The sequence below is a fragment of the Sminthopsis crassicaudata genome, chromosome 2, assembly GCF_048593235.1.
Source record: "Sminthopsis crassicaudata isolate SCR6 chromosome 2, ASM4859323v1, whole genome shotgun sequence".
NCBI classification, from domain to species: domain Eukaryota; kingdom Metazoa; phylum Chordata; class Mammalia; order Dasyuromorphia; family Dasyuridae; genus Sminthopsis; species Sminthopsis crassicaudata.
The window spans coordinates 215,909,653-216,167,367 of record NC_133618.1 but is presented as its reverse complement, the minus strand read 5'-3'; the positions used below and the strand labels follow the sequence as shown (position 1 = coordinate 216,167,367).

The window sequence follows — 257,715 nt, the reverse complement described above, 5'->3', positions numbered from 1 at the left end:
TAATAAATGCTTGCTCCCTAAATGCATGGTCTTGTTAGTGACTGGGGAGGGAGGTGTTGCTGGGGTAGGAGTTATGAGTCACAGTATTTCCGGGTAGTAAGGGATTCAGAGATCATCTCTTGTCCTTTCACCTTCACTATTGGTGCAGGAAACCCCACTGCAACTCCTCCAGCAGGTAAAGAGCCAAGCTCTACTTGTATTCCTCTTACGCCCGAGCGGAGGGGTTGATAACTGACAAAACTTTGGAGAACAAAGATGAGAGCAGAGCAGACTTCTCTCTGGTCACCTTGGCTTGCAACACTCTTTTGGTCCTTTTTAGGCTTTAGCTGCAGCTCTGTAAATATAATCTTCTGCTGTTAGAAAGGTCTTCATTGGCCATCTAGGCCCACCCTCTTATTTTACAAGGAGGAATTTGAGACCCAGAGAAGGGAAGTGATTTGTCTATGGTCACACAAGTAGTTAATGGCAGAGTCCAGAATTAAACTGCAGATTTTTCTACACTATACTCCAGTGGTAAATAACATGTTTATAAGAGGCCATTTGTGTTATCTTGTAGTGGTTTTTGACAAGAATTAATCTTCCCAAATGAGTCATAAATGCTTGAAGGTTAGAACCATACCTTATATTTCTTTCTGTTTCTATATCTTCTACTTCTTTCTGTTCCTATCAGTCTTGACCATGTAGTAAACACTCAATAAATGCTTTTTGTTTGGTAGGAATGACTGTTCTGTGCCAAAGGCTCCCAGAAAACTAAAGAACAAAAAGAAAAACACTAACATAGATCCAATTACTTGATGGGGATAGGCATACAAAGAGGTGCTAAAGTGACTAGGAATACTGGAAAAGTGTACAAATTAGTCATGTTTCTTTGTAAAGTAGATCTTGATTATTATTTTAAATGAGTTGTAGAAAGAAATGTGCCTGAACAGAAAAAAAATTAAATGGGTAACATTCTCTTATGAAAGAAATGGCTAGTTTATGTGACCAGGTTACTTAAGATCATAATTGTATGAGATCATAAATTTTGAGGTGGAAGGAACCTAATAGGTTATGAATGATCCAAAGTTTTAGGACAAGGGGGTGGAAGGCCTCGGTTTCAATTCAAATCTAACTCCAAATCCATCCCATAGAACAATGCTTTCTTCATATCCCCAGAACTCAGTTTAATACTCTATAAAACAAGGGCCTGAATCATGAGAGGTCAGATGTCCTTTATAATTGATATACTAGCCTACCCTATTTATCCTTGTGTGGCAGGAATGAGTTGAGTCCCAAAAGGAATTAGGGCATATTTGGAGATGAAAATTTAGGTAAAACAGAGTCCAGTGGTTTGGAACCTTCAGGCCTAAGATTAGAAACTTAAATATATTACTAAAAGTCTTTGGGAGCCATTTTAAGCTTTTGAGAAGGCAACAAGTACAATGACATAATTCTTGTAAATATTGAATTGAAAGTTGTTGCTGCTAAGGGAATTCACGTGAAAAAACATTAAGCACTTATTATATGTAGTTCATTATTATAGGCACTAGAGATACAAAAATGGAAAACAGCATGGTCATTGGCCTGAAGAAACTTATAGCCTAATAGTGGGTGTAAGACATGTAGACAAATAGCAAGAACAATAGCTAGAAAGAATGTGATAAGGAGAACTTAGCAAAGGGCCAGATAAAATGAAATTTGAAGTTATAGAAAATGTTTTCAGCTGAGAGTTCAGGGAAGATTGTATAGAAGGAAATGACATTGCCCTGGGACACGAAGAAGAGAATTTCAGTGCATGCAGATTTAGAATTCCCACATATAGGGAATACTTGAATGCTAAAGAGAACAAACCAAGAACTAGAATCACTTAGTAATAAAATTTGGCTAGAACAGGGTGTATAAATAGGAGCTGAATGAAATAAAAATGAAAAGGAAGTCATAAAAGCAATATTGGAAGTAAGCTCAAAGGTCATTTAGTTTAAGCCCCATTCTGGATCTACCACAGAAAAGAAAACTAAATTCTAAGGTGCTTAAGAGATTTACTGGAAGCTAAACAAGTAGCAAGGCGGTACAAACAGTGAGATTCAAATTCAAACCCTTTGATTCTCAATCCTGTATTTTTTTCTCTTTGCTATATGCTATACGCCACTTGTCTCTTTGGGAGTCCTGTAAAGAGATTCAAATACTAAGCCACAAAATTTTTGTTTTATGATATTGGGGAGCTAATAAAGATTTCTGAACTACTAATCGAGTATGACAAAAATTTGTGTGACAGCAGTCCTTTCTAAAGTACACCTGTCTATAAAAATTTTGCTTTGGTTTACAGATGATTTATCATTTGTACATTGAATTTGGAGCTGGGAGATCCAGGATTGAGTTTCATTTTCACTGCTTGTTTTCTGAAACAAGCAAACCTTAATTATGGCATCTGTAAAATGGGGACAATAATACTACTATTACATAATTCATAAGGTTATTGTGAAAAACAAATGATAGAATGTTAATGAAACTGCTTCAGATTCTCAAAGTATAACATAAATGGGAACTACTAAAATATAAGGATTTATGTGAAATATATATACTATCTTCCTCTGGGATAGTTATTTTTTATAGAAGTTCTGAGCGTTAAAAATGGGTATCTTAACATTGAAGAAATTTGTGGAGACTTAAGAGAGATAGAGCCAAAGCCAGGATCTATATTGTACTCAGATTCACTGGGGAAATTTGTTAGAAAGGACTGAGTAACCAGTAATCAATTTAATTTTTAAACTTGAAATTGCCTAGGGAGGATCACAGGAGGTACTGAGACCCATCCCCATTTAATAGCATAACTATGTTTTCATCTTTCTCTTTTGCTCAGAACAGTAAACAATGACAATTTCAACATCAGTAATTTGTAGGTTAAGAATATAAGGTGTGCTCTGTAATTGATACAATGCAATCTTTCCAGAGGAACAGGTTGTCAACTTTTTAAAAAATTTGTCCCATATAATGAGTTCCTTGAGGGCAGGGACTATATTTTGTATGTTCTGGTATCAGAACTTTTTACATGGTAGGCACTCAATATTACTTAAATACGTTGATGAATAATTATACATTTTAGCAATATTTACCATAATCTGAGTTAGAAGGAGCCTTTGGATACTATTTTAGCCTCACTAAACCAAACTAAAACCAAAAATCTTGTCACTCTAGTTCTGCTTGATAAGCATCTGAGGGTCCTCTGACTCAGACTGTGCTCTCCACAGAGATCACAGAGGCCATTGAGATAGTCCAAGAGATAATCTGTTTTTCACTAGGAAGACTTATGGCTAGTAGTAGTTATTTTCTTCTTGATCTAGCTATAGTATAAACCTTTAAAGACCATAATTTAAGTCATAATCTGAATTTGGGAACCAATTTTTCAAAGATTGCATCAAGTCATATATTAACTTGTATATGGAAAATCTGAAATTGGATCAGTTATTGAATTATATGGGTTTGGGGATATTTTAAAGAACAATCTGATTATCTAGTAAAGTTACTTCTGGTTTATTTTGGAAACTCGAATCCAATACATATTTAAGCCAACAAATTCATTAATGTTTATCATTTAAAACTTAAAACATTTTAACACAGTATATGTGAATTCCTGCAAAAACCATAGTGGAAACAAATAAGTCATTACAATAAAATAAAACTTCAATTACAGGCCATTTGATATCCTCATACTTTTAAAAGATTCATCTTCTATGAACAGACAATTTGCAGATAAATTAAATCCATTTCTAGCCATATGAAAAAATGCTCAACAATAATCTTAGGCTGCATCTAGTGGTACAGAATCCAATACTGGAAAGACAATAATTTTGCTTTCCTCTGTCCCAAATAGAATTTATCAAGATCGATTATTGTAATCTTGTGATAATGAGAACCAGAGAGAGAGAACTGTGGGAACTGAATGTGGATGACAATATAGCATTTTCACTTCTTTTGTTTCTGTTTTTCTTTTCTTTTCTCTTTTTTTTCCTTTTTGATCTGATTTTTTTTTTGTGCAGCAAGATAATTGTATAAATATGTTTGCATATATTGAATTTTAACATATATTTTTATCATGTTTAACATATATTGGATTACTTGTCATCTAGGGCAGGGAGTACGAGGAAGATAGGTAAAAATTGGAATGCAAGATATTGCAAGGGTCTATGTTGAAAAATTATCCATGCATATGTTTTGAAAATAAAAAGCTTTAATTAAAAAATTCATCCTTGCATTATTTTTAGAGACAAAGGAATTTATTTTAAAGAAATAATCACTTTTTTGACTCCATTCTTAAGAAAAACCTCAGGAATAGTTTATTAGGCACCTAGGCCATTTATTAGTGGATTCTGTGGTCATTTGCATTATTCTAACATATCTAATAGGGTTCTCCTTTCATTGTCAGCTTCATTTGGGAGAGGGTAGGGCTGTTCAGCCTCATCCACAGATGTACAAAATGAATGGACCCTACTGCACCCAGGGATTCTGTCCTCTAAGAGTTTATACACTTAGTGTAGTCTACCCTAGAATCCACTTAGTATATTCTACCCTAGAATTCATACTTACTGGTATATGCTCTCAGGGAAACAGAATTCATGACAAGGGATAGAAATAAAGAAAATTCCAAGGTAGGTGTCATTAAAGCAAATTAATTTTCTGAGTGAAATGTTCTGAGCAAACAACATTTAGCTACTCAAAACACAGAAGTTGCTTGCTCATAGTAATACTTCAAATTCATCTCTAGGCCACAGGAAAAATGCAAAATAATTGACAGATAAACAATGAAGACCTATATCTTTTCTGACTTTTAATTGATTCGTCCAGGGGAGGGAGTAGAGGAGCAGGTATTTTATAGAAAAGGAGATACTCTGGCAATTCATACTTTGTCTCCTTTCCCATTATAACAATAATGGCTTCCTAGTTATTTACGGAGAGTATATCTGCTTGTGACCTTATTAGTGTCTCCTCTGCTAAATAATCTGTAGGAATGCTGTTTATGATATTTGTTTCCTATCTGTATTTCATGATTCTTGATCAAAATGGAAATAATAATACTCTATATTTTTTTTAGAGGCCAATATTAAAACAACATAGATGTAGGGTGATGGAATGGGGTGGGACTGAATGTATGATTAATTTAGCCATTTGAAATAATTTCTTTTCAATAAAAGGAGAAATATATACCAGAGTAAGGAGAAAGATCAAACCAGATTTTAAAAGCCATATACATTACACTGAAATTATGACACAGTAAGTTCCAAAATTATTACAAAGATATTGACTGTGGCACCTCTGAAAAGATTAATGTAGAAGATTAATGACATCATGTCATGACATCACTCTCTTTCATGAACCATTCCCTCATCTTTTGAGTTGGTAATGACCTTCTATATGGATCTCGCATAGCAATGTTTGTATTTTTTTAATGCACTTAATAGTGAAATGACATAGTTATATGGATTTTTACCTTACCTCCTTACCAGATTATGAGGAATTGACGGTCAGATTATGTATTATGATCAATTATATTTTCCCCAGTGTCTAACTGGGTCTTGAAAAGGCAGGAAGGGAGAAAATGGAAGGACACGAATATAAAGGATAGCTTATTTTTATAGAGAATCTTTACAACAAATTTGAGAAATAAGAAGTACAAGTATTATTACCTCTATTTTATTGATTTTATAGATGAGGAAACAGAGAATTAGAGAAGTTATGTAAGGACTTTTCCATGAGGACACATCTATTTAATATTGAAACCCAGGTCTTTTAACTCCAGGTTAAAGATAACTAAACATATTTTTAGTATGGGCAAAGGCAGGTTAATTGACTGAGTAACCAGAAATATAGATTAAATAATGAATGACAGAGCTATAAACTGACAAATATAAACCAGGACTGTTACATGAAGATCAAATAAATAGAAAAAGACAGAAAAAATATGCAGGGAAATGAGATTTGTACCACCACGTTATCCCTGTTAAGAGATAAACTCATGATAAAACTCAGCAAAGGTCAACTATAAAATAAATGGGATAAGATAATAAACAACATTGATTCAGACTAAGAGTGCCAAGAAAAAAACAAACAATAAATACTGATGTCATGAGGACTGAAAGTAGATGAAAACAGTAACTGAAATAGACATTTTGGTCTCATTATTGGGTTAAGCTTTTGACTCCCTGCAAAAATGCTGAGAATTAATGTGCCCAGTAAGCATCCATGTAAAACAAGACAGCCAGAAGTCTTCTAAGCAGTTATAGAAGATTAAAGCCAAACCTATAGAGTTTAATCAGTGAATCAAGGACTATCACAAATATTAATGAATGTATTCTGTTTTTTTTATTATTGGAATTTATTCTGAGCTTTGCCTCTTATCACTAGTTTTGGTCCTGGGCTTCCAGATCCCATTTCAATAAGGAATCAACTCATCTTCCCTCTCTCTTTCCTCCACCCCCCCTCCCCCAATCAGACCTCATTTGCTTTCCTCCATATCATTGATCAACTCCATTACTCCTTTCAAGCAAATTTATCCAACTCTTTTGCTCATTCATCTCATTCCCATCACCAAATTTCTTCTAAGGTATATCCTCTTCTTGGCATAGCCTACCTCCTATTTTGCCAAATCTTTTTCCTTTCATCACTGAAATGCTACTTCTTCTATTATACCTTTCCAAATTAACCACACCAGAGGTACTTTCCTTCTCCACCCAATTTCAGCATGCAACTCCCACAGTTCTTTTCATTCATTATTAAACATATTTTGTTCTTTTTGTAGAACATAATTTCATTGTCATATGGCTGTGCTTTTAAAATTGGAGTAATTTAATATTTAAAATTGGAGTATATGCAGTACAGCCATCATGTATTTGCCTGGGCCAGTGACACCTGGCCTAGAACATAATCTGATGAATTTCTCTGTGTGTGTGTGTGTGTGTGTGTGTGTGTGTGTGTGTGTGTGTGTGTGTGTAAGTGTAAGAGGGGAGGATGATGATAGTAATGTTGATAATCGGGATAGGGACTGAACCTATGATTTCATTCTAGGCAACTCCCAAAGAGGGAATTACCTCTCCTAATGTAGTTTGGTACCTTCTCTGTAACTTAAAGTTTTAGACTCTTAGAGAAGAACACTGAGAAGTTAAATGATTTGTTCAGAGTCATACAGTATGTCAAAGGAGAAATTGAAGCCAGGTTTTGCCAGCTCTGAGGCTATCTTTGCTACACTGTACTAACTTCTGCAGCGCTTGAAGTTTCACAAAATGTGTTTTATATATTATATCATTGTGAAAATTTTCAGTTTGAGTATCATACTTGTAAAAAAAAAAAGATGTTTAGCACCAATTTTACAACTGCCAAAACTAACTATTGAACAGTTTTATAGTCTGCTGTTATATGCAACAGTCTATATTTTCACCAGTAACATGGAATAGTCAGTTGCCTGGACAACTGAGCATGGAATAATTTTGCACAATTATTTTATGGCTTGAATATAATTATGCATAATTCTTCTACATTTCTGAATTCAAAGAAACACCTCCAAGATATTCAACTTGCATAGACAGATCTTGGACATAAAACTAGGGCTTGTGAAGTATAGGTGCCTTTATTATTAAAGCAGTAAGCATAAAGACTAAATTATTATCCTGTATGACTTCATTGTCACATAGTGAACCTACATGTTTGAAGGAAGCCACCTACATTCTTCAGAAGATAAGATGCTGTAATAATAAAAATTCCCGGTTCTATAATACTTTAATATTTACAAGGCATTTTCCACACAACCATCCCTATGTAAAATAGGAAAAATAGTGCCACTGCTATTTTACAGATAGGCAAATAGAGGCTCAGAAACATGTCATGATTTGTCTAGAATCACATAGCATATAAATATCAGAAATAGGATTCAGTTTCAGATCTTTCTTCATTCCAAGTTCAGAATTATTTGTACTAAACTCCACTCCTACTGCTGTACAGTGTTTATAGCTCTTTGAATAACAACATATTTATTTTAATTATTGACTTCATTTCATCTCAGAGCCAATAGAAAAGAAATTAATAAAAAGCTAAACATGAACTAAGGAGGAGTGCAGAAGAAGGTTCTTGAAAAAGCTACATATGTATTATGGTGTTCTTTATTCTTGGTTCATAATCATTTTGATGCATATCCATATGGTGAATGATGTAAAATGTAATCAATGGTTAAGGTAAAATTAGCCTCAGTAGTTTGGGCTATCAAAAATAATGTTCAGCTATCAAATCTGGTGGCTCATAGGTATAGTTTTTGCTGTGTAACCTTAAACACAGCAAATAAACCCCAAACATGCTTGTCTGTTTTACTGAAAAGAACTCTTGCCTGTTTCAGACCTCCTAAGTAAGGGCTAAAGCACCTGAATAAGATTGGATTGGAGAGGGAATTTTCATTCCTTTCCTTCCTCAGGAAACTTCTGTCTTAAATCTGACAAGGGATTAGGAAAAGGAATATTTGTTGCTCAGTGGCCTAATTTCCTTTTTCACCATCATTACCTTACTCTAGTTCCTCATTATTTCAGCTAGGGGGTCCTCTAACTGTAGCCTCAGCTGCTGTTTCTCTCATCTCATAGACATTTTGTTCAGATGCTACATATATCTGACTTTACTTGCTTTCTCAAAACCTTTCAGTGATTCTTCCTTGCTTATTGAATAAAATAATAAATTTATGTTCTGTCAAGATTGGAAAGAAAATTTAGAGATTTCAAACTTCTAATTTTATATATGATAAAGAGGATGGAAAAGGGGGACTGATTTGGAAATGATGTGATCATACACTTTGTCAGAAGCAAAACAGACTCAAAAAACCCTGGATACTTAATTCTTATGTAGTCTATTTTTGTTTTTGTTCCCCTCCTCCCACTGTACTCTATTTACCAAGTCCAACTCAGCCCATCATTAAAAGGCTTCTATAATTTGGTTCCAGCTTGCTTGTCCAGTCTGACCTCCCATTACTCTCTGACACAAACCCTATATTCCAGCCATATTGGTTCCCTTAAATTTCCCCAAGTACATTAGAGATTTTGTGCTTCAAGTCCTTTTTTTCATGCTTTCCTCTCTGCTTCGAATGCAATTCCTTCCCACATTCTATTTATGGAACTCTCTCAAGATACAAATAAGACACTACCTGTCTAACAAAGTCTTCCCTGATCAACCCAAATATCATCTTTCCCTCTTAATTCTATAACATTTTGTTGATATTTCCTCATATAATTTTTATAATTATATCTATATAATAACTATATATCTATTTCATAGGATTATTAGAGATCAAGTGAAATGTGTATAATTTCATAATATAAAATCACTATATAAATGTCAGTTATTATCATTACATATATTTCCTTATGGATTATAACTCCTTAAGGACAGATACTATAAGTTATTCACCTATTTTAGTTCCTTACACATGCACAGATTAAGTCCTATTAAATGAATAAATATCATGAGTAGTGTACTTCTCTTTATTTTACTACTTCTCTTTGGGCAGCTTTCTCACAGAGACTTGGAGACCAGACCTTAATTCTGTTCCTTTTTCAGTCCTTGAAGCTAGATTAAGATGGTTATGTAGTGTATTATAAACAAATAGAACCCACATAAATTACATAGAAATCCATAGTTGGTTGAAATGTTTTGTTAAACCACAAAGTAAATTAGAAGTTTGTAAATATGATTACATATTACTTGCAATATTTGGTAATAATTTGTTTTCTTTTTTTCAACTTTTTAATGTTTTTTAATTGTCTTGTAGAGTCATTAATTTCTGTTTGGTCCATTCTAATTTTCAGGAATTCTGTTTATTAGGTAAGGCTTTATACCTATTGTGCTAAACTGTTAATTCTTTTTCCAAGTGTACTTGCATTTTTCTTCCAATTCTTTACCCCAGCAGTCTAATAATTTCATTTTAATATTATTTTTAACTTTTTAAAAAATCTGGCTTCACTTCATTTAAGAATTCTAATTGATTTTATGAGGATTTACTTTTAGATGTTTTGGATTAATTTTCCTCTTCTAGGTTTGAGTCTTGATCATCTCTGGCAGTATAAATAGCTCTTTTCCTTCTAAATTTACTCATTCTTTTACTCTTATTTCCCATATTGGGACTTTGTGTGAGGACCAAGTTTTTCACTTCTGATGGCACTGTTATGGCCTTGTATGGACCTAGCTTGTCTTATCTATGCCTCTATACTACAAGTTGTGTTCTTCAAGCAAAATGGAGTGACTAGTCTTATCTATGCCCCTATGTTATGTGCTGTGTTCTTCAAGCAAAATGGAATGGCTTAGGCCAGGTAGTTATAAAATTTCTGTGGACCCTATTATTATTTCTTTAATTAAATGAAATTGTATAATGGATTTTAGATGTAATTAGCACAAAATGCTAAAGGTAATAAAATTAATGATTTTTTATATAAGATAATTTGGAAATGCATTTAGTTGAATTAATGTCATCTGATTGGTAATAAGTTTTGTTTCATCTTTTATTTAAAAGATGACAGTGTGTGTATTATTATTATATTTCTAAATTCTCTTACATTGTAAAATTTGGGAAATTATATCAGAAATGCTATAAAAAACAACTTTAAAAAATCTGGATGATGTTAAATTATTAATTGGATCTATTAAAAGAATATGATAATTTTTTCAGATATTTTAAAATGGTTAAATATTTAATGAGATATTTTGTTTTAAGACAGATAATAAGTTTACTATGATAAAAAGTGATTTTCTATTTGAAAATGAGCTATCACTTATAAAAATTATGAAAGCATAAAGGGTGGTTTAAAGATATAACTTCGTTAATATGAGTCAACAAGTAGATATTTGTTATGTGTCTGAAACCCCAGAATGAGGTTAGTTTTATTTTTTTCCCCTGAGGCAATTAGGGTTAAGTGATTTGCCCGCAGTCACACAGCTAGGAAGTATTAAATGTCTGAGGGCAAATTTGAACTCAGGGCCTCCTGACTTCAGGGCAGGTACTCTATCCACTGCACTTAGCTTCCCCTAGTTTTATTTTTTATAAATAAAGGATAAAGGAAATATAATTGTTAGGGAAACAAAGAAATTAATAATATTCAAGTCCTAAGCTGTGGTTAATGAAATCTTGTTATTTTAGATAAAAACTCTTGGACTTTAATTTTGTTTGAATTTTGATTACAGGAATGGTTGTCTGAATTGTTCTGAAACCAATAGTTTAACAACAACAACAAAAGGCATATGCTACAGTCTGAGAACTATTACAAGTGAATGTCTGTGTCTGGGAAAAGTTGAGGAGATGATCTTACCATGGCCTAAGCTAATATCCTCTTGTCTCAGTTTCTCCATGAAAATATTTCCTTAGTGAACAGAAAATATCCCTACCTGGTTAATCATGAGCTTGTATTTTGATACTTTGTGACTACATGATTGTTAGATATGACTCATGGTTGGAACTAGAGATAAATGATATGACAGTATTATATCATCAGCCCTTTTCTTTTCAAGGCAAATTTCTATAATCAGGGCAAGTAAACAATAAAAATTTTATAAGTACAATTCTAATCAATTAATAGATTGATACCAGAACATCTCTTGAGTTACCATAATAGGATGTAAGAAAATTTTTTTTTTACAATTTTAATTTGTATTTGTGGCCAAACAATATATAGGTAATATCCTGCTAAAGGGAGATAAAGTAATAAGATAATGATGTAATATAAAAGTTCTAATTAAATAGAATAGTTCATTTTTAGAAGGCAACAGGATTAGATTATTTTTAATAAACATATACATATGTTTATGAATGATTTCCAAAGATATACAGCATGGAAATTCAGGCATTATGTTTTAGTAATATGTTCTCAAAATCAGATTTAGGATTGTACATATAAAATTGTATTTAGAATTGCAAAGAAAACAAAATTATTTTTCCATTTTTAAAGCATCTAATAATTTTAAAAGTTAGAAGATATCCTTTTATAAGTTAGACCCTTATGAATTTTTTTAAAAGATTGGTCTGATGTGTACATATAATGTATTTAATTTATACTTTAATATATTTAACATGTATTGGTCAACCTGCCATCTGGGGGTGGGGGAAGGAGATGAAAAATTGGAACAAAAGGTTTGGCAATTGTCAATGCTGTAAAATTACCCATGCATATATCTGGTAAATAAAAACTATAATTAATAATAAAAAAAAGATTTGTGTTCAGCTGTAGGATTTAGGTAAAGAAAAAGACACCAAGTGAAATTTCAGGTTTGGAAAACCAAATTTAAGAGATGGTACTAGATTGTATTAAGTCTTGTTACTGGTAGATTTTAGCAGAATTATCTAGGAATTTTTACACATGACTTGGAACCAGAAAAACAAAGCCCCCTTCATAGTTGTCTTGAGAATGAAATCTATTCCAGAATGTATAAAAGAAGAATCCAGGGATTAGATGACTTCTATGAACGTGGAAATATCTGGAATTCAATGTGTTGATGAAATGGATCTTGGGAATGTGTTACTAGGAGACAAGGAGACTTGATATTAGTTAATATTAATGATTATAACATTGCTTTGGCTTTTTAATGGTGTTTTTATTTATGCTGTTTTCTAAATTTCCTTGGTGACATTCAAATCTCCCTTTTCAAAATTAGTTCATTGTGGGCCCTCTACGTAGTTACTGTGTGGTATACTGACCTGTTATTGACTTACGTAATTCTGACTATGCATATATGAAAAAACCTTATAAATCTGGCTTATAGGTAAGTTATCCTTGGAGGGAATGGGTTTTCCTGAATCAAGAGGGGAAAATTGAGGGAATTAGGACAGCAAGTGGTTAATTTTGGAAATTGGGTAGCTCAGTTTTCTTTCTATTCAATTATGGATATAGTCTAACTTCTGTCTTGTGAAAAGACTTTATTCAATTGTGGGAATTGAGAGAAAAACTTATTTATTGTTTGAACCTAGACCTGCATGACTGGCGAGTTGGACCACCTTTGCCTGCTATTTAGAGACCCTTAAATAATGGGTTGTGCTGGGTTATAATGACCAGAAACCTGATCATATCCAAAGACTGATGCAAGTTTTCTCTCAGTTGTATATCTCAATGCAAATGGGGGTGTATATAATGTTCAAAAAGGACTAGCATCTCTGGGAGAAGGCTTGCTGAGCCTTTTTCAGTGTTACTTATGCACCTTTCATGTCTATCTGCTGCTTAACTCTTTACCTGTGGCTCCAAGAAACTATAGCATATATAGTGGGAAATTGTCTTGTCAATCAGGCTAAACTAGGTTGAGTATACTGACAGGCTTCAAACTCATTGGTGATTTGGCACGGGGGTGCCACTCTATGTATGTGGAGACTTCTCCTGGGGGAATGAGATCACATTGTTCCAATGGCCATGAAGGCAGCTGAAGTAGATACTATTGAGCATTTAGTGCTTGGTTAGACTTGAAGACACTAGTTCATCCACTTCATTCTAGATCACTACCAGTTGTCTTGGCTTTTGTCTTGCCACTGGACTTTAGTGTCTCTGAAAGAGAGAGTGAAGTTGATGACTTTGTGGAACTCTGCCTCATATAAATCCAATTCATGCACAAATCAAGACATCACTTCATGATGTCATTTGTTCTTTTTGAAAATGAAGGACAAATACCTTAAGCAATGGATATAGGTTATCTGAAAACTGGCCCCATGCTGATCAATCAGTTATTGTTTCTATGTTCCTTTGATTGAATACAGACAATTTAGGGGAAGTGGGATTTCCTGAATTCAGGAAGTTACACTTGTTTACTCTTCCCCTATTAACTTGGAAAATTCGTAATTTTTACTCCAATTAGAAATTAGATTACCTAATGTGTCCTAGTTAATTATTTTTAATAAATAAAAAAATTAAGAAATTTTATTAAAAATAAGAAATAAAAATTTTAGTTAATCAAAAATCTTATTTGATTACTTGTTTTTAGTGTATAAAAATCTGTTTCCCCTTGAATTCATGGTCTAAGCTGAAGAAGACAACCAGTCCCAATTTGTTATGCAATTGGCATACACTGCTTAATAAATTGATATGCTTGGAAGGGCCAACTTTTTTTTTTCCAGTCAATTCGTCTTTAACTCTCTCTAACCCTATGTTGTCTGTTTGAGAGGACCTTAAGATTTGTCCTCTTAGCCTTTTCAGGTTTTTGACCCCAATTTGGGTCTAGGCAACACAGCTTTAGAATTATCCCCAGGTAGACTTTTAGTAGAAAGTTGCTGGCCTAGATTCTGTCAACTAGCTGGAGAGTTTTGCAAATTCAGAATGAAAGTGTTGCCTGTTTATCCCTATTCTTCACTCTGGGGCTGAGTGAGATCTCTTCACAGAGGGACAATGATTAGAGGCAGCTAAATGGTATAGTGGATAGCTTACTAGGCCTGAAGTTAGGAAGAAAAGAGTTTAAATATAACTGCAGACACTAAGTAGCAATTGGGGCAATTTGGGTAAGATACGTATGTTCTCTCTGCTTCTGTTTTATTATCTTTTAAGATTAGGATAATAATATCGCCTACCTTTTAGGATTATTGGGAAGATCAAATGGGTTATTTGTAAATCATTTTGCAAACTACAAAAATGCTAGCAATTATTAGAATTATCTTATTGTGAAAGATGGCCCACTGTGATTTACTACTCAGTTTGGTGGTAGTCTTGATTCTTTGTTGGAATAATTGTGGAAGAAGCTGAGTTATACTTCTTTTTTCCTACTGGACCAGCTGGGATTGTCTCATATTTATTTTTCTTCAGTTATTTAAATTCTCTGCCTTCTATATGGATTTTGAAAAAGTATTTTTTAATTATTTGTAGGCAAATAGAAACTTAAGTACTTATACTTCTAGCTAAGTCAGTCAACAATGCTTACTATGTACCAGGCACTGCCCTTCTCTCTAGGATTACATGTTCTTCTGTAGAGATAAAATGCAAACAGCTATGTACATATAAGATATATACAGTCTATATGGCGGAAGTAATATTTGAAGAAAGGCATTAGTAGTGAGAGTCTCTTGTGGAAGGTGGAATTTTAGCTGGATTTTGAAGAAAGTCAAGGAAGCAAGGAGACAAGAGTGTAGCAAACATTCCAGGCAGAGAGAATAACACAGTGAAAAGGCACAGTCCAGTAAACACAGTGTGAAAAGAACTTCAAGTAGATCAATATTTCTCAATTCAGAGGAATAAGGTATAAGATTTATAGAAAGGGGCTAGGTTGAGAAATTCTTTAAAAGCCGAATAAAGAATTTTATATTTGATTCTCTCTGAAACTGATGATATACTCAACAGTAATATGCAAACTGAGAATAGGAGAGGGATTAGGAGGAAAGAAAATTAATTCTATTTTATACATGTTGAGTTGGAGATGTCCAGAAGGTGGCTGCTGATAGGACAAAGAGGGTCAGTAGAGATAAGAACTAGTAGATAAATAAATCTGAAACCATTTTCATAGAGATAGTAATTGAACTTTTAGGAGTTGATAAGATCCCCAGTGAGATAGTATAAAGGGAGAAGAAGGGCTGGGACAGAAACTTGAGGGATATCCACAGTTAATGGGCATGAACTGGAAGAAGATCCAGATAGAGATCTTCAGATAGGGAAGTAGAGGGATAACCAGCAGAGAATAGTGTCATGAAAATCCAAAAAAAAAAAAAAAAAAAAAAAAGAGTATCAAAGAGAAAAGAGGATCAACAGTATCAAAAGCTGCAGAAAATTTAAAAAGGATAAGGATTGAGAAAAGGCCATTAGATTCAGCAATTGAAAGGTTTTTGGTGACTCTGGAGGCAGCAGTTTCAGTTGAGTGTTGAAATTAGAAACCAGATTGCAGAGGGGTTAAAGACAAGTGAGAAATGATCAAGTGGAGATATCTAGTGCATATAGATAAGGAGTTTAGCCAAGAGTAGCATTGTCAGAGGAGAGAAATATAAGATGATAACTAGAGTTTCTTTTAAGAATAGGGGAGGCATGGGCACATTCATAGGTAACAAAAAAGGAATCAGTAGATAGAGATTAAAGATTAGAGAGATGTTAGGATGATAATGGGAGCAATCTTCTGGGAAATAGGAGGAGGGTAGGATCAAGGATGATGTAGAAGAGTTTGCCTTGGCAAGGAGAAGGGCCACTTCTTAATGCAATACAGAGGTAGAAAAGAAGAGAGGGAGAGATGTCTGAGGAGGAAGAGGGGAAAAGGCAGAGCTCTTAGTGAATGGCCCCTGTTTTTTCATCGAAGTATGAAATAAGGTTCTCCCTTGAGAAAGAATGTTGTGAAAAGCCTAAGAATGAAAAAGTTTGGAATAGTTACTATGGTAAATGGAATAATGACTTAGTTTGGGAAGTGTAAAAGGATTTCTTTGCTGTGATGAGGACCCATTTAAGATTATTTAACAAATTTATGGGAGATCTAATCATCACATTTATTAATTTATTTATTTTTAGCGAGGCAGTTGGAATTAAGTGACTTGTTCAGGGTCCCACAGCTGGTGTCAAGTGTTTGAATTGAATTCATATTTGAACTCAGATCCTCCTCATTCTAGGGCCAGTGTTCTATCCATTTCATCCCTAATCATCACTTTAAAAATTTTTTTCTCCAGCTCTGTTGGAATTGAATGAATTGGAACAAAGGCAGATAGTGGGAGTAATCCATGATTGGGGTTTGGCAAAATATGATTGTGATAGGATAGGATAATGCACAATTATATAATTAATTCAAATATGGGGCAGCTGATCATGAATAATTTTGCAAGTAGTCTGCCATTCAGCAAGCATATGATAAAGTGCTACTCCTATTGCAATTATATGCAAAGGGAAAATAATGGCTCTAGTTTGAAGTGCCACCAAAATGTTGGGAAAACAAATTTCAAAAGGTTGAGGAAGAAAATAAGTAGGATCCCATAGATGAAAATTTAAAAGATGAAACCTACCTAGGAGAAAGGGCAAAATCTTGAGGATTAAATTCTGAAGACACAAAAGAAAAAAATTTCAATGAGAAAAAACAAAAACAATTGTCTGAAGCTCTTGATAAAGATATATAGGAATACAAAACCAACTTAGATTTTTAATTGATATATATATATTGAAGATGAATGTAAGAGGATAGCATAATCCTATAAAAACAATAACAAAAGTGCTAAAGCTCAGAATGACTTAAGGCTAAAGGAGAAGAGCTATCAATAAAGATACATTTCTTAAACCCTATATTATGCCCAAGTTAGCAATGGGAATAGAGACAAAAGTGAAATTGTCACTCAAGGATGATTAAACAAGGGAGACAGCAGGCATTTTTATAGTTATATGTAAAACATTTTCAAAGCAGAAAGGTGCCAATAGCTGGGGAAGTGGGATTGAGGGGGGAATCTAGGGAAGGCCTCAGGCAAAAAATAAAATTTAACTTTAATTTTAAAGGAAAACAGGGATTCTGAGAGATGAAGGTAAGGTACTTTCCAGGCATGGAGGATAGCCATTGTGGAGGCATAAAGAAAATTGGGTTAGAGGAATAATAAGAAGGCAAGTTTGGTTAGATCAGTTGGTAGAAGAAGGAACTAATATATAACATAAGACTGGAAAAATAGGATGGAAGAGCATAAAATGCAGAATATTTTCTTTTTGGTTTTAGAGGTAATTGGGAGACCTTTAGGAAAATCATTTTGGCAATAATATAGAAGACAGATCACCAGTTGTAATACTATTGTTAATAGTCCATGTGAGAGGTTAATAGGTGAGTAGAAAGAAGGGGATATACAAAAAGATGTTGTAGAGAAATAGCAAAATTTGTATATTGAATGAATGAAAGTGAGGAGTCAAGGATGATATAGGTTATAAAACTGACATGATAGATGGTGATTCCTGTAATAATAATAGTGTAATTTGGAAGAGGATTTGATTTGGGGGCAGTAAAGTTCTGTTTTGGACATATTACATTTAAGATTCCTATAGGACATCCAATTTGAAATGACCTTTAGGGATATGATGCCATAGGCTATAGAAAAGTGATCAGGACTGGTTCTGAAAGTCATCTGAATTGTGATGATAAATGAACCCATGGGAACTGAGATCAATGACTATAAGGAAGGAAAAAGGGAAATGTTTCTAGAACAGTCTGGGAATAGAATAGAGGGAACGACATAATTGAAGACCCAGTGAAGAAGACTGGAGTAGTCAGACAGGTTGGGGGAGAAACCAGGAGAGAAAAGTGTCATGAAAATTTAGAAAATGTATCAGGAGTTGAAGATGATCAACAGAAATGACAACTGAGAAAAGACAAATTTAGACTTGGCAGTTTAGATCATTTTAAAAGGCATTTTGGCAATTGAGAGGAACATAGGAAAAAGCAGTTTAGGATGAGTTCAAAGTCAAATGGGAGATAGTATAGAAGAAATGAAGAGAAGAACTAGAGACATTGAATGTAGATTGATTTTCCAGGAATTTGGCAGGAAAAAATGGGAGAGAAATATTATAATTGTTAGTAGAGATAATGTTTTTGTTTTTAGGATGAGGAAGATGTGGGTGTCTTTGTAGGTATCAGGAAAGGGATCAGTATATAGGGAAAGAGTAAAGGCTAGATAGAGGGAATATGGGAGAAAATGGGATCAAGGTGGTTGGTTTTGGTAGGTAGGAGTACCATTTCTTTAGCATTTTTTTTTTTTAAGCTATATAGGAGAAAAGAAGAAGATGAAAGAAAAGTCAGGACTGAGCACAGGAAAGATGAGATCATGATCACTGCCAACAGAAGACAGAGCTGTTCGGTTTTTATAATGTTTTTGTTTTCTTTCCCAAGGAGAATGACTCTCATACTAGAAATGACAAAACAAAAATGATTTACAATGAACTCACACCCAAGATAAAGAGATAATAATAAGAGAGCACCTAACTGAACTTAATGAATTCAAGTTACTTGCCCAGATAAACAAAGTAAAATGTTGTCTAATCATCACAAAAGGAAAGATAATATAATTGGCATATTATAGACTAGGAAGCTTCATCTCAATTTCCTGCAAAATTCCTTTTTAAAAATTATTTAATATTCTTTTCTTTTTAAATTTTGAGTTCCAAATTCTCTCCCTTCCACACCCACAGAGAAGGCAAGCAATTTATCAGTTATACATATGAAATAACCATATATTTTTTAAATCAGTAAGAAAAATAAAGGAAGTTAGAAAATTATGCTTAATTTTGCACTTGGAATTTATTCTTTCTCTGGAGGTAAATAGCATTTTCTTATCATGAATACTTTATTTTTTTTTTTTTTTGTTTTTGTTTTTGAGAAGGAATTCTTTAAAAATTTTTTCTAATTTTCTTTTTTTTTTTTTTTTATTCATTTTTCCAAATTATCCCCTCCCTCCCTCCACTCCCTCCCCCCATGGCAGGTAATCCCATACATTTTACATATGTTACAATATAACCTAGATACAATATATGTGTGTAAATACCATTTTCTTGTTGCACATTAATTATTAGCTTCCGAAGGTATAAGTAACCTGGGTAGATAGACAGTAGGGCTAACAATTTACATTCGCTTCCCAGTGTTCCTTCTCTGGGTATAGTTATTTCTGTCCATCATTGATCAACTGGAAGTGAGTTGGATCTTCTTTATGTTGAAGATATCCACTTCTATCAGAATACATCTTCATACAACATTGAAGTGTACAGAGATCTTCTGGTTCTGTTCATTTCACTCAGCATCAGTTCCTGTAAGTCTCTCCAAGCCTCTCTGTATTCCTCCTGCTGGTCATTTCTTACAGAGCAATAATATTCCATAACCTTCATATACCACAATTTACCCAACCATTCTCCAATTGATGGACATCCATTCAACTTCCAGTTTCTAGCCACTACAAAAAGGGATGCCACAAACATTTTGGCACATGCAGGTCCCTTTCCCCTCCTCAGTATTTCTTTGGGATATAATCCCAATAACAGCAATGCTGGGTCAAAGGGTATGCACAGTTTGACAACTTTTTGGGCATAGTTCCAAATTGCTCTCCAGAATGGCTGGATTCTTTCACAACTTCACCAACAATGTATCAGTGTCCGTTTTCCCACATCCCCTCCAACATTCATCATTATTTGTTCCTGTCATTTTAGCCAATCTGACAGGAGTGTAGTGGTATCTCAGAGTTGTCTTAATTTGCATTTCTCTGATCAGTAGTGATTTGGAACACTCTTTCATATGAGTGGAAATAGTTTCAATTTCATCATCTGAGAATTGTCTGTTCATATCCCTTGACCATTTATCAATTGGAGAATGGTTTGGTTTCCTATAAATCAGGGTCAGTTCTCTATATATTTTGGAAATGAGACCTTTGTCAAATTTTACTTTTAAAAATATTTTCCCAATTTGTTACTTCCCTATATCATGAATACTTTAGAATTATCTTGGATCATTGTATTGATCAGAGTAGACAAGTCTTTCACAGTTCATCATTATTATAATAATTCTGCTATTGTGCATAATGATCACTCAATTCTTACTTTATTTTGCATCCGTTCATATAGGTTTTGCAATGTTTTTTCTGAAACTATCCCCTTATCATTTCTTTTTTTTAAAAATATTTTTTAAAAAAATTTTATAATTATAAAATAAAAAATATATTTTTATTATTTTTTATTTAATATTTTATTTTCCCCCAAATACATGTAAAAGCAATTTTTACATTCATTTTTAGAACTTTGAATTCCAGATTTTCTCCTCTTCCTTCCCCATTCCCCTTACTGAGAATGCCAGCAATTCAATATATGTTGTACATGTGTAGTCATGTAAAACATTTCCATAATAGTTATGTTGTGAAGGAAAACAAACCAAAAAAAAGAACCTTCAAGAAAAATTAAGAAAATAAAAAAAGTATGTTGCTTCAATCAGCATTCAGACATCATCAGTTCTTTCTCTGGGCATTTTTATTAGCATTTTCAATGATAAGTCAGTCCTTCAGAGTTGTCTTGAATCATTGTTTTACTGGGAATAGTTATGTCATACAGTAGTGTTACTTTGTACACAGTACATTTCACTCAGCATCAATTTATATAAATCTTCCCAGTTTTTTTTTTTTTTTTTGCTCATCATTTTTAATAGCACAATAGTATTTCAATATGTTTAGCCATTTCTCGGTTTATGGGCATCCCCTCAATCTCTACTTCTTTGCCCCCAGAAAAGAGCTGGTATAAATATTTTGGTAATATAGGTCCTTTTCCTTTTTGTTCTTATCTTTTTGAGGAAACCGACCTAATATTAGTATTGCTAGGTCAAAGATGTGATTTTATAGCCCTTTGGGCATAGTTTCAAATTGCTCTACAGAATGGTTTGAATCAGTTCACCACTCCACCAATAGTGAATTAATGTTTCATTTTTTCCACATCCCTATTCTCCTATTACCTTCCTCCCCTTTCTTTTATCATCTTCCCTTCTGACTGCTCAAGTTTGATTTTTCAATGAGTTTTTGGTGCTTCTTTTTCCATTTGGCCAATTCTGCTTTTCAAGGAACTCTCCTCCTCATTGTTTTTTTGTTTTGTTTTGTTTTTGTTTTTGTATCTTTTTTACCATATGGCTTAGTCTGTGCCTTAAGGTATTGTTTTCTTTAGTATTGTGTGTGTGTATGTGTGTGTGTGTCTTCTTTACCAAACTATTGTCTTGTTTTTTCATGATTTTTTTTGCATCATTCTCATTTCTCTTCCTATTTACCCCTCTCTTAATTTTCAAAAATCCTTTCTGAGACTTTCCATGACTGGAGACTGATTTGTATTTTTTCTTGGAGGGTTTGGAAGTAGGAGATTTTACTTTATTATTGTCTGCTGAGTGTGTGTTTAGATCTTCCTTGTCACCATAATGACTTTCTGTGGTCAGAATCTTTTTCTATTGTTTGCTCATTTCCTCAGTCTATTATTTGACTTTTAACTCTTTGTGAAAGTAGGGCTCTGCTTCCAGGGTGGAGGGTGCACTTTCCCAAGTTTCAGGGTTTTTGTGCAGCTGTTTTCATAACTAATTCTAGGGATCTGTAAATTTTCAGTTCTTCCCAGATGGTATGTTCTAAGGAGAAATGTGTTTACTGCTCTCCTAGCCTATGAGCTGGTCTGTGAATGACAGCAAGCACTCTTTCCTGCTGTGGAATTTTAAGGAGAGTCCCTGCTCCATTTTGACTGCAAGTTCTGGTGTGCTAGCTCTTTATCATCCTGGGATTGCCATCGGGGACTGGGACTCAGATCCAGCATGGGCAAAATAACAGAGTCCTGCCTCAGTGCTAACAAAGGGACTTCTGTAATCTCCTGACCAGTTGTTCGACCCTGTTACTGCCTGTGAGCTGAGGGCTCTAGAAGCCACTGCTTGCTGCAGTTGATGATTCAGTGGCTCCCAAGCTCTGCTCCTAGTTTGTTGCTGCCAGAGCTGAGCTGGTACAGTCTGCATTAGTCTGTGCTTTACTCTCACCAGGTGTGAGAAGCCTTTCCTACTGACCTTCTAAGTTGTGTTTGCCATCTGTGGGCTGAGAGGTCAGGAAACTGGCACTCATTCAGTCACACAGGTCTGTTAGTAAAGCTCCACTCTTACCCTGATGCAACAGACCTTTCCTGCTGACTTTCTGAGTGGTTCTGTGATGGAAAATTGTTTCATGCCATCTTTTAGTGGGTTTTACTGCTCCAGAATTTGTTTAGAGTCATTGTTTAAAGGTATTTGGAGGGGTTTGGGGGAGAGCTCAGGGGTGAGTCCCTGCCTTTACTCCACCATCTTGGCTCCACCTTCCTCCTCATCTTGGTATATAGGAGGGCTTTTCCATTCATGACCCCTTTTCATCTGAGAAATTTTTACATGAGTGGGTATACAGATATATAAAATGGGTATATAAATCAAACATTTCCTGATAATAAATCATAAAGAAATTTATTCTAAAACAATTTTTTAGTATACATATAATTTTTTACCATTTATCAAAGTTGAAAGCAAACTTACATACTGATAAGATAGATAGATGTGCTTGTTTATTTCTACACAAAGAATTAAATCTTGAGAGAATAGTTGATGTCTTTTATTGTTACCAGACTTTTTGAGATTCCCTTCTTTCAGTTTTGTGACTCCATATGGAGTTGGGGCCCCCAGTCTAAGAAGCTTTGTCTTATAGCACAGTAATAGTCTACAATCATATGCTACATTTTGTTCAGCCTTTCCCCAACTAATGAACATCCTCTCAATTTCCAATTCTTTGTTGCCACAAAAAGAGCTGTTATAAATATTTTTGCCTACATAAGTCCTTATCCTTTTTCTTTAACCTCTTCAGGCTTAAGAGTGATATTTCCTGAAAAATTTTTGTTATGAAGCATCCCAACTACAATTCCATCTTCTACAGAAAACATTTTCTAATCTCTCAATTCTACTGCCATCCCTTTATAAATTATTTCCTATTTATCCTGTATGTAAAAATATATGTGTGCATGTATGTATTTATTAGTTTACTGCCCCCTTACCTAATTAGATTGTATGTTTGTTAAGGACTGGAAATCTTTTGCTTTTTTTGAATCCTCAGAACTTAGCACAGTGTCTAGTAAATCATAGGCACTTAATAAATGTTTATTGATAGATAAATATTTAGAAAAGTAAGTGGCAATCACAAAGAAATGATATCACTTCATCAAGAAAAGATCATGCCAAATTAATTTTATTTGTTTTGTTGACAAGGTTTACTAAACTAGTGCAGACAAATATTATAACCTACTGAGTTTTAAAAACACTTAATAAAATATTATTTATGTGAAAAAGATGGAGAAATATAGACTAGATGATGATATGATGGATCCCAAACTATTTGACTGACAAAACATAAAAACTATTCATTAATGGTTTCATGTCACCTTCTTAGGAAATCTTTAATATGATGCCCAGAATTTGTTCTTTCTGCTATGTATTTAACATTTTAAAATATTTCAATTGGATTAGACTGGACAAAAAAGTAGATGGAAAGCATATTGAATCTGCAGATTATGTAAAACTGGCAGGAACAGATAACAAATCAGATGACTAAGGTAAGATCCAAAGAGATCATTGGAGGCTAGAAATTGGACCAAATCTAATTAGATAAAATTCAACAGAGATAAATATAAATTTTAATATTATGAAATAATATAGTAGTTTGAAAAATACTTGGATTTAGTAAATTCTAAGTTCAACATGAATCAGCAACATAAAGACCTATTTGTAAAAAGATAATTTGCTTTTAGGCTATATTAATGAATAAGGAAATAAAGTCCTTCTGTATTCTTCTCTGATCAAATAACATCTGAAAAGTTGTGTTCAAATCTGGGTGCCACAGAAAGACTGATAAACCGATCAATTTAGATAAAGGTAAATAGAATGGTGTAGAGTCTTGAGATCATATCACATGAGATTGGAGGAATTAGATATATTTATCTTTAGGAAAATCAAGACAAGGGATAGGGGAGAAGTAAACATGACTTGTTTTCATTTATTTGAAGAACTATTAACATGGAAGAGTGATTAGACTTGTTTTACTTGATCCTATGAGCAAGAACCCAAAGTAGTGGGTAAAAGTTATAAAGAGATAAATTTAGACTTGAGTTAAAGAACATTTTAAAATATATATATATATATATATATATATATATATATATATATATATATATTCTAGTTTCTGATTATGTCTTCTTTAATTCACTCTTATATAGAGGGTAACCACCATTATCTGTGACTTCTTATACCATTATAAAGAAAAACTTTTTAACAAGTATAGCTGTCTAAAACTGGAATGAAATATCTTGGGAAATATTAGGTTCTTTAAACAGAAGCTGAAGGACCACTTGTCTAGTATGTTGTAGTATGTATATCTTTTATGTATATATTGAACTAGAAGATCATTGTGATCCCTTGCAGCTCTACAATTCTTTGAATCTATTATGAACTAATTTTTAAAAATATTTTTATTAATTTTATAATTATAATTTTTTGACAGTACATATGCATGAGTAATTTTTTTTTTACAATTATCCCTTGTATTCATTTTTCCAAATTTTCCCCTCCCTCTATTCCCTCCCCTAGATGACAGGCAATCCCATACATATTAAATGTGTTACAGTATAACCTAGATACAATATATGTATGTAAATCCAATTTTCTTGTTGCACGGTAAGAATTGGATTCCGAAGGTATAAGTAACCTGGGTAGAGAGACACTAGTGCAAACAGTTTACATTCAATTCCCAGTGTTCCTTCTCTGGGTGTAGTTGTTTCTGTCCATCATTGATCAACTGGAAGTGAGTTGGATCTTCTTTATGTTGAAGATATCCACTTCCATCAGAATACATCTTCATACAGTATTGTTGTTGAAGTATATAGTGATCTCCTGGTTCTGCTCATTTCATTCAGCATCAGATGAACTAATGTTTTAGAGCTGAAAAATGAACAATTTAAAAACTGCAAACCAGGTTCTAAATTAACCTCAAAGTTTTACAAGTAGTACATAGTGCTGAACACATTGTGGCATTATTATATAGTGGAATACTGGTGGTTGTTATACTTCACTCTTGAAGAGGACTGCACTATATTAGAATCAAATTACACTTTCTGACTGGCTAATCAGATCAATACAGGCTCAGACTGCTCTAACAGAGGTCGGCCTTAGATAGTCCATGTGAATATTTGAGACGGATTCTCTAAATTTGCACATCTTGCATTTCTTTTGAGCTACTTTGATTTCTGTTTTGCTCACAGAGCACAGCATTGATGAAGGCACGCCATGCTGAGCAGTCCTGGTTTAATGTCTCCCATGTCACACAATTCCAGAATTCTTCAGAGAGAAGGGGAATACTACTGTGCTATAAGATATGATGAAAAAGGCAGATTCAGAGTAAACTAGGAAAACTTGTAGGAACTAATGTGAGTGAAGTGAGCAGAACCAGGAGAACAGTCTACACTCTAAAAACATTCTAAAGACAACTTTCTAAAGACTTGAGAACTCTAATGAATGCAATGACCAATCATGGCTCCAGAGGACTAGTAGTGTGGGATGCACATACTCTGACAAAGAGATGACAGACTCCAGTTGCAGACTGAAACATTACTTTTTTTTTTTTTTTTTTTTGATATAGCCAGTGTGGGAATTTGTTTTGCTTAATTAGGCATATAAGAATTTTTTTAAAATGTTTTCATTGTGGGAGGGAGAAATAGATATGGAAGGAAAAGGAAATAAACTCTTATTTGAAAAAATGCAGAAAAATATTAAAACCTATATTTAATGCTTCCAATAAAAAACCATAGATAAAAGACATTTAAAAATTGTACTAGGTACTATAATGCTGAGGCAATTCTAGTAATTTTTTCTTTTGAGCCAATAAATTTGGCCTTATAAGCTAACTTAGAAATGATTTGCGATTTCTGTAGAAACTTGATAAGGTTATTGTTTCTATATGAATTTGAGTAACACCATTACTCTGTGAAATAATAGAATTTGACAAAATTTTAGAAGTCCTATTATGTATCTCACAGTCAGGGATGTTGTTTATGGTTAAGCACCTTAAAGTGCTTATATTCGTGTGTGTGTTCATACTCATGATTTTAGTCCCTAGAAGGCAGCTACCACCCTCAAGTCCTAGGGTAACCTATGTATTTGCAGTACTGAAATTATAATTAATAGGCAGCTTATGCTAAATGTGTAATAACTGGATCCAAAAAAGTACACATATCTTTTTAAGTTTAATTTATAATATGAACATTTTCCTTATCACAGTCTTAAGATGAGACAATCAACAAAACAAAAAATCAAGTCCTGATTTAAATGTTTGCTGATTTTTTTAGGTGTGAATGCTCACACTGAAATTTTAACAATCCTTAGCTATTTTGAACTGTCTCTAGCACACAACTTAAATTTCAAGGGGTATAAATCCTTAATGCCCTTTCTCTCATCATGGAGTTCTTCAACAAGTGATCCTCCTGGACGCGTGTTTCTGCTAGTAAGTTATTTAGAGGGGGGTCCCAGCTTATATCCGTCTTCATATTGAATTCTTTATTGCAATAGCTAGCTCTCAATTGTATAACTCTTTCTTTGCATTCAGAAATCCTTCTTAAAGCTGTTTGAATATTGCCTTTCTGTTTCTGTGTCTGTCTGGAGAATGTGTACTAGTACTCCTACCTTCTTAAGGGCCTGAATTCTGCTGGTTCCTGCCTGACTTGTGCCCAGGATTGACAGATTTTCATGCAGCCAATCCTAAGCATGCTTACTAATTTCACCAGAGACAACTTTCACACTGGGATAAACAAGGTATTAACAAATTTATATTTCATCATTCCTTTAAGGAAAATCAGTTGGTTGGGGATCAATTTCCCTTCTTAAAATGAAAGTACTAATACTTCCATAAGAAAATTTTAGTTCTGTCTTTTAAGAGCTATTGGACCAGAGGCAAATCATTTAATTTTTCTGGGGCTATATCTCAGAATGAGGATATTGAACTAGTTTATCTCTGAGATCCCATTTCAGAATCTTATGTTCCTGTAACTAAGGAAAACAAATTGACTTTAAACAGATGATATCAGATGATTCTATTACAATTCAATTTCAAGCAACATTTATTAAATGCCTGCTTAGTACAAGTCTTATGCTCCAGGGCTGGGAAAATAGAGATAAATTCTGCCCTCAAAAGAAGATACATATATACTGAGATAAATGTAATACATGGGAAAAATGTGATGACAAGGGAAGAGTGAAGCAAACATTCTTGGAAATCTGAAGAGGAAGAGAATCATTTTCAGTGGTATCCAACGCTGCTATTCTATAGCAGAAGACCATGAATCTCTCATTAAGTGTCTCCAAGGTTATTGTGGAAGGTGCTGGCTTGTAGTAATTAACAAATTGGGTGAGAATAAAAATTAAATAAAAATATATCTGAGATGAAGCTTTTAAAATGCAATTATAACTAAACAAATGGGAGCATATTTACTAAAAACCAGTATCAGTGCATGGAGTTTGTGGAAACCCACTCACTAAAACTGAGGACTGAAGGTACCTGGAAATTCTGCTGATGAAATTCTTAAGTGACAGTGCATCAGTTTCCTAATTGTATAGTTTTATTAAAAGGAAAATTAACAAAAAAGATCAAGCCAGGATTTAGGAAGAAGAGAACCTCAATTTAGCCAAGTATTTCTTTAACAGATTAAAACATTTTTTGATGAATATTTGTATGTTTGGTAATGGGTAAACCCATATCTACTAATAATTAACATTGCAATATCATTTTAAGTATATAATTTATTTTAGTGAGAATTTCCTTGTAATGAATGCTCAAAGTAAAAAGTTTTCTTTTTCATTCAGTGCTAGGTACATAGTATTCACTCAATAAATATTTGTTAATTTCAAACAAAGACAAAAGAGAGGCAGTATGGTATATATTTGAAAGAGAACTCTGTGTCAGGAGAGACCTGCATTCAAATTCTATCTTTGATACCTATGACCTATATAACCATGGACAAGTCAGTAAACCTAAGCTCTCTGAAACCTTAGTTTCCTTATTTGTAAAATAAGGATAATAAAATAGTACCTACTTCTCAGAGTAGTTATAAAGATCAAATAAGACGAAGTACATAAGTGCTTAACAAATTTTAAAGTACTGTCTAAATATCAGCTATTTGAATTCCTATTTTGGTAAACTAGACTTGTCATTTCATTAGTGTGGGAATCCCCTGCACCTGTGCAGGATAGCAATTTATCAGTGAATTACAGTGTTATAAAGTTTCCCCAGGTATTAAGACTTAAAGTGTCTTGCTTATGGTTACTTAATTAGTATGTGTCAGAAGTGGAACTTATAAGCCCTCTTGACTCCAAAGCTGACCCTCCATATATTATACCATGCAGCCTCTAATTGTTATTATAATTTAAATGAAATGAAATAAAAGGCATTGAACCTTGCTTTCTTTCTACTTACTATACCATCTCAAGAATAAAAATAAAAAAAAAAAACTGTATCTGATTAGGAAAAAGTTTCCAGGCTTATGATTCTATAAGATCCTACTCAGTTTGTCTGTTCCCAAATCTCAAAGTAGCATCACTCTAGGATAGACTACAAGATTTAGTTCCTAAGCACATTGCCCTCTTGCTCTTCAGGAGAATCCCCAGATGGAATGAATAGCCCATGTAGATCCAAGTGTATTTCCACATCAACTGATGCCCGAGCCAGTTCTGTAAATCGTTTTGCATCCAATATCAGCAGAAAAGGTGATTTCTTGGGGTCAGTAGAAATAACCACTGACAATATAATACCTTTAAAAGAAAAAATGAACAAGTTTGGGAAATGAATATTTTTTCCTATTTTCAAAATAAAAAGAATCTTCATTAATACCGAAAATCTAAGCCTGAGAAAACAATATGGTTTGGGTAGCCAAAGCTTAAATCCAAAGAAAATAACTTGTAGGCAAAATTTAGATTTTTCCTATTTTGATCTTCAACATTCAAAGCAGAAGAATGATCTTTAACTTGACCATTTTGGCTTCTATCTTTTGAATATGAATAGGGATGTAACAATACTATCTAGTCTAACTTTGGAATACAGAATAGCTGCAAAAGTGCCTTTCCTTGTGCCAATGTTGAAACTCCTATTACTATTAGTACTATGCCTCTTCATTGTTGCCCACTAAGAGAAAACCACAAAGCATCTAAGGCATTCCATACAAATGGTTGGAGAAGTAGGTTCAGGGCTAGAGATCTATAATTCAGACCCAATGTCCAAGACAGAGTCCCCTGGAAGAAATTTCCTACGTCTGTTCTGGAAATACATTTAACTGGATAGAAGGATGTTTCTGGTGTGATTCTATTCCTGTAAAATGAGGAGGTGTTAGCATTATATGCTGGACTTGGGGTCAGGAAGAACTGGATTCAAATCCTGCCTCTGACCCTTACCTAGTGTTTCTTAGGAAAGTCAAAGTCCTTAATTTCTGTGTGCCTGTTTCTTCATCTGTCATAGGGTGATAATGTAAGACTCAAATGAGATTAAAATGATGTTAAAGTAATATTCAAATGTTTATTATTATTAGTGCTTAAGTAAACTTGAATCTGAGGAAAAAAATTAGGGGTAGTATGCTATGTGGGTCTACGTGGGTCTATGTGGGTGTACGTGGGTCTATGATCCTCATCTGTCCAACCTGACAGATAAGGAAGATGAGCCATTGGAGCTGTTGTAACTCTCAATTTGCTGAATTCCCTTCTTAGAGAAATAGATTTCCCTTTTTCAATCTTCAGGTCACTTTTTTGTTTTCTTTTAGTGTCATGTAGTGGAACAGAGTATTGAATTTTGATTTAGTGGACTTTAATTCAACTCCTATCTCTGCTACTTCCTAAATATGACTTGGAGCAAATATTTGTGATCCTCAGGATTTTTTTTATTGTTTTTGTAAAATGAGGGGACTGAACTAGTTGACCTCTAGCTGATGGGAAAGACAGTGACTCCACTGTTCAGATACACATATTGGCAGGTTAGAGAAACAGCACAGAGAATAAGAAGCAAAGCCAAACTTCAGTGATGACAACTTGGGTTCCTTTCTTCACTTCATGAGGTTTTTTTTACAATGCTTTCCTTATTGTGTATGATAGCTAGTAGGAGCATTCTTATGTTTTACATGGAAGAAATTGGGGCACAGAGCAATGGAGTTAGTTAGCCAAAATAAAACAGACAATAGGTGTAAAGAAAGTGTGGCTCAACTTTATATTTGTGATCCTAAGAACAATGCTCTTACCACTATTGTGTTACTATATGAACTGTACAAGGTTCTAGTTAGCAAAAAGATTGAGGTAGATATTTTTCTGCCATTTTTTTCCATCTTGCTGAAACTAAATAGTTCCATTAAAAGATAGAAGTGCTATAAAATATTTTCTGTTAGAAATCCAGGTTACAGAACATGATTTGCTGGAATATCTTCTTTTTTTTTTTTTTTTTTTTTCTTAAGTCTATGCAAACACATACATCAATGAAATTGACAACTTTCTTTTATAAAGCTGAAAGGGCCTCTTGTTATAAATAAGGAAATTTAAAGTTAAATTATTTTCTCTGGGATATCCAGAAGTGGCTTGGAACCTACTGGACTTCTAGTCCTCTGAAATTTTGGTATTGCAAAAACATTCTTAAAGACATTTAAAACTATTTGAAATTTCTTTCTTCCTGTCTATAAATGCCCTATATATTTGTTGTGGGGTGGGGGAAATAGTATCACTGTTAAGATTTGGATCTGAAGCAGCTCCTGCTGCCATGAGATTTGTCCTCCAACATTCAATATTACACATCTTCAAAAAGTGTGGAAGGAAGTAATGAAGTAAAGCCACAGGGTTGGATAAGCCCCAGTAGAAAGGTGAAGACAGATCATGTGAAAAATGATTCTATCTTCACATAAAGGGAAATCGAAGACCTCCCTTCTTTCCAACCCTAACATCACCTTATTACCATACACATACTCCTATAAAGGACTTCATCCCTATGAAAGGTCATGACTTTTTCAATCTGATTCTATTTAAGGTTACAGAACAAGTAAATATCACAAAAACCCAGGGGTTTTTTTTTTGTCCAGAAAACTTCCCAATAGAGACTGTTTTCTTAACTGGGGTCTGAGCTTGTTCATTTGTCTGTCTAGCTCTCTTTTTTTTAATATAATAGATTTCCTTCGCAATTCTACATTTTAAAAATTAATTTAGAAACATAATTTCGAGAAATAGTACATAGGTCTCTCTAGATTGTCATAGGGGTTCAGGACACAAAAAAGGTTAAGGAGATGTATGTTATGTTACATCATGCAACTTTTCATTTATTCCCTCCATTTGCCTGCATGCTGTTTGTGCCTCTGGAGAAAAGACTACCTTCTTTTCCCTTCCCTTTACCAACCCCCCAAAATACAAGTTTCTCAAGGCCAGGGTCAGTATCAATTTTTATTCTTTATATTTATTGCCATTGTTAAACACCTTACACAGAGCTAAGTAAAAACTTAGGGATAGGGACAGGACCTGTGATTTAATTGATACAGGAAGTTTCTGGATGAGGATTCTCCTTCTACCAATACAAGTTGGGACCACCGCTGCCATTTACACTCTTACTCGATTGCCCCTAGAGAGTGAGAATTGAAGGGACTTGCCTAGAGTCTCACGACCAATCTGTCAGAGGTGGCACTTGAAGCCAGATCTTCCTGGTTCAGAGACTAGTTCTCTATTTACTGGAAGGCACACTGTCCCTTAGTAAGTCAAAGCTGGATTGAACTGAGTGGATCTGACAGATTAAGAATCTCATTTTCTGACCTGCCAAATTTGTTATCTTAAAAGCTGCTTCCAACGCCTCAATGTGAAAACAGAGCATTCATTAGGCCAAAAACTCTTACCATCATCTTCTTCTTGTGCATTTGGTGCAGGTACAAATACAGGCTCAGCAAGCCAACAGTGCTCCTCTGCCCATTTCAATGTTGACTTTGTCAGAATATCAAATTTCAATATCTGTGTATTTAAAAGACAAATACTGGCTCAATTTTTATGACATTGTGTTATCTACTTCTGGCTGAACACAATGCATGAAATCAAGCAATGAAACCTGGGTATGTGGAGAAGATAGAATAAGAACAACTCTCACCATTAAAAGTAAACATTTATAAATGGTTGGAGTATCTGTATAATGTTGACAGAAGAATCACAGGTCTGGTTTCTATTCCCTATGAGCTTTATAGTAGAAATCTGCCTCAAAAAGACAAAATCTTACTTGCTTCTCTAAACAAAACCTGAGGTTAACTTTTTCAGAATCTAACTTCATGTGCTGTTATGTACATAGAGAAGCTAGGCTAGGAAACCAATTAGATTAGTCCCCACATCTGGCAGAAGGGAGTGTATGCATGGTTCTCCATCATCATTCACAAGCAGACATATGGACACTGTTGGCTTTGATCAGTTTAGTGTTCCTTCTATTAATGATAGTTCAGTGTTTATTTCAGCTGACAGGCTTTGTAATTAAGTTGCTATTCATTTTTTTAAATTATTCTTTCTTCCATAACATCAAAAAAGAGCCATTTTGCCTTATTTTGCCCATTTCACTTTCGTATTAACTCTAGAATTAATATCTATCAGAAGCTATCAGTTGATAGCTTCTCTCTCCCTCTACATAATAATTCCTTTGCATGAATTCAGAAGAGCATCTCTCCTTTATTTATTGTCTTCTTCATTTATTATATCTGTCTTTATTGTGATCTTCTCAACCTTCCTCCAAGTGTTATAGAAAAAGTTGTCTCTATTCTTTAAATCAATAAAGTTGTTCCATGGTACCAAAAAACAATTTTGCAGTTGAAGCAAGAATATAAAATTATGTAATCTAACCTAAAAGTATGGCATTCTTTTGCATATTCCTTATATTTTTCTTCTGCCAACGTTACGTAGCCTAAACAAATGCTTCACCTGCCCTACTCTTAACTTGACAGGTTATCTGCTCTGTTCTATTCGTGAATAATACATTCAACAGCTTTTTCCTTGGAGACTTCATATGCCAGCTCCAAATGGCCTTGCTTCTTCATATCTTCTCTCTTCTACATCTCATTGACTCCTTCCCCTTTACTTTGTAATATCCCTAGTTTTCTTCAACTTTGAAAAACATTACTTTTTTCTAATCTTTAGCTTGTGCAAAAGAGAGACTTAGGGAAAACATAATTGTCCAAAGTATTTGAAGGACTATTTGGAAGAGGGATTAAATTTGTCCTCCTTGGCTCCAGATTGTAGAAGTAGAGACAATGGGTAGAGATTTTAAAAAGACAGATTTAGGCTTGATATTGGTTTAGGGTGGGGGGGGGGAGTGGTTGAATAAAACCCTTCCTAACAATTGGAAACATTCAAAAACAAGAATGAGCTAGCTTACAGGTTAGTAGGATACCTTTCAGAGGAGATCTTTAGTAGGCTAAATGATCATTTGAAGGAAATTATGTAGGGATTTTAAATCAAATGCAGTTTGGATTAGATGAGGTTCAATTAAGAGTCAATTTAGCTTTTTTCACTTTATGCTGACTACTCTAGATTCTGACCTATTTTTTTTTCTTTCATTGCTAAACTGTCTCCTATGAGTGTTTTTTATAAAATGATTTCATTTCTTCAAACGAGAATCCATTATTTTGTCATTTTGAGTCTTCCCTCCACTGATGCCAATACATTCATCACCCAGGTCAACAGAGTAATAATTGAGTCTTTAGTTGCCCTTATCCAATTCAGTACTCAAAAGCTTTCCAGAGCTTGTGCTTAACTGATATAACTTTCAAAAAGTCCAGAGCCAACTCCACATTGTGAGGAAGAATTAGAATTAAGACTTAGAAGATTCCTTTTTGAAAACCTCCCTGTAATCTAGCTTCTTCTCCTAACACTGAACTAAAATCTCTGTCTTTAAATAAAGTTCACTAATAACTTTATAATTGCCAAATCAGAGAATCATAGCATCTAGGACTAGAAGGATCTTTAATCACCACCTAACCTAAACTATATCCAAAAGAAATCATAGCTACAACATAACCAATAGTGCTCTTCCAGCCACTTCTCAAAGATCTTCAATGAGAGAGAATCTGCCACCTTCCAAAGCAGCCCATGTCAATTTATCATATCAAGCCTGAATTTGCCTCTCTATAATTTGTATTCATTGTTCCTGATTCTGTCCTGTGAAGCCAAGAAGAACAAGTTTTATTCCTTTCCCATGACAACCCTTCATATAATCTAAAGAAAGTTATCGTGCTCCTGGTCCTCTCAAATGTTCTCTTCTCCATGCTCAATTTATCCAATTTCTTCTAACAAATCCTCCTGTGACTTAAGATTTGGAGTCTTGGGTCCATTTATTTTGTTTCTTTCCATATTTGTCTCCCTCACAATTCAACTCTTCCCAAATTTTTCCTCAAAGGACTCAAGGTCCTTCATTATCTTGGTTTCCCTCCTCTGGATATTCTTCAGCTTATCAATGTTTTTTTAAAGTTATGGTGCCTATGTTGTATATTCAAAAATATTTATATTTTGTGATGACAAGAAAATAGAAATTGATGAGATACCCATTAATTGAATAATGGCTGAATAAGTTGTAATCTATGATTGTGATGGAATACTGCTGTATTATAAGAAATGATGAGTAGAAATGCTTTCAGAAAAATCTGGAGGGAGTTACAAGAACTGATGCAAAGTGAAGTGAGTAGAACTATGAGAACATTGTACACAGTAACAACAATATTATATAATATGAATTGTGAATGACTTAGTTTTCTCCACAATCCAAAGATCCAATTCTGATGGACCTATGATGAAAAATGTTATCTGCCTCCAGAGAAGGAACTGATGGAATCCGAATGCATTCCAAAGTATACTGGTTTTTTTTTTTCTTTTTTTCTTTTTCTTTTTCAACTGCTTTCTTTTACAATGTAACTAATATGGAAATGTTTTGCATGACTGTACTTGTATGACCATTATCAAATTGTTTGCCTTCAGAAGGAAGGGGGAGGGGAGAGAAAAGGGAGAGAATCTGGTAATCAAAATCGTAAAAGAAAAAAGGAGGTTACAAATTGTTTTTAGATGTAGTTGGAAAAATAAAATGTTAAAATTAAAAAATTAAAGTTATGTTACCTAGAACTGAATATTATACTCTATCTGTGGATATAATACAAAGAGATTATCACTTTATTTCTAGAAACCTACTTTTATGGCTGCCACATTACCCTGCTTACTCCAATTGAGTTTATAGTCTGCTCAAACCTAAAAATATTCTTTATGTATTGCTAACTATTTCTCCTTAATCCTGCACTTGTTTGTAATCAATGGTAATACTTTATATTTATGTTAATTGAAATTCTTCTTAGTTTCAACTCAATTAAGGTCATCATTTGAATTCCAACTCCATTTTCCAATCTGTTTGCTAGCCCTCCCAACTTTGAATTACCTATAAATTTGAGAGCAGGTAAGCTCCTTTACCCAAGTATTGATTTAAAAAAAAAAATCTTAAAAGAGGGCTAAGCACAAATCCCTGAAGGCACTTTCCTGGAAATCTTTTAAGTTAATGGTGAGCCAGTAAATAACTACCCTTTGTGTTAGGTCAGTCAATAAGTTATGAATCCATTCAATTATATTATCATCTTCTTCAGATCTCTTCATCTTTTGTAGGATAGAGTTCTAGACCTGCAGTTTGGAAAACTTGAATTCAAATCCTGCCTCAAATCCTTAAGCAAATCATTTCTTTCAGATTCAGTTCCTTCATCTGTAAAATGGGGATGATACTATCATCTATATCACAGGATTAATGTGGGGACCAAATGAAACTCCATATGAAAAAGACTTAATAAACTTTAAACTGTTATGCCACAGTTTCCGTTGATTATTTTACCTCAATTTCCCTGAATTGTTCTACCTGGTTGCAGTATTTCCCCTCCTAACCCATTAAGACTGATATAACTTAGGGCTAGCTACTCTAAGGTTATAAACTGTAAATGTTTAATCTAGGTAAGGAGAAAGATCTTCTGTCTTAGACATCATCATCTCAGACCTTCCCAACTTATCAGAATGTCTGGTGCTCCCTCTGCCTCCCCCATCCTGTCATTGTTCTTCTTAATCACTAAACCCTAGAAAGAATCTTTGGAATCACACATTCAATACTGGATACTTTGAGCTGAGAGTCTGATCCAGTCAATCAATTAAGCTCTCCAATAAGTTAAATTATTATAACTCTCTAATCTCTATCCTGCTTCAGTTTCTCCGGCATTACAAAACTACTTTATAAATGCCAGCTATCAAGTAAATTATATCTACATCATGTCTCTATTCTATTAATTTAGTAATTTTGTGAAAAAAAGAAATAAGGAATCCCAATAACCTGTTCTCAGTCCTCATACTTCTTGAAATTTCTACCACATTTGACACATTGTCTTTCTTGCATTCTCTCTTACCCTAGTGTATGACATTATGGTATTCTAGTGGGAAGAGGGGACGCTAGGTGGCACAGTAGACAGAGGACTAGTCCTGGAGTCAGGAAAACCTGAGTTCAAATCTGACCTCAGATGCTACCAATGTGACCCTGAGCAAGTCACTTAATCCTGCCTGCCTCAGTTTCCTCCCTATAAAAATGACCTAGAGAAGAATATGATAAACCACCACTATCTTTCCAAGAAAATCCTAAATAAGAGAAAGTCAGATGTGCATTGAAACGACTGAATGATAACAGCAACATAATATCGTATTTCTTCCCTTGCCTTTCTGACCACTCCTGTCTCCTTCACTAGTTTCTCTCTTTTCCTCAATAGGGGCATTTCTGAAGGCTTGGTATTGACCTGCTTGTTTCTCTTTCAACCCTATCTCCCACTGAGTCTTCTACCATTTTCATGATCTTAGTTATTGTCTCTATGCTAATGATTTGGAAATCTTTACCTTTAGGCCTGATCTCTCTCCTAAGTTACTAGATATCTGGATATCCTGTCACCTCAAATTAAGCATATTCAAAACATCACCATGCTTTCTCCTTTGAATTGGCACCCCTTCCCAACTTGCCTATTTTTGTTATTGGCACCAACAGTCTCCATCCATTTGGGTGTTCCCATAAAAGCAAATTGATTCATCATCACAGAAACCAGTATGTGATATTTAAATGTTACCTTTGTTGGAACTGGGTTCCACTGCACTTCTGCTGCATAAATGTATCTGTACTTTTTCCCATTGTAAGCATAATTAATACGGGGCAGCTCAATCCCTAAAAAAAAAAAGTGATTCATCAAATAAAGAATTCAAATTAAATCGCCGAGGAGATATCAAAAGGAAGAGGATAATTTACCTCTTCATTGGCAAATTATTCAGCCTTGTCTCTGTTAATAATAATAGCTCACATATATGTGGGTCTTAATGGGTTCTTAAAAAGTGCTTTATGCACCTTATATCAAGAGAAACAATGGGACATAAGTAGAAAGGCACTGACATTGGAATATGAAGAGCCATTCTGAATCCTGGCTCTGCTCTTTATGTGCACTGGCTCTGATTTCCTCATCTGTAATATCATGGAGTAAGGTTAAAGGGCTCAAATGTGGTGTCCAACTCTGCAAACCAAAACAGCAATACTGTGAAGCAGAGGTTATTATCCCCATAGAAGATGAAAATGAAGATCAGAGAGATGGAATTAATTTTCCAAATGTCAGTGGCAGAACTAAGACTCAAGATTGTATCTTCTGCTTCTAGTTCTAGGCTCTTTCCATAGCACTACACTAGCATCTTGTAAGACTGATTTATAGTTAGCCAGGGCAAATTCCAAGGAAAATGTAATTTATTTAAATTTGCTATCCAAAGATGAAAGAAAATACTTTCTGTTAATTGACTACTATAGACTAATAAGTCTTTAAAGTGTATAAAAAGTTACACAAGACAAATTCAATATAGTTTAATTAGTATGAAATCACATCGTCTTCTTTTAGCTCTTTAGGAAAAAAGGAAATTTAGATCCTTGTGATTTCACTCACACACACATACTTTATGTGCCTGTTGTGTTTAAATATATTTTATAAGTTAAATAAGACCAAACTTACACATTAAAACTAAACTGACAAATCATTTTATGAAATACTTTTAATAAGATGTGGGGAAATACAAATGAAGGCAAGATATCAGAGAAAATCATAAAATCCTTCAGAAGGAACTTTAAAGAGTAAATAAACTTTCCACTTGTGTTTCAAAAGAGTAACTCAAGACTATTGGGTGTAGCAGGAAAGGTTTTAGTAGGAGTGGGATATTGATCTGGGGAGGAGTTGCTTTGCCATAAATTAGTAATTAAGAACTCTTTCATGTATATAACTAGATAGATACCAAACTGAGAAGCTCCTAGGAAGAGTTTCTCAAGCCCCATGGGGTAAGGAGATAATATCTTGGTTCTGATGGAGACTGGGATGACCTTCATGAAGCAAACCAAGAAATGTGACATGTTGTTAGGCTAGTCTCCTGCTAGGCTGCTACCCTTTTATAAGCATTGGTTATGGCTCGGGTTGAAGATAATGTCCTGATTTAGAGTATTATCAAATTCTAAAAGCAGAACTATGGTACATGTGCCCTTAAGAACAGAAATAAAGCTCAGAGAGAAGGAACTTCTAGGAAAACAGGGTCTTATGAGACAGAAAGACCGGGACTTAAGGAGATGAAATGCCAGGGGACAGGGACATAAGGTGAGAAGGATAGGACTTTAAATTACAAAGTAGGCCTGAGACCACCAAAAATGGAATAAAATTAGTTGATTCTTCTAAGGAATATCAAAGCCAGGGCAGACAGAAACTATCTCAGGTACAGCAATACTTTACCAGAAGAAGGTTTGTTTTTATTGGCAAATTCAGATGTTTTGCCAAGCATGAGGCCATTGGTGACAGCATCTTTTTTTTCAGTGACTTCCTGTCTTCCTGGGGAGTGGCCCTGCACCTGCCCACAGATCTGGGTGTTTGGTGCTTCCTAGTCACAGAAACTGATAGTGGCTTCTTTAATCATACAACTAAAGACTTAGGAATTCCAGACCTCAAACACAATTTCACATTATTTCTGGTCTACATTCCAACCAAATTAGGCTAGCAGCCATTCAATGCATGTCATCTCTTGCCTCTGTGTATTTGTGCAGGCAGAGTCCACCATGCCTGAAATGCACTCCCTTCTCCATTAGGAGGGGTAGTGGGGTACAGCACTAGGTTTGGAGTCAGAAAGACCTGAATTCAAATTCTGTCTCAAATACTGGGCAATTAACTCTCTTAACTTCAGTTTTCTTATCTGTAAAATAATGATAATAATGGCACCTATATCATAGTGTTGTTTTTAAAAACCAAATAAGATAATAGTTGTAAAATATTTCATAAGTACTTAAATATTATATAAATATGAGCTTCTATTATTATTATTCCTTCTTTTAGAATCAGAGAAGGGGCTTTCTTCTTTAACATGTTCTGATCATTCAGCTTGAAGTATATTGATCTTCCTGTAATTTCCCCAGATACTTTATCTAATCTCTCTTTTGCCACCAAAATACTCTACTTTTATAGGGTATTTCTTTTGACTAGTAGGATATAAGTAATGAGCAAAGGGACTTTTTATTTTTGTCTTTATGTCTCTTACTGCCTATTACAAGGTTTTCCATGTAACAAGTGTTTCATAAATGTCCAATGTATCCTGTCAATAGTGAACTCAGCCCACCATTCCTAGGAGCTGAACTGAAGCTTCCTTTTGCAAGGAACCAAATGACCCCTGGGAAAATATGGTCTCTGATTACTAGAGAGTTTTTTTATTTTTGTTTTTTAAATTTTGTTGAGGTGTTTAGGGACTGGTTCAAAGAGATATCCTAAGCAATCAACTTAGGCTCCTTTCATACTTTATTCAGACAAATTCTTCATTAGCTACATAGTTTTGGTCATCTACAACATTTCTAATTATAGGCAATTTTCTACAGAATAATTCTGTGGCATTATTAATTGATGTATTCTTAAGGAGCATTAATTAATTTTAATATTTGTCTAAGCAAAGAATAATTATGCGGGGAAAACTATGACTTTCAAACCTATGATATATTCCATAGTCACATATACTAGAAATAATTTTTGACTAGTTTGTTCAGGCTATTGCTAAATTTTATTAGCAAAAATAATTGAGGGTTAATTACTTTATTATGTCTTTTCTCCTTTGTATGGACAGGAACTAATACTGAGTATGGAGAGGAGATGAACCTACCTGTATTTTCTTTTTTCTTTCTGTTAATTTCTATGCCCTATTTACAAGACTATACTTTATTTAGCAGGAATAGAGACTCCATCCTCACTTCACTTTTTTATATAAAGCATGTAGTAGAATTGCTAAATAAAAGAAGGTAAATCTAGAAAGTCTAGTATCACCTTATTGGAACTATTCAATAGCAAAGTAATAATAACTTTCATTTCTTTTTTGTTTAAGAATTTACCAAATTTTGCTCATAACAATTCTTTGAGTTTAATAGGGTAAATTTTATTATCCTTATTTTACAGATAAGGAAATAGGTTGATGAAAATGGCAGCGACATATTTAAGAAAACCTGGCTAATAAAATGTCTAAAACAGGATGTGAGCCCTATCTCCTAGTTGAAAGTTCTAGTTTTCATTCTTTTGGAGTTAAATTTTCCCCTTTTTTCCTTACCTAGGAGAGGTAGTATGGTATAGTGGCAAGGGCATTCAATTTGGAGTCTGAGGATTTGTGTTCAAATTCTGGCCTAAGGCAGGTCACATCTTTTCTCTGGGGACTGTTTCCTCATTTCTACTATGAAAGGTTTGGACTAGTTGAACCCATTTCAAACCATATATTCCTTTTAAGATAGTATAGCCCAGCTGGGTATTAACATTATACTGAAGCAGGTGTGTGTTCAAAGTGAGGATGCTTCATGAACTTTATAAAAATCTGTCTCCCCCCTTCACAAAATACAATAGAGAAAATCCATTTACCTCCATATAGCTCTTCTGATTGGCAGTAGACTTGGTCATCTTTTTCCTTCAGAGCAGTTGCTGTTGTTGATTCCAGTTTGACTAAATTCTCACCTATTTCTGCATCCTAAAAGAGTAATATTTCAAGCCATTTTTTCTATTAGAATGTTTCTTTTAGATGAAATCTACATGTATAAGAATCAATTTTACTTTAAAAAAAACCCACAAGTGATCCATCTAGTAGTTGGTACATCTAGAATGACAGAAATTTATCTAATCTAGATTTTTTATTTTTATATATGAGGACACTGATGTTCCAAGAAGGCAAGAAAACTCTTCTGAGCTGGTTTTTGACAGATTTCTTGACTCTTACTCTTTTACCAGGAATTTTAGGGATTTGTCATTAAATCATTTGAAATTTCATCACATTTGAAAGCAGCATAGCATATTGGAAAGTTCTCATTTAGAAGAGAAACTTCCTAGACTCTTGCTTTGAAACTTTACACAAGATGATCCATCTGTGTGAACTTCAATTCCTCATTTATAAAATAGAGATGATAGGTCCTGCCTCCCTGAAGGAATACTGTAAGGTCAAACAAAGTGTTTTTTGTTTTAAAGCCAATCAGACACCAAGCATTTATGTGTGTGCACTGTGTGTCAGGCACTGGGCTGATCTCTAGGGATACAAAAAAAAAAAAAAAAAAAAAAAAAAAAAAGGCAAAGATAGTACCTGCTTTCAAGGATTTCATACTCTAATGAGGGAGATAAGATGCAAACAACTATGTCCAAAAGTGTTTTATAAATCGTAGAGTTCTATGCTTGCTATTGCTGTTCTTCTATAAGCAAATCACTGGCCTGATTCTTTAATTTTCTTTTGTATTTATGTCTCCCTAGTGACTAAATGCTGAGTTTTTCAGACCACTAATATGTGATTTACAGTAGCACAGGCAGGAAGGGTTGATGGAATAGAACAAGACCACATTTGCAAAAGGGACAAAACAGCATACTGTGTAGGTATCTTCTATGGATCCACGATGGCAGCTTTGTGGCAGCTCCTGCCAGCAAAGGTAGGTGATCCTGCCATCCATCAGGAATCATGTGTTACCAGTCAAGAGTTAATAAGTATTTGGTAGGTGGGGGAAAGGGACTAAAACAATTGAACTAAGATCTGAAATTGACATGGCAGGTGGCTCTGCCATTAGTAATAGATGATCCCTAAGGTACTAGAGCTAACATTCCATGTGGATATGTACAAGTTTGTTTTATCTTTAGATTTGTTGCTTACTAGCTCATACTCTTTCCTTTCTTAGCTAAATTTCTTGAAAAAGTTGTCTACAATTTTTTAGATGGGACATATGTCTAGGAAGAGAGGGAAGAGATTAAATAGACTAAGATAGATAAAATATTAAAGGGAAATAAAGGGGATGTTTTTAAAATTTTATTAAAAGAAAAAACTGTCCATACTCAATGCCTCCAATTTCTTAATCTCTTTTAAACCCTCTGCAATCTATCTTCCATCTTCATTTAGGGCTCCTCTGTATCCTAGTTGCATAGATTCACAACCTTAGTATCATTTTCAACTTCTCACTCTCACTTATCCCACATATTTAATCAGTAGTCAAATCTTGTATCTTTATATCTCTTGCCTATGTCCCCTTCTCTACACTCACACAGCCACCACCCTCGTTCAAGCCCTTAATTACTTCTTGCCTGAACTATTTCAGTAGATTTCTAATTACATGTATTGTCCCTGCTTCAAGTCTCTCCCCATTTCAAACCACTCTCCACCCATATGCCAAAATAGTTTTTCTTAAAACATAGATCTAATCATCTCAACTCCTCCTCCCCCCCACCAATAAACTCAAGTACCCTCTATTATTCTTAGGATCAAATATAAATTTTCTTTTAACTTTAAAACTCTTTACAATATAGTTTGCTTTACCTTTTTAATCTTCTTATGCATTATTGCCTTCTTGTACTCTACAATTTGGCCATACTGCCTTTTTATTCATTATATATACTACCCATTCTCTTATCTTGTTGGATTGTCCCCCATGCTGGAATTATTCTCCTTCCTCATTTCTTCCTTTTACAATCCTGGTCTTCCTTTAAGATTCAGATCCAATGTTACTTTTATTAGGTTCCTATAGGTAGTAGACATGCTGCTAGGAGGTACAAATATAAAAGTGAATAGTTCCTGCCCTCAAGGAGCTTATATTTCACAAGGGAACGTTCAGAACATTCAGCAAGGCAGAAAACCTTTCTCTCAAGAGTCACTTGCATCTCCTTTGCATATATGTTGCATATACTGATATACGTACAAGCTGTCTCCTCCATTAGGATGAAAATTCATTGAAAATAGGGACTGTTTCTTTGTATCCCCAAGACTAACTCATAAAAATATCTTTTTGTTGAGAAGTAATTGAGGTTAAGTGACTTGTTGAGGGTTGCACAGCTAGTTAGGTATCAAGTGTCTGAGGAGGGATTTAAACTCAGGTTCTCCTGACTTTAGGGCCAGTACTCCTATTAGGTAACTAGCTATCCCAATAATAATATCTCAAAAAATAACTGTTGATTGATCTACTGTGTTCATGACCACCATTCTTAGTGTTCTTTTAAACTAATTTCTAAAGCCTAAGTCTGACTATGTTATTCCTCTGCTCAAGAAGCTTCAGTGGCTACACACCTGTCAGACTGGCTAAGATGACAGGAACAAATAATGATGAATGTTGGAGGGGATGTGGGAAACCTGGGACACTGATGCATTGTTGGTGGAGTTGTGAAAGAATCCAGCCATTCTGGAGAGCAGTTTGGAACTATGCCCAAAAAGTTGTCAAACTGTGCATACCCTTTGACCCAGCATTGCTGTTATTGGGTTTATATCCCAAAGAAATACTGAGGAAGGGAAAGGGACCTGTATGTGCCAAAATGTTTGTGGCAGCTCTTTTTGTAGTGGCTAGAAACTGGAAAATTAATGGATGCCCATCAATTGGAGAATGGTTGGATAAATTGTGGTATATGAAGGTTATGGAATATTATTGCTCTGTAAGAAATGACCAGCAGGAGGAATACAGAGAGGCTTGGAGAGACTTACATCAACTGATGCCGAGTGAAATGAATAGAACCAGAAGATCACTGTACACTTCAATGCTGTATGAAGATATATTCTGATGGAAGTGGATATCTTCAACATAAAGAAGATCCAACTCACTTCCAGTTGATCAATGATGGACAGAAATAACTACACTCAAAGATAGAACACTGGGAAGTGAATGTAAATTGTTAGCACTACTGTCTATCTACCCAGGTTACTTATGCCTTCGGAATCTAATACTTAATGTGCAGCAAGAAAATGGTATTTACACACATATATTGTATCTAGGTTATATTGTAACACATGTAAAATGTATGAGATTGCCTGTCATCAAGGGGAGGGAGTAAAGGGAGGGAGGAGATAATTTGGAAAAATGAATATAAGGGATAATGATTTTAAAAATTACTCATGCATATATACTGTCAAAAAATTATAAATAAATAAAATTTAAAAAAAGAAGAAGTTTCAGTGGCTCCCCATTCTTTTTAGGTTACAGTATAAATTCCTCTGTTGGGCATTTAAAACCTTTCAACAATCTGGGCTCCAGCCTGCTTACACATCTCTTCCCTTCATGAACTATGTATGTTCCATCCAAATTGGTCTACATGCTATATGACATCCCATTCTTTTGCCTTTGCAGGCTGTCCCTATGCTTCAAATGTTCTCCCTCTTCATTTCTGACTCCTGGAATCCTTACCTTCTTCCTTCAGGTTTTTCCTGCTTCCCCCTAACTGTTAGTACCACCCTCCAAATCATTATGTGTGCATATATACACACAGACACAGATACACACATTTCTGTATGTGCTTGTATCTGTGAACATGTTGAATTTCCCTTGTGGAATGTAAACTCCTTGCTGGAAGAGACTTTTTCGGGTTTTGTGTTTGTAATCCCTAGCAGGATGTCTGGTACCTAGTAGGGGCTTAATAAATACTTACTGATTGATTGTCTTATATAAGCTATATAATACTTCACACAAGAATCACTATTGATCTTGGACTTTTTAACTGGCAGAGGTTCCTGTGTCATATCCATTTGAAGAATCTGAGAAAATACCAACTGTAAGACCATGATAATTCTATCCCACCTTTTCTTACTCTAACCCCTCCACTCATTATCACCTTGAAAAGCTTTTGTTCTCTCCTAAAATCTCTCAGATTCTGACAGAAACAAGAAATAAGTTCCCCACAGATCTATAAATTGGATAATTGTGTGTGAGCCCTTTATTTATTGCTCAATTCATTTCAATAAAAATTTGTTATTAGGTGTCCTCTGTGTGCTTCAAAGTAAGCTTCATACCTCATACTCACAGACCTCCAGCTGCATTTCCCAAACTTGATTTTCAAGGTGTAGTTCTACATAGTCATATTGGAAACCACAGCTTGAAACCAGTCAGGCAACTTATGGGACAAAATAGGACTTTTCTATGTAAGCAGTAATAAAAACAACTTGGGCTCTTCTGATGGTAATAAGTGGTAAGTGGCTTGGTCAAGCCCTAATAAACATAAAAAGTCTCATGCAGTTTTCTTAGGATAGCAATGGAAGGATTTTTTAATAGAGCTCATATGAAAAAAATGGGTATGATTTCCTTGGTATTTTAAACAAAACTACCAAAAAGTTTGTTTTTCATTAAAAAAAAAAATAAAGAAAACACCATCAAATATATTGAGTTCATTTTCTTGCATTTGAGTTCAAGTGGCCCCCTGCTTGTAATTCTCCCTTGAGGGGGATGGGAGGATCCCCCAGCAGCTGCCAGGCTCTTGGCCTACTTATAACCCCACTTCACAATGAGTTCTTCAGTAGGAGTGTAGACAAGCCAGTTCTGTGGAGTGTCTGTACATGTCTGCCCTGCCCTGCCTCTCCCCTGCTCTGCCCTGGACACCTCCACACATCCCCACGTAAACATGTTCAAGGGTGGCAAGGGTATCTGTCCTTCTACACCTTTATTCTGACCTCAGCTGGTCTGCACATTCAGGTGATCCAGGACAATGAGTAATGCCTATGGTGTGTGTGTGTGTGTGTGTGTGTGTGTGTGTGTACATTGTCCAATTTTTCTGAGAAATGTTCCACTGTGAAAATATTTCCTTGGCAAAAGCACAGTTAATTATTATTTTCACTAGTCCTGAAATGGGCAAGTTCCCTTTCTTTTCTCTGATCTTCACCTCAGTTTCCTGATCTATAAAATGAGAGGACTGGACTTGATGGCTTGTTAAAATCTTTCATTCTTAAATCCTATGATCCTATAAAATATTTTTGAGAGAGAATAGTAGACATGTCTACTACCATTCAACCAATGTCATTAGACAGAACTGAGCCACGTGAATCTTATTTGGCAAAGTAAAGCCAAGTGCATGATTTATGCATTCTATTTTAGGTTGCAAATTGAGCTATTCTTAAATGGGGGAAAAAAAAAAGTTGAGAAGACACGTTTATCAGAAGACAAACATTACAAAATGACCAAGGCAACTCTCTTTTTCAGGAGTTTTCCCTCTGAACTAGAAAGAACATTTTCTGTTGCATTAGTCATCATACACAAAGGATTCATGCTTTGTTATCAAGCCTCTCACTGCTTAGCTAGATTGGTCTTTCGGCAGTAGTCTAACTCTGGCTTCATATTTGAAACCCTTTTAACTTAGTAGGACCTGTCAAGTCTTTCCCTTGATTGGCATAGCCTTCACCTTTATAGCACATTGAGGTATGGAAAGAGGATTTTTGTAGAGCTGGGAATTTACTTACTTTTAAAAATCCTTTTCATTAGTTTTTAGTTTCTGTTTTTTAATCACACATACACACTACCTTGTCCATCTGGAGAGGAATGACAAATCTCTTGAGGGTTGGTGTAGAAGTAAGTTTAGAGTTCTGCTCAAAGAATTGATTCAAGTTTGCCAAGTAGAAGAACTGATAAAGACTGTGGTCCTTGTAGGAAATGACATCAAACACGATATGATTCTCTTCTTCATAGGCATTTACATGATGGAAGACAATCATGGGATCAGCATAAAATTTGGTCTGCAGGGTCCGTCTTGTCTTTCGATCAATAATGTGAATGTAAGTCTAAAAGAAGATAGACATAAAGCATTGGTAGCAAAAGATGCGGTTTTTTCCTGATCCCATGAATCTAGGTGGCAAGTGGTGTTTGTTAAATTTCCGTGAGACACCATCCCCATGCCTCCCTTTGAAGATGATCTTAGTGTTTGCTTTCATGATGGATAGGGTGACTCCTTACCTATAAAAAGACACTGAGCAGAGTTTCCATTTCATTAGAGCACTCTTTCCTTGCCCCTACCTTCAGGTCACTGGAGTCACTCCACACATTTCTTGTCCCTCTCATCTCTACATCCCAATCCCACACTTGCCATTTCCTATCTATCAAGTGATATAGTATCATGGGGAAGGAATTCCAACACTTTGAAAAGTCTGCTTTTGGAATTTCCTTATACATCATTTGGATGTGTTTGCACATTGGTGGTGTGTCACATATATTTGTTTGTTCTTCGTGTTTTTACTTTGTACTAGCCTCCTTGCCTGATTGTCCTGGATTAACCAAAAGCTTGAGATAGGAGAAGTAGTATTTTTATTTTCTCACAGGCTAGTTCTAGATTCTCCTCCCATTGCCTTCTCCTTTTCTATTTCCCCTTTTCTTCCCCATTTTCTTGTTTTTCTCTTCCCTTTTCTGTCTCCATCTTCAAAACCAAGAAATGCACAGGGGAGTATGTGTATGTGTGTGTGGTTGGGGGGGAGGTCAGGCTGGGGAGAGTGTGGTCATATTTGTCAGTAGCTATAATGGGAAATGGTTTCAGTTCCTTTTCTCCTCCATGTCATGACCTCATGATCTGGGCTTACTCATGTAATTTGAGAAATATTTCTCTTCTGTTATATAAATTTGGCCTTTAGGTCCCCTCTGATGTTCTCTGTTTTACTTGGACCCTTAAGCTGAGTAGTTTCTACCCTTTTCTATGAGAAGCTGATTCAACAATCATTTATTAAGTAGTTGTGTGTAATAAATGCTTATTGAAATGAATTGAATTGCAAGGTGCTGCAGTCAGAAGAGAAAGGCATGATTTCTGCCTTTAGGAAACTTACATTCACTTCTTATGAGTGAAGACAGAAATCAGGGAAGAAAAAAGGCCCACATTCCAACTTCCCATTCTCTCCTGAGGCTGGTGGAAGGGGAAGGGCCAGAACCTTCAGGGATTCTACTTGGTAAACATCTGCTGTGGACACATCCATATCTGACTCAGCCTCTTCTCTTCCCAACTTTAGCCACCTGGTCTGTCAGGGCAGAGGCCTGGGTAGAAGGGGCCAGTGGGTAGGCTAGAACGAAGTGGGAAAGCAGAAGCAGCAAGGGACCGAAGGAAGGAAGCAAGCACACTTATTAAGTGCCTGCTCTGTGCAAGTACTTTACAGATGCGATTTCATTTGGTCTTCACAACCACCCTGGGAAGTGGGTGCTCACTATTTTACAGATGAGGAAACTGAGGCAGACAGCAGTTAACCCAGGGTTACTCAGCTAGGAAATGTCTGAATCTGGATTTGAACTCAGGTCTTCCTTATTCCTGCCCCAGTGCTCTATTGACTCTATTGATTTGCTGGCCTAGCTGCCAGGCCTGGTGCTGTCCCACCAGCAGGTGCCCATGAATACAGAATGTGATGTACCTTGTCTTCTTCGTGGAAAGTAATACAAGAAGCCCAGTTTGCTCCTCGAATGTAGGCAGTGGCCATCTTTAAAATATCCAACTTAAAGGGCTGCTCTAGGAAAATGATGTAGTTTTCAGTAATTCCAAAACTGTGGTAGTAGCTTGGATTAAGAAGAGAGCGAGATGGGATGGAACAGATGACTTCCAAGTGTTTTAAGTTATTTTTCTTCTTTTTTTTCTCTAAAGAAAAATTTCCAAAATGTCAGTCTACATGTATAGCACACTACCTAATTAGAACACTAACATAAAGTTACATGGGATATTAGTCTTTCATTAACTCCATCATAAAAGAAATTAGGCTGAGAATCCTAATATTTCTGCCACAAATAGAACCACAGAATTTCAGAAGAAATTTAAGAAGTTTCTTCCCCTTCTGACCCTTGATTCTTTCTATAAAATGAGGGTGTTAGACTATGATTTTCTGAGGTTCCTTCCCAGTCTACAACCCATGATTCCAAGTATGTGCAGTATTTTTTCAGATCTAGTCAGATAAAGTCACTCCTAAGGAAGACCAGAAGACATCCCTGCAAGGAAGCCTCATATTTGACACAGAAAATGCTTGTACTTGGCCCTGGCCCTATAGTAACAAAACTAGCAGATATGTGCAAAGGATCTGACAGAAGAAGGGGGAGGGTAGTTATTAAAATGGTTTCTGTAGTGAGTGATGAAGGGGCCTCTGAGCTCCCTTTTTGCACTCTCAGGGAGCATGCTTCTACATAATCAGGAGTCAGGTTTTCAGGCAGTGATTAAGGTATGTTTAATCATACCCAAGTGTAGGTGAAAAGTAGGGGTAGGGTTGGGGACAATTGAGTCAAAGACTTTTCTTTTGTACCCAGATGTTGATTTCAGAACTTTCCCTACTGTCATGATTCTTACATAGAATCATAAGATTTAGAGCCACCTATTTGAGGAAAATTAGGCCTGATATATCAGAGAATCTCAGAATCACAGGATTAAAGGAGATCTCTGAGATTGCTAAGTCCAAAACAGAAAGAGGAAAAGAAGTCCCTATTATTAAAAAAGGAAAATAACAAAAGACTCTGAGTGTCACATGTCAATAAAATCCTTAGAAAAGAATCCTAGGGCATGTTTTTCACTTTGATCATTGGTGATGGAAGAGAAGATTCTTAATAGGAATCCATACCTGGTATTGTGGGAGGTATCTTAAACACCAAATATTTAGTTTTTCCTTTGTCAACGATGGATGTGCCCAAGTTGAGGACATTCCCTTGAGCATCATAGTGAGGATGAGAAGTTGCCACATTTATGGCTGCATAATTACGGTAATCAACCTGCAAAATACCATACAACATACTGTCAACAAAATGAACTTCATCTGCAACCTGAGTCAAATGACTTCCTGGAGAATACAAATAAGCTCATGTAGCAAAGCCCTGATAAACCAAAAGAGGCTTGGAAATGGACATTTCTCCTGCCACCCAACATCAGTTTTATAAAGATTAAAAAACAGGTCACTTCTTGTTTTCTATTCTCAATGATCTGATTGGTTCAAGAATAGAGGCAAGCAACTCACTGGCTCAGCAACTAACTGCCTGGGGATCTGAGGATTAATGTGTTACTCCTGACTCAACTGGGTTTTGTGATTCTGGATTAGCTCCTTATTCCTGCCAATAGAGTTTCCTGGAGGCATAAATCTTTTAAATTCTTCTCATAGGCTGACAGAGAGGGAAATGAGGTTGCCAAGTCTTTCAGATGTCAGTTGGGTAAAATAGTTGAATCACATACACTGCTGCTGCCCCTGCTGGAAGGCTCTGGATTGATGACCATTGATTGGAGCAGAAGAGATTGAAGTGTAGAATGTCTCCTTGCTAATTATAGCTGCTTGTTAAGGCCACAATACCCTCCCAAAGGGAAGACACCATTCTTTAATTTAGGATCAATGACTTAAGAGTCCATCCTTCTCATTTCACTAATAAGAAAACTGAGGCTTAAAGAGACGAAGTAATTTGTTCCATAGTCTTGAAATTGCTTTTTTTTTTTTTTTTTTTTTTTTTTTTTTAAAGCTAGAAAATTGACATTTTTAGATTTAAATCCAGGACTTCTTGACTGCAAGTCTACAGAAGGGGAACATGACATTACAACTGTAAAAACCACTCCCTTTTACATTGTAGAAACTCAGAGCTTGGAGCTGGTCCTGGAGAAAATGATGAAGCATTTGTCTATGGCCAGAGAAACTATGTGACTACTTTTATACTGGCTAGAGAAAGTTAGTTTGGCTTCCTTGCCACACCCATGCTCTTTATTCATATTTATAGACTTTCAGAGCTGGAAGAAAGCTTGGAGATCATCTTGTCTAACCCCTTCTTTTGATAAAGGAAGAACTGAAGTTCAAAGAATACTTTGATTTGACCAAGATTCTTCTGGGAGTTAGTGGCAGAACCAGTTTAAGATCTGAGATGTCCTGTGTTATGTTTCATGACCAAATGCTTTTTTCATTGTAGCTTATTCCAACAGACTAGACCAATGCCTTCAGGACATATGCATCTGGAAACCAGGCAGCTGGTTCTATGGAATCACATTCTCTGAGGTTATGGTCAGTCTCTTCACATCCAAGGAAGATCAATCAGAATACTTTTTTTTTATTGAATTAGGGCCTTCAGAGCAAAGACAAGCATTGTTACTAATTTGAAATTCACAAATACCTTCTCCAAGGTTTCCAGAGTTTCTGGATTGATTTTCCTAATATAATTTGTCTCTGTAGTAGCATAGAAGTCTTCCCCACATTTCATGATGTTGATTAGGCAGTTATCGGTGAAGTCTGGAATAGTGTGGGATAGGTAGGAAAAAGCTCTGGAAAGAGAAAGAAGAAATAATTTCATTCTATCCTGTTCTACTTTAACCATTTAGCACAGAGAAGAGATTTCAGAGTCTACTGTAGGAAGAGTATTTAACTGGGATATTTTCCTAGCTAGCAGTCAGGTCTGATGGGTGGGTGCTATCAAGGAGTAGAAGTACTTTAGAAATCATGAGATTCTACTCTCTACTGATTGTAGAAAGACAATCTCACATAAGAGATTTAGAGTCCGAAGGAATTTTAGTAGCCATCTAGTCCCATGTTCATCTTTCTGGCAGGGTACAGCTTCTAGGGGAAATATGGCAGTAATCCTGACCTTAGAATGCTATTGTTCTAACAATCTATTTGTCAATGATTCTAAAATCTCCTAGTTTTAGGAATACGGTTGTATAATCCTTTAAAGATTGCTGACTATCAGATAAGAAGTCTGTTGGTCAGTGATAACCAAGTTCCTGAGACAATAGTGAATACATCATCGATCAAATCTACCTATAAGTCATAAGTAACATGAAGCTCTGATCTAACATTTTCTATAAATTTATTTTCTTGCTCCTAGTTCTTTTTTAAATCGGAACTTAGCCTGCTTCAACTGGTGTTACAATTATGGGATCTTTTCCCTTCCCCTTTGCCATGTGATATCTCCTCTAACTCCACTGTGCTTCCCAAACTTACTTCTCCTCCTTATATCTAACTAACTTTTAAGGTGCTAAGTCCCTTTCAGCATTTAGCCTGCCAGCTAAGCGGCTGTCCCAACCTTATGGGATGCTCCCTTTCTACAGGATAATTTTGAGTTCCCTTGAGGAACTTGTCTTTCATATGCTCTCCCAACTCTATTTCAGATTTACCATTCCCAGGGTCTATTGTATCCCTTCATTTTGTTTGAAACCTATTTCCCTAAATAAGTCTACCTTTTGTCAAAGAGAATGGCCATTGTGAATTCTTTCCATGACTGAACCCCGACTTTTGGTGTCTGCCATCATTTGGTGTCTAACCCCACATTATAGACCACATTAATTCTACAGGTCATGAAGCTGCAGCCTGGAGAGTGGAAATGACTAGGATTTAACCCATGCTTTTGGTCTCCAACCCAAGATTCTTTATTTATACTATGAGTCAGAGGAATTGGATTTGAATCCTAGATCTGGAAGGGCACAGCCTTACCATTCCTCCTATATAAAATGAGTATAGATAAGTTCCAAGGCCATAGCTCTGTTATGTGAGAACAATGAGTTCTGTATGTTTTTTGGCTCTAAATCCCTCTGCCAGTGGAGATTATAACATAAATCACCTAATCATGGGGGAGGTAGTTTAGTAAATTTGAAAGAATAATGACTAAAATCAGAAGACTGGATTTTAAATTAATCATTGCCACTTATTATTTATTTGGCTTTGAGTATTTCTTCAACTCTGGGCTGGGTTATACTAGATTAGCCAAATGTTGCTTCCACCTGTAGATCATAAATCTAATGTCCTTCAGCCCAATCCAACAAAAATTTTTTAAACACTTACAAAGTAAAAACTATGTCAGCAACAAAAGCAATAACAAAAAAGTCCCCAAAACTACTGGGGGAGAGGAAGGTAAAGAGACGGAACAAGAGAGGATACAACATACACATAAGCAAGGAAATTCAAAGTAAATTCATGAGAGAAAGAATGCTATTAAATAAGAAAATAGTTTTGGTAAGAGGTACCCCAAACTGTTCTTTGAAGAAAACGAAGGGCTCCATAAAATGAAGTAAATAAGAAATGCAGGCATGGGGCATTGCATGTGTAAAGAGATACTGGTAGGAAATGGAACCAGCTTGCTGCCATTGACTAGAATAAAGAGGGCATATAGGGTAATAATACTGAATAGGACTAGAAAGTTGGTGGGAGCCATATATTATAGAGGGCTCTAAATTTCAGGTTGAACAATTTGTTTATCTTCAGGATATTAAGTATGGCCATTGTTGAGTAGGGAATTAGAATGGTCAGATCTTTGTTTTTAGAAATATAAAATTGACATCTGTATAGTCTAAATTAAAAGATTGTTTCTCTTTAGTCATTTCAGTCCTGTCCAATTCTTTGTGATCTCATTTGAGATTTTCTTGGCACAGCTACTGGAGGGATTTGCTATTTACTTCTTTTACATATGAAGAAACAAAGCAAACAGGATTAAGTCATATAGCCCAGGGTCACACATCTGCTAAGTGTCTAAGGCCAGATTTGAACTCTGGAAAATGAGTCTTTCTGACTCCAGATCTAGCACTCTTTCCACTGTGCCATCTACCTGCCCTAAATTAAAAACAGGAAAAACTAACAGGAGAGAGAATTAGGTATTCATTGCAATCGCCCAGAGGCAAGGTGATGAGAGCCTCTATTAGGGGAGAAAAGGATAAATTCAAGAAATATTGTGGAGGAAGAAGCAACAATAACAATTAGCATATGTGTAACAATTAAAGATTTATAAAGCACTTTACAAATAGTATCTTATTGTACACTCACAACAACCCTGAAAAGGAGGAGCTATTATTATATCTCTGTTTTACAGATTTTCATTTAAATTGCTCCAACTGAAACTGATAGAAGTTAAATGATTCGCTCAAGATCACTCAGCTACTAAGAGTCAGGATTTGAAGTAAGGTTTTCCCTACTCCAGTAAAGTGTCCTATCCATTATATCACCTACTGCCTCCAAACATGTGGCAACTGATTGGATGTGGGGAGTGAAATAGCCAAGGCTGACTCCAACATTTTAAAGCAGGATGATTGAAGGATGATGGCACCATTAACAGAAATAAAGAGAGCTGGAGTGGGGATGAACTGAGGGGAAAACATAGCATGTTCTCTTTTGGACATATTGGGTTTTAATATGGGACATGAAGATGGAGATATGTAATTGTCAGTTGGTGATATGAAACTGGAGCTCAGGAGAGAGATGGGGGCTAGAAATATAGATCTGATAGAGATGAGTTCACCAAAGGAGAACATACAGAAACTGAAGACACAAGAGGCCAGGACAGAACTTAGTGGGAGGAATGAATAGGAAGATCCAGTAAAGGTGATTGAGAAGGAATAGGAAGTCATGTAGAAGGAGACTTCAAAGAGAACAGTGATAGAGAAATCAACAGAGGGAAGTGTCCAGGAGGAGGGAGTAATCAATAGATTGAAAGGTTGCAGAGAGGTTACTCATAATAAGAAGAGAGGAAAAGGATTGTATTTAGACATTGTTGATAACCTTAGAGAGAGCAGTTTCAACTGAATGATGGGGTAGAAAGTGAGTTATAAGAGATTACAAAATAGCATGTGAGTAAATGAGAGCAATAAGTATAGACTACCCTTTCTGGTAATTTGGATATGAAAGAGAGAGAAGATAAAATATTGGCAGGTTTAAATCAATGGATTTTTTTAAGGATGGAAAATATCTGAACCCATAGGGAAGAGAGATGGGGGACAAAAGAGAGGGAATAATTGAAGTTCCTGGAGGACACTGATATAACTAAGATCAAGAGTACAAAAGTAGTTGGTCTTGGTAAGAAAAAAGGTCATCTCTTAAGTAGACTGATGAAAAAGGGTTTTGAAATGTGAAATAGAAGAGAATAAACAGATGAATTATCTTTTTCTAGTAAAGAAAGAAGTGAAATTCTCTGTCTTAGATTATTCTACCCAATAGTTTTGGGTTAAGGACCATGCCTAAGTGAAGGGGGAGGTCAATTCTCTGAGAGCCTCCACAGCTGTGAATCATAACACTTGAAGGAATTGCAAAGCAGCCTTTACTAAAGCAGAAGTTCCTTGTGGATTGGGAATGAAATAAATTGGAGGCAGAAGGAAGAGGAGAGAGGTCAGAGAACGCAATTGCCTCTCAGTCTTCTTAAATCCTCCCCCTTCCCCTCCCTTCTTCCTCCTTCTCCTCCCACATGAAGAGATCCATTCTTCAGGTCTGAGTTAGATCTCCAGCAGCCACTGGCTGCTGGCTCCCGTATCACAATAGTTCTATTGTTATTTATACAGTATGTTTGAGAGCTTTGTGATTGGAAGTATGGGAAAGATGTTGAGACAAGATCCATTGTGGCACTTACCTCTTGGCAGAGTTGTGCCAACTGTTGCCCATCCTAACTGTACTCTTCATTACCTGTATAACTATTTAGAAGTTACTTTACTCTGAATGTCTAATTCTTTAAATTTTTTCCACTCCTGACCCTTTTTTGCCTGAGAATTTATGAGACTGCCTGAGAGATTATGCAATCCCAGGTACACAAGGCATATAAAATAGGTATACAAATCAAACATTTGCTGATAATAAATCATAATTTTGCAATCCCACACATTCATTTACAACAGCTACTACATAGTCATGGCCCACAGTTTAACAAGCTTTGATCCATAATATGAATAGCATGGAAAGATTACTTTATTTGAAGTTAAAGGATCCAGGTTACTTCCTATGTGAGTAAGTATGTCCAAGTCATATCAAGCCTTAGTTTTCTCATATGTAAAGTGAAGGGGATAGAACAAAATAATATTTCTAAACTCTATAAATCTATGGTCCCTGGATGTTCAAGCTCATATAATTGAGACATCTATCAGATTAACCTCAACATCAATATTTGAACCGACTATTTTCTAGTATGCTTATTGGCAGTTCCAAGTTTGATAGGTAATAATTTATCCCATGCTTAAAGGGGTCCATGGCAGCAAATCTAAAAGACTCCTATGATAGAATGGTTTTAACGGATGATGTAGATAGAGGAAGGACAGATTTTCACAGCAGAGGAGCAAAAAAAGAAACATGAAGTTGTTTTAATAGTGAGAACTGAAGGTAGATAATTTAAAACAGGTAGTTACTTGGAAAATATATTTTTGCAAGGATCTGGATAAGCCATAGTTCCAAATTCTGATATCACAATCCTGTTGGCTTCAATATTGGAATTGTATGTGTCACTTCGGAGGTATTTACTTCGGTAATGAACTTCACCTGGAATAGAAGCAACAAAATCTTCTCAGACCCAGATTGTTTTCAGTGCCTCAAAATTTGTTTATTTCCTTTCCTTCATGCCTTAGCCTCATGTACCAAGATATGTTCATCTTTGTGTCCTCAGAGCCTAGAATAAAAATAACAGCTAACATTTATATACCACCTACTAAGTGTCAGGCACTGGATGCCCATAGCACTTTTTTAGAGGCATAAAGAAAAAACTTTTTAAAAAAATTAATAATAGGTTTTTTTTGTTTTGTTTTGTTTTTTGGGGGGAAACCCTTTTTAGAAAGCACTTAAAGACCTTCTTGTAAGCCCTTCTCCTAGTAATATAAATAGCATCATTACTGAATTAGCTAGTAATATGTTACACAAAAATAAGTCAAGATACTTGGAAATATTATCTCATGGAACAACTAGATGGTGCAGTGGATTGAACACTGGTCCTGAAGTCAGGAGGACCTGAGTCCAAATTCAGCCTCAGACATTTAACACTTGCTAATTGTGTGACCCTGGGCAAATTATTTAACCTGATTGCCTCACCAAAAAAACCAAAATTCAAATATTAGCTCATTTAATCCTTACAACCACCTTGAGACTAGAAGATTATAAGAATAGTTGCTATTGTTATTCCCATTTTACAGATGAAGAAACTAATTTGGATTAGATTAGAGATTAAATGATTTGCCCAGATAGTAAGTGCTTGAGGTCATATTTGAAAGCAGATCTTCCAGACTTCAGGCCTAGTTCTCTATCCACTGTGCTAAACTAGCTACGTCTAAGAAGGGTTCCTGCATGTAATAAGTATTTTAATAAATGTTGAGTCAGACTAAATTCAATGCTATGCTTCCAGTTTTATATCCAACTAGTCTCCTACACACACTCCATGCTCCAGCTAACCAAGAATATGTTTTGTCCCCAGAACACACTTCCTGTCTTCATTCCCCTGCAAGATTCAAAGTTTGGCATTCTCACCCCAACCTGTTAGATTCCTACCCAGCCCGACTTAGAACACCTCCACTCTAGTAGGAAGCCTTCTCTGAAGCTGCCAGCCTTGTGACTCTGATAGGCCTGGGTGAGACTCTCCCTTATTGTTTGAAAGGTGGAGTCCCCACAGAATATTTGATAATTAATTGGTTGATCTTTAAGGAAGATCAGGTCAGGGCCAAAAACTTCCAACTCCTCCTGGTGGTTGGTTCTTGGACATTTCTAGAGGGAAAGGGGTTTATGGTGTGCAGCCTCTGACCCTGACCTAGCCTCAAATCCTTTCCCAGTCCCCACCCTCACCCTGCATATGGCTTCTCCTTCATCTCCAACCCCAGGCCTCAGCCTGCCTTGGTCTCAAAGATTTTTTTTTTCATTCTAAGAGAATAAAAACCAAATATTTTAGGAAAGATTCAGTGGAAATACTATTTTAAAGCCATTTAGTGGTGTTTTTCCTAACTCTATTTAGGGAGAAATAACTATGCTAAAACTAGGTTTGAAAGCAGGTTAGAATTTGACCAGCTTGGTGGTATTTTAATATGGAAACTGTTTGCTTCTTATTGATTATTATGTGAGTGTTTTGTGGTTGATTTGATATTGATATTCCCAAGTATAACTCTTATTCAATGAGTATTAGGTACTGTAATAAGCACAGGAAATAGTATCTTTTCTAAAATAAATTATAATTTATAGGGTGGATACAGTGGAGAGAGGCCAACAACAATACAGAGAAGTAAAAACAAAATATTTTTATCTCCTGGACCCGTGATTTCTTTGGTAAGGGAACTCCCAGGAAGCAAACTCTTGCCAATGCAGATCTTTTGACAGATAATAGTAGAGTTACCTGGGGGATCAAGAGGTTACTGTGACTTGCATGTGTCAGAGGCCTAATTTGAATTCAGGCCTTTCTAACTCCATTCAAAAGGCAGTTCTCTTAAACTCAAGCCATCCTACCTCTTAAATACAAATGTTCACATATAAAGTACATGTAAAGTAGTTTCAGAAGATTAGACTCTAGCAACTGGCCAGGATAGGTTTGTATTTGAGTTTAGTCTTGAAAGAATGATTGCTAATGTATTTAATGGAGTAACTAGGGGTATACTGGTAACTCTTAACAACTGGCTCTGAGGGGAGAGGATGAGGGGGAATTAGCACAGAGCACACTTTAAGTTTAATAAGCATTATTAGCATTTTTCCTGTCATTTTCAGAAGTCTAAATAATTAACAAAACAGCAAATCAAATTCTGATTTGTAGCATTTGCTGATTTTTGAGGTGGGAATGCTTACACTAAAAATTTAACAATCAGTTCTCCAGAACAGTAAGTTTTCTTACAACAGTAAGAGCTTTCCCCAGCACACCTTTATGTATAACTCTAAGTAAAACCCTTTACATCTGGGTTGCACCTTCTTAGAGCTTTATTTTGACTTCTGTCCAGTTCAATTCAGCAAACATTTCTTGCATTTTAAAAAGTGCAGTAATATGTACTGAAGGTCTTATGAAGAGTTACAATTACAAAATAAAGCCAGATTTATTCCATCAAGAAGCTCATAGTCCCTCACACCTGAAACACACTTGCTCCCCATTTCTGACTTACAAAATCTTTATCTTTTTCTAAGGTTCAAATCTAGTATTATTTTCTCTTGTGTAAATTTCCTTGATTTCCTCATCTAAAAGTTCTCTCCTACCTCACATTATCCTGGAACATTTTGTCAGTGTCTCTCCTTTTCAGTCACTACCTAGCTTGAATTATGCTTCTTGGAAATACCAGCTCTATATCATTAACACAATGAATTCTTAAGAGGGAGATGAGGGATGGGGAGTGGGGGAGGGGAGGAGGAGAGGAGGATGTGTGTGGTAGGGAGGAATTGTGTTATTATTTTTTGTTGTGTCCCCAATACCAACACAGGGTTTTTCACATAAAAGCCTCTTAAAAAATGTATGTTCAACTGAACTGAAGACAAGGATACAAACAGTTAAGACTAAGATCAAGCTCACTGTTTACCCATTACAAGTTTCACTGGGTCATTGTGAACTGCCACTCGTTCTATACTTCCTGTAGTTCCACCTGAAATCTCTCCTCTTCCAGGAAGCTCATTCAATCATATATACAATGGGTGATAATGTTTGCCAAACCATTCTGACCACAAAATTCCTCTGACACCTTCCCCTATCCCACAAATACATGGATTTACATCCATGGGATATTTAATTAAATATATTTATGATTTTGTAAATCAGCTGTTTGGTTGCTAAAAGCAGAATATTTCTGGGGCTAAAGAAGAAAGCTCCATGGGTCTCATGAGGGGAGGAATACTGAACTTGCTTGATGTCTAATCATATCAGTGACTATACCCACCATTCTATACTTCAGTATAGAACTGTTGTATAGAGAAAAAGGATTAAGTCAACATGTGAAGGTTATAAAGTACTATCCCTTTTGTATATGAGCAATCTGGTTGTAGAAAGGGACAGAAAGAGAATTTTTGTACATGAAAAAAATGGCTAAAATCTATATTTGAATAAACATGCCTTGGTTTTATAATTGATGGGAAATTAGAATTTGCGAGTTTTGTGTCATAATAGAAAGATGAATCCCTGAGAATCAGGAATACTGATCTGAGACATTAAGAGCACTAAAGAACCAAGTAAGAAAAGGTAGATGAGAGGAGTAGCCCAGAAGTTCTTAAATTGGGATAATGTAAGGGGTCTGCAGATAGATTTTGAAGCATCTGAGGACTTGAATGGGAAAGACATATACCTTGTTTTAATTTAATTGATTTCCTTTGTAATCTTGTATATTTTATTTTATACACTGAAAACATTAATCTTAAAAAATAGATCCACAGTATCCCCACACTGGTAGGGGTGCATGAAACAAAGTTGCAGTAGAAATACTCAGCTCATAGGATGGCTATGGCTGCTACATTGGGAGATGCTAATCAGCTGGGGAGAAAAGCCTGAAATTCATTGAACAAGAGCTGAATTTCCACTATTGCCCTTTATTTCCCAGGCACACAGTCTGAATTTCACTCTATTGTCACCTAAGAATGGCACTCTATCCTGAGAGCTACTCTGGGTTTCGATAGGCCAAGTTTGGTCTTATATTCTTTGGTTCCAGGATTCCACCAGCACTTCCCAGACAAGGCTTTGCCATTTGCCTTTCTCCTTTATGTGCTGCATTCCTTCATGAGAGTGCAAACTCTGTGAGAGAAGAATAGGTCTCAGTTTTATTTGTATCCTGATCACTCTGCACAGTGCCTAGCTTTTTATAACTTATCTATCTGTCCATCTGTCATCTGTCTTTAGCATCATTCACCTTTTGAAAGAAGTAATTCCTGCCAGTTTTCTGTTGTCTTCCCCTGGTTTGAGATGGAGCACAAGAGAAGAAGCCACACAAGAAGAAACACAAACTTGGTGTCTTTGCTGTTGGAAGCAGCTAGCAGTGTGCCGTAGCATTCTGTTGAGGGAAGAGTTGTCTAGGCTTGTTTGTACTTGGTCTTGTTACTTAAATAAAGGTCCTGTATTTCAAGAATTAATGGTGTCATCATTGTGAGTGATTTTGTGTGGATAAGAAACAACACTGGGGGCTCAGGTACTACAGGGTCAATAGGAGGAATGGATTCTTCCCACAACAGATCCCCTGGGACCCTGCGAGAGTCTGAGCTGGAGCTATATGGTAATGGCCTTTCTCTATGAGCTCAGAGCTGCTCATCACTGATCCTCTTCAAGAACAAAGTACAACACTATTTCAAAGTCCGATTCTTTTTGTACAGCAAAACAACTGGTAATGTACGCATAAATTGTATTTAATTTATACTCTAACATATTTAACATGTATTGGTCAACCTGCCATTGGGGGGGCGGGAAGGAGGGGAAAAATTAGAACAAAAGATTTGGCCATTGTCAATATTGTAAAATTACCCATACATATATCTGGTAAATAAAAACTATTAAAATAAAAATAAAATAAATTTTTAAAAAAGAACAAAGTACAAGCAACAATAAGAAAGAGAACTGCTAATATGAGGGCAGGTGAGAGAGACAGAGATAGAGACATAGGCAAGAGACAGAGATGAAGAGAGAGAGAGAAAGAGAGTTGATTAACATTCTGTCTTAGGGGATGGAAGGGAAGAGGCTTTCTAATATATAAATTACTCTTTGATTAAAATATGGGTTCTCTGTATTCCCTCTCAACTAATAAATAACAGTTTTTTCTTAGATCATAACCTGAGAAAGTAGATCTGCTGTGATTTATGCAATTTGACTCCATCCCATAAACATTTACAAATATCTATTGTGTGCAAGACATTGTGTTAGGCTCAAAAGATACAAATACAAAATATTAAACAATATATGCCCTCAAGGAGTTTGTATTCTACTGATTGAGGGTCCAGAACTGCATTTCAAGTGCTCATAAATACCTAGTTGCGTGTGAAAAGGAGTTTCCCAAATATCCTTGATGATGAAGATAATTATAATTGAGACTTTTTATTCACTATTATTTTTTTCTCCTAGGTAGCATCACATTTATCATTATTATAATATTCCATGAAGTATAGAATGGTGGGTATAGTCACTAATATGATTAGACATCAAGCAAGTTCAGTATTCCTCCCCTCATGAGACCCATGGAGCTTTTTTCTTTAGCCACAGAAATTCCAGGTTGCACTATTTCCATTTTTGATGCATAGGGAGTAGCAAGAAAGGGGCTTTCTTTGACTCTCCATTGGGAGGCCTATGAATATCACACAGAATCAGAGATAGCATCTTCCATCTGATCATGAAGCTAAAAAGGAAATGATTCTTGGTCTCCAAAGGACAAATGAAGATACTCAAGATTTCCCTTACATGTGTCAGTGTTTGCTCTGACCTTACAGGATCTGAGAAATGGAAGACACTTGAGAGGTTCAACCCATACCTGAATAGGAATTCCCTCTGCAATAACCCTAAGAGATAATCATTGAACCTGTGTTTAAAGAGACCAATATGAAGAGAAATTCACCATCTCTGGGGCAGCCTTTTTCTACTTCAGAATAAACCTAATTGCTCAGAAGTTTGGGTTTTTTTCCTTACAAAAGATCTAACTCTGCTTTTCTGCAATTTATACACATTGTTCCTAGTTCTGCCTTTGAGACCAAATAAAATAAATTTGATATCTTTGCTACATTCCACAGTGCTTCAAAAATACTGGAAGAGAACACTTGTGTCCTTTTAAATATTAAATATTAAATATTCTTTACTGAAGTAAATCTCCATCTTAGGCATTGGAGTTGTAGAACAACAGAATTTTGGTCCTGCCCCCATACTATTTATGTGACTTTAGGGAATTCACTTAAGCTTTCTGGGAATCAATTTCCTTAATGAAGGAGTTGAAATAGATGATCTCTTGAGATTCCTTACAGCTGTGGATCATATATTTTTATAAACGTAGAATGTCATAACTGGAAGGCACTACAGAGATAGTTTAATTAATCCCTCTCATTTAACAAATAGAGAATCTCAGGCCCAGAGGAGAAAAGTGATTTGCTTAAAAATCATATCAGTCATCAAATAGAATTGGAATCCAATGTCTTCAAATCCCGAGCTTTGTCCATAGTGCCATATGAATCCTAAAATGGAAATACTGAGTTGTGTGAGACTCTAATGAGACACCGATTTAACAAAAATTATCTAACATATAATACCACTGGATACCAGAAGACAAAACCCAATTACCACTGCCCAACAATTAGGTGATAAATTCTAATAGAACACATATCCCTCTAACATTTTAACAAGGAAGATGATAATCTTACTGCCATCTACCCCAGTATTTGGTACATAGTAGGTGCCTACTAAATATTTGTTGATTAATTGCTCAAAATCACAGAGATTTGAACACAATTACAAAATACTTTTCATATAAAGTTAGATCTAAATAATTGGAAAAAATATAAATTGCTTATGGATAGGCTGAACAAATATAATAAAAATGACAATTCTATGTTAATCTATTCAGTGCTATACCAATCAAACTGCCAAAAATTACTCTGTAGAGCTAGAAAAAAATAATAATTATAATGAAATTCATCTGGAAAAACAAAAGATCAAGAATTTCAAGGAATTAGTGAAAAAAATGCAAAGGCAGGTGGCCTAGCTATAGCATACTTAAATTATATTATAAAGTAATAATCATCAAAACCATTTAGTACTGGCTAAGAAATAAAGTAATGGATCAGTGGAATAGGTTAGGTACATTACACAATAGTCAATGACTATAGTAATCTAGTGTTTGATAAACCTAAAGATTCTACCTTCTGAGATAAGGACACACTATTTGACAAAAATTTCTGGAAAAATTGGAAAACAGTATGGCAGAATCTTGGTATTGATAAAGATCTAACACTTTATACCAAGATTAGGTAGAAATAAGTTCATGATTTAGACATAAAAGGTGATACTATAAGCAAATTAGGAGAGCAAGGGATAGTCGACTTATCAGAGCTATGAGGAAGGGAGGTGTTTATGGCCAAAGAAGAACTAGAAAACATTATGAAAAGCAAAATGGATAATTTTGATAACATTAAATTTTTAAAAGATTTACATAAAAAAAACCCAATGCAGCCAAGATTAGAAAGAAGGGAAGCAGAAAGCTGGGAGAAAAAATTTTATAGTCAGTGTTTCTGTTGAAGGCATCATTTCTAAAACACATAAAGAACTCTTTCAAATTTATAAGAATACAAGTCATTCCCCAATTGATAAAGGATCAAAAGATATGAACAGACAATTTTCAGATGAAGAAACTAAATCCATTTCTGGTCATATGAAAAAATGCTCTAAATCACTATTGATTAGAGAAATGCAAATTAAGATAACTCTGAAGTACTATCTCATACCTTTCAGGCTAAGATGACAGGAAAAGACAATGATAAATGTTAGAGGAGATGTGGTAAAACTAGGACATTGATGTATTTGGAGTTATGAAATGGATGTAGTGGAGTTATGAAATGATCCAACCATTCTGGAGAGCAATTTGGAACTATGCCCAAAAGGCTATCAAAACATGCATATCCTTTGTTCCAGCAGTGTCTCTACTGAGTCTGTATTCCAAAGAGATCACAAAAAAGGGAAAAGGACGCACATGTGCAAAAATGTTTGTAGCAGTCTTTTTTATAGTGACAAGGAACTGGAAATTAACTGGATGTCCATCTGTTAGGGAATGGCTGGATAAGTTATGATATATAATATAATGGAATATTTTTATTCTATAAAAAATGAGAGCAGGCTGATTTCGGAAAAGCCTGAAAAGATTTACATGAACTGATGCTGAGTGAAGTGAGCAGAACCAAGAGAACATTGTACAAAGTAACAACAAGATTATATGATAATCAACTGTGATGGACTTGGTTCTTCTTACCAATGTGGTGAGTCAAGGTAATTCCAATAGATTTGAGATGGAAAATACCATTTGCATTCAGAGAAAGCACTATGGAGACTGAATATGGATCAAAATAGTATTTTTACCTTTTTGGTTGTTTTTTTTTTTTCTTTCTCACAGTTTTATCCCTTTTGGTCTGGTTTTTCTTGCACAACATGACAAATATGAAAATGTTTAAAGGAATTACACATATTTAACTTGTATCATATTGGAGAGAGGGGAGAAAAGGGAGAGAGAGAAAAAATTTGGAACACAAAAGTCTTTACAAAAATGAATGTTGAAAATTATATTTACATGAAGTTTTTTTTAATTTAAAAAAAAGGTCATAGAAATTAGGTGATGGAAAATAATTTGAATATAGGACCTCTGATTCCAAATCCATCACTCCTTCCATCATACTATGCTACTTCCTAATCCTATGACTATGTGACCCTTTCCTCAGTAGGTAAGTTTTCACTTCCTAATGGAATATGTCTTTTCTGTTCAGAGACTCAGGAAGAGCCTCAGACCACTGACAAAGATAGCTTTCTGAATCTGATTTAGAGCTTAGAACAACACTCACTCTATCTTCTGGATTCATTATAATAATTTCCCTAGACAAAAGTATTGTGCTACCTTTGCCCATATCAGAGGTTGGGAATATAACTTTGAACCCTGGCAACCAACACATCAGAGCTATCAATCAGCTATGTCTCTCACTTTGGTTAATTAGAGGGATCATTTTATTATTTGGATAAGAATAAGATAATGCCAGTTTGGAAATTTACCTCATAAAACAGAAACATTAACTTGTTTTAAGTAAAAAATTAATGAGCCCAGTTAGGGTGGAGACTGTATCATATCTGAACATTGTTTTCTTCCTCACAACTAAGAACAAGGATGCTTAATAAGTATTTGTTAAATTAAATTAAATTTAGAAATTCATGAGAAATATAGACTTGTGAAAGCTGACATTTTGATTCTTAAGTTAAATCAGCAGGGAACTTGGAGAGACAGGAGGCAGCATGTATCAGAAAAGTCAAATCACTACCATACTTTGACCTCCATCTTTCCCAAGGTACTGATGGAGATAACCCAAGTTTCTTAGCCCAAGAGGCCTGGGAATAGCAATTCTTCCAGTTACATATCCTCAACTATCACCCTGGAAAGCAACCCCTATAAAGTTGCAGCCTGGTCACTACAGCTACAGGTATTACAAAGTGCCAAAGGCCCAAAATAGCAAGTTCTTGCCACCAAAGTCCTTGGCACAATCAAATGGTTCAGCATCAGACACTGATGTCATTTCATCCATTGGAAATATATTATCAACTATGTTATCACTGTGCCCTGAAGACTTGGAATCTTTCCTTCTGACTTGCAACTGAAACCTTCTGCATATGTCATCTTCCTTATAAGAAGGTGATCTTCCAGAGTGTAGGAGCTGTCTCACTTTTCTGTTTATATTATCATTGCTTGTCACTGTGACTACACAGTCAGAGCTTAATAAATATTTTATTCATTCATTCATCTTGCTTCAGGAATTTGTCAGGTTTTGAAATCTCAATTAGATTTCTTATAAAAGTCATATTCCTTTACAGGAATGACGCAGATTTTGAATCACTCTGCATTTTAAAGTAAGTGAGCTCTACTATACCTCATGATCAACACAATAATGTACCAAATTTTGCGGATAATTTTTAGTTTTTCATTTAAAAAAGTAATCAACAGTTAGGGGCACAATGGACAGAGATGGAACCTAGTCAGGAAGATGTAATTCAAATCTAGTCTCAAATACTACTGTGTGATCTTGAGCAAGTTATTTAAACTCTGTTTGCCTCAGTTTTCTCAACTTAATAAGTGTTATACCGGCAGCTCCCTACTAGGTAGGAAATCACATAAAATAGTTGGTGCTATATAAATATTTTTTCTCTTCTCCCTTTCTTCCTTTTTCAAAGACTATGGAATAATGTCAAGAATATTAGATTGTGCAACAAAGGGTCTAGTTTCAAAATCTAATTCTGCTGCTTATTATCTTACAAGGTATTCCAAAAATCTTTATGCTCTTTTAAGCTATTAATACTTAAATCATCACTAAGACTTTTAGGGACATACCATTTGTGGCTTTAGGGATATTTTTTAAAGTGCTCTGGGCTTTATTTTTCATCATCCATAAAATAAAGGGTTTGGGCTAGATAACCTTTAAAGTTCCTTGCAGCTTTAAATCTATTGTTCTTTATATCTGAAATTTAAGGAAGTTAATCTTTGTCCTATAGGATTCTGCTTAGTGAATTTGATAGTGAGTTCTACAAAGCACCTATATACGCAATTCCTTCAAAATCCCCAAGTCCCCATGGATGTCTCTAAGCCTTTAGACATATAAATCACCAGTGAAAAACCTGTGAGCTATCTAGAGAGGAGATCATTGACAAAAAAGAAAGGCTCTATGTACACCAAAATAGTTACAGCAGCACTTTTGTAATAGCAACTAACAAGAAACAAAGTGGGTATCTGTCAGATGGAGAATGGTAAACAAACTTACATTGACGGAATATCATTATGCTTTAGGAATTGATAGACACGTATAGAGCAACTTGGAAAGACTCACATCAATAGATGCATAGTGAAGTAAGCAGAGTCAGGGAAACACACAGAAAACTGAAATATCAAAAACAAAACTGTTTCAAAAGTATAAAAAATAAACTTGGCTTCAAAGAAGAGATGAAAGGACATCCCTCCCCTTGCTCCTTGGCAGAGGTTGGGCATCCTGAGTCCATCATTATATAACATTACATAAAACAGCATATTTTTCCCCTGTGTTGATTGGTTTTGTTCAAGTAAAAGAAAATCTGTTACAAGGAATGGCTTTCTGGGAGGGCAGAGAGAAGGATAAAGGGAAATATCTATATAGTGTAAAAGCTAATTGTATGATGGACAGAATCAGCTACACCCAGAGACGAAACACTGGGAAATGAGTGTGAATTGTTTGCATTTTTTGTTTTTCTCCCTAGGTTATTTTTACCTTCTAAATCCAATTCTTCTTGTGCAACAAGAGAACTGTACGGTTCTGCACGCATATATTGTATCTAGGATATACTATAACATAATTAACATGTATACGACTGCCTGCCATCTAGGGGAGGGGGTGAAGGGAGGGAAGGGAAAAGCCGGAACAGAAGTGAGTGCAAGGGACAATGTTTAAAAAATTACCCAGGCATATGTTCTGTCAATAAAAAGTTATAATAATAATAAAAAATTTTAAAACAGGAAAAAAAATCTAATAGTACCAATATAAATATCATAGGGAAAAAAAAGGGAAATCTTAGAAAGGATCATAGGATAAAAAATTCAGAAATAGAGTCATCTGATCTAACCTCTTCACTTTACAGATGAGGAAATTAAAGCCAGAAAAGGATACCCAAGTGCCCAATGCCACACTGGTAGAAAGCAGGAGATCTGGGACTCAAAGCCAAGTTAACTGGCTCTACAGCAAGAATGCTTTTCACTGTACCACAGCTGCTTCCAAGGGACTGTCAACAATTTCATGGCCATGTGAACAAACGTATAAATAAAATCTACTTTGAAGCTTTCGTTGAGTAATATCCTTGTACTTTGATTTTACTGATGAAAGTTATGTTAGGGGTTTAATTTGGTATAAAAATAGGATTAAGTAATTTCACCTTTGTCATTTGTGCTCTATAAAATGATGATCCTGACAAATAAAAGTTGTTAAGAGATGAAAAAGAAAGCAAAACATGTAGACTTTCTGAGAGTTCCTGCCAATAATACATATCATTAGATACTTAGGACCTCTGACCTGGTCTTTTCCCAAAAAGTAAAGTCAATTTGTCCCAAAATATGAACATATAATTCACTTGGGATATAAGCTTGCCAAGTACTTCTTATAAATGACTAAGCTGTGAGTGCAATGAACTTGAGGGCTCAGAGGAAACATGTGTCTCTGGAATTCCTCACAGATAGACTGCAGTCTATCTTGACATTATAGAATGAGATTAAAGAGAAGAGCCCTCCTGAATTCTCTTGCTCATTATTCAGCATAATTAGGTATATGTCTTTTGGAGGGAATAAATAAGTTATGGCATTTACTTTCACAGTCTTTGGTCAGACTCTGGATTAATAAAAATAATCCTTTCACCTAAGCCAGGAAGTGTTTGGTGGGTTTTTTAAAGTTACCTTATGACTTCCACACTAGAAAGAGAGGTTTCTTTCAGAAAACTAAGGACCAAGAACAAGTAATACTTTTCATTTTATTCTGGCTGGTGGAAGTTTCCTATCGTGACCATGTTCCCCTCAGAATTCAAAGTCTAATGAAAAGGAAACTTTTTGAGTTAGTACTCATATTTCTTCTTGTATTTGTAATCCCATTGTCTAAGACAATGTTGTTAAATGTTGTTGGTTTGAATTAGAGGTCATACTTTGGACACTGGCTTTTGCTAAACTCAAATTACCTTGGGTGTGCCTATTTATTGGACAAAGACAACAACAGCTTCCACTTTAGCAAAGGGAGAAATAGGTATTTAGTTGCTTAGAAAGAATTAAGATAGAGGGAGATCAGAAACCAGGATTGGTTTAAGAAACTAGGGATATTTGTCCTAAAAAAAAAAAAAAAAAAGTCTTAAGGAAAATAACTGGGGGATCAGGGTAAGAATGGTTAAAAAAAAAAAAAAAGCTACATAAAGCTTTCTGGAGAGAATAATGTGTTCAAAAGGTGAGTGGATAGAAACCTATCCAGGTTTTTATAGTTATAATTCATTCTTTACACAGAAGACTACACTATAGCCCAATGATCTCTAAGGTCCCTTCTAGGGTGACAAATCCATAAGTTTGTGAGAGCTTTCCAGATCTGTCATTCTGAGCTTCAGCTACCCAAGAAGATGGGTATTTGTGCTATATTGTAGCTCACTCAAAAAACAAGACAAAAATTCATAATTGCAGAGGAAAAACCGACTTTCCCCTTCATTTTTTTTAGGTATTGGAAAAAGTGATCCCAATAATGCACATGATGGACCATGTCACTTCCATGTTAAAAAATCATTGGTGAGTTATTATTATCTCTAGAACCACATACAAACTCATTAGCCTGATGTTTCAGGCTCTCTGAAATTTGGTTCTAAACCTCCTCTCCAACCTTGTTTTACATCTTTTCTTACACTCTGCATTCTAGTCAAACTGCTTAAACTAGCTATTCTCTGAACTCTGACATTCCATCTCCCTCTATTCATTTGGGCAATTCATCTCTCATTCTTGGAACACACTCCCTTCTTTTCTTCCTTTCCTTCAAGATCAAGCTCAAAATGCCTCCCTCTCTGGGAAGCCTTCCTCATAGCGGTAGGTGAAAGGATTCTCTCCCTCTTCAAAATTTTCCAATACTTTTTTCTGACTTTGTCCCCATCACTAGCTCCCTTGTATTCTTTCAATCTTCATACATGTTATATTCCCTCCCTGCCACCACCATTAAGTGGTAAATCCCTTAAAGTCAGGGACTATGCTGTTTTTCATTTTTGTATCCTAAGTATTTAGCACAGTGACTTGCATGTAATAGGTAATCAACACATGTATATTAAATTGAATTATTGACAGAGAAGCCCTTAAATAAATACCTATATCTACCTTCCAAGATAATTTGCTGGTCTTACCGTTTTGAATGGTAAAACTATGTAATAAGGCCAAACCATCGAACCAATGATTATAAGTAGTCTCCCCAATGGTGTGCATGCCAGGGCCATTCCGTAGAAGAGTACCATGAAGCCAAGTTGGCAGCTCACCTAGAGACAGAAAAAATATTTTACTTTCATTTTTGCGATTAGAACTCAGACATTGAAAAAAATATAACATGAGCCCAGCCTCAAATGTATAAAATCTAAAATACTAGAAATGAGTGTTTAACAGGTGGATACTGTTTTTTCACTAAAAACTGTTAGCATATCAAAATTAATCCTGTTCTGCATGCCAATGGTGATTTTCTAAAATAATTTTTATGCCTCTAATGAGAGTTGTCAAATAAAAAAGATAAGATTATCCATTAGCACATTCTATTCTTTTTGTTGAAAGATAATCGATGAGTTAGAGATCAAAGAATTATGGAGTTAGCTAGGAAGAAAATTAAAGGTTACTTAGCTCAGCCCCTTCCACTTTACAAATGAAGAAACCAAGGCTAAAGATGTTAGATGATCAGTCATCAGGTAGCAGAGTCAACAGAATGATGGACTTGAATTGAGGAAAACCTGAATTCAAATCATGTCTCTGGTGTTTACTAAAATTTCCTTGAACATCTTTAAAAACAAAATCTGTCAAGATGACCTATACGATTCTAGATTATCACATACTATCTCTCAGTCTCAATTTCATCATATTATAAAGTTAGAATAATATTAGCCCTACCTCCTACCTAATATAACCTACCCCATAAGGTTGTTGTAAGGACTGAATAAATAATATTTCTAATATAACCTACCCCATAAGGTTGTTGTAAGGACTGAATAAATAATATTTCTAAGACATGCTCAGGCAAAGCTATGGAGTGTCACTGAACTAGATTAAAATGAAATTAATAAATGTTTAATGAAATAAATAATACAACATAATGTTTATCTGTGATTTTCTGAGTTAATATGTGACTCCAATTTGAGTTTGACTCTATTGATGAAAAGTATTTTGCAAATCCTAACATGGTATCATTATTATTATTTCTCAAGGTCACATAAGTAGCCCAGAGAGATCTTATTTTGAAAGATTCTCCAAATCCCAAATACTGGTTACAAACCAGCCCTTCTTTCATTACTGGAAACACTGCCTTTAATAATGATAAGCAAGCCAACTGCTACCATGCCAACGTGGAGAGGGCCAAAACCCTCTCTGTGTTTCATTCATGTTCTGGAGCCAAAGAGAATCCGTGGGCTATTATCATCATTGGGTGTAATTAAGCTTCTGCCTCCTGGCTTTGAGTGACACTGACCTAGTTAGGTACCTGTCTGGTAGTTTAGAATTAGTTACTTTCACCAACAGCCTAAGGGATGTACAATAAAACTTACAGCAACCAGAAAGAGAGAGATCATAAAAAAGGCCTCAATATATGAATCAGTTGAGTGCCTACTATGTCCAGTGCCATGCTAAAGGATGAAGAGAATAAAGCATGAAGTCTAATAAGAGGTATTCACCTTCAAAACGATTAAGAAGATGTGTATGAGTGTATGAATTACATACAAATATGTGAAAGTATATGCATGACTAAATAAAGGTATTTACAAATGTGTGTATGAGGGTTTGTATGCATATATGAATTTGTGAGCATATTCCTAGCCCAGTCTCCCTCAGACTTCCTTATCTTCAGTTTGCCCAAAGGTTTCATTCATTTGAGAAAGACCAAATTTTCCACCATATCTATCATTTCTTACCTCTAATTTTGGCTCTCAAGGGCTCTGGATGTTCCTTCTTGTTCTTGCCAAAGATCATATCCATGGCAGAGGAGAGAATGTATTGCTGCTGTCCTGATGAGTAACAAAAATGACAATATAATTAGAGGAGGAGAAATGAACTAGAAAGATAGTTTTTTCGGTTCTTTACGCTCTCTTTTTTTCCCTTTTTTTCCTTCCCCTATGAGAGCCCTTCCCAGCTCTGTCTTCCTGCCTCCCTTGCTTCTCTCTATCTGGCCCTTCTCCTTCACAAGTTACTGGTGCCCTTATCTCACTTTCTGCACACACACTATTTATAAAAGATCTTGACCAAAGGTCAATTTCCTGTGACTGTGTCCTAGCAGAGCTTTAATGCTCAATGCACTCTGCAGTTTATCATCAAACTAGTTTCCTTCAGGAACTAAATCAGTACTATAGGAGAATATAGTGAAAAAAAAAAACCAAGCTATCAGAGTTTAATCGTTCTGGTGGAAGATTTCAACATGAATATGTACTTGCTTACACACACAAAGTACAAGGGGTGAGACTTTTAGGATGTTGATCCTTAGTGGAATGCAATTCAAGAAGCTCTGGAGGAAACTTGATGTACCACATCTCCCAAGTCATCAATCCCTTGTTATTCCTTCTGACAACAGGGCATCACAGTGGTAGGTGGAATTAAGCAAAGCTGGGTAATTTTTAAAATAGAGCTAGTTCTTAACCTGGGATGCACAGACTTGGGGTCTGTGGGTATATATTTAAGATGAACTTAAATGGGAAAAAAAATCTCAACTTTTAAAAAACTAACTTCTAACTGAAATTTAGCATCTCCTTTAGTTATTTAAAAATATTATTCTGAGAAGGAGTCCATAGGCTTCATCCAACTGCTAAAGGAGTCCATGACACAAAAGAAAAGTTAAGAACCACAGTCACTTAAAAAAAAAAAACTAAAATGTTCTGCTTGTTCATTTTAAAAATTAAAATAGGAAATAACTTCTCCATCTAGGATGGTGAAAAATGGAAACTAATTTCAGTTTTTATGGCCAATTAGCAAAAAAAAAAAAAAAAAAAAAGGCAGGAGACAGAAAGAGAAGAGAGGAAAATCAAGAGAAAGATGACTAAACCTAAGAAAAGCAGGGTGGGAACAAAAGAGGGAAAACCAGGTGGTAGAAAAAGAGAGAGTCACATATAGAAGTATTTAATAAAGAGTATAAGTAGTCCATTTGTAGGAGAAAATGGTTTTTTACTCAAGGACAGAACCATAATGTGCAAGGATTTCACCCTTATAGATGATAATCTGGACTAAAAAAAAACAGGGAATTTTGACCATAATGAGAGTCTGTTTCAATTTTATCTACCCACAAGTGAAACTTGGAGTTTCAAACTCGTGACTTTGTGGCAATTAGTTGGAGTTGATGGAGAACAATTTAACAATTTAACAAATTAACAATTTAATAAAGCATTTGAAGACAGGAAGAGTGAAGTGGTGGGCATGTGAATTATGTTTTTTATAATACATTTATTTGTGCCCATTAGGATCAATAAGACAAATTCATCACTGGTCAAAAAAAATTTTTTTTAAGATATAGGAAATATTGACAAAAGTAACAAAAGAACTAACTAGTGTAGTTATTAAAGATATTTCTGGAGTTAAAATTGTAAAGTTCTTAATTTTTTATGGTTAAAGCTAATTGCATAAATTATTATTAAAAATAAAAGAAGAGCATATAGAGAGGTCAGCTTATCAGGTTTGGTCTTATAGGGTGAAGTCACCATGTGTCCATGGAAGATCTACTTCTTGCCCTTGCATTCAAAAACTTGATTTTGTCAGCTTACTCAAGAATGATTGGACTCTAAGGAACTTACTGGTTGACAAAAAACAAATGAAAATGACAAGGCATTAGTTTACAAAGGCAAAGAAATGTATTGGGAGAGCATTGGATTTGAATTCCTAGGACCTGGGTTGAAATTCTGGCTCTTGATATCCCTTCCTGGGTTTGAGCTTATGAGGTCATTATGACAACCCTTTGGGTCTGAACCTAGATGTCACTGCAATACCAAATATACAGTAGAAAGACTGTTAACTCTGGAGTTCTCTTACTCCAGGGTTCAAATCTTGGGTTCAAACTGTACTTCTAACTTTATCGGTATGACCTTAAGTAAATCATGTAGCCACTTAAACATCAATTTCCTCATCCATGAGTCAATAAACACTTATTAATCTCTTGCTAATAAGTACTAATAAGTACCAGGCATGGTACTAAGAGCTGGGGATATAAAGGAAGGCAAAAGACAATCTGCTCTCTTTGCCTCAATCACTACCTAGCCTATGTCACTGAATAAGTATGGTCTCAGTCAAACTGAGACCTGTTAAAGACCTTAATTTAAAAAAAACCAAGGCTCCCATTGCATCCAGGATCTTCTCCAGTCGTCCTGATCTATATCTGGCTGCTGAACTCAGTTGATTCTGGAGGGGAAAATGAGCAGGTGACCTTGGCCAGTCCTCCCTCACTTAAATCAATTCACTTGCATGTCATGGCATCTCCTCCCTGATGTCATGGTGCTCTTCAAGAACAAAGGACAAACAACACGTCTGATGGGGAAGAAAAGATGAAACCAACCATGTACCAGCAAGATAAATAGGACAAATTGGATATAACCAATAATAGAAAGGATTAATCTTAAAGGGATTTAGGAAAGGCTTATGGAAGGTGAGGTTTTTGATGGGAGTTGAGGGAATCCAGGAGAAGGAGATGAGGAAAAAGAGCATCCAGGTTTGGGGGACAATAATAGTAGATAGTATTTATGTAGCACTTCATTACATCTGTTATCTTCCTTAAAATCTTTTTTTTCCCCCCCTGAGGCTGGGGTTAAGTGACTTGCCCAGGGTCACACAGGTAGTAAGTGTTAAGTGTCTGAGACCACATTTGAACTCGGGTCCTCCTGAATTCAGGACTGGTGCTCCATCCACTGCGCCACCTAGCTGCCCCCCCTTAAAATCTTGACAGGTAATTATTATTATTCCCTTTTTACAAATGAGAGCACTGAAGCTGAGAGTCACATAGCTAGCAAGTATTTTGGGCAAGATTTAAACTCAGATCTCCTGACACCATATCCAACACTCTGTCCATGGTGCCATCCACTTGCATAGTGAGGAGGTTGGACTTGGTGTTTGAGGTCTCTTCCAGCTTTGGATCTATGATTTTATTATGTCCCTATTGTGCTATATTCCAATGATGAGATGCTCATATCCTCTTTCCAAGTTTTCTTCTTCTTAGGATCAAGGTAATTTGGGAAATCATATTAGTCATCAGAAGGTTGCTTGGTGAATCAATAAAAGGTCATGAGATGGTTTCATGTAAGCTGTGGTAGAGCCTGAAGTAGATTACTTGTCCCAACATAGAACCATAACAAGGGTGAGGCAAATGAAATGCTTGCCTTGGGTACTCAAAGAAGAGAAAATTACATAAAATATGCATGTACCTAAAGATGCTCAAGAAAAAATTTATAATATATATGTATATATATATATATATATATATATATATATATATATATATATATATATATATATATATATATATATATATATATATATATACACTATCCAGAGTACTTAGTATTATTAAAACATAGAGGTATAATTTGATTCTCACTTAAAAAGAGAAATTATGTAGTTTTGATTCTAACCTAAGACCATAGTTTCTAACAATCTGATATTTGCCAGATATACCAACTCTCTTGCTTATTCTATGTTGGGAGAATACAAGACAAATTCCTATCATTGAGCTTTCCTTTTTCACTACTGGGGACAGTAAAAAGAGTAACAGATCTGGAGTCAGGGGACCTAGATTCAGATACTGCTTTTGATGCATCCTAGGTGGATATCACTTGAACTCCTTAGATTTTAGTTTCCTCACTTGTAAAAGGAGAGAGTTGAACTAAATAGCCTTGGAGGTTCCTTCCAGCTCCACATCCATGATTCTGTGATTCTCACTGGTCACCAAAGTTTTCTGCAATCAAAGAACTTTTGAAACAAAGCTGGAAGGATAGCTACCACACTGGATGAAAAAGTAGAGATCCCCAAAAATCTCAAAAAATTCGAGAATTAGAACAAATCTAATAAGATATAATGCAATAGAGATTATTGTTAAATATTACACTTGGGCAAAAAATAACTTCACAAGTACAAGAATGAGTAAACAACCTATGATTAGACAGCAGTTTACCTGAAAAAGTTTTTAAGTTTTAGTGAACCTTAATTCAGTAAAAGGCAGCAAACAAAACTAACAAACAAATAAATGAATAAACAAGTCAACAGTGTGAAGTGGCTATATTAAAAAGAGGCAGGAGTTCTAGGAATAGGGAGATGATAGCTAAATTATTTTATGCTTTCATTAGCCTTCAACTGAGTTGAGGTCTGAGAGCCACTTTATGAAGGATATTGATAAATTAGACAAGTGTCCAAAGGAGGGTAAGAAGGATGGTATAGGACCTTGATTCCATGTCATCTGAGGCTTATTTGAAAGTACTGAGCTTGTTTAATCTGAACAAGAGAAGGCTAGAGGATCCATACAACTGTCTTCATAATTTGAAGGGCCATCATTTATTCCTTCTGGTTTTATAGGGCAGGACTAAGAGAAATAGATATAAGTAGCAAAGAGGTCAATTTATTTTGAATTGATATGGGGAAAAACTTAACAATTGTTGTTGTTCCAATTCTTGGCAAAGATATTGGGGTGGTTTGCCATTTTCTATATGTCTCACCCAGTATCATATAGCCACTAAGTGTCCGAGGCCATGTTTTAACTCAGATCTTCCTGACTCTAGACCTACTACTCTATCCACTGCATCACCTAGCTGCCCTAACAATTAGAGCCATCCAGAAGTGGAAGAGACAATGACTTCCCTTTCTTTGGAAGCTTTTTAACAGAATTTGGGCCATCATTTCTCAGATATTAGAGTCATGGTATTCCTTCCATGTATAGATTAGACTAGATAGATCCATTATAATATCCGTTCTTGTGGAAGGTAGCTTTTAAATGGATGTCTTTATTTTAGGAAAGTTCTTTAAGTTTATTTCTGAAAATACGTTAATCTTAATAACTCAGTTACAAACCACACTGTATTCTCCCAATAGAATGTAAGCTCTTTGAGGGCAAGGGCTCTCCACTTTTGGTTTCATATTCTCAGTGCCTAGTACAGTGCTTGGCCCAGAATAGGTATATAGAACAGGCATTCTTAAACTTTTTCCACTTGTACCTCTTTTGCCCAAGAAATTTTTAACTTGACCTGGAGTATATAGATGGTTAAAATAGGTATACAAATGAAACATTTACTTGATAATAAATCATAATTTCACAACTCCCAATGCAGTTATGAGATCCCATATGGAGTTGTGAACCATGATATAAGAAACTCAGATATAGAGAATACCAAATAATCAATGATTTTGTTGCTGGAAAATAAGCGTAAAAAAGGCAAAAAATAGAACAAAAGTTGGTATGTACCAACTTCACCTAGCCCTTTGGTTCTTGTCCCTCAATTAAAGTTTATTGTCAATGAGGAAGAAATGTAGGAGCTGTGGGAAGTCTTGTCACCTCAATGCAAAAACAGATCTTGTGGGGTTCGGTTGGGTAGAGTTCTCTAATGCGTTTTGGTGATTCAGATCAATAACTGGGGCTTAAGAGGAGTTTAAAGGAATTGCATAACTTCAAGGCAAATAGTTAATTTGGCTCAGGACTTTTGATCCAGCACAAGTGGAGAGAGAGAGAGAGGCAAAACAACAATCTTCCCTTGAATCTTCTGGTGGCTTTTGCTTGTTGCCTAGCTGAATGGAATGACTCAGAGACCTCGACTATACACTAAAACAAAGGCCTTTAGCTTACTCTCACCAGAGGCTTCTTCCTAAGCAGGTGGCAGGATGAACAGCTGAAGCCCAAGAGACAAGAAGGCCTATTCACAGAACCAAACTGAAGGGCCCTCATGGAGTTAGTACTGGGGACAAGAAAGATGGAAACCACTTTGGGAATACTCAGTTCACCTATCATGAATCTCTCTTACTGTTGTGTGGAAGGAAAAGGGATTAGACTCTTTTAGAGTTTGTTCCTCTAAAAGTAACATGCCTATGTTTTTTCCCTGGTCCTTAAACTGTCCTCTTAGCTGCTATGTTCACTTTCTAGTGGAAACAGAACAAATAACAAAAAAATAGAAATAAATATCCCTAGGTTCATTTCTCCAATAGGGGTAAGAAAGGAAGAACTTCTAAGGTAGTTCAAGGTATCCAGTACACAGCAGCATTGAGGAAGATGCTGACAGAAGCAGAGTCTCACCAATTTTTAAACACCAAGGCAGTCAATCAACAGAAGCTGCCTCACCCACAAGGCATGGGCTGCTAGACCTATGCAACAGATGAGTTACAAAGGTAAAATGTGGGCTTCAAAACTCTAACCCCAGCAGCATGTGCTTAGTGCCCTATGGGATGATCACCTTGAAAGCTTTGGGAGGTCAGAGGAGTGTTAGGTCATTTTATAGGGACAATTAGTTTTTAAAATACTTCTTCCCCATGAAGCTTGCCCAGGTTAATCACGGAAGAGAAGCTTTGTGGCTTTATATTCTCCATCAGTGTCTCAGAGCAGAGCCATGGACCTTTGTAGTTTTCCTGGAAGAGAGCCAAATAAGGGGACCAAAGAAAGGTGTCCCAGATAGCTGCTGATTGAAGACATTTTGATGACAATCCAATGATAGTTCAAATAACAATGACTGGAGGTAAGAGTTGAATCTCAAAAGAAATTATCAGATATGAACCTTTGTACATTTGATTTTCCTTTGGAATTTAACATGACCCCACCTCATAGTAAATAATGGGAATAGATGTCAATGTTTGTACTGCCTCTAGGATGTTCTGCCTTCCCCAGCTTTATTTATAAACAGAGATAAGGATAGAGACTGTAGCTGTTCTCTGGAATGAAAACCAGTGGGAGGTCAATTGGGAAAGGCCATAGCAGGCACAACTGACCAGCGTGCACTTCTTTTCTCACATGACACTGAGAAGTAGCCCTTGTCATAAATATTGAAAATACAAGTGGTATATAAGGAGAGAACTGCAGGAATGAGAGAATAAGCAGGAAATCTGAGAGTAAAAACTAAATGAACCAAGTTAACTGGATCTCAGGCTCCTCCTCTGTCAATGAAGGCATTGGACTTGATACACTTAACAAAAACATATTAAGCTCCTACTCTATGTAGTATGCTGTGCTATGTAAAATGACATATTCCCTTCTATGATGATCTCTAATGACTTTTCTAACTCTAACATTTTCTGTTGTATGCCTGAATAAAGCAAAGTGAAAGAATTATACATACATGTTTACTCTGATCTTAGCATTCAAGGCCCTCAGATCTGGATCCTGGCCTTCCCTTATACTGATCCCTTCCACCTTCATCCTGCAGATAAAGCGGACCCATCTCCGTCCCTTATTTTTGCCCTGCTATCTCCTATTTCTTTGCTTTTGTTCCTATAGTATTCTATCCTTTGAATGTTCTCCCCATTCTCATTTTCATTTCCCATCTCTGTCTACTTTCATGGCCAAATTCAAATATCACTTGCTTAGAGAATCTTTCTTTCGAGATTTTCCTCTTGTTTTAAATAGTATTTTTCCTAATTATACATATAGTTTTCAACATTCATTTTTGTAAGATTTTGAGTCCCAAATTTTTTCCCCTCCTTCCCTTGCCTTCCTTCTCCCCAAGACAACAAACAATCTAAGATAGGTTATCCATGTACAATCATTTTTAACATATTTCCATGTGAGTAGTGTTGGGAAAGCAAAATCAGAACAAAAGGGAAAAATCACAAAAACCAAAAACCAAAAATAATATGCTTTGATCCGTGTTCAGTCTTTATAATTCTTTCTCTGTTGTGGATGGCATTTTCCATCACAAGTCTATGGAAATTGTCTTGAATCACTGTATTGCTGAGAAGAACTAAGACTATCATAGTTCATCATAACATAATCTTGCTATTTGTGTATATAGTGTTCTGGTTCTGCTCATTTCATTCTGCATCAGTTCATATAAGTCCAATTTTTTCTGAAGTCATCTAGATCACATATTTTGATAGAATAATAGTTTTCCATTGCATACACATATCACAACTCACTTAGTCATTCACTAATTGATTCCCTCAATTTCTAATTCCTTAAAACCATAAAAAGAGCTGCTATATACATTCTTGAGCATATGGGTCCTTTTTCTTTTTTTTATGATGTATTTGGGATACAGAGCTAGTAGTGGCAGTGCTGGATCAAAAGGTATGCAGTTTTATAGTCCCTTGGCCTTAGTTCCAAATTGCTCTCCAGAATGATTGGATTCGTTCATAACTCTAGCAACAATGCATCACTGTCTCAGTTTTTCTGTATCTCCTCCAACATTTATCATTTTCTTTTCCTGTCTTTTTAGGCAATCTGATAGAAATGAGGTGGTATTTCAGAGTTGTTTTAATTTGAATTTCTCTAATCAATAATGATTTGGAGAATTTTTTCATATGATTATAAATTAGAGTCTCTCCTCTTGATTCTCTCCTCCTCAAGTTTCTCACAGTATTTTATCAGAATCTTTCCTTTTGCACTAATCTCATTTTTCTTTTACCAAAGTTATATCAATCTTTCTCATCATTACATTGTATTCCAGCACCTTGCATGGGGCTTTAGCTATTGTAGGTATTTAATAAATGTTTGTTGAGTTAATTCACTTTCATTTAATTTAGTCAATAGCACTTGGAATAAAATAGACAACTAAAGATTAGATGTAGAGGATGAGGTGAGAAGTATTGGACAAGCCAGAAAATCAGAAGAGCTTAGAATACTGGACTTAGAGTCAGGAAGACAGAAGTTTGAATTTTGTGTCAGAGGCCTTCCAGCCTTGACACAGAGCTTGACAGCCTTCTACCAATGTGACTGTACTTACCTTCTTGCAGCCTTAGTTTTTTTGGTTTTTTGGGGGGGAGGGTTTGGGGGGTTGTTTTGTTTTGTTTTCACAATTGAAGGTAATAATAGTATCTATCTTCCAGGGTTGTATGAGGATCAAGCAAAATAATATATGTAAAGTGCCTAGTTCAGTACCTGACACTGGCACAATAATAATTTAATAAATGCTGATTTTTCTTCTTCCTTCCTTCCTTCCTTCCTTCCTTTCTTCTTTCCTTCCTCTTTTCCTTCCTTCTTTTCTTCTCTCTCTTCCTCCCTCCCTTCCTCTTTTCTTTTCTTCTTTCTTTTTTCTCTTCCTTCTATCATAGATATAGATGTATGACATATAATTTGGAAAATTTCAATGAGCTTTTGTATGAGTGGACTCTTGCCTTGTAAATCTCTGCTTCAATGGATTGATTCGCTACATGAGAAAAGTCTAAAAGCATTCTAAACCTCTTCTTCCACTAGAAGTTTGGCTAAAGAGGATTGACTTCAACTTCAGATATTATTATTCCCATTTTATGGGAAGCTGTGACTTAGGTAGAGAAGTAAGTTACTGGTATATTTAAGTATATAACATTAAGCCAAAGGGATATGAAGATATTAAGGCATACTTGCTCTCCTCAAGTAGCTTATAATCTTAAGAGTACTAGGCAGGATTGTATTTAGTAGATACCAAATGAGTAAGAAGGTACTAGACTGGATGAATTCTTAGTTTCCTTCCAACTCTGGGATTCTCTAGTCCTTTCATTCAGTGTTCTAGAATTTCAAAGCAAGGAAAGATCACTGTGGGAATGAATGCCCAAGAAAGGCTTCAGGGAGAACAGCTGATCTAGATCTTAAAGAGTGGAGTGGGTTTGGAATGAGTGAAAAGAGAGTACAATATTCTAAAAGAAAAAAAATGGAGCACAACTCTAGGCAAGAAAGTTCCTATGAATCAATGAAGATGAGAGAGAAGACAGAAGGAAATGGGAAGGCTTTACGCATTATGAGTAAAAGGAAATTTTCCTTTCCTCAAGGAAATGTCTCTTATTATCTCTTGTTTGTATTGCTATTAACTCATCATAAATGAGAGGGGAAATTATTGTGGAGGGGATTCGCCTCCCTCACCAACGTCTGCTAACCAATTGTCACCAAAAAGCACATAGGCTCAGGATCCTGGTAGTGACAGCACTTCCCTAATGCACTGGTCTTGCTTCCTGTCCAGCTCTCACAGACATCATCTGAAGAAACAATTCTTACCATCCTTACCAACTAACCAAGTGTTGTCCACAGGGCAGGTAAAGCAACCTAGCTAAGATTACAAGGCATTCTGAAGGAAAGAATGAGATATCTCCATCTTGGCCACCATTTTCCCTCAGACTTCTGTGTAGAAAGCCCAGGATCCTGAACCTGAGGCCTTTGGGAATAGTAATGCTTCTAACAGAGTTATAAGTCACCCCTGAGATTGAAGAAGTAAATCCTGAAGAAATGTAAATTGCTCCTGCAGCTTCTAAAGCTATAAGCCACTGATGACCTAGGATAGAAAGATTTGCCACAAAGTTTTTGGCAGAGTTAAATGTTTTAACATCAGAAACTGTTATAATTTTATCAGAGGAAGTTGCATTAAAGAAAAGGCATTGTTATCTGCTTTGCTGCTATTTTCTAAGGACTATAAGACCTTCTTATATAGGTCTTGCAACTTGCAACTGAAATTTCTCATATATGTTTTCTCCCCTTTTAGAATGTGAACTCCTTGAAAGCAGGGACTGTTGTATTTTTAATTTTTATCCCAAACAATTAGCATTGTTTATTTATTCCTAGTTGGTCCGTCTGTATCCATTCTTCCCTCTTTTTAATCCATCCACAGCTGCCAAATGGATATTCATACTCCTCTACTAAAGTAGCTTGAATTATCCCCATTTGTTTTACAGATAAAACCCATCATAATCTGACACAAATCTTATCTTTCCAGGCTGATTGCACATCACTCCCTTTCACATGTTCTACCTTTAGCCAAACTGACCTATTTGCTGCTCTCTATAAATGACATTGTATATGTACATCTCCCACCTTCATGCGTTTGTAGTATTTCCCATGCCTGGAAAACTCTTGTTCCTCAGCACTCTCTTTTGGAACCAACAGTTTCCCTCAAGGTACATTTCAGTGTCATCTCCTTCAAGAAACCTTCGTTGATTGGCTAATTGGCTAATATGACAAAAAAAAAATTATAAATGTTGGAGAAGATGTGGGGAAATTGGGGCACTGATACATTGTTGATACATAGAGTTATGAACTGGGGCGGAGCCAAGATGGCGGAGAAGAAACACACGACTCAGTGAACGTCCTCACTCCCTCACAACCAATTAGATAAATTAAGTCTCAAAATTAGCTCAGGACTGATAGATACCACAAGGACTGGAAGCACGACTTACCAGCTGAAGAGAATCTGGAGTTTCAACAGGAAAGGTCAGTTCTCAGGGGAGGAATAAGAAAGACCAGCACAGACGGTGGGGTAGGGGCACACTGCGCCCATTGCGCTGGGAGGGGCTCTGGGATCAGAGAAGCCACTGAGGTAAAGGAATCTGGCACAGGCTGTTAGCTCTTCTCTGCTAATTATTTAGCAGTTCAGAAGAGAAAGCCAAAATATTTTAAAACTCAGATTAGATTTCCCCCCCCCCCCACCCTGGGGGTGACTCGGCAGACTCGGCACCAGGGGGTGTGGCCTCAGCTACCTCCTGAGAATAGTTAAGAGACTGACAAGTGGGTGGATACGGCCCAAGGCAACACACACTGCCTAGCTTAGCTGGAGGGAGTGGAACTCAGCTCCAGGAAGTCCCAGAGAAGCGGAACCTTTGAACTAGGGACCGCGGTTTCTGGCAGACACTTCCAGTTTGAGCGCAGGGGCTTCTCACGTCACCTGCTGCAGACATCCACTCCCCACCCGGACACATAGGCTGGGCTTCCTGCAGTCTTCACTATTCTACGCCCTCGAAGCACAGTAGTGCTAATCACCTCTGAGGCACTTCCAGGGAGGGGGTGGGGAACTCTCTCCCAGAGCTCTATCTTAGCTCCGGCGCAGGGGCCGCTGCATCCATCCGGTCTGGGAGGAAGCTGGTAAAGAAGTAAATAATTTCCTTCCCCAGGGACAGACCCCAAAACATTTTTTAAGTATGAGCAAAAAAGCTAGAAAAACTATAGATTCCTTCTATACAGAGAAAGAGCGGGTACCCAACCCCGAGGAAGTTAACAGCAAAGATTCAGAAGATAACAACCTAAAGGGGAACGATTCCTGCCCCCCATCACATAACTCTCTCCTAGAAGAAGCTCTTAAGAAATTGAGGGAGATCGAAGAAAAATGGGGCAAGGAAAGGGAAGTTATGATAGAGAATAACAACGTCCTGAAATTGGAGTTGGAAAAAATAAAGAATTCACAGGAGATGCAGGGAAACAAAATTAGTGAATTAGAAAAGGTTAAAAAAACACAGGAAAGTAGGATTTCTGAATTGGAAAAGATAAAAAAGTCTCAAGAAAATAGAATTTCTGAATTGGAAAAAGAAAATAATTCTCAAAAAAAAAAAATTAGGGAAATGGAAAAAAATTCAATAGAGCAAAATAATTCATTTAAAAACGAAATTGGGCATTTACAAAAAGAACTAAAAACTGTGAAAGAAGAAAATAACTCCTTAAAAGTCAGGATGGAACAAATAGAAATGAATGATTCACAGAGAACCCAAGAATCAGTCAAACAAAACAAAAAAAATGAGAAGCTGGAGAACAACGTCAAATACTTACTGGGAAAATCTATAGACCTGGAAAATAGATCTAGGAGAGATAATCTGCGGATTATTGGACTTCCAGAAAACTATGACCAAAAAAAGAGCCTAGATTCTATTTTACAGGAAATTATCAAAGAGAACTGTCCAGAGATAATAGAAACAGAAGGGAAAGTAGATGTGGAAAGAATTCATCGAACTCCTTCTGAAATAGACCCTAAAAAAAGAACACCACGGAATATTGTGGCTAAGCTGCAGAATTACCACACAAAGGAGAAAATCCTGCAAGCAGCTAGAAAAAAACAATTTAAATACCAAGGTGCCACAATAAGGGTCACCCAAGATCTGGCTGCCTCCACATTAAAAGATAGAAGGGCCTGGAACCTGATATTCCGTAAGGCAAAAGATCAAGGACTGCAACCAAGAATGAACTACCCAGCTAAGTTTAGCATCTTTTTCCACGGAAGAAGATGGTCATTCAATGAAACAGAGGAATTCTATATGTTTCTAAGAAAAAAAACCAGACTTAAACAAAAAATTTGATCTACATCCACAAGACTGAAGAGAAACAGAAAAAGGTACACAGAACCCTTGAGAACTGTAACTCTGTTGTGGGTATATAAAAAATACTCAAGGATAATTTGATTTTACTGATATAAAAGAAAAAAAGGGGGGTGTAGTAAAGGGAAGGAGGTCGGTTCAGAAAAAGGGGAAGGAGTGATAAAAAGAGGGAAACTACATCCCAGGAAGAGACATAGAAAATACACCATATCTGAGGGAACTTAGTGAGGGGGAGAATCATTGTGTGAATCTTACTCTCATCAGAAGAGGCTCAAAGAGTAAATAATTAACATATTTGTTTTTCAGAGAATTTTCTCTCACCTCATTAAAAGGGGGGAGAGGAAAAGGGAAAAGGAAAAGGGGAATAAGTGAAGGGACTTGGAGGGAGGGGGGAGGGATCCTAAAAAAAAAAAAAAAAAAAAAAAGAGGGAGGGTTGCGCGTCACAAGGGGGGTCTGTAAATTAAATATCGGGGAGGGGGATCAGGGGGGTCAAGGGAAAAAAGCATAATCTGGGGATAATACGATGGCAGGAAATATAGAATTAGTAATTTTAACTGTAAATGTAAATGGGATGAACGATCCCATCAAACGGAGACGGATAGTAGATTGGATCAAAAAGCAGAACCCTACAATATGTTGCCTACAGGAAACACACTTAAAGCAGGGAGATACATACAGAGTAAAGGTAAAAGGTTGGAACAGAGCCTATTATGCTTCAGGTAAAGCCAAAAAAACAGGGGTAGCTATCCTTATCTCAGATCAAGCAAAAGCAGAAGTAGATCTCGTTAAAAAAGATAAGGAAGGAAACTATATCCTGCTGAAAGGTAGCATAAATAATGAAGCCATATCAATACTAAACATATATGCACCAAGTGGTATAGCATCTAACTTTCTAAAGGAAAAGTTAAGAGAACTGCAAGAAGAAATAGACAGTAAAACTATAATAGTGGGAGATCTCAACCTTGCACTCTCAGATTTAGACAAATCAAACCACAAAACAAACAAGAAAGAAATTAAAAAAGTAAATAGAACATTAGAAAAACTAGGTATGATAGACCTTTGGAGAGAACTGAATGGCAATAGAAAGGAATATACTTTCTTCTCAGCAGTTCATGGATCCTATACAAAAATTGACCATATACTAGGACATAAAGATCTCAAAATTAAATGTAGGAAGGCAGAAATAATAAATGCCTTCTTCTCAGATCACAATGCAATAAAAGCTACATTCAGTAAAAAGTTAGGGGTAAATAGACCAAAAAGTAATTGGAAACTGAATAATCTCATCTTAAAGAATGACTGGGTGAAAGAGCAAATTATAGAAACAATTAACAATTTCACCCAAGATAATGATAATGATGAGACATCATATCAAAATCTTTGGGATGCAGCTAAAGCGGTAATAAGGGGAAATTTTATATCTTTAGAGGCTTATTTGAAGAAAATTGAGAAAGAGAAGATTAACGAATTGGGCTTACAACTTAAAAGGCTAGAAAAAGACCAAATTATAAACCCCCAACCAAAAATTAAACTCGAAATACAAAAATTAAAAGGAGAAATCAATAAAATTGAAAGTAAAAAAACTATTGAATTAATAAATAAAACCAAGAGTTGGTTTTATGAAAAAGCCAATAAAATAGATAAACCTTTGGTAAATTTGATCAAAAAAAAGAAAGAGGAAAATCAAATTGATAGTCTTACAAATGAAAAGGGGGATCTTTCCACCAATGAAGAGGAAATTAGAGAAATAATAAGGAGTTACTTTGCCCAACTTTATGCCAATAAATTTGATAACTTAAGTGAAATGGATGACTTCCTCCAAAAATATAGGCTCCCTAGATTAACAGAGGAGGAGTTATGAACTGATCCAACCATTCTGGAAAGCAATTTGGAAGTATGCTCAAATGGCAACCAAAATGTGCATATTCTGATCCAACAATATCATGACTTGGTCTGTATCTAGAAGAGATCATTAAAAAAGAGAAAAATACCTTTTTTGTACAAAAATATTTATAGTAAGTTTTTTGTGGTGGCAAAATATTGGAAAGTAAGAGGCTATCCATCTATTAGGGAATGGCTCAGCAAATTGTGGTATATGAATGTAATGAAATTACTACTGTACAATAAGAAATAATGAACAGGCAGATTCAGGAAAACCTAGAAAGATTTACACAAACTAATACAAAGTGAAATGGTCAGGAAAATGGAAATATACAGTATCAGCAATATTATGTGATGGCCAACTATGAATGACTCAGCTCTTTTAGGAACACAATGATCATTTTAAATTCAAAGGACTCACAAAGAAAAATGCTCTCCACATCCAGGTAAAGAAATGATGGATTTTGAATACAGATCAAAACATTTTTTTCATTTTTTTTTCTTTTTTCCCCTTTTGATCTGTTTCTTCTTTCACAACTGTGACTAATATGGAAATATGTTTTACATGATAGCACATCTGTTACCTACATCAAATTGCCTGCCATTTTCAGAAAAAGGGAGGGGAGGAAGGGAGAAAATTTTGCTTCTCAAAATCTTATTAAAATGAATGCTAAAAATTGTCTTGATGTAATTGGAGAAAATATAAAATACTATTTTTAAAAAAAGAAACCTTTGTTGATTGCCTCAATTGTTCACATCCCCATTCTAAACCATTGTGTATAGTATAGACTTTAAGTAGAGAAAACATTTTAGCAAGCGCTAGTCTTAGTCTTCCAAGAACTCCATCTGACCCTGAGAGTTTAAGGGGTACCCTGACGGTTTGAAGTAAGTCTCTTCTTTAAAATAACTATAAGAATTAGCTGTGTTCTCCCCCCCCTTCTCCTATTACACTATCCTCTGTTCCATTTAACCACTTACTACTAATATTCTTTTACAAAGGGATGTTAACTTCACAGACATACCAGTAACAAATGTACATGTATTTTCTCCCAGCACCTCAGGGACATACTATCCAGTATATTATTAAGTCTTTGGAGAGAGTGAGTTCAGTATTAGCACAGTTCCTCCATAGCATTAGTCCCACTAAGTTGCTACATGATGCTGAATGAGTCTTCATCTTAATCACTGTTGGACTGGGTTCAGAAGAATGCTTTTTGGCATTGACACTAATCTAATATGTATGTAGACTCCTCAAATCTCAGGCTTTAGAATGGCTCCTAGAATCCAAGAAATTCCTTCTCTTAAATTTTTGAAACTCATGGGGTCATGGTCTCCAATCCATTCAATGGAAAAGAATAAATGCAGAGGCAAACATGTCCTCAGAATGAGGAAAGGCCAATATAACATTGTTTTAATACAACCAGCAAGGAATCAAACCAAGAGTGTGTTAGGATTACAAGGTGAGAACTCAGGTTGTCTAAACAATTCTCTAGCTCAGAGTTCACACCTTTAGGAGTTTACACTTTTAGACTTCTGAAAAGGAGCTTTCACCTTTACACCTTTACACTTTTACACCTTACACCTTACACCTTACATTTAAAGGAGTTTACACCTTTAAAAAGAAGTTCTGAGTTTACACAACCTTTAAAGGGAGCAAGTTCATTGGTTGGAGGAGTTCCCACAAGCCCCTGAGTTCTCACATGCCCATTCTCTGGGAGGAGGTTTCTTTTCTGTATAATCTTTTCTCTGTGAGCAGATTTCTTGGAAGCTCTGAATCTCCTTCAGCTCTTGTCCTTCCCCAACCCAGACTGCTTGTCCAGGCCCATTGTTGTCTTCTTTTATCCTCCCAGAGAATGGGCATGTGAGAACTCAGGGGCTTGTGGGAACTCCTTCAACCAATGAACTTGCTCTCTTTAAAGGTTGTAAACTCAGAACTCCTTTTAAAAGTGTAAACTCCTTTAAATGTAAGGTGTAAAGGTGTAAGCTCCTTTTCAGAAGTCTAAAGGTGTAAGCTCCTAAAGGTGTGAACTCTGAGCTAGAGAATTGTTTAGACAACCTGAGTTCTCACCTTGTAATCTTAACAAGAGTGAGCAACTGAAGAGAATAGATGAAGATGTTCCAAAGTGTCTCCAAGATACTTCCATTATACAAGTCTCCTAGAAGCAGGTTCCCCCGCTTCTCCCATATATTCAATAATATCAAAGGCAGTCTATGTATCAGACTCCCATTACAAAGATATATTCAAATATTTCAGCTAAACCAGAATCTGGAGGTGGCAGAATCTGGACAAGCAGTATCCTGCAGAGACTCCAAGACCAATGGGAAGCAGACCCATCTAGTAGAGACAAGGAGAGAGCAGACCCAACTGGAACAGCTCAGTAATATGTGTAGAAAACAGCAGTTTTGGGAGTTTTCCGTCCTTAGTCATAAGTTCCTAATGTTTGTATATGTATCCCTTTAAAAAAAAAAGGGGGGGGAGGATACTCTTTTTCCTGATGCTGTTGTATTTTGCAGAACATAAGCTAAATCTATGCAAGAAATATTTTGTTGTGTATTGGATTATCTGCCATCTAGGGAGGGGGTGGTGGGAAGGAGGGGATAATTTGGAACAAAAGGCTTTGCAAAGGTCAATGTTGAAAAATTACCCATGTATATGTTTTATAAAAGCTTAAATTTTAAAAACAAAATAAATTTAATCATAAAAAGAAATATTTTGTTGCTATATTTCTTAATATATTTAATGAAATAGTTTAAAATTAATTGTGGCTTCTCTCACACTATTAAAGGCAAATGCAAGCCATCAGCAGTCATTTTGACTTGCCACTGGACTCTGGAGGAGAGAGTGAAGCTGATGACCGGTACAACTCTGCATCATTTAAATCTAATTCATTTGCAAGTCAAGACATCACCCTTCTGATGTCATCAGTCCTCTTTGAGAAAGGAGAACAACAAAGGTAAACGCATTTGTGGGGGTTATGAATTTTGCTTTTATAGGATGTAGACTTGCAGAGTACCCTGAATCTGGCATAGCCAGAGAAGACCTGCACTACAAAAATTTGGAGATGTGCTCAGACGCTACATTTAAAAGAACGTGAAAAGCTTTGGAGTGAAATTGGAGTCAGAAGGTTTTTCAGTATTGCTAATTTGTCATACCTGCGAGCAAATTCTTATGAATGACTAGTGTCTGAGTAGAATGTTCCAGCTCAAACTCGACATGTCCCAAATCATACTTATTATATTTTCCTCAAAAAATTCTTCCTCCCTCTGGTTTCATTATTTCTGCCTGTGGTACAATCATTCCATTACTTTTCCATATTCTAAGAGCTGGAGTGATCTTCAACTTTTCCCTCTTCCCCAATTTTAATACCTCATCAGATACACAGGGTAAGTCAGCCTCATTTTGCCTCAGTTTCCTTATCTGTAAAGACAATTATAGTAATAGCACCCAACTCCCAGGGCTATTATAAGAATCAAATGAGATAATAAGGGGCGGCTAAGTGGTGCAGTGGATAGAGCACCAGTCCTGAAGTCAGGAGGACCTGAGTTTAAATCTGGTCTCAGGCACTTAACACTTCCTAGCTGTGTGACCCTGAGCAACCCCAAATGCCTCAGCAAAAAACAACAAGAACAACAACAACATGAGATAATAATTATAAAATTTTTAACATAGTACCTGGCAAATAGTGCTATATAAATGTTAGCCATTGTTACTATTATTTTCTATTAATTCCACATGGATAATATCTCACTAATTGATTCTTTCCTCTCTTGCTCCCTCATGAATTGAGACTTTTATTTTTACTGCCTTGGAGTCTTGCAATAACTTCCTAGCAATTTTTCCTGACTCTGTTCTCTTTCTTTATGCATTCCTCTACTTGAAAATCTTTGGTGTCTCACTCTTCCTTACCAAGTAGATTTCACACTCCTTAATCTGACATTCAGGGTCTTTCACGGTTTGGTACCAATTGACCCTTCCAGACTTATTTCATATTTACTTTTCTCCCACACTCTAAGCCACTCCCAAATTGCCCCTTCATCACATGCATTCTTTCTCATTTCTTTGACCAAACTCTTCCTTAGGCCTCTTTAATCACTGAATTCTTATCCTGCCTCTAAGTGCAGCCCACACCCCAACTCTTTTGTGAAATTCTCCTTTAACCTCCAGTCCTGTCTATCACTAATAGGGGCAGCTAGATTACTCAGTAGATAGAGTGCCAGGAGTCAGGAAGACCTGAGTTTTCGATTCCGGCCTCTAGTGGCAATGTGACCTGGGCAAATCCCTTCTCCTTCTTTGCTTCCCAACTTGCCCAGAATCGCACAGCTAGTAAGCATTAGATGTCTGAGGCCGGAGTTTTACTCAGGTCCTCCTAACTTCAGGCTAATGTTCTTTCCACTGTGCCATCTAGCTGCCCCTCTATTGTATTTTTATTCTATTATCTCTTTCCCAATTACATTTTAATATGGTTCCTGGATAACACTCATCTTCACTACAGTGCAGACAGAGGAATGTTACCTTAAACCAAGGCTTCTTAAGTTTTTTCCACTCATGACCCCTTTTCACCCCAAAAATTTCTATATGACCCTGGATATATAAATATATAAAATAGGCATACAAATCAAACATTTACTGATAATCATAATTTCATGACTTTCACATTTACTTATGTGACCTCATATGGAGTTATGAACCACAGCTTAAAAAGCTGGGCAGCTTAGAGCAATGGCTGCCCAGCTACATTCTGAGGATCCTGAAAATTCTGGAGTTTGATAGCTCTGATCTAGTCCATCTACTTCATTCTGCAGATAAGGAAAATGTGACCCAGAGAAGTCACACAGCTAGTAAATAGCAGAGGCAGAATGTAAATCCGGGTCTGACTCCAGATCCAACACTCTTTCCACTGTACCATGAGTCTTATATGTACTTTTTCAGCTAGTCAATAAGCATTTATTGAGCCAGTTATGTGCCAAACACTGTGGAAAGTGTTAGGGATACAAAGGTAATACAGTCCAGTCTTTCAAAGAACTCACAGACTAACATGCAAATAAATATGTTCAATCAAGCTATAAGCAAGACAAATTGGATATAATGAAGAGAGGGAAGATTGTAGAAAGTGAGATTTTTGTTGTATATTTCAACAACAATACTATATGATGATCAATTCTGATGGACGTGGCCATTTTCAACAATGAGATAAACCAAATCAGTTCCAATAGAGCAGTAATGAACTCTGGAAAATGACTATGAACCACTACATAGAATTCCAAATCCCTCTAATTTTGTCCACCTGCATTTTGGATTTCCTTCACAGGCTAAATGTACACTATTTCAAAGTCCGATTCTTTTAGTACAGCAAAACAACCTTTTGGACATGTATACCTATAGTGTATTTAATTTATATTCTAACATATTTAACATGTATTGGTCAACCTGCCATCTGGGCAGGGGCAGGGGAAGAGGGGAAAAATTAGAACAAAAGGTTTGGCAATTGTCAATGTTGTAAAATTACCCATGCATATATCTGGTAAATAAAAACTATTAAAATAAATTTAAAAAAAAAGAAAGTGAGATTTTTGAAAGAAGTCAGAAGGCAGAGAGAATAGCAAAAGTAAAGAGACTCTCCACATAGTAGATCCTTGTTGGATTAAAATGCTTTGAATAGAAGTGGAATGACCCCTTCTGTGCAGGGAGAAGGAAGGAAGGTGTTGTTGCATTAGGAAGATCAAATTCCTAAACAATCATAAGATTGGGAAATAAACACTAATTTGCCAAGGGGAGACTTCCTTGTCTTCCAATCCAAAATCCGCAATTTTGCATTTCCAACAAAATCCTTAATTAAAAAAGACCTGCCTTAAATGTCCTGTGCTCAGGGATATGAGATTCACAAAATATAGAAAAGTTAGCCTCTGCTTCCTAAGAATTTCCTCATGCCTAAAACAAGTTAATGTTTTCTTATTATGAGATACACTATCAAATTTCTATGACTTTATAGTTATCCAATTAAGCTTCCATCAAAATGATCCTTCTAATTAGGACAGATAAGGGACAATACTGATTTAAACCTCTTATATCTTGGATGCCAGAGTTCAAAGTTAGACTCCCAGCCCCTTATCCTCATTGGAGTGCAGATAAGGAAGGTATGTCACTTTAGAGGAATAGTTGCCTAAGTGTGTTCTGAGGATCCTGAGGGTTCCTGAAATCATTTTAAGGGGGACTATTTGGTCAAAATTAGTTTCATAATATACTAAAATGTTTTAAGATATAATAAATATAAAAAGAGAAAATTATATGAATAAAGTTTGTGAGGGTAAAGAGATCCTGCGACCAAAAATTTTTGAGAACTACTCCCTTAGAATCTGAGATACTGGAAGGGACCTTTAGAGGAAGTCAGCCATCCTTTTTGGAGTTCTGGACAGGTAAGGGACGACTCATCAGGCAACCAAAATAGATTCACTAAAGAAAATGTCACAATTAGTCAGAATCCCAGAGGTGGAAGGAAAAAGACTTAGAATAACCTCCCCTCATTTTACAGAAGAGAAGACATACTTAGAGATGGTTTGTCCCATCTCTATTTATGAATCACTTGAAGGTTTGCAAAGTGCTTTACATATAATATCTCCATTGATCCTCATAATAATCCTGTTTGGATGAGGAAACTGAAGATAAAAGTAAAGTGATTTACCCAGAGACATACAGTTAGCAAGAGTTTGAGACAGAATTTGGACTTGGCTTCCCGACTCCAAATCTGGCACTCTATCCACTGTGTGACCTAGGTGCCTCTCGGTGCCCACACTCACAGGAAGGAGTCAGTTTGAAAGGTTGGTCTTGTCATTTCAAATCCAAGTCTCTTTCCACTATACCATATTGCTTCTAACATTGAGCCAAAATAGAGGAAAGCATAGACAGAGAAAGCATAATTATCACATTTAAAAAAACTGGATTTCAAATTCAAATTATTGAAACTCCACCAATTCTTATTAAGTGACTATTATGGACAAACATCATTCTGGAAGGGGGAGACAAGATACAAGTATAACACATATCCATAGAAGTATGTTACGAATTGCATATGTTTAACCTATATTGGATTTCTTGCTGTTTAGGAAAGGGGGGAGGTAAGGAAAGAGGGAGAAAAAGTTGGTTACTTTGCAAAGTTGAATGTTGAAAACTATCTTTGAAAAATAAAAGTGGACGTAAGAGGATGAGATGTTTGTTGAACCAGGACTTCATTAGCTAGAATCCAGGATTGATGAAAAGGAATACTATATTTTATGACTAAAAAATATAGGAACCACATAATCATATCATGATTCATTGGGCACCAGAGCCCAGCCCAGCAAATAAAACTGAAATACCATGATACAGCAATTAGGAGATAAGAAGTATAAAGATAAAATGGGAGTAAGGAGTGGTGGGTCTCAAGTGTATATTGAGGCTCCCCATGTATTATGAGGGAGCTAACATTACATGACTTGAAGGGAGGATGAATAGTTATCTTTAACCTTATTTCCCCTGATGTGTTTCTGAGGGAGATTGATTCCTGCCAGAAGGGGAAACATTCTGCTCTCCTCATAGAGACAGGATAGGGGAGAGAGAAGAAATATATTTATATATTCCCTTTAATACTAATCACTTAGGGAATATGATTGACTTCAAGCTAATTTTTAATGCCTTGTCATTTTTTTTTTTTTAGTGGAAGAGGGCTCAAGAGAAAGAGAATTCAAAAGTATTTAAAAAGTATGTCAAACTAGTATACATTGGTGGGTCACTGCAGATTAAAAATGGCTTCAAGATTGAACTAATTTTTATTGTTTATTTCAAGTCCTGAACTAAATCAAAACTGTGAGTTGAGAAATAAAACATCTTTAATTGAAATAACAGGATAGCAAACCTGCTACCCTGGGGAATGGCCAGTGGATTTTCCAACCAAAGAGACCCCTGAAAAAATTTTTAGTGTTAGAATGAGGGAGGAAGAGATAGGTGAGGTGGCAAAGTCTGGCCATAACACTTGGCAATCTAAGTAAGGAAAGCCACTTCATTCTGGCTGTTTTGGCCTTTGCAACATGAATCCCAAATGGAAGGGCACAAGGACACTAAAAGATGAGATCCAGCTTGAGCTGGGCTCCCCATAAGGCAAAACTCCTGAGTGGTGTGACCTAGGGTGTAATTCAACTCAACCTAATCTTGTTATCTTAAAAGTAGGAATGTAAGGACATTATTGGAATTTTGACATGTTATGATAACTAAGAGTTTAGACATAGTTCCATTTTACAATTTATATTAACAATTTTCTGTTGTTACATTAATAATCATATTAACAATCTTGTCAAAAACTTTTATAATAAGATAAAGACTGTCTGAAAAGGTCAAGAAAAGGAAATGTGCTATTGAATTTTAGTTCCTCCTTAGGTAGCAAGTTCATGACAGTTTCCAGGTACAAATAGATGTGTGCAGGTAACTTTCTACCTGATGAATACCAGCTAATACCTAAAGCTGCAAACTGAGAACGTTTTCCAAAAAAACTGATTAACAACAAATATGGGAACAATGAGTCACTGAGTCAGCATAGCTTTCTTAAAAAAAAAATATATATATATATATATATACATATATATATATATACATATATATATATGTATATATATATGTATATATATATATATATATATATATATATATATAAGCAATTAGGTGGCACAGTGGATAGAGCACCAGTCCTAAAGTCAGGAGGACCTGAATTCAAATTGGACTTCAGACACTTAACACTTCCTAGGTGTGTGACTGAGCAAGTCACTTAACCCCAATTGCCTCAGCAAAAACAAACAAACAAAATCATAGGCACAGATAGTTTTCAACATTCACCCTAGTAAATTTTTGTGTTCCAAATTTTTTTCTTCCTCCTTTTTCCCCACTGCCTCCCCAAGATGGGAAGTATTCAATATATGTTAAACATGTGTAATTCTTCTATATTATTTCCACAGTTATCATGCTGCACAAGAAAAATAAGATCAAAAAGGAAAAAATGAGAAAGAAAACAAAATGCAAGCAAACAACAACAAAAGTTAAAATACTAAATTGTGATCCACACTTAGTCCCCAAGTCTTCTCTCTGGGTGCAGATGGCTCTCTCCATCACAAAACCATTGGAGCTGGCCTGAATCACTTCGCTATCATTCGTCCATCATAATTGATTTCAGATTATCTTGTTGCTGCCGTGTAGAATGATTCTACTCATCTCACTTTGCATCAATTCATGTAAGCCTCCCCAAGCCTTTCTGAAATCATCCTGCTGGTCGTTTCTACAGAACAATAATATTCCATAACATTCATGTACCATAACTGATTCAGCCATTCTCCAACTGATGGGCATCCACTCAGTTTCCAGTTTCTTGCCACTGTGAAAAGACCTGCTGCAAACATTTTTGCACATGTGGGTCCCTTTCTCTTTTTATGATCAAGTAGAGACACTGCTGCATCAGATAGTGTGCACAGTTTGATAGCCTTTGGAGCATAGTTCCATTCAATAAAACATTTTCAATGCACAAAAGAAAACCAAATAGATCTGAAGGGGACACAAATAGAACAATTTTGTTAAATATTATATATGTATAGATGAATGTATATATATACAACAGAAAGTTGTTGTTGTTGTTTTATAACGCTCAGGATTTAGACATCTCACCTCACTCTCCACTTTCCATATGCAGCTCTACTTGATTTCAACTTTACTGCTCCCATTAAATCATAAACTTGAAGACAATCACCATCCTTCTTATTTGCATCCCAAGAGCTTAGCACACAGTATCTGGCACATAATAGGTGCTGCTTAACAACTATTTATTGAATTGAAAAATCATATGCATCCTAAAAATAAACTGTATGGAACAGAATTTAAGAACTTCCTATACAATCCACTTACTTTATCTGCTTTGTATATTGAAATGAGTGTATTAGGGGCAACTAGGTGGTGTAGTGGATAGAGTATCAGCACTGGAGTCCGGAGGACCTGAGTTCAAATATAGCCTTAGGTAATGGACACTTACTAGCTGTATAACTCTGGCAAGTCACTTAACCCCAATTGACTTGCCAAAGAAAGAAAGAAAGAAAGAAAGAAAGAAAGAAAGAAAGAAAGAAAGAAAGAAAGAAAGAAAGAAAGAAAGAAAGAAAGAAAGAAAGAAAGAAAGAAAGAAAGAAAGAAAGAAAGAAAGAAAGAAAGAAAGAAAGAAAGAAAGAAAGAAAGAAAGAAAGAAAGAAAGAAAGAAAGAAAGGAAGGAAGAAAGGAAGAAAGAAAGATTTATTAAGTTCACAAAAGAAAAGGAAGAAAGTCAAGATGTTAGGGTCAAAAGTGATATTTTCATCACTGCTGCTAATCAAAAGTAGGAGCTTGTGAAGAGAAAGAGAAGTTTAGAAAGTGAACACCTGATTAATGTAACTTAGAACAGAATTTTAATTTTTAGACCATAGTTTAAAATATAGTAATGATATGGTCCTGAAAAGGAATGGAATACACCCAACAAGGAGTGGAAAAATATATTTGCCTGGAACCTTGACAATTAAATTGGGAAAATTTTTTAAAGAACTTTAAACTTTAAAGAGACATAGAAAATTGCTTGCATATAACAACTAAACTGAATCATAAAGAGATGTTAAAAGAATATCTTTGTTTGGTCCTTGCCCTCAAAAATGAGGCAAACACAGAAAATTTAAAGGAGACACCTAAGGCAAAAATGCAAAGATTTCACAATGTTTTTAAAGACAAGTTTTACAATAAGAGAAGATAGTCCTGATAGATACACATTTCTGAAACTGGATGGGTTAGTGTTATCTTAGAGATAAGTTTACAGTCCAGTTTGATGCAATTTTCTTAAAAGGAGATCAAGATGCATGTGTCTTCAATGGGCTTATTTTTGGCCACCATATGAGAGAGTTGTTATCTATGACTGGAAACGGGGAATGGGAGATCTTGAGTACTCAAATTAATTTGGTGGTTACATTTTATACAGAGGAGCTATGAGATTGGAAAAGGAATAACAAGAAAAATACCCAGAAAATAATAGACAAAACACAAGGAAGAAACCAAAATTAAAAACTATTGCCAAAGAATGGGTAACAATTAAGTTGTAGAGATTTTAATGCTGAGAGGGGAGGGAGAAAATAATCATTTATTAACATAGCACCCACTATGTATCAGGCACAGTGCTCTTTACAAATAGTATCTAATTTGATCCTCGCAACAACCTTTGATGTAGATACTATGATTCCTATTTTATAGCTGAGAATATGGAGGCAGAGGGTAAGTGCCCAGGGTTACACAGAGAGGAACTGTCTGGGGTTAGATTTGAAAACAAGTTTTCCTGACTCCAGACCCAGGACTTTATCCATTGCTGCTGCTAAGCTGCTGCTACCCAAAACTACCTTTTATACATACATATATATATATATATATATGTATGTATAAGGAAATGCAGGGACCAGAAAGGGAAATATGGTGGAAAACATTTAGGAAAAAATTAGCAGGAGAAAAGAAATAATACTCTCTTTGGAGTATATATAGACCAGAGTTTAACTTTCCCCACTCACAATCTCCTTTTGCTGCAGAAATTTTTGTGTGATTCTTGGTATATGTTATATAATACTCTAACTGCACTCCATGATCTAACAAATTGGCCTCAGTGTTCCTCACACATGGTCTTCTAGTCTTTGTGCCTTTGCTCTTCTAGAATGTATCCCCTTCTCATCATTACTATGAAGAATCACTTAATTCTTCAAGGATCCCAGTTCAATCACTACTTTTCCTGATTCAAAATGTTAAGTGCCCTCTTTCTTTCTTTATACTGGTTTGTAGTATACATATGTATATATGAACAATAACATAGGTACACCTACATGTATACATACCTACAAATATACCCCTCAATATTTTTTTAAATCTTATTTTATGTAATTATTTTTTAGTTATTTTCAGTTCTGAATTTGCTCTCTGTCTTTCTGTCTCTGTCTCACTCTCTCTGTCTCTCTGTCTCTCTGTCTTTCTCTCTCTCACTCCTCTCCACATGGAAAAGGCAAAAAAATTTCCATTTCACATATGAAATTCACACAAAACATATTTTTACATTGCCATGTTGTGAAAGGAATCAAGGCAAGAAAAAAATTTAAAAGTAAAAGAAAATATGCTTCAATCAAGAATTTAGCAGTTTTCTCTTTGGAGATGGATAGCTTTTGCTATCATGAATCCTTTAGAATTGTCATATACATTGATTCATCAGAGTATCTAAGTCTTTCACGGTTGATCATCATTATAATATTACTGTTACTGGGTACAGTATTCTTCTAGTTCTGCATTAACTCAGTTTTTCTTAAACCATCCCCTCATTATTTCTTATAGCCTAATTATATTCCATTACAATCATATACCATAATTTGTTCAACAATTCCCCAATTGACTAACATCCCCTCAGTCTCTTTCTTTGCCACCACAAAAATAACTATTATAAATATTTTTGTGCATATAGGTCCTTTTTCTTTTTCTTTGATCTCTTTGGGTTATTGCTAGTAGTAGTATTGCTGAGTCAAAGAATATGCACAGTTTTATAGCCCTTTGGGCATAATTTCAAATTATTCTACAGAATGGTTAGACCAGTTCACAGATCCACCAACAGTGCATTAATATGCCTAACTTTTTAAATACCTCTTCTAGAAGTTATCATTTTCATTTTATGTAATGTTAGCCTATCTGATAGGTGTGGACTGGTATCTCACAATTGTTTTAATTTGCATTTTTCTATTAGTGATTTAGAGCATTTTTTCATGACTATTGATAGCTTTGATTTCTTCTTTTGAAAACTCCCTTATTAATAAATCTGACAAGTACATTTTTGTATCTTCCCCTAATTTGCTTATGACATCATTGTACCTATTTTGAGATTATCTTGGAATTTGTTATTATTATTGTATCATTTCAGTCATATCCAATTTTTCATGACCCCATTTGGCGTTTTCATGGCAAAGATACTAGAATGATTTACCATTTCCTTGTCCAGCTCATTTTACAGAAGAGGAATGAAGGCAAACTGGTTAACAATTTGCCCATAGTCACAAAAATGTCTGACGCCAGATTTGGTCGGCTCTTCTTGACTCCCCGTGCTCTATCCACTATGCCATCTAGCTGTCCCTTATCTTAGCATATGATATGAATATTGATCTATGCTTCATTTTTGTCCCTTGGTTTCCAGTTTTCCTAGAAGTTTTTTGTCAAATAGTAAGTTCTTGCCTCAGTATTTTGAATCTTTGGGTTCATCAAACCCTAAGTTGTTGTGATCACTTATTTCTGTATATTGTATATCTAATCTATTCCATTGATGACCACTCTTATTTTTTAATCCAGCAATAGATTGTTTTGGTGATTATTGCTTTGTTTGGCATTTTCCACCACAGTCTATTAGAACTGTCTTGGAACACTGTTTTGCATGGAAGACTTAAGTCTGTCGTAGATAATCATCACAGAATCTTTTTGTTACTGTGTACCTTTTTCTGGTTCAGCTCACTTCACTCAACATCAGTTCATATAAATCTTTCCAGTTTTTTCTGACATTAAGTCTGCTTATCATTTCTTATAGAACAATAGTATTCCATTATGTTCATATGCTACAATTTATTCAGCTATTCCCCAATTAAGGGATATCCTCTCAGTTTCCAAGACCTTGTCACCACAAAAAGAGTTGCTACAAACATTTTTGCACACGTGGGTCCTTTCCCCCTTTTTATGATCTCCTTGGGATGCAGTTGTGGCACTGCTGGATCAAAGGATAATAGATTTATAGCTCTTTGGATATAGTTTCAAATTGCACTCCAGAATGATTGAATCAGTTCACAACTCCACCAAAAAGACATCAGTGTCCCAGTTTTCCCATATCCCCTCCAACTTTTATCATTTTCTTTTTCCTGTCATCTTAGCCAATTCTGATGTTAGGTGGTTCCTCAGAGTTGTTTTAATTTGCATTTCTCTAATCAATAGAAATTTAAAGAATTTTTTTCATATGACTATAGATGGTTTTAATGTCTTCCTCTGAAAATTGTTTATTCATATACTTTGACTATTTATCAATTGGGGAATGACTTAAATTCTTCTAAATTTGACTTAGTTCTCTATATATTTTAGAAATGAGGCCTTTATTAGAAACACTGGCTATAAAAATTGTTTCCCAGCTTTTTGTTTCCCTTCTAATCTTGGCTATTGATTTTGTTTGTGCAAAACCTTTTTAATATAATGTCATCAAAATTATTCATTTTGTATTTCATGATGTTTTCTACTTCTTGTCTGGTCATATGGTTCTCTTTTCTCCAAGGAATTGAAAGGTAAAATATCCATTGCTCTGCTAATTTGCTTATAGTGTCCCCTATATGTCTGCATCATGAACCCATTTAAACTTGTTTTGGTATAGAATATGAGATCTTGGTCTTTGCTGCAAGTATTTCAAATGGAATTTCTCTTTCTATATCTTTCTGCTGTATTTTGTTATTTATAGAAGTACTAATGATTTGCTGAGTTTATTTTATATTCTGAAACTTGGCTAAAGTTGTTCGTTGTTTTAACTAGTTTTCAGTTGACTCTCTAGGGTTCTGTAAGTATACCATCATATCTTCCACAAAAAGTGGAAGAGGAAGAGGAGCTTTCTCATTACATGTGTTCATTTCTTCAATTTTTTTCTTTTCTTATTGCTATGTTAGCATTTCTAGGTGAATAGTAAGGGTGATTATGGACATCCTTCTCGCCTCTGGATTAAATTAGATATTTACAAAGCACCTGGCACATAAGTTAACTATTATTACTAGATTTAGGCTGAATGTAAGGAAATCTTTCTCCCTAAAAAGAACTATCTGAAAGTGGAATGGGTCATTTTCAAAGACTAGCGTTTCCCCCTTACTAAGGGCCTTCAAGCAAAGGCTAAACATTTAATTGAGTTTCTATCCTCTAGAGGTGAATCTTGTTCTGGTTTGTTTTGCACAAGCTGATCTTTAAGATTTTGTGATTTATAATGCTTGTGTTTGCAAATCTGAGATATTACTTAGTAGAGAAATTATTTATAAAAGTGTCATATTACCCTATTAGAGCATGAAATCCATTAAGGCAGGGATTTTTATCCTAGGTTTAGATTACTTTGTATGTGTTTGTTTACCTCTTGTCTCACATAAGTTTCATGAGGGCAAAGATTGCCTTTTGCCTTTTTTTCATATCCCCCAATACTTAGCACAATGCATAGTACATAGTAGATGTTAACCCAAATTTGAAAACAATCAATCAATAAAATGGAGAACTTTAATCAGGATAAAAGAATTTCAGCTCCAGTACCATGCAGCAGGTATTAGAGTAGCTAAGGAGACAGAGAAAGGTTGGGAACCCGGTTTATAAAGCATACCAAGACAAAGAGAATGACCAGGTTGGCAGTGGGAGAGGTTAGGTATTTCACGTTTTCACCAGATAATTTATTTTATATACGATACAAAAGTCTGGAAAGAAAGCTTAAGAATCTAGGGAGAGGAGAATTTGGGAGATTTATAAATTAGTCAGAGGCCAGAATGACAATGTCTGGTCAGCCCCAGGAAATTCATTGGCTTGGGATCCAAATAGTCAGATCTCAGTCAATTAGGCTTGCCATTGGCACTTAATAACTATGTAATGATTAATTGATCATGCAATTGACAGTAATTAACACAGTGATAGAAGGAAGGAATATGTTTTTAAAGGTTGAATTTTCACTTGACTTGCCAGACAAGTCTTTGTCTCTTAATAAGGTCAGCCTTGTATTGAATCTGCTTTAGAAAGATCTATGAAGAATGCTCATTTTATAAGTGTACTGAATATATTGCTGAATAATAAAAGGAGTCAAAACTTTGGATTCATGAAAGCAGGTCTCCACATCAAAGTATTCTCTTGCAAAGATGGAGGCCAAGTGGTAGGAACATGACTGAGAGAAAGGAAAAGAAACTTTGTCTTTTTTTAAAATTCGGAGATTGTAAAAACTTTAAAAGCTACATTTGGTAAGTAAAAGCTTTACAGACTGGTAGACAAAGTCTGCAATCAGAGAATAGGAAACACTGACTGAAGCCAGCAGACCTATTGTTTTTAAGTCCTTGTCCTTTTTCATTCAAGACTGTAGGCAATCCCTTCCCTGTTTGAGTCTCAGTTTCCTCATCTAAAAAATAGGAATAATAATAATTACCTTCAGGAAAACTAGGTGGCGCAGTGGATAGAGCACCAGCCCTGAAAACCGGAGGACCAGAGTTCAAATTTGTCTCAGACACTTAACATATCCTAGCTATGTGACCCTGGGCAAGTCACTTAATCCCAATTGCCTCAGAAAAAAAACAAAACCAAAACCAAACAAATAATAACTGCCTTCTCTATTTCCTAAGACTGCTGGGAAGATAGAATCAGAAAATACATTACATGAATGTAAACTATTACTATTAACCCTTTGACATTAGGATTTAAATGGAATGATTTGTTGCTCTCTCTTAATCTATCACTGTTTCTCTAAGCCCCCAAGTAAGGGATTTATTTCCTGGAATGTTTTTCCTGCAGTTTAATCAGAGTCTGAAGAATGTTGGAATGGAATTTAGTCTTTCAAATTCTAACACCAGAAAACAAAGTTAAGCTTTAACTCCTGAGTGATAACACTATCAATTTGCTAATTGAAATCTGTAGACATTTGGCCCCAGAGATAAGAAGCCCTGGCCTCTGTCCTTCCTGGCTTTTCCCCTTTGAATTAATTTTCTGTATCAGAAACCTGGGAACTCTTTCTAGCTAATACTGAAATGTGACAATGTAATGTCAATGCTCAGGATTAAATTCATGAATTCTAGTGGGATGGGTTAGGGATGGGGAAGAGTTCCTTTTAAGCCTCCAGACCTCTTGACAGCCCAAACCTTTCCTATCTGGTTCTTTGTTCTTTCTTCCTCTGCTGTCTTATTTGTTCATCAAAAGCAACACAGAGGTCATTTTTTTAAAAGGGTTTTATTACTGATTACTGCAAAAAGGCACATGCTAGATCCCCTATAACCAAAAGGGAAAGTCATAGTTTTAATCAGAAGTGATTAGTGATTAGTGAAGTCAGACTGGCCCTGCAGCAGAGATAGTGGGCAGAGAACTAGCCTTAATTTGTGAGGTCCTTCTCAAACTAGAAGCCTCCTAATCCTTTACTATGGAAAGCATGGTCTTGAATTCATTCCTAGCTGTGCCTTCAGTCCTAGGTTAGACTTTCCAAAACTCTGGTGAAATAATAGATGTGAATGAATCCACTCAAGACCAGGAAGAACTCATTTAAAATCGCTGAGGGCCTTCTAGCAGGATTGTCTGCTTTTTAAATTTTCCTAACTAAGCTTCCTTTTAGTTTATAAACTTAACATATATTAATAACCATGAACTTTTCTATATATAAAGAAAAAAGAGGTAATTGCATATGAAATTGTGAATTATTAGGTACATTGTTTTTTCCACTATGTAGTGTTTTTTTTTAAAGATAATTTAACATGATAGGTCCAGCCCTTACCTACTTGTTTGATTCTCCTTCAGAACTTCCTTTTTGCTTTTCTATTTTTAAAAATGATTGATATATATATATATGTATGTATTTTAAGTGGCACAGTGGTGTTAAGCCTGGAGTCAGGAAGACCAGAGTTTAAACATTCTCAAATCCAAAACAATTCCAAAGAACTGTTGATAAAAAATGTTCTCTGGAGAAAGAACTAGTGGAGTGGAAATGCAGATTAAAGCACACTTTTTTACTCTTTATTATTCTTGGGGTTTTTGGATCTGCATTTTCTTTCTCAACATGGGTTACATGGAAAGGTTTTGCATGATGATATGTATATAATAATTTCTACAAAATTGCTTGTCTTCATAGGGAGGGAGTAGAAAGCAAGATAGAAAATTTGGAACTCAACATTTTTAAAAATGAATGCTAAAAATTTTTATCTACATGTAATAAAAAAATTAAATGTCAAAAAAAAGAGAGAAACAATTCAACCTCAGATAATTACTAGCTATGTGATCTCAGGCAAGCAAATCCCTTAGCTTTTGTTTGCTTTAATATCTTCATTTGAAAAAAGGGATTAATAATAGCACTGACCTTCCAGAGTTCTTGTGAGGATCAAATGAGATAATATTTGTAAAGTGCTTAACTATGTGCTATTTAGCTACATAGTTAACTGTATATAAATGTTGACTACAATTAATTTTTATTATTTTTAACATCATTATTACTACTCTACTCCACCCTACTCTAACTCTCCCTCCCAAACAAACAAATAACTAAAAAAAAAAGGAAAATCAAAGATGTTTCCTTATTAAGCCACTCCTTTCAGGCGTCTTTGGGAAGGCTGACTTTCTCCCAGCTTTTCTGCTACCTTCATGGCCAGCCAGGCACTTTTTTCATGGCAGAGCAGCTGCAACAGAGAATCTAGAACTCACGTCACCTCTGCTGAGGTGACTGTGCCCAGATTGGACTGTCCACTAACTTGCAGCAGTTAATACATACATCATTCATGGAGGGAGGAGTCTTTGGGCAGGGCACATAGGCACTGGTCAGACAGACCACATTGTGCCCGTCATCTCCACATTACTATGCACACTTAGGATTTAGAAGAATGCAAAGGGAAACCTGAAGGGGAAAGAGTAAAGTCAAAGACAAAAAAATTCTATTGCTTTGAATGTGAATGAATAAATTGATTACACTAAGTTCTTACTGTGTGCAAGGCACGTTGTCAAGCACTATACAAACATAAGCAAAAAGATAGTCTGGTATATTCTGAGTATAGATGTGTGTATATTTATACCTGTGTATAGATATGAATATTAACACACAGACATCGCACACACACTTCAGTCCTGTGGAGGAGCAGTCGGATGGAGTGATGTGTTCTCCACTTATCGGTGGCCTCCTAGAACCTCTCCCCAGCCATCAGTCACCACAGCAGTCCTTGAAGCCCTCCAACGGATCAGTGTCCCAAAGATTGCTTTGGGAAAAGGGCTTTCCTTCCTTCATTATTCTCCTCACCCAGTTCTCCTGGTTATCCCATTAGCATCTCATCATCCCTCATTATGGCACCTCAGGAAACCAAACCCAACCTCCTTATGTAAAGGATTTGGTGAAAAGTATAACAAGAATCACACAAGATAAAAAGATACAGAGTGGCTGCAAATAGTACCTGTGGGAAAGTAAGTTTAGTTGGAGGGCTCATTGATCTTCCAAAGGAAAAGTCAATTCAACAGCATTTATTGAGCACCTCTTGTATGCAAGGCACTGGGGGATCAAAGGGAAGAACAGCACAATCTAATTCCTGACTTGAAGTAGCTTATATTTTAATGGGAGAAACTCTACACATAAGGGAGTGGTGGCCAGGGAGGAGCACTTTGTTCCAGAGATATAAATATGGTGAATGGGGCCCTAGGGGAGTACATTATGAGACTCCAATTAAGAATGATGATACAGAATTGATGTAATCCTGTTTCACAGTTTCAAAAGTGAGGTGATGGAGGTAAGGTAAGTGTGCAAAGAGGGCAATGAGACAGCTGGTGAGGAAGTGTGATGGTGGTGAAAGCCTAAATTCAATTAATTTAAGTATTGGTTCTATATGTAGCCCTGTGCTAGGTACTGGAAATTAAAAAAAAAAAAAAAAGAAAAGAAAAGAAAAGAAAAGAAAAGAAAAGAAAAGAAAGAAAGAAAGAAAGAAAGAAAGAAAGAAAGAAAGAAAGAAAGAAAGAAAGAAAGAAAGAAAGAAAGAAAGAAAGAAAGAAAGAAAGAAAGAAAGAAAGAAAGAAAGAAAGAAAGAAAGAAAAGAAAAGAAAAGAAAACAGTCCCACTAATGAGGGAAAGGAAAGGGGGAACCCCATTTGTCGGCGCATAGATCCCATGAGGCGCAGTGTCCCCTGTAAAATGAATTTACAGGCCCGAAAACCTAGATTGATAAATAAAAGGTTTATTGTAGAAATTTGGAAGTAAAGCTCAGTTAGAAAGACTCCAGGGCCAAAGGTGGCTGTTGGCGGGCAGGGACCCTTACATGGCTGGAAGGATAACATGTGTTGGCTGGGAGGGCTCCTGCAAAGAGGGCAGTCCAGCTCGTTTCTTTTATACCTAGAAGATGATGGGCGGTACCCAGTTCTGGCGGGCTTTTCAGTTAGCCCAGATCAGGTGAGGGCTGGGGGAAGCTGAGCTGCGAGTGGGGGGGCTGGGGCCAGATATTCAAAGGGTGCTTTTGACCAGAATTTGTGAATCAAAGTCAGTCATGGGTTGGGCAATTAGGAATCTTAAAGCGACCCCAACCCTCATCACCTACACTCAGAGATCTTACATTTTATTGGAGAGAATGCAACCTTGTATGCATGTTAAATATGGTACGAGATAGAGAAGAGGATGAATCAGGAGAGAGAAAAGAGTCCTAACGTCTAGGGGGAATAAGAAAGTCTTCCAGAGGAAATGGCAAGCACATAAAGCCTTAAAAGAAATTTAGAGAGGGGAAAGAATAGGGAATTTTAGCTATGGCAGTAAGGAGGTGGGAGATGGGGGATCAGGAGGTAAGAGGGAACATGATAAATCTGGAAAACAGCATTTGGTCCAGTTTACTAGACTACTAGGGTAGGGCAGACCTAACTCTTATTTCTAGAAAAATGCTCAGGGTTTGGGGAATATATTTCAATATTTTTACAACAGTTCTTCCTCCTGAACTGATTCAGGTGCCAGACTCCTTGGCCCAGATGGTCAGAAGGAAGTAATTAGGGAAAAACAAAACAAAACATGACATTCTATCTCCCATCTCCATGTTTTGCATGAACTGTCCTAGACCCCTGAAGGGCATTCCCTCCTTCTTCATCTCTTCTTAAAGTGCCTTGCTTCCTTCAAAGTGTCACCTCCTAGAAGAGGCATTTTCTGATTTTCCCAGTTGTTTTGCCTGTACATACACAGAGTAAACATAAAAACAAATATATAGTATATAGTTATATATGTGTGTGTGTATTTATCTTTTGTTTACATTTTCCCCCTTGGTCCACAAGCATTTATTCAATGTCAGCTATGAACCAGGCGGGGTGCTAAGCACTGGGAGTACAAAGAAAGGCAAAAAGCAGTCCCTGGGCTCAAGGAGCTCTCTTTTTAATATCAGGATCCAACAACAAAACAAAACAAAACAAACAAACAAAAAAAATTAGGCACTCGGAGAAGATGGAACAACATTTTAGAGAGAAAGGGACTAACAGCTAGGGAGAGTCAGAAAAATTGTTCTGAATAAGTTGGGATTTGAGCTGCCTTGGAAGAAGCCATGAAAATTATAAGGAAGAAGTGAGAATGGAGGACATTCTAATTAATTCTATCTTAATTAAACATGCCTCATGGCATGAGGGGAGAGCAAATGCACTGAGAAAGAAAGCAGAGTGTCCTGTCTGACAAGCCAATGTGGCTCCCTAGAATTTGTGGAGGGGATTAAAATGTAAGAGCACTGCAAAGATTGGACAGGTCTCAAGAAAAAAAATTTTTTTTTTTTTTTGATTTTGATATAAAACTTGGGAGTTATCTGCTTCAAAATTATTATTAAACTCATGGGAACTGATGAGCTCACCAAATGATGAGAGAGAGAGTGGGACAAGGAGGGGGAGAAGAGAGAGAGAAGAGAAGGTCCTGGACAGAACCTTGAAATACACTTATAGCATTACGACATCTTTCCTCTGATCTGGGTTTAGGTCTGTTACCTCAGACTATTGCCCTCAGACTATTGCCAATAGTCTATGCTGATGATGATGATAATTTTTATTTCTCCTACCATTCATCTTCACCCAAATGCTTTCCAATGTGCTTTTCTCTCTAGTTCTTGGATTTCTTCACAAAAATATATCTTAATATATAGTGCCACACCTCTAACCTATCATTTTTCTTTTGAATATCAAGGGCATATTTTAGAGAGAGGTCTCATTACATCACACCTTCATAATAATGTCATGATCAAATTAATTCATTGTGTCAACATCTTTATTTAATTTTGCTTTTGTTACCCATACTTTGTGTGTAGATTACAGAGATCATGGGTTTTATTATTGATGCCTTTCCTAGATTTTATGAACTTAAGAAAAATGCAAGGATCTAGAGCATGAACCATCATTAGAGAACATTAAGTATTCCATTTCCCAGTAATAGTCTAAGAATTATTGGAAAGATTGAGAAGTAATGGATGTCACTATTGACTACATGGGATGATGGAGGTTTGTGAGAATGAAATAGATTTTATTGCTGTTGTCTGAATCAACACAGAGCCCCATCTAGAAGAAAGCAAGAATATGAGATATCCCAGTTGTAAGAAAGATAGAGTATGTCTTCCATATTAGGAGTAGGAGTGTGTGAGGCAATACAAGCCAAGAAGTAGGGTGATTGTTGATTAGACTACTTCAAGCCAAATTGGAGATTATCCAGGAACACGTTCTGAATATGCTAACCCTTTTCCCTCTCAGAATGATAAATTGCTCCAAGCAACCTTAGGGGAAAGAGAAATGAGTTTCTAAGATCCAGAGATGTGATTGGTTTTGCTATTTTTGTTTTGCTATTCATTTCTGTCTTAATTAAATAGTTTTGTTTTAAAATAATGCTCCTTGATCTTTTAACATGTACTGGATATTTTAACATGATGGGCAACTATAAATACCTAGACCTGACGCCATTTCAGAAGACCTCAGTTTTCAATTTGAGATAAAATAAAGTAAAAGAAATAGATGAGATACCAATTAATTTAAGTTGGTCAGGGGCAAGGCTTGACTGGATCATGGGCCATTTTCCTCCAATTCTGGTAAATGACATATATGGGTTCTGAATTAGTATGGATGATCTCAGGCCAGCACAGATACTGGGAACACTCCCATGTACCATGATGGTGATAAAAGGCAAAGGTCAAATCTCAATTACCTTTGCATCTCCCCACCAATGTGCATTAGGCCTTGCATATAGTAGATGCTTAATAAATATTTCTCAAGTTGAATTCATTGAATTCCATGTTATAAATCTTCTTCTTCAAAGAAAATGTCAGCAAGGTCTAAAGGCTCTGGGGTGAGTGTTTCCACTTTTATGCTAGAGTCAGACTAATTTTGTAATGTGTTCTCATTCAGGAAGGCTTATATCTTAAAACCTGGTGAAGCTTAGATTAATAGGTATTCAGGCTATCTGGGAGAGAACTGTTATCATGGGACACAGCTGTCAGTCTGAGACAATAGAATGGGTAAGGAGCAGTAATTGGGCTTCTCTTCCAGCCATTGATTCTGATTTGACTAATATCCCTTGTCTATCATGTCATTTTCAGATGCAGGGAGCTTTTCACACACTTTCTGCTCAAATCTGATTGATAGCAAATTAAGTTTTATCTCAAACTAGCAGATGTTCCAATTACTTAAAAAAAAAAAAAAACAACAGGTAATATCTATCAACCTGATGTGTCCTTCACCAAAAGAATTATATAAATTGATAAGAAACAGGCATTTAAACTATAACTATGTAAGGTGGTATAGAGAGCACTAAGAATGGGTGTCTGTTTGTACTAAGATAGGACTTCTGCTAATGGCTGCTGCTATTACAGGATGACACAAGGTGGGGAAAGAGAGATTTATGAATCAGACACGATAGAAAACCAGCAAACCAAGTCCGAACAGCAGGACACTGTCTATGTGTGCTGGGGTAGAGGTAGTCCTGGAGAGCCCAGAATGTGGCCTGTAACGCTCATTCTGGTCCTCTTATCTCTGAGTCTGAGGGCCATTGATACAGCAGCCCCAGAAATGGGGGTCCATTGCTCCACCAACCAAGTGGCCTTTGATCACTCGTGCTATGAGTTTGTGGGACATAAGCGCCCTTTTGCTAGTGCCCAGAAGTGGTGCGAGAAGCAGGGGGGGCATCTCATCTTTATCAACAGTCCAGAAACCCAACAGTTCCTGCAAAGAAACATCCCTGAAGAAAGGGAGTGGTGGATAGGACTTACCTATGCACAGAAAGAAACTGCTGAAGGTAGGTCCTGAAAGAGAGTATGAATTTTCCACTTCTTAATCTGAATTTCATTGGACAAATCATTTGTGCCCATCTCAACTGCCACATGTTATAGCTCTGGGAATATAGCTTTGGAACAGCATGGTGGAGAGGGATGGTCATAGATATAGAATTGGAAGGTATCTTAGAGATCACCTAATTTGGCCTCTATAAGGAAAAAAGGAAGTCAGCAACAGAGTTTCCTCCTCTCTGAAATGAGAACACTCTAGTTCTACAATTCTATAATTTAATTAACTTATAATGAACATAATTATTCTGTTTTTCTGAATGGAAGGAAATGGAGCCCAAGACCCCTGACTGCATGTTTATTTTTCTATCGTACTCTGTGCCTGACACATAGTAAGTACTTAACAGATACTTGTGGACTGACAGATTGATTGACTGTCTAGATCTGGAATTGGAATACGTGGGTTCAATTTTTGGCTCCTCTATTTAGAAGCTGTATAACTCCTGCTCCACAGCTTGGACTGGAATAACAAGGTTGGGATTTGTCAGAGACCATTATCTGGTCCATAATGCTAATGCTTTCTCTTAAGAAACCAACAAACCTTTTAAAAACCACATAAATGAAAATGGCAGGCTCCTTTATGCTTTACACAGTGCCTTAAAGGAATAGATCACAGAGGACCTAATGGTTTCCTGGCTTATGTCAAAACTCTCTACCTAGTTCCAATAACAAGGTCTGCCAACTGAATCATGTTATGTGATCCGGAGCAAGCCAATCCCACCCCCATCCCAGTCTCAGTTTCCTCATCTGTAAAATTGCGAGTCATATTTGATGGCTTCTAAAGTCATTTCCAGCTTTAAAGCTATAATCCTATGGTTTGCCCATAGTCACAAAGCTAGTTAGTGTAAAGTTCAGAATCTGAATTTGGTTTTCTTGAGATTTCCAGTATAGTTTCCTTTTCCCTAGGAGAGCAGGGAAGAAGGTAAGCCCTTTTTGGTCACTTAATTTTGGTTCATTTTGGTCTGTGGGAAGGTGGGGCTTTGGAAAGGAATGGGTCAGGCTGGGTTGAAAGGAGATGATGAAACATGGTAGATTCACTGATTCAAAGATCAGGAATAATTATAATAATTGTCATTTCTAGATTGTTTTGTGAAATGCTTTCCTTGATGTTTACTATAAAGCAGGTAGTGCCAGTCATTACCCCTATTTCCCAAAAAAGAAGACAGAGACTAAGAGAAGAGCAAACAACTTGTTAAAAGGCTACAATAAAAATAATTGTAAAAACAAAAATAAATAGCAATATTTATATTTTTGTTTAGTCATTTTTCAGTCATGTCATACTGTGTTCTCATTTGGGGTTTTCTTGGCAAAGACACTGGAGTAGTTTGCCATTTCTTTCTCCAGCTCATTTTACAGATGAGGAAACTGAGGTAAAGAGGATTAAATGACTTATCTAAGGTTACATATCTAGATAGTATCTGAGACCAGATTTAAATTCTGGAAGATGAATCTTCCTGACTCTAGAGATGGCACTCTAGCTAGTACCACCCAACAGCCCCTACATTTATATAACACTTGCTATGTGCCAGGCATTGTGCTAGGTGCTTTATAATTATTATTTCATTTGATCCTCACAACAACCCTGGGAAGGTAGATGCTGTTATTATCCCCATTTTACAGATGAGGAAATTGAGGCAAACAGAACTTAAGTGGTTTGTCCAAGATCATACAGCTGGTAAATAAATGTCTGGGCCAAATTAGTTCATAACAGATCCAGAATTCCAATCTAGCTCTTCCTGAGGCAGGGTGGTAGATGAGGAGAGTGGTGGAATTAAAACAAGAAAATGTGGGTTAGAATCCCACCTCAGATACTTACTAGTTTCTTTGGACCAGTCAGTGAACCTCCCTAAACTTCATTCCTCATTTGTAAAATTGGATCCATAAACACATCCTCCTTGCAAGTTTGTGAAGCTCAAATCAGATGATGTCTGTAAAGCACTGGGCAAACCTTAAAGCAATTTTATAAAGGCCCACTATTCTTGATTAAGGGATTCTAAATAGCGTCCTTTCTATCATATGACCCCTTAGTGAAGAAGCAAATGAAGTACCCCATTTCTTGAAATGTATAGCCAAGGCAATGTAGATTCTGACAGTTGTCATTAGATATATTTATAAATTGCTTGTTTTATAACTTCTATAATAGGCAATTTCTACATATCGAACTTCCCATCCTATAGAAAAGAATGAAATACATACCAATAAAAGTCTCATGATGAATGCTTTAGAATAAAGCTGGATATGTTATAACACTATCTTTTTAGTTAAGTGAATTCTTTTTAGGATCCTTTGTTTAATTCCAGTATTTTAGATCAATCACACCATCAAAAAAGCATTTGTAAAGCCTGTATTGTGTACCAGGGTTGGACTTGGGGTTTGGAAGCAGGGATTGGGGTGGGAAGAGGGGACCTCAAAGTCAATAAAGTCCCTTAAGAAGCTTACAGTCTACTGAGGGAAAGCAAGATGCACATATATAAATGAATATAAAATAAATGCATAATAAACTATAATTTGCTATGGTAGGGCCATTAGTAGTTGAAGGATAAGGCTCATATAGGAACTGATCCTTGAATTGAGTTTTGAAGGAGGCTGGGGACTCTAAGAAATGGAAGGAGAGGTAGGAAACAGGAGATGGAATCTTGCCTATTCAGAACAACATGCAGGCCAGTTGTCTAAAAGGAAAAATACGTGAAAAGCAATAATGTGTAATAAATTTGGAAAGGCAGACTGGAGGCAAATACTATGTTTCTGTGAGTCTGAGATGAATTGCTCTGAGATACTTTTTTTTTTTTTTTTGGACATGGCTAATATAGTCATTTGTTTTGTTTGAATATTTGGAATTAAGGGGTTTTTTTTCCTTTGCTGGGGAAGGAGAGAGGGAGAGAAGAGGGAGAGAAAATAGTTTTTTGATCACTGGAAAATAAATTTAAATAATAAAAGGAAAAAAGAATGAATAGCTCTGATATATATCTCATCTGCATTTTTTCTTTTTAACCAAGTCCTGACAATTGTGTTTCCATTACAGGGTGGATGGTTTGGTTGGACACGTCCAACATAAGCTACAGCCACTGGCATGAGAACCAGCCTCCTCCCTTCTCAGCCAGGTGTGGCTACATTATGAAGAATTCCCACTATGAGTGGGCTGCAATGGAAAACTGCTCTCAGGAGTTTGCCTTCATTTGTGAATTTGGTAAGCTCTCACCACTCATCACTCCCCTTCTTCCTTGGGGCACATGCAGGCAGACATATGCACACAAACATGTCTGGATAATATTTATGTGCTCTTAGAAGTATCCTATGAATTCTAGCCTTTCAGAGATATGTATATTTAATTCTCCCTTATTAAGAGATTCCAAGGAAATGTTTACTTAACATTTTTACTTCAATGAAAGTTGAAATGTAAATATTCTAAGTTGATACATTTTCCATTGACAGTGATGAAAACTCTTAACTTTAGTATTGTCCCCCCAAAAAAACAACATTCAGAGAGACAAGGGACCCCAGATGTCATCTAGTTCTATTCCATCATTTTACAAATAAGAAAACTCAGCCTGGAGAAGAAAATTACTTGCCCAAGATCTACAAGTAAATGGCAAAGGTGGTATTTGAATACAGATCCTTTGATTCTGGGACCAATACTCCTGTGAAACCAACTTGGTAATAAACTGAGCCAAGGCGATCTGATCAGGAAGACCAGAGCTTTATTCTGGAGCACTGCCATCACTTACAAGCCATGTGAACTGGGAAAATCCCTTAACTTCTCTCAGCCTCAGTTTCTTCTGCTGTAAAAATAAGATAATAATAGTACTTAACTGATAGTGTTATTGTGAGGATCAATTGAGATAACATATGTAAAATCCTTTGTGTAATATGTAAATGTTAGTTATTAGTATATAAATGTTATGTTATTAGTATTATAAACTCTAAATATATTATTTATGTATCATATATTACATTATTTTATATATGGCCTATGTGGCTAGGTGGCACAGTAGGTAATGATGAACCTTAAGTTAGAAAGTCTCATCTTCATGAGTTTAAATCCAGCCTCAGGTATTTATTAGCTAGACAAGTCACTTGCCCCTCTTTGCCTCAGTTTCCTCATCTGTATAATGAGCTGGAGAAGGAAATGGCAAACCACTCCAGTGTCTTTGCCAAGAAAACCCCAAATGGAGTCACAGAGAATCAGTCATGAGTGAAAGGACTGAACAACAACAAATATAAAATTACATAACTATAACCACACATACATATTTTTATATATATGTAGGTATGCACTTATATACACACATGTCTGGCATATAGTCTATCTCTATAAGCCTTTCCAGATTAGTAGTTTATGCTCCTGGTGGCTTAGACTTTGAGATGACAGGGCCACATACACTTTTTTTTTTTTTTTTAAATAAGGCAATTAAGAGTTTAAGAGATTTGCCCAGGATCATATAGCTAGTATTAAATGTGTGAATTGAATTTTAATTCAGATGCTCCTGACCCCAGGGCCAGTGCTCTATCCACTGGGTTATCTAGCTGCTGGGCCACTTCTGCATCTTGATAAGATATTCCAGGAGGACTTTAGTGGAGTCATGGTTTTAAGCATCAAACCCTTATCCCCTTGTCCAAGACTGATAGTTTCTTTACTAGGCTTGGTCAGAGGCTGCTCTTCTCTCAGTCCCTGACTGAATGAAGATTCCTAGAGACCCTACCCATTATGCTGCAGGCTTTCTGCAAGAGTGAGGATTATAGTCAAAGATAATATAAAGAGGACTAATGCTTTGGAGAATCAGATAAAGTTAGACAAAATGATAATTCCCTAGTGCTCTGTTTTTATATGTTGATCCCCTAATCTGCCTTCCTGGCTCTGCATCCTTCTCTGGAAACCAGTTCCAGCCCTTTGAATGTTATTATTTTGGAGATAGTCTGGAACCAATAGAAAATAAAAGAATTTTACACCAGCCCTGAATTCAGGAAGACCCGAATTCAAATCTGGTCTCAGACACTTGACACTTCCTAGCTGTGTGACCCTGGGCAAGTCACTTAACCCCAGCCTCAGGGGAAAAAAAAAAAGAATTTTAGACTTAAAATTTCTTCCCCACAGATTAATATAAAAGAGAGACAGACAGAGACAGAAACAGAGAGACAGAGACAGAGAGAGAGAGAAAGAGAGACACAGAGAGAGTCTTCTCTCTGCCACTGGAGGCATCCCTTGTTGATTTATTCTTTGTCTAGTCCCAGTTCAGACCTGTTCCTCTGTACTACTCTTCTCCCCATCCAAAGGTTTGACTAATTCCTGGCATACATCAGCTCCTTTTCTGGATGAAACAGCAGTCCCCCATTCTCTGGCTAAGGCAAAGGGTGAGCCTGGTATGGAGGTCCTCGTACATTATGGTGCAGTGCTTGTTCTCCATGCCCAGGTACATTACTTAGGGGTCTGGATCTTTGATTTCCTTCTGTTTTTTGATAGGTCAGATCTGTCTAGCCCTATAAGGACATATGACTGTGACTACTGCTCAGCCCTGACTCTGAGTACTGGTAAAGCACAATAAAGGAGAAAAAGTATTAGCTTTGGAGCTTGATCTTTGCTTTGAATTTGTGTGACCCTAGGTAAATCTTACAACTTCTCAGAACCTCATTTTCCTGATCTATAAAATGTCATGTTTTAACCTTCTGACCTTTAAGATTTCTGTCACTGCTGAGCCTATGATCCTATGATTCTACAACTCCTACTTAAAGGCTAATCTGACTTCTGATCCCTGGCTTTCCTTTTAGCAAGCACTTTCGGGTCCTTCTTTGTGCTTAGCCTATTCCTGTGTCAGTATTCTTTGCCTACAATCTTCCATCTTTGCATCAATTCAGCCATTCCTACTTCCTTATTCACCTTCTCCAGTCTATTGTTATCTATATTTCTGACACCTACATTCTTGAACAGTTTAGGAAAACCAGGCCAAAAGACTAACCTAACTACTTATAGAGGCTGAGCTACTAGAAAAGCTGATTATGAGCAGCTTGAGGAAATTGGGAGAGAGTTTGCCACCCTCATTACAGTTATTAGTAATAGCTGATTTCTAACCAGAAGATCATTATACACTTCAACAATGATACTGTACGAGGATGTATGCTGATGGAAGTGGATTTCTTCAACATAGAGAAGAGCTAATCCAATTCCAATTGATTAATGATGGACAGAACCAGCTACATCCAGAAAAGGAACACTGGGAAATGAATGTAAACTGTTATTTTTACCTTCTGAATCCAATTCTTCCTGTGCAACAAAAAATTCGGTTCTACACACATATATTGTATCTAAATTATACTGTAATATATTTAACATATATAAGACTGCTTGCCATCTGGGGGAGGGGGTTGGGGGAGGAAGGGAAAAAATCTGAATAGAAGTAAGTGCAAGGGATAATGTTGTAAAAAATTACCCATGCATATGTACTATCAAAAAATGTTATAATTATAAAATAAAATAAAAAATTAAAAAAAAAAAAAAAAAAATAGCTGATTTCTTCCTTCCCCCACAGATGAATGTATATATGTCTTCTCTCCTCCACTGCAAGGCTGGCCAACCTAAGGCAATCCTCAAAAAAATCTGCCCCCCCCAAAAAAAGACCCATATTTGTCATATGTGTAGAGAGGTCCATGGCTAGATCTGAAAAACAAGGTTGCACCAATCTAGGAGAGGAGTATACTGCCTATAGTATAGTGTAGTATAGTATAGTATAGTATAGTATAGTATAGTATAGTATAGTATAGTATAGTATGGCATAGTTTAGAAGAAGTCTTCTCCTTAACCTTCTTCTGAATTTCTTTCTGAACTTAAACAGCAGGAAAAAAAAAAGAGTATTTCTACAACAACAGCAAAAAAAAAAAAAAAAAAATACAAAAAAAGTATTCTGCTTGCTTCCTTAAAAAGTACATACCATATATGCATATATGTAATGATTTTTACATACTACTTGCAAAACTGTCTTGCTTGTCCATGTTCCCTTCTGGCGTTCAGAAAATATTTTCAGAGATACAACAACCAATGATATTGTGATGGAAGTCATCATTACCTAGCCCTCTATTGTTCTTTGTGCGAAAGACCTCAGGAAGCCTCCCCAAGACTTGAGACTCTCTATAAGGATCATAGTAATATTATAGAGCTGAAATGCATCTTAAAGGTCATCTACTATAAATCCTTAATTTTATAGATAAAATAGATGAAAGATTTTATGGAGAAAGCTGAGAGGGTGAATGGTGAACAAATTTGATTGAGTTCATGTTGGAAGTGAGTAATAGAACCAACATTTGAATACAGGTCCTCTGATTCGAGATATCCATGTTTACACAAAAGGAACATTTAAAAAAGATACACGGATACAGGGAAAGTGCCTAGCACAGGGATATATTTGTACTATATGACTTATCCTTATTATGGGTTCATTAAAGAGGCTCCATCTTGCATCCTAGAAGCCTTCCTCACTTTCCCTCAATAAGCCTTAAATATTGCAAGAATTTAATAAATGCTGGTTAAAGTGAATGAATTGAATTGCAAGTTTTCCAAAAAGCTAGACTCCCTAGAGCTGCACTGCTTTAGGATTTCAATTAGCACTCCTTTTCTTTCTCCTGCCAAAATAATACTTAGGCATCCAAAAGGGCTCTTTTATGAGTTTTTGAGCAGTACCTGCTACCTGTCTGTTCCTACGTCAGCAACCTGGACTTCCTAATTGTGATGACAAAGAAGCCTTTTCTCCTTGGTCACAGAGTTTGGCCAGAGCCTAGCCTGTGAAGGATCCAATGCTACCATGCACTGTGGCTCAGGAGAAGTCATTCAGATTGATGACGGCTTTTATGGACGACAGACTCCCTATTACTGCACTGTGGATGCAACTATGCCTTCAGAGCTAGAAGAAGACTGTGGTGTGATCAGCATCCGAGATGAAATAGCAGGTGAGACTCTAATTCTCTGAAACTTTGTTCTAAGGGAAACAGTCGTGTCAGCGACACCTTTCTTTGGAAGGGGAATCTCTTTAAGTACAAGAGCACTCAGCTCTGAGGCGGACTGATACGATGGTTCATGTAAAAAGGGAGTACTCTGACCCAGAGTAACATAGATGACAGGGAAATTCTCTGTCTTGGAAGTGAATGTGAGATTTTAAGGAATAAGTTCTGCAAGAGGTATTAGACTACAGTCTATGGGGGGAGGGGGATATATGGCATTTTAGTGAGGTATAAGTCAGTAGTAGAACTAGGATAGGAGAAGAAAGGGCTGGGGGCCATGGTTATTCTCTTCAAGTACTTGAAGAATTATCTTGTAGAAGATATATTCTGTTTGGCCATAGAAGGCAGAACTAACAACAGTGGATAGAAACTGCAAAGAGGAAATTTAGGCTTAATATCAAGAAAAACTGTGACATGAGTTTTCTCAGGTAGTCGTAGCTTTTCTCTCACTGAAAAGTCTTTAAGCAAAAGCTAGATTTTTTTCAAGGATGAGCTGAGCTTGATGGCCATTAACTAAATCTGAAATTCTGTGATCCTGTAACGTGTAACATGGCAGTCAAAAAGCTACTGGTAGAAGCAACTTGCTGGCTTTGTGACTAGAGTGTTGGGTCTAGATTCAGGAAGACCTGCATTCAAATCTGGTCTCAGATGCTTACTGAGACTGAACTGGCAAGTCACTTAATTCTTGTCTGGATCAATCTCTTCATTTGTAAAAATGAGAATAAAAATAATAATAACATCTATCACCCAGGATTATGAGATAAATTTTGTAAAGAGCTTTGCAAATCTTAAAACACTATATAAATAGTAACTAGTGTCATTGGATTTATCATTATTATTATTATTATACCCTAGACTTCTGCATTAAGAAGAGGAGTGTCGAGAACAAGGAAGCTATTGGTTACCCTGTACACTTCTATTTAAACTTCAAGGACATTAGGTTTCATTATGGCCACAATATTTTAGAAAGGATATTGACAAAATAGAATATATCTAAAATAAGGCATCCTGGATGGTAAGGGGAAATTCTACATGAGATTTGAGTAATGGAAATAGGAATATTTAGCACATAAGAAGACTTAGGGGAACATAAATATTAAATATTTGAAGGGTTCGTATGTGGAAGAGGGTCTAAACTTGGATTGATTGACCCCTGAGAGTAGAGCTAGGACAGACAGTAGAACTTGCCAATTAAAAGTAAGGAAAAATTTTCTTCCAGTTAAAGTATCCCCAATTAAAATGGCCTCATTGGCAAAAGAGGTGTGCTGGAGCCAACTCTTATGGCTTAGAATAAGACTTCTTAAACTTTTTTACACTTTGGACCCCTTTTCAATGGAGAAATTTTTAATATGATCCTGGATGTACAGGTATATAAAATAGATATACAAATCGAACATTTACTGACAATAAACCATGATTTCATGACCTCATTTGGGGTTGTGAATCACATTTTAAGAAGCTTTGATTTAGAAGACCTGATAGTTAAAATTTCAGGGTAAGCATTTACACCTTGGAAACAGCAAATGCTGCAAATCAGAGTTTGATTTATTGTTTTGATGATTACCTAGATTTAAGAAAACAATGGAGAAAATAATAATACCAAGTTAAACTTAAAAGTGGATCATAGACACATTGCTATTGGGTTTGTTTGTTTTTCCTTCCCAGAGTTCTGGTTGTTCAGTGTACCAGTACACTTCTGACTGGGAGGTTTCTCCTCCATGAAATATTTTGGCAGAATGATCTTTTGTCAGAGATGTTAAGGAGGGAATTCCTAGAAAGATATGGAGTGGGTTTAGATACACTCTGAAGTCTTTTTAAACTCTGAGATTCTATGTATATATAGAACTCAGGTAGAAGTATTAATTTGTTAACATGCAGGCGTTCCATGCCACTGAACAAAAGAATTTTGAGAGCAGATTTCCCCTTAGTCCTGGAGCTCAGCCCCAGGCTCTCTTAGATGATTTAGTTCCAGCTTCCTCTGTAGAATAGGGAGGGGGGCAGGTATCCATCAGGAATTCTTTGTGTTGCTTCAAACTACCCTCCTGCCAACAAACACTCTTTCTGTCTTGTACAACTGCTTTCCTTCTGCAGGTTCATTGCAACTGTCAGAGAAAAAAAAATCTCTCTGAAACTTGTTCTCTTTTTCTTGCATGTGATACCTGGCCTTGTGGGCTGTGATACTCTCAGGACAGTGCCATGGGCTGCAGGCATGCCAGGTAGCAGCAGATAGGGCATTCTTTGGAGATATGTGTCCTTCTCTTGGCAGTTACCTTTGGATCCAATACCACTGTGTAGAAGGTGAGTGATCTAAATGGGCTGTGGGGATGAAAGCACAAGCCAGGACAGCTCTGTGACTCACAGAAGGGTGACCAGTTGATTCCAGGGGTCAGAGTCTTCAACCTTCCTTCATATCTCATCTTCCTGAAGGAGTACTTTAAGTCTGACTTATCTTAAATATATGATCATATAAAGCCATATCATATATAGACAAATCACAAACAGAAGTCATGGCACTAGAAAATGTCACTTTTGAGTTCATACAGACCTCCTTTTATTTGATCCTTAATTACAACAAATGTGCTCATTGGGGATACCTGCCTGAAAAACTTCAACTTTATAACTCCAGAGGAGGGCATCCTTTTCTCCAAAAGTCATTATATTCTTCTTCTTCCTGAGTATCATATCCCATAGCTTACCTCAGCCATAACTAGTGACAGTGAAATGGTGTGCCCTCATGTTCTCCAGACATTTTACTTGCAGTTCATTGCACCATCTGGCTGCTTCCAAAAATAAATAAAAAAGAGCATAAAGATTGATCTATACATCAGTCACTCATGTGATTTCTATAAAAATATTAGTTTTATTAAAATAATGAGAAGTTGATAATTTGTTGGTAAAGTTCTGAACTGAGAACCCAGAAGGATAGTAAGAAGACTGAGTTCATATCCTTTATTGAATATTTACTAGCTGTGTGGTCTATGTGCTCAAGTTGCTTAGGCAACTTTCCATGTTTCTCAGACAATTTCCTAGGATTTATTTTCTTGTCAGAGAGAGGTTATGATCTGTGTTAGTGGAAGGCATTCTCACACAAGGAATTACCTACACTGATGACATCAGAGATTGTTTCTTTACTTGTCTATTAAAATATTCCTATCAATAGTTAACCTGTAATTACAAACAAAGTTATCCACTTGAGAACAAGATTTAAAGAAATATAAGGACTAGGTGATCCTTTGGCCCTATTAATTATAGAAGCCTCATTATGGAAGGAGATGATCATGGTTTTTCAAAAGCTATGAGAGTGCAAACTTGAGCAGATCCTAGCCAGCTCTGAATAAGTCTGGTAGTGGTTGGGATAGCAGCTGTTACCTGGGCATAAACCTAGGTTTTAAGAGACTCATCACCAAGTTGGCTGCAGGAGGATGGTTTGTGTTTTTTTTCAGCCACAGCAACTCTTGAAAATTACCTATGAAGAGGCAGCTAGTTGGGGCAGTGGGTAGAGCACCAGCCTTGAAGTCAGCAAGACCTGAGTTCAAATTTGACCTTAGACACTTCCTAGCCGCATGAACCTGGGCAAGTCACTTAACCCCAAATGCCTCAGCAAAGCAAAAAAAAAAAAAAAAATCACTTATGAAGTCAGAGGATTGCAGATGTGTTGATGGAGATAGAATCCAAAATGACAGTTACAACTCTGAAATATTGACAAAAATTGCAGCACAAACAGCACCTCCTCCCACTAAACATCAACAATCCTGGGTTTGAAGACTGGATTTTCTAATTGTAGCACTCCTTCCAGTTAACCACCTTCCTCTAGTCCTTGTGTGAGGAGGAAACAAGCTTTCTGCTAAGACTTCAGCTACTCTTCCTTTGTACCCACGGTCTTCTTTCTCTTCTAGATCAAACCCAGAAAAGAGAAAGATTAGGTACCATGTGACTTGCTATGGGTATATAGTCGCTATATAGACTAATAAAATCTAGTCAATGATGGGCTCTTTCCAAATAGGAAAACATTTCTGAGGCTACCATCCTTCATTTTGGCCTTTGATACTCAAGTGCACAGTAAAGTTAATTCGCTGCAAACTGCTGAAGTTTGTGCACTGGCCACCCTAGCAAGCTCCAAGCTTCTCCCAAGATGCTTCTTATAAGGGCGTTGCCTTTTCCTTCTGGACATTTTCAGACATGTTTGGACAGAGGAGAAGAGTTTTTAAATGTAGGAAAGGCGGTTCACTCAGCATTTCTCATGTTGCACAGGTCTGCAAGTGATTGTGCCTGACACATGTTTCATTTCTGACAAGATCACCATCTCCCTGACATGGCTGCTCTCACCCTATACCGGAAACCTATCCTGTGTTATCAGCACCGGGGATGGAACAGCTATTGATCCGTATTATCCCCCAAGGTAAGAGAAAACTGGACCGCACTTAGCAGGGTCTGCTGCAAGACAGCCACCAAGCACTTGTTCTGCTCACAGGGCCTGAGCCCTGAGGCGGGCACTGTTTCATGACCAGTATGTTCTGAGCCAGAGATGACACTGCCCTGAGGTAAACGGGGTTTTGCACCACGGTGCCAGTACCTGGAGGGCTGTGCTTTCTCCTCCACATGGGCTCGCTTCCTTCCTGGGGGAGGTCTCACCTCACCATTGTACCTCGTCTCCCCTGGTGCCATCTTCCCAGGCCATCACAGTGGCATCCAACCCCAGCCCTCTCCCAGTCCAACAGAATCTGTGGTGGAATGCATTCTAACTCCTGCGTCTGCCCCTTCCTCTCTCTCCTCCAGCACTGTTTTTGCCCCTAGTTATACCTCTGCTCTGGGCAGATCCTGTGTGCTCGGCTCTCTGACCCACTCCATGTATTTACGCATCTATCTGGGGGGTAGGAGGAGAAGGAGCAGAAAGAGGTCTGTTCCTAAGCTAGTGTCACGGACCTAGAAATCTCACTGGGAGTCTGGAGTGAACTCCATAGGACCTAGGGCCATAAGGGATCTGAGATTATTCAGCCTAATTTTGTAGATGAGCAAACAGACCCAGAGAAATGACTTGTTCATTGTCACAGTTTGTCAGCCCAGGTCCTCTGACTTCCTATCATACTCTTCAGATCTGATGGATTGTAGGGTTCTTTCAGCCCATTCCTCTGAGACCCAGATTTAATTCCAAACAATACTTTTTCTTTGGTCACTCATAGGGGTTCTTAATTCCACCAGAACGTCTAGGCAATGTGTAAGCATTTATTAAAAGCTTACATTCTAATAGAGAACAAAGCACATAAAAGGGAGCTGAAGGGGATGGGGTAGGAAGGTTTTCCCGACATGATAGAGATACAAGTGTAGAGCCTGGTGAGAAGTGAAGGAAAATGTGGTAGTATAAGGTACTTTTTTGGATTGGGGCCAAAAGAAGTGACTTGTTAAGTTCATTAGTGTCAACTGAACGTGTTCTTTAGCCCTGAAACTTCAAGTTTCCTCATCTATAAAAAAAAATTAAGCAGTTGGACTGGATGATCTCTAAAGTAATTTTTACATTTTAAATTCTGTGTGCCAAGAACTATGTCTGAGCTGTCAGGAAGGAAGGAAGGAAGGGAAGGAGGAAGAGAGAGAGGGGAGAGAAGGAAGGAAGGAAGGGAGGAAGGAAGAGAGGAAGGAAGGAAGGAAGGGAGGAAGGAAGGAAGGAAGGAAGGAAGGAAGGAAGGAAGGAAGGAAGGAAGGAAGGAAGGAAGGAAGGAAGGAAGGAAGGAAGGAAGGAAGGAAGGAAGGAAAGGAAGGAAGGAAAGGAAGGAGGGAGGGAGGGAGGAAGGAAGGAAGGAAGGAAGGAAGGAAGGAAGGAAGGAAGGAAGGAAGGAAGGAAGGAAGGAAGGAAGGAAGGAAGGAAGGAAGGAAGGAAGGAAGGAAGGAAGGAAGGAAAAGTTGTCATGTGGTAGAAGGATTGGATTTGTTTTCTTTGGCCCCCAAAGTGGGACAGATTTTCTTCCTCACCTGAGAACTTTAAGCTGAAGGTGAAGGACCATTTATTGTATGTTATAGAGTGGATCCCTTTTTAGACACAAATTGGACCAAATGATCTCTCAAGTTCTTTTAAATACTGACATTCTATGTTTTGGGGATTCTATCCCTATTTCAACCCAATGCATCTCTCTCTCTCTCTCTCTCTGTATCTCTCTCTGTCTGTCTGTCTCTGTATCTCTCTCTTTCTCTCCCTCTTTCTATCTTTCCTTCCTTCCTTCCTTCCTTCCTTCCTTCCTTCCTTCCTTCCTTCCTTCCTTCCTTCCTTCCTTCTTTCCTTCCTTCCTTCCTTCCTTCCTTCCTTCCTTCCTTCCTTCCTTCCTTCCTTCCTTCCTTCCTTCCTTCCTTCCTTCCTTCCTTCCTTCCTTCTCTCTCTTGTCTTTCCCCTCTCTCCCCCGCTCTCAAACTTCCTATTTCTGCAACAACCCAATTATGCTTACTGCAATGCCATATTTCTTCTTTATATGCAGAGGAGGCTAGTTTCTTTCTCCATGCCTCAAGCATCAGTAGAAGTTATGTCTTATCCCTGAATAAGCATGGGGCAAACTTGCCATCTGTGATAAGTTCCATGTTCCTACAATCTCAGACAATTGTTTTCCCTTATCCAGAATCCCAGAGTCTGACCCTATTTGAGGCTTCTGTATGTGTTCTGGGGATCAGCAATCTTAACTTCTCCAAGAATTTATTTCACAAGACTATTGTGAGAATAAAGCTAGATCCTTTAATCACAGATTTGGAGCTGGAAAAAACCTTCAACTCCTTAACTTTATAGATAAAGGAAAAGAGGCCCAGAGAAGTGACTTGCCTGAAGTCAAGCAGGTAACAGAATATAATGCAATGGGTATAAGGCAAATAATTCATATGTGGAGTCAGATGTCATCACTGTTCACCTCCTTGGGCAAGTCACTTAAATTTTCTGTGCCTTAGTAAAAAGTTGGTGTTGGTCTTAGAATCTCTTCTAGAGTCAGGTTTGATGATCCACAAACAGAGAGCTCTTTTTACTATAAAGATCAATCCATAAAATAAAATTGGAAAAGTAATTTAAAAAACACAAAGCGGCAGTGAGGCACATGGCATCAACATATTGATGCTGAAGTTAGTGGGTTTATGTTCAAATCTTTGTGTGATGATTCTTGGTACTAGTATACCCTAATAAATGCTTATTCATTCAAGGTTTAAGTTCCCTTGGCCTCCATTTTATTAATCTATAATATAAGGAAATCAGACTAGATAGATTCTGAGGTGCCTTCCAGCTCTAAATGTATGATAATATAATATCATTATTATAAGCAGTACAGTTATTTCCTTATGTTCAGCTTTCTAAAACCCATAAAATACACTTTTTGTCTTGCGCCATCTATTGACACATCTGTGATTTCCTTATTATTATTTCCTTATTTTTAAGTTATTTCCTTATGTTCAGCTTTCTAAAACCCATAAAATACACTTTTTGTCTTGCGCCATCTATTGACACATCTGTGATTTCCTTATTATTATTTCCTTATTTTTAAGTTATTTCCTTATGTTCAGCTTTCTAAAACCCATAAAATACACTTTTTGTCTTGCGCCATCTATTGACACATCTGTGAATTGATCTTTTTAAAAAATTATCAAATATTGGTTGACTACCCCATAACTAAGACCAAAGAGAATAACCCTTATTTCTAAAGCATGTCAGCTAGCAAAATCGAAGGTTTGAGAAAAGTGAAAAGAAAAAATGATCTCTAATTGTTTGTCATCTCAGGGAGTAGGTCTGACACATGAGGAAAATGAAGGAATAAATTCAGATAATATTAGAAGTGGTGAAGATTGTGAATAGATCAGGACTTCAAAGCGATGGAAAAAACAGTAAGGTGGGGAATTTTCTAGAAGTAAAGTTTGAAATGAGCCTTGAAGAATGGATATGATTTGACTAGGGCTGGGATAGTGTATTAAATAGAAAGAATGATTCCCTCTTTTGCTTTGTTTTTTTTTAATTAATTTTTTTTTAATTTGTGGAATAAAACAAGCAATTCCATAACACAATATAAAGATGATTGTACATGAAATTGCAAACCTACCATGAACAACTTGCTATTCCTTTCAAATAAACAACAAAATTATCATGTAAATTTCTTTTTTTTACTTCTTTCTCCTTTCCTTTAGTCTTAGAGATGGCTATCATTAAACACAAATAGTTATACATACCTAAAATTTTTAATTCTATACATACCACTATTTATCATTTATTTCTCTGGATGCAGATATTATCTTTCTTCATGTGTTCTTAATAGTTAATTTGGGTATTTATAATATAAAAAAATATTCACTCAAAGTCATTTTTGCATTAATATACAATATAATATAATATAATATAATATAATATAATATAATATAATATAATATAATATAATATAATATAATATAATATAATATAATATAATATAATATAATATGATATGATATGATATGATATGATATGATATGATATGATATGATATGATATGATATTATACGGTGTTCTCTTGTTTTTGCTCATTTTGTTCTTCATTATCAAGAATGATTCTCGCTTTAGCTTTCTGACGATGCTGCCTATAATTACTATGTTACAGTTTTCTTTCTCATACTAGCTTTTTGGGGAGAATATGAAAAAGGTGTTTTTCTGTTTTCCTTAGTCTTGGCGATTCCAACTGGCACCGGAGCTCATTAAAAGATTGCTCCTCTCAGGTCACCATTTGATTCCTCAGTATCTGGAGTGTATAGAGTTGATCAGGGAAGTCTAGCTAGCACTTTTGGTGTGAGGACCACTCAACGTGTCATCCAACTCTCACCTCTGGTTCTGAGAAATCAGCACATCCCAGTAAGAGTTTTGCAGACTGGCTAAACCAGGTGGAGATGGACCTCAAACCTGTAGCTGAGTTAGGGCGTTTTGCCCCCAAGTATCTAAACCCTTTTCCCACTGAAGGTAGCTGAAGCAGGCACCGTGGAACTCAGAGCTTCAGACATAAATGATGCCAAGGCCATCTACTACATTCTGGGCCATTGCCAGTCATCTTGACTGCCCCAGGATTTTGATGACTCTGAAAGAGTAAGGCTGACTTTGTACAATTCTGCTTCACTTGAATCTAATTCACTTGCAAGTCAAGACATTACCCGTGATGTCATTCGGCTTTGAAAACAGAGGATGAACCACAGTTTTGAGGAATTATGATTCTCTCCATAAGGGCACACTCCTTAATTAGGAGAAGGAAGGAGAACGGAACAAAAACTTATTCAGTGTGGCAGGGACTGTGCTAGGTACTTTTACAAATATTAACTCATTTGATCCTTACAACAACCCTGGGAGGTATGTGTTATTATTATCCCCATTTTTTAGCTGAGAAAAAGGAGGAAAGCTGAAGTTAAGTGACTTACCTTATAAGTATTGGAGGGCAGATTTCAATTCAGTCTTCCTGCCTCCAGGCCCAGCACTGTGTCCCACTTAGCAGTCTGTTAGTGTTATTATCATTACCTCATTCTTTTTCAATGGGGTTCAGCTAGAAATAAGCCTAAAACAAGTCACTATTCTGCTATTACCCTTTTATACTTAATATTCTGCAAACTATTGCACAGGTAGATAAATTAGTATAATTATCATCATTAACATAATTATCCATCATTATTCTAATGAATATATTTAATGATTTAATAATTATATGACATAAAATTAAATATAATTAATAATGATGGCAATGATAGCAGTTCCCATTTCTATTATATTTCAAGGTATTAAAAAATACTTTCCCAGTACTATTACTAAAAAAGAATATATAATTATTATTTGCCCCATTTTATAGAGGAGGAATTAGAGGTTCAGAAAAAGAGAATGATTTGGCTCACATCTTATAATTAGTAAGTATCAAAGTCAATATTTGAGGTCTTCTGATTCTTAGCCAGGACTCTTTCTAACAAATCACACTGCCTCTCTCTGTGTTGAGGCAGATTCTAATCCCATTAGGTCTTAGTAGACAGGTGAGTGAAGTAACACTAAGGTTAGCCTCTCATTACTCTATTCTTTTTTTTTTTTTTTTTTTTTGGCACTTGTGATTTCTCAGTTTAACTCCGTGCTTGCATTAAAACAGGAATCCGGTTGCATGTGGTTTTGGGGTAGTTTTCTGGTGACAGCATGGCCTTGGATCAGTCACTTAGGCCTCCCTCAATTCTTCACCCTGGTGAAGTCGTGCAGTGAATGATGGCGGCTTCTCCCAACAAGTGGAAGTTTGTAACATGTCCGATTTCTTTTAAACCAGCAGTTTGTCTAGCAATGTGACTCATCGGTTTTCATCTCCTGGAGAGTTCACTATTTTCGTGGAGTGTACAGCCAGTGAGTGGCACGTGAGCGCCCAGAGGCAAGTGACTGTGCAGGACAAGATGGAGAAACTCAGTGTGACTGGCTGTTATAATCCATGGGAGTCTGAAAACAGCTCCCACTGCAGAACCCTCCTTGGAGCTACTTTATGGGTACAAGTTGAACTTGATGGAGGTACGATTCCTGCTAGCTCAGTTACGTTGGATACAAGGAATTTTTTTTTTAATTTGTGTGCTTTTTGTGTCTAGCTAGGAATTTATTTAATGGGAATTTAATTAATAGGTTTATGCGAAATTTTTTTAGCCCAGAATCATAGGATCAGAGGCCTATATTGTAGATTCATAGAAGGAAGGAACCTCAGAGGCCATTTAGCCAAACTCCCTCATTTTACAGATAAAGGAACAGCTGCAGGGAAGTTAAGTGGTATGGTCGAGGTCATGCAGTGAGTAAATGTCAGATGTGGGATTTGAACCCAGAACCCCTGATTCCAGAGGAAGTTCTCTATCCAGAAAAGAAGGTATGGTACTTGTATCTGTAGTGAGGGGGAAAGATAGTGACTCCAGAGTTAATGCTGATCCATCTCTACCGTGTCAGGGGTAAGATGTGTTCCCCAAGGTGACCCATATAGACACAAGGGGGCAGTAATTATCACCTTCCTGAGGAGCACTTTCTTAAGGGAGCACCAACTTTGGGCAAAACTGAAATAGAAAATGACAACAGCTTCTATTTCCAAACACAGTTTACAAAACTCTTCCTCTTAAGAGCCCAGGGAGATAGGAAACACATCTCCAAATTACCAATGACCAAAAGGAAAATGACATCCATAAACACACAGCGAGGACATGATTCTGCTTTTGTGAACTCTTCATTCAGAAATAGGCTGATGGATCCAAATGGGTGAACTTAATCTTGTATGATCTAAAGAAAGATTTCACCATTAAAAAGAGGAGGGAAAATTACCGTGTTTTAAAAGTGAAGGAGTCTGTGTGTGCACATGAGGGTGCATGCACTTTCAGACGAGATCGCTAATTTAGGTAGCACAAATTATTATCAAATTTATGAATTGGGGTTCTGTTTTAAAGTTCAGATGTCAAGAATAATCACTATAAGTTTTCAAAAGATCTTATGAATTGGTCAAGATATCCACAAATAAATTGGCTCTGGCTTCATCATTGTGCACATTGAGGGGTTTTCATAGCACGATTAGGCTCTTCAGTAGTATTTCAGAGAGGCAGCCTGCTGAGTAAATAAGAAATTCACCATCATCAGAGATTTTCCATCATAAAAGCAAATGAATAGAATCTCTCCTTCTTTAATTCCACATACTCTGCTTAAGTTAAATGGCTTCTGCCTTTTGAGATCTCTCTTAATATTAAGTTTGTCTTTTATACAAGTGTTGCAGAAGAAAATACACAATGATTTGTTTTAGTCTGGATTTTCTAGAAATGAGCCTGTCAGCAAAATTGTGCTTGCTCTCCTGAGTCCTTGCTGTGAAATGTAAAATGTGAGATCCTAATATATTTTCATTTATTCATGGTTCATAGTGGGTTTTATCAATCTTACTTAAAACTAACAAATTATGATCATTGACAACAGGAATATAAACAGAACTCTAGCTTGTGAAATTTCTAATTGTTTGATAAATACAGTAGCCAAAGTTGAAATATGTGGGGATGTCTGTGGAGCTGTTCATACTTATACCATCAGCACCTGACAATATAATGGAGTGCTGGGAGTGGTGGCACTCACATAGTGAGGAGACCCATTCTTCTAGATAGAAAAAAAACAGGTAGAGACAGAGAGATAGAAAGATAACAAACAAATAAATAGTGGTGTGGTTTGTGGTTTTAATGTAATGAAAACTCTTTCCTTCCACCTAGGAACTGGAATAACTTATACAATATTGTCAGATAACATCACTCTGACAGAATCCTCCATCCAGAAGGGGGTTATTCCACATAACCTGACTCTGGTCAGCGCAGGACAGCCGTTGCTTCAGCCAGGAGTTCACCATCTGAAAATTCAAGCAGTCAGCAACACCTCCACCTCCAAACTTTCCAGAGACCTCATTATTCATATCATTGAGCCACTGTCCGGTCTCCAGGTTTTCTGGGTTTCTGACCACTTGGAGCTGGGACAAGACCTTCTCCTTAATGTATCTGTGGCCCAGGGCTCCCCTGAGGAACTGATATTTGAGGTAACAGGAGCCACTGGAAATTTCTCCTATGTGAGAGAATGTTTGGGCAAAGAATCCAGGATTTACAGCATCCCCATTCCAGCAAAAGGTAATGCTTGTTTGTTGGTTCCTTACTTTCATATCAAAGAGTTAATATTCTTTTTTTTTTGAATTTAGAGTCCATTTAATCAAACTCTCTAATTTATACGTGAAAAAAATGAAGCTCAGAGAGAGGGGAATGGTTTTTCTTTCTCAAAGTCTTTAAGTTTGTCTTGGTCTAGTTGGGACTAGAACCTGCGTCTCCTGACTCCCAGTATAGAATATTCTACTGCATTCTGCCTCCCTAACGTCATTTTCCTCCCTGAAATATGGGCTATATTAACACGTCAAATGCTTTAATTAAAAACCATGGGTTAAATAAATAGCCAAGGGTGTGTCATATTAAGATTTATAGACTGCTTATTCTATTGATCTTTTGAAGCAACCTGACCCTTACCATTGGTTTTCCTTTGATGAGCCAATGTACCGACGTCCTTCCACAAAGAGAGGGCTATGGGATTGAGCGAAAAATTGATGATCTGCTTAATGATAGATTTATTATTTTCTGTAAGAACAGATTTAAATCTCTTGGGTTTCCTTCAAGTGGCACAACTGTATAAACATACTGTCCTCCCCCTCTCCAAAAAAAACACACATAAATCTCTCTATTACTCTAGACTAGAAGACCATGCTCAAAAATTGTTTCTATGATCTAGGAAGAAAAGATATGGATTTAAAGAATCCTTTTCCCTTTCCCTCCCAATCCTATCAACACTATACCAATAACAAAATTATGCTCAATGCTCCTCCCTAAGGTCCTAGCATCCTGCACAATGTGTGATATCACTGAATAAAAGCCAGGCAGACTCTCTGACTTTAGGAAGTTGATAGTCTGACAGAAGGCCCTCAAATAACTAAGTCAAAATACATACAATGATTTGCTTTGTGGGAGATGGGTCAGGGTGTCAGTAGAGACAGGGTCAGGGCGGTCAAGGGGAATGGAGAAAGTGGTAGCTGGCAATAGTAGTAGCACTAGTCCTCAGAATATTCCAACCATTCTGCTACTCTGAAGCTGCTAGATGTAGCTGATGAAAGCAGGGAGACCCTATAAAGCTATTAAGCTAATTCATTGTATTTTACTGGCCAAGCTATCTAAAAGCAGAGTTAAGACTGTCAGAGCACTGCAGTCAAGGCGGTAAGACTTTCCTCAGGGATTTCTACTGTGCATTTTTGTTTATTTTCAGTTTTTGGTTATGATTGTTGTGAGGGAAGTTGTGAGCACCGGGCTGTGTGGTGAGTTGTGTAAGGCCTTGAAGAAATTGGTGATGATAGGACTCTGTGTCCCTAGGTCAGCAACATGTATGTGGCACACTTATATGTGCATGTAACTTCCCTGTTTTCTTGGGCAAGTTTGTGTCAGAGGCCATGGTCCCCTTTGGGTCAGAGATTAAGAACCCAGTTCAAAAGAAACATGTCACAAATTCACAAGGGCCATCTCTTTGCCAGAAGGAAGGTTATTTAGAGGAAGAGTTTACAGACAAAATAAGAGGTAAAATAGGCATCAGGAATGTTGAATATGAAATAGAGTTGGGAGAGCATATAGTTAGAAAGGAAAGGACTTTGGAAGAGTCCATTAAAGGAGTGTGCCATGAGGCCTGGGAACGCCATTGACTAGCAGGTTAGAGCCTTTGAGGAGACTAGTGGACTAACCAGTGTTAGCTAGAGTAAGGAGAAAGGTGCCATTTATAGGAGGGAGAGAGAATAACCTCAGAGTGGGCTTAGTTCTGAAGAGAACTTAGCAAAGATCTTCATCATAACCAGATCTTTTAAAGGGGAAAAACAGTTTTGAGGGGTTTTCTTAGGGAAACCAGAGAAGTAAAGGTGGGAACTCAGAGGGAGGGATGGAGAAGCCAAATGGAATGTACCTGGCAGACCAGGTCCCAGCCCTCTCTAAAGATATGCTACTCAATGCCTCATAGGTTGTTTAAAGATACCCAGAAGTTGGGGGATGGACAATGGGAGTTTAGAGTTCCTTCATAGATTGATGGGAAATATCGGATAATAGCTTCTTTCTGATAGTAGAAGAGAGTATGTCACAGAGAGCTTTAAGGGTCACAGGCTAATTTACAAATGGTGATATTGATGGGGAAAATATTGTAGGAGTTCATGAACTAGAACTATAATTTTTGTGCAGCTGTTTTTGGAGCTCCTTCTAGGAGGACCCTTTTCTTACACTCTTAGGAGCGTCCCTGTCCCATTGTAGCTGTAAGATCTAATGTGCTAAAGCAACAGAGTCCTTCCTCAGTGGTAGTAAAGAGACCTCCACAGCTGAAGCCTCCACAAGCTGCCACCACACTACTGCCCATGCCCACTCCTGGTATGCTGGTCTCCCAAGGTCCTCTCACCCTACTGACACACCTTTCCTGACATCCTTCCATGTCGTCTTTGGAGTCTCTGGACTGAGAGGTCTAGAAACCACAGTGTGATTCAGAGGTCCCCTGGCCAGTTCCTGCTTTGCTGGTTCTGGTTTCTGGGGCTGGGGCTGGGGCTGCCCTGACCCGGCTTGCACCAGGAAGGCACACTGGACTCCCACCCTGCCCAGACCTTTTCTGCTGACCTTCTAAGTTGTCTTTGGCAGGAAAATCGTTCTACTCTGTCTTTGAGTATTCTGATGCTCTAAAAATTGTTTAGAATCGCTATTTAAAGGAATTTGGAGCAGTTTGGGGGAGAGCACAGAAAGTTTTTATCTTTACTCTACCAGCTTGACTCTGCTTTCGAGATTTATAATTTTTAAAAAATAAAATTTTACTGCTGTAATTTTTTTTGCTTTTACATAGACTAAAATTTCTCCTGTATCCCTTTTCTGGAGCTACAACATATTGCAAATTTAAGGTGGAGCTTTGATTAATGACACACAAGGATACTATGATAGGTTAGAATGTTTTATTGGCACAGCCAAGTGAAACATAGGAGGGTATATGGACAAATGCTGTCGGTGATAGTCACACATAAGTTCCCCAACTCCACAATCCCCAAGGACAGAGATCATGAACCAATAACAAACAGGGAAGGGCGGTTCCTAAAAATTAACCAGGAAGGCCAACTCAGGATAAAGAAGAAAGACTTACAACTATGCAGTATCAGTAAACTTGCTGGAGAATTTTTGCAATTAGTTTTAACTAGATCTAGGTGCAATTTAAACCTTAAAAATACCAGAGTTGTGTAGTAGGGGAAAGTCCTAGGAGAGTAAGGGGTCACAGATACTTCTGGTTATTCATATAGGGTGGGCAGATATGGTTTGGGCCCCCCAGTAAATTCTCAACTATTGTATTTTGGGGGGATGGGTGGGAGAAAAGAACATAATCTTTAGTCATTCTTTGCAGATAAATCTGTGAATCAAGCTTCTCCTTAGCTTCCCCAAGCTCCAGGTCTACTGACCTAAGGCTAGTTTCTACACCATGGCCCTTTTATCTTCAGTAGCTAAATAGCCCATGAAGGTGAAGAGGCCACAAAGTAGTATGGTATGGTGAAATGCAATGTGGTGCAGAATTTCAGGATAGGAAGACCTGGATTCAAATTTCTGACTCAGATGCTAGTAGTTATGTACACTAAACTTCTTTCTGAGTCTCAAGCTCCTCATTGATAAAATGGGAAATAACACCAACTTGGCCACATGTTTTTTGTAAATATGAAGGTGATAGAAATATACATGTGCATATATATGTATATATATAAAACATTTTCTAAATCTTAAAGTATTTTAAGAGGAACTGTGAGTATTGTACAATAGAAAGAGGTTGTTACTTTCCAGAGAACCTGAAGCAGGCAATCCCATCCTGAGGCAATAAAAACTTCCAATCCTGGACATAACACATAAAAGGGATGGGAAGTATGATGGAGATGTGGGTCACCTACTAATGTGGGGGCGGTATTAGCTTGATCCTACAGTCTTAGCCCAAGAGTTCTCTTTAGCAGCTGGCCAGACTCCCTGCTGCTGCCCTGGAAATACTCATAATTTGAAAAATGTGGAGCTGGCACTCACAAGGATGAACCCCCATCTGCTCGTTTTCCCAGTTTTTCTTTGTGAGCAGAAAGAAATCACTCAGGCAGAGATACCTTGGGGCTATCAGAAATTTGCCCTTTTTTCCCATAGATTCACACATACATATAACACATAACAGAGATTTCTAGGACCATTTGTGTTATTATAATGAAGTTCACCTGAGCGAGCTATTTTTCAATTCTTTCACTCACACAGTGGCAGGCCGTCTTAGAATTCATCCTTATTTAGGGTCTCAGTCACAGCAACTAAGATAAAGAAGCAGGCACTGCCATTAATGGACAAGAAGGCCAAAGGCAGAGAAAATTTTTTTCCCTAAACCCATGTGAGTAGAATTGTTACAAATTGTGATTCTTCATTTTCTCAACTCTTTTCTTTGCAGGAACTTTTTTGGTCACAGTACTTGCTCAAAACATCTTCTCAAACCTGAGCTCGATAATTGGGAGAGTCACTGTATCGGCTAAGGAGTCTGGCCATGAAGGTATGAAAACACCTTCATAGCACTGAGTGTAAGCACATGGGATCAATTTCCTATCATGAAAGTCCCATAGCATAAAATCCTAGACTTTCTGGACAGGGAGGAACACCAGAGCAGATACAGTCCAACTTGTAGATATCAGAGCATTGATTGCTTTTACTGCATCCTTAGGAAGTACTCATAGGATTGTGGATTTATCGTAGGCAGGGCTAGAAGGGGTCATCTAGTCAGAGATCACCTAATCCAAGCTTTCCATTTTACAGATGATAGCATTTAGACACAGAGGATCTTGAAGTCATAGCTTCAGAAGCCATCTAGTCTAACATCCTCTAAGTCTAGACTCATCTGGTCCAATGAATCATACACCATCCACCATATCTGTATGATTTTGGATCAGTGGCTTTCCTTCCTTTGTCCTCAATATCTCTCTCTGTAAAATGAGGGAGTTGGATTAAATGGTTTTTGAGAGCCCTAAGAGCATTGATATTTCAAGTCTCTATCATGAGAGTAAACATTGTTTGCTAAAGTCTTCCTCTTGTTCTTCACCTTGGCATTGGAGGTGTCTTCTCAAAAATTAGGCCAGATATATGAAACCTGATGTTCATTCTGACAAGCTGAAAAATACCTCTATTATGGATTTGTTAAATAGATCATGGGATCATAGATCCAAGGCTGGAAGGGACCTCAAAAGCCATCTAGAATAACTTCTTCACTTACCCAGGTTACAAAGATTATAAGAATCAGACTTTGAATCCCAGTCTTCTGAAGTCTCTAGAAACAATGCTTTTGGTACCATGTCACAGTTATATATCCATATTCCACAGATATTCCTAATTAACTTCAAGGAGACTTATCACTTGTTTGGCCACCAAAAAAATGAGTTTTTTTGCCCATAAAAACTCCTAAATGTCATCTATTTACCAGCTTGTGGTTTATCTGGGAAACTCTTAGGAGTTTAATAGACTATAAGCCCAATATGTCAGCAGTGTGATAGGGCAGCCAAAAAACCCAGCTTTTAAATTTCACTAAGAGAAGCATTACTTTTAGGAGTAAGAAGGTCACAGTCCTGATGTATTTTACTTTGCTGGGCTATAGTTAGAATTTTGAATTTAGTCCTAGGCCTCTTCTTTTAAAAAGGACATTGATAAGATAGAAAACAAAGAGGGATTGACAGCCAGAATAGTGAAGGGCCTCAAGAACATGCTACATGAACATCAGTTGAAGGAAGTGAGGTGTTAAGAGGGTACAGAATACTAATATTCAATATTTAAAATGCTGTCATGATGGGAAAGAGGAATTTTATTTTTTGCTTGGCTCCAGAGGGAAGAACTAGGAAAAATGGATAGAAGTTGCAGAGAGGCAGATTTGATTAAAGGAAAAAACTTCCCAATAATTGGAGGAAAAAACATTTATTAAATGTATACCATGTACCTGGTATCATGCTAGGCTCTTTACAAATATTATCTCATTTGATTCTTACAATAACCCCATAAAGCAGATGCTATTATTCTCCCCATTTTATAGCTGAGGAAACTGAGGCAAAGAGGTTAAGTATTTTGTCCAAAGTCACACACACACACAGTTAGTAAATATGAGTCTGGATTGAATTCAGGCCTTCCTATTTCATGCCCAATGCATCTGAAGCTCCTTCCCACTCTAAGATTTTAAGGTCCTAAGGTAGAAAGGTGGGCATCTGCAATAGTGGAAGAGCTAGCTTGATGAAACCCAATACTCTTAAAGGAGTGAAGTCTATAATAGCTATGTATAATTTTTTGTGTAATTTATATAGTAGTACTTTAGATGCAAGAATTTATGAATCATGGAGTGTCCATATGTAAATGAAATGGTTTTTTCCCATTTTTCTTTCTTGAACTGTGTGTGCTTGCTCCACCTGAAGGGCACCATCTTCCCCTAGTACATACAACTTGCAATGTTGTATTATCATCCAATTAGAAGATATGTTTGCGACAGTGGGGTCATTCTCATAATCAATGACAATTATCAGAAGGAACAGAGGTAGGAGTCATCTGTTATATGCTAATCTTACTAAAACATCCACTTTTCTTCCAATTACATATGTCTCATTCAGCAGCTCCTGCTTACCAAGAGCCAATCAAGGTGAACTTCCAGAAGGAAAATGTGAGTTCTTTTCAAAGTCTTAGTCTCACAATTAAAAAGATGCTGATGTAAATTCATACTTACATAGAGAGAATAATGGATTCCACCCTGAAAATATCAAACTCAATTCTTTATTTAAAAAAAAACAACTTAAAGATATCATTTGTTTTCATACCACAGTCACTAGCCAAGATACTTCTATTACTGTAGTGAATCTTTGTTTGTGACAAAGGAAAATAGTTAAGTAAAACCATCTGACACTAAACCTGTGCTGTATTCAGTATTCCAAACTGATAGTTTCCCACTTCTCTTCTGAGAAGAGGGAGATGTGTTTCATCATCAGTTCTCTGAAACTAAGATTGATCAGAGTTTGATTGTTTTTTTAAGCATTGTTTTCAATATATTGTTGAAAGATTGCTTTAGTATTATTTATAATGTTAGTGTTTTATTACTGTTTTCATTTACTTTGTTGTGGTCATATGTATGTATGTATATGCATATAAACATTGTTCATTGACAAGCTCAGCATCAGTTCATATACATCTTCCCATATAACTCTGAAATCTTCCTATTTATCATTTCTTACTGTACAAAAAATTCAATTATAATCATTCCTTACAAAGTGTTCAGTCATTCTCCAGCTGATAGGCACTATCTTTAGTACTAATTTTTTTGCTACAATTCAGACATAAAATGCTGCCATGAAGATTTCTGATCTCTGTTTTGAGGTATTGCCAATTTTCTATTGTATGTGTGACCCCCAAAGACTCATTTTATAGTGCAGCAGGCCCATTCTTTCTTATGGACAATATAGTTAAAGGAAGGAAGCAGACATTTATTATTAAGCGCTTACAATATGTCAAGGACTATACTAAGTTCTGGGAATACAAATACAAGCAAAAAGAAAGATCATCCCTGTCCTCAAAAAGCTTACCTTTTAAGGGGAAGACAAGAAGCTTGCACTTTAATGGGGGAAGACAACATATAAAAGGAAATTGAAAAGAACTGGAAGGTGGAAAAAGAACTCTGTCTTCTATACAAAATGGAGGTTTCAGGAGAAATTAATGGAAAAGGGATTTGCAGAGGAATATTCCAGGGTGAGCAGGACTATTTTAAGCAAGTTCCAAGGAAATTTGATCTTGATACTCCTCTCAGATTTTTTTGCTAAGTGTGCATGAAAGCCATAGTGAACTTATTCCTTTTTTTGTTGTTCAGAGATTGAGAGACCAGATCATGCTACCAGAACAGGTAGTTTCTTTCTCTGACAAGGATAATCTGACTTTGTGTATATATGCTTATTCTGTAATTTTATTGATGTAGGGACATTTTAATGAGGAAATGCTCTCTACTAAGGTAGATCAGTACCTATTCTGTGACTTCTGATCTTCAAGAGTAGCCCAGGGTACTCAGAGGTTAAATGGCTCATCCAGGATCACCCAGCCCACACATGAGTACTTGAAACCCAGGCCTTCCTGACCCTCTTCTATACCATAATGCCTCTTGTATGGACTGTGACTACCAATGGTAATGTTCTTCATTTCTTCCCTAGAAGGACAAAGAGAAAAGCCAACTGTATATTAAGCCAAGTCGCTATGTGGACCCTTTCACCACGGTGACTCTGGGCTGGCCAGATAACAACAAGAGTCTGAAGTTTGTGTGGTCATGTGGTAGGTGCAGAACCATTGCTAAAACCTTGGCACCTAGGACAAGCGGCATAAATTATGCCATGTAACCAACTTTTAACTACAAATTCAGCGGGGCAGCAATGGACTGTTTTGGGACACCACTATATGAGGAAGAGACAGACCAGGAGCCCACCAAGGTCACTGCTTGGGAGATTGCTACCAGAGAGGAAGGGTAGCAAAATGGACTGGAGCTAGAGTGGAGCTCTCCTGGTGTGTAACCACTCAGGGAGAAAACCTGCCATCTGGTAGATTATGCTTTTTACTAATTATTCTTGCTCACTAGGAGCTAAGCTCAATTGTTTCAACACTGCTGAAGGAGTGTGAGTACTATTGTCACCCTCTACATTTTAGTGTCCTGAGGAACGACCCCATCTGCTCCCACAAAATCAGTTCTGGCCTTAGGGAGGTTCATTCAAGGAGTGTAGCTTGATTCTCCCTGGCTACCCTCAGAGCTCAAGCCTCTTCCCATCTGGACCAGGTCCCATCTGTGCATGAAAGAGTCTTTCTTTGTTTTGTGCACTTCCTTCTCAAAAGCTGTAGTATCACTGATTGCCTCTTTGTTCATATAACAATTTCTACTTAATGGCCTCTGGAGTTTCCTCTAAATAGGTGCTGATGTTCAGTCTTGTCTAACTCTTGGTGACTGGATCATACTGTCCACAGTTTCTTAAGTACATTAAAAACAGTAATCATGGAGCACTAGTGCTATGACCTCCTCTTGCATGAAGCTTCATGGGTAATGTCTCCTCTAGAATTTAAGTCTCTGGGACGGAGTTTTTCTAGATAAAGAAGTTGGAATGGTCTGCCATTTCCTTCTCCAGTGGATTAAGGCAATCAGAAAGTGTTTGAAGTCACATTAGAACTCGACTCCTCCGGGTTCCAGCCACCCAGATGCCTCCTCCAGCTAGACTCCATCTTTCTTTTCTAAGATCTCTTGCAATGCTCTAGATTCTAGCCAGTAACCTATGTCAGTTGATTCAATTTAACAAATATTTATTAAATGCCTAGAAGTTAGGTATACAAAGACAAAAATCAGAAATAGCCCAGCCCCCAAGGTACTTTGTTGCTGTTCAGTCATTTTTCAATTGTGTCCAGCTCTTTGTGACCTCATTTGGGGTTTTCTTGGCAGGAGTACTGGAGTGATTTGCCATTTCCTTCTCCATATTGTTTTGCAGATTAGGAAACTGAGGCAAAAAGAGTTAAGTAACGTATGTAAAACCTTACAGCTACTAAAAGTGTCTGAAACTAGATTTGAAGTTAGGAAAATAAATTTATATTGCTCCAAGCCCAGAACTCTATCCACTGTGCCACCTTGTGGTCTCTTAAAGTATTTACATTTAAATTAACAGCCCCAAATGATACCTACTTTTATTTTTATTTGTACTTCAACTCTGGCCTTTTCCCAGTAACTGTCCTCCTACCTAGATTCACAGAGAGTTAGAACTCAGAGAATTCTTGGAACATAGAATATCAGAGCTGGTTCTTCAGTTGTTTTTCAATCACATCAGCCTCTTTGTAACCCCATTTGGAGTTTTCTTGGCAATGAGATTGAAGTGGTTGCCAATTCCTTCTCCAGCTCATTTTGCAGATGAACTGAGGCAAATGGGCCTAAGTGACTTGCCCAGGGGTACACAGCTAGGAAGTGTCTGAGGTCAGATTTAACTTAGGAAGCTGAGATTTCCAGACTTCAAGTCCCATACCCCATTCACTATATCACATAACTGCCACCAGAGCTGATAAAGACCCTAAAACATTTACTGTTAGAGCTGGAAATATTTTTAGAACTAGGTCAACATCATCTCTTTATAGAGGAGTAAATTAGTACCCAGTAGGTAGATGTGATCTCTCTAAAATGACTCAACGAATTAGTGACCAAGTGTCTTTCAAACCCCAGTTTCCTGATTCTCAGCTCAGAGCTTTTTCTATCACCTTTGGCTGCCTTTCCTTGTGCCCAGACTGTTTCACTGGAGTGAATTGACTCTGATACTTTGATTACCCTTAGTGTTTGGGAAATCTGTTCTCCTGGGTAGAATTTTCTGGCCGGTTTAAAAGTAGCTAAAGGTCCAGAAAACTTCTCATTGTATCTCTTGTTGGAAATGTCTCCAAAGTTTACTTCTGAAGAATTAAAAAAGAGAATGAGAAAAAAGGCCTTTATGTGTGACTGATGACCTGTGGGTTGATTCTGGAGATGCTCTAGAAGGGCATAGAGGACAATGCAGTTTGCCTTCTCCTCCCCCAGTTTTCCTCCCCCAAAATTGACAACCAGAGAATGCCCAGCTTTCTCCTTCTCAGCGAGATTCCTTGTTGTCCTGGCAGGGAGCTGCTGGCCTCAGTGGAAGGAGTGTGTCCGGCAGCAGCTGCTCGTCACCAGCGAAAGGGAGATGCTGATAGAGCCTGCCTGCCTGCCTCCTCCCAACTCAGCCATCACCCTCCGCATTCTGGTACATGGTGTGCAGGGAGAACAGTGGCAGGATGAGCAGTGCCTGTATGTGACAGCAGAACAGAAGCTCCATCCTCAGATCAGGTCTGCTATTTGTGAATCCATTCCTTGAGGGTGAGACACACATATCTGTCTTCTCTCCCTCCTGATGTATGTACAGGACCCGGGCTGAAATATATTTGTAAATGGATGAACAAATTAATCATTTCACATATATCTCCTGGGAGTAAGCACCTACTATGGGTCAGGAGCTGTGCTGAGTGCCTTATTTGTTATCTCATTTAGATTATTGGGAGGTTCTATGCTCTGTCACCATCTAAATTTTAGAGAAAGGAGATAGGAGAAGCTTACTCCCACTCTAAGGAGAGATAGGGAACATGAGGAGAAAATCAGTCAGCAGGCATCTGAACACCTACTATGGGCTAAATACTATGCTAAACAATTAGAATACAAATACAAGTTAAAACAGTTCTGGCTATGAAGGGGCATCCGTTCTATCTGGAGACATCAAAATGTTTGTCTGTATAAAATAAAAATATTAGTTACTTATTGACAGAGAGGGGGAGGCAGTAATATCAGTTACTTATTGACAGAGAGGAGGAGGCAGTAGTAGTTATGGGAATCAGGAAAGGCCTCATGCCGAAAATGTTATTTGAGGTGAATATTAAAGGAAGAAAGTTAGGGAGTCTAAGAGACCTAAGGTGAAAAGGGAGTAGATTCTCAGCCTGGGAGAATAGCAGGCATAAAGGCATGAGGATGAGAAACAGTGTCATGTTAAAACCAAGTTAAAAGGTTGAAAGATAATAGCAAAAGTTGTTGAATTTACTATGATAGGCTGAAGGTCTTTATTCAGTCTTTCCTAACTTTTCAATCAGAAAAATTCATGCAATTTTAGGGGATGTGAAAGCTGTCTTCAAATCTGTCATATGGAGCAAAGATAAATTAATAAGTAATAATTATATCTCACAATTATATAATGCTTTAAGGTATATTAAGCACTTTACACATATTGTGTCATTTATTTCTCACAATAAACAATTCTGGCAGGTGGATTCCATTATTATCGTCATTTTATAGATGAGGAAGTGGAGGTAAACAGACTTTAAGTGACTTTCCCAGGCTCCATCTGCTAGGATATGAACTCTGGTCCCCTGGCTCCAAGGCCATTACTCTTTTGATGTCACCATCCCAATGCTTATGAAAGTTCTTCTATGTGACCCAACAACAGGGCAGAAATGGAAATACTGAGTAAAAATTGAAAAGATGTCAGGAAAAGAAAAAAACCTTTCTTTCTAATAATTAGAGCTTTCCAAAAGTAGAATGGACTGCTTTTGATAGAATGGGGACTCCCTAGTGAATGGCTTAGTTAATGAATTCTCCTTCTAATTCTTCTATTTTGTATTTTCATGATTTCTCACTTCTTACAGTTGTGAAAAGAACTGCAAGCCAGTGAATGTGAGTGAAGAAGTCCTGTTGAGAGCAACTTGTGATGATCAAGAGTCTGTGACATACAGTTGGTATTTAGATACCTCCTTCCAGGAGAAGGTGAGCCAGTTTCTTAAGTACATTAAAATCAATAATCATGGAGCACTAGTGCTATGACCACCTCTTGCATGAAGATTCATGGCAATTTCTCCTCTGGAGTTTAAGTCTCTGGGATAATGCTATAAGGATCTGGCTTCTGTAGTTTGTGGAAGCCACTGGAGCCTAATTCTAGGCTCTAGAGCACTGGAGAATGCCAGGAATGTGATCTCTGAGAAATGAAAATGATTTTCAGGTAAAGGACCATAGGTGAGATTTATGCCATTTTGCCTAGTCCCCACCTAAATTACAAAGCCAGGCTATCTTAGGTGTACTTGATGAAACTGCTGAGCTACAACAGACAGGTCTTAATCCTGTTCTTAATATATGTGTCTCAAGGTCTCCTCATTGTGGGAAGGACAAAGCAGGTGTGCTCCTGGACAGTTTTCTGAGTGGGTGGTAGAAAGCCACCAGTGAGGTCCAAGCAGCTAGTGGGGTCTTGAAGCCCAATGTCATGCACTGGAGTTCTGTGATATACAGAGCTTATCTCCTGGTTGGAATTGATTCACAGGGGCCTTGTAGGGACTCTGGATCTTTATTATTCATAAGCCTGGTATACCACACAGGATTCAGGGTTTATAAATGTTTCAGGTGAACCTCCTTCCTGCTGTCTGTGGTCTCAGTGGATTTAGGACAAGTTCCTTAAAGTTGCTGCAAAGAAACACCTCCATCTTGCTGTTGAGCAGCTACTTCCTGTCTAAACTCAGGGCCTCAGCCAATGGTGCAGTTCGAATTAAAGTCACAGGTAGGTAGATATAACTAGACCTGTAATTCATTGATTTAGGAAATTTCAGTGAGGAAATGACCTCTATCGAAGTGGCTCACATCTGATCAGCAATTTATCATCTCAGAGAATTGTCTGGAGCCCTGTAAAGATGAGTACTTGCCTTGGGCCATGTAAAGTAGCTCCCTAGAGGGCCTCAGGGTCATCCAGAGTCAGGATAAATCAAAGTCCTTGGTCTTTAGTGGAGAAGTGAAGGAGGCAGGCAAGCAAAATCCTCAATTCTGGAGTCCAGAGTCACCAGTCTCTCTCCTCCTCATCCTGCTGCCAAGTGACTCTGGTTTCTCCCCCTTCCCCACCTCCCTCCAATCCTTGCCTACACTCATTCAGCAAGCACCAGTGGTGAGGAGAACCATCACATCACCATCTCATTTAAATATATGTATAAGAACCATTATCTCACATGGAATAAGTAATTAGCCTTACATGTTTGGTTGTCTGATTCACACACACCTTTTTCAGAGTTTCAGCCCTCTACAGGGTCACACAGATAGTACATGTGGGCAGAGGCAAGACTGAAACATAGATTGTCCTAACTAATTCTTTATCCAGGTTGCCACAATGCCTCTCATGGGAAGTAAATATAAATATTATATAGAGAGATAAATAGTTATATCTATAGTTACATTGTTTTATATGTATGTATGTATATGTATGCATGTGTACACAGACACACACATTTATATAAGATTAAGATTTTTGAAGTACTTTCCTTTTAAGAATCTTATAAGATTGGTAATGTGAGGAAATGGAGTCTCAGAGCAGTTAAAAGTCAGAGAACAGTTACAGAGTTAAGCTGAATATCAAGATCATTCTATTTTGAAGTCAGGAACCTATGTTCACATCTTGATTCTGTCTCTTACTCCCTATGTGACTTTAGATAAATCATACAACCACGGGATCTGTTTCCTCCTCTGTAAAATGAAGGGATTGGATTGAATAGCCTTTAAAATTCCTTGTCAATCTATGATCTTAGTTCTCTTTATCTATCATCTATAAAACAAGGGGGTTTGACTACACTACCTCTAAGGTCCTTTTTCCTTTTAAATCCTATTATCCCAAGTCATTTGCCTAAGATCTAATAGCTAGAAATATCACAGGTAGATTACTATCAGTTCTGCTGATTCCAAGTTGGTTACTATTTTTACTACACCATGTATTTTTTTTAATATAAATTAAGAGGTGATGATTTGCTTTACAGAGGATTTCTTTTACTAAATACACATTTCCCCCCAGAGTACATCTTTTACCCACAAGGAACAAAACTCTGCTTCACCCTATTAGCAAAGAGCCTTTTTTAGGAGTTCCCATCCTCTCAGCTGGGGCTTAGAGGTTTCTATCCTTTCCTAAGCTATCCATCCTATCTCTATCACAAAACTATAGTTCTGGTCCACTTTCACATCTAGTCTGAAACATTTTCTTCTCCTCTAGGTTCAATAATTTCTGTATAAACATCCTAGCAGATACATTTCCCTTTAAGCAAACTCTGGGTTTGCAAAACAATTACAATCACAAGAATAACACTTTATATTTCTATTGTACTTTAAGGCTCACAAAACCCCTATGTAGAGGTGAATCAGGAAAATCAAGCTTCCTTAAACAAAAATTGGTTCCTGGGTGGCATGATAGAAATGGGACCCAAAAAGATGGTTTTTAAAATAATTATACTTTATTTTAACATTAATTTTTACAAATTTTGAGTTTGCTCCATTCCTTGCCCATTAAAAAGACAAGCAGTGATGACATTAATTACATATATGAAGTCATGCAAAATATATTTCTTTATCAGCCATATTGTTAAAAAAAAAAAAAAAAGACAAGAAAATTTAAGTATAAAAAGTATGTTTTAGTCTGCCCTGAGAATTAATCAGTTTTTTCTCTCTGGTAACTTTTTTCTTTGTGAGTCCTTTGGAATTGTCTTAGATCATTATATTGATTAAAATAGCTATCTTTCACAGTTGATTGTTATACTATTGCTGTTTCTATGTACAATGATCTCTTGATTCTGCTTACATCATTCTATATTAGTTCATATAAGGCTTCCTAGGTTTTCCTGAACCCATCCCCTTAGTCATTTTTTTAATAGCACAGTAGCATTCCATCAACAATTATATGCTATAACTTGGTCGTTCATTTCCCAATTGATGTTTTTTTTTTTAAATAAATTTGGCTCAGATCCCCATATATTTGAGAAGGGAGGACACGTTATCAGAGAATCTGTAAGAAAAATTTTCCACAGCTTTCTGCTTTCTTTCTCATTTTGGCAACATTGATTTTATTTGTGCAAATCCTTTTAAATTTTCATGTAATCAAATCATTTTACTTCCTGTGATCCTTTCTCTTGTTTGGTCATAAACTCTTTCCTTATCTTTAGAGCTTACAGTTTAATTTTTCATGCTCCCAAGGAGATGATTTTAAAGCAGGCTCCTCTCTTTGATCTTCAGCAATGACTGAGTGGGCTTATGGAGAACAGACCTACATCATCAGCACTCTTTATCCTCCTGAGGTTCCAGCTTGTTCTGTCATTCCAGAGCAGGGGACTATTCTGACAAGCTTTGAGATTTCCTGCAACACATCTGCAGAGCCTGGCTTACTCATCTATTGTTTCTGTCTGAAACCAGGTAAGATCTAAGCACCTCCCTTTTTTATTGGCCAACCCCTGGAAACTACCAGAATTCTCTTTGTCTTTGCGTAATTTAGGAACAGACAGAACTCTCTATGTGGGGATGAAGTTTGCAATGTCAAAAGTCCCCTATGGTAATCAAGGCTCCTGTCCTTCAGCTCACCAGGAAAAGAAGACTAGCAAGATATTCTTCCACCAGTGAGGGGCAGTGTGACAGAGTAGAATGATCACACCATGGGGTCAGCTAGGTGGCGCAGTGGATAGAGCACCAGCCTTGAATTCAGGAGGACTTGAGTTCAAATCTGGTCTCAGACACTTAACACTTCCTAGCTGTGTGACCCTGAACAAGTCACTTAGCCCCAGCCTCAGGGAAAAAAAAAAAAAAAAAAAAAAAGAATGATCCCAGCATTTAAAGTCAAAAGTTCAGTTCTCTACCTTTTTTTCTTTTTCTTTTCTTTTCTTTTCTTTTTTTTTTTTTTTTTTTTTTTTTTTTTTTTTGCCATTTTGTATGTTATTTATTTACTTCTTTGCATTCAAGATTATTTCATTGGAAATGTTATGAGTGGAATGCTTTTCTTGTTCAGCTGTTGTTTCTTTTGCTTCATGTAGCAATTGAAACCACTTTTAATTTAAATACACAACTTAAATAATGTACAATTAATTCTTATCTACTGTAAGACTAAGAACCTTCAACATTGGATCAAAAACATGGTTTTACCCTCTTCAACATTCTGTTTCTTGACAGTGGTACCATGAAATATTGAATGTTTCTATCTAAAGTTGAAAATGAAGATATTGACAATTTGAAATTCTTAAAGTTTGAATAATGTATATCTGCTTGCTAACATTTGTGCTTGTGGCATTTATATTTATGTTGTTCACTCTACAGACAATAAGTAAGAAATAAGCTAATTTCCTATAGGTTGTGTTCTTAAATGTGAACATTCCTCTTGACATGAGTTCCATCTGTTCTACATACTTACATAAATATCGAAGACGCTCATGTGAGCTATAGATAAAAAAAACATTCTCAACATAAGTTTCTCCTTCAATATCAGGAAGGGGGAAATTTCCTCCTAGTTCTCTTAAACTTTGGTTTAGAAGTAAGTTATAAGTTATAAAAAGTCTACCTTTTTTTCTACTTGTGAGATATTGGGCAATGCCTCTTGGATTCTTTATTTGAAATGGGCATTCAAACCAAAGGGATGAACTAGATGAAGTTTATGGGCAGCTAAGTGGTGTGTTGCATAAAGCACTGGGCTTAGAATCAAGAGGGTTCCTCTTCCTAAATTCAAATCTGGCCTCAGTTATTTACTAGCTGTGTGATGCTGGGCAAATCACTTCACCCTGTTTGCCTCAGTTTCCTCATCTGTAAAATGAGCTAGAGGAGGAAATGACAAGCCACTCCAGTATCTTTGCCAAGAAAACCCAAAATAGTGTTATGAAGACTTGGGCATAATTGAATAACAGATGAGATTTAAGTTTCCTTCCAGCTCTAATCCTTTGAAGTTAGAAGGTCTCTCTCTTGTCACCTTTTTCTGCTGAACTTTCCATTCTCACAAGAGAGACTCATCACCACTAGCATGAAAAAAATGGAAAGCCAGAAGAGAAACAGGGAAGGATTTTAGCTTCCCAACCACACATCTATTCACCAATATAATATCCACCCATGGAACTGTGTATTAACAGGAACAAATATGAGGTTTGGGACTTAGGTCAAGGACGGTTTCTGTTTTGCTTTGATTATCCATTTCATGATAACTTTGGCTTGTGGATTTTGATGAAATTTGGGGTCTGTGAAAATGTAACCACTGATTATTGATCTAATGCTACCTGATAATTTAATTCTTGTATCCAAAGTTCTTTGCTAATACAAAGAACCTAGTTATATTCTGGGGAAGGAAGGAGAGAAACAAGCAACTTTATTAAGCAATTACATTGTGCTAAGACTTATATAAATATGAAATTTGATCCTCACAACAACTCTGGGAAATAAGCACTATTATAATCTCCATTGTATAGCTGAAGAAACTAAGGTAAACAGAAGTTAAATAACTTTTCTAGGATCACAGAGCTAATAAATGTCTGAAATGTTTGAACCCAGGTCTTTAATACCTGTCCACTGTAACACTTGTTCTCTAGTTCATTGACTCCAGTCAAGTAATATCTGTGATCAATAGTATCTGTCATTCCCCCAGGAATGGCCACTTATTTCTAAGCACTAAAGTTCACAAAGCTAAAATTAATAAACTATTTTATTGACAAAGGTACCTGTGTGTGCCTTACACACAGCAGGCACTTACTGCTTATTAATGATTGATTTGATTTGGAAGCTTCTATCTATGTATAGAGTCAAAAGACCTCCTCAAAATAGATGAGGCCAAGGTTTGCTCCCTTCCAGGACCCTTTTATCTGTGGTTTATTGCTCTTTTCTCAACAATTCTCATTAGACCCAGTCACTCTGCCTTCTAGGACCACCATTCTCCTAAGCTCTGCTTCTAATAGCAGCAGCCTCTTTGCTAAACTCCTCAGGCTCTCCTCTTCTTCTTCTGTTCTCTGGCAAATGATGCTGATCATCTTTCCCCGGGGATCCTATACCTGCTGGTATAAAGCTATTGTTGTGGAACCCCTTCCTCACCCAAAAAGTTCAAAAACTCCCCTCAGAGGTCAATTGACACTGCACCATTAAAAATCTTTATATTTCTGGATACCACAGCATACTTCCTTCTTCATCTGAGTAAGTGGCAATCTGCATTGCTGTATTGGGAGGAGTGCCCTCTACCCAAGAAACCACAAGTCCAAGTATTAAAATTCCATTTTTTAAAAAAGAAAATGGTACAAGATGAGCAGGCATGGAGAAATTGAGATCTGATGGAACACCTGTGTCAATGAAATTACTCTCCTCAACTCTATCTTTTAGAACTCTGGACCTTCTAATCTTAGCTCAAATATCAGCATCCATCAGAGGCCTTCCCTGATCCCTTTGTTACAGTGAAATAGAGGCTCATTATAAAATTATATTACTCATATCATAGGGTCTAGACCAAGAAGGGACATCTTAGTCCAGCCCTCTTGTTTTTACAAATGGAGAAACTAAAGAGTCAGATTAAGTGACTTATCCATCATACAGGTAATAAGTGAAAGGCAGGATTTGAACCCAGTCTTCAGACTCTAAAGCCAATGGTCTTTCCAGTATATCAGACTATCTTTTTGGAAAAAAGAGAAAGAACCTTACTCATTTTGGCTATTAGAACCCTTAACATCCCTTCTGACTTTAATTCTAGGATCCTATAATTTTTTCTTGCCCCAAAGTTAAGTAGGCTGGGATATTCAAATGATCTCTTCCTTTCTACCCAGGATCTCTTCTGGGGAAAATCTGAACCAAGGATCTAAATGGGGCTGGTGGAAACAATAGAATTAGCTGCTCCTGACATGATTTTTCCTAGAGAAAAAGAAATTTTGTAGTAATTGGATCATAGATTTAGAGGGGAAAGGGATTCTAAAGACTATCTATTCAAAGGAATGTGGTTTTAGAGCTGGAAGAAATCTTAGAAGTTATGGAGTCTAACTTGCTCAATTTACAGATTAAGAAGTAAGACCCAAAGAGTTTAAATGATTTGCCCAAGATCACACACAGAGTGCATGGGAGAACTGGGATTCTAAGAAGCAACCAGGTTCTAAACTCAGTATTCTTTCCATTGTTGCCCAGTGTCACAAGAAGTTATAGCTTAAATGAGGTTGTTGGGGGCGGTAGCCCCTTGATATTCCTTGTTTGATTTCCAACTTCCTTTGGGACTTGGACCTTTGACAAAAGATCTGGTCAAAGTAGTTTGGGCTATCTGAGCTGGCTGGGGTTTTACAGCCCCCATTCTAATCTGCTCAGATAGACCAAATGCCAGCAGGAAATTCCTTTTTGGGAAGAGACTTCTGTCTTTCCCCAAAAGATAACAAGAGAATCCTTATCTTATTTACATCACTCTCAGGAACCTCCTTACATCACTGCATCTGAATGATTGTGCTCTTCTATAAAACAGAGTCCTCAAAAATCTATTCTTTGCAAAATTGGCCTTGTACCTTGCAGCCATTTTGCCCATTGGCTCTCCAGTGTTTCCATTCTAATCAATAAAGACTATGTTTCCATACAGCATTAAGTAGCAAATTCATTTGCTGCCGACCCCGCCCTTGGTTACTTTGGGAAAGGAAGGAGAGAGAGAAAAGGAATTGACCCATCTCGGTTTAGACCTCAGTTTACTCCTCATCAAGGTCATTCAGGTTAATTCCAATAGACTTGTATTGGAGAGAGTCATCTGCATCCAAAATGAAGACCGAGGATTGAATGTAGATCACAACATAATATTTTCACCTTTTTTGTTGTTTGCTTTTATTTTTTTTTTCATTTTTTTTTCCTTTTTGATCTGATTTTTCTTATACAGCATGATAATTGTGGAAATATGTATAGAAGAATTGCACATCTTTAACATATATTGAATTACTTGCTGTCTAAGGGAGGGGATGCAGGAAAGGAGGGAGAAAAAATTTGGAACACAAGATTTTGTGGGGGTGAATACCGAAAACTATATATACATATATATATATATATTTTTTTTTTTTGAAAATAAAAAGCTAAAAAAAAAAAAAGAAAAACAAAGAACTCCCTCCCCCCAAAAAGTTATAGCTTTAGCTTAATCATTATTGAGATTCCCATCTGTTAAGGTCATCTCATGATTGCTGTCTCTTGACAAAAATCCTTCAAGGTCACTGGAACTTGGTGAACTCTGAATAATATCTACAAAGACATTTCTGGTTTTCCAGGTTTCTAAGACGACTTCTCCGGAAGACAGACAATTTGGCTCCAAGATGGTGGTTATATATTCATACAAAATGAACCCTGAGAAAATTTTCAAATAGAAACCTCTTAGTTTTTTTTTTAATATTTCCCCCAATTATATATAAGAACAATTTTTAACATGCATTGTGTATTTTAAGTTTTGAGTTCCAAATTTTATTATTCTCTCCCTTCCATCCCCTCTTGATAAGCTATCTGATATTGTTTATATATGTGCAATCATGTAAAATATTTTCATATTAGTCATTTTGGCACCACTTAGTTTTAATAGATTTAGGTAAAAAATTGCTCTGCGGTAGGAGATCCTGAAAATTATGACTGCATCAGGAAAGGTTACTAATGACAAAACCACTGTGTTTAAATTTAGTTTAGTTTCTGGCATTATTATTGAATTTAGTATTTGTAAAGTCTTTGTTATGGGTGTTTATACTTCTAAAAGCAATTGTGTATCTTTTATCTTTATTATCTTTCAAGAACTCTGAAAATATTCTTTCCCCTGACTCTTCCTCTTCCTATTTTTAGATTCATGCTTCTATTGTGGACATGAGCCAGAGCTTCTATCAGTTTATTTGCCACTTGGAAAGGAAGAAAATAACTTTGTTTTGAAGATTCTCATTACTGTTGCTAATAAGGCTGGAGACACAGTACATACCCATGTAGCAGTCAAGGTAGATAATATTCTCTCTCCCTCCCTCCCTTCCTTCTTTCCTTTCTTCCTTCCTAATCAGGAAGATGTTAACCTTATAGGTTGACATCTAATTTCATCATTTTATTTATGAGGAAACTGAGGTCCAAAGAGGTTAAGTATTTTGTCCAAAGTTACATTGATACATACCTCTATCCTACTGGAATAGAAAGAGGCAGTGTGATATTGTGGGTAAGGCTTTGGAAACAGAATTATTAACTTCTCAGCCTTGGTTTCCTTATTTTTTTAAATTTTTTTCTTTTTTTCTTTTTTTTTGCTGAGGCAATTGGGATTAAGTGACTTGCCCAGGGTCACACAGCTAGGAAGTGTTAAGTGTCTGAAGCCAAATTTGAACTCAGGTCCTCCTGACTTCAGGTCTGGTGCTCTATCCACTGAACCACCTAGCTGTCCTGGTTTCCTTATCTTTAAATGAAGTTTTACATATATATATATATATATATATATATATACATATATATATATATATATATATATGTGAAATTCTTTTGCAAATCTTAAGGAAATATATGAGTTATTATTTTCATTTGTTTGCTGATTATTAGAGAACTGACACATAGGATAATAGATTCAGAACTGGAAAGGACCTAAGAAGCTAGTGACCTCATTTATTTATAGATGAGGAAAATGAAACCCCAAGTTGATACATGTTGGGATGAGAAAAATTAACCCAGAGAGGCTAATTTAAATGTAATTATAAACAATTTGTATTCCTATCTTCCCTATATTGTTGTATGACCATTTCTCCAATGGGGCATATGTATTAACCTTTTATATATATGTATGTATATGTGTATATGTATATATATACACATATATATATAGTATGTGTGTATTTGTGTATATATAGTATATGTGTATATGTATGTATATATATATATATATATATATATATATATATATATACACACACACACACACACACACACACATGTATATATGGCAGTTCCTTATAGATTATGAAATGTCAGCTCCTTTTATGCTATATTTATTGCTATATTAACATTTGCTACAAATATTCTTTCCAAAGACATTTCTTAACAAGGAATTTCTTTGGCCTTTGAATTTTTTGCTGCTTTTCACATCTTTGTTTTTCAGTGCTAAACAAATACTAAACTTGCTATGACCTGCTCTTCTTTTCTAGAAGAGAGCTCATAGCTCATGTTCCTGACATGTACCCATTTGGTCCTGGAGGCCAGGCCACTTTCTCAGTCTCTCCTCACCTTGCTGATTTCTCCTATTCAGGTAGAACAAGAAGACATAATCAAGGAAAACTGGACACTCCTTGCTTTAATCTCAGAGAAGATAAACAACACATCAATAGGAAAGAACAACAGCATGGCATTTATCCAGTTGTCTAAGTCAGTGTCCTCCATCTTGAATCTGGGGGACTGGGATGAAGGCTTCCCTCCATCTCTGAGAGCCCACCCTGCACAGGAGGTCCTTGATGTGATTTCTCTTTTGTGTTATGGTGAAAGTCCACCCCTTGGGTCAATAAGTCTCTGACATGGCAGGAAGGAATTAGGCTTTAGAGATGTCTGATCATGGCCTTGAAGAAGCTGTTGGTAAAGTCTTTGGTCTTAAAAGCTGAAAGGGACCCTACAGATCATCTAATCAACCCTCCAATTCCTCCTTTGATACCAATATGGTACTAGTCTTCCCTGAACACATCCTATACCTCACCATACTGGTATCAAATGAGGAAATGTCCAACACAATAGACATTTAAAGATCCTTTTTTCCCATGCATTCATTTATTCCCTTTATCCCGTTTTACAGACGACAGAAAAGCCCACTGAGATGGTATAATTTGTGACAGCAGGATTTAGACCCAGATCTCTTGTCCCTATGATCCTTCACATGACCTTTCTCCTCCTTTTAGTCCCTTCAATCAGTCATCATAGACTGGAAGAGGAAAGGGACCATAGAGGCCATCTCTACATCATCATTTTGTAAAGGAAGAAAATGTTGCCTAGGGAGATGAAGTGATTTGCCCATAATTTCACCCATAAGAAGCAGCAAAGGTGTAATTCCTCTGCCTCCAAAACCAATTCTCTGTCCACGAATGAATTTTGCTGCCCTCATTAAGTTAAACTCTGGGATTATTTGCTTAATTCTTTCCCCTTCGGATCCTCTCTTCTACACAAGGTTGTAAGATACAAGTTCAAGCTCATGTTCTCAGGCCCACAATGTCCAGGGTCCCATTCTGACTCAGCAATGTCTGGGAAGCTGCAGATACCCTTATCGACCCTGGCAGCAGGGACCCACCACTATACCTGCCAAGAGGACCTCAGGGTTCCCCAGCAGAGCTCAGAGGAAAGAATTCCCTTCTAGCCCTTGCCCCTCTCCTCCCACATAGGGCAACAGGGGAACAACTGGCCAGATAAGTCATGAAAAGAACTCTACATTAGGAATCAGGAGGCCTAAGTTCAAGGTCCAGCCCTGACTCCAAATCACTACATGACCTTGATCAAATTTCTTTCCCTTTCTAATTGTCAATTTTCTCATTTGTAAACTTAAAGGTCTAGACTCAATTGCCTCAAAGTCCTACTCTTCCTTGCCCCACTTCCATTATTCAATGTTCTGAAGTTCCTCTGGGCTCTGATAGTGTTCTGTGTTCCACAGGCTCTTCTCAACCCCTACATTTTGTGATTTCTAAGATACCAAAGGCAACAGCCCAGCTCCCTCCCAGGGAAGTAGGAGACTAGACAGTGTGGGTGGCAGGATTCTGGCCTATACTGGCCAACATGGTTGTACCTCAGAACAAGCCAGGCCTCTATACTCTAGAAGGATACAATGCAAAGTAAAGAGTTGAGGGAGTACTTAAAGTCCATTTGGTTCAACCAGATCATTTTATAGAGAAGGACACTGAGGTCTACAGGGGAACAAAGATTTTTATTCACCCATTTGAAAGCAGAGCCAAGGAGAAAGCTCAAGCCTTAGGGCAGTATTCTTAATTTAATATCATATTACCTCTAGTGTCAAAGAGATGCTGGAAAAAGTCTAGGCTCAATTCTACTCCTCATATTAAAAAAGGCTCTGAGCATCTCCTAGTTTTCTGAATGCCAGTTTTATAATTATCTTTGATTTCTACATTCCTACACAAAGGGAAAAGACCACCATGTCTAGAGAGCAGAATATGCATGTTTAAATGAAAACAGTGAATATAATTATAAGTAAGAAATTTGTGACAGTCTTGGAGGTCAGTAGAGGCTCTCTGATATGGTAAAAAGCAATCAGTTCCCAAACTTTTGCAAAATCAGGCCTAACATATGGTTTTACATGAATTGGTGTTAATTAGCTTTTATATACAGTAAATTTTAATCAGTTTTTTATCCATCCAGTACAAATTTATTAACTATTTTCACTTCCTTCTTCCATCCTAAGATCAGAGAGCTCATGTTGAGGACCCTGGCTTCTATTCCTGCTGATGAAATACAGCTGGCTCTGGGGATGGCAGAGGCACTAAAAGATGTCACCTTTAACCATGAAGAACTCTCCCCATTAGCCCAGGTCAGCAGCACCCCAACACCCTGGCCTCTGTTCTATATGCATGCAAAGCCTCTCAGTCTACTTGTACTAGGAGAAGCCTGATATAACCTTTCTCAGTCTCAATTTCCTTTTCTGTAAAATGAGAGAGTAGAATTCATTGATGTCTAAAATACCTTCCAGCTCTAAAACATGGTCAGAAAATTTCTTTTGTGTTCTTGTTAATCATGACTTTTTTTAATGAAATTTATATTACCATTCTGTTCAAAGTACTATCATTTCTAAAAGCAAAGAAAAAAGATTCATAGCTTTGATTCTGTACTTTTGTGAGCAGTTGTGGTTTTTTAGGATTTTTAGGGCAATCACAGGGTTGTCATAGTGCTATATGTCTGAAGAAACATAAAGCTTGGAGATCTCAGTTTGAATCTTACATTTACAAATGATTCTTTGACAAGATAACCTCACTATTGCCATAGTTTACTACTCTATAAAGTAAGGATGATAACTCTTTCACTCCCTTCTATTCAGGGTTATAAGGCATATATCTAAGCCCATGATAGGGGTCTCTGAATGTCCTGAATCTTCTGCTGATTCAGCAATGTCTGGGAAGCTGTGGACTCACACAGAAAGTGTTTTGTAAACCTGTTAAGTGCTCTTAATATCGTTTGAGACAAGTTGGATTTTCTCTTGGTTTTACCTTTGTGATGAGTGAGACATTGTTTTCTGAAATAAGTCAGATCTCTGAGTAATACCTAAGTTTAACTTGCCTAGTAAGTCTCAAAATGCGGTACATGGACTCTTGGGTATCCCTAAGACCTTTTCAGGGGATCCTTGAAGTCAAAACTATTTTCATAATAATACTAAGGGCACAATCAAAAATGACTGAACAACAAAAGGTACTAAACAATTGTTTCTGCCTGCTGAAAGTGTGTTTTTATGATTATCATCTATTTTTTCCTTTCCTCCCTAACAAATCCCTTGAGAGTAAAGACTATATATAAATTTTGTCTCTCCCCAGAACTTATCATGGGACCTAGTACATAGTAAGCACTTAATAATAATAATGATGATAATGATGGAGGCAATTAAGTGATCTAGTGAATAGAACACTAGGCCAAATTCAGGAAGATGTGAAATTAAATATGGCCTCAGCTGTTTCCTAGTTGTATCAATTCTGACAAGTCATTCAACCTCTGTCTGCCTCAGTTTCCTAAACCATAAAATGAGAATAATATCAGCATCTACTTTATCTAGTTGTTGTAAATATCAGCTAATATTTATAAAATGCTTAGCACAATGCCTGGCTAGGTGACAGCCATATAAATGCTTATTTCCTTTGCACTTAGTAAATATTGGTAAACTAAATCAAGTTGAAGTAACTAAAACAACAAGGTCATAATTAAATTAGTGGCAAAAATAGACTTAGGGCTTTCTACACTACCAAGCTAGGTAAGAAGACAGTGAAGATATGGTAAAGAAAGAAAAAATTGGCTTCAGGATAGTTGAGGGAACTTGGCTAAGATTTTGAAGGTTCCTAAAAGAGGAAGTTAGAAGGATTTGAATATGGATGTCAAGGATACTTTCCCCACCTTAGAAGGTGGAAGAGAGGGCTTTGTGACTTCATGGAGTCAGCTTCTTCAAGGAAGGAAATTAATGTCCTTGTTTGGATCATAATATTGTAAGACTGAGCTGGTGGTTACTACATAGTCTTCCTTATATCCCTGGGCCACAAACATAGGTTCAGTGTATCTCAGAATCAAAAAGTACCTAAACAGTCACAGAATCATAGGCTTATCAATTTAGAGCTAGGAGAAACTTTGGAAATGGTTTTGTCCAATCCTTCCTTTTTACAAATGAGGAAACCCAGACCCAAAAAGGTGAATAGTGGTTTTCTCAAAGTCATGCAGGCAGTAAGTAAAAGAACCAGATCTTTTGACCTCAAACTCAGAACTCTTCCAAGCAGTTGACCCTAGGAATGGGATCCAGAGGGCAATATCCAGAAAGGACTTTTATCTGGAGGGAATCTTAGAAATCATTCTAACTACTCCTTCCTTATAGAGGCAGAAGCTGAAGCCTAGCAAAATAAAATGGCTTTGTCAAACAGCTAACAATGATCAGATCTAGAATTTGAACCCAGGACTTTTGGCTCCAAATTCAGTATTCTTTTTACAAAGTCATACTGCTACTAAAGAATATAATTACAGGGTCAGAGAGTTAGAACTGAAAGGGACTTTAGAAATCACTTAGTCCAATCCCATCATTTTATAGATGAAGAAATAAAGGCTCAGAGAGATTGTCCATGGTCAGATAGGTAGTAACATATACACAAACACACACACACACACACACACACACACATACATACACTTTGAGGGTCTATAAGGAGTCATTGAATTTACTGTGTGTGAAAAAGTATGCCTGGTGTCTTGTCTCTACTTTACTTCCTCAGGCAGCATAGCCTGCCACCCTTACTGGGAAGGCTCTGTCTGATGAGTGCCAATCACCTATGCTTGAACGGAGGGTCCCTTAGCCTCCCACACTTGCTCTTTGTAGGTGCAGTGTTTTCACATGCTCTCATATAGACCTGTTCTCTCCTGTTTAGGGATGGATTAGGTTAGGATGAAGATGAAAAAGACTTGAGGAGGGGGGAAGGCATAATAATTTATTGGTTTATAGTGATGGATGTAGGGTATGGGGGGAGTCTGACCTTCAAACAATATAATCACCATGGCCAGGCCTTTATTCAGCAATGTTTAACAGCAGTGTTTAAATAGCAAATGTTTACTGAGCAAGACCTTGCACTGGGTACCGTGGGGGATACAAAAATAAAGTCAGCTGGACAAACATTTATTAAGTGCTTATTGTGTGCATTACCCTGTACTTGTAGTTGGGGATATTTGGCAGGAGTGAGGTCCTGGACTTATGATTTCCTTGACATAGGGAACATCTGATGCTTCCTATGTGGAAAGTCCTTCCATTGATGAATAACACCAACTTATCTATAACTCAGTCTTTGACAGCAGTTTAGGATATTGAGTTCTAAATGACTTGCCCTTGGTCACCTAAATAGTATGTGTCAGAAGCAGGGCTCAATCTCTGGTCTTCCTTTCTCCAAGGAAGCCTTTTATCCACCCTGTAGCTCTGTTATGAATACAAAAAATAAAGTCACAGGCCCTTCTCTCAAATAGCTGACAATCTCACAGATTGGGGTAAAGGGACTGACTACCAGAAGGAGATATGAAAGGGACACAAAAGGAAGTAGAATGTAAGAGGGGAAATGGACAGATTCAGACAAAATGCTCTAGAAACACTTGAGAAGAGAAGAAGCTTTTTTGATTGTAGAAATCAGGAAAAGCTTGAAATTGGAACTGGCTTTCTGAGTTGGTTCTTGATGGGAAAGAAGGATTTCAAAAGACTGAGAAGGGAAGTGTGATTCCTGTCCTCATGGAGCTCAAGTCGAATTGAGGAGACAAGGCACAGATACAAGTAATTCTAATACAAGTCAAGTTAATCAAAATTTTGGTCAGGACCTATAGTCTTTCCTCATTTGAGTATTCTAAGTCCCTGTGGTCTGATGGGGACAATGGCTTACCAGTGGAAGACTGTACCCTTGTGCAGACTGGCCTTAAGGCCAGTCAATTGCTATTTAATTCTGTCCTCAACTAATTTTCTCATTCCTTTTTGGGGGACAAGCTGATGGCCAGCCATGTGCTTCAGAATGTCAGCAAGTTCCTGGCAATGGGGATGTCTATCCCCGAGGACGGCACTGTCAGACAGAAGCGTCAGATGACAGCTACGCACCTGTTTCATGCAGTGGGAAATGTGCTTGAAGCATCGAGGAGCCAGGAGCCTGAAGTACCACTGGGCTCCAGTACCAGCCAGGTCATTGTTACTGAAAGAGAAAGGCAAAAGGCACTGCCTTTCAGAGACCTCACAGGATTTGTAGAAGGGTTTCCAGGGTATAGGGTGGCCTGAGAACCACATCTGTTCAGAGCTCAGCACTGGTTGTGTGATATATCATTCAGTCATAGGTCAGGCACTGGGACAAGTTGGGAGATACAGAAAAAGGCAAAAGACACCCCCTCCTTTCAAGGAGCTCAAATCTAAAGAGGGAAGTAACAAGAAATCAGCTATGTACATTTATAGTTAGGTACATACAGGATAAACTGGAGATAATCAACAATGGGGAAGCATCAGTTTTGACGGGGAGTCAGGATTATACAGCTTTTATAAAATAAAATAAAAATTTTAAAATAATAACAATAATTTTAAATAAATTTAAAATAAAATTTTAAGAAATATATATATATATATATATATATATATACAGTAAATTTATCAATAGGTACTTGTGGGAGATAGTGGGATCCCTTACTGCCCCCCCTTGCCAAAGTACCCTTAAATCATCCTTTGTCTTACCTTGGCCAAGTCCTGCCCAGGGCAGAAGGGAGAATGGCCCTCCCTCTGCGGACTACTCTGCATTTCTATGCCACGTCCCTAAAAGCATATTCTTGTGGGAGAGAAATCTGAGCCTAGGAAGGACAGATGGACTGAGACATGTTTCCCTCTCTTGGCAGGTGGTTGTGCATCTGCTCAGTGCCCTGGAGAATCTACAGAGTGCTCTCCTACTGGGAAGGCCTCCTAGAGACCATCCCATCATGCTGAGTATACCCACCATCTCCATGTATATCAACAGGTAATGGCAAACTCACAATATCCTCAGGAAAGACTAAGTCCTTCACTAGGAACTCTTCCATGTCCAAAAGGCTATATAGTATAGTGAAAAGAGTTTTGGATTTGTAGTGAAAGGACTTGGGGATGTGTATTCATTTAATATTGATTTTCCTCTTCTCTCTCCTTCTGGGGATTGTTGCCTTTCATTGATGTCAGGGTGCAGCCACAAGATCTGGATGGTGCTTCCTTTCATCTCAACACAAGCAATTCAGCTGTCTTCACTCTGCCCAACATCGCCTCCCTGAGCTACTTGGGGAATGATGATGATGAACCTGTGGACATAAGGGTGGGTGTTTGTATCCCTGCCTTGAAGATTCTAACACCTCAAACTCCTTCTGTGTTTCCATTCATTTATTCCTTACATGAAAAGGAAAGTGATTGTCCAGGTATCTATGTTAGAGGGATGCTGGGAAGAGTCTCTGCATTATCTGCCTCACTGGATCACATGAGAATCTAGTCAGAAATTGTATATAAAATATTTTACAATCCTTAAAACTCTAGAAAATGTCAACTGTCATCATTGGGCTCTGATTCTGTCACTTACTGCCTGCATGACTATGGCCAATTCATTTAACATTTTTGGAATTTAGTTTCCTTGTTTGTACAATGAAAGGGCTGGAGCCCTAAAAAATAAACTCTACTTGGCCCAGGAAAGCAGACCTAGAAAACTGCAGCAAAGCAAAATTAGGCTTGATTAAGGAAAAACTTCCTCCCAGTTATAACTATCCAAAATTTCAATTAGGTAACTTCTCCCCCACTGGAGGTCTTCAAGCAGCAGCTGACTGACTTTTTGCCAAGTTGTAATGGTGAGGGGAGACTAGAAGGCCTTTCTGAAATACTTTTTCATCTCTGAGATCCCAAGACTTGATCCATTCTTTGGCTTTGGGGCTCAGAAAGGTTGATTATAGAAAAGTAGCCACTGGGATCTCCCAAGGCTTCAAGATTGGTGTTTGGTCAAAAGAGCTGCTTTTTATCTCACTCTCCATCACTGTATCCCTGAGCTTCTTCCTCCCACATGGCTCACAGGTGGCTGTGCTGAGAGCCAGTATTGTGTATGTGTGCTGCACACCCCATTCCTTCCCTTATTGTGGCCTTTTACTCCTCATGGGGCCTTTCTTGCTGTCTCCCTCTCCCTGCCTGCAGAGAGCTCTGTTGCAATCCCACAGCCCCAATCCAAGACATACACCCAGCCCAGACTCACCCAATCTAGCCCAAATTGCCTAGGAGGTAGTGTGGTCATGATATGAAGTAAGAGCTACAGACTAGGAGCTTGGAGGCTCGGGTTTAAGTCCTGTATGTCACTGACTGGCAGTATGTCCTCAGGAAAGAAATTCTCTCTCTGGGGCTCTATAAAAGGCTCTGGCCTCATCTATAAAATAGGGAGTTTGGACTAAAATGTTTTTTAAGACAACTGGCTCTAATAATCTATGAATCAGTGAATTCTCAGCACCGCTACCTCAGGATTTCTTCCTGAGAATTGAATTGGCCTGGGATCACTGAGGTCCCTGGCTGAGAGGTTGGTCTCTTATTAGTGATAGCCATACCTAGTGGGTCTTTTAAAAAAGCAGTGGGTTACCTTTCATTGGAGGCCTCCAAATAGAGAATGAATAACCATATTCTAGAAGAAAGTTCAGTTATGGTGTTGGTTAGCCTAGCTGACCTCTGTTCCTTTCTAACTCTGACTACCAATGATTCCTCCGTGTGTGATTATGATGTACAGACATGGCTACAACCATTTGAACTTGGAGGGTAAGAGAGTTAGGGTAGGGCTAGAATGGAGTGAAGAACTGAGAAGCTATAGTTCATAGCTACCCATATCACAAAATGATCATTTATCTGACTACTTGTGGATAGGTGAGAAGGGGTTCCAATTACCTTTTCCTCCTTACCAAAATCTGTTTAACTTGCATGCATCCATCCTGAATCAGAAGTCTTATAATCTGGGCCAAGAATCATTCATGGTCCCTCCACCTATGGTCCACTCCCTTCCCTACCAGGAATTCACTCACTGGGTTTACATTGTCAGAGGAACCCAGGAAAGTATTGAGCAGTGAGAAATCTGTCCTGGTAACAGCCTCTTGCTAACTCTACCATCCACCTCTTTCATCATCTGCTTCCTATCACCTGTCCTCTCATTACTCTCACCTCCTCCAGGTCCACTCACTCAGTCCCTAGTTTTCCATCCACCCACTCTTCCTCTTACTTCCCAATAATAACACCTGCTGATGATTACTTCCATTCTTAACAACCCATCCTTCATAATTGCTCATTGAGAGATAATTAGTACAAGTATTATTATCCCCATTTTACAGATGAGGAAACTGAATTCCAGAAAGAGGGTTTGCCCAAGATCATAGAGCTAATAGGTATAGAACCAAAACTATTTATTCCTCAAACTTAATGGGTTTTCTACTTTGTGAATGCACAGCCTTGTATGTATTCTCTCCTTTTTAAAAATTGTGTATTTTCTTCTGATTCTTTTGTTCTGTTAGTCAATAAGTATTTATTAAAGGCTTACTATGTGCCAGGCATGTGCTGAGCAGTGAACATTCAAAGAAAGGCAAAAACACAATCTTTGATTTTTAGGAGCTACCTTTCTAGTGGGAAGGCAATATATAAACAACTATAAGATAACACACATTCCAGTATAAATAGATCTTGTCTTGGCTAAGGCCCTGTTCTCTGCCCCTTCTCCTAGTCACCAGCCTCCCAAGACCATGTTAGACTAAGCTGGCTTTGTAGAACTGGATAAAACAAAGCCTTGCCTAGTTTTTTCAGCTTCTTCCTTTTATACTACTTGTTTTGGGAAAATATTGGTATCTGGCTGCCATTTGGAATTTTGAACATGTGTCTGAGTAGACTAGAAGATGGGGTACCTAGATGTTTTCCATCTTATACACTGACCAATCACTTCTTATACTTTAGTAATCTTCTTGGATGGCCCAGGACAGAAGGCCAAACTTGCACAAAGAACTCACTATTGTTAAATTGGAAATGAATGAATGAATGAATGGAAATGAATGAACAAAGAAATAAATAAATAATTGAAAAAAAGGAAAGAAGGGATAGGAGGAAAGGATTTCCACACAGCCCAGACTGTGATGATCTGTGCAGTTTCAAGAAGCCTATGCTATGTTCTTTGTGACACCTCAGCATGTTTGGAAAGAAGACTAAGTGCAAAGAATGAATGATAAATTGAGCTTTAGTGGATGGGTCCCTCCTTACCTAATTGAACCAGGCAAAAACGTTCTTCTATTTGTGATGGTACCTGCTACCATCACAAAATTTCAGAATTGGAAGAGACCTCATTGGCTATCTACTTAAATTCATAATTAAAAAAGAGCCCTTGCTCTAACACATTCAACAAATGGTCATTCATTTTTTTCCTTGAAGACCTCCAAGGAAAGGGGAGCCCACTATCTGCTGTAGTAGCCCATTGCACTTTTGAACAGCTCTAATTCTTAGGAAGTTTTTCTGACCTCAAGTCTAATTTAATGTCTTTGTACTTTGGACTCCATTATTCCTAGTTCTGTCCTCTAGGGCCAAACAGGATAATTAATTCTGATGCTTCTTTCACATTCCAGCCTTTCAATGATTTTAAAACAGTATCACATATCCAGCTCCAAGCATTTTCTTTTCTAAGATAAACATTTATAATTCCAGTACCAATTCCAAATGATGGTAAATCAACATACCAAAGACATAGGGCACACAAACATTATCAAGGAAACCTCCACCTGTACTTACTCTTCAAATTCAGTGAAAGATGGCTCCATGTTCCATCCATCATGGGATGGAACTCAAGTCTGTCACACTGGCTCCTTCCTCATCCAAATATTCCTTGCTTTTGGTTCTAGATGGTGAGTTTTCCTAAGAATCCCTTTCCTGCAAGTGACAATTTTGATATTCAAGGGAGTGTTGGAGGTCTTCATCTGACCAGTCCTGGGGGTCAGCTCATCCCAGTGAAAGATCTGAAGGACAATATTGAGGTAGGTAGTTGGTTCTACTTTGAGCATGTTCTCTGACTAAATAAATCACTTGCTCCAAGAATGAGGCTCATTCTCATTCATCTGGCTTCTTAGTCAAGGTTGGAATTATACAAAAAAAAAAAAAAAAAAGAGGATGCCTTGAAAAAGTGTCTTCAGCAGAGCCTCCTGAAAGGACAGAGATTCCAAAGATGTACTAAAGTTGGATGAACATATGCTGTCCTGCCCCTACTAAGAGTCTTTCAAGACTTCTTCAAAGTATTGCCCTGCAAGATGAAGGTAAATCAACAGGCAAAACACCAGACCTGACAGTTTGATTTGTCAGTCAATAAATATTTATTAAACTCCTATTATATGCCAAGCATTGTGCTAAACTCTGAGACTACAAAGAAAATCAAAAGACAGTTTAAGGTCTTGAAATTCTTTTCTGAACCTATGGGTTTTTTCATAAGAATAGTTAACATCTATATACCCCATAGAGGTTTGGAGAGCACATTAGAGCCTCAGACAACTTTAAAAAGCAGATACTACAGGTATTATCACCTCTAGTTCATAGATAATGAAACTGAAATGCAAAGAGACTGCCCATGATCTCATAATTAATATAATGTCAATAATTAAATTCAGATTTTTTCTATTTCAGATGTGGAATACAATAGAATATCTCTTGGTCAATCAATATGATTCACAAAGTCCTAGAACTAAAAGAGAGATGGAGGAAAGCCAAATTCTGGAAGCCCTTGAAAAGCCAAGTTATTAGAATTTAGATTCCTACCAGTCATAAACTGGGAAACACTTATGTAAGGATCAATTAATAGGTTTCAGGGGGGGTCCATGAATTTAGATGAGATAAAAAACACATCCTTTATTTTCACTAACCTTTGGTTTCTTTTGTTACCCTTTGCATTTTGTCTAAGGCATTTAAAAACTTTATTTTGAGAAAGGGTCCCTTGCTTTCACCAGACTTTCAAAGAAAGTTATGACAAAAAAACAAAAAACAAAAACAAAAACAACATCAAAAAAAAAAAAAAAAAAGATTAAGAACTCCAGCACTGTGATAGTCCTGAAGTCAAAAGGCTCTGAGTTCAAATCCAACCTCAGAACTTGACACTTTCTAGTTGTATGATCCTGGGCAAATCACTTAACCCCAATTGCCTTGCAAAAGAAGAAAAGAAAGAGGGAAGGAGAGAGGAAAGGAGAGAGGGAAAGAAGGAGGGAGGGAGGGAGAGAGAGACAGAGAGAGAGACAGACAGACAGACAGACAGAGACAGAGAGACAGAGACAGAGAGAGAGAGAGAGAGAGAGAGAGAGAGAGAGAGAGAGAGAGAGAGAGAGAGAGAGAGAGAGAGAGAGAGAGAGAGAGAGAGAGAGAGAGAGAGAGAGAGAGAGAGAGAGAGAGAGAGAGAGAGAGAGAGAGGAAGCAAGGAAGTAAGGCAGGAAAAACAAACAAACAAACAAAAAACCAAAACAGTCCCTGCCTTCAAAGAGTTCACAATCTAAAGAGGTTAAGACAACACCTAAAAATACCTTGAAAAAGGGGGGATCATACCAGGCAGGAATATAGAAGCTCTTTTAAAAAAAAAAAAAAAAAAAAAAGGCATGTACAACATACTTTAAAGTTTAGTCTGCATTATTAACCATCTTTTCTATCATTTTCTTAAGTCTAGACAATCAACAAAACAATAAATCAAATCCTGGTCTGTAGCACTTGCCTATTTCTGAAGTACAAATGCTCACACTGAAAATTTAACAATGGACTCTGGAGTTTTTGAGCTTCCTCATACCTTCCCCTGTTTGTATCCCTAATATAAAATACAGGACCTACTAACTATTTGGACCTGATATACCTGATGGACAAATATATATGCTGAATTGAACTACAATTGCTCCTATGTTCTGGGAACTACCATTATGCCATTGTCTTTGTAGATAGTGTTGCCTCGATTTACAAAATTAAAGAATACACAGACTGTACTGAACTTGACAACTTCTGCCACTTTGCAAGTGAACATGACCTTTGGAAATGCTTCTCTGGTGATCCATCTTGAGTGGAACTTTGATCTCCCCCTCATACTGTATATGAGCTATGGCTATCATCCCAATGAGACCAACTATGATGTCAAAGCTCATCTTTATCCAAAGACTGATAATACAGGTATGTATTCCCCTTCTACAATTTTAGCATAACATAATCCATATTTTGATGATGACTATGGGCCTCATTCTATGATACTGAGCAGTTTTTTTTTAAACATTATTCATCTTAGAGCAGCTAGAAAATAACTTTAGAAAGTAGGGGAAACTATAAGCTCCCAGTGAATAAAGACCACTTCTACCTCTTCGAGATTTAGAACTTCATTTAGGATCTGTAGATTTGTACCACTTCGTGTTTTTTTTCTATACAAAAAAATGTCTCTTCTTGTATAAAGCCCATTCTCAGTAACTCTTACCAGACTGACCTTCCACTGAAATGGTCCCCCTTCAGGTAAGCTGGCCACCTGGATCTTAAGTGCTGAAGAGCTATCTTTTGGAGAAGGAACCTATTATGTGAAAGTAATGCCTGCATCCATTTTGGAACCAGCTGCCCACCATGATGTCACTGTTAGCATTGCGTTCTTCATTTCCCAGTGTGTATTCTGGGATGAGCTCCAGGAGGACTGGAGAGGTGATGGGTGTCAGGTAAGGGAAAACAGTGGAAGTGGGGAAAAATGGCCCAAGTTGCCATTTAATTACTTTGAACCCTTATGATATCTAACTCACTAAGGGTTGGGAATCAAGACTTAATAGACTTTCATTGTACCATAACTGGCTTAGATATGAAAATCTGCCTTGTATACATCATAGACTAAATAAGATGGTTTTCAAGATAGGTTGGATGGGTAGCTGCTGGAACTCTGTCTTTCCAGAAATCAGCCGGAGTCAGGATGACCAAAAGTCTTTATTCTTGGTCTCTTGAGGTCACCGTCAGGGGATTAGACCTAGTAATCTCCACACCACCTTCCTCTCTATCTACCACCATGAGAGAATGCCTCAATATCCTCCTCTTACACACACATCACTTTCCCCTTTTTGTCCCACCAATCAAGTCAGCACAGAATAGTTGGGGAGGGTCAACCTTCAAACAAGTTAATAGGGAACTGTCCAATTGGCAATTAGTCTCACATGCTCCATTATCCAAGTGCATTTGCTCAGTTCTAGCCCTTTACAGGTAGCCAATATTGCTAATGTTCCAGGAGGGTGCGATTACTATGGGGCAGCCCACTTCCCAGAGAACTGAACCTGCTTCCCCATGATTTAGTTAATACCTTCCAGACTGTCTAAATTTCATAAGAAGATGAAGGTGGTGGAAAGTAGCAATTGGCTGGGGACAAGAACAGGGGCAGGAACACAAACATATACTAGCAATAGGCTGAAGCTCATGACCTGTCCAAATTTTCTTCTGCACTTTGACTAACCTGGTGTTAGGGTCTCTGCTCTAGTCTCAGAGACTACACCTCAATTAGATGGGACTTTTGGAAAGACGTGAGAATAAGACTTTCCCTAGATAGAATGACAGAATATATGGAAAGCAGAACTTTGCTCAAACTAAAGGCTCATCACATACCAAGCCATCTGACATCCCTGAAAATGACTATCATTTCTAGCCATTTGTTTTACTATTTATATGATCTTAGGAAAGTCTTTTCACCACTCAGGGCCTCATTTTTCCTCACTTATAAAATGAGTTGGACTAGATGAAATTCTATGGTCCCTTCCATTTCTAGATATATGTCCCTATGAGCCTCCCTTTCTCCAGAATACTGAAAGGTAACCAAGTGGAAGATATTCTTACCAACCTTGAAAATGCAGATCCTCTTGTTGTCTAAGGGAGGGAGTGGAGGGAGAGAGAAAATTTTGAAACACAAGGTTTTGCAAGGATGAATGTTAAAAACTATCTTTGCATGCATTTTAAAAATAAAAAGCTATTATTCAATTAAAAAAAGAAAATGCATGTCTTATAATAGCAAAGTGTCCTAATTCTCTGTATATCTATCTTAAAATTGAAAAAGCTCTCTACCTATGCCCAGCACTGCTGAAGCAAGCTGATACCCTGATCCAGTTCTAGATAGTAAATGTTCTGTCAGAAAATAAGCCTCTCATTAACACATGAACACATTGACCATATCATGAAAACACTAATAGGTTTTCCTTTCCCAATCAAAGTCAAGTTGAATTCCATGCTACTCAACTAAGAAATGAGATCCCTAAACCAAAAATGCTGGATATAGTGTCTGAGGCTCTGAGTTCACCTTTTTTTTAACCTCTTTTCCTCATGTGCAAAATGAGTGGAATGAACTAATTAATTGACCTCTTAAGGTAACTTCCAGATTTAAATTTGTGATCTTGTGATCCCATTAATGAAGTACTTTTGGGGGATGGGTGGTTTTAGGTGGGTTCCCAGACTTCCCTTTATAGGACCCACTGCCTCTGCAACCATCTCACCTTCTTTGGAAGCACTTTTTTTGTGATGCCCAACATTGTGGACGTGAGCCAAACAGCCGAACTCTTTGACACCTTCGTGGACAATCCGGTGGTTGTGACCACAGTGGGCTGCCTCTGTATGGTGTATGTGATGGTAGCACTCTGGGCAAGGAGAAAAGACATTCAGGACAATGCTAAGGTAAGTGCTTTGGGAGGGAGGGAACTTTCTACCAGTCAAAATGATCTAATAATAGAATGGGCTGTCTTGAGAGGGCATATGGTAAATGTTTAATAAATTATTGTTGACTAGACAAGGTCATGACCTGGGGTCCTGCCCAGACCTGAGATTCTATGATCAGTGGAGAGGCAGGCAGTGTAATATATAAGGCAACCAGGCACACAGTGTGTACTTAATAAATGTTTATTGACTGACAGTAGATCTGGAATTAGGAAGAACTAGATTAAAATCCCATCCCAAATTGTTGTTAGATAAGATCTTGAACATTTTGCTCATCTGTAAAATGGAAATAATAACAGCAATAATAAGGCTCAAATGAGATAATATATGCAAAGCATTTTTCAAATCTCAAAAAATTATAGAAATGTGAACTATTATCATCACTAATATTAAGGGAATACGGTGGTTTTTGGTCACCCTCTGTGAGACTGCTTGGTGGTCTGGGACAAAAGAACATAAACTGGAAATCACCAAGTTTGTTTTCTAATCTAATGGCTCATTTAACTAACTGGGAAAGAGCCTTGAATTCTCTGAATTTTAGTCGGCTTATCTAATAAGATGAGGACTGCCTTGTGTATCTCACAGGGATGTTCTGAATATAAAATGACATCACTTTCAAGACAGTTCCAATAGACCTGAGATAAAAAATGCCATTCCCATCCAGAAAGAAAGCTATGGAGGCTGAATAAGGATCAAAACATACTATCTTCACTTTTGTTTGTTTGTTTGTTTCTTTTTAATGGTTCTTTCTTTTCTACTTTTTTTTTTCATTAAAAAAACATGGAAAAATGATTGTACATAGATAACCTATATCAGATTGCTTACTATCTTGGGGAGGAAGGAGGTAAGAGAGGAGGGGGAAAAAAATTTTGGAATTAAAAGTCTTACAAAAATGAATATCAAAAAGTATCTTTACAAATAATTGGAAAACTAAAATGCTATTGAAATAAAAATAAAAATAACATCATAGCTGTGAAAATATTTGATTATTAATTAGGATTTTATGATTAGGACTTTTGAAAATACAAGGAGACAGTGGGTTCCCCTTGCCTGGAAGTGTTTAAGCTGGGGCTAAACGACTATTTGTCAGGGATATTTTAGAAGGATTCCTGTTTGCACTGGATGACCTTTGAATTTTCTCTCAACTCTGAAGTTCAGTGAATCTGGGCCACAGCTCTGCTATTTATAAGGCCATATTAGTGCTGGAAGTTGAAGGGACCTGCCAGCTCTTCCAGGCTCACTAACATCTGTATGGAGAGAAGACTTATCCTCTCTGACTGCAGTGGTACTGGCAATGACACTGCTCAGCAAATGTTTTAATAGCATCCTAATTCCATTCAGGTGAAGATCACAGTGCTAGAGGACAATGATCCCTTTGCCCAGTACCATTACCTGGTGACAGTCTTTACTGGCCATCGACGAGGAGCAGCTACCACCTCCAAGGTAAAAGTGCCCCACATGGGGTAGGATGGACAAACTCACCCCAGCTTAACTGTGCACCAGAGAAACCTAGCCCAGGAAAAATCACTTGTATTTCCATAACTGTGATGAACTTTATGGGTCTAAAAAAGAAATTGTTGGATTAAGAAATGGCAAACAAGCTCATCCTTAAGGGAAAAAAGGGAAGTTGTCCCACAAAAACACAAAGGACAATATTTATGCAGTAGTACTTGGGTCTAGATGTCTGTACTTTCCCTCTCCTAATTTTAAATTACCAGTACCAGAATGAGAAGTTGTGGAAAGGTCACTAAGCATAGAATTAGAAAACCTTCCAGAGTAATTGGTTTGCCATTTTCTTCTTCAATTCATTTTACAGATAAAGAAACTGAGGTTAAGTAATTTGTCTAGGGTCACACAACTGATAAGTGTCTGAGACTAGATTTGAATTTAAGATGAGTTTTCCTAACTCCAGGCCAGGTGTTCTATCCACTGCGCCATCTCGTGGCACCAGGCAAGTAAACAGGACAGCATATTTTGAAGGGATAATGAAGAGGGCCTCACAGAGGACTCGTCATCTGGACTTTGAAGGATTACACTAGGCAGAGAACAAAGGCATACTAAGTAAGGTGAATGCTATGATTTAAAGGTTAGATAATAGAATTTAACTCAAAAAGGGGTAGAGCAGGGTGAGCAGTTGAGCTGTGTGCCCAAGACTGCAGAAGTACATAACTACTTGTAACAACTAATCACTCCTGAAATATGTAGGGAGAGTCAAAATATAGCCTTGATGCACATTGTTAAAGTCAGCATAGTAGATACAAATCCCCTAAGTGTGTGAAGTCAGTATGGAAAAGTTCATGAAGGGTCCTCCCAAAGTGACTCTGCAGAGCCCAGAGGAGGGGCAGGGAGCTTATGTTGGGGAGAGAATAAAGAGGTGACTGGTAGATGGGAACAACAGCAAGGATTACACACAACCAAGACAGAATACATGCCAGGGCAGGAGCAGAAGTTAAACAGGTCTGCACATGAGAGTCTAAGCCATCGTTCTTTACCCACACTGTTCATGAAAATGTAAGCTGCTTAAGGGCAGGAGCTATTTTTTGCTTTGTTTTTGTGTCTCCAGCATGTAACTGGGCTTAGAATGATTAGTGTTTCTCAGACTAGCTTAAATGACAGGAAAAGTTCATGAGAAATTTTGCAGGGAATATGGGAAAACTGGGACACTAATACATTGTCGATGGAGTTGTGAACTGATCCAACCATTCTGGAGAAATTTAAAACTATGCACAAAAGGTTATAAAATTATGTGTAGCCTTGGATCCAGCAGTCTTTTCTGGGTCTGTATCCCAAAGAGATCATAAAAAAAGAAGAAAGAACCCACATGTGCAAAAATGTTCATAGCAGCCCTTTTTGTCCAAGCTCTTTTTTTTTTCATCATGATTTTAAGGTGGCCTAGCAATTTTTAAAATGTCTCTCCTAGATCTATTTTCCAGGTCAATTGTTTTTCCAATGAAGTATTTTACATTTTCTTCTATTTTTACATTTTTTTTTTGTTTTGTTTGATTCTTCATGTTCTATTTATCCAATTTTAGTTTTTAGTGAATTATTTTCAGTTAGTTTTTTTATTTCCTTTTGATTTGGCCAATTGAACTTTTTAAAAAATTGTTTTGTTCATTGGATTTTTTTCCCCCATTTCACCAATTCTATTTTCCTTTTTTTTTTTTTTTGCATAATCTTAAAAGGCTTTAATGACTTGTGCTCAGTCTTTATTTTTATAATTTATTAATTTTATAATTATAGGGTTTTTTTTGACAGCATGGGTATTTTTTTTTAACATTATCCTTTGTATTCACTTTTCCAAATTTTCCCCTCCCTCCCTCCCTCCCTCTACTCCCTCCCCTAGATGACAGGCAATCCCTATATATAATAAATGCATTACAATGTATCCTAGATACATTATATGTGTGTAAATCCAAATTTCTTGTTGCACAGTAAGAATTGGATTCAGAATGTATAAGTAACCTGGTTAGATAGAAAGTAGTGCTAACATTTTACACTCCTTTCCCAGTGTTCCTTCTCTGGCTGTAGCTGATTCTGTCCATCATTGATCAACTGGAACTGACCAATTCTATTTTCCAAGGAGTTGTTTTCTTTTTCCATTTAGCTAAATCTATTTTTTTAAGAAGTGGTTTTCTTCAGTATATATTTTTTTCCATTTCACCAAATATATTTTTTAAGTTGTTTTCTTCAATTTTGGTGTTTCCTTTTCCAAACTATCCTGCAAAGTTCTCATTTCCTTTCCTCATTTTTCTTCTAACTCTCCTTTAAGAACCTTTTTGAATTCTTCCAAGAGTCTTTTGAGTTGTGGACCAAGTCATAGCCCCCTTTAAGTCTTCATCTGGAGATGTTTTACCTTTAGTGTCCTCAGGGCTTGGGGCCTGTTTTTTCCCCTTCTCCATAATAGCTATCTAGGGTCAGAGTTCTTTGCTTTTTTGTTCAGTTTTAGAAAACTGGAGGTCTGCTCCTAGGGCACAAGGGAGATTGTCCTGAGTCTCCTCTAGAGGGCGACAACCTGCCCTGGGGCTGGGAGCTGCAGGCTTTCTTCCTGCACTGAGTAGGCCTGGCCAAGTCCTACGTATTATCCTGGGATTCAGAGGCTCACTGTTTCCCTCTGTAGTTGAGTTGGAGGTTTCACAGCTAGACTGCTGATCCACTGGCTTCTAAAGCCGTGCAGAGTAGCCAATGCTGCTGTCTTTTTGGATAAGTCTCCCACTTTATTCCCATGCATGCATGGCCTTTCCACCCTGGGTCTCCTGCACCACTCCTGTGCTAAGCTATGCCCCCTCTCCCCAGCCTGAGACAGACCTCTTTTGAAATCTTTCCAAGATATCTTCAGCTAAAATTTTGTTACACTCCGAATATTGATGGGTTCTGTCACTTCAAAATCCATTCAAAGACCTGATCTGGTGTTGGTTCTGGGGGTAGCCAGGAAGAGCTCAGGCTCTAGGACCTGTCTATGCTGCACCATCTTGGCTAGTGCCAAGGGACTGGAAAGTAAGTGGAAGCTCATCAGTTGGAGAATGGAGGAATAAGTTATGGTACATGATACGATGATCAACTGTGATGGATGTGGCTCTTTTCAACAATGAGGTGATTCAAGACACTTCTAATAGACTTGTGATAGAAAAAGCTACCCATATCTAGACAGAGAACTATGGAGACGGAATATGGTTCAAAGCAGAATATTTTCACTTTTTTGTTGTTGCTTGTTTGCTTGTTTTTTTTTTTTTCGTTCTCATGTTATTTTTTCCCCTTTTGATCTGATTTTTCTTGTGAAGCATGATGAATATGGAAATATGTTTAGAAGAATTGCACATGTTTAACCTATATCAAATTGCTTGCTGTCTGAGGAGAGAGAAAAAATTGGAATATAAGGTTTTGCAAAGATAAAATGTAGAAAACTATCTTTAATATTATTTGAAAAAATAAAAAGCTATTTTTTTTTAAAAGAGCAGTTAGTATTTAATAAATGCTTTTAGATTGACTAATGTTAGTTACTGTTTGGGAGCAGTAATGGGAACTCTTTGATCAGGTGACAAATTACTGAGCTGTCTGCAGTCTCCCCATCCAAATGGACCTAGGGCTAAGGGTATAAGTGATGTCACTGGAAATAGCTTAACTACTGAATGTGTTTGAGGAGGCCTGACAATGAAGCATGAAAACACAAGACATGTTCAAGGGATAATGAAGAAATTAGTTTAAAGAGGCAGAGGGAGGGTTCATTGTAGATGAATGAATGGCAGCAGAGATGACTACAGTTTATAAAGGCCTTAAAACAAAATTAAGGAACTTATCTGTAAGGAGCTAGAAAATGGGGAGCCATTAAAAGTTTCTGAAGGTAACTTTAGTAGGGTAGACAAATATACTCCATCTAGTAGACACTAGTGGCAAGTTATAAGGTGTCACAGTCATGTAGGTAGGAATTGAACTAGGATGATGGTACTAGTTATCAAGGAAAAGGTATGTTGCTTGAGATTTTGAGAGAATTTATAAAATCTGTTTACTGATTATTGGTTAGAATCTGGTTATTGATTAGGCATGCAGAGTGAGGGAAAGGTAAGAATAAAAGATAACTGAGGTTTCAAGTCAATGTGAACAGAAGGAAGGTGATGTTATCAATAGAAATGAAGAAGTTAGGAATGAGGGAAGGATGAGTTCTGGCTTGGAAAAGGTGAATTTAAGATGATAGTACTATAACCAGGTAAAAATTTTAGGATAAAATGTAGTAATTAAATTTAATAATTCAAAAAACATTTATTGAATACCAAATGTGTATCAGGCACTATGTTAGGTGCTTGGGATAACAAAAATTCCTGAAAAGGACCTTCACTATCATGTAGTCCAACCTCCTTATTTTACAAATGAAGAAGTTAATGTGACTTGCCCACAATCTCATAACTGGTAAGTGGCAGAACTGTAAATAATACATAGGTTTTCTGACTCTAAATCCAATATTTTCCCTGTAGCACACAGTTGAACCAGTTCTTTTCAGGTTTACCAGAGATCTCTTAATTGCTTAATTGTGTTTTTTTCATTGCTTCTCCTCCTTCTCTTCTCTGTGGTATTTAATGAAGTTGCTCAGCCCTAATTGCTAAATGTTCTCTCCTTCCTTAATTTTCATTACATCATTCTGTTTTAGTTTTCCTTCTATACTTTTGGTTGCTCTTCAGTTTTCTTTGCTGGATTATCATCCTTATTCCATCACTTAAGTATAGGTTAAGACTCAAGACTCACTTAGACTTTCTTCTTTTCTCTTTCTTTATCCTTTCTCTCAATGAGATCATCAGCTTCTACAGTTTTATTACTTTTATGCAGATGATTCACAGCTGTAAATAGCAAGCCTAACTCTATCTTGAGCTCTATCTTATAGTTCCACATCACTGAACTGTATAATCCATAGATATTTAAAACTCAACAGATCCAAAATGGAATGCTTTTGTTTTTCCCCAAATCCACATCTCTTCCATCTTTCCTACCTCTACTAAAGGCACCACCATCCTTCTGGTCACTTGGGTGTGCAACTTTGAAGTTATCCTCAAATATTCACTCTCAGTAACTCCCAAGATCAATCTGATGCCAACATCTTTTTCATCCATCCTATTTTCTCCACTCACACATATGCCACCCTAATTCAGGTTTCCATCACCTGTTGCCTGAACTGTTGCAACTGTCTCTTAATTGGTCTCTTTATTTCTTGTCTAGTCTCTTCTCTCTCCAAAATATCTTACACATATTTGCTAAAAAGATATTCCTAAAGTTCTTTGGTTCAAGAAACTCCAATGGCTCACTGTTTCCTCTCAAAGAAAACACAGTCTTCTATTTGGCATTCAAAATTCTATATAGTCTGTTTCCAACCTACCTTTCCAGGCTCATTGCCTATTACTCTCCTTCAAGAACTCTATATCCTAATCAAAATCAAAATTTGCTGCTCTTCCATCTCTCTGTACCTTTTTACAGACTGTCCTAAACTAGAAATTTACTCCCTCCTCACTGCTGTCTCTGACAATCCTTAGCTTTCTTTAAGGCTAACCTCAAGTGTCATTAAGACCTTCTTGATCTCTTCTCAGTTCTTAGTGTCCTACAGTCTCATGATATTTTATGTATATTTTTTATGTATTTCTCTGGGTATTTTCCCCCTCCTCCAATGGAATACAAGCTCCTTGAGTGCAGGGAGTGTTTCACAGAATTTCAGATTGAGAATAACTTTTAATAGCCCACATGACCAATTAATAGTCAAAAAGGAAATCCTACTATAACATAGTATATAACATATATAGCCATATAGCCTCTACTTGAATACCTCTGAGGGGGAGGAAACCAATATCTACCAAGGCAGTATTTTTCATTCTGGGCTAGCTTCACCATCCTGGTGACAGGTGACATCCTATAGGTCGACAACATCCTTCTTAAACTGGAGAGCCCAGAATTGAAAACAGTATCCCACATGTGGTCTGATGAGCACAGAGTACAAAGGGATAATCACTTTCTTGTTGCTGGATTCTTTGCCTTTCTTAATATAGTTCAATATTTCATTAGCTTAAAGTGTCATATCATACACACTTATAATCTATTCAAATCCCTAGATCTTTGTCAGACAAACTACATTCTAATCATGGCTTCCCCATCTTGTGAAGCTGATTTTTTTATGTAAAGTAACACTTTTACAACCTATGAAATTTCATCTCATTAGATTTGCCCCAATGTTGTAACCTGTTATGATCTGTTGGGTTTCCTCCCTAACATTCATTGTGCTAGCTATTCCTTTCAACTTTATTTCATCAGATTTGATGAATATATGCCATTGATGCCTTCAATTGAATTATTAATGAGGGTGTTAAACATTTTGGGAAAAGAACAGATCCTTACAGCATTCCACTGGTTATGGATATGGAATTAATGACTACTTTTTAAATTTGTTCATTCAACTAGTTCTGTATCTACCTAATTATATTATTGTTTAAATCTATATTTTGCCTTTCCTATAAGAACAAGATAAAGGATGTGTTGTGCAGGAGTAAACTTTAATTACATGAATGCTTTTGAGATACCTTGTACTTTATCATATGCTTTCATAAAATTTAGGCTAATTATAGCTATAGCATTTTATTAATCTATGAGTTTAAGAACACAACAACAGAGCAAATAAGATTAGTCTGGCATGACTTCTTATTGATGAAGCTATGCTGGCTCTTTTTAATCCAGGTTCCCTTTTCTCACTGTTCATTAATCATCTCTTTAATGGTCTGTTTTAGAATATTCTTAGGGATTGCAATAAAGCTTTCTTTTTGTTGGAAAACTCTATCCTCTTTCCCTTTTAAAAACTGGAGACATTTACCCTTCTTTAATTCCTAAAAACCTTTTTCATTTTCTAGATCCTTTCACATATCACTAATGATGAGAGTTAGATAAAGGGTAACTCCTTTTGGTTTGGTGCAAGGATACATAGTTAAATGCAGTGATGGCACAGAGTCCCCTGTAAAGGAATTTACAGGCCCGAAAAACTAGATTGATAAAAAGGTTTATTATGGGATTTGGAAGTAAAGTTAAAGTCTAGTTAGTAAAAGGTGAAGATAGAGATAAAAGGGCACCAGAAATAGGATTCCAGTGGACAGAGATCCTTGGCAGCCAGGTACAAGGCTGCCATGTTAGGAACCTCTGCAAGGAGAGAGCTCCAGCTTGGCTCCTTTATAATGAGAAATTTAGCCAAAGGGGTCTGTGGGTGGTGTCCCAAGTTGGCTCATATCTGGGTGGGGGTTGTGAGAGCCCAGATCTCCTACTGGAATTCAAAGGGGTGCTTTTGACAGAATTTGTGAATCAAAGGTCTTAGCTTCTTGAATTGATAATACATCAGCTAGGAGGGGCTGGGAATCAGAAAGGAATAAATCTATCTGAAAGGATTAGTTTAAAGGGAGCACAACCCATATCATACCCTGAAAAGATTAGTTTCTTTTTTTTTTAAAATCTCTTTTTTTAAAATTAATTTTATAATTATAAATTTTTTGACAGTATATATGCATGAGTAATTTTTTTAATAACATTATCCCTTGTATTTATTTTTCCAGATTTTCCCCTCCCTCCCTCTACTCCCTCCCCTAGATGGCAGGCAATCCCATACATTTTACATGTGTTACAGTATAACCTAGATATAATATATATGTGTAAATCCAATTTTCTTGTTGCACGTTAAGTATTGGATTCCGAAGGTATAAGTAACCTGGGTAGATAGGCAGTAGTGCTAATAATTTACATTCACTTCCCAGTGTTCCTTCTCTGGGTGTAGTTATTTCTGTCCATCATTGATCAGCTGGGAGTGAGTTGGATCTTCTTTATGTTGAAGATATCCACTTCCATCAGAATACATCTTCATACAGTATTGTTGTTGAAGTGTATAGTGATCTTCTGGTTCTCCAGCATCAGTTCATGCAAGTCTCTCCAAGCCTTTAATGAATTCAGAAAGGATTAGTTTCTTAAAGGGAGCACAACCCACATCATTAACAGTGGTTCAGTAACACATCCTCTAGTTCTTTCAGAACCTAAGAGTTCCTTAGGATCCCTTTGGACTAAGTGACTTGAATTTATCAAGGGTAATTAGATGTTCTTTCCTTACTTGTCTTGGGTATCAATTACCTCTTAACCAAGTTTGTTGTGCCTTTTCCAGGGCAAAGATTATTATCACTGACCAAGAAAATAGAATAAAATTAAAAACAGTATTTCTGTTATTGTTCTATCCATCCCAAATAGCAGTCCGATCCCTTCTCTGAACTTCTTCTTAGTATAGCTTTTAATGACCTCTTGTTGTCTTTAGCTTTCCTCACCATTATTCTGAGCCTAAATACTCCCTGAAACTATTTGCACAGAACTATGTCATGTTCTTATAGGCAACTAGGTGACACAGTAAATAAGAATGTTAGACCTGAAGTCAAAAGAGCCTGAGTTCAAATCCAACATCTAATAATTTCTAGCTACATAATCTTGGGCAAGTCACAATCTTTGCCTGCCTCAGTTTCCTCATATATTAAAGTGGGATCATACTACCTACCTCCCAGTGTTGTCATAAGGAATAAATGTGATAATAATTGTAAAGCATTTAGCACAGTGATTGCCACAAAGTAGGTGTTTAATAAATGCTTAGTCTTTTCTTCCTCCTCCTCATCCTCTCTTTTAAAAAAAATGTATGTTGGTTGATATGTTTTCTGTGTGTCCCTATTGGTCTCTTCAGGTAATTCCCACTTTTCTTATTTATCTGAATTGTTTCCTTTTATAGCTTCATACTTTCATTCTTTTTTTTTTTTTAATTTTATTTATTTATAAATTTTTTGACATTATATATGCATGAGTAATTTTTTAATAACATTATCACTTGTATTCATTTTTCCAAATTATCCCCTCCCTCCCTCCACCCCCTCCCCCTGATGACAGGCAATCCTATAAATTTTACATGTGTTACAATATAACCTAGATACAATACATGTGTGTAAATACCATTTTCTTGTTGCAAATTGAATATTAGATTCTGAAGGTATAAGTAACCTGGGTAGATAGACAGTAGTTCTGACAGTTTACATTCACTTCCCAGTGTTCCTTCTCTGGGTGTAGTTGTTTCTGTCCATCATTGATCAACTAGAAGTGAGTTGGATCTTCTCCATGTTGAAGATATCCACCTCCATCAGACTACATCTTCATACAACATTGAAATGTACAGTGATCTTCTAGTTCTATTCATTTCACATAGCATCAGTTGATGTAAGTCTCTCCAAGCCTCTCTGTATTCCTCCTGCTGGTCATTTCTTACAGAGCAATAATATTCCATAACCTTCATATACCATAATTTACCCAACCATTCTCCAATTGATAGACATCCATTCAACTTCCAGTTTCTGGCCACTACGAAAAGAGCTGCCACAAACATTTTGGCACATACAGGTCCCTTTCCCCTCCTCAGTATTTCTTTGGGATATAAGTCCAATTCATATTTTCATTCTTAAGTTTCCCATTTCTCCTGGACTCCTTTAAGCATTTTATCCATAGGATTTTATTCAGTCTTCAGCTGAACCTTTAGAAATATACCTTCCCAAAATATAGGTGTATGTCAGACTATTCTCATCAGTGAATGAATGAATAAAAAATCATTTATTAAGGTCATAGTGTATAACAAGTGCTAGGTTAACTATTGGGGATACAAGAGCTGGGTTTGTGTTCTTGCTCTGGTTATAGTACTTGACCTTAGTCAAATTAACTACACAAGGATCTGTCTTTAGCTCTGGGATATTTAACATAAAAACAAAACTAGTATCTGTCTTTAAGGAGCTAATATTCAAATGGGGGAAAGAACAAAGAGGCAATTTGAGATAGTCTTAAGTAGAATTTCTCTGCATCCACATTTAAGGGCATTATTTAAGAGGTCAATCTGTAAGATGATTACTAGAAAGAACCTACTGGCTAACTGGTTAGGAGGTTTGTAGTAAATGGTGCTATTGATTCAAACTGAAGATCTCTCAAGCCTCTAATAGAGATTGTTTCCTTGGCTCTCTTTGTTCCCTATCTTTATCCTACAATCTCATCAATCTATGCCTTTGGTCCAAGCATTTGGACCAAATCCAAATTTGATATTATTTGTAAAGCAGTGCAAAGGGCAAAACACTGTTAGGTGGTACCCTAGTACCTCAAGGACTTCAAATATATTTTTAGAGAATCTGAATTTAGATTTGTTATTTCAGGTGACAGTCACTCTTTATGGACTGAAAGGAGAAAGTGAGCCTCACCACTTATCAGACCCAGATACCCCAATCTTTGAGCGAGGTGGGGTGGATGTCTTCTTGCTGGCTACTCTCTTTCCACTTGGGGAACTGCAGAGCATCCGACTATGGCATGACAACTCTGGAGAAAGGCCATCCTGGTAAGCTCCTGCAGGGCAGCCAAAGCCCAGGGAGAATAGGCAAGAAGTCAGGAAACCTTGTCTCTGCCATTTGACCTTGTTCCTAAGCTTCCCTATCAGCAAAATGGAGATGGTATCCACTGTAAAGATTAAATGTCATTTAAGGCATTAAATGTCAATTTCCATACTTGGTAGGGAATATATATAATACATTCTATGTAATATGAATTACATAGGATGTCAGAGCTGGAAAGGTGAGATAATATTGTCCAGTGATCAGAGCAGAAGGGACTTCATAGGTGAGTGAATTCAATGGGTTCCTGAGAAATGTAGAAGAAAAAAACTATTAATATTATGTTCTGTGTTGTAGGCACAAGTTTGTCAGAAATAATTTTTACTAATTTTTCATGTTCAGGCCATTGGGTAACATATGGAATTTGGAATCAGGAATCAGGAAGACCTGAGTTCAAGTCCTGCCTCAGACAATTAGAAGCTGTGAAACCTTGTCTAACTCATTTAACCTTTGTACCTCAGTGCCAAGCTTTCCAACTCTACTGCAGAGAGCACAACTCTGTTGGATTGGCCATATTGTTCAAATGCCAAAAGTTTACTTCCCCCCCAAAAAAAATTATGGAGAACTCACACAGGGCAAGTGCTCACAAGGTGATCAGAAAAAAGCAACACATGGTCATTCTCAAGGTTTTTCAATAACTTTAGAACTGATTGTATGACATAGGAGGCATTTGGTCTCTTTTTAATCAAGACCATGGGAGGCACTGGCATAGGACTGCCCAGCATACTATGCCCTCATCAGAGAAGATTCTGTGCTTTATGAGCAAAACAGAATTGAAGTAGCCCAAAAGAAACACAGATTGCACAAAGTTAGAGAATCCACCCCAAATGTGTATAGGGACTATTTGTGTCCAATATATGGCAGAACATTCCAAACTCATGTTGATCATCTAGGGACACACTGTAACTCAACTCTAAACATGGTGGTGTTATTTTGGTTCTCTTCAGGAATGAAGAACAACCAATTCTCTCCCCAAGATAATTTGAAGTAATATTTATAGGATTCTTGAACATGGGAAAATATTATAATATAATATAATATGATGAAACACAACTCAGGAAAAAGTAAAAGTTAATAGTCCATAATAATAATCACTTAATTATGGAGAATCCTTTTCCTTAAAGCCACAAAATTCCTTTTATGATTTGTCAAGAGCAATTAGCTGAAATAAGATAAAGAGCTCTTCCACAGACTAAATCCTTCTGGGGAAGGGAGGAGGCAATGAAATCATTGTAAATGATTCAAGTAAAGGTGAGCTATTTCTCTTCCTAAGAATGGTTACCACTCCTAATTCATTTTCCTGAACTTTTCAGGAAGCAAATACACTTTCCTAAAAGGGATTAGGTGAAAGAAAACAGATTGAAAAATGTATCCTGAAAAGTTTAATTAAGGACTGATAGTTTTCTTATTTATTTCCTAATAGTTTTCAATTGAATTAAAAAGAAGCCTCGAATATGCTTTAATGTACCCACAACTTAGGTGATTCTATTATCTACTTCCTGGAGCCATCATCTATCCATAGCTCAACTCTGGGCCCATAGAGTTAAATCATCAGGCACTTGGTCTCTCCACTTGAAGACCTCTAACTTCCTAGAGTGTACAGTATGGACAGAATGATCCTATTTTTTCTTTTCTATATTGTGCATACAAATGCTTGTTCTATTTGGTTTTGGTTAAATTCAGAATAAAAATAAAAATTAAATCAAGGTATAAGACTAGGTGATCTGACTCCCAAGATTCAGTGCTTTTATTCATGACAGAGGATTTTAGAATAAAAGCAAGAAAATTTGTCCCTCTTATGATTTATAGGAAGGTCCAGAATTAGAAGTCCTTTAACATAAAGTCATTTATACCCATGGGAAATGGTGGGATATGCTTTCAGCCTTCCTCCTTTATGTGGGAACACTAGGCCTGTTCCTTTATCCTTTGTGTTCCAGATCACTGGTAGATTAAAGTTTGTCAATTGGTATGTTGGCACTCAGGCTTAGTGTGATTTGCCACATGATTGCCAGTTTCAGAGGACCCTTCCTTGTCAGAACATTTGTTGAAATTTAGATATCCAAAGGAACTGATATGGTAAAAAAGAGTATTGAACTTTGGGTTCAGAAGATCTGAGTTTGGGTCCTGGCCCTTTTATTAGTACTTGACCTTGGTCCAACAATGCATAGTTCTGTCTTGTAATTCTATCAATTACTTGGATGAAAGAAGATGTACATAGATGGCAAGTTGATAACACAAGCTGGAAAGGATACTTTGGCTAACAGAATTAGGATCTAAAAAATTTCAACAGGTTAGACTAAACGGCTGACTCTAGTAAGACCAAATCTGATAGAATAATATAATCTTGGGGCAGCTAGGTGGCGCAGTGGATAGAGTTCCAATTCCTGCAATACAGAGTTTAAATAAAAATCAACTTCAAAAGTACGAAGTTGTGGAGATAAATATGAGTTATTCTTTAAAAGATATGAGTGTTTTAATGGACTTAAAAGCTCAATGACAATTCATTAAGAGGTCCAAAACAAATGAGACATGTGAGCCTGTAATTCTAAGAAGAAATTAGGATATGTCATGAAAAATTCTTGAAGTTTACAACTGAGAAGGAAGAACTCATTGTAAAGTTGACTTCTATTTTCTTAAAAGAATACTGCTAAGAGGAAGGGACTAGGAAATGTTCAGAAAGCTTGAGATGAGATGGGAAGATTTAGAATGACTATTGTGGAGAATGTGATAGAGCTAGCCAAAAGATGAATGGACTTCCTTAGGAGGTACCAGATTTCCCTCCACCCTACATCACTAAAGGTCTTCAAATGAAGACTGGATGAATTCTTGTTGATGTTATAAAGGAGATTCTTATTCATAGTTTTACTAAAATAATCTCTGAAATCCTTTTTAACTATGATGTTCTGAGATTATCTCAGAATCTTAATTTACTAATCTGTAATTTTTACTAATATTTTTACTTCCTACTTCATAGGGTTGTGGTGAAAATACTCTATAAACTACTTCCTATGTGTAGCCAAATTTTACTACAAATTGTTACACTTTAATTAAAGAGGAAAAAAAATTATTGTTCTTTTTTTCAGGATTGCTTCTTCCAGGAATTGGAGCAAACAATGAAAGTTCCTTTATATAGCCCCAAGTTCTGCTAGGTAATAGGTTTATATTCTGAATCTCTTGATGATCTGGCTGTCTTTTCCAGGTATGTCAACCGTGTGTCAGTCCATGATTTGACACTGGATCAGAAATGGTATTTCCTCTGTAATTCTTGGTTGTCTGTTGATGTTGGTGACTGTGTCCTAGACAGGAGGTTCCCAGTGGCCACAGAACAAGATATGAAACAATTCAGGTAAGACTTATTGTTAACCTTGGTTCATATTGCATGGAGAACTGAGTATCCATGTAGTTTTGAAAACCTCAGAAAAACAAATGTGTATAGTAATATTGTCTTATTAGGCATTAGATATAACCAGAGAATGTCAGAGCTAGGGCAGGGCTTAAAATATAGAATATAGAATGTTGGTCAGTTTGTAGGTAGCATTTATTAAGTTCTATGTTACAAAGAAAAGTCCCCATTTTCAAGGATTTCATATTTTCATGGGGGAAACAACATAAAAAAATCTATTTACATACAATGTATATACAGTGTAAATGAAAAATTATGTTAGAGAGAAAAAGCTAGAAAAGAAGGTCTCCTATGGAAGCTTGAATTTGAACTGAAGGAAGGCAAGCATTCCGGGCATGGGAGTTAGCCTGGGTTTGAGTTTTTAGAAAGTGTTAGAAAGTGATCTCGGAGGGAAAGGCACTAGCAACTAGGGATAGGAGTGGGGACAGTTAATTATGCAATTTTGGACTACGTTCTTCCTTTTTAGGACTATTCTCATCTATAAAATGAAGGAACTGGACTAGATCAGTGGTCTCCATAATTTTCTGTAATATCTGGGCTAGCTTTCTGGTGGGCCTTGGGACCAGCCTTGATCTCAACAGAATAATCACCAATGAGAATAGTCAGGAATAAAGTTCAAAGTCTTTATTGTCTCCCAGTCTGAACCAGTCTCCCCCACAGTGCAGGAGGTAGGAGGATAGTCAAAAATAGAATGTCCATCTTCCAATCCTTGTTAGCCTTAATATATCTTATTGTAATTACATCATTATAGCATACTGATTGTGTGAATTTAGAGAACCATTATATCACCATGATAAGTACTAAGCATATATGTGAACTAGAGAACAATTGCCTCATTAATTCCACTGAGTTAACATCTTGTTTCAAGTATACTTCTCCGAAGTTCCAGCTCGCTACAATTTTCAGATTGTAAATACTATTAGTAAAAAATATTTGAGCATATACTTCTAATATGCATATACTAACTTATTTATAAATTACATACAGGCACTACCATCATAAAAATCAAGTACATTATTGTTAGGATTACTAAGTGAGAACTCAGGTTGTCTGGACAGTGACAAGGTGAGAATTCAGGTTTTCTGGACAATTACAAGGTGAGAACTCAGGTTGACTTGATAGAGGGGGCAAGCTCATTGGCTGGGGTGGTTCTTCCCAGAAGCCCTTGCATTATCCCACACCCATTCTCTGGGAGGATAAAAGAGACAGCACTGGGCGCAGAGAGCAGATCGGCCTGGAGAAGGATAAGAGCTGGAGGAGATTCAAGAAAAAGACTCTGCATTGCATCAGGCTTGACGGGGCTCCCTGCAGGAAGGGAAGTCACTTCTCTGGACAAGAGTTAACAGCAACTGCCTGGAGACAACGGTTCACTACAGGAAGAAGAATCTGTCTGAGAGATTTGAGTAGACACAGCAGATCTCTTCCCAGAGAGTGATCCGGCAGCTTCTAGAGACGACAGCTCGCTACACATTATAACACACAAAAGTAGAAATTTAAAAAGAATAAAATAAACATTTCATCCTAGAGTCAATAGGGAGCCACTAGAGTTTATTGAGTAAGGGAGTGACATAGATAGACCTGCACTTTAGGGAAATTATTTTAGCAATTGTGTGTAGAAAAATAAGATTAGAGAAAGACTCAAAGCAGGAAGAGGTTATTGTTATAAACTGGGATAAGTGATTAGAGTCTGAGCTAGGACCCTACCTATGTGATTTAAAGAAGACATATATAAGAGTTTAGAAATAAAAATAACATGGTTTGGCAACTGATTGGCTATGTGGCTTGAGTGCCAGTGAGGTGTCAAGGATGATACTAAGAGTACACACTTAGGTGATTGTAATGTCTTCTCCAATAAAAGAGAAATTTGGAAAAGCAGTTTAGGAGCAAAGATAATGTAAAAAGATCTGCAACACAGATCATAAATCATCCATGGCTCTTTATCTTATCTCTGATTTACTCTGTCCCAATATAAAAAGAAAATGGGGCAGGTGAGGTAGAATTCTTATTCATTGTTCACTATTTTAGAGTATGGAGCCCATCCTCTAAGAGGCTTTGCTATAGCCACCATGCCATCTCTAGGATGAGGGAGGATTTGGGGGGGCAGGGTGGCAGAAGCTATAATGGTACCCAGTTAGCAATTAGATAATAGCTTCCCTGAAGGACTAATAGGGTTTTTAAGTTTGGGAGTTGGGCCTTGGCACAGTCTATGGAGAAGACTGACTAGAGGATTATTGAGGAATAAAAGTACATATAGTAGTATTCAAAATAAATCCCATGATTGAACTATCTTGGGAAGAGCTGGATGTGACCAATCTTCCTAATGTCTAATTAGTTAATGAAATCCCCTTTAGGTTCAAGTTCTTCCTCCCAAGACACAAAGGTCCTCACTTTGAACAGTATGAACTCTAGGGTCTTCTCTATCTCTCATGGTGTATGATCACATGACTAGATAGTAAGAGAGAATATGCATATTGATGAAAATGATGATGGTATGGGAAGACACTAGGAAACTAACAAAGTAAGAAGAGAAAGATGACAAGTATAGTCTGGGTAAAAATGGAGTTGCACACAGTCATTTTCATGACTTACTATTAATAGGATTCATGCCCAATTACCAGGCAACACAATTACAGCCATGGGTCTTATAAGTCAGATGAAACAAGAAACCATTTTATATGACCCCAATACTAAGCTCTATTCATGGATGCTCAGTCTTCAGCATCTGTCATTTATGTTTTATGGTCATTTGCTTATATATTAAAACAGAACATTGATGAAGTTCACTGGGAAAGCATACCAGTCAACATCTCATAAGAAAAAGAATAAGAGGTTTTAATCAAGGACCAAAAATGATTTCTTCTTTTCTTTCCTCCCCCTTTTATTTTTTCCTTTCTTCCCTCAAACCTCTTTTCCACCTCCTCCCTTACAGCCACCTGTTTTACATGAAGTCCTCTAAGGGTTTCCAAGATGGACACATTTGGTATTCAATTTTCAGCCGCTCCCCTCGAAGCTCATTTACAAGAGTTCAAAGAGTGTCCTGTTGCTTTTCTTTGCTCCTCTGCACTATGCTGACCAGCATCATGTTCTGGGGGATCCCCAAAGATCCAGCTGAGCAGAAAATGGATTTGGGTAATTCCTACCTAAATGGTGGCTGTAGGCCAGAGAATGGTCAAAATGTCAACATTGCAGTCAGTTTTATCTGGTTACTCATCATTAACCTCATCAAATTATTAGCCTTATCAAATATTGGTTAAACACCTACTATGTGCCAGACATAGTACTAATTGCTGGAGATACAAAGAAAAGCAGAAACATTGTCTCTGCCCTCAAAGAATTCACATTCTAATTGAGAAGAGAACATGCAAACAGCTATATACATACAAATATGATCAGTGTAAATAAAAGATGATTTTAATTTTTTTGGAATACAGGAAAGATTAATTTTACATTCTTGCAAGAATGAGTGTCTTTTAGTAGCTATGCCTTTGAAACTCCAAAGGCAGTATTTTATTTCCTATCCTAAAGCACTTAAGTCACTCTTCTAATTCCTCGTTAATTGAATGTTACATAAATTACCCATGAATCTCCACCCCTTATTACACAGCCAGTCCCTACCACAAAGGAGCTTCCTTTCTAGAAGGAGGGCAAAGAACAAAAGATTCTTTTCAAATCTCAGACCACTGTGACCTGTGATCACAAAAGTCATTCCCAAACCCAAGGAGCTTACATTTTGGGGGGGAAGAGAGGAAGAAGATAACCTCTACCCTTGATTATTCTAAGATGGCCTTGTGGGTTTCAATTTTCTAATTTAAGTTTCATATCTTCAATCTAATTTTCATAACTGTGGAAACCAAATAAATGCCTATCCATTTCTCACAATTCCCCCCCCCTTTTTTTTTTTAAAAATAATTTGGTTTCCATGTCCTTTCCTAACCTCTCAAATTTGGCTAATCCTTTTTACATTCCACTTCATAAAAGTCTATTAACCTCTACACAGATTTCCTTACAAAAGATGGATAATTAATTCCTGAATTCTCTGCTAATTCTTTTTTTTTATTATTAATTTTATAATCATAACATTTTTTGACAGTACATATGCATAGGTAATTTTTTACAACATTATCTATCCCTTGTACTCCCTTCTGTTCCGAATTTTTCCCCTTCTTCCCTCCACCCCCTCTCCTAGATGGCAGGCATTCCCATACATATTAAATATGTTACAGTATATCCTAGGTACAATATATATGTGCAGAACTGAATTTTGTTGTTGTTGTTGTTGTTGCAAAAGAAGAATTGGATTCGGAAGGTAAAAATAACCTGGGGAGAAAAACAAAAAATGCTAACAGTTTACACTCATTTCCCAGTGTTCCTTCTCTGGGTGTAGCTGATTCTGTCCATCATTGATTAATTGGAATTGGGTTAGCTCTTCTCTATGTTGAAGATAACCACTTCCATCAGAGTACATCATATAGTATTGTTGTTGAAGTGTATAATGATGTCCTAGTTCTGCTCATTTCACTCAACATCAGTTGATGTAAGTCTCTCCAAGCCTCTCTGAATTCATCCTGTAGGTCATTTCTTACAATAATATATTCCATAATATCAATATACCATAATTTACCCAACCATTCTCCAATTGATGGGTATCCATTCATTTTCCAGTTTCTGGCCTCTACAAAAAGAGCTGCCACAAACATTTTGGCACATACAGGTCCCTTTCCCTTCTTTAGCATTTCTTTGGGATATAAGCCCAGTAGTAGCACTGCTGGATCAAAGGGTATGCACAATTTGATAACTCTTTGGGCATAATTCCAGATTGCTCTCCAGAATGGTTGGATTCTTTCACAACTCCACCAACAATTCTGCTAATTCTTCTTATAGGGCTATACTAGGATTGTACTCCTTTTCCTACCAATAACTTTTCTAGAGTCATTCTATTTTCCCATGCCATTCTGCTAGTGGTATCTAACCACTCTGCTATTCTCTTCACTGCCTCTCCCATCAGAGATGATTTTAGAGGAAGATACTGCAGTAAAAGAGCCAAAGCAGAACACAGAATAATGATAAGCAAAGGCTATTGGTTGATTAGACACTAGACTTGGGCTGACTTTTGCTTTTAACCTATGAACTCCTCATTGGACTGTTATATCTTTGAGAACAGAAAGTGTAATTTTATTTTAGTTACATTTTAAGTTCCATACTATTTCTCTCCCTTCCTTCCTACCTTTTGTCACAATGTATATAGCTACAGATAAATATATGTAACAACATACTAAGCATACTTCTATTTATCATTTCTTTTTCTAGTGGTGGATAGTATGTTTCTTTGTATTCTTAGTTGATATAAGAATATATAATACTTAAAATCATAGTCATTTACAATTATTTTTTGAACAATACCGCTTTTACTATATACAGTGTTCTCTTGTTTCTGTTCATTTCACTATTATTTCATGCAAGTCTTTCCATATTTTTCTAAAATCAACCAGCTTGGGGGCAGCTAGGTGGCACAGTGAACAAAGCACCAGTCAGGAAATCAAGAAGAGCTGAGTTCAAATTTGACCTCAGACACTTAATACTGCCTAGCTGTGTGACCTTAGGCAAGTCACTTAACCCCAATTGCCTCAGTAAAAAGAAAGAAAGAAAAAAAACCAACCAGCTCATCACTTTTTAATGCACAGTAATATTCTATCACAATTATGTACCAATTTGTATAACCATTCTCCAATTGAGGAGCATCCCCTCAATTTCCATTTCTTTGCCACCATAAAGAGAACTACTTTACATATTTTAGAACATATAGGGTCTATTTTTTTTTCCTTTTTGTTGATAACTCTGGGAAACAGAGCTAATGGTATTGCTGGGTCAATGGATATATGCCATTTTAAAAAAAATTCTTTTGAGAAAAAAATTCTAGTCTCCAAAATGGTTGTATCAGTTCTCAGTTCCACCAACAGTACCTTAATGCCCCACTTTTTCCATAGCCCCTCCAACATTTGTCATTTTCCCCTTCTACAATTTTAGGCAATCTGTTAGGTATGAAATATCTCAAAGTTTCTTTAATTTGCATTTCTCTAATCAATAATGATTTAAAGCATTTTTTAATATAAGTATATATAATTTTTATTTCTTCATTAAAAAATACCTCTTCAAATCCTTTGATCATTATCAATCTGGGAATGACTCATTCTTATAAATTTGACAAAATTCTCTATATATTTGATAAGAGACATTTATTCAAGAAACTATAAAATTTTCCCCTTCTAGAGACTATTTTGTTGTTGTTGCATTTCTTTGTATCACTAGTGCTTAGCATAGTACCTACTATGTACTTAATTAAATGCTAAATAATTAATTGACTTTCTTTTGACTACTCAGGTAAAATTGAATTCACTTGGCAGGAAGTGATGATTGGTTTGGAAAGCTCCCTCCTGATGTTCCCCATCAACCTACTTATTGTTCAGATCTTCCGGAACTCACAACCTTGGACACCCAAAAAGGAGAAAACTGGGAAGGGTCCTATGTCTCCCCAGTCCCCTCTCTCTCCAGAGGCTTCACAGGAGACCTTCCTCACCTCTGAGACCGTAACAAAGGCATGTTTTCACTGGGATTAAAGAGAAAAGATCCACTCTAACTGGGTTTTACTACAATTTTTCAAAGAAGATGAATTGTTTCATGGGACAAAAAGGCTATACAAATAGCTAATAAAGGTCAACTTTTCTTATATCTTAGGCTGTTAATTACCAGTTTCTGAGCTGGTATTTCACAACTTAGTCCATATATTATAGAGAAGAATAAGAATAAGAGAACTTCCAGACACTTCTTAAGGGAAGAAGGAAAGGAACAAGCATTTATTGATATGTGCTAGGCTCTATGCTAACCACTTTACAAATCTCACAACAACCTTACAAGGTAGATTATCCCAATTTTACAGTTGATGAAACTGAAGGAGACAGAAGTTAAGTGTCTTGCCCAGAGTCACACAGCTAGTAGGTGTCCAAGGCCAAGGTTATATAAATGCTATCTAATATGGATGTACATCAAGATAAGGATACAAAAAGAGACTCAGGTAAACAAACTCTCTAGAGCAAAACTATTCAGCCAAGGTAAAATTTCATATCTTGTCCTTCCTTCTGCTGATACAATTTCATATCATAGGCATCAGTTTAGAAACATCATCCCTGAAGCTTACCCTAGTTATGGTTTTATAAGCTCCTTAAAGGTACTTCAGGGAGTAGAAGGATTTTTAGAGCTATTAATGTCAGCTTCTGCCCCATAAATCAACTCCCTGATTCTGTTGACATGTGGATATCAAACTGTTACTGATATTCACCATGATAAAAAAGAAAGTAAAGATACAAACAGAGAGCACCCAAAAAAGAATTTTCTTTTAGTTATATGATTTTCTAGACTCTCTCCTTGCAAACATGGTAATAATTGAGAGTGAAATCATAATAAGTGCCATATAAATGTTAGTTCCTGTCGTCACCCCTTCTGTCACTACAAGGGCATGACCTCAGGTCCCTGTAGGAGAGCAGTGTTTTTGTTTTTTCAACTTGCAGGACATTTGGAGAATTGTCAACTCATTGCTTAAAACTCTGAAGATTTCATCACCTGCTGTTGGCTCAGATCTAGGGAAATCAATGGATATCAATAAACTATTGGCTTTAATGGAAGAAATCATTTGCCCACAGAATAAGGCTGGGCATGATTTTAATGAGGAGGGCAGGAGAAAAAAGGACTTCACCCTTAGGACTGTCAACTTAAAAGGTAAGTTACAAGAAGAATAAGTCTCTTTTTGTCACTGTGACCAGCTATTAGATGTGATCTCTAAATTTTTATTCTTTGTGGAAGAAAGTAGAAGCATCTCTTGTTGCTTCCCTTTCAGCTGCTGACCAGTGGCCCAGTCCAGACATGCTAACAGTCTTCAAGGCCCCAAGTCCAATCTTGTGTCTTTTCCTTTCATAAGATGGCCTCATATTCCAATTAATTAGGTGTATTGAGGCCTTTCAATGCCCTCACTTTTCTTCCCTATCAAACCCCACCCATACTTTCTGAAGCCACACATTCATCATAGTCATAGCTTTCTTCTATGTTGCATCCACTTCCTGCAGCTTTCTTTCCATATCAGAAGAAAAACTATCCTTTGTCTTTGCCAAAGCTACCTCCTTTACCTTAATTCCAGAGTCTTCATGCTCTAGGCTGTCCAGTATGTCCACTCTCCTAAGTTCGAGTTTCATACCAATAGTTGTCTACTAGATATCTCCACTTGTGTGTTAATGAGTTTCTCAAACTCAACAAGTCCAAAACAGACCTCATTTGTCCCACTAAATCAATGCTTCTCCTCAGATTTCTTGTACAGGTTTTCTGTTGATAGCAGCATCACTCTCGTCATCCCGGCTCAAAGAATTAGTCATTTCGCTCCTCTCTCCTCCTCCTCCATAACAAGTCAATCATTAAATCAACTCTGATTTTTTTTGCCAAATGTGTCTAATATTTGTCTCCTCTTTTATACCAGGCTTTTATACCAATATTACCATAGCAGTTTCCAAGTTGGCCCACCTACACTTAGGCTTTCCTTGTCCATTTTATCCTGCAAAAGGCTGTTGGGCCTTAAATATCCCTTATATCATCACCATTTGTGTTGTGCTATTAAGGCCCAAGCACAAAATCTATAAGAGATTAAAAGGCACTAAATCATTTAAGGGGCGGGTCAATTATCTGAAAGCCCCCATAGTTATGAAATCATAACAATCCTGAAGGAATTGCAAATCAGCCTTTATTTACACAGATGCTACTTGTGAATTAGGAATGAAATAAATTGGAGGCAAGAGGGAAGAGGAGAGAGGTCAGTGAATGTGACTGCCTCTCAGTTTCCTTGTGTTGTCATCCTCTCACATGAAGGGATCTATTCTGCTGGTCAGAATTAGGTTGTCAGCAGGAGGTTCCCATAACATTGTGCCACTCTCCTGCTGAAAAGCTTTCAAAAACTCCATATCTCCCATCACATCAAATCTAGAATCTTTAGTGTAGGAGGAGGCCTAGAATATAATAGGGTTCTGATTGACTCTGTGCTAAATAACAATTTTCATCAATAATTTAAAAATGTAGTTCACATGTTTATCAAATTTTCACATGACACAACTTGGGGAAAAAAGCTAACACAGTAGGAGATACAATCAGGATCCAAAAGGAATCTTAACAATTTGGAAGACTGAGCTGAATCTCTAAAGAGAAATTTCAATAGAGGTAAATATTAATTGTAAGATTGAATTGAAAGAAAATGAAATTTTTAAGTAAAAAATTGGGTAGGCATGGTTAGACAACAACTCTGAAAAAAGATCTGAAGGATTTAGTGAACTTTAAATTCACCATGAATCTAATCTGTAGCATGGCTGGCCAAAACCCCCCAACAATTTTAATCTATAATAAGAAAGGCATAGCTTCCAGGAATAGATTGGTGATTGCCCTTCTGAATTCTTGTCAGAACACATATGAAGTATTTTTTTTTATTCTGGAAACCAGAGTTTACGAAGGAATTGATAAACTGTAATGTCCTAAGGAAGGTAACTGGGATGGTTCTTAAGTCCATGTCTTATGAGGACAGGTTGAAAAAACTTATATATGTTTAGTCAGGGAGAACATGAGAGCTATGTGCAAGTATCTGAAAAGCAAACATGAGGAGAAGGGAGTACTTATTCTGCTTGATCCCAATGGACCAAACTAGGAACAGAATGGCTAGAAATTGCATAAAAGCCATCTTGAGCTTGATGTCTTCACAGTCAGAGCTGCCCAAAGTAACATGGCAGTTTCTCTCTCCTGAAAGATCTTCAGGCAGAGACTGAATGGCTACTTGCCAGACATAGTGGCAAGTGTTTCTTGTTTGAGTTGAACAAAATGGCTTCTGAAGTCTCTTCCCTCTCTGAAATTCTGTAATTTTTGACTAGAATGTGCCCTGAGTCATGTTTTAAAAGAAGACCAAAGTTCAGATGTCTTCAGAAAGAGTCAATACTCAATATTGACCCAACATTTTTATGCAATATTTTTTACTACTTACAAGTTACACGATCAACAAGGAGTCTATATTTTCTTCAACACAATTTAGTTCTTGCATTTTTTATCATTAATTCTGAGATGTAGGTTGAATATACTTTTAAGTTTTTGTTTTGACAAATTCCATGTATACAATGATCACACCTTTTTATAAGATTTCCTAGATATCCAACTTTTAAAGAATAAAAGCTGAATCAGTTCTGTCTTTATATCCCCACCATCTACTACACAACACTGCACTTATTAGATACCTAATAAATGATGATTCAATTGATGAGTTTTTATTAGTAATTTTTAATGAAGGTAATGTTCCTTTTCTTTCACACTGTACTTGCCAATTTCCACAATATTTTTCTATTCATTATGCCATTTGATCTTCATTATATCCTTGAAAAAGTCATAGGGCAAGGACTCATTCCATAAATGAGGAGACTGAGGCCCAAGAATGGAAGTGATTTGCTATAGGGTAGATGTGAATAAGTGGGAATAGAACCTAGATTTTTTTTTAAAGTAATCAAACAATATTTATTGTATATCACTAGTAAACCCATGGGGAATACTTAAAGGAGATTTTAACTTGTGCTACATGTTTAAAATTATTAGAGCTAAATATTCTTGTTACCTAGTATGGGAAGAGAGGAGTAGGAAGGTGGGTAGGAGTTCAGAATCCTTCTAAGCACAGGTACCAGGCCTAGGACACCATCTGCTGGTATAGCTGAGACCCAAGGTGCAGGAGAAACCACCAAGTACTGAACCCAAGTTTTTTGATGCCTGTCCTAGTATGGACTACTAAATTACAGCTTTCTGCTTGATTTCCTTACTATGGTTCATAAGTCTGCTAGTAGGTGTTTGCAAAAAAAACCCAAAAACAAAAACAAAAACAAAAAATCCTTAAAGACCCAAGGGAAGGACCTTTTAATTTCATGATATATACTGCAATGTGTGTATTACTTCTGCATTTGTTGGCTTTGTCCAAAAAAGATCTGTGGAGAGATCTCCTTACACATAGTAACAGTTGATTTCTCTAATGTGTATATTTCTCATTGAGAAATGCTCATATAAGAATGTGCTAGATCTAGCTTGGAAAATTGTCTCCTTTAATAAACCCTTGATAGACAAAGGATATCCATGGCTAGATGGACCTTGTTTTGGGGTCTTAGAGGTATTTGTTTTGCAGGTTGTCTCTGTGTGCATGAATACTTCTCTATTCTCTGTGCTATACTTGTTGTTTCCATTGTCCATAGATACCATTCAGATTCAACAAATAGCTATTAAATAGCTATTATTTGCAAGGTATTATGTGGGGCATTGAACTACAAAGATAGGTAAGACCCAGACCTTGCTCTAGAGATTACAATATAATGGAGAATGGATGAGTACATAAATAACTAGTATATAAAACCTAGACACAGCCCATATGCTTTGAGATGTCAAGGAGGGGGGATTGCTTTCAGCTGAGGAAGTAAGAAAAGAAAGCTTCATGGAGGACAAATGCCATTTGAGTGCCATTTCTATATACCTCAGTATACTCAGCTATAAAATGAGAAGGTTGTACAATTTGATTTCTTAGGATCCTTCCAACTCTAATCCTATGATCTGACAGTAATATGAGCAAAGATAAGAAGGCAGGAGAAAGCAGAATGAACTCAGAGAACAAAATGGCCAGAATATAGAATACAAATATGTACAGCTCCTGGGACAACATTACCACTTACAAGTTATGTCCCCTGCAAGGAAATATCAATGGGTCCATGTCCCCTAAAATTATAGCTCACAAGACCTCACTAATTTATTTGCCTTTAATAGCCAGAGCATACAATTAGTCCAAAGTGAAGTCATATAATGAAAGTGTATAACAAGAAAAATAGCAACAAAACACTTCCACCCTACACCTAGAATGTATTCTCCAACAAATAGAGAAATAAAAGGAAAAATGATTAGAATATGCATGGAAGGACACATATGTTGAAAACATCTATAGAAGTCCACAAATATAGAAAAGCATCCATAGAGTGTATATATTCAACCATTCACACCCCCGGTGCTGTTGGACCATTGATATCTTATACTAATGTCATCACACTAATATTTCTAAACTTACAGTCTTTGATAGACACTGCTCAGAGAAATATGTAGTCAAAAACACTGCTCTTCTGGACCCATAATCTCTGTTGGACACTATTCAATTATATAGGCTCTATAGGACACCCTATAGTTTCTGGAGCCTTTAGTTTCTGTATCAGTTGACATCTTAGCTATATCAATTTTCCCCTGGGAAAATTTTAATTACTAATCTTTCTTAGTTTAAAATCCACGATGAGGTAAATGTGAACCAATTGATGAGGTAACAAGATGAGATAAATACCTAATAATGAGGTATATACCTCAATAAGATTAATTGAGGTCTAGTGGCAGGATTTGGGGTACAGGGAGTCACATGGAGCTCCCTTGCAACCCCCTTAGCATTCGGCGCAAGGATACAAAGTTAAATCAGGTCTAGTGGTGGCGAGAGTCCCCTGTAAATGAATTTACAGGCCAAAAACCTAGATGGGTAAAAAGATGTTTATTGCCAGGTTTGTAAGCAAGGTTAAGGTCTGGTTAGTAAAAGGCATTAGATGGAGGAAGATATACGCCGAAAGCGGCGGGGACAGAGGGTCTCGGATGCCAGCATCTTGGCTGGCATCTTTCAAATTTCTGACCAAAGATGATTCTAGCTTTGCTCTTTTTATCTGCTTGAAGAAGTAATGGGCGGATTCCTGATTTTTGGTGGGCTTTTCATATAGTTGGGGGTTGGGTTATCCAAGCCAGCTCAGATCCAGTGGGGGGGCTGGGTACAAGCCCAAACTAGTTTGGCCAGATGTTGTATCAAAGGTAGATCAAACAAGGAATCTTAGAGGGGCTACACCCGCAACAATCCATATGTTTGTTTGGTTTTTTTTCCTGTATCATTTGAAAAAAAGAAAAAAATCCTTGCTTGCAACTAGCAAAAAATCTTGAATTCTCCTATTTCATGATTCTCAAGCATTTTTGAAATAAGACTTCTCATTTTCCCAGCAGCATATGCTCAGCCTCATATACCAACTTCTTTAAAATAAATTACTGGGTCTTCCCAGCTGCCCTGAAACTTAGTCTTTTCTTTGGATTTCTGTTACTAGTCTAGGGGCTTGACCTTTCTCCCTTCAGTTCATGTTAAATGTTCCATTGGCCCTCAATGTTGATCTCTAAAAACTAGGTGATGCTAACTTACCTAATAACCACTAAATTGTTTTGAGGTCCAGGGTTTCCTATTTTTAACTCTTAAGTCTCTTTTGCTCTTCCAAGTAGATGAGTAGTTAGGAAAAAGGCAAAAGGACAAGCCAAGCCCAGGGAGCAAGGTCAAAGTAGTTGCTATCTGCTTACCCATATTCTTGACTTTTTTTATATCAGTACAGCCAGTAAAAGCCTAAGGGGGCTTTGACTTATATCATTAGACATAAAGGGAGTAGAGTGAAATTATGAAGAATAGATAGATTAGAACCAAAATGTAATAGCTTTGAATGCTGGGACTAGGACTTCTGTGATGCAGAAACTTTCATTCAGTAAATAGTTTGTGTTTATGGAATGTATTTGAGGCTTCAATAGAACTTATTTCTTTCCTTGGGATTTGGGGCATGCTAACCTGTCCTACATAATGATAGGTTTGAACTCTCTTAGAAAGTGAACTCCCTTTGCCTCTTCTGCCTTTGCTTCTCTTCCAAGAGAGGTCAATCTCCTGGACAGAGGACACTGCACAAGGCTGTCCACGGCACCACTTGTCACCCAGATCTGATAGCTTGGTGCAAATAACAAATGTCCACATAGCAAATTTGAAAATGTAATCAGTGATTCATTGGGGATAAGTCCAAAGTAACAGTTTGGAATTATTCTGAATCTGATCATGAATTTGAGAGACTGTAGTCAGCTTTTAGGCCAGAAAGAGTTATCTATGCTTATTAGCAAATTCCAGAAAGAAATTAAAGAATGTTGTATATATAGAGAGAGATCATAGGACTGGTACTAGAAAGAGATCTTAGATATCATCCAATTCATTTTTTAGATTGCTTGCCCAAAGTCACATAAGTAGTAACAGAGCTGGGATTTGCTTAGGATTTCTAAGTCCAAATTCAGTCCTCTTAAGACTGTCATATAAACAGACTAGTTTTTATATTCTACCTTTTTCCTATAACTCAGTATATTAGCAGTCCTCCAGATATAAACACTCTACATAATATGTCCCATAAAAACAGTCTCTTCTTTTGCCTTGGTTGGTACTCCATCTCCTTAGCAGTATAGCAAGAGCTCCTCTTCCTACCTGTTGTGAAAAATTTGGATTCCAAATTATGGTTTTGGTCATGTGACCACCAAGAAGGAAGACATTTCCTCTGACCTCTCAAACCTCTGCAAAATAGGAATTATGTAGAAGTGATAAACTACTTTCAGCTTTCTCTAAGATGTAAAATACCAAGAATCTAAATGAGGTAAAAAAAATATAACGAACCAACAGTAAAGAAGACAAATTCCTAACTCAATCACTCAGGACTCCCCTATCCCTTAAGCAGACTCACTTGCAACAAAAATCAACTATATTTCCTAGTGCCTTGGAAAACCAAGAATCAGAAGCTTGCTATGGCTAGGACAGCAGTGTGGTAGTAATCTGTACTTCAAAAGAGCTCAGAGAACTGAACAAAAGAAACAAGGCTAGCAACATCTGTATGGCTGTGAGCACTCTATTAAGGCTGAGGCAAATAGTCCAGCATCCAATTGATAATTCTTACCCTTCCTTCACTACCCCAAGTTGTTTGGGTTTTTTTTGCAAAAAATATGACTCTTCTAAAATGTGAATTGCCCAGGATAGGAGGAAGTTGAGCCAGCTTTGAGGTTTAGCCTTTTAGGAGGAGTCAGAAAGTTAGCATTAGGGAGAAATAAGGAAAAAAGACTGAAATTGTCAAAGATAACAGAAGGAAGAAAATCAAAGGTCTTAAACATAAGCAGATAAATTAACAGGAAGATATTCATTACAGAAGGTAATATGGCCTCCAAATCAGCTAAAAGAACTCAGCCATATATGGATAGATATTTCAAGACAAAAGAAAATGAATCATTGTCTGATGAGATAGAGGTATCTATGAATTTCCAAGGGACTATATAGAACTATACCTCCAGAGACTAAATCCCAGTTTTTGCTTCCAGAGACAAAAACCAAGGTTTTTACTGCCAAAATCTCATTTTATGCAGTCTCTGTCCCTTTCTTTCTTAAAAAAGAAATGAGAATTCTGAATACAATTGCACAACCAAAATAACTGATAGAATTGAAAATTTGAATCCATGGTGGTTAAGTTTCACCAAAGAAACAAAAAGAAAGAATAACTGATTGGAAATGCAACCTCAGAGAAATAAAAGACAATCTAGAAGAAAAGAAATTATAGTTTCTAAAAGGAAGCTTAAGAAAAACAATTTACTCAAGGATCTGCCAAGTAATGACCTAATGGCCCAGTCCATTACAACTCTCACAGGACTTCAAGGGAGTTCTGCAGAAGAGACTGTCTGACAGTGCAAAGTTGGCCTTGTATTTGGTGCATTTTAACTTATATAAATTCTGCATGGGCAAAACATGAGGACTTCATTTTTTTTCCCTTGCCTCAATTGAAGCAGAGATGGTATCTCCAAAATAGAAGAGGGACAAAATAATAAAACTTGAAATGTTTCCAGAACCTCAGGACCAATGATCTTTTAGGCCATGGCAAAGGGAGAGCCCTTATCTGTAATGGTCCCATGAGAAGCCACGCCTTCAACATGTACTTCATTATACCAAGTTTTTGCCACTTCCTTCTAATATTGAAGTTCTGTATGACTGTATGACTGTATGTAAAGTTCTTCTCTAAAATTTAATGTTCTCTGAGAGCAGATTTCTTGGGGGGCTTCTGGAGGCACCCTTCCTTTCATTTCAGTGTAATCACCCTGAATGCAGCCAGGAGTTAAAGTCTCCTTTATCTTCTTTTTCCAAGTATTGTCTCCTTCCTTGGGCCCGCTTAGCTTTTTTAGAGGCCTATCTCTCTCCTTGATTCCAAGAGCTCTTGCCGCTAGTCCTTTGCCTCTGCCAGCTTCTGTCCCTAGTTCCCTCTGAATGTCTCTGAATTCAAAGGTTTGTATTTCAGCCGCCAGCCAGCACAAAGGTGAAAAATGGAATGAATCTGTCTCCACCTCTGAGAATGAGCTTGTCCTTTACTGGACTTGTCCTTTAGTTGGCTTATCAGTTCCTCCTTATATACGCTCTCTTAAATATGTGAATCTTGTGGAATTATAGTAAGTACTAAGTACATATCAATTAGAGAATCATTATCTCATCAATTCCACTTAGTACCTTGTTTCAAGTTCTGGCCCATAACATCTCCTTGTAGGATTAAATCAATCACACTGAACCATGCTAAATTCGATAATTATTGTCTCTATCAATTCCACTGACTTAGCACCCAGTAAGAATCCTAACAGACTGTATGTATATGTATGTGATAATATGAACCACAAAGATTTGGGGGACCAACCTGATATACATACCAAACAATAGACTTATGGAATCAACTTTTCCCCCCTTTCTTTTCTTTTCTTTTCTTTTTTTTTTTTTTTTTCATAAGGTAATTGGAGTTAAGGACTTGTCCAGGGTCATACTGCTAGTAAGTGTCAAATGTCTGAAGTCAAATTTGAACTCAGGTCCTCCTGACTAGTGCTCTATCTACTGCATTATTGGGTTCCCTCAAGATCCAATTTTAAAGGGCTTTGTATTTTCTAGGTTCCCAGAAAAACCTATGTGTTCCTGAGATAAATTATAAAGAATGATGCCTTCATCTTCATTACATTTGAAGGGTACCATTTACTCACCATGTAATAATGAAACTATTTTCTCTGTTGTAAAATGGAGATTATGCCTATTCATCTCACAGGGGTAGAGTGAAGAAATACCAGAATTTCAAAAAAGAAAAGACATTTAACATGACCTGTACCTTAAAAAACAATCCTACTACAAAATATCTTAAGAGTAATCCTCCAGTTCTGGCCTAAAGACCTGCATGAAGGGGAATGTACTACTTCCAAAAACTGATCTTTCTACTTCTCCATCATTCTAATAGTTAGAAAGTTTTTCCTTAAGGCAAACACAAATTTTCCTCTTTGTGTCATTCAATCATTGATCCTTATTCTGTTCTGTCGAGCCAAAGAGAAATCTATTTCCTCTTCCATATAACTATTCTTCAAATATTTGAAGACAGTTATCACATCATTAATGTCTCCTCCATGCTTAGTTCTAGCCTATCCCCATAGAACTTAAACTTGAACTTTAATACCATTCTGGTTGCCCTCTTCTGTACCCTTTAATTTATCAATATCCTTCCTAAAAAGCAGTGCTTAGAAATGAACATATAATTTCAGGTGTGGTTTGAACAGGGAAGATTTGTTTCTCTGAATGTAGCCCAAAGTCATTAGTTTTATTCATTGCTATTTCATATTATTATTATTATTTTTGAGGCTGGGGGGTTAAGTGACTTGCCTAGGGTCACACAGCTAGGAAGTGTTAAGTGTCTGAGACCAGATTTGAACTCGGGTCCTCCTGAATTCAAGGCTGGTGTTCTATCCACTGCGCCACCTAGCTACCCCTGCTATTTCATATTATTGACTTATATTAAGCTTATAGTTCACTAAGACACCCAGATCTTTTTCATATGAACTGGTTACTTCCCTTTCTTATATTTATGAAGTTAACTTTTTAAAATCCAAGCATAAAACTTTACATTTATCCCACTAAATCTATCTTAATAAATTTGGTTCTTTATCCTACTCTGTCAAGATTTTATTTTGAATGCTGATTCTTACATTTAATGTAACATATAAATATAAAAAGACTTTGAAAATTATGAAATTGTTTGGTACACATGAATTTTTTTTCAAGGTCTTTCACACATATATGTGTATCATATAGATATAATTATAGATTTAGGCATATTATAGATGTATGAAAAACAATGTTATATAGTGGATGATCTTGGAACCAAGAGGATCTGGGTTTAAGTCCTTCCTCTGACACATAATGACCTTGAGTAAGTCACTTAACTTCTCATTTACTCTAGGTAATTCTTTAAGACCATAAGTTGAAGAAAAGATGCCAACCTGAATTGGTAAAGAGAATATATGTCCTCATCTAGAATATCAACTAAATCAGAGGTTTATTCCTTATCATAATATATGAATATGTATGTATTACTACCCTTTCGGGTTTTGGGTTTGTTTTGGTTTTTTTGAGAAAGAAATCACCCTTATAAAATTTTTTCATAGGATCATAAATTTAGAAAGAAATATATAGTTTGTCAGGCTAAATGACTTGCCAAAGGCAGTATGGTGTAGCAGACAGAGTGCTGGCATCTAGAGTCTATAAAAACTCAACAACTCCAACACATAGGTATGTTCTTAACCTCTTAACTTCTGACTTTAGTTTCTTCATTAGTAAGTTAAGTAGACTTGACAAGATGACCTCGAGAGTCCCATATGGCACTGCCTCTGGTCCTTAGGATGTAACAGAATTAGAATTCAAACTGTCTTCTAATTTCAAATTCCAGCTTTAAATCTATGAAAACAAGAGCATCATGAATGCAGCTCTAGAAAACTTCAAAGAGATGCATCTGGCTTCTGAACTTTCACATCATGGCAGTCAAGAAGTAAACAAATCCCAATTTTCCAATCTGCTTAATTGTAACAAAAGGAGCCACTCCTTCCCCACACCTCTCCTGTGCTTCTACACCACAATTGCCCTCAGTCTTCTATCCTGACCCTCCCAGCTCACCAATGTCCATTTAAAAAAAAAACAATCTTGTTAGAGAGCTATCCACCACTCAAGCTTTTATATTGAATATCAAGGGGGTGAGTTTAGCCCTAATTTAGACCTTAAAATCAGAGAAACTCAATCCTTATGCCAAAGTAGTTAAATTAGGAACTTATTTGAATATCTTGGACTCTTGCCTGAACTCATTTTATGTTTAACTGTTTCAACCTTTGAATTGCTTTGCTGACCCATATTTCTGGACTTTGAACATGTAAATTCTGTCTCTGCAATATCTTTTCCCCACCCCCAATCTCTATTATTATCTGGTGATGTTTTACCCTTTAGCTTTCTCTGATCCTTAGATTGTTTCTAGTCCCTCCTCCTTACACTACAAATTGGTTTTACCCAATCCAGCCAACCCTGCCAATGTGCCCTGATCATGCTATAGAAAGCTCTGATTACTATCATCATTCCAGTCCTGAGGCCAAGGGAGCTGTGTACCCATGATTTCTTATATTTAGAGTTAATCCTTGATGCAGCAGAAAGTCTGGCAGATTAGGGGACAATAAGAGTAGTTTCTTTTTTTATGCCAGTTTTGCCCCAAATTGTCTGTTCACCTACTAGCATGTTATTTCTCTCTTTGTTGCCCAGAGCAAACTAGAATTCCCAGAATCAAGAAGGAGATGAAGAGTTGGCTCCACAGCAGTGGCTACAGTCATTATCTCTTTATGCATCTTCAACATGTAGAGAAAGAACTCGAACTTCTGGGGCCTCATGATTTCCAGGATCCTAAGAGCCACCCACAGGCAATGGTGCAGGTCAAAACCCTGAAAAGCCTTCTGGGAAACCAGGATAGTTCCCAAGAACCAGCCAACAAGAGGTAACCCTGTGTCAGGGTGATTCTACCCTAGGAGACAGCATGAAATCTACCTCTCATTTGATGTAGCCTAGGCCAGCTGGCACCTACTGCACACAGGGAGAACTTTTCAGAAGTATCCCTGGTCACATTTCAAATTCCCTCCCTACAGCTTTGCCAGTGCTATCCTCTTAGTCCTCCTGAGAAGAAGTTAAAAATATCACACTGGATCTACTGGACAAGTTCATTACATTTACCCAGATTCACCCCTACTTTTTTCCCATCCTCCCCTTTTAACCCTCCTGAAAGGAAAATTCCAGAAAAAAGTATGATTTCTTTTCTCTCAGTTAGATTTCTACATCTCACTGACAACAACATTCAGAGATGCAGCTTGAGAAAAGAGCTAGTTAACTTATTTCTTTCCTCTTTTCCAGGAAAGAAAGCCATCTTAATTTCCCAGATCATCTAAGCCTTCTTTTACATATTTCAAATCTAAAGGCTTGGCCTGGATATTATAGGGCTTTTTGGAAGAGTGGTGATAGGATAGAAAATGTTCACCTCAACTCTACAGGGAGAGAGAACCTGGAAACAGATTAAAAAGAATTCTCATTCATTATGGAAACCAAATTCATTTTTAGGCTAAGGGCCTTTTAAGATGAAGATATTGACTTGAGTTTAAAAATTCCCAGAAATAGTCCTACCCAACTAATAGAGGGGTCTTATTATTATCTCTAAGAACAAAGCAGAGTTTCCCCCAGAGAGTTAAACTATGTTGTTCCCTCCTTCATTGGTATCCTTTCACTTTTCCTCCTCTTTTTTCTCCTTCTTAGAGTCCAGTCCACAGTCTCTGGTGGCCCGAGCTTACCTTGGTGGTTTGTCCTTATTGGCTGGCTGCTTGTTGTGAGCACTAGTAGTGTTGCAGCCTTCTTCACCATGCTGTATGGGCTGCACTATGGGAAAGACAACTCCATCAAATGGCTTCTTTCCATGGCAGTCTCATTTGTGGAAAGTGTTTTTATTACCCAGCCTCTAAAGGTAATGTTCTTTATAGTCAACCAAGTTGACTATGCTTGAATAGGTTTGAGTTAAGTCAGTTGCCATATGGGGTCAATGCATTTCCTAAGAAGACAGACATGAAAATTAAATTTTAAAATATATTGAACACCTACTAATAAGCTCCTGGACTACAAAGAGTTAAGTAGGAGAGTCCTTGCTTTCAAGGAGCTCACATTCTAATTAGAGAGACAAAACATATAGGAGGTTTCAAATGTAGGAAGGGAGAGCAAGATCCAAGAGTCCTTAGAGTACCCCCAATAGGTCAGATGGTAATGTTCCTAGGGTCTAGACAAATATTAGGGCTTAGTGGATCTTAGGACTCAGTGGTAAAACAAATACTAAAACCTGGTGATACTCCAGGTTACCAAAAAGATTGTAGCTGGTGATTCTTTATTCATCTAAGCAATATTAAGGGGCCAAGTTTAACACATCATTGCCTCTTATCTGCAAGTGGGGTATTTTCTACTTTGCTTTAGTATATTTCAATCAATTTAATAAATTATTAATTAGTAGGTATTTTTAAACTCTACTTTGTGCAAGATCTTAGAGATAAAATAATGAAAAAAGCCCCATAAATCTTCTCCCCTCAAGTTACATATATTCTACTGTGGGAAAATAATACATACACAAAATGTTTACTGCAAGGTCAGGAGTAATAGAATCAAAGGATAAATCCAGACAGAATCATCTAGGAAAATTTGAGGAAAGAGAGGTCATTTTCAATTGTGAGGATTAGTACTCTCCTTCATGGAGAAGGTAGCTTTTGATCTGGGCCTTGAAGGAACAAAAGAAGTGTTTTTTTTAGACATGGAGAATAGCCTCTACAAATATTTTGGAGAAAGAAATGGCAGGATAAAATAGGTAAGCTATTGTACTCCAGTTCACATGGAGACAATATGAAGACTACCCACAGTGGTGGAAATATGTGTCTCCCTCATATCAGAGACATTGGACAGGAGGAGATGAGATCTGAAGTCAGTGACTGGGCCAGAATAGACAAAATCGCCCTGTGAGTCTTAGTATTCATAGGTGATAATCCTAAGTTAAGTATCCTCAAGAGCAGACAGTTTTGTTTTTGCCTTTTTATCCCCAGCACCTAGCAGTTAGTACATGATATATAGATCATTTTATTAATTTTTATTGAATCAAATTGAATTCCAGGTCCTGGGATTTGCTGCCTTCTTTGCCCTAGTTTTGAAGAAAGTTGATCAAGAGGAAGACTATACAGCACCTGTAACTGAACATCTATATGACCCAGGTACTTAATGGGAGGGGAGTGAAAATTCTCCTGGATATAGCTCTTATTCTGTAGTTTTCAGGGATTTTGCCTCCCCGCTTCTGGAGCTAAAGTCATCTTCTGGCCAACCTGAGCTTTAGTTAACTTGGCTACTATGTGGTTAGACTCAGATAACAAAAGTAAAACCTCAGAAGTCACCCAATCCAACTCATTTTACAGATGAGGGAACTGAGGCACAGTTAGGTTAATGTGTGCAAGGTCATAACAGTGACTAGTTCCTCTTGACTTTAAACCCAGCTCTTTTCTCACTTATTCTATTTGGTTCCAGAGAAGAGAATTAGAAGCAGCAAGTGTGAGTTGTAGAGAGGCAGATTTAGGTTCTGTTGTTGGTAAGTTCTTTTTCCAGTTAAGTCTGACTCTCTGTGGGTTTTTTTAGTAAAAATTTGGGGTTTTCTTAGCAAAAATACTGGAGTGGTTTGTTCTTTCCTTTTCCAGCTCATTTTACAGATGAGGAAACTGAGACAGGGTTAAGTGACTTGCTCAGGGTCACTCAGCTGTGAGGCCAGATTTGAACCCATGAAAACGAATCTTTTTTTATGCTAAATCCAATACATATATACATATTTATACAGTTATCTTGCTGCACAAGAAAAATCAGATCAAGAAGGAAGTAAAAACTGCAAAAGAAAACAAAATTCAAGCAAAAAATAGAGAGAGTGAGAATGCTATGTTATGGTCTACACTCAGTTCCCATAGTCCACTCTCTGGGTGTAGATAGCTTTCTTCATCACAGAGCAAAGTTTGAATCACCTCATTGTTGTAGAGAGCCACATCCTTCAGAACTGATCATTGTATAGTGTTTTTGTTGCCATGTATAATAATCTCCTAGTTCAACTCATTTCACTTAGCATCAATTCATGTAAGTCTCTCCAGGTTTCTCTCAAATCTTCTGGTCGTTCATGAAAATGAGTCTTTCTAATTCTAAGACCACTGCTCTAGCCAGTATATCACCTAGCTCCCCTCTTTTGTAACATTTATTTATTTATTTATGAATATTTTCCCCCAGTTACATTCAAAACAAAATTTTCTTTTTATATTTGTTTTTAAAATGTTTGAGTTCTAGGTATTCTCTCTTATCTCACTTATAATTAAGAAACCACATGAGAAGTTATACAAAACATTTCCATTAAAGTTAAGTTCTAGTTCCTCTCTTAACAATTAAAGCTGTTCAAAAATAGAATGAGCTATTTCAGAGAGTAGTGGCTTTGTCAATAAAGTCTGTAAGTGAAAGACTTGCGTTTAAATAAAGGATATGTTACTAACTAGATAACTTTGGGAGAGTTACATTTGCCTCCTAAGGCCTCAGTTTCCTTTTCTGTAAAATGAGGGAGTTGGATTTAATTAAGTTAAGCAATAACATATATAGCCAGTTAGTAAACAGCTTTTATCACATTTTTCAGGTTTCAGAAATAAAGAAGACCTTAAATATATTAGGGAAGGTGGCCCACCTTCAGGGGTTCTCAAACTATTTTTTGTTTCTTTACATTCTTTTTTTCTTCCCCTTTTTTGCAAGGCAATTGGGGTTAAGTGATTTGCCTCAAGCGTCTGAGGTCTGATTTGAACTGAGGTCCTCCTGATTCCAGGGACAATGCTCTATCCACTGTACCATCTAGCTGCCCTAAGCTTTTGTTTATGATTTTCATATCTATTGATGTCTACATTAAAAATAAAAAGTAATAAATTTCAAAATATGTATTCAATTAATTTAGAAATAACAGTAAATCCATTGCATTTTAACACAAAATATTATTGAAATAGTGAGAAGAGTAGCATCATTATAATTTTGTAAATCTCTTTAAGGTCTGGCTTATTAGAAAATAGATTCTCATTTCTGCTTTTGCAGGGAGTTGAGAACAGTGCTTCTGTATTCAGTCTCTTGAGATAAATTGTTTTAGTTGTGTATAAAGAAAATCCAGTCTCACACAAATATGTAGCTGGACAAAGGAGACATGTTTTAAGAGGCAAATAATATCTTAGTATTTTTATAAAAGTAGTTTTGTCTTCAAAGGCCTGCTGAAAGGATTTCAGGACAAATAGGAGTCTTCAGACAACACTTTGAAAACTGTTAGATTAAATGTTTACCAAAGATCCTTCCTACTTTAAAGATATAAAGATCAATAGCTCCTGTGGAATTGTTTTAGCAAAGGAGAAGAAAGAATTGTTTACCTTCACTGTCCTGACAGTTTCCTGAAACTTCCCTGTTATTCCTGTATAGAACTCTCCTAGTTCCTGAACTAATAAATACTTCTTTGGAACTTATAAGCCTCCCCCTCAAGAAGGTGTGAGGAGGAAGGATCAGGCAGAACTTCATCCAGAAACCCAGTAGTAACCAAGCATTTACTATTTCCTAGTAAAGTTTGTCAACAAATATTTATTAAGCATTTAACTACGTTCTAGACATTCTAGGTTCCTGTCTTAATGATACAGAGAAAGTTGAAAACAGTCTAGTCAGAGATACCAGAAAAGAAAGGGCATTATTTCTACTCTTGGATGCTTATAGGAATACATCCCAAAGAATAGGGAAAAGAGAAAATAATTTGCAATAAAAGGATTCTAGTTCAAGTCGTGAGGCTGACACTGACCAGTTAATTAATTAACAACAAATAATAATAAATGCCTTTTGACTCTTATTGCCTGAGTAACTAGCTGTATGATCTTGGGCAACTCAGAGACCTTCAGTGCCTCATCAATAAAGTAAAAATCTCTGTCCTGATTCCCTCCTAGGATCAAAGGAAAAGATAAGAAATAGCAATGTCTTGGCCAGAATAGAATTATAGATACAGATCTAGAAGGGGCCATGAAGATTTAGTCCAACACTTTAATTTTATAGATGTGGAAACTAAGGCCCAGGGGGATTTGTTTTTGAGCAGTGACAGAACTGAGATTCACTCTCAGCTATTAACTCTCAGTTATTATGAGAAAATAACATCAACCACCTAGCATTTATTAAGCATCTACTATGTAACAGGCAGATCATGTACTAAGCATTAGGGATATAATGAAAGGCAAAACACAAAAACAAACAAAAACCTCCTCTTAAGGAGGTTTCTAATGGGGAATCTAATCTAATGGGAAACAGCATACAAATAAAAATGTACAAATAAGATATATATAGGATAAATAAGGGGTTAGTGTCAAAAGGAAGGAACTAAGATTAAAGAGGACTGGGAAAGACTCTTTGTGGAAGGCTAGAATAGTTGGATATTGAAGGAAGTCAGGGAAGCCAAGATAAAGGTATAAAGGATAACTAAGGGAAATGCCTGGGAGGGAAGAGATAGGATGATAGTCCTGAAGAACAGTAAGGAGATTACTGTATCACAGAGTATATCAAGGGGCATAAGACTGCTATAACAATCTTATTGAATCTTATAGTCATAGAGACAGATATTAAAAAAAAAAAAAAAGAAGAAAAAAAGAAACTAGTCATTTTGCACTCCTTCCCTTCTAGACTCCAATCTCAATACCCCACTTCCTGCCACTTGCAGGACTGAATCTGAACACAGAACACTGGGTACACTTTTCTGGCCACAAGAAAGGACTAGTTCTGGCATGCAATAGACCCAAGAGTGTTCTGTGAGACATTGTGTCTGACACACTGGCTGAGTAGCTTGGTCTAGAGAAGGTCAACCTCCATTTCAGAAAACAGAAAGACACTGTGAGAGCCAAGGGCTCTTCAGAGCAGGCAAAAAGCCTTTGAGTTACATGTAGCCTTTATTTTAGAGAGCTCATTTTGCTTGATTCAGAAACTAATGAGCTTGACTCAACCCTAGAGACTGAAACAAGTAGAACAGGTCTTTCCTTGAGTAAAAATTAAAGTAGGACCCCATCCAGGCCTTATCCAAGATTCTCCAATGTTCTTGGGCTAGAGTCTAGCCTGAAAGCAGAATCTTGGGGCTTTCCTCAGACAATCCTACCTAGAGTAGGGAGCCCCTCAAAAGATGAGATGCCAGCTTTCTACCTATGAAACCCTTAAAGATTTCTTGCCTAGAATCTTTCATCAGCTGGCCATCAACATGTGTACCCTTAGGTGTGGGTTTGAGAGCCCACCAACATTTCTCTTTTCTTATAGATGAAAGAAATTCCTGTGGGTCACATATGTCTGATCCCAGGGGAAAAATTCTCAGGATGCCATTGTCTTTTGCATTGACAGGTTCAGATGTTTTCTTCCGAGCCCGTAGGGACAGTCAAAGAGGCATCTACCAACCACCTCTTGACGCTGATGTCGAAAAGATGAAGAAGAATCGCCTCAAAGAGCAGAAAGCTTTTGCCTTAATTCGAGAAATATTAGGTAAGGTCTCTCCTTAGCTGATTTCCTTTTTCATTTGTTCCCCAATCAGGGTCAACTCTTCTCTCCAACCTTAAAGCCCATCCAGAAGAATTGTAGTAGTGGAGATGGAAAAGAGGGGAAGGATGGTAGAAACATTATGAAGGAAAAATCAATTAGATTTGGTCACTGTAGGGAGGATTAGGGAGGGATGAATCACAGATTCAATTAAATTGAACCAATATTTATTATTTTCTATTCATGTAGGTTCCTGTGCTCAGTGCTGGGCATTTAGCTAGATATAATACCAGCTCTGTTCTCAAGGAACTTGTAATATAATAGAGGAAAAGGCATGTACACAAAACAAATGTAATACAGAAAAGTAAATGAATGCTTGATTACTTTCATTTGTCACAAGAATCTTGTTTTTCTTTAAAGGGAGAAGGGAGAGGAAAATTAATTTTTGTTAATTTTTGGAATGGTTTAATTTAAAATAAAAGAAACAGATATTGAAAATGAAATGAGCACAAAGGAAAGAAGGAAACCAAGTGCTATGCAAAATTTAAAGGAGGAAGAGGTCAGTTTCAGTTTCAGGGTAGAGTTGGAGGGACATGAGGAAAAGCTTCATGGAGGAGATAGCAGCTGAGCTTGACCTTAAAAGCCAAAGTTTTACAGTCTAGAGAATGGTGGTACCTTTGACAGGTATAATAGTCTGAAGGGAAACATTTTGAGAAGAAAATATTCATATGAGGTCAGGCATCTCTTGGGCCATGAGAAAAGTTCATCTAGGGGTCTCACAAAGCCTTCCAACAGACCTATTTCTTCTTTTCTAGCTTACATAGGGTTCCTATGGATGCTTTTGCTGATTGCTTATGGACAAAGGGATCCCAATGCCTACTACCTCAACAGGCATCTAGAGAACAGTTTCTCTACAGGGCTACAGGGAGTGCTCAGTTTCCAAGAATTTTTTGTATGGGCCAAAACCACATTAGTGAGCAACTTATACAGTTCATATCCAGGTAAAGAGAACTTCTTTATCTGTCCTTTTCTCCCTTCTTCACTGAAGTCCCTCTAGGGCAATATTTTCACTTTACAGATGAAGAGATTGTGGTTCAAAGAGTTTGAAGGACTTGCACAAAGGTGAGGTTTTAAAAACTCTATCTAATCAAATGTTTTTTTGTATTAAAAAAATAAACAAAAAAACAGGCACAGTGGTTCATGTATTCTCTATATCTTTCAGTTAATCTGTGATATTGAAGAAGTGGTTTAATTGAAATATCATTTGTGAAGTCCTGCCTATTTCTACTTAGATAAATACTTTCATCAAGGTTAACCTCAGTACTGATATTGATTAGTCTCACAATTTTTTTTAATACATAGCAAAGTAGATATACTGTCAGTAATTATGGGTTATTATTTTGGTCTCCTTTTTTGGGGGGGCAAATACGAAGTCTTTTTTCTCATAGCGTTGGTATTTTCCTTTGATTCTGAAACCTTGAGAATAATCAGTCCCTTACTACCCTCAGATTTATGACACTTCCAGCACAGTCTCTTCTGAGCATACTTGGTTTAGTAATTTTTTTCTGTCATTTCCATTCCCTTTATAAGCATATCTAGGACTCTGACATGGAGTCTAAATGTGGTGGTTCCATTAAGATTGGCCCCAGTGATAAGGCAGAAAAATGAGTTACTGTCACAAGTTGGGTTCTAAGAACTCAGTCTGTGGAGTAATGGGACAATACAATCATGGACCTGCTACCTCTCAGTGAAGGTACTCATATCCAGTTCACTTTTCTGTTCAGGTTTTATTACTGATGGAAACTCAAAACTGGTTGGCAGTGCCCAGATCCGTCAAGTCAGAGTCCGCAGTGACTCTTGTCCTGTCACTCAGGAGCTGTGGGCTTCTCTTCAAGAGTGTCATGCACCATATTCCCTGGAGGCTGAAGATATGTCTGACTATGGTGAAGGTTGGAATAGCTCTGCTTGCAATGAAAGCTCCACCCTGTCCCAGGCCTGGCAGTATCAAAGCCAGACGCAGCTACGAGGCCAACCCATCTGGGGTAAACTTACAGTCTATCGGGGAGGAGGCTACGTAGTGCATTTGGGGACAGATCCAAAGAATGCATCAAGGTAACACTTACAATGTTTTTACAGATAAAAGAACTCCCAAAGAGATTCTCATCTAATATCTTTATTTTCCAAAGGAGGAAACGGAGATCCACAGAGAGCCACAAACTTACTTATAGTCATATAGCTGGTTGGTGGGCCTAGAGCTCAGGTCTTCTGAGTCATGTCCTTTTTCCATTCCATTCCAGTGTCATGCTCAAGCACACTGTTGCATCCCTTTGGCATAACATTTGAGCATTTTGGTACCTTTTAGATTAGTTTAATGGCAAAACTCAATCCAAGTATGCAGACAAGAAGGAAGACCCATATCAAGAATTCTATTGTCTCTGACTGATCACTATGTCTTTATTATGATGTTCATGAAGATGGCTCTGTAGCTCTCTACTAAAACATAAGATATAAGACATAAAATCTGATGTCTAATACATCTTAATTAATCTTAAGGCCTCTTGGTAAATATCCAGGCTGTATTGAGGAGACTCTCAGTGTTGAACATATACTTGGCATTGTGGTCTCCCAGGAAAAGAACTTGATTTGGATTCAAAAGATTAAGTTCACTTTCTGGTACTCCTTCTTACCACTTGTTTGATCATAAGGAAATCCCAGGCCCATTTTAACATTTATAAATTGATATGATTTGTAAAATGTTCATTATATTGTGATCTTCTTGGGGCAGGGAGGGCTGTCTTTTGCTTTTCTTTATATCCCCAATCCTAAGTATAGTGTCTAATACATAATAGGTCTCAATAAATGACAGACAGTCTCTAAGATCCTCTCTAGTGCTACATCTTATAATTTTTTGATTCTGGGACTTCCGGCCAAGATGGCGGCGTGGAGGCAGACAGCTGCTTGAGCTCCGCATTTTCTCTCAGAACTTACTTCATGACAAGCCTCTGACTTAATGCTTGACCCAGAAAGAAATCCACAAATAATCACCAAGAGAAGACATCCTTGAAAGTCACCAGAAAAGGTCTGTGTTTGCTCGGGGGAGGGTCAATCAGACTGGGTGCAGACTGAGGGCAGGCAAGCTAGAGCGAGACAGGCAGCTCACACAGCTCAGACCGGAGTGGGAGGGGTGTGATCTCTGCTGTTTCTGTGAAAGGGCTTTTGCCCCAGTGTGGATGCTCCGTCTTGGCAGCAAGCCAGGAGCGGCGGAGAGGGTGTAAACACCAGAGGTGAAGATTAAAACCCCAGAAAGCCAGCGTCTCTTGGAGCCCGGCCACCCCCAGCCCCCACCTGGACTGACTCAGTGCGTTCTGGGAGCCTCAGAGCGCAGACTCAGTACAGTCATTGCTGTTCTGTTAGTGGCTCTCTGCTGCCCTACCCCCAGTCTGTAGAGGAAGCCCATTAATACCATCCAGCCCCATCCCCCGCAAAACAGACCAATTGTTTCTCTTGTCAGTTTGTTTTCTTTGATTCCTACTCTGACAAAATGAACAAAAAATTCAAAAGGGCTCTAACCATTGACAGCTTCTGTGTGGAGAGGGAGCAGACTTCAAATGCTGAGGAGACTAGGAACAGACTGTCCCCAGATGTATCCCCTGGGAGGGATATAAGCTGCTCCTCAATACAAAAGAACCTCATAGAGGAAATCAAAAAGGCTCTCACAAGAGAGCTGGAAGAGAAATGGGAAAAGGAAAGGGAAGCTTGGCAAGAGAGCCTGGAGAAGTCATCCCATGCATTCAAAGGCAGAGTGGATAAAGAAATCAAATCATTGAGAAACAAGATTAGTGAGCTGGAAAAGGTAAACAACTCCAAGGAAAACAGGATTAGTGAGCTGGAAAGGTAAACAACTCCAAGGAAAACAGGATTAGTGAGCTGGAAAAGGTAAACAACTCCAAGGAAAACAGGATTAGTGAGCTGGAAAAAGAAATCAGCTCTCTAAAAAATAAAATGGATAAAATGGAAAAAAATTCCATAGAAGATAAAAACTCAATTGGACAATTACAAAGATATATAAAAAAAGTGAGTGAAGAAAATACATCATTGAAAATTAGACTGGAACAAGTAGAAATGAATGACTCAAGGAGAAACCAAGAGGGAGTCAAGCAAAACCAGAGAAATGAAACAATTGAAAAGAATGTCAAGTACCTTACCAGAAAGACAACAGACCTGGAAAACAGATCCAGGAGAGACAACTTGAGAATAATCGGACTCCCTGAAAAATGGGAGGAAAAAAAGAGCTTGGACACCATTTTCGAGGAAATTATCAAAGAGAACTGCCCAGACATTCTGGAAAAAGAGGGTAAAATAGACATTGAAAAAATTCATCGATCACCTACTGAAAGGGACCCTAAAATCAAAACGCCAAGAAATATAGTGGCCAAGTTCAAGAACCATCAGACAAAGGAAAAGATATTGGAAGCTGCTAGAAAAAAGCAATTCAGATATGGAGGATCCACAATAAGGATAACCCAGGATCTAGCAGCATCCACATTAAAAGAACGCAGGGCCTGGAACATGATATTCCGAAAGGCTAAGGAACTTGGTATGCAGCCAAGAATAACTTACCCAGCAAGAATGAGCATCGTTTTCCAGGGAAGAAGATGGACATTTAACGAAATAAATGAATTCCATCTATTTTTGATGAAAAAACCAGACCTACATAAAAGGTTTGATCTTCAAATACAGAACTCAAGAGATTTCTAAAAAGGTAAAAAGAAACCTTGAGAACTATACTTCTGTCAAAAAAAATGTAAAGAACATATGTACAATTTGTCTTAGAAACTAGAGGTGGAAAGGAGATTATATCATAAAAAAGTGTAAAGTGGTGGTACTACATCTCATGAAGAGGCAAAGGTATACTATTATATCTGAGAGAAAGAAAGGAGGGAGATGAACATAGCGTGTATCAATAGACATATTCGATTTATGGTGAAACTTCTTCCACTTCATTGAAAATTGAAAGGGAAGGAGTAAGCTAAGGCGAAGGGAATACAGTAATTTCGAGGAAAAGGGGTAAAATAAGGGGAGGATCTTTAAGGTGGGGGAGGGATCCTAAAAAGGGAGGGCTGTGAAAAGCAAGTGGTGTTCACCAGTTTAATACTGGATAGGAGGGTAAAAGGGAAGGAAAGGGGAAAAGCATAAGCAGGGGTTAATAGGATGGCAAGCAATATAGGATTAGTCCTTCTAACCATAAATGTGAATGGGGCAAACTGCCTCATAAAGAGGAAGCAGTTAGCAGACTGGATTAAAAGTCAGAATCCTACTATATGTTGTTTACAGGAAACACACCTGAAACAGGGTGAGACATTCAAACTAAAAGTAAAAGGGTGGAGCAGAATCTATTATGCTTCAGGTAAAACCAAAAAAGCAGGAGTAGCCATTCTCATCTCAGATCAAGCAAAAACAAAAATTGATCTAATTAAAACAGATAAGGAAGGGCATTATATCCTGCTAAAGGGCAGCATCAATAATGAAGCAGTATCAATATTAAACATATATGCACCAAGTGGTGCAGCATTTAAATTCTTAAAAGAGAAATTAAGAGAGCTGCAAGAGGAAATAGATAGCAAAACTATAATAGCGGGAGATCTCAACCTTGCACTCTCAGAATTAGATAAATCAAACCACAAAATAAATAAGAAAGAAATCAAAGAGGTAAATAGAATACTAGAAAAGTTTGATATGATAGATCTTTGGCGAAAGCTAAATGGAGACAGAAAGGAATATACTTTCTTCTCAGCAGTTCATGGAACCTATACAAAAATTGATCATATACTAGGGCATAAAAACCTCAAAATCAAATGCAGTAAGGCAGAAATAGTAAATGCATCCTTTTCAGACCATAATGCAATCAAAATAACATTTAATAAAAAGCCAGGGGAAAATAGACCAAAAAATAATTGGAAACTAAATAATCTTATACTAAAGAATGATTGGGTAAAACAGCAAATCATAGACATAATTAATAACTTCACCCAAGAAAATGACAATAATGAGACATCATACCAAAATGTGTGGGATACAGCCAAAGCAGTAATGAGGGGAAGTTTTATATCTCTACAGGTCTACTTGCATAAAATAGAGAAAGAGAGGGCCAACGAATTGGGCTTACAACTAAAATTGCTAGAAAAGGAACAAATTAAAAACCCCCAGACAAACACAAAACTTGAAATTCAAAAAATAAAATGTGAGATTAATAAAATTGAAAGTAAAAAAACTATTGAATTAATTAATAAAACTAAGAGTTGGTCTTATGAAAAAACCAACAAAATAGACAAACCCTTAGTAAACCTGATTAAAAAAAGGAAAGAGAAAAAGCAAATTGATAGTCTTGAAAATGAAAAGGGTGAACTCACCACTAATGAAGAGGAAATTAGAACAATAGTTAGGAGCTACTTTGCTCAACTTTATGCCAATAAATTCGATAACTTAAATGAAATGGAAGAATACCTTCAAAAATATAGCTTGCCCAGATTAACAGAGGAAGAAGTAAGTAGTCTAAATAGTCCCATCTCAGAAAAAGAAATAGACCAAGCTATTAACCAACTTCCTAAGAAAAAGTCCCCAGGACCAGATGGATTTACAGGTGAATTCTACCAAACATTTAAAGAACAACTAACTCCAATGCTATGTAAACTATTTGAAAAAATAGGGATTGAAGGAGTCCTACCAAATTCCTTCTATGACACAGACATGGTACTGATACCTAAACCAGGTAGATCGAAAACTGAGAAAGAAAACTATAGACCAATTTCCTTAATGAATATTGATGCTAAAATCTTAAATAAGATATTAGCAAATAGACTTCAGAAAATCATCCCCAGGATAATACACTATGACCAAGTGGGATTTATACCAGGAATGCAGGGCTGGTTTAATATTAGGAAAACTATTAGTATAATTGACCATATTAATAATCAAATTAATAAAAACCATATGATCATCTCAATAGATGCAGAAAAAGCATTTGATAAAATCCAACATCCATTCCTACTAAAAATGCTTGAGAGTATAGGAATAAATGGACTATTCCTTAAAATAATAAGGAGCATATATTTAAAACCTTCAGTAAACATCATATGTAATGGTGATAAACTAGAACCTTTCCCTGTAAGATCAGGAGTGAAACAAGGTTGCCCACTATCACCATTACTATTCAATATAATACTAGAAACTCTAGCCTTGGCAATAAGAGCCGAGAAAGAGATTCAAGGAATTAGAGTAGGAAATGAAGAAATCAAATTGTCACTTTTCGCAGATGACATGATGGTATACTTAGAGAACCCCAAAGACTCTGCTAAAAAGCTATTAGAAATAATTCAGAATTTTAGCAAAGTGGCAGGATACAAAATAAATCCACATAAATCCTCAGGATTTTTATACATTACCAACACAATCCAACAGCAAGAGATACAAAGAGAAATTCCATTCAAAATAACAGTCGATAGTATAAAATATTTGGGAATATATCTACCAAAGGAGAGTCAGGAATTATATGAGCAAAATTACAAAACACTTGTCACAAAAATAAAGTCAGATTTAAATAATTGGAAAGACATTCAGTGTTCTTGGATAGGCCGAGCGAATATAATAAAGATGACAATACTCCCCAAACTAATCTATTTATTTAGTGCTATACCAATCAGACTCCCAAGAAACTATTTTAATGACCTAGAAAAAATAACAACAAAATTCATATGGAAGAATAAAAGGTCGAGAATTGCAAGGGAACTAATGAAAAAAAAGTCAGAGGAAGGAGGTCTAAGTGTACCTGATTTAAAGCTATATTATAAAGCAACAGTCACCAAAACCATTTGGTATTGGCTAAGAAATAGACTAGTTGATCAGTGGCATAGGTTAGGTTCACAGGGCAAGATAGTGAATAAAAATAGCAATCTAATCTTTGACAAACCCAAAGATCCCAAATTTTGGGATAAGAATTCATTATTTGACAAAAACTGCTGGGAAAACTGGAAATTAGTATGGCAGAAACTAGGCATGGACCCACATTTAACACCACATACTAAGATTAGATCAAAATGGGTCCAAGATTTAGGCATAAAGAACGAAATCATAAATAAATTGGAGGAACATGGGATGGTTTACCTCTCAGACTTGTGGAGGAGGAAGGAGTTTGTGTCCAAGGGAGAACTAGAGACCATTATTGATCACAAAATAGAACATTTTGATTACACCAAATTAAAAAGTTTCTGCACAAACAAAACTAATGCAAACAAGATTAGAAGGGAAGTAACAAATTGGGAAAAAATTTTTACAGTTAAAGGTTCAGATAAAGGCCTCATCTCCAAAATATACAGAGAATTGACTTTAATTTATAAGAAATCAAGCCATTCTCCAATTGATAAATGGGCAAAGGATATGAACAGACAATTTTCAGATGATGAAATTAAAACTATTTCCACTCATATGAAAGAGTGTTCCAAATCACTATTGATCAGAGAAATGCAAATTAAGACAACTCTGAGGTATCATTACACACCTGTCAGATTGGCTAAGATGACAGGAACAAATAACGATGAATGTTGGAGGGGCTGTGGGAAAACTGGGACACTGATGCATTGTTGGTGGAGTTGTGAAAGAATCCAACCATTCTGGAGAGCAATCTGGAATTATACCCAAAAAGTTATCAAAATGTGCATACCCTTTGACCCAGCCATACTACTACTGGGCTTATACCCCAAGGAACTACTAGAGAAGGGAAAGGGTCCTGTATGTGCCAAAATGTTTGTGGCAGCCCTTTTCATAGTGGCTAGAAGCTGGAAGATGAATGGATGTCCATCAATTGGAGAATGGTTGGGTAAACTATGGTATATGAATGTTATGGAATATTATTGTTCTATAAGAAATGACCAACAGGAGAAATACAGAGAGACTTGGAGAGACTTACATCAACTGATGCTGAGTGAAACGAGCAGAACCAGAAGATCATTATACACTTCAACAATGATACTGTACGAGGATGTATGCTGATGGAAGTGGATTTCTTCAACATAAAGAAGAACTAATCCAATTCCAATTGATTAATGATGGACGGAACCAGCTACATCCAGAAAAGGAACACTGGGAAATGAATGTAAACTGTTATTTTTACCTTCTGAATCCAATTCTTCCTGTGCAACAAAAAATTCGGTTCTACACACATATATTGTATCTAAATTATACTGTAATATATTTAACATATATGACTGCTTGCCATCTGGGGGAGGGGGTTGGGGGAGGAAGGGAAAAAATCTGAATAGAAGTAAGTGCAAGGGATAATGTTGTAAAAAATTACCCATGCATATGTACTGTCAAAAAATGTTATAATTATAAAATAAAATAAAAAATTTAAAAAAAAAAAAGAAAAAAAAAAGAAAAAAAAAAAAAGAAATGACCAGCAGGAGAAATACAGAGAGGCTTGGAGAGACTTACATCAACTGATGCTGAGTGAAACGAGCAGAACCAGAAGATCATTATACACTTCAACAATGATACTGTACGAGGATGTATGCTGATGGAAGTGGATTTCTTCAACATAGAGAAGAGCTAATCCAATTCCAATTGATTAATGATGGACAGAACCAGCTACATCCAGAAAAGGAACACTGGGAAATGAATGTAAACTGTTATTTTTACCTTCGGAATCCAATTCTTCCTGTGCAACAAAACATTTGGTTCTACACATATATATTGTATCTAGAATATACTGTAATATATTTAACATATATAAGACTGCTTGCCATCTGGGGGAGGGGGTTGGGGGAGGAAGGGAAAAAATCTGAATAGAAGTAAGTGCAAGGGATAATGTTGTAAAAAATTACCCATGCATATGTACTGTCAAAAAAATGTTATAATTATAAAATAAAATAAAAATTAAAAAAAAAAAAAAGAGTGGGGAAAAAGGAAAAAAAAAAAAAAAGAAAAAAAAATTTTTTTGTTTCTGGGAGGCCCCTTCCAACCTTGACCTGCGATGAAGAACTTGAAAAAGAAATCAGGTTGGTTCAGACTCTTTCTGGAATCTGATCCTGGAGACTAATATAATTTATCTATACTCTAGCTTTTCCACATCCAGAACCTGATTGATTCCCTAGGAATAACACCTTGGAATAGGACCTGTTTGACTCCCAAGAGTGGAAAGGTGAACATGTAAAGATTGGAGCAGTTTATGGCACCTCTTGGCAGTCACCCTGGTGGTTTTCGTTCCCAAATGTGCTGTAACACAAATTGTAGTAATCATCTATAAAGTTGGAAGCCCCATACAATCAATGCCACCATCTAGGACAATATTCTTAGAAGTCAAAGGGCAGCCACTAATACAACCTACCAAACTGGATGCTTACATAGGCTATATCTGATCTTTTTAATACTACTGTTTTAGATACCCAGGAATATCCTTTTTACTTATGTATACAAAGAAATAGCCTTATTTTTCAAATTTTTAATCAATATATTTTATTTTTATATTATACCATTGTTTCCAAATCTGTTCCTCTCCCTTTCCCTGCTTATTCCTTATAACAAAGATTTAAACATAAAGATAGAAAAACAGTTTAGCAAAACTAACACATTGATTGAATTTGAAAATATATCCAAGATTCTATAGAAGCCTATTTCTATGAAGAAAGGAGAGAGAATTTTTATAAAACTCTTCTCCAAAGCCAGGACTGTTCATTATAATTACAAAATATTCATTTTTGAGGGACTTTTTATTGATTGTTCTTTTCATTTACATTTTTATTATCATTGTGTATATTGTTTTCCTGGTTTGCCTTAGCTCACCCTGCATCAGCTCATATGAGTCTTCTCGGGCTTCTCTGAATTCTTCATATCCATTGTTTATGATGAAGCAGTAATATTTCATTAAATTTTTGTTATTCCTCAAATTGATGAGCATCAATTGATGAGTTTTTTGTTAACACAAAAAGTGCTCCTATGAATATATTGATATCTATGTGAATGTTTGGAGGTCACATTCTGGGTATATTGTAAGCCCATTGACCTACCTTGTATATCCCCCTACCCACCTAATGCAATGTGTCCCAAAAGGAAGGATGTAATCTGTGGCAGAAATGCCACGCTTTGACATAAGATCAGTCAAGGTCACATAGCTAGCAATCTTATATTGCAGAACAAGGAATCAGAAGCAAGAGATGTAGGGTCACAAAAGGGTCTCATGAGAGAAAGATGTAGGGTTGCACAAGACCTGCAGAGTCAAGTTGGCACTTGTCTCAATAACCAGTCAGGCAATTCAGAGTAAGGATATAGAATGTTAAGAATATAGCTAAGGATCAGAACAAGCCAGAGAAAAAGCGCATGAATTAAGAACAAAGTACAGAATAGCAAGCAGGTTAGAGATTTAGTGAGCAGACTGTGCCCCAAGGATACAGGCATCAGATGGTGAATCAAAGTTAATGTTCAAAAGTCCAAGATGACCATCAGTAGATAGTGGGAACTCAAGAGTAAAATAATCTGTGCAATCAATGAGAAATGCTAAGGACAATACCAAGCACCTTGCTGACAGAGAAGGTTAACATAGGCCCAGAATTCTTTGATGGGATTGACTAAGAAAATAAACTATGGCAGGAAGATGAGCCTGGACTCTTTAGATGGGAGCACATGGCAGAAGTGAAGGGTGCGTTGAGCTGGAGCACTTTTAGAAAGCTTCTAGCTCCTAATACTTACCTAGTCTGGAAAATGGACTTATAAGTGGGAGACTTGGGACCAACTACTAAGACTTGGAACCCCTTCCATGAGCTAACTTTGGAAGTCACACCCTTAGTGGCCAACAACTGAGCTGACTGACCCACACATGAGCATCAGTGTGGAATGGTGGAAAGAATATTAGGCTTAGCATCCAAGAATCTGGGACTTCGTCTTGAATCTTCTACATGATACCTGTCAGTCTCTGGGAAAGTCATTTATGTTCTCTAAGCTTCAGTTCCCTCTTTTGCCGAATAAGAGGTCTGCACTAGATAGCCTTAAGCATTTATCCTAGTTCTAAATTCAGTGATTTTATGTTTCTTGTCTCTTGGCAGGATTTTGCAGTATCTCTTCAACAACACCTGGCTGGACACCTTCACTAGAGCAGTGTTTGTGGAGTTTACTGTCTATAATGCTAATGTGAATCTTTTCTGTATCATGACTTTGACTTTTGAAACAAACTCTATAGGTGAGAAATGCCTGCTAATTTTCCTGTTGTACATGCGGCATTATACACACTGAGTATGCCAGGCTTCCCTAAATCCTGGATGTCCTAGTCCCTGAATTTAGAGTCTCTGAGAGTATGTGGCAGAAATATGGGTCCTTGCTATGGTAGTCTGAAAAGCAGGCCTCTGGGAGATGAGAGTGAATTAGGAAACTGAGAATAGGGCAGTCAGTCTCATAACAACCTTCAGATGTATCAGGAATGGCTGGAGGGGACCTTACAAACTATTTAAATCAAATCCTTTATTTTTCAGAGATAGAAACTGAGAATCAAAGCAGGGAAGCAACTGGGTCAAGGCCATGCACCAAGTTAGCCACAAAGATAGAATTAGAACCAAGATCTCCTAATATGCAGTTCAGAGTCCTCTACACCATGTTCCAAGGACTCTATGCCAATAAGTAACCAGGGTCAGGGGGAGAGAGAGAGAAAGAGAAAATGAGACAGAGACAGACAAAGAGAAGAAAAAGAAAGAGAAGAGAGAGAGAGAACAATCCAGAACCTTATCAAGAGGAGCTTTTGTCGAGAAAGAAAGTAAAAAGAAAGTAAAAAAAACAAGCAAGGAAGAAAAGAATGAAGCAAAAAAAAAAAAAAAAAAAAAAAGAGAGAGAAAAATGGGGAAGGGAAGAAGACAAGACTGGTTGAATGAATACACCCTAGAGAAATAGGGCTTTTAAGTCAAAAGGAGAAATAAAATGGGATTGCTGAGTGTTAATAGGATGTCCCTTTCCATCTAATTTTTTTCAGGGGCCTTCCTTCCACAAGCAGAACTGCAAAGTATTCGACTTTATCCCCTCACCAATGGTCTACATGTCTTTGTTGTAGCAGCTGAAGCTATCTACTTCCTCTTTCTAGCCTATTATATGGGTGTTCAGGTAAGATTGGGAATATTCTGAGCAAAGAGACCTGAAGCTAAAACAGCCCTGAGTGAAGGGCTGGGTTTCCAGTTTCCTGGCAAGAAAGGCTAGGATGTGCAAGCAAGTCTTACATCTCACTATGAGTTCTTAGAAACACTATGCTGTACTGGGAAGAAAATGATCTCAAGGTAAAAGGTCATCCATCATTTTCCTCTAGAGTTGAGCATGTTGACAGACTCAGCAAGGTTGGCTCAACATAGATTTGGTATTAGCTTCTGTCCAAATCCCATCATTACCTGTCCCATCTTTTTTTGATATCTCCACACTCACTAAGTGAGAGAGGACTGTACAAGGTCACTTGCCTCACTTTTTCCTCCAGAACTGAGTCCAGTGGCAAAATATAGATCAGGACAACTGAGACAGCCCTGGATGAAATGGGAGACCTTGGCTTGTTTTAAGCAAAGGTCTTCAATAGGCTGTACTCATTCAGTGATTAAGGCTAGTCAACAATTGAGCCAAAGAATCTCCTCTTTCACCTAGTCCAAAAAAGAAAAAAAAATAATAAACAAATAAAAAAATCTGGGAGGGAAAGACCCTCAGGATTTCTGCCCAAGTCAGAAATGATTGCTATTTACATTTAATTGGAGTCAATCAGGATCCAAACAATGACCAAAAAGGACTTAGTCTAGAACTTTTTGGTGGCCAGTGAGATTCAGAGTGGTTTTGGTTTAAGGCATTTACTGAAACAGGAGATAAATAGAAACAAATTAGACAGTTCCTGTTCTCAAAGATTTTATCATCTATTAAAGGACAACACATAAAGATGAACTAGAAAATAGGGAAGAGTAGGCAGTATAGTTATGGTAGCATGTCCTAGAGAAACATGGGAACTAAAGTAAATGTCTGGATCCAGACAAGATTAGGAAGAAGCCAATCCATCAGGATCCAGGGTGGCTCTAGGGGAAAAGGCCAAGTTTTTTTTTTTTTCTTTTTCTTTTTTTTAAATTATAGCTTTTTATTTACAAAACATATGCATGGGTAATTTTTTAACATTGACCCTTGCAAAACCTTCTGTTCCAACCTTTCCCCTCCTTCCCCCACCCCCTCCTCTAAATGGTAGGTAGTCCAAAACATGTTAAATTTGTTAAAGTATATGTTAAATACAATATATGTATACATATTTATACAGTTATCTTGCTGCATAAGAAAAATCAGATTTAGAAAGAAGGTAAAAATAACCTGAGAAGGGAAATAAAAATGCAAGCAGACAATAACAGAAGTAGAAATGCCATGTTGTGGTCCACACTCATTTCCCATAGTTCTTTTGATGGATATATCTGGTTCTCTTCATTACTGAACAATTAGAACTGATTTGGATCATCTCATTGTTGAAGAGAGCCATGTAAAGGCCAAGTTTTTCATGGGGATGAGTTGTGAATGAAAGCTGGAGAGGAAGTGGCCTGATCTGCAAATGAACAGCTCTGATGCTTAAGAAGTTCTTACAGCCAACTAAAATCTGGTACAAGCTAGTTAAACAGTATTTTCAACCAAGTGAGGCCTTTACCTAGTTCATAAATGTGTCTACTCTTCCAGGGAACTTTGGATTGTATTATGGGGGCCTTCTAAAGATGATACTTCATCCAAAAGGAATAATCAACTTAGAACAAAGGAACAAAAGAGCCAAGATATGATTTATATTTATGTGCCAATTTAACTTTATGGTTTTTAGTGTAAAAATCAATATTTCTCTGAAAGCTAAGCAAATAATATTTTATAGATAGTAGGACATAAACTAGAACAAATCTCAGCTTGATTGATACTTACAGCCACATTTTACATAGTTAGGAAATAGCCCCTGAAAACACGTACAGCTCCATATGTGAATATCCCAATCACGGCAGGGAAGGAATTGAATATCAGACCAGAAACAAAAATTCAAAATGCAGTAAATAGTAAGGCTGAGTAAAGAAATGGTCATTCTACATCATCGTTATTAGAACTGCAGGTACAGGAAAAGCAGAGAAACAAAAATTCCTAAGCAGAGAACATTTGAGAAACTTCATTTGTCTCAATTCTTTGTTATAAATTCTTTCCTTTATTCTGCATATATGGCTAGCAACACAGCAGTACCTGGTTTTGAGCCACACCCTTACAAAGGATAGTTGCAAAGAGAGTGGGGGTGTCTCTAAGGAGAACCTTAGAGGATAGAGAGGAGCCTGACAGCTAGAGTCAAGCATTTAAAGACCTAGCATATGGTAGAAGAATTTCATCTGCTCTGCTCTGTTAACCTTAGAGGACAGAGCTTGGAGCAATATGTGGAAAAAGTAGAGAGGTAAATCTGAGCTTGGTGTAAGAGAAAAGTGTCTAACAAGTAGAACTGCCCACATATAAAATGGGCTCTTAGAAGGTAGTGGGCTAGTGACCTGATTTGTCTTTTTTTTTGGTATTTATATATATTTTTGGACTAGATGAAAGAGGAGAGTCTTTGCCTCAATTGCATTTCTTCTATACATATTTCCAAAATTAGATTGCACAAGAAAAATCAGATCAAAATGGGGAGAAAATGAGAAAGAAAACAAAAAATAAACAAGCAATTAAAAAAAAGGTGAAAATACTATGTTGTGATCCATAGTCAATCCCCATGGTCCTCTTTCTGGATGTAGGTTCCATCATAAGTTTATTGGAATTGGCCTGAATCACTTAATTGTTGAAAAGAGCCACAGTCCATCAATTTGATCATCACATAATCTTATTGTTGCTGTATACAATGCTCTCTTGGTTCTACTTACTTAGCATCAGTTCATACAAGTTTTTCCAGGCCTTTCTAAAATCATCTAATGCAGTCATTTTCTGAGGATGCTTTTCTAGTTGGTCTGTACTGTCTGCATTTTTGTTTTCTTCTATAAGTGTTGGTTGTTTCTATTGGTTTTACAGGATTCCTGTAAATGTTCTTCTCTAAGTTATAATCGTTCTCTGGGAGCACATTTCTTGGGGAACTTCTAGAGGCAGCCTTAGTTTGAGTTCAATTCAATAATCACTTTAAATTCAGCCAGGAGTTAAAGTCCAGATCCGTTACTGTCTCTTTCCAAATCTTATCTCCTTTAAACGTGTGAACTAAGTACATTATTTTGTCTCAAGTTCTGACCCATAACATCTCCTTGTAGGATAAGATCAAGCATACTGAACCATGCTAAATTAGATAAATATTGTTTCTATTCATTCCAGTGACTTAGCACCTTGTAAGAATCCTAACATTTCTCTCCTTATCTGTCTTTTGATTAATATTGATTGATATTTTAATTGATATTACAAGGTCTATACTTCTCTTTTTTCTTCATTAGTTCTTTCCATTCTTCCAATTTTCTCCTGTATTTATTTTTGTATCACTTCATTCTAAATACCATGTTGGAAAGACTAAAGACCCCTCTCCTAACTTGGTATTTACCTGCTGCATTCTCTATTTATTAGTGATATGGCCTGTGTAATTTGCTTAATCTCTCTAAATCTCTTTTTCTATTCTCAGTAAAATAAGAGGACTGATCTAGTTGGTCTCTAAGGTCCTTTCTAGCTCCATTCTAAGTTCCCTTCAGGGTGTGAAGTTCTATGATTCTGTAAAGTTCTCCTAGGTTTTAATACTGCTCAAGATTTTTAGCTTGGTTGGAAGCCAATTTCTTAGTTAGGAGAGTTGGAAATTGGTTTCCCTTCTGCCTAATATGCTTCATTCCTCATACCAAATCACATTTTACTTTTTTATCCTCCTCCTCCTCAGTCCCTTTAGGAAGATGAAGTTAGCTTTCTTCAGCATGTAAAGATTATTATTTTGTCCTTGAAAAAGTTTGTTTACCTGACCCAGCTCAGAGTTACAGAAGCATCCATTCTGTTTCAGGGCTTTGTATACACAGAAAAGACCCACATGCCCTTAAATGTAATGTTCTAATTTCACAGACCTAAGCCTAACTGATGTGGACAGTGGCATGGTACTATCTGACTGCATTTTTAATGAGACACTAGCCTCTTGAAACATCCAAAACTATATCCCAGCTCCATCTTGAAAGTCCGGGGAATAGCCTTAGCCTACTGGTTCTACTCTTTGTCTTCTCATGAACCAAAACTTTTCTCCTATAATTAACATCTGGAATAATATCCTAGACTTGGGAAAAATCCTACCCCATTCCTGTAAGCTTAAGAGGCATTAGATTAGTCTAAATTACAGATTGCTGGCAATGTCTGTAAAGATAGACAGAATCAGATAGAAATCAAGAACCCCACAATTCATTCCTACCAGTCCTTAAAATGGCAGGTGGTCCTTAGTCTCAGTTTTCTGTACTTTTGAGCATGTGTGTGACAACACTAGAGACTGACCCAGTGCTGAATCAGCTTGTTTCCATTAGATATTTATTCCTCCCATAGTCTTATTGGAGGAAAATTTATCCATTACCTAGTTGAGACTTTTTGTTGCATTTGAGATTTCATAATTAGAAAGAGCAGGAATTAGATTCCAGGAGAAGGCATCCTGAGCTTTTGGAGCAGATATATTGGAGCCCTGCTATGCTCCTTGTCTTGCAGGGTCGGTTCATGAAGACTCAGAAATGGAGCTATTTCCGAAGTAAATGGAACCTGCTAGAATTAGCCATCATCCTTATCAGCTGGAGTGCTTTATCAGTGTTTGTGAAGAGAACCATCCTGGGAGCCCGAGATGTCAAGTACTACTTGACCCACAAGAACAAGTAATAATAACTCTGCCTCTTAGTTATCCCCTTTCTAAGACTATCCTAATTTCCCATTAGCAGACCAGTTCCCCAGGAGTATCTGCTAGTTCTCCCCTCAAAGTTCTAGGAGTAACTCTGACAAGTTGGAGGTTTCTAGTTCTGCTAATTATAAGCGATGTCTGTTCAATTAACTATCTCAACTGAAAAAAAATATTTATTAATGTGGTATAGTTAAAAAAAAAAGTGCTAAAACAAAAGTCTAGGACACATTCTTCTGTACACAAGTCAAACTTTTGCTCAAACTTAAGAGCAAAATCATAATGGGCTTTCTGTGCTTATATTAATTAATGTAATGATACAAATTCAAAAAGGCAAAATTAGGCTATCAGTAAAATTTCCTTAATAATTTGAATTTTACAAAAGTGAAATGAGTTTCCTCAAGAGAGATACATTTCTTTTCTTTCCTTTGTCTTTTGTGTGTAGGGGTGTTGTGTAGGTATGAGACAACTGGGGCTAAGGGACTTGCCCAGCATTGCACAGCTACTGATTATGTCTGAGACCAAATTCAAACTCAGGTCCTCCTGACTTTAGAGCTGTTGCTCTATCCATTGTAACATCAAGCTACTCCTCAAGAGATGCATTTCAATGGAGATCTTCAAACAGACAGTAAATAATCACTTAACTATATCCTATTAAGGATTTCTTTTGGGTATAGATTGAAGATGTCCTCTAACATCTCTTCCAATTCTCAAAATGTGGTGTTATGTGATATATGCTAAAATGTCTTCCAACTCTGTAAGTATTTAATTCAAAAGGGATATTCATAATAATATTACTATGGATAATGGTTGATGCAAAAATCATAAATTTAGAGTTGGAAGGATTTTCAGGACTCATTTTACAGATGAGGAAACTGAGGCCCATGGAAATTAAATGACTTGCTCATGATCACAAAGATAGTAAAGTGATAGAGGCAGGATTTGAACCCAGATCTCTAACTTTCAGGTCAGTATATTTTCCATCACATTACATGACTTTTATAGTAATTGACAATACTGGATGTTTGTATCGATATATTTGTGAATTGTAGTCTTCTGCTCTTACAGCCAAGAGTTCTTTTCCTTCTGTAGTACTGAGAAAATAGGCATTCAAATAGGAAGCAATTGATACATGTTTTATTGACTGACTGACTCAAAACGTTGTGACCAAAGGATGAACATAAAGTCTTATCTCTGAAATTGATGTGGTTAGTGGCAAGTTCGGTGTTCAGGGGACCAAATGAAAAGGTTTAGGGTTCCTGGTGGCCAGGGAATCAACTGAAGAGGTTCAGGGTTATGTCCCCAAATGATGAGGTTTGGCACAAGGTCCCCTTGATTCCCCTAGGATTTGGTGTGGGGTAGGGAGTTGTGGGAATCCCTTCTGGCAGTGCAAAGGTCCTTCATAAAGGAATTTACAAACCTGAAAAGCTAGGCTGATAAAAAGAAGTTTATTGTTGGCATTGGGAAGTCAGCCTTTGCTATGCATAAATAAAAAGATTTAATTCCTTGGTGGCAAAGTCCCGACAGAGAAGTAAAGTTTCTAGCAGAGAAATCCCAACAGAGTTATAAAATCTTGTTAGGGAAATAGGTGAGAAAGAGATAAAGAGGGAGTAACACTGAAAGAGAATATCATGTCAGTGGGCAGAGGGCTGCAGCTTATACCAAGGAGAAAGAAATTCCTTGGCATAGCTGGCATGGCATGGCATGTTAAGTTCTCTGCAAGGACTGAGTCCCAAGTTGGCTCATTTTATGGTTCTCTGCAAGGACTGAGTCCCAAGTTGGCTCATTTTGTGGCTTGAAGCTGGGAGTTATTCTTGATGGGGGCTGGGTGTAGTTTGAACTGGAATCAGAATAGAGAATCTTGGAATTGAATGACTGTTTCTGGGCTAATCTCCCTCAATGGGGAGTTGTATCAGTAGTAGCGAATCAATGGGGGTGGTGCCCCTCTCTCAGGATAACAGAATGAAGCTCTTAATCCTGTTTCCTTCAGGTAAGATCTTTTACCGAGCCCAGAATTCAAGGAGACTTTCTCCTGGAAGAAGTTTCAGAGAGAGAGTTTAGGGGTCTCCCCTTAAGTTTCAGGCTCCCCTCATCAAAGTGACTCTCACTGATGGTGTTGCCATTTACAGGAAATAATATATCATTAGAAAAGACCTGGGAAGTTGGAGTCTGGTCCTGTTGGTTTTGTTTCTAGTTCAATGTGAGCTAAAACTCCTAGGCAGGTGAGGAGAGGGGAGAGAAAGCCAGAAACAATCAGGAACACTCAAAGGATTGCTGTGTAGCAGTAAAGACCCAAAGGAGATTGGGAAATATAAATTGGTAGTGACTTCAATAGATTGTAGTGATGAGGTTTGAGTGGTCTAGATTCCTGGTGGTCTAGAGGTTAGTGACTATAAAAGAGTTGTTAGGAATCCCCTTTAAATCGGCCTCAGGTTTTAGGAGTTAAAGAATTCACTCATTCCTGAATTATTAGTTGCAAAATGGAAATTTATTGTTGGATAGAAATCAGTTTACCAAGAGACTAACTTCTACAGTGGCAGATCTATTGGAAAATGGAATTTTGCACTGAGAGAATGCAGTTCTCAATAGACAGAAGGGTCCTGATAGCTGAGTGAGCTATCTGGGTCCATCTGCAAAAGACCTTCTTTGAAGGAAGCTTTTATATTGGGTCTTAATGGGGGCTGGGACAGCCTGGATCTCCTATTAGAATTAAAAACACTTCAAAGGGGTGCTTTTTGACCAGGATTTCTTTTTTCTTTTTTTTTTTTTTTTTTAAATTAATTATAGTTTTTATTTACCAGATATATGCATGGGTAATTTTATAGCATTGACAATTGCCAAACCTTTTGTTCCAATTTTTCCCCTTCTTCCCCCCCCCCAAAATGGCAGGTTGACCAATACATATTAAATATGTTAAAGTATAAATTAAATACAATATATGTATACATGTCCAAACAGTTGTTTTGCTGTACAATAAGAATCAGACTTTGAAATAGTGTACAATTAGCCTGTGAAGGAAATCAAAAATGCAGGCGGACAAAAATAGAGGGATTGGGAATTCTATATAGTGTTGACCAGGATTTCTAATTGAATCAAAGGCCCTGGCATGCTGGAAAAATAACTTATCGGGGAGATATGCCTTCCCCAGGAGGAACTGAGAATCTGAAAGGGATCACAAATCAATAGGAAATATAGTTTCTTAAAGGGACCACAACCTACTTCAATAGGACTTCCTCTAGGAGTGATGTGGAACTTGAGAGAAGGACCAAAGAAAGTTGATGATGACCCAGGATTGAGGATTGGCAAGACATGAACAGTAGTAATGAGGGAAAGGAAAGGGGGAACCCCATTTCTTGGCACATAGATAATCCCATGAGGTGCAGTGTACCCTGTAAAATGAATTTACAGGCCCGAAAACCTAGATTGATAAATAAAAGGTTTATTGTAGAAATTTGGAAGTAAAGCTCAGTTAGAAAGACACCAGGGCCAAAGGTGGCTGTTGGCGGGCAGGGACCCTTACATGGCTGGAAGGATAACATGCGTTGGCTGGGAGGGCTCCTGCAAAGAGGGCAGTCCAGCTCGTTTCTTTTATACCTAGAAGATGATGATCGGTACCCAGTTCCTTCTGGCTTTTCAGTTAGCTCAGATCAGGTGAGGGCTGGGGGAAGCTGAGATGAGAGTAGGGGCTGGGCCCAGATATTCAAAGGGTGCCTTTGACCAGGATTTGTGAATCAAGATCAGTCATGGGTTGGGCAATTAGAAAGGAATCTTAAAGGGACCCCAACCCTCATCAGTAAGACAAGGGAACAATTGATTCAAGAATAGAGTTAAAATGTTCATCTATGCATCAAGACTGTAAAATTAAGGGATATCTAGATGGTGAAGTAAAACACTGGCCCTAGAGTCAGGAGGACCTGAGCTCAAATGCAGCCTCCAACACTTGACACATACTAACTATGCTACACCCTGGGCAAGTCATTTAACCCTGGTTGCCTCCCTCCATCCTCATATGCTCCTCCTCCTTCCAAAAGACTGTGAAGGTAAGTAAATAAGGTCAGCAGAGGAATGAAGGATTTAGAGAATAGAGACAAAGGGGCTGGGAGGCTATGGTAAGAAGAGTAAGACAGAAAGAAGAGATGTATGGAAAGGATGGGAGAAGATGGTCAGAGAGGGGAATTGAATAGTTTAAAGTTTGGGAGGTTGCCCAGTATGTGTGATGCCAATTAGATTGAAAACTATTTGAAGGCAGGGACTATCTTCCTTTTGTATTTGAGTTCCTTAGCATCAAATGGTGTTTGGTACCTAGTAGGTTCTCAATAAACTTTTGATGATTGAATAATGCAAGTAGAAACAGATGAATATGTGCTCCCCTTCTCCATAGTTGAAGTCACCAAGAGCAAAAAGTAGAAGAGGTATGAGAGTATTCCTGAATTAAGCAGCTGTTAATGTGTAGTGATCCCTTTACAAAGAGTGAAAACCTTTCTCTGAATGAATTAGAAGGAGTAATATGATTGGTTGGGACTGAAAATGGATCTTGCCCCTGGGGCCTTTCAATATAATTCCTGGAAAAGAGTCTGCCCACTGAGTGACCTATTACTAATAGTTGCCCTTAAGGGAGATTTCTGCATGGATAGGGTAAGGTGATTTTCTCTTTTAATCTTCATCTGCCATGGCATCTGGCAGTAGAGCTTATATAGGAGTTAGTCCATCCAGCAGTGGGAGATTCAGTTCTAGAGAGTTTGAAGTATAGTTGAGGCAGTAGATACACATTGACTCAGATAGATACACACATAGAATCCGTTACAAAGAAGCAGTCATGGGAGAGAGGGGAGACATCTTTGAGGAGTAGGATCTTTGACAGGAAAAAGAAAGGGAGGGGAGAGGGGAGAGAGAGACACACACAGAGACAGAGAGGGATATAGAGACAGAGAGAGAGAAAGAGAGACTAACTTTGCTTGCTTTGTCATCCTAGCAATTCAACCAGCAGAGATGCTAAGCCCAAGGGAGAGTTTTATGAGGATATCACTAAAACAGAAAAAACTTCTAGGCCCTGAAGGACAAGCATAGGTGAAGGGCCTTGATACCCTCCCTAAATGAGTGATACCTCATGACCATGTACTCTTAAATATATACATATTCTTCTTGTAGGTGTTATACGTATTAGTAAGAAAGCTTGCCCCAGATTTATGAGAGAAATGCTTGTGGTTTCAATTCTTACTGTGCTATCTTAGAAAATCCCTTTGTTAAGAGAGATTTTTTTTTTAACTAGTGGATTATTAGCACACAGGTAGAGACTTGGAACAGTTAGATGTTGCAGTGGATAGAGAGACAGCTCTGGAGTCAGGAGGACCTGAGTTGAAATTCGACCTCAGACACTTACTATGTCTTAGAGAAAGTCACTTAACCCTGTTGGCCTCAATTTGATCCATTTGTAAAATGATCAGGAGAAGGAAATGGCAAATCACTCCAATATCTTTGCCAAGAAAACCCCAAATGGAATCATGAAGAGTTGGACACGATTGAACAACAAGTCATTCTGTAGGTTATTATTTTGATTTTACCTATTCCATTCTGCATTTGTTTATATAAATTTTCCCATGTTTGTCTCATATCAACATCTCTTAAAACACAAAAAATATTCCATTAATTTCATCTACAACAGCTTTTTCCTAGCCATTGAACTGGTATTTTCTTGGTTTCCAGTTCTTTATTTCTGCCTTTGGCATCCTTAGACTCTGTGACTAATAATGAAGTAGCTAAACCAAAGGGTATATACATACTTCTTAGGTCATCGGGGTCAGCCACACCAACTCGGGGGTACACCATGCCGGACCCTGTCTTAAGTGGGTGGAAAACAGACCTCTCGAGGTTGCCCATCATGGCAATTGTGTGGTCTTACTGCTATGGCTCCGAAAATAATAAGTCAAACCTCAAAGCATCCACTATCCGAGGTCACGCTGATCCAGTCATTGGCTCAGCCACTGCTTATAAAAGGGGGGATGGGGCCGAAATCCAGATCCAGTCCAATGTCTCAGGGTACATGGAAGAGGAGGAGGAGGAGGAGGAAATGGAGGCGGGGGGGGGGGGGGGGGGAGGGGGTAATCAAAGAGGCGTTATAGATCATAGTAAATAGTGAGGGAAGCACATTATCTGGACAATTTAAGAGATGACTATGATAGCTATCACAAATGCCAATGCATCGGAATCATTACAATGTGGAGACAAAACAAGTTGTCATGAACAATTCATGAGCATCAATTAGAGCAGGATTACCATAATGCCAATGCATCAGGATCATTACAAATGTGGGTGGGGTGGGGTTTCACTGAGCAATTCACATGCCTTGGTTTAAAAGAGAGTATTATAGTGCCAATGCACTAAGAATAACTGTAATGCTAGTGCACAAAAGGTTGTCAGAATTTTAGAAAAGGAATCAAACAGTTTTGCAGTGAATAGTTAACATAGCGAGTAGTAACACATTTGAGTAGTCAAAATAACTCCTTCAAGGTTAGGTTCTGATATTATCTAACAATTTCTTTGCTATGGAGAAGATTAAGATTTTTGTAAAAAGGAGGGGCACAGTCTATCCCCCACCCGCTGGTACCAAGGTCTCTTTAATAGTTGTTCATGAAATCGCAACGGTTCTCCTGAAAATCTTGTTTCCTTATCTTCGGTATGGTCACGGTCAGACAGGCGGTGGTAGAAGACTTGACTTTTCTTGGAGATTGCTGCATCTACTTGTGACTTAATAAAGACTGTTAGTTTATTAAAGGCCCAAGGGCCGAAAGAGATTAGTAGAAGAAGGCCTATGAATGGCCCAAGGAGGGTAGGGAGGAGAGTTGATAGCCATGGAGAGGTGGAGAACCAATTCTGGTACCATGCTTCCTGTTGTTCTCTCTCTTTTTTTCTCTTTTCTAGACTGTCTCTAACTTTTTGTAAACTATTTTCTACTAAGCCGAGTTTGTCAGTGTAGAAGCAACACTCTTCTTTTAGAGCAGCACATAAGCCTCCTTGTTGTAAAAAGAGGAGGTCTAGGCCTCTCCTATTTTGTAAAACTACTTCTGCTAGAGAGGCGACCGAATCCTTGAGATGTTGGAGGCCAGCTTGCAGTTCTAGAAGATCCCTATCTATGGCGGCACTGAGAAGGACAGTTAATGTTAAGGCTGTTAGAGGTTCCCTTTTTACTCTAATAGGGTCAGTTGGTCCTTGTTCCCAGATGTCTAAGAAGTCTTCCACTGGATGGATAGTGACATGAGGGAAGAGGGCGACAAGAACGCAGTAGTCTTTACTTTGGAGGAATTGATTTGTTACTATGAAGGTGGTGAGACCGGAAGAGCAAGCAAAATAGGAATCGTTAGGGGCAGATGCATAAGTGGAGTTCGAGGAGATTACAATGGTAAGATTACAAACCTCTTCAAGCTGCCAGGGGGGAAGCATATCCGAGCCTAAAATACAGGTTCCTATGCCTGTTATTTTGGTAAGTGTCAATGCCTGTTGTTCTTCAGTTCCCCATCTAAGGGAGGAGGTGTCGTTTGTATATATAGGGTTGCCAAAATGTGCCAGACCTTCATAAAAAGGGGGATTTGAAGAATAACAGACCCAACATTCCTGCAGAAAGGAAATGTTAAGTTGATGCAGAGTCTGTATGGAAGCATTTACTATTGTCAAGATGGTTGATACAGATGAGGGAGGACCAGGAGGGATTGTGGGGCGAAACAAGGAAGGAGTTGGTATAAATGGGGTATAGGGTAGAGGGGGCCTGGGAGCCAGAGGTTCTTATTGTTGTGGGTTTGGCTTATAGTTGGGTAGTAGTTCTGAATTGGGTCCAATGGCAGCATGATTCTTAGGTGTAGGGATAGTTTTTAGAAGTTTTATGGTAAATAGTAAGCCATTATCATAGTGGTCTTTATACAGGCGGAGACCCCATGTGAGGCCTCTCTCCCATTGTATAGATTGTCTCCCTGGAATAGTAAATTTTATCCATAGTGGGTGACACCACGTATCGCAATCGGGGTTTGTTTTAGGAGTTCCATCCTTGAACCTATCTATGTTTTTATGATCGTAGTCAGCCTTGACTGTTATGTAATCCCATGAGGAAGTTGGTTTCCAGTATGTATCTCCTGTGGTTTCACAGCCCCAGGAAGCACAAAAGAACTCCTCAGAGCCTCCACATTTGTAGGTTAATGATCTGTCCCTGTGTTTACTACCTGGGCAGACATAGAAGGGCATCTGTCGGGTGACAGAGTGATGCCAAGGGGACATACATCCCCAGTTCCCGTTGAAGCGTTGATTGGGGGGGGTGTGGCCATGATAATCTTGAGAGTCCCAGCCATGGGACTAGACATGTCCTTCCTTGCCACATTTAAAGCATGTTTTTGAGCTTTTAGTTTGCTGGAAGGCAGCGCCTATAGCCAAATGGACTGATTGTGACATTTTGTCAGCTGCCTCTCTGGTTGCTTCAGCTGCTTCTCTAGTAGCTTTAGTCATTTTGTCAGTTGTGGGGTCAATGTCTCTGCACAATTTAATCATTTCATTAAGGGATTTTTCCCTCCATTGACCGCGTAAAGCATCACGGCAGGGCCCATTAGCATTTTCATAAGCCAATCTTCTAACAAGGTGGTTTTCTGCAGCCTCTGCTCCCAGGGTTCTTTCTGCTGTTTCTAATAATCTGCTAACAAACTCTGAATAGTCTTCACGATTTCCCTGAATGACTTTGCTTAAAGGGGCTAAAGGAGAGCCTGTTGTGGGGAGGGCTCTCCATGCGCCGATGGCAGCTTCTGATGTTTGAGACAAAAGTCCCCAAGGAAGAGTTCTTTGCTTGGCTTCTGAAGCATATGTGCCCTGGCCAGTTAATTTATCAAACGTCCAATTCTTTGTGCCCTTATTAGATCTAATATTTTTCTTTTCAGTGGCGGCACATCTATCAAAGAAGTCAGTTTTCCATGTGAGAAATTGAGCTCTGGAGAGTGCTGCTTGGACCACTCTTATCCATTCCCCTGGTAGTAAATATCCTCCTTGGCCGATGGCTTCGAGAGCCGAAATGGTGAATGGGGCATTAGGACCATAGTTTTTCACAGCAGAGTGAAGATCCTTAATACTTTTAAACTTAGCCGTCTTAGAAGTAGTCTTAAATGAAAGATCACTACTGTCTGAATCCTGATCTACGTCCTCATTTTCTGAATCTCCTGCATCAGAGTCATGATCTTCCTCTATTGTTATAGATATGTCATGTGTGCTGGGGTCTATTCTATTTACCCTCTGGGGAGAGGTCTGGGGTCTAGGTTTAGTTTGGCTTCTCAATATAGGGAAAGTTAGGGGCATTTCGCGTGGAATCTTTCTTTTCGAATTTTGCCTATTGGGAGCTATAGAGAGGGTGGGAGGGGAGGTAATAGACAAGGAATCTTTTAAGGATTCCTGTATTTCTTTAAATTCTTTTGTCATTCGGGCATATTGGTTCTGTATAGTCATGACCTCTTTTAAATTGTGCATTCTCCTAATCAGATCCTCTCTCGCAGTAGTTAGGTCTAAGTCTGACGAGTTTGGAGGGCTGGCAGTGAAAGTCATGGCGGGGTCTTTATTAGCAAGAAATATGTCTTGAGAATTATAAGCAGCGGCTTCAGCTTTTAAGTCAGCCACGTCAGCATCATCTAAGGGAGTGCAATTCGGAGTTTCAGTTTTAAAAGAGTTCTTTTTGGTTGTTGGAAAGACAGGGAAAGAAAAATTTTCTTGTTCCTCAGAGGGGGGCGAATACGTAGGTAGAGGGGGATAGATAGATTTAGTCTGGGGATGGGGGATATCTATAACTACCGAGGGAGCACGGGAGGGGGTATCAGATTTTTCCTTTGGAATAGCACTCTTAACAATAGACTGTTCAGAGGCGGCGCGAGATAATGGCCGCAAGCATGATTCTGCGCTTATGATCAATTGCCTTATCCCGCCATCAGAAGCGGCACTCTCCACGACCTCATTAATTAAGGTCCAATAGGGGAAAATATTTATGGGGACAGAATCAGGTCCTTCTCTTCTGAGGACTTCATTCAAATCACGACCCACCTTTTGCCATTTAGCAGGGTGGATTTCAGGGCCATTTATTATGAACCAAGGGCATACTTTATCTATATAAATGAAAAATTTTATAAGGTCTTTTTTCTTAACTTTCACTCCTCGTTCTCGAAAGCTTTCTTTAAGATCTTTTATAAAAGCTTGTTCTTTCCATATCTGGGAACCCATGAATGCGACAGATGGCTTACTCACCATTTGTAGCCGATGATCAGGGATGTATGGGGGTCCGGCCGGACAGAAGCGTTCACCATTCACGCCGATCTGTTGGGTTGTCGCAGACCTTCAGGTCCCTGTTCGGGCGCCAGTTGACCCGGCCCTCGGGTCTCGAACTAGGGACGCCTGGAGGTAGGCATCAACCTGTAAGCAAGAGCTAGTAAGGCTACAACCTGGGAATGGGTGAAGAAAACAAAGGAGGGAGACCGCTCAGTGGGGTATAAAGCAGCTCGAGTTTATTGCGGAAGACAACTCAGCTTATATAGAGTGGCTCAGGAATGCCACGTAGGTAGGAAGGCAGTTACACAATACAAAATGTATAGAGGAAGGGAGGGGGCTGGGGTCTTGTGACGAGGTTCATAAGTTCAGGTGTCAATAATGGTGATTGATGTCAGCACATCCTGTGGTTAAGCACATCCTGTGGTTGATTTGTAATGCGTGAAGTTCCGGAGCCAGGAAATGGAAACAGATAAGGAAGAATGGTGTTGACACAGCTGCAGTTTGTTAGCCCAGACCTTAGGGAGTGGGCTCCTGGCAGGAGTGGGCATTTAGAAAGCTATATTAATGGAACATAGAACCAGAGTTAGAGGGGTCCTTGAACTCTAGCCATTCAATATGTACCTTTACTGAAATCCTTTCCACAACTTTTCCAGCATTAAGTATGCAGGTTAATTAAGCTCAGTCTTCCAAACAATTGTCATAGTCCAGTGGTTCAGCTACCCAGAGTCACAACCTCTGGCCATAGCAAGGAAAGAAACAAGCATTTTTTTAAGCACCTATTATGTGCCAGGCACTGTGCTAAATTCTTACAAACATCTCATTTGAGCCTCATTTGAACCCTGGGAAATACATTATCCCCATTTTACAGTTGAGGAAACTGACACAGATTTGCCCAAGGTCATACAGCTTAAGTGTCTTAAATTGAATTTGAGTATTGCTGACTCTAGGCCCAGTGATCTATCTACTGTATCACATACCTGCTGTCTCAAATCAGCCACACAGGATGGGAATAGGAGGGATTGAGCCTCTGAACCTCTTTCCTCTTGGTCGTCTAACAAGAGTTCCTTGTTTTTTCCCCTCCAGGGCTGTTAGCTTTGGAGAAACAGCTAATGCAGATGCGGTTCTGGGTTACCTGATTGCAATCCTGGTACTCCTGTCTACTGTGAAATTGTGGCATCTGCTCAGGCTGAACCCCAAGCTAAATGTGCTCACCTCTACCTTGCGCAGAGCATGGGGAGACATCTCTGGATTCATCATTGTCATTACTATCATGTTCCTCGCCTACTCTATAGCTGTGAGTATTGCCCTACTAAAAAGTCCAATCTCCCCAAGGGACCTTAGAATTCTATGAACATTCCCTATTAGAGTTCATTGGGTGGGAGAGAAGAAAGAAAGGAAGAAAAGGAAAAAGGAGAGAAAAAAGATAGGAAGGAAAGAAAAAAAGAGGGGGAAGAAAGAGAGAGAACGAGAGGAAGGAAGGAGGGAGGGAGGAAGGAAAGAGAAAGAAAGAAAAAGAAATAGGGAAAGAAAGAAAAAGAAATCAAGAAAGAGAAAAGAGAGAAAAATAAAAAGAAAGAGAAAGACAAAAGAGAGAGAAAGAAATGGAAAGAAATAAAAAGAAAGATACAGAGAAAGAGAAAAAAGAGAAAGAAAAAAAGAAAGAAAGAAAGAAAGAAAGCAAGAAAGCAAGAAAGAAAGCAAGAAAGCAAGAAAGCAAGAAAGCAAGAAAGCAAGCAAGAAAGAAAGAAAGAAAGAAAGAAAGAAAGAAAGAAAGAAAGAAAGAAAGAAACAAAGAAACAAAGAAACAAAGAAACAAAGAAACAAAGAAAGAAACAAAGAAAGAAAGTGAGAGAGAGATGAAAAGAAAGTTTTCACGGACCAGTTCCAGTTTTTGGGCCAGCTATTCAATAAAGATTGTTGTTTGTCCTTTATTCTCAAAGAGGATCATGACTTTAGGGAAGTTCTTAAGCAAGAGAATAGCATTTAAGGGATGGAGAGTTGTGCAAGGTTACCTGTCTCACATTCCCACCTCCAGAGCCAATATGGGTCCAATGACAAGATATAGATCGGGATGTGTGGGATGTGTGGGATGGGTGCTAGACCCCCTTCCCCAAATTAACTAATCAGAGACATCTTCAGATACAAAAAGAAAGCATTTATTTAGTTCCTGCATTTCAGACATCTCAGCTCCCAACATGTACTTGATCTGGCAAGCCAGAAATAGAAATTAAATAGCAAAAGACCCAAGTCTTTTCATTGGATAGATTAAAAAGGAAGTAACCACCCATTATTGACCAATGGTCACTAATGTTGTCTGCTTCCTGTGGGTCATGTCACTTCCTGAAGCTTAGACCTAGGGTCTGATCTTTCTTGCCCTAGAGACCTCTGGGAATAGGGATTATGTCACTTCCTCCAACTTGGGCCCAACGCTGGATTTTCCTGCCTTGCAAACCTCTGGGATTTAGGCCTAATGTCTGACCCTTCCATCTGGGTCATAGACTTTTTAAGAAAACTTCACCAGGGGCAGCTAGGTGGCGCAGTGGATAGAGCACCAGCCTTGAATTCAGGAGGACCAGAGTTAAAATTTGGTCTCAGACACTTAACACTTCCTAGCTGTGTGACCCTGGGCAAGTCACTTAACCGAAGCCTCAGGAAAAAAAAAAAAAGAAAAAGAAAAGAAAAGAAAAGAAAACTTCACCTAGTCTCATTCAAGGATGACTATAATGGGAACTCAAACCAGTTTATTATCCTCTCTCCCTAAGAACAAAATTCTTTAATCCTTTCTAAGCCCATCTCTCCATATCTCCCCTGACTTTATCCTTCAAGTATTCTTTCAGCTCTTCACTGACTTTCTTCTTATCCATGAAGCATCTAACCAACTCCTCCCTGATTTTATCCTTCAAGCATTTCCCCCCACGCCTCCTTGATCTTATCCTTTCAGTATCCGCCCACCCCCCCCATTTTATCCTTCAAAACATCTTCCCAACTATTCCTGGACATCCCTTATCTCCCAAATCCTCTCTCCTAGTTTCTTCCTCTTGCTTCTGTCTATAAAAGTCTCCCCTGCCCAAAGTATGGCACCAAATCATATTTGGATTTTGTCCAAGTCCTTTACTCATTAATAAAAGTACCTTTTGGCAGGAGAATGCCTTGTTGTGATTCTTTACAATCTTTGTGTCTCATCTTTGCTCTCCAGAACCATATCAACTGAGGACCATATCAACTGACCTTGGCCTTTTTAAACTAAGATTTTCAACAGGTCTTAGATTGAATGAGGCCACACCCATTCAGTGATTAAGGTCAGGTAGCAATTAAGTCAAAGAATCTCCTTTTTCACCTAGTCAATAAATCAATCAATCAAAATAAATAATTAAATAAATCTGAGAGGGGAAGAAATATTCAGGGATTCTGGCCAAAACAGAAATGATTCTTATTTACATTCAATCTCAATCAGGCTCCAAGTAATGACCAAATGGGGCTTGGCCTGGGACCTATTGGTGGCCAAACAATGAGAATCAGAGTGATTTTGATGTAAGGCAAGGTCCTTAAGAAAGATATCTTGCCAGTGTATCCCAAGATATCTTGGTGGAGGGTTCAAAGATCCAAAAGAAAAGAATAAAAAATTGTTTTTCAGAGCATCTGTAGACAAGGGGATGATTGTTTGGGTCGTGACTGATTCAGAATGAATGTAAATAGTAGTTATTTCTACTTTGGCCAGAAATCCTGAGGATCTTCCCCTGCCAGATGCATTTATTTATTTGTTTAGATTTTGCTTTTTTAGACTAAGTCAAAGAGGAGAGTCTTTGCTTCAATTGCTAGCCTTCATCACTGAGTGACTACAGCTTGTTGAAACCTGCTGAAAACTTTAGCTTAAAAAGGCCAAAGAATCCCATTTTATCCAGGGCATCTCCAGTCACCTTGATCTACATCTTGCCACTAAACCCATATGACTCTGGAGGGGAAAGTGATGATCTTACACAGCCCTCCCTCACTTAAATCCAATTCACTTGCATGTCATAGCATTATCTCCCTGATGTCAAGGTCTTTTCAAGAATCAAGGACAAACAACAGCAACTATATCAATTGGTGGTAAATCAGTGAAAATTAGAACAACAACCTCATAAAGAGACCATTATTCCAAGTTCCAAGAGCAAAGCAAAAGAAAAAAGGTGTTAGTTCATAGAATAAGTCCATGAAGTTTTATTTCACCTATCCAATGTAATTAAATAAGTATTAAGCACCTACTGTGTGCAAGGAACTATTAAATGGACTGATTACATTCTGGAATGTAGCAATGATTATCTCGAAAGCTAGTATTCAAATATACTTCCAATTCTCCAAGAAACTTTCTTTTTTTAAATTTAATTTTAAAAATATTTTTCTCAATTACCTGTAAAAACAATTTTTAACATTCATTTTTTTAAAACTTTGAGTTCTGGAGCAACTAGGTGGCACAGTAGACAAAGCAACAGGCACTAAAGTCAAAAGATCCTGAGTTGGGGCAGCTAGGTGGCACAGTAGATAGAGCACCAGCCTTGAAGGACCCAAGTTCAAATCTGGTCTCAGACACTTAACACTTCCTAGCTGTGTGACCCTGGGCAAGTCACTTAACCTCAGCCTCAGGGGAAAGAAAAAAAAAAAAAAGATCCCGAGTTCAAACCCATGCTCATACACTTACTAGCAGTGTAACCCTGGATAAGACACTTAACCCAGTTGTCTCCAAAACCAAACACAATGAACAAAAAGATTTTTTAGCTCCAAATTTTCTCTTTTACTCATTTAATTTTTTCTTCCTCAAAAAGGCAAATAATTTACTATAGAATATACATATGCAAAATATATTCAGGAAACTTTCAATTCAAGAAATTGTGAATGTCATCAGAAATTCTGGTGCAAATCCAGCCTGACATTGATTAGTTTTGTTACCTTGAACAAGTCACTTTTAATCTCTGTCTGCCTCAGTTTCCTGAACTATTAAATTTGTTGTCTGGATCAAATAAAATCATATGTGTAGAGTAATTAGCACAGCACATGAACATAGCAGGTGTTTAATAAAATTTTCTTACTTCCATTAAGGAACTTCTGAAATTTTGTGTTCACCCTAACCCATTCTACCCATCCTAATATGAAAGATTATGGACCATTTTTTCAGCACTATCAAAGCACTCTGGTTGCTTTGCAAAGGCCATGACACACTTTGAAAAGATAGCAGAGCAAATCCAGCTAGACTAAGAGGCATGTATATTGACTTTCATAAAGTATCTCAGTGCAAAGGTGGGAGTAAATGCAATAAACATTGGAGCTACTTAATGTTTATTGAATGATTCAATCATGCCTTGGATTCAAATCCTATCTCACCTACTTCTTACCTAGTTACTTTAGGCAAGTCATTAACTCTTCAGGACCATAGTTCCTCATTTGTAAAATGTAAAATGCCCTAGATCTAATAATGATCATGGGATTTAGACTTAACAAAGATTTTAAATGTAATTTAGCCTTACCCCCCATCCTTAGCAATGAGAAAATAAAACCCAGTGAGCTATCTAATATCACATAGCTTATAAGTAACTAAGGCAGAATTTAAAACCAGGTCTTAGTCAGTGATTCATTCTCTCATTGACATGAGTGTCATAGTGAGAACTGGAATCTTGTTTTTGCCTTTCTTTGTATCCCCAGCCCTTTGCATAGTGCCTACCATACAAAATATACTTAATAAGTATTTGACTGACTGAATAAGTCTGGATTTGAGAATAGGTTTTCTGATTCAAAATCCCCTATTCCTTCTACTCTGTCCCAGCTAGTTTCCTCTTCACTATGGCTTGGATAAATACAGATATCTAACTTGAATAATAAACAATGGGCTAGTACACTAAGGGGAACATGATCCTTCTTATTATGTACCACTTATCTTTTGCCTGATGATACTTAAGCTCCCTTTTTTTGACAGACAAACTTGATATTTGGCTGGAAACTTCATTCCTACAAAAATCTTTTTGATGCAGCAGAAACAATGGTCAGCCTGCAACTAGGGATCTTCAATTATGAAGAGGTAACCATAGCTGTTGTCCCTTTGGTTTCATTCCCAGAGGGTGGCAGAGAAACTTAAGGGATATGGCATGGCAGGAAGCACATGCTACTTAATGATATTTTATCATCTGTTTTTCCCAGAAAGCTGATGGGTCATTGTGCAAAGGCCATGACATGCTTTACAAAGATGGCAGAGTAAGCCCAGCTAGACTGAAAGACATGTACATTGATTTTCATTGAATATCTCCATGACATACTAGGCAGAGAAGTCAGAAGTCAGTCGTTCATGTGTCCCTGTCTTTAATCACCAGAAAATACACAATTTTTGTCTAAGTCATGCAATGAGTTATTCCTGAAAACAACCAGATTGAGCCTCCCTCCCTTTACTTCACTACCCCAACCTTTGCTCCCTCATGCTTTCCTCATTTTGTTCATTCCCAGAGAGGAGACTAAGTGGGCTTCCTCCCAGGAATTGTCCTCAGAACTGAGAAATAGGGTTATATAACTATCTCATTTCATGAGAAAACTGAGGTACAAAGAGAGGAAAAGACTTGCTTCAAGTCATAGGGAAGAGACTGTGATAATATTTTCCCTTTCTTCTCCCTTAGGAACATAGATCATCCAAACACTAACCTGTTTCCCTAAAGTTTGAGTTCAACACAGTCCTTTGGACTGCTGGGCAACCTTTCTATTTGAGGGGACCCCTTGAGGATAGATCCAACAGCATTCACTTGGCTTTTATTTGTTTTAGGTCTTGGATTCTAACCCTGTGTTGGGCTCTTTCTTGATCGGTTCCTGCATCATCTTTATGACATTTGTGGTGCTAAACTTGTTCATTTCAGTCATCCTTGTTGCCTTTAGTGAGGAACAAAAATATCACCAGGTAAACTAATCCATTAGATTGTAATCCATTGGATGTAAACTCCTTGAGGGCAGAAATCTTCTTTTGGTTCTTCTGGTATTTCTAATGCTTGGCACAATGCCTGGAGCAATGTAGGTCCCTAATAAATGTCCACTGATGGATTGATTAAGGTTGTTGAAGTCAGTATGCAGATGAATGAGTCCCAGTCCTAAGTGGTGAACAGTGTGTTATTGGGAGGACAGGTCAGTATACTCTTGGTCTTGTTTGAGTGACTCTCCTGGAAGTGGTGCCAACCCCTCCAGGGAAGGGGGGAAAAGCTTGTTCAAGTCCCTCAATCATTCTCTCCTCCGAATAAATTTAGACTAAGAAGAGAATCACACTTTCCATATTTGGTCCCGGTATATATTTAGAGTGGCTATTTGATAAGAGGGAGCTTCTGCTCTTGCATAAACCTGCGCAAAGCTTCAAGAAATAGTAACCAGAAGAAGAGTGCTAGATTTGGAATCAGAACAGACTAAAGTTCAAATTCTACCTGATTTACTAGCTGTGTGATGCTAAGCAAGTTAATTTCTCTCATTTCCCTTTTCCTCATTTGGAAATGGGGATAATAATAGAACGTATCTCAAAAGGTTATGGTAAGGAAAAAATAAGATTCCATATGTACAATGCTTTACCAATTTTAAAATACCATGTAAATGCTACTTGTAATCATTATTATTCTGTCAGTTTGGGGAGCCTCTTGATTCCAGCTATGGAATTTTAAAGAGAAAACAGAGTAATACCAACCCAGAGTGACAAAATTTAGATGGATGCTGATAGCACTTTCAGGCTTTTAGCAGCATAAAAACAATTAAGCTAGAATGAAAGGATAATATTTGCTTTGATGGCTACTCCCTAAGTGAGCTCCCAGCAATTTCCTGAGTTCACCACCACCTCCTCCCCCAGTTGAATTGGGAAAACATTTCATGCCACTTTGGCAAGACACATTTTGTACTGTTAACCCCAGGTACAAAAACTACTAATTCCAGTTTTGAAAGGAAGCATTCCTTAGGGCCTGTAGCTCACCATTCTTTTAAGGAGGCAGGTTTTTAAATTTAGTAACTGACAAAAATATTCATGAAAATGATTGTTATTTTTTCTGTTTTGTTTTTCACAATTCTCTAAATTCAACTTTATCTTGGTATTATTGCTTGACATAGAGGTAACCTATTCTTTTAATTATAACTTAAAGATATTTTTAGATATAATAATATTCCTTGAAGGAAAAAAGCTATTCTGGAAAGAGATGGGATTATGATAATAATCTTAGGCACAACCTAAGGAGGCTTTTGCCAGCTTCATTTGTCCATGCAGTCATCAACCTCTTAAGCTATATCATCAAGCTGATCATGCTGGAAAAATATTTACTAAGTGAAACTTTTGATAAGTTTCCAGGCCTTCCTCTTCAAGTCCATGGGGAAGCAGGCCTCACTGGTAAGACAAATGCAACACAATTCAAAGGGCATTTAGTTAGTGTCTGCTGTGCAAAGAGCACTGTGCTAAGCACTTAAGGGAAATCAAAGTTTATTTAAAACAGTTCTTGCTGTCAAGCAAGGCACCATTTAGTAAGAGGACTAAGAGAAAAAGATAGCCAACTATAATAAGCAATATTATGCCTAAATCCATTAGAGAGATCTAAGAATAGTATCATGTATAGCTTAAGAGGTAAGATTGTTACTGACCAAAGAGATCAAGGAGAACTTTGTGCGGGAAGGGACATTGGAGTCAGAATTTACAGAATTCACAGAATCATAAAACTTGAAAATTGGAAGCATCTTGATGATCACCAAAACCAACACATTACCAAAAAAAAAAAAGCATTATAACCTCTGTATCTCCTGCTTAAAGACCTTCAGGGAGGTCAAACTCACTACCTCTCTAAGTAGCTCATTCCACCTTTGGGATCATATTAATTGTCAGAAAGTTTTTCCTGACATGAAACCTAAATTTTTCCTCTCAATGGCTTCTACCCATTGCTCCTATTTCTATTATAAACTCAATCCTTTTTTTTTTTTTTTTTTTTTAACCTAGGAATGACCAGGCCCTGAAAGAGTGAGTCAGACTTAGCAAAATAAAAGTAGAAACTACCTATCTATTTTTATTGGTGGGTACATCACAGGAGAACCTGCTTCTGACAATGTCATTTCCCGTACTTATGAAGCTTCACTATCTCCCTGTTACTTCCAGAAAAAAGAAAAAAAAAAAAAAGATAATTTCATCAGCTTGGCAATTATTGCCCTGCACAGTATGATTCCAGCCTACCTTTTCAATGTTGTTGTATATTATTCACTTCTCTGTGCTATATATAATATCAATCAACATTTCAGTGAGCATTTATTATACAATTACCATTATTACAATTACCTCTACTTATTGGGAATATGATTTTTTAAAGGAAGAAAGCCAAATTATTCTACATGTAGTTCCTAGAACTCATGGCTTCATCTCTCACTTCTATATTTTTAACCCAGCCTGTCCCTCATGCCTAGAATGCCCTCCCTCCTCATGAAGGGGGAGGGAAACTATTCTCTTTACTGAAGCTGTGTTCCCTTTAAGATTATCACTCTGGAACTGTGGTCCCTTTTGATCTGTGATCCCTTTTGGGATGTTCCTGGGGAAGGCACATCTCCCCACATAAGTTATCTTTCAGGGATGCCAGAGCCTTTGATTCAGTTAAAAATCCTGGTCAAAAAGCACTCCTTTTAAGTGTTGTTAATTCCAATAGGAGATCTGGGCTGGATACTGATAAACATCTAGGCTTGGGAACCTTGGCTTCCTGAAGCTTCAAGACTTCTTTTAAAGGGCAGTTTCTAAACTTACTCTTTGAAGAGGCCCAGAGCAGTAACATGCCATGCCAAGGATCCTCTCTTTCTCCTTGGCATAGCTGCCTTCGAGGACCCTCTGCCCTCTGAGTAGGCATTCTCTTTTCAAGTGTTAGCCTCCATTTCCCTAATAGAACTTTGCCACTATACAAGTCAGTCTCTTAGCAGAACTGTCTTTGTGTCCAACTATAAACTTTCATTTTTTCCAATTAATAATTCAGAGTTTCATGAATTCTTTCATGAAAAACCTGCAACAACTAAAAGGGGATTTTAACAACTCTCTGACTGCCACTTACCTTATCACTTACATCCACCTCTTAGAACCCCTTTTGTACTTCAAGCTCAGGTTGTGTACCATCTCCTAGGGGAAACATTTCTAGTTCTTCCTAAATGTTAGTGCCCCCCAAATCATAATGTGTATGTAATGTGTGTGTGTGTGTGTTCTATCTTCCTAGTCAAATTTAACCTTCTTAAGGGTAGGGATTTGTAGTTCTTGTCTTTGTATTTCCAATGCCTAACATAGTGCCTTTGGTCAATCAGTCAATAAAGATTTAAAAGAGCCAGGCAATGTGCTAAGTATTAGAGATACAAAAAGAAGCAAAAGACAATCTCTACCCTGAAGGAGCTTACATTCTAATGGGAGATAAATATAATTGGCAAGTAAGTATGTACCAATAAGTTCTATACAGGATAAAAAAGAACTAATTAAAGAGGAAAGACACTAGAATTAAAAGGAGTTGGAAAAGATTTCTTGCAGAAGGTGAAATTTTAGTTGAGCTTTAGGGAAGCCAAGGAATCCAAGAGTCTTTGATGAGGAGGAAAAAGCATTCTAAGCATGGGGAACATGTAGAAAAAATGTATGGAGCTCAGGAATGGAACATCTTGTTTCAAGAGATGAAACATCTTATCACAAAATAGATAGGTGGTCATTGTTAATGAATCTGTGTGTTGGGTAGTAAAGTGTAAGAAGACTGAACAAATAGGAAAGAATTAAATTAGGAAGGACTTTGAGCAAATCCTTCAAACAGATGATTTTGTATTTGATCTTAAGAAGCAATAGAGAACTACTGTAGTTACTGAGTGGGAAAAAGAGTGACACGGTTTGATTTTCACTTTGGTGAATGAAAAGAGAATAAGTTAGAAAAGGGAGAGACCTGAAGTAGGTAGATTTTAAGATTATTAAGCAGTTATTGCAGTAGACTGTTAGGTTCTTACTAAGTGCTAATGAGATAATGAGATATTAGGTTCTTACTAAGTGATAAGTCGGTAGTTAACAATTCTCTAGTTCAGGCCTTTACTGGGAGTTTTACTCCTGGGGAAGAGCTTGCATGCTTAGGAGGAGCAAGTTCATTGGTTGAAGTAATTTTTCCCAGAAGCCCTTGCATTATACCACGCCCATTCTCTGGGAGGATAAAAGAGGGCGGCACTCGAAAGATAGAGAGTCTTGTTTGGACCAGACTTGAGGCGGCTCTGTGGAGGAAGAAGTCTCTGGTCTAGAGGAGAGACAACAACACATTACAATAAACCACTTGTGAAGTGATAAAAGCCTATACCAGTGTGGTAGCTCTATCCCAGGAGAGAAAATGTTGCAAGGTTTTGGCAACAAATTGGATATGGGGAATGAGCAATAGTTCAGGATGACTTCTGGGTTGGGAGTTAGAAAAACTGGGAGGATGGTATTGCCCTCAACAATAATCGGGAAGTTAGAATAATAGGGAAGTTAGGAGGCAGCGAGTTAGAAAGAAAGATAATGAGTTCTAGGCATATTGAATGTAAAATGTCTATTGGACATCCAGTTCAAGATATCTGAAAATCAGTTGGAGGTAAGAGATTGGAAGTCAACAGAGAGGTAAATTTGAGAATTATCAGCATAGAGATAGCAATTTAGTCCATGGGAACTGATGAGATTACCAATTGAAGTATTAAATAAAGGGAGAAGAGAAAAGAGCCTAGGACAGAATCCTGAGGGATAACTACAGTTAGAAGGTATGATCTAAAGGAGGATCTAACAAAGGAGATTGAGAAGTAGTGATGTGATAGGTAGAAGAACAGGAGAGAGTGGTATTCTGAAAACCTAAAGAGAGGATCTAGGGAAAAAGGGAAATGTTTCAAAGGCTGCTGAGAGATTAAGGAGAATAAGGGTTGAGAAAAGGTTATTCCGAGATGTGCCTTGCACATAATAGGACCTTAACACAAGTAAATTCCAATTAGGGTTAACAATTAATTCCATAAAGTATATTCACAGTGTTTGAAGGTATATAAAATTAAGTAATTATGATTCTTGGTTTTAGCCCTATAGAAGTACACAGTGCTAATCAGAATAATGTGACCACTTAATGGGGAGTCATTGTCTGAACTAATTGGAACCTGACTTTACATGCTTATTTAATTGGATTTCACTTTATTTTTTTGGGCCTGTCTCTTCATCTACAAGATGAAACAGTTCAGCTGGATGATCTCTAAAATCTCTTCCATCTATAAATCCTAAAATAATCTTTCTCTCACTTCTCACCTCGGAGGTGGGAAAGGGAAGAAGTGAAAAATGGGAGTAAGTGATATGGGTAAGGAGACTCTGAGGTGAGGGAGTCACTAACAAGGCCTTCCAGAAACTGTTCAGATGACTGTGTTTAGAACAGTTAGGATAAGTGCTAGTTTAAAGTTACTTCTCTGCCACCAAGCCAATGTTTCTTGGCTTCTATATATTTAGAATTGTGTTAAGTAGAGCTGTTTAACACATCTGTTCCCCCTTTTTCTCTCTAGCCTTCGGAGGAAGAAGAGATTGTTGATTTGCTCTTGATGAAAATCTTTAGTTTCTTTGGCATTAAATGCAAGAAAAATGAGGATGTCATGACTTCTGGTACAAGCCAGCCTTGGACTGCCCAGGAAGATGACAGGGTTTAAACTTGCTGTTATTTTTCTAGGGAGTGAAATAGGCAGCTTTGGGCTTATGCAAGAAATAATTTACTCATTATGAAATCTTATGTATTCAGTTAGAGTAGTAACATGACATAGTAGAAACAGTACCCTTGAGAGCAGAAATGTCTTTATACCCTCAGAAAAGCAGCCTCACCTATGGTAGGTACTTGGTAATGCTTGCTGACTGACTGAATTCTGCCTCTGTCATTTACTGGCTATGTAACCCTAGACAAATCACTTAGTCTTTCTAAGCCTCAGTTTTCTCATCTGAAAAATGGGGATAATAATATCTATAGCACTCATCTTACAGACTTGTTGTAAGAGTCATAATATAATACATATGAAATGTCAGTTTTTATTTCCTGTTTTCTACCATAAAAATCCAGAAAGAAAGAATAATTAGTGCCATTGAAAAGTTCTGTTTCTCTTTTTTTTCCCCCTGTGCTGGTTGTATTTTTTTTCCTATTTTCTATAACTTTATAATGAAATATTTAATTAAAAAATATTTGCAGTTAGAAACATCTCCCTACAGAAAAATTGTTTATCCAATTAATCATCAATTAAATTTTTCTGGTCATTGTCTTTTAAACAAAATCTAGCTTCCTACAAAGCTTATCTCAGGCTCAACTTCTCCTGGGTTTTTCTTGAAATTCCCCAATTGTTAACACATTAATGTTTTGTATTAATTAATATTTAATTGTATTTAGATGTAGTATCCTACCCTGCTGAATAGAGCTTCCCTGAGGGCAATTGGGGTGGGAGATGAGAGGAAGATAATCTCAGTTACTTAGCATTGAGTTTTGCATACAAGAGGTACTTGATAATTGTTTTTTTTAAATTGAACTATAATACACTGTTTATTCTTTGTAAGACACATTCACTATTAGGTACAAATACCAATGTCACCTGCTGATATCTATTCTAATCTTGTCCCTGTTAGGAGAGGTAGCTTGGTCTAGCTTTAAAGTATCAGTTCTGACATTGACCAGACAAATCAGTTTTCTTAGACAAATCAGTTTTCTTATTTGTAAAATGGGGATAATGCTTTAAAAAACGTTTTATTGATGTCTATTGTGTTTTCTTATTGGTCGATTCCTAATACAGTCCCCCCATTTCCAAATACCAATAAAAACCTTTTGTTGTAACAAAAAGTGACAATAAAGCAAAATGAATCCATATATCAGCCATTCTACAGGATATATAATATTCTGGGTCTGTAGTACACTGCCTAGAAAAAAGAGGGAAATATGTCTTACCATTAATTCTCTGGAATCAAGATTAGTCATTACATTTGTCTAAATGTCTTTTAGTATTTCCCTTTACAATATTGTGGTCATTGTGTATATTGTTTTTTTGGGTTCTACTTAAACTAGGGTAATTGTGAGGAGAAAAGGAGATATTTACAAAATACTTTGCAAACCTGACAATATTGTATATAAATACTCACTCTCTTCCCAATTTTTTCTTTTCTCTTAGTTTCTCTCCCCCCTTTCTCCCTCTACTTCCCTCCCTCTCAGACTTCTGTCATCCCCCCTTTCCCCTTTCCCTTTCTCCCCAATATCTATCCCTTGTTCTCCTTCTCTGTTTCTGCCTCCAAGATTCTTTCTGTCTTTCTTTCATCCCCATCTCCCCATATTTTTTCCTTAGAGGCAACTAGTGGCATAGTGAGCCAGAAATGGGCCTAGAGTCAAGAAGATCTGAATCCAAATCCAGTCTCAAATTTTTATTAGTTCTAGGCAAAGCACTTAATCTTGAAATGAGAACATTGTACACAGTAATAGCAAGATTGTGTGACGATCAATTATGATAGACAGTTCTAGTAATACAGTTGATGTAATATAGCTTCTAGGGGAGACAGCTATGATTTTGACCTTTCTAAGCTGTTCTAACATTGTCAGTAATTCTAAGTCCTCTGGCTCTGGATTCTGGCCCTGGGGACTCCCACACTCAATCTAAGAATAATCTGTTTGATTCTGAAATCTTCTGGCCTCAGGATAGTCCCACAGATGAAACTCCTGAGACATAGTGAATAGATCACTTCTCAGTTCATTGCTGACTGTCTGATAATCTGTTGGTCAATGAGAACCAAATTCCAGAGACTACTAGTTGGTCCTACCTCTAGGCCATAAAATTAGCATATCTATAACATGAAGAACAAGATATGCTATCTCCTTCTGTTTCTTTGCTAAATTCTCTTGGAATTTGGACTACTTGTAATGGCATTACAATTACAATAAACTTTGCCTCTTGACTAGGAAATGGGTTCAAGCCTACAAATTCTTTTGAGACAGCTCAAGACACCTGTTTGTGACCCCAACCTTTTTAGGGTCCCTTTTCCAACTACAACACAGTGATCCAAGATAATTCCAATAGATTTGGAATGGAAAATAATATCTGCATCTGGAGAAAAAACTGTGGAGACAATGTTCTCACTTTTTGTTTTGTTTTTTTCTTTCTCATGGTTGTTCCCTTTTTTCATGGTCTCTTTTGTACATGTATAATCTCTATCAGATTATTTGTTATCTTGAGGGATAGCGTAAGGAAGAGAGGGAGAAAAAAATTTTGGAATTCAAAATCTTACAAAAATGAATGTCAAAAACTAATATGACTTAAACTTTTCCCCAGTCAGGAAGAAGTTACCATCAGATAATTCTCTTATCAGATAATTCCCAAACTATCTAGGAAGGAACTCTTTAGCAACTCCCATTGTCTATCCTCCAACCTCTGGGTACCTCCAAGCAATCTTTTGATACATTGATTAACATATCTCTAGCCAAGTATATTCCATATGGTTCTGACTAGGGAAACCTCTCTCCTAAAAATCAGTCACCTTGAATCCAGATTCCTTAATCTTATTTCACCCTAGAAACCACCCCCCCCAACTTGTTAAGTACCACTAATTAATCTTAATATAGAGTTCAGCTGACACTAACCAAATTTTCTATAGAGCTGAACTAAAGTTAAGTACCACCACTTAAGCCTTCTATAGAATTGAACTACCATCAATTAAATGTTCTATAACTTTACTGAAGCCTATTCAACCACAAACTCCCCTATTGTTTCAAAAGCCCCCAAGACCTAAACTCTGATCCTAAAACTAAGTACTCTGGCTGTACCAATCTGCAGAACTCCTAATCCCATTTTGGAGCTTTTGTCTACTAAGAGGCTAGTTCTGCTAGTGATCTAAAAAAAAAATAAAAACTTTTCTTTTCTTTGCCAGAGAATTGAATAAGTAAATTCTTTTACCAGACCTTTGCCTTGTCTCACATCATAAACCTGGAATCCCCAACAGTTCCTGACCCCTCCCTCTGGTTTGCCAGGTCTGGCTCCTGACTCCTTCTAAGTTCCAAGCTTTACTTCACTGGTCTCACAGTGAGAAACCCCTAAGGGTAAATTTCTTATGCTTTTAGCTTATGATGAAAATCTTTGCTAAATTCTCTTTTGGACTAAGCCCACTGTGAGGTACTCTCTTTTTCTCCCTTATAATAAATACCTTCCTTCCAGTGGTGCCATTCTTCTTACTCTACTAATTTTGGTAATTCTAACTTGCCAGACATTGGCTTTTTCCCACCTTCTGGAGTACTCCCTTTCTCCTAGTTAAATGTGAGTTCGCCTGGGGAAACTTGTCTTTTTCTTTAGTCTAACTATATGCTCTTCCAACTCTATTTCACATTTACCATTCCTATGATCTATTGTATCCCTTTATTTTGTCTTTAACTACTTCCCCTAAATAAGTCTACCATTTGTCAAAGGGAGTGGCCATTGTGAATTTGTCACGTTTATGTGAATTTAAGTATTGCTATCCCACCACATCAAAAACTCTTTACATGTAATTGAATAACATAAAATACTATTTTAAAAAGCATCTAACCTTTTTTTAACCAACTGAAAAATGGAGATAATAGCACACACCTTCCAGTGTTGATATAAGATCAAATAAGATAATACTTGTAAAATGCTTAGCACAGTGTCTGCCACATGATTGGTTGCTGTCCTTCATTCTTGAAAAGGACTAAAATGACATCACTAAGTTGCAGTCAAAGTACTATGTGTCCCATTGATTGATCATACCAATACAAATTCAGAAGACTCTATCACAGGTCAGGCATAAGTAAGCCATATGAATATTTGGAGAGGAGCTGTCTCTAAGTTTGTATACCTCTATTTCTTTTGAACTACTGCAATTCTGTTTTACTCATAAAGTACAGGGCCATCATTGGTATGGGCACACCATGCTAGGTGGTTTGGTTATATCTCCCATATCTTACAATTGATACCAAAGTTTTTTGTTTTTGTTTTTTCCTCAGTAGTATTTTATTTTTCCCATTACACATAAGGATAATTTTCAACATTCACTTTTGTAAGATTTTGAGTTCCAAATTTTTTCCCTCCCTCTCTTACTTTTCCCCTCCCCAAGACAACAAGCAATATGGTATAATCATATTAAACATATTTCCATATATTTGATTTTTTAA

General features: G+C 37.1%; 2 protein-coding genes across 3 annotated transcripts; one reads left to right on the top strand and one right to left on the bottom strand.

Moving 5' to 3' along the window:
- Nucleotides 1–27,543: 27,543 nt before the first annotated feature.
- On the bottom strand, nucleotides 27,544–73,039 carry BCO1 (beta-carotene oxygenase 1). Of its 2 annotated transcripts, XM_074288221.1 has the most exons (11): nucleotides 72,749–73,039; nucleotides 70,991–71,119; nucleotides 56,826–56,955; nucleotides 51,851–51,998; nucleotides 50,332–50,479; nucleotides 49,147–49,367; nucleotides 47,287–47,544; nucleotides 41,418–41,523; nucleotides 37,593–37,687; nucleotides 32,337–32,448; nucleotides 27,544–29,244 (listed from the first exon to the last, which is right to left on the bottom strand). In XM_074288221.1, the coding sequence occupies exons 1-11, from the start codon at nucleotides 72,810–72,812 to the stop codon at nucleotides 29,054–29,056; spliced, it is 1,602 nt and encodes a 533-aa protein (XP_074144322.1). In that variant the 5' UTR covers nucleotides 72,813–73,039; the 3' UTR covers nucleotides 27,544–29,053. The 2 variants fall into 2 exon arrangements, with proteins under 2 accessions (XP_074144322.1, XP_074144323.1); XM_074288222.1 differs by lacking the exon at nucleotides 70,991–71,119 and having other exon boundaries at nucleotides 72,749–72,942.
- A 38,475-nt stretch (nucleotides 73,040–111,514) lies between these two features.
- LOC141552711 (polycystin-1-like protein 2) lies at nucleotides 111,515–253,225 on the top strand. Its single transcript, XM_074284736.1, has 44 exons — nucleotides 111,515–111,935; nucleotides 115,004–115,168; nucleotides 119,728–119,913; nucleotides 122,152–122,262; nucleotides 124,216–124,363; nucleotides 130,236–130,456; nucleotides 132,163–132,567; nucleotides 136,940–137,038; nucleotides 139,125–139,174; nucleotides 140,703–140,820; nucleotides 143,155–143,362; nucleotides 144,706–144,871; nucleotides 145,451–145,604; nucleotides 148,085–148,261; nucleotides 153,632–153,777; nucleotides 155,058–155,252; nucleotides 157,200–157,325; nucleotides 160,995–161,189; nucleotides 161,879–161,997; nucleotides 162,192–162,321; nucleotides 165,893–166,024; nucleotides 167,951–168,176; nucleotides 168,507–168,700; nucleotides 170,451–170,681; nucleotides 172,062–172,163; nucleotides 182,438–182,616; nucleotides 185,868–186,014; nucleotides 189,001–189,200; nucleotides 192,450–192,668; nucleotides 192,819–192,829; nucleotides 193,634–193,841; nucleotides 205,600–205,828; nucleotides 206,563–206,839; nucleotides 208,022–208,118; nucleotides 212,308–212,445; nucleotides 213,255–213,440; nucleotides 214,224–214,551; nucleotides 224,529–224,662; nucleotides 225,443–225,570; nucleotides 230,119–230,279; nucleotides 241,658–241,868; nucleotides 246,522–246,623; nucleotides 247,353–247,484; nucleotides 253,085–253,225. Exons 1-44 carry the CDS (start codon nucleotides 111,515–111,517, stop codon nucleotides 253,223–253,225), a joined length of 7,653 nt encoding a protein of 2,550 aa, XP_074140837.1.
- The last annotated feature ends 4,490 nt before the right edge of the window (nucleotides 253,226–257,715 follow it).

Bases quoted from the DNA above. Each gene is read 5' to 3' on its own strand.
- BCO1 (XM_074288221.1), bottom strand. From the start codon at position 72,812: ATGGATATGATCTTTGGCAAGAACAAGAAGGAACATCCAGAGCCCTTG. The intron at 51,999-56,825 runs GTAACTACCTGT...TTCTCTTTCCAG, and splicing joins TGCAAAAATATATTTTCCAA to AGCTTTTTCCTACCTATCCC. The intron at 29,245-32,336 runs GTAAGAGTTTTT...TTTCTTTTAAAG, and splicing joins TGCACAAGAAGAAGATGATG to GTATTATATTGTCAGTGGTT.
- LOC141552711 (XM_074284736.1), top strand. From the start codon at position 111,515: ATGACACAAGGTGGGGAAAGAGAGATTTATGAATCAGACACGATAGAA. The intron at 122,263-124,215 runs GTGAGTGATCTA...CATGTTGCACAG, and splicing joins CCAATACCACTGTGTAGAAG to GTCTGCAAGTGATTGTGCCT. The intron at 224,663-225,442 runs GTGAGAAATGCC...AATTTTTTTCAG, and splicing joins TTTTGAAACAAACTCTATAG to GGGCCTTCCTTCCACAAGCA.